General features: G+C 36.8%; 3 protein-coding genes, 1 non-coding gene and 1 pseudogene across 18 annotated transcripts; 2 read left to right on the forward strand and 3 right to left on the reverse strand.

The window, feature by feature from the left end:
* Positions 1–84,548: 84,548 nt before the first annotated feature.
* Positions 84,549–217,742, reverse strand: Kiaa0586 (KIAA0586 ortholog). 11 transcript variants are annotated; one of them, XM_071607999.1, is made up of 33 exons: positions 217,529–217,742; positions 217,248–217,351; positions 216,833–217,114; positions 215,373–215,443; positions 214,277–214,346; positions 211,648–211,717; positions 199,245–199,419; positions 198,225–198,446; positions 188,199–188,352; positions 185,093–185,248; positions 183,568–183,691; positions 179,927–180,059; positions 179,099–179,319; positions 171,889–171,961; positions 170,077–170,307; positions 168,869–169,043; positions 165,826–166,020; positions 164,367–164,554; positions 157,655–157,765; positions 154,852–154,941; positions 152,982–153,175; positions 151,229–151,347; positions 146,203–146,402; positions 141,457–141,616; positions 139,892–140,120; positions 138,821–139,074; positions 137,906–137,982; positions 134,487–134,621; positions 132,196–132,373; positions 124,092–124,246; positions 119,664–119,769; positions 96,330–96,386; positions 84,549–84,886 (listed from the first exon to the last, which is right to left on the reverse strand). In XM_071607999.1, the coding sequence occupies exons 3-33, from the start codon at positions 217,077–217,079 to the stop codon at positions 84,735–84,737; spliced, it is 4,722 nt and encodes a 1,573-aa protein (XP_071464100.1). In that variant the 5' UTR covers positions 217,080–217,114; positions 217,248–217,351; positions 217,529–217,742; the 3' UTR covers positions 84,549–84,734. The 11 variants fall into 11 exon arrangements, with proteins under 11 accessions (XP_071464100.1, XP_071464103.1, XP_071464102.1 ...); XM_071608002.1 differs by lacking the exon at positions 217,248–217,351 and having other exon boundaries at positions 217,566–217,742; XM_071608001.1 differs by lacking the exon at positions 217,248–217,351 and having other exon boundaries at positions 217,552–217,742.
* Positions 142,274–142,396, reverse strand: LOC114088289 (U4 spliceosomal RNA; annotated as a pseudogene).
* LOC114088324 (small nucleolar RNA U13) lies at positions 186,235–186,337 on the forward strand. The gene has a single exon (XR_003581981.1). It is a non-coding gene; the product is annotated as a small nucleolar RNA U13 (small nucleolar RNA).
* Positions 217,743–217,839: 97 nt separating the features above from the next.
* Timm9 (translocase of inner mitochondrial membrane 9) lies at positions 217,840–231,479 on the forward strand. 5 transcript variants are annotated; one of them, XM_027929762.3, is made up of 6 exons: positions 217,840–217,942; positions 218,160–218,341; positions 221,154–221,246; positions 229,175–229,239; positions 229,912–230,007; positions 230,962–231,479. In XM_027929762.3, exons 4-6 carry the CDS (start codon positions 229,201–229,203, stop codon positions 231,094–231,096), a joined length of 270 nt encoding a protein of 89 aa, XP_027785563.1. In that variant the 5' UTR covers positions 217,840–217,942; positions 218,160–218,341; positions 221,154–221,246; positions 229,175–229,200; the 3' UTR covers positions 231,097–231,479. The 5 variants fall into 5 exon arrangements, with proteins under 5 accessions (XP_027785563.1, XP_071464112.1, XP_027785564.1 ...); XM_071608011.1 differs by having other exon boundaries at positions 218,160–218,336; XM_027929763.3 differs by lacking the exon at positions 221,154–221,246.
* Tomm20l (translocase of outer mitochondrial membrane 20 like) lies at positions 228,794–241,527 on the reverse strand. The gene is given in 6 exon segments (XM_027929761.2): positions 228,794–231,602; positions 232,517–232,569; positions 232,572–232,658; positions 236,992–237,073; positions 241,199–241,242; positions 241,392–241,527. Coding segments are annotated over 6 exon segments (450 nt in total). The 3' UTR covers positions 228,794–231,554.
* Between the last annotated feature and the right edge of the window lie 2,266 nt (positions 241,528–243,793).

Below are 243,793 nucleotides of genomic sequence, written 5' to 3' on the forward strand. Positions count from 1 at the left end.
GTTCAGGCAAAGTGTTGCGTGAAGGAATACTTCTTATATCATTATTGCAGACTCTTGCACCTTTGACCAGCTGCTTACCCCTTCCAGGAATTTTCTTTGTCCCTTCACTGTGTGGTCTAATCTTCCTTCCAAAATCAGCTCACTCTCTTCCCTCCTTTGAACTCCTTAACTGAATGAATATTTGGACCTTTCCACAAGCTATTGTTTGGTTATTTACCTGGGTGTGTGCACACACATCTGTGTATGTAGGTGTTTATGTGTATCTCTTCTCTCCAGCTATTTTATAAAAGCTCCCGGAAGGCAGTCTACCCTCGTAGACTAACTGTTCTCAGCACAGTGCACTGCAAGCATTCAACTGATAATTGCTAGAAACTCAAGAGGATGTAGGTTAGTTGTAGATTGTTTATTCATTGACATACTTTTTAACTAACTTTTAAACTTAATAGTACCCATTTAATCTCCATTACAAATGTAACTAAGTTGACATATACCAAAAAGACAAAAAACAAAAGCAAAAGCTCCTTTGCCACCCTTCACTCTCCTCCCATTTTACCTTCTCCATACATGAAAGGAAGTACAACCTTGATAATTAACAAGATTCCATAGTAGATCTAAAAATGAAATTGTATTCCAGGTGTTCCTAAGCTGACAAAATAAATTCTATTCAGGTCACCTATTCTTTGTGCCTACTGTGTACCAACCCCTATTTGATAATACAGGAACTAATTTTGCTCCCTAAATTTAGTAAGACTAACAAATAATGACTTCTCCTGCCTGCCAAATACCACTCACCGGAGTCTTCTGTCATTGTTTCATTCTGTTCTTTTCTAAACAAGCATCTTGCTTTCTAGTCTGAATCAGATTCCGCCTGGCTGGGCGGAGTCTATTATTGTGGCCTGTGTTATGTCACACATTGACAACTATATTTATATAGTTGAGGAGGGGGAAGAAGCTGAAACATGTTTTTACACACTACTAATAAATCTTGCTAAAGCAGACAGACAAGTTGCTATGTCTCCAAACCTCCCTAACCTTCCCAACCCCCCTCCCACCAAATGCCACTTTGAGCTGGCTCATTACTCCAAAGCAAACCATTTGCCATAACAGCTTGTACATCTCCATGAAAAAGTGTTTCCAGCAAGTTTAAATATTAAAACTAATGCGTTCTGATGGTTCCTCCAATAAAATGGTCACAAATAGGAAAAAAGGTTTTGCTTTCCAAAGTATCCATTGCACATTAATAAATAATGCTGTTCATTCACATGCCAATTAAAACAAACTTGGGCTGTCAAATGAAGTTAGAAGCAAGGAGCTCAATGGTGTAATTGTTTTTTCCAGGAAAACCCCCAATGTTATATTAAGCATGACTGGTTGGGTTGCCCCTATGCTCTTCTTAACCTAACAGTCTCCTCCTCCCTGTTCTAGTTCCTGGGATTTTTTTTTTCCTCTTTGATTCTTTGATTTGGTTGCAGGTATTTGGAAGACAATTGAAAGAAATCACCCACTGCTTCCTTCCTTCTTCTGCTGATAAAGTCTTACTTCCCTCTATGGTTTTGATTTTTTTTTCCCTTTCTCATTCTTTTTAAAGCAGGTACTGGCGCTTCTTGCTCCACTAGTACTACTTCATTATCTCCTTTCAAGTTAGTTCTTTCACTTTCCCTGAAGGCTTCTGTCTTATGGACACTCAGAACAGAACGTGTGGCACTAAAGATGCAGTGGATCTGCTACCCAGAGGAGCCGGCCAGTAAGCTACAGTTGCCAGCATGAAAAAAGAGTCTTGGTTGAATGCACTACAGTTGTGTAGCCTTTTATTTAAAGATATTTCCTAGGCAGAGCCAGCAACAGTCTCTCAGATCACGGTCTGGCGTTTTTGCCCTTGGGCAGAACAATTCCTAAGAGCACACTCACCAAACTCTGAGCATCATTCTACAAATTCCTTATCGGGCAGTGAACATTCTATTGCAGACAAGCAAAGTAAGGAGCATCAATTGTACATTTTGCTATAGAGAAAAGCAACAAAATGATGCCTTGCAACTTTTATGGCCAAACAAACACAAATGATGTAATTGGGAAAAGCTGTCTCCAAATAGGAGAGAAAAAAAGTAAAGGGCAATCCTTTTAGTTTGGGTGATGACCACCATTTGAGAGCCTGGGATCAAAGCTCCAGCCAGACATCAAAGCCCATTTGAGTCTAATGCCAAAAGAGCCACAGTGAATTAAACTTCATATATAAACTAATTATAGCTTGACCCCACAATCAGGCTTCAGTGAGCACATTGGGGAAAGAAAGCAGACATTGAAACAAAAGATCATGGAAAAAGAAAGTTGGTAGCAAAACTGGGCAACATCATGGCCCTGGACACTTTAAAAATCCTTGGAGGGCACAAGGAATACCAGAACGGCAGAGGAAATAGCAAACTTTTGACAAAGCTGGTTTTGTTTAAAAGATGATGAAACTGCTTCTTCCACCCTCTCTGATAGCAGGACCAAACACATCCTTATTCTTGGAAGAAAAGATTATCTTTTATCTGTGTTTTAGTGTTGTGAGAGGGTTTCTGAGTCACCAGGCTTCTGTTGAAGAAGCCCAAGGTGAGTCCATGAAGTTTACTTTTTTTAAGAGAACTCAGGCTTCCTCTTACAGAGCGCTCTGAGTTTCAGACTGTCCTGTGTGTCACAATGACTTGCCTTGTCTGGGATCTTCATCACTAAGGCCTCCCATTGACCTCGTACATCAGTTGCTTACCTTTGCCTTTTCTACTAGTCATCTTTACAGATGGAAGGTGCAGTGTGTCAACTGTGCAAATGCCCTGATACTAACTCTATGAAATGATGAAGACCCCTGCATTCTCCAGCAAAACTTAAAAGTATTCAGATACAAGTGGCTTTCAAAAACAATTGTATTAGGTGGGTTTTGCCCTTACTTGGTTTTATTGGGTTGTTCTCCAATTATTTAAAATTATCAGTCTCATAAACTGGCAAACCATTAGACACATGATTTGATAACCCACAGAATATGTCTTTGCAGATAAACAGATTTCTTAAAGTAACAAAGTCTAAATGTATAAAACGAATCTTTAATAAGATTAAAAAAAGTAAAACAAACAAAAAGCAGGCCCTTCATAGAATAAAAGTAAATAAAAGTACCATCATCATTACTTTGTACCTTTTTAAATTCACTTATTCAAGGAATATTTATTGAATATGGAATACATCTCAGGTACCAAGGATACAATAGTGAACAAATCAGACCTAATCCCTACCATCATGGAGTTTATAATCCAGGCAGTATACGCGTCCTAATTAAATAATAATATATCTGTTTGTGTGCATGTGTATTTCCAAATTATGAAACAATTACTGCAATTTGCAAATAATATTTTAAAAGCAGATGTATTCTTCAGGGAAATGCAAATCATAACCATAATGAAATATCATCTCACTCCAGTTAGAATATCTATTATAAAAAGGGGGGGAACCACACACACATGCTATCATGTGGACAAAGAGAAACTCTGACACAACATTGATGGTAAATTAAATTACTACAGGCTTTGTGGAAAACCATATGGAAAGTTCCTCAAAAAATTAAAAATAGAACTATATATAATTCAGCAATTCCACCACTGGGTATATATCCAAAAGAAAAGAAATAAGAATATCAAAAAGACAACTTCCATTTTAAATTTATTGTAGAACTATTCAAAATAGCCAAGATATGGGATCAACCTTGGTGTCCATAACAGATGAATAGGTTAAAAAAAAAAAAAAAAAAGGTTTACACAACACAATGGAATATTAATCAGCCATAAAAAATTAAATCCTGTCATTTGTGGCAACATGGATGAAACTGGAGAAATTTGTGTTAAGTGATATAAGCCAAGCACAGAAAGGCAAATTCTACATGTTCTCATTTATGTGTGGAGGTTAAAAAAAAAAAAAAGTTGATCACATAGAATTAGAGAGTAGAACAGAGTCTGGGAAACATGGGGGAATGGAGAGAAGAGAGTAACAAGTACAGGGATACAGCTGGATAGGAGGAATCATTTCTAATGTTTTATAAAACAGTAGGGTAACCATGGTTGACGACAATTAATTGTGTATTTCAGTACAGCTAGTAGAGAACAAATCAGACCTAATCCTAAATGTATGAACTAATGAATATGCCAGTTACCCTGATATGATTATTATACATTGAATCATGTATTGAAATATTACAGTGTACCCAATAAATATAGACGATTATGTGCCAATTAAACATTTTAAAAAGCAGACATATTCTCTGCTTATATAAAAAGAGTTAAATTCAAATGAAATCACAAAACTGTGTTGCTGATTTTTATAATTAACTTTTCCATAATTATGTTTTACTTTTAAATTTTTTTTTCTTTTGTAATTGCAGATGCCCAGCATGCTTTATTTCATTTGTTTATTTTTATGTGGTGCTGAGGACCAAACCCATTGCCTCACACGTGCTAGGCAAGTGCTCTGCCACTGAGCTACAGTATGTCTTACTTTTTATCTTTAGTATTTTCCTTAAAGCCGCATTTGAAATTTCTATAGGATGATACGTACTATATTAGCAAAACAGTGCAATATTTCCATGTAAATATCATACATTGAAAGGTAGTAACTCAAATCACAGAACGATGAGCAATTTCCAATATAGTTTACTCATCATTTCTACCTTGGCACAGAGAAATGATCAACTGGGTGATGTTTTGTGGGCCCGTTCCAGATTTGAAACTCAGAAGCATCTGCTTTAGGGTACACTCAACTGGTGCAGTTCTTCCATTTCCTTGGGTTCCTGTGAACCCAGTTCTCTGATGCCAGGCAGAAACCAGAACTCAAAACTAGCTCCCACATGGAGTTCTTGGCCTCTGTTTGCCTCCAAACATCCTTTAATTAAGACCCCTCCAAGAGCCTATGGATCCCTGTGGAAAAGCCCAGAATGCTATTTTCACCTATGAGAAGCTGGAAGCACAGCTGGCCCAGGCTTAGGTGGCCTCGCCCCTGGGGGAGCCGCTTCCTCTAATCCCTTGCACCTCGAAGCTGCGCAGTGTGAATAGTCGCACATCCGCTTCAAACAGGAGTTGGGCCGTTAGCATTTGGGGACTGAGGGGAAGGATGGGTGGGGGTTGTGAAGAGCCTCAGATTCAAAGAGGAGTCAGCTGGGATGACAATCTGTAGCTGTGCCACCAGCCCGTGGAGACCTGCAGGGGCTGATAGGAAGCCTAGGAGCCCCACTCCACCCTGGGGATGTCTCCTTCCTGAGCTGGGATTCTTTGAAGTCTGTGAGGATGGTTCGGACAGCAGATGGGACAATTCAGCTTCTGTTCAGTTTGGTCCAGGCAGACTAAATTCAAACAGTCCAGGGAGTTTTGCCTAATAATAAAGAAACCCTGCCATTTTGTTCCTGCTCCCACGCCCTGTGGAGGAATTCGGTTGACCCACTCTTGGCTGTAATAAAAGCTGTTTTCATCAGAGAATCAGATTCTAACAGGGAACTTAAGGGTGTGGTAGAAGGCTGTAGGTTTGGGGATTGGACCAGTTTGGATTTGAACTCCAACTACATCACACCCTACCACGCCCATCATGCTCACCACACCTTGGCTTGCCTCGTTTTTCTCATCTGTAGCATGGAATTTATATCTAACTTCATAGGGAGGTTGTGAGATGAAGTCTGGTTACCAGCCCTCCCCCGCACCAAGGTCCCAGCCTCTATACACACATGGGGATGGACACATCCATGCATAGTTTTCAACTAAGGATATATCCTTTTTTAAAAAACATATTTTTTATTTTTTAGTTATAGTTGGACACAATATCTTTATTTTATTTATTTATTTTTATGTGGTGCTGAGGTTTGAACCCAGGGCCTCACACATGCTAGGTGAGCGCTGTATGGCTGAGCCACAACCCAGCCCCAGGATATATCCTTTTTTTTTTTTTTTTTAAGACAGAGGGAGAGGGAGAGGGAGGGAGGGAGGGAGGGAGAGAGAGAGAGAGAGAATTTTTATATCTATTTTTTAGTTTTCAGAGGACACAACATCTTTCTTTGTATGTGATTGCTGAGGATCCAACAAGGGCAAACGCATGCCAAGCAAGCGCTACCGCTTGAGCCACATCCCCAGCCCCCCAGGATATATCCTTAAGATCAAAATTACCATTAACCATCCTAGTTGCTTTGAAAGTTTTCGTAAAGCACAGATGTCATGTTCTTTATAGAACAACTTATTTGATTTTGAACTATAAGTACATCCACTTATTTGGGATCACCAAGAAAACACAAGGATCCTGCCCTCAGAAACCTTATGGACCAACGGAGCTATGTGTTGTATTGGGAAGATCATACACTTTGGCCAGGGTTCAACTCCTTGAGCAAGTTATTTAACTTCTCTGAATCTCAGCTTCCTCATTGCTTCAAAATGGGCATGTATTTAATTCCAGCCAATATGAAGAGTCGGACACATAGTAGATGCTAGAAAACACTGGCCTACGTTTCTTCTTTTTTATATTTTATCTGAAACATTATTTAGGTTAATGTACAGCTTGCTCAGTTTTGTTGTTGTTGTTTTTGTTTTTGCATAATCTCTTACTATGGAAAGTTTCAAAATACAAAAATAGATTTGCACCATGTACAGCCAGAGAAATAGGAAGTTGTGCTCCATTTGTGTACAATATGTCAAAATGCATTCTACTGTCATGTATAACTAATTAGAACAAATTTTAAAAATTGAAAAATAGTTGAATTCCTTTTCCCAATAAATGCTCCATGATGTCCAATGGTGATGTACCACCATTGTTCCCTCTGACCTCAAATACTCATATTGTTGGATAGGTTTTCAATTCTAGAGCCCTTGAATTTAAAATGTGGTTCTTAATAAACCGAAAGTGGAACCCAGATCAAAATATTTTTTTAAAGTAGAAAAAATAGTATAATGTATCTCTATAAACCTATCATCCAAGTTAACAATTGCAAACAGATTATAAAGATATCCCATTTAGAAATTTAGAAATGAATATTTTGACAATTTGGGGACCAGCAGATATAAAACTGAGTTACAGAAAAGAGATGTGTTTTCATCATTAGTTTAGTACCAGATGTGTAATAAACACTCAATAAATTGCTAGATTATTATTATTACCATTATTATTAATATTTTTCTAGAATCTATCCAAACCTTTTTATGATAAATAACACATCTTTCATCCAAAGAGCACAAAGCACTTTCCTATAATCGTTATAGCATATCATAGTGTGGGAAGATCAAGCTACCCTGAACTAAATTCAGTGAAGTGATTCAGTTCTTTGGGGACCAGACCTCAGTTAATGATCAGTTTTACTTCTCCAGGGTGAGTGGCAGGACTGGGTGAATCCTTAAAGTTCAAAGTCATACAGAACTACTAGGAAAAGAACCAAGAAAACCAAAGTAGCTTGAAAATTAGTTGAAGCATCTCCAATGTCTACACTAGGTACCTTTCCTTGGAGTTTCGGGGACTTTGTCATGAAAAACTAAATTTAGAGTGCTACTTAGATTAAAACTAATGGTGATTATGCATAGAAACACTAGAGCCAAAGTGTGACTTGAAAACCTCAGAAGTGCTGGGCACAGTGGCACACTCCTATAATCCCTGCTACTCTGGAGGCTGAGGCAGGAGGATCTGAAGTCGGAGACCAGCCAAAATTAACAAGTTCCTATCTCAAAATAAATAAAGGGCTGGTGATATTGCTCATTGGTAGAGCACCCCTGGGTTCAATTCCCAGTACAACAAATAATCAAGCAAATAAGCAAAAAACCTCAGAAGTGAATTCTTGGCTTAATTAGGATTGGCTCTCTTGTTCAATTAAATTTTACAGTATTCAATAGAGACAAATCCTAATTCAACTCAAATTCTTTCAGATCAAAGCCAGATACAAGCAGATACTCAACAAATCCTTGTCTAATTCACTTACCTTTCAAGACAGATTGAGATGGAATCTCATCTGTGATGTCCCAGAAGGAATGACTTTGGAAAACTCTATAAATAGATACTTAGAAACAAACCAAAATTGGGTACTTTTCCTGTCTGTTTCACTTTCAGAAATGTCTGAGATGTGTGCTTCAGGAAAATATGAGGAAACAGGAAAAAGAGAAACAGTCCCATTTCTGTAAAGATAAGAACAAAGTCTGATAACGACAAAAAGGCATTTGGGGTCAGTAGAGTTAAAACAAACTCAGACAACTCAGCCTGTTTGAAGTTGACAAGAAACAGAGAATGACCCATGGCCCATTGTGGAACACACTCAGCAGATTAATCAGCGCTTTGTCACTGGGGGGACACCAGGGGGGTAGCCCAGGCAAGGCTGCCTGGCCCTGTGTAAAAAGACCTGACTATGTTTATCCCTAGAGACCACTTCCACCTGAGCCCATCTCTGTGCTTCCTGTGTGCAGGTGAGGAAGGGAGTATCACTTATTTGGAGTTCAGACTTTCTCACTGCTTACAATAACTGAATTAATTCCTAAAGAAGACTCTGGAACCATGGTTTCACTATGTTTTGTCCTTAATTCGGGTATTCTTTTTCCTTATAGCCCACATCACCTCACAGAGTCCTAAACACCCTCCAGGAGTTTAGTAAAATTTTGTTGAATTGGGTAGGGGCAAGGAGGAGAAGTCATCAGCATAGTATTCAACAAATGCCATGCCCACTGAGGATCTTACTTTAAAGAAGCTCTTCTAACTGAAAAGAGTTCCTTATCCAAAGACGGGTGTATGTGTGCTCCCTCTTTGAGCACGAAAACATTTGCTAAAAAAAAAAAAAAAACGACTGTTCAAGTGGTAGGGGGAGGGGTGGTGCACACCTGTGATCCCAGCAACTCAGGATTGCAAGTTTGAGACCAGGCTCTTCAAATTAGTGAGACCTTGCCTCAAAGTAAAGAACAAAAAGGGCTGGGGATGTAACTCAGTGTTCCAGTGCCCCTGGTTCAATCTCCAGCATAAAAGGAAGGAAGGAAAACTAGGAAGGAAGAAAGGAGAGAGGGAGGGAAGGAGGGAAGGAGGGAAGGAAGACTTATTGGAACCTGATCCTCTGTCCTACTGAATGTGGACTCATCAGATCCAAATATACCCTTGACTGATGGTGGCCTCTTCCCAGGGTCTTTCTGGGAAGCCAGGCTCTTACCTTGCCAACAGCTGGCTGTTATGGTCGCCATTGCTTCAGTCATCACAAAGGGAGGGAAACCTGGTTCTGCCACACAACGGGTATCCATTTGTGCATGATTTGGCACCAGGGAAATCTCATTGCGTTAGAGACAGCAAAGCAAAACAACAACAACAAGAAGCATCAAAACTCATGTGCACACCTTCCCCTTTGCTCTCAGTTCATCTCCATACCAAGGAATCAGGTTCTTCTGTTTTAAATAGATCTGAGCCCAATTTAGAGTTACAGCGTATGCCACTCTGTACCATTTGTGTATTCTGACATTATCCAAACCATGTCTCACCCCCACCCCCCCACCCCCACCCCCACCCCCCCACCCCCACCCCCACCCCTGTCTCCCCACTTCCCTTTGGAATAACAGTAGAAAGCAGTGGAAATTAAAGTGGAGCTTTGGCACACCAGTGTCTGTTGTAGAAAGGATGAGAACAATTTAGCATGTGACCCAAGCAAACACTTCATTAATCGTCTGAATCCTTGGTCTTCACCAAAAGTCATCCTGTCTAATTTGTCTTCCAAGAAATAATAAAATCAGGCCTTTTGCCTTTCCTCCATGCCATCACAAAAAAGCACTCAGCTCCAAAGCTAAGTGACTCTGTTTTGGGTCTTCTCTCTAACCCACTACCCTCTGTGCTGACTGCCAGCCTATCAAAAGAATGTAAATAATGAGGCTACATTTCCTATTGACCCAGCTGTTTATGAACAAAGCTCTTCCTTCTAGGACAGGAAAGGACATTTAAATTGCTGAAAACTATCAGCCCTGGCCCATCTGAATTTCAACTTGGGTGCAACTCTTTCAGGAAACAGGAACCACTAGAAGTTTCCCTTTTTTTTGCAAATTGACTCCAGATGTGATGTACAGAAGAATCTTTATTAAAATATCACACAGTAGCCAGTGCCCCATAATTTCTTCTTTTGTCACCTTGTTCAGAAGATGAATAACAAACCACTGATCATAGGGGAAAAAAAGAGCTGGGTGCTGTCTGGGATCAGTTTTAAAATTGCAACAGCCTTGCCCTGCTTCCATAGCCTCCAGACACTGTACCCTGCCTTGCCTTGTCTTTCTTTCCATAGCACTTTATTTTTACTATACCATTTACTTATTTATTATGTTCATTGTTTATTGCCTGTCTCCCTTGCTAGAATGCAAGCTCCACAAAAGCAGAGATCTTTGTTTTGTTCACTGTTATACCTTAAGGGTTTGGAACTGTTCCTGGCACACTGTGCTCGCTCAGATAAATATTTGTTGAGTGAATGAATGAGCTAGTCTGTAACAAACTTTCATTAGATACAAATCTCTAATCCTAACCTCAAAACTGACACTAATGCCACAATGTTCTATTAGGTACAGGCCACTAAAATGGCATAAGGATAATCTCATTCTCATTTTCAGACACCCTTCACTTTCTGTCATCCCTTTATCCTGCTTCTTTTCCCAAAGTACTCATTTTTTTTTATTAGTATTAACACAGTCTACTCGTCTTTGTGTTGAAATAGTTGTTATTTATTATAAGAACAATTATTATTATTATGAGGGATTACAAGGTAAAAATAATACCTTGTCACTAACTTATCAGATGTTTCCCTTTAATATCCATTTTGTCCCTTGTTGAGGGCCACAGCTGAGTCGGGATGATGCATGGCATATTGCCAGAAGGGAGTGGTTGAGAGGAGACGCCAGCCCAGCCAGAATGTGGCAGTCCCTTCCTCTCTGTTCCTTTTGCCCTAGTCCACACAATTAGCACCTCAAATAGACTTCTAATTGGCCTCCTAGTCTCCAGTCTCTCCCCCCAGGGGCTCCTCTGCATGTCATAAGCCTTGTTTTGATTGCAGCAGGCCTCTCCCAAAGTGGTCTGTGATCTGGCCCGCTATCAAACCCAACCTTCCTGAGCGGTCAAATGGTCAGGAGTTAAGTCTTGAAAAAATAGAAAGTGTTGCATAGGCCAGTAAGTTACTGTAAGCCCCGGGTGGAGGAAAAGAACTGGGGCTACCATACTGCCAAGCTAAGGAGTTTGAACTCACTCCATTTTGGAAGACATAAAGGACAGGGCTGGGAATGAACAGATATGAAAACCGTGTTTGAGGGAACACAATCCAGAGAACCAGTGGAGGTGCCATGTGAGGGGAGACTGACCAAAGACAGAATTTATGGGATAATTTTCGGATATATAACTATTCAACGATTACCTATTAAGTGTCCATTATATCTCAAGCAGTGTTCAAGGTGTTGGGGTTACAGCAGATCCCCAGGATTCTGGGAACAAATAGGGAAAAAAGCACCAAAGATCGTGAAGGAGCCATAGGCAGCTTCTGCCCTTATATTCATGTCCTGGCCCCAAACAATCTGTCAGATTTAAAATATGCTCCAAGGTGCTGCACCTGAAGACCTGGAATACAGATTAGTTAGGAAAACAGAAAAAAACTGCTTCCTCTAAGACATGAATTAATGCACTTTTTCTATAAATAGCCAAATAGTAAATATTTTAGTGTCATGTACCCTACAGTCTTGGTCACTATGCAACTCTGTAATTGTAGCACAAAAGTAGCCCAGACAATAAGTAAACAAGAAAGCATGCTGTATTCCAATAAAACTTTATTTATAAAAACAGGTAATGGGCAAACTTCTCCTACAGACCAGAGTTCACACGTGTATGATATTAGGATATTCTAAATCTAATACTCAGGGGTTATTTGTTTTGTTTTTGCTTTTTTGGCTTGTTCATATTGTTTTTCTTTCTTTTTTGTTTCTTTTTGTTTGTTTGCCGATTGGTTGGTACTAGGAATTGAATCAAGGGTCCTCTATCACTGAGTTATATTCATTTTTATTTTGAGACAGAGTCTTGCTAAGTTGTCAAGGCTGGTCTTGAGCTTGAAATCCTCCTGCCTTAACCCCCTGAGTTACTAGGATTACAAGCGTGCCACACTGCACCAGGCTAATGCTCAGCTTTAATTAGGAGGGGTACAATGGAAGAACATAAAGAAAATGAGTTTCAGAGCCCAGAAAGCTGGAATAGAATCCCAACTTTAAGTGATGTAGCTCAGTGGTAGAGTGTTGGCCTGGCAAATGCAGGTGAGGCCCTGTTTCCACCCCCAGTACACACATCCTTCACTCCCTCCCTGCAAGTAAAAAAGAACCCAACTCTACAAGAAGCTAAGGCATATTTGGAAACAAAACCACAGTTTCTTAATGTCTAAATGAGAAGTAGCACAGCATGGTGGTCAGAGTCAGATTCCCTGGGTTTAAATTCCAGCTCTATCACTTTCTACCTTTGTGATCCTGAGTGAGTTTCATAGTCTCCACGAGCTTTAGTCCCCTCAACTGTTTTTAATGAGGATAAAAAAATATCACTTCCCTCATCAAGAGGATTAAATGAAATCATGCACATCAAGGGCCTGGCACAAATTAAATACCTCATAACTTTAGCTGCTATTATTATTATTATTATCATTAATTATATTACTATGAATTTCTCCAAGCAGAAACTATTGAGACAATTGGTGAAAGTAATTGTTTCCTTATTTCAAAGATTAAAAACAGAGGAGCTATTCTGTTTCTATATGCTAAACATTTCCACAGAACTACAAGAAGCTGTAGTCTCCTTATAAACCAGCCATTGCTTTTTCAGATGATTGCCTTTAAGTGGCTTTCACATTCTGAAGATTATCATGCATAATGTATTATGTCAGGATTAAAATTTTCCTATTGATTGGCCTATTGCTTCCATCAAGGGTTTGGCTGGACAGCACTTTGTCTCTATAGAGAAAGCTGTGTTTGCTTTCTCAGGATTGTGAGCACAAAGAGTTTCTTTCAGGGTTGGTGTCTTTAAATCAACTAATGTGATTTTTGTCTCCAATTACAACCAAGTTAAAATTCTCTAAAATACCCTAGGCTCCCTAGCTAGACATATGAGCATCCCAATCAGTCCTGCACCTCCAGGTTGAATCTGAGGATTGGGTTATTGGTGGCTCCTCACAGGGTAATGGGTTTTCCTGGGAATTGGCACCTGGACTGAAAAAAGCAAGTAGACTCAAGCCTTTTGATCCTGGGCACAGTGGTCACAGTTGAACTGCATATGCAAGTAGCCTCTCAAAGAGAAAAATATGTATATGTATATATATATATATATATATATATATATATATACACACACACACATACACATATATATGTGTGTATATATATACATATTTTAAAGTGTGTGTGTGTATATATATATATACACATATGTAAATGTGCGTGTGTGTATATATATATATATTTTTCACATTGTATTGCAATGTGGAATATTATTACTCCAAAATACATCAAAGCAACGAAGATCTTATCTGTGCAAGAATCTCTAGGACCATCTTTGTTGTCTGTTGTTCTTTATTAAAATGCATCACAGAAATTTTTATGGCTATTCACATAATGATTTCCAGAGCTGGAGGCGTGGACCATTCCCTGTGGTCATGTCACCACTAGTCAGCATAGTGGCCTTCTTGCCTTCTCACAGATTGGAGGGCTGCATTTCAGGTTGTCTCCTGTCTATCAGACAATCCAAGTCACTGTATATGTCATGCTCTTTGTCAGAAGTAATCAGCCGCAAGGGCAAAGGCGGTAAACAGTAATTAATATGCAAATTTGCAAGTAACTTGCCTCTTGGTGCTAAGCTTCTTTGTTTGTTTGCACAGTTGTGGACAAGCTGGGGTTTGTCTTAACCATAATTAGCAGGGTAAATATAAAATTATGGCATTAATTGTTAGCTGTTTTTTTAAAAATGGTAGTATACCCCTGCTGTGTCTGAGATGCTGCAGCTCTGTAGGAAGTGCCTTCAAAAATGAATTTTAAAATGCTGAAATACCCATTTTAATTAAAAGGCAAACACCAAAATGAGTTTTTCACTTAGAAAATCATTGTTACTGGGCAACAAATCATTGATGCATATATTAAAAATCAGTATCTTTATATCAGTTGATCTTATACCAATATAAAAAAGAAATAAATAAAGGTCACTGTTTTCTAGTAATAATGATGAAGAGTAATATTTATTAAGTGCTCGGTACCAGTTAGTGTACTAATGTTACCGTTGTTGACCGGTGAAGAGTCCTTGCTTCCCCAATGTTGAAGAATAACACCAGAGAAGCACGCCAAGGCAAGGTCAGAGTGGAAAATTAGAAGTTTATTAAAGGACAGCAGAAAAGACTTCTCCCAGAGGAAGAAGGGGACCCAAGAGATGGAATCCGTGGAAGTGCAGTTGTTTCCCCTTTTCATAGTTTTTGGTGTTGGAATGTAGGTGGGAAGGCCGGAGGGGTCGGACACAGGTGGGCCAAAGAAGTAATCTGGGCAGGAAGGACTCCTGAGGCAGCATCTTCAAGTTTGCTGTTCATTAACATTTCTTTGGGATGGGCTGTCTTCAAATCTGCTGGGGCTATTTCCTGGACTTCATTAACATTTCAAGAGTTGCTCAACTTTTCTGGAATTCATTCTCATGGCCTCCATTTTAGATTTCACTGGATATTAGACCCGATTTACCTAACTACACTGACTACCTAACTTTAAATCTGGCTTCACTAAGCACTTTCTTGCATTATTTCAATGAATCCTCCCAGCAGCAGATATTTATTTATTTATTTATTTTTGTGGTACCAGGGATTGAGCCAAGGGCCTCGTTCATTCTAGGACACACTCTATCACTCAACTACACCCACCAGCACATTAAAAAAAAAAAAATTTTTTTTTTCTTTGGTACTGAAGTGGCACCCTCTTTCTCCACAGAAAAGCCCTCTTCACCATGGCTGATTTTAGGACTGTCAGCAAAAGAGTCCATTGTAGATAAACTTCCTATTTTCATGTCACCCTGCTTACTTGGCCACTGGCCTAGAAGATACCAGCACTCCAGGTGCTGGACACCCCCTTACTAGTTTTTCACAAACATATCCAGTATAGTACGTTGAAGAAATGTGCAAACAAGGCCTCTGGCCTTGAGCTGGTCTTCACAGGGATGTCTACATTTTTAAGATAAGTTACAATTGGCCTCCAACAGCTGGCAGGGGGAAAAAAGAAAAGGGAGGAAAAGCTCTCCCCTTCTCAGGTGTTGTCCTTGAAGAGTTAACTTGCCCAGAACAGTGAAAGAAAAAGCTGCTTTTATGTGAACTTCTGCGGACTGTGAACTTCTGAGCCCCTCCCATTACATGCTGGGTATAAAACTCTGAAACTCCCTGAACTCGGGGTTCAGAGGATTGATTGATTACAGCAAAGGCTGTACCCTCTGAACCTGGCTGCAGCCAAATAAAACTGTTTCCTGCTATCTTCAGTGCCTTGCCTCATTTGTCCCTACATTTTTGGCGACCCAGATGGGACAGAGGAGGTAAGGAAGGCTGTTCTGCCTCTCTTGTCTCCGGGGACCGGCTTCCCTGGGGCGATAGGGGACAGCGGTCCCCTTGGCGCGCCCAGGCCACTCTTAGCCTGAAGGAGGATCGACTCACCCAGCGCCCTGGGGTTGCCACCCCGGAGCACAACAGAACCCACAGGCAGCAGGGACCAGAATTAGGGTTTTGGAGCACCGCCCATCTGAACAGGTAAGACCCGGTCCGTTTGTTTTATAGCCCACCTGACTTCCCCTTCGAGGCCTAAGCGGGTGGAAGAGAGGCTTGATCAACCTCTGTTGGGTCCCGAGTACCCTCCAAAGTGGTTGGAGCTGAAACGGACTAGAGGAGTCGCCCGAGTAGTCTCTGTTCGGGGTCAGCGAGCAGAGGCGAAACTGTGACTCCCTTTTCTGTTTGGTTTGGAATTGTTGGAATTTGGGCGGTATATAAATTCTGTCCTGGACATGTCTGTGTGAAAGTGTGTGAATGAGACAGACAAAGGGAAGGGTTCTGACCCAACCCGAAGGCCGAAGCGAGTGCAGAGTCCTGATCCGCGGTTCTGTGGCACCTCATACAGTCTATGGCGGAATCTCACCAACCAACATCCAGGTGAAAGCTCCAGGTCGGGGGTTGATACCGACCCGCAAGGCTAAGAGGGCCCTAAGTCCCCACGAGGGGAGCGGCCAGAGATGGACGAAGCGAGTCTTGTCCTAAGTGTGTGACACCGATGCAGGGTGGAACATGGGAGGCACCTAAGGAAACTGAGCCTTCTGAAATGTGTGTGAGAAAAAACCTTCCTTTAGGAAGGTTTTCCTGGTTACAGTGGGGTGAAACTCACTCCACAAAGGTTGCATACTCTGTGAATTAGAGTTGCTCACCCAAAATGTGGGCTGCCCACCAGAAGGATCTTTAGATGAGAGAGTCATTGCTGAGGTCCTTTGATTGTTGTTGGAACCCCTGAACCATTTCTTTTACATTGATTACTATCAAGAGATAGTACAGAAACAGTCCCCTTGGTTGAGAGCCTGTCTAGATGGTCAGTCCAAGCTGAAGTTATCCAGGAGCATAGTGGTCTCTAAGACCCAGTGGAAAGCAGCTAAACAGAAAACCTGACTAGGAAAGACTGGAAAGGGAACAGTTTTCCCCTTGAGCCAGAAGAGGACCCAAGACCAACTTTGCCAAGACCACTGGGACAACAGACTGTCCCCTAGCCCCCTTGTCCTCAGAGGCAACAAATGATGGCCCCCCAATACTGGCTATTCCTTCCTCTGTGATGGCCTCAGAGCCAAAGTCTTCCTAGGACCAAAGACTCTTTCGCCTCCAAAGATGAAGGTGGAAGATTTGTCCTGAGACCAGAGCCATAACTCAGATGAGAACTCTCCAGGTGCCCCTGCAAGGGACTAAAAGACATACCCATGTTGACCAGGGAAGGGAAATGTCTGAGGGAGACAAGGCAGTTTTGTGTGCCAGCCTTTCTCATAAGCTGGAAAAATCATACTCCCTCCTACATGGAGAAACCCTGGACCATGACTGATCTGATGCAGCCCATTATCCAGACCTAGGATGGGCCCCAAAAAGAAGGTCTAAAGATAAAGAGATGTCAAGAAGCCCTCAAAGAAAGTCTAAAAGAATAGGAAAAAAGAGAACAAAACACACTGTCTGTGCCCAAGAGTTAGAAGGAATTGGAGCGAACCCTGAGCCCCAGCCTAAGCCAAGCACATCTGCAGACAAACAGAGCTGAGATAAGCCTCCTGCTGCTCCAGCACCTCCCTCTCGCACCCTCGATAGCCCTGAACATTTTCTCGGCCCCACATCTGCCTAAGGCCCCTCTGAAACTGGCAGCAATGATCAAAAGAGATGTGCCCAACTGACTCAGAGCTAAATGTCTAGGCCACCGCCGCTGTCACCCCTCTCCTTGTGCAGAGGTTCCCCGGGGAGGAAGGGCACCATACAAGTGTAGCAGCCACAATGCAAGTTTATCAGTGAAGAAATGCACAGGCACAAGCAACAGGTGATCAGTGCAGCCTTTGTGGGACAGGCTCAAAGAGCCATTTGCCAAAATTTACAATCCTAGAGGGCTTTACTGAGAAGTGTGCCAGTGAGCTGATTAAGGTGGCCACCACAGTTTTCGTCAATCGAGATCCAGAGACTCAAAGATAGGCAGACCAAAAAGATGAAGTGGAGGATGGATCTTCTTACAGCTTCCCTCACCACAAACTCAGAGGACACTCAAAGGGGGGGGTCTCACTAGAACAAAGCCAATGGTCCAAATGTTTATAAGGAAAAAAAAAAAAAGCGTGGCCAGATAAAATGGGAAGCCTCCAGTGGCCCCGGTGGGCAAGCACCCACTGCCATGCTCAAATGCTAAGCCTTGAACAGAGAAGGAATGAATGTTTTCCCCCAGCCCCTCCTTTCAGTTTCTTTTCTTCCCACTTGCTTGGAAGTGGGTGACTGACAAATATGGCAGGGGTCCCATAGACACACAGAACTGCATCAGATGCACAGGACCCAGCACCTCAGGAGGGCTCAACTGCTGCAAGCCTCCAAATGAACCAGGAATATATTCATGTTAACAGCCAGTAGTGAGCCATAGGATGCTCATCTATGGCTCACTCCAAAAGGACATGCCACCCTGGCTCCAAGCCACACGCTGTGAGCCACCAGCAGAAAGGGCCACAGAGCCCCATGCACCCAGGCATACTGAACAAAAACACAAGAGGGCAGCTACTATAGACAATTAGAGCAGGCTCCCACCTGACAAGAGGAGAAAAGCCACACAGACAAGGAGAAACACCTAGATAGGCACAATGTGGCTGCCACACTGGGACCTGCATGGAACCGCACTGCTGCCCTCCAACCTTGGCAGATGACCCATGGCCAGATTGACATAGGTGCCTTTTATACAAATGATGTCCCAGGTCATCAGTCTCTGCTAAGATTTATGTCAGATTTAAGAGTTGGAGAATCCCAGCAGCCAAGATCCTGCACTGGGAGATAACAAAAAAAATTCCTGCATCTTAAAGCACCAGACACTCTATGTACGCCTCCCTTCCCTAAATGACAGTTCCTCCCAGGGGCTTAAGTATACCATCCTTGGGACAGCACTGGACTCTGACTTAAAAGCCCATATCTACCAAGAAAAAGGTCAAATACTTTGGTTACCATCTGACTTGGCAACAGAACAGACAATAGCAACTGGGCCTCAAAAGAAACAGGAGATCTGCTCAATTCTAGTCCCTTCAACCTGCCATCAGACTAGATAATTCTTGGGGGCTACTAGGTTCAGACATGTATGGATCCCCAACTTTCAGTTATGATAAAAGCCCTCTATGAAGCCACAAAGGGGGGAAAATGGGATCCTCTTATATGGGGGTCAACTAAGCAAAAAGCCTTTGAGGACATTAAATAAGCACTCACCTGTGCACCTGGATTATGGCTCCCTGACCTCACAAAGCCTTTCTTTCTGTATGTCCATGATTGGTCTGGAGTACCTATAGGAGTTTTGACTCAGATGCTGGGGACATGGCACCATCCAATGGCCTATTTGTCCAAACAGCTGGACTCTGTAGCCCAGGGCTGGCCACCTTGTTTATGAACTCTTGCAGCCATAGCTTTTCTGATGTTAGAAGCTGTTAAACTGGCCATGGGACAAGAACTGGTTGTCAGAGTTCCTCATTCAATTTTGACATTGTTAAAATATAAAGGACACTATTGGTTGACTAATGAAAGAATGGCCAAATATCAGGGCATGTTATGTGAAAACCCATGTATCCGCATTGAGGTCGTCAGAACTCTAAACCCAGCAACTTTGCTTCCCATTGGACCTGGAAAACCTGATCACAAATGTGTTGAGGTCATGGATGAAGTGTCCTCCAGCAGACCAGACCTAACAGACCAGCCTCTCAAGGATGCTGATGAAGAGTACTTCACAGATGGAAGCAGTTTTATAAAAGATGAGGTAATGGTCACTCTGGACTCTACTGTCGAGGCAGAACCTCTGCCTCAGGGAACTTCAGCACAAAAAGTAAGACTTATTGCTTTGACTCAAGCACCTCAGTTGACAGCAGGAGTCTGTATGGATATTTACATAGATTCAAAATATGCGTTCGCTACCCTTCATGTTCATAGAGCCTTATGTAGGCTAATTAACTCAGGAGAGGAAAAAAAGGGGGGGCATGATGTATGGGCAAGAAATTCTTGAACTTTTGGATGCACTGTGGGCTCCCAGGAAAGTTGTGATTATAGATTGCCAAGGTCATCGAAAGGGAAATACTGTGGTTTCTCAGGGCAACCGGAGAGCTGACAGAGAGGCCAGGTTAGCTGTCTGCAAGAAATGGGAAGAAAATCCAGTCCCAGGTTTAAATGCTGCCCTTCTGCCTGGCCAAATAGCTAACAGAAAGGGAGCCAACATACTCCCAACATGAAAGTAAGTGATTTAAGACTGAAAAAGGAAATTTTCTCCCAGGTGGATGGTAAAGATTTTCTGATGGCCGGAAGAGCCATCCCAGAGATTCAGCCCCAGCCTTTATCAAGACAGTTTCGCAGGAAAACATGTTGGACATACAGCACTTGAGACAGTTCTGAGCGACATTTCTATGTCCCCTGGCTCACAAGCAACACCTGGATGATCTGCAAACAATGTGAGGTTTGTGCTCACAACAATCCTTGTCAGGGGCCAAAGCTCCCACCAGGAATCCAAACTATAGGAGGAGCACCTTTTGAAGACTTGGAAGTAAACTTCACTGAACTGCCAAGCTCATGGGGCTATAAGTAACTTTTGTTTTTTATGTGTTCATACTCTGACGGGTGGAAGCCTTTCCTACCAGCACTGAAAAGGCTAGGGAGATACTAGGATGCTTCTCTGGGAAATTATTCCCAGATTTGGTGTCCCAATAATTATTGGCTCAAACAATGGGCCAGCTTTGGGGCAGAAGTGATACGATTACTAACCAAGAGTTTAAATATCAGATGAAAGTTACATACTGTCTATAGGCTGCAGAGTTCTGGTAAAGTTCAAAGGATGAATAGGACTTTAAGGCTCAATTGGGTAAGCTGTGTCAGGAGACTCACTTACATTGTGATGAACTTCTCCCTATTACACTGCTGAGGATTAGATCCATTCCCACTAGGAGGACTGGATTCTTTTCTTTTGAGATAATATATGGGAGGCCCCCCCTTATTAGGGAACTACAGGGAGACTTAAGAGAGATAAGAAAATTCACCCTGAGACAACAGCTTCAGGTCTTAGGGAAAACTTTACAGGTTCTCAACCAATGGGTTAGAGAAAGATTGCCAGTAAGTTTGACCCAGGTGCACACTCCTTCAAGCCTGGAGATTGAGTCTGAGTCAAAGAATGAAATATTCAACCCCTGAACTTCTTTGGAAGGGCCCTTTCATTGTTGTTTTATCCACCCCAACTGCAGTAAATTTTGCAGAGATAGGTCCCTGGATTCGCTACACCAGACTCACGCCTGCAGCTGAGGACTGGGAGTGCTCTCCAGATGCTGCTATGCCCTTGAAGCTGACCATCCTGAAGAAAAAGGAGCATCGGAGAAGCTTGAGGATCAGAAGGACAACAGCCCTGCTCCAGTCACTCCGGAAGCTGACTGGTCTACGCACGGCCAAAGCTTGAGGAGACTACAGCCCTGTTTCAGCCACACAGGAGGGACTGGCTGATCAATGAATGGTGAAAGATAAACTTCCCACCAGGACTAATGAACTCTTTCAACCTCTGAGATAGTTCTTATACTGTAATGCATTTCCACCCCTTGCTTTAGATATATATGTAATTCTATGTTTGATTTTTGCTACTGGTTTGATAACAGTAAATCCTACTGACTGGACTCTGGGTAACAAAATTTCACTTATACTTTTTATCTTGCTTTATATAAGTTTTCTAGGATTTGTTGGGTGTTATTAGTTTGGCTTTGTTAATTTATGCTGTTTAACCCATGCTAACCAAAATGTTAGTCTATTATTTAGTTTGGTTTCCTTTGATAACCTTAAGACGTTCTGTTCTACTCCTATTCCAACCATGGAGATCATGTGAACCACGTGTCAAGGCAATCCACTATAACCAAGAGGTGATAAAACATATATTTAGGACCTATAGAGGAAAGCTATAGATGGATGACTGTTTGGAAAGGAAAAAGAGGTCCATGGAAAGAAAATTGATTTAGGAGGTCACCAATCTTGGGGTGAAGGTAACTGGCCACCCTAGAGGATTATTGCCACTTATGGTCCTGCTACCTGGGCACAAAATGGCAGTTGGAGTTATAGCACTCCTATTTACATGTTAAACAGAATTATTCACTTATAAGCTGTACTAAAAATTATTATTAATCAGACTGCCATAACCTCTGACCTCCTGGCCACACAACAGATCAGATTCGAGTGGCTAACTATCAAAAACACTTGGCATGAGATTACCTTCTGGTTGAGGAAAAAGAAATATGCGGAGAGTTCAACAGCTCAGATTGTTACATCCAAATGGGTGACAATAAACAAGCAGTTAAGAATATAGCCAACAACACAAGAGAACTAGCATGTGTTAGTTCATACCTCAAAGGGCATTAAAGTTTGGGTCCCAATCATGCTTTTGAGAGATGGTTTTCAACTCTTGGTAGATTTAAAAGCTTAACTGGTGTAATGGGTATTCTACTGTTAACCTGTCCCATGTTTGGCTCCTCTGTGCATTAAAACTATTGGGTCCACTAAAGAAAACTGCTGTTGAAAGGATGACAACAACTAAGGTTTTGACATTCGATAAGGCTTTAAGCCAAGATAATAGTAATGATGCTCTTAAATTTAAAGGATCAAATTATGGGGAGCATCATTAAAGGGGGGAATTGAAGTGGCACCCTCTTTCTCCACAGAAAAGCCCTCTTCACCATGACTGATCTTAGGACTGTCAGCAAAAGAGTCCATTGTAGATAAACTTCCTATTTTCATGTCACCCTGCTTACTTGGCCACTGGCCGAGAAGATACCAGCACTCCAGGTGCTGGACACCTCTTACTAGTTTTTCACAAACATATCCAGTATAGTACTTTGAAGGCCTCTGGCCTTGAGCTGGGCTTCACAGGGATGTGTACATTTTTAAGATAAGTTACCAACTGGACTCCATGGTAACAGCTGGCAGGGGGAAAAAAGAAAGGGGAGGAAAAGCTCCCCCCTTCTCAGGTGTTGTCCTTGAAGAGTTAACATGCCCAGAACAGTGAGAGGAAAAGCTGCTTTTATGTGAAGTTCTACAGACTGTGAACTTCTGAGCCCCTCCCATTACATGCTGGGTATAAAACTCTGAAACTCCCTGAACTCAGGGTTCAGGGGATTGATTGATTACAGCTAAGGCTGTACCCTCTGAACCTGGCTTCAGCCAAATAAAACTGTTTCCTGCTATCTTCGGTGCCTTGCTTTGTTTGTCCCTACAACAGTACCAGGGATTTAATCCAAGGGCACTGGATTAAAACCACTGAGTCATATCCCCAGCCCTTTTTATGTGTTAGAGATAGGATCTCGCTAAATTGCTTAGAGCCTCGCTAAATTGTTGAGGCTGGCTTTAAACTTGTGATTTTTCTGCCTCAGCCTCCTGAATAGCTGGGATTATAAGTATCTACGCTTATAAGCCACTATACTGGGCAAAGTGAGCAATTAATATCCATACAGATGAGAAAGCTAAAGCTTTGATAAGTTTTCATAAGTTAAGCCTTTCTGATTCCATTATCTAATTGTGGTGTCCTCAAAACTCTTAGCTGTAACTCTCAGGGATTTTGTTGTTGTTCTGATTCTCCCATCTACCATTTAGCTGCTTTCAATGAATTCATTATCAAGCTGGTGATGAACCCATATCTCTAACTCTGACTTTTCTCCTTACTTCTTGTTCACAACACACTGACATTTCTGCTATCAAGTAAAGTTTGGACTTCTTAGCCTAATACTAGGATCTCACCTACTTTCCAACTTTTATTTCCCATTTTGACCTTTCATTATTCAATTCAGTTTCCATTAAGTAGTGCTCACTGGAAAAGGGTGAATTGGAAGGGGAAAGAGGAAAGTTGACATTTAAAAAAGTCCTCAGCCACTCAGGAGGCTGAGGCAGGAGGATTGCTTGAGCTCAGGAGGATGAGGCCATCCTGGGCAACATAGCCAGACCCTCCACCTAATAAAAAAGAAAAGAAAAAGAAAAAAAGAAAGGCACTTATTCCAGCTTAGGATGTAGCTTAATGATAGAGCACTTGCCTAGCATATTTGAAGAAGCGGGGTGGATCCCCAGCCCCCAAACAAAACAAACAAAAATCCACATTTATTCTCCAGGGGGTTTTGATAAAAATTCAAAGCAAGCAAAAAACTAAATTCTAAACCAAATACTTCACATGCCCAAAAGTTAGAAAAGTAGGAATAGGAAACCAGTGCCTCTCTCTTTTGGTGACACAACCCAGTACCCTTAAAAAAAGCCCAATTCCTCCCAAAGCTCTTGGAATTGCTTTTCTTCTTTCCTGACCCCCCTATAGGCTCTTTCTGTGGTCATGATGTGTTGGCCTGTCTCCACTTAGACTTTGAGAACCTGGAGGTTAGAAAAAGGACCTTTTAACCTTCGTCTCTCCCCTGGCTAGCACAGTGCTTGGCATTTAGTTGGTGTAAGAAACCAGTGTCAGACCTGCTAACAAAATTAGGTGAGCCTTCAGAGAGGAGATTAACAATTCAAAGCAAAGATCAGTGGTAAGGAACTAGGAAGTAGAGGTGGGGGAGCCACCCCCAGGCTGGCCTTGAGAAACTAATCTCCAAATCATCAGCTGACTGCCAAAAGCTGGGAATGGCTGTAGTTCAAGATCAAGGCTTAATAAAATGACTTCCTAGACTGCTCCACTCCAGGACTTTCTGAAACCAAACAGCTTGGACATAGCCCTGAAGTTTCACTCTCTCTCTCTCTCTTTTTTTTTTTTTTATGATGCTGGGGATTGAACCTATGATATCAAGCATTTTAGGCAAGGAAGTTCTTTACCTCTGAGCTACATCCCCATCCCTTGGACAGACTTTTGGGGTAGGACGAAGGATGGTTATTTTAGTCAGCTTTTTTGCTGCTGGGACTAAAAGACCTGACAAGAACAATTTTAGAAGAGGAAAAGTTTATGTGGGGGCTCATAGTTTCAGAGGTCTTAGTCCATAGATGGCAGACTCCATTCCTCGGGGTCTAGGTGAGGCAGAACTTCATGATGGAAGAGTGTGGTGGAGGAAAGCAGCTCAACGCATTACACCAGGAAGCAGAGAGAGACTCTACTTGCCAGATTCAAAATATATACTCCAAAGGCATAACCCCAGTGCCCTCCTCCTCCAGCCACACTACCTGCCTTCAGTTACCAGTTAATCCTCATCTGGGAATCAGTTCATTGATCCGGTTAAGGCTCTCATAACCCCATTATTTCACCACCTCTGAATGTTCTTGCAATGTCTCACACATGAGTTTTTGGGGAATACCTAATATCTAAACCATAACAGTGGTATTTATTTATTTATTTTTTTGTTTATCTGTCTGTTTATTTATTTTTGTACCAGAAATTGAACCCAGGGGTGCTTAACCACTAAGCCACATCCCCACCCCTTTTTATTTTTTTTATTTTGAGACAGAGTCTTCCTAAGTTTCTGAGGCTGGCTTTGAACTTGCAATCCCCCTGCCTCAGCCTTCTGAGCCACTGGGATTACAGGCATGAGCACTGTGCCTGGCTTTCTTTTCTTTCTTTCTTTCCTTCTTTCTCTTTTTTAAGGAAACAATTAAAAAAAGATGCCACTAGAAGGCAATTTCCTGAATACTACCACAGCAGTCATTGAAAAATCTGCAGGATCTTAAGCTCAGTGGATGCTTAAGCATATGTGTGTGTGTATATACATGTATATATATATATATATATATATACACACATAGCTACACACACATACACACACAGATCTAGATCTATGTATGTATATATATAGTTCGTGTATGTATCTAGATATAGCTCTAGATATACATATGTATGTAGATAGATAGATATTTATGGCTTCTTTCTTTTTTTAAATCAGGCTTCACCATTTTAAAAAAATATTTATTTATTTATTTTAGTTTTAGGTGGACACAATACCTTTATTTTATTTTTATGTGGTGCTGAGGATCGAACCCAGTGCCTCATGCATGCCAGGCAAGCGCTCTACCACTAAGCCACATTCCCAGCCACTATGGCTTCTTTCTGACATTGTCTGCAGCTCCATGGTGCATTCAAGACAGGAAGCAAGAAAAGGAAGTACAGGAGGAAGCAAAGCCCCAAGTTTTCAATATGTCTTCAACATGCCCCTCTGCCCTCTATTAGACCCTGTCCCATTGGTCACAGAAAACTGGCACGTTATTCTCAAAGATAGGAGACTGCCCCAAAACAGACATTCTGCTCAGACTGAGCCCTCTTCCCTCAGCACTGACCTAGACACATTGTTCTCCAGGTTTTCTTGCTTTCCTGCCAGTTCTAGAGCCTTGCTGTAGAGCACAAGGGACTATGTGGACTGAGGAGAGGAGCGAGAGCATTTGGGAGCAAGTGTCTCTTGGCTCAGCTTCTGTCCGCTCCAAGTGATCTCTGTGGACTCACTATTGTTCTTCTGCTCCATCCTCACCTTCTTCATCAAGAATTGGTCTACTTTTAATATTTTATTTTTTGGTACTCCACACAGAAGCTTATTTTTTCAAAAAGGAAGCATTGTTCTACTTAAAGAAAATAAAGAGAGAAAACAGTAGCTTTACTGTCACTATGAATCAGGCAATCAAATAGTTAAAAGCAAGAGGTCAAAGCCAAATGGTCAAAGGTAGCTCCTGGATTGGTCATTTACTAGTCCCATGATCTTGAGCAAGGTGTGTGTGTGTGTGTGTGTGTGTGTGTGTGCTGGGGTGGAACCCAGGGCCTTGTGCATGGGAAGCATGTATTTACCAGTGAACTACATCCCCAGCCCTAGTTACTTATTTTTTTTCCTGTTCCTTAGTTCATTCACCTGCAAAATAAGGTTAATGATTGTACTTACCTCACCAGGTTATGAGTACAGAATAGTTAATACATGTTGTTTAAAATAGCACTAGGGACACAGTAAGTTCTGTGTATTCACTTTCACTGTTACTCCAAGGCTTTGTAACAACAAGGTTTTGTTCATTTCTGTATCCTAAGTACCTAAAACATTTTCTGGCAATAAAAGAATTGAATGGATTGGATGACTAGCATCATTCCTTGCAGCTTCAAAGTTATATTGCTTCGGACTGGCCAGATAGGGCTCTTAGCAATAGGTCCAGGGGGCTCTGGAGTCCTGCACCTTAGAAAGGCAGTGCCTCAGTAAAGGGGATGGCCTGGAGGAAAGGGCATTGCAAGGACAAGGACAAGTCCGGCTATTTCTATGGCCTCAGTTTTTCCTCCATGTAAAATTTAAAGGTTGGAACCAGAAGATGCGACTCAGTTGAGGGACAGACCGTTAAAGAAAACTGAAAACACACAGTTTTTTTTTTTAATCTAAAAAAATTAGATAAGCTCACAGAAAACCATGACCCTGGAAAATAATTGTTCAACTATAAAAATGTCCCAAAGAGACATCAAAAATTATTCTAAAATCTGTAACTCTGCTCTAAAATTACAATATACTACTTCTCCATTAGGACAGATTAAATATTTTATTAGAATTGCCACTCAAAGTTACATGAAGGAAAGGGGTACCAATTTTGAAGACATAAATACTCTTTCAAAGACCCCAGCCAATAGCCCTATGATCCCCAGACTCCATCTGGCCAGAGCATGGGGATGCTCATGCTGGCTGCCCCTCACCTGGGAAAGAAGCACATCAGGGAACAGCACACTTGAGATTCATTACTGTCAGTTCAGTTGAAATTACATGTATTAGCGCTCAAATTAGATTGTTTACATAATAACAATTACCATAAGAGGAATGGCAGGCATTGAAATGTGCCTGTGCAGTTGACGCCGGAGAATAATGGAGAAGCACACCCCGCACTTGGTATGTGTAATGAGTACCTGGACATCCAGGAAGACACACAGAGAGGCACAGATCAGTGGTAGGGGAAGCATGAGTGAGCACAGAGCTAAAGGAACTCTTTGGTGGACATTACGTGTTAGTGAGGTCCAGCAGAGTCCAATATCCCTTCTCCCTGTGACAGGCTAAACTTGACCTTTAGGAATAAGATAATGATTTACTCCAAGGTGCCCTCAACTCACTTTGTATGTGTGTGTGTTGCGGGGTGGGATTTACTAGGAATTGAACCCAGGGGCGCTTACTCACTGAGCCACATCCCCAACCCTTTTTATTTTTTAGCTTGTATTTTGAGACAGGTTTCCGCTAAGTCACTTAGTACTTCACCAAGTTGCTGAGGCTGGCCTTGAATTCGTCATCTGGCTGCTTCAGCCTCCAGAGTTGCTGGGATTACAGGAAGCACCACCATGCCTGGCCTCAACTCGCTTTTGAACCTTTCACAGCTCTGTTTTGTGAGAGATGGAATTTCTCTTCTTTAGACTAGGAAATTTCCTCTTAGGGCACCCACACCCACTAGGGCCTTAGCATCTCAGACCTAGTCAGCTCTTCATACTGAACCCAGCATACAAAGCCACCTCCGACCTGACATAATCTCGGTTTATCAACTCTGTAAATTTAGTGACCCAAGGTTTATTCCAGGGACCAGATGAGACAGTTGGTCATTTAAAGCCTTTGTCTAAACTGTTCTGACCTAGTGTTCTCTCACATTTGGAGAACATCAGTCTTTTCTTTGACAGATTCCAGTTATGTGCCCTTGCTTAAGGAGAGGACCTCCTATTATTGGGCATTGAACTTCAGCCTCTCTCTCTTTCTGTGTACTCTGAGCTCTGTCTAGTACTTTTGAGTACTTATTCTTTCCTTCAGCCCTTTCTTAATTAACCTTGACATTAGTAGTTAATCTTTAATTCCTCAATATTATCATAATTACTATGTTAATAATATATGCTCATCACAGAACAAAGAGGAAATATAGGAAAAAAGAAAGAAAATCATTGAAATTTGAAATAATTTCATCATTACTTCTTCTCTTCAGGCAAGTAGAGATCATAACAAAGATATAATATAAAAGTGGCCCAGGCATTTATGTTTAACATTTCATCTGAAAAATATGAATTGACACAGGACTGAAAAAAAAAATAGTATGCAGAGTCCTGTGGACCCTTTGATCTTTTTTTTTTTTTTTTGGTGGTGGTACTAGGCATTGAACCCAGGGGCACTCTACCATTTAAGTTCATTCCCCTCCCCAGCCCTTTTTCAGTTTGTTTTGTTGTTGTTGTTGTTTGATACAGGGTCTTGATAAATTGAGGCTGGCCTCTAACATGTGATCCTCCTACTTCAGCCTTCCATGTAGCTGGGATTACAGGTAGCCCCTAACATTACGTCTTTATAATCCTCGCCTCTGTCTGTAACCCATGATGATCGTCAATATGTTCTACATATCTACCATTTTGTCTTTTTGAAAGTATAGAGAGAGAGGAGGGGAGGGGAGGGGAGAGGTGGGGAGGGGGGAGGGTGGAGGATGGGAAAGGCAGCGGAGCACAACAGACACTAGTATGGCAATTTGTAAATCAATGGATGTGTAACTGATGTGATTCTGCAATCTGTGTAGGGGGTGAAGGTGGGAGTTCATAACCCACTTGAATCAAAGTGTGGAATATGATATGTCAAGAAATTTGTAATGTTTTGAACAACCCACAATAAAAAATTAAAAAAAAAATAAAATAAAAAAAAAGAAAGTATCATAAGACTGGAATCCTGATGTATGTGATTTTTTGAGATTAACTTTTTAATAGCATAAATCCTTGAGATCATCCAAGTTGTTGCATGGATTAATAGTTCATGGCTTTTTCTTGATGAATAGTATTCTGTGGTAGGGCTCTGCCATTGTTTGTTTAAGCATTCACCCACTGAAAGATGTGATAGCTGTTTCTGATTTGGAGTTATTAAAAATAAAGCTAATCTGGGGGCTGGGGATGTGGCTCAAGCGGTAGTGCGCTGGCCTGGCATGCGTGCGGCCCGGGTTCGATCCTCAGCACCACATACAAACAAAGATGTTGTGTCGGCTGAAAACTAAAAAATAAGTATTAAAAAATTCTCTCTCTCTCTCTCACACACTCTCTCTTAAAAAAAAATAAAGCTAATCTGAACGTTTGTGTGCCTGTTTTCGTTTGTATGTAAGTTTTCATTTCTCCTCCTCCTCCTCCTTCTTCTTCCCTTCTCTCCCCCCTCCTTTTCTTCTTCTCCTTCTCCTTTTCTTTCTTTTTCTTCATATCAGGGATTGAACCCAGCATACTGAACTATATCCCTGACCTTTTTGTTTTTTATTTTGAGACAAGGTCTCATTAAGTCACTTAAAGCCTTGTTAAATTGCTGAGGTTGACTTCAAATTCACTATTCTCTTCCTCAGCCTCCAGAGTTGCTGGGATTACAGGCATGAGCCACTGTGCCTGCTATACATTTTCATTTCTTTGGGACAAATTCTTGTGAGTTCAACTACTTTCATGAAACTGCCAAAATGTTTTTTAAGAACAGCTGTACCAGAAATCCGGTCTCTCCACATTCTCACCAGTATTCGATGTTAATGCTATTTTTAAAATTTTTTATTATTTTTTTTTATTTTTTAATTTTTAAGGTGTGTACCCCAGATTGAACTCAGGGGCACTTGACCACTGAGCCACATACCCAACCCTATTTTGTATTTATTTAGAGACAGGGTCTCACTGAGATGCTTAGTACCTCACTTTTGCTGAGGCTGGCTTTGAACTCATGATCTTCCTGCCTCAGCCTCCTGAGCCGCTGGAATTACGGGTGTACACCACAGCGCCTGGCTATGGCTATTTTTATTTTAGCTGTTTTAAGTAAAAAGCATTTATAACAGCAACAATATCTCAGAAGAAACGGTGGAGACAGACAATGAGACTTCCTGCTTGCTTTAAAAAATTTATAATTTTCAATTTAATATTCAAAGTTGTGTTGTATAATTCTTATATAAGAATCTACCCCCCCCCCATTAAATACTACTTTGTTTTATCTAAAAAAATGTGAAAGAGTTCAATCTGGCATGGAGATTTCATTCAATTTGATGTCACATTGTAAGTACATTCATAGAAGATATTTTGAAAAGTATCCAGGATTTAGGGCTAGACCTTAGAATACTGGTGATCAAAACAGGAGTTCTTGATCAGTAGGGTATCTCTGTGTTCTGTTTTGCTTGTAGGACAGTCCTGGTTTATGCCTATTGTCTAATATGCCATCTGGTTTAGCATTTATTCTGGATTTTTCAATTTTTAATGAAGTATCTATCAGTAGTAATTGTTACAATCAAATAAGCTAGGGTAGAGTTAAGAGGTTTCCACACTCAATTTCTACCTTCTGCCATGTCACACACTTCATAGTATGGGACACTCATGTGAGGTGAACAGAGTTCTCACGTTAACCTGTGATTAAATCTGAAAGACTCCTGGAGACACTTTGTCTTCTCCTGACCCTTTCTTTATGACACATAGCTAACTCACTCTTTTGAACCTGCTGCTCTGCTGGCCACTTGGTATGCCAGCAGGCTAGGCCACAGCCAGTGCCAGGGTCAATGAGAAACATGGGCCATGGGGACACCCTAGTGTAAATAAAATGCATGAGAAAGCCTAGAAGAAGTTCTTACAAGGTGGTTTTGCTGTCTAAAATCTACAACTATTCATTTTACTGATAACACATTTATATGGCAGTGATTCCTTTTAATAGCAATGAGATCTATAAAAATGAATATCATAGAAAAATTAAGCACTAAAAATCCAATTTAAACATGGTGGCACACACCTGTGATCCCAACTACTTGGAAGGCTGAGGAAGGAGGATCGCAAGTCCTAGGCCAATCTGGAAAACTTAACCAGATGCTGTCTAAAAAAAAAAAAAATAAATAAAGAATGTGCTGGCAGAAAAGTTAACTATTAAAACTTTAGAAAATGCATTTACTTATCATTCTTACTCTGGAAACTTGATTTTTTGCTTAAATCAAGTGACTGGGTTTTTTTAAGTATCTCGTAAGATATTTTTAATTCCAAGCATTCTTATGCACATAGAATAAATAAAACAAGAGATGCTACATGTTGTCTCCATTAATAGAATAACTGCCAATTTTATTCAGTGTTATCTTTTATTTTTTATTTTTTTCCTTGTACTAGGGATTGAACCCGGTGCTTAACCACTGAGCTACATTCCCAGCCCTTTTATGTGTTATTTAGAGACTGGGTCTTGCCAAATTGCTTAGGGCCTAGCTAAGTTGCTGATGCTGGCTTTGAACTTGTGAATCTCCTGCCTCAGCCTGCCGAGCTTGCTGGGATTACAGGTATGTGCCACCATGCCTGGCCAGTGTTATCATTTACTTCAATAGAAAAAAAATTTCATTGCAATGTTTGCTCAATATATTTTACCCAATTCATGGTATCAAAGTAGAGCTTTCAGATGTTCATTTTTTTACACCTCATATTATTGGGAATGCAACTGGAAATTCCACTCAAAAATGGGACATTGAAAGTAAAATTATTTTTTATGGTGACAATAACAAGTTTTGGTGGAACAGAACATCAAGATAAAACACAGTATTTTCCAGCTGTGAGCAGAAATGCACTGAGAAGTGGTGAGCTGGTCATAGAATTCATAGCCATGTCCAGACGAGCTGGGAAAAGAAGCTGTAATTGACAAAGTGGACAAATACGACCTAATGCACAGTGTCGCTGAACTACAAAGCTGGCTTGAGCACTCACTTAGGCCAGCATGGTGCCACATTCTTTCTGTCCTTCCTGCCTGATAGGTATAGGATGTTAGAAGTGTTTGAGCCTCTGAATTTATATATTAACTTTATATATTAACCTATCAATGACATTGAGCATTTTTATAAACAAATATTCTAAATTTGGTTTGCATGTTATTCAAAATGTTAGAAATATGTAAAGTATTTATTGACTAGAATGCCAAATACTTCAGCTTTTGAAGCTTTAATGAATTTGCTATTATTGGTAATAAAACTTGCAAATGGAAAGATACTGAAATGTATCCCTACAAAAGCCCAAGAGAGAGAGTGAATAAATTAGAAAAGAGAACTCAGATAATCCTCAGGTATAATTTGAAATTCAACAGTTGTATTTTGGAATATCTTGTGGGAAATATCTTTTGGTAACAATCCAGGGCAAGTATATATTTAGTTTGGGGGCATCTACACTTGGCAAGACATTCAAAAGATTCATAAAGGCCTTTATTCAATGAGTTTTTGCTTATAAAATCATTTGTCGAACAGGGCACAGTGAAGGCTGAGGCAGAAGGATGGAAAGTTTGAAGCCAGGCTTAAAATAAAATAAAAAGGGCTGCGGATGTAGCTCTGTGGCAGAGCACTTGCCTGTCCATGAGCAAGGCCCTGAGTTCAACCCCCAGCACTACCAAAAAAAAAAAAAGAAGAAGAAGAAGAAAGAAAATCATATGTTGAAATACTCTAGAGACAAAAATACAGTACTTGTGAAAATAATTGGACTGAAACGTTCAATTTGAAAATTGAATATTTCATTGGTGAAAAGTCAAGAAAAATTAAATTGCAAATATATTCTGTTTAGCAGAATTTGTTTTGAGGTCACTGAGTGCTTCAGTACCTAGAGAGAGAGTTATTTTTTCAGACAATAGGCAACTTAAGGTGATAACAATTTTAAAATGTATTAACCTTAGAATGCAATCTTCAAGTTGATTGCAAGCACTTATAGATTAATTTACCATAATAAGACCTTATTAAAATATATATTCCTCAGAAAAATACCAATGACACTATATTAAGCAGAATATTACAAAAATTGATTAGCTCAGAAAACTTAACACCAAAACAACAAATAACTCAATCAATAAATGGGCAAAAGAACTAAGCAGATATTTCCCAAAAGAAGAAACACAAACGGTCAACAGATATATGAAAAATCAACATCCCTAGAATCAGGGAAATGCAAACCAAAATTACATTAAGACTTCATCTCACTTCAGTCACTATGGCAATTATCAAAAATACAAACAATAAGTACTGATGAGAATGTGGGGGGAAATGTACATTTGTACCTTGTTAGTGGCACTGCAGACTAGTACAGCCATTCTGGAAAGCCACATGAAGGCCCTTCAAAAATCCAGGAATGGAACAACCTTATGACCCAGCTATGCCATCTCTTTGTATTTATCCAAAAGAACTCAAATCAGCATGCTTTACCAATACAGCCACTCCGATGTTTATAGCAGCACAATTCACAATAGCCAGATTATGGAATCAGCCCAGATTACAATCAATAGATGAGTGAATTAGAAAAATGCATACATACAATGGAGTTCTATTCAGCCATAAAAAAGAATAAAATTATGGTATTTGCTGGTAAATGGATGGAAATGGAGAACTTCATGCCTAGTGAAATAAGCCAGTCTCAGAAAATCAAGAAGCAAATGTTTTCTCTCATATGTGAAACTGGAGCAAAATAAGGGAAAGATTGTATATCATAAAGATATAGGGAAGATCAGTAGAATAGGAGATTAAGAGAGTAAAGAGGGATAGGAAAGGGGAGGGGAGGAAATGCAGAATCAATTTAACAAAATCACATTATGTGCATTTATAAATATACCACAGGAAATTTTACCTTTATATATATGTAGAAAGCACCAATTAAAATGAATAATAAATGAGTGAAAGGAAGATCATTATTAATGAATAGAGTAAGCAGAACAGGGAGAGGGAGGGGAAACAGGAACTGAAATGGAGTAAATAAAATTCCATGCATGTATGATGTTGTCAAAATGAACCCAATTTTGATGTATAGCTAATAAATGCTCTAATAAAAAAGAAAACTCCAGTGACTTAATATTAAACAGAATACTATAAAAACTGATTAAAGTATATTAATATAATAAGAATAAATTTTCTGATATCATTTTTTAAATTCTGAAAATCAACATAAATAATTATAGATTTTTCTTTTTTTTATTCTTTAGAAAAAAAATGTTATTTTTGAAATAGGTTTGAGGCATACTCTATAAGTCTACCATTCTTTTTTTTTTTTGAGATACGATCTCACTATCTTGCCCAGGCTGACCTTGAACTCCTGGTTTGACCTTGAACTTCTTGCTTCAGACTCCTGAGTACTGGCACTATAGGCACTACTACTATACCCATCTTTAATCTACTATTCTAACAAAACAAATTTGTTGGTCAACAGATGCTTTTGTAGGGGAGCAGATTCGGCACTGAACCCAGAGCCTTGCACGTGCTAAGCTAGTCCCCCCACATAAATACATAGTTTTAAAAAGTGTATGTATAATTAACAATTTTAGTATCACTCTTAGAAGTGTCCAAATCTGAAAGATGAATTAAATGATCACTCTATTCAGGAGGCACTTTTATATTGATCTTTGTTTCAACAAGCAGACTGTAGCATGTTCATGCAGAGATTACACAGATGGTTTGGTAGGTCAGTTGCCTTGGAATTAAGTTCTCCTAATGGTGGGTGATGGTCTGAACACAATGCAGTACCACACTGACAATGAAGAAAATGTCTCTAATGATGTCTACCAAATATTACAGGATTCTTCTTTCTTAAAGAGAAAAAGGGAAAGTCAAATAACAGTGGCTTTGGCAGATGCAAGAGGATAGTTATGTTTTCCATGTGTATAGAGCATAAAGGTACTATAATAATGGTCTTCAGTTCCATAAAGAGCTCCTACACAGCCCTTAAATCCCACACTGTCCAGGAAGAAAAGAGGGATACAGCCACAACTTTCTTCCATGATACCCTTTTGGCTTACCCTGCTTCACATAATAATCTAACTTCTACTGTCCAACTTCTGGGCTCTGGTAGAGGCATTGAAAGATTTATATCAAGCTGCATCCCATAGACATAGCCCTAGTACATTCTGTAGCTAATTTGCTGGGCTTGCTGTGGGTGTGGTGGGGGCAGAGATTGAACCCAGGGCCTCACACAGGCTAGAGAAGTGCTCTACTATTGAGCTGCACCCCTAGCCCTCCGTGCCTAATTAGTAATTTCACATAAACCTTTCTAGGTTTAGAAAGCAGCAAGCATAGAAGAAAGAATGTAAATGCTGACGCTAGATACCATTTCACCAGATGTGTTCTCTTGAACATCAGAGCTCCTTATCTCTCTTTTAAATACTAACCAGGCCAGACCCTGCATAGCTTCCAAGATCAGACAAGATCTGGAGTATTCAGGGAGATATGGCTATAGACAGAACTCCTCATCTGTTCAATAAGAATGATAACGATAATACCCAGACATAATAGAATTTGCAGCCCGAGGACAATTTGCTATTTAAAATACAATTAACTATTCTTGCTTCTGTCCCTTAGAAGGAAACAATTTCTCAGGAGTAGGTCAAGTTTTTTACACAACATCTTTGTTTGTATGTGGTGCTGAGGATCAAACCCAGGCCGCACGCATGCCAGGCGAGCGCGCTACCGCTTGAGCCACATCCCCAGCCCTAGGTCAAGTTTTTTGACCAATGAAATACTTTGATTAGCACCGCATGCTCAAACCCTGGGCAGAGGGCATGGTTTGGAAACCTATCAGGAAAAAAGGAGGAGTTCTAGCTAAGCTAAATTTCAGTAAATAAACAGACATTTGAAGGGACTCTGTAATCTGAAATTCTCTATCCCCAGACTCACCCCTCTGCTTTATTACCCCAGGCACTTTTAACAAAATTGTAGTCCATTTGATTGCCTCTTAGAAATGGTAGTTTGGGAAACTTTAGGATGGGGTCAGCATCATGGACATGTAACCTGTGTAGTCACACAAGGTTCGAAGCTTAAAAAGGCCCTATGCTTGGTTTAATGCCTTCCTGTCACCATCCTGAATGTCTTTCATTTTCTTTTCCTCCCTCCCTACAACCTCAGTGCTGAGGATAGAACCCAGGGCCTTGTTCATACTAGACAAGTGCTATACCACTTAGCTATACCCCCATCTTGTCTTGAACTTCTTCTTTTTTTAAAAAAAAATTTATATATATATATATATATATATATATATATATATATATATATATAGAGAGAGAGAGAGAGAGAGAGAGAGAGAGTTAGTTTTAGTTGTAGATGAACACAACACCTTTATTTTATTTATTTAAGTGGTGCTGAGGGTCAAACCCAGTGCCTCACATGTGCTAGGCAAGTGCTTTACCACTGAGCCCCAACCCCAGCTCTCATCTTGAACTTCTTAATAATTTTTTTTTAACCAAGGGTCTCTTTATTTTCATCTTGCACAAGGCCCCAAATTATGTAGCTAACCCTGCTTTAGGAATAGGGTCCGTATTCTCTCTTGGAGTCCATGGGTCAGTGAAGATAAGGGACATGTCCGAAGGCCAAATGTCAGTAAGAGTAAGAATTCAGAAGGAACACATCAGAGCTAGTGATAACTTAGATCAAGTGGTCTATCCCAACCTCAGTGACAGCATTGGATTCCCAACAGAATTGATCCAAATCAATTTTAGGTAATTTTCAAAGGCTGGGGTAACCCCAACATCATCTGTATTATATTATTCTAAGTAGATAGTATAATATATTGCAAAATTGTCTTATATTATTATCTCTTTAGAATTATATTTAGAGTAGCAATGAGAAAGTATGACTGCACATGAATAAGCACTAATAAACATGTGTTTTTGGTGCTTCTCTGATTCTCTCTGCCAATAATATATCTCAAGATGTATAAATTCTGGACTCTGAAGAGCTACAAGATCTTATTTACAGATATGTTGCTGGTTGTATTGTGAATGATATTCTCATAACAGCCTATTTTAGTTTTACCAGAATTTCTAGGGCCAGACTGACAATGAAAAGAAAGTGTTAATTGGAAAGTAGAGCAATGACAACAATACTGCTCTAATGTGTTTATGGAGAAATATTTTTAACACAAATAGTAGCTCTGTGGCCCAGCCTCACTGTGAACATCAACCACAATTGGGGTCATTTTCCCTCTGAGGATACTAGGGAACAGAAAGAACTCATTTTATTCCAAACCTGGGAGAGGCTGAATACTTCTTTTGGACCTTCGGCCTATATCAATTTTCTTATTCTGAAACACATTTGCTTTTCCATTTGAGGTGAAACAAGAATCTTTCTAATATACTCAGCTTTCTTTGCACACTGCTATCCTGTGGAAAGGAAAACTTAAACCACATACATCTTTTACTTCACATTCATGTCAAGTTTGTCCAATATGAAATCCTTAAATTCTTAAAACACGGATATTTGACTTTAGGTCTTGATATGGTGATGTAAATAGAAGTAGGTCATTTCTAGGGCATTATCTCATTGTACTGTCCTGTGCAGGAGGGAGTGGATGTTTGACACTCACCAGCCTCATTCCAGTTCTTATCCAGAAAGAGGATGTGGTAGGCAGAATTCTAAGGTGACTGTCAGTGGACCATACCCTTGAGTGGCAGCAAGAGCCATAAGTTGCTTCTAAACAGCAGAATAGGGCAAAGGGGATGGGACATCACTCTCATGATTATGTTACACTGTATAAGATTTTTCTAGCTGTAAATAAGGTCTGTAATCAGCTGACTATTTAATCTAAGAGAAGTTGTCCTGGGTGGCCTGACCCAATCTGGTAAGCCCTTCCAAAGAGGATCCAAAGGTCAAAAATGCTGGCTTTAGCGTAGCAAGCTGCCATAACTTCTACAATACAATACCATAAATCCTACCAACAACTACATGAATGTAGAAGAGGATCCCAAACCTCAGGTGAAACCCCAGCCCCAACTGACACCTTATTTTCAGCTTTGAGAATCTCTGAGCAGAGAAACTAACACAGCAGTGCTCAGATTCCTGAACCATGCAACTGTGAGATCTTAAGTGTACTCTCAAGGTGCCAAATTTCTGGTAATTTGCTACACAGCCAAAGAAAACCTAATAGACAGGGCTAGAAAACCAAAGGTGAGGGCCAAATAGGAAACCTATTGACCTACCAAGGAAGTTGTGAGCTAGATAATTAACCAACTGAAAATGCTCAGCTGCTGAGAGCCCCAGCATAGCCCTACTCCTTCACAGGGAAACAGAAGTGAGAAAAGAAATAATAGACTCCTTTTCAGGTCTGAAATAAAAGCCACCTCTCATTTAATTATCATCCAATGCACTTCCATAATCTTAGCTGGTTTGCTATTCAAGTCAGACTTCTTGTTGCAGAGCAAAGGGAAGACAGAAATGTAATCTCAAGGTTATTGATTATCTTCCAAAGTATCTATGTGCGTTAGTCAGCAACTCTCCTTTGCAATGTCTTTGAAAGGTAATAGCATTTAGATGCTACTGCACTGCTCCCATCCAGTTCTCCAAATCAGCTAGAAAATGTGAATCACTTCTTTCAAATAGTTAGAGACAGCAGTATGTGGCCCTGGTATCACTTAATAGTGTGATCTAATTACTGTTTTTTTTTACTTCATTTATAAAGTGAAAGGGAAAAAAATTGGGCTCCACTAATGTATGAAGCTGTTGGATATAAGGAGTCACCCCCAAAGCTCCTGTGTTAATGCAGGAATATTTAGAAGTGAAATGATTCAGTTATGACAGCTATAACTTAATCAGCCCATCCTACTTTGAACAAACTGGCTGGGAGAACTATAGGCAGGTGGGGTGTGGCTGGAGAAGGTGAGTCACTGGTGGTGGTAGGGGGTGCCTGGAAAGGTGCATCTTCTCTGTGGCCCCTTCTTCCCCTACCCCCTGCCACTCTCTCTTTCTCTACTTCTCAGGTCTGCCATGAGGTGAGCAACCTTTCCGCACCCTGCCCTTCTGTCATGATATTCTGATTCATCTCAGGCACAGAGCAATGGAGCTTGCCGAACTTGGACAGAACCTCTTGAACAGTAAACTAAAAACTTTTCCTCCTCTAAGTTGTTCTGGTCAGATATTTTGGTCACCCAGCAATGAAAACCTAACTAACACAGGAAGCTTGAAGAATCTTCAATGACTTTTAGGATGGGAGCTCTTGGGTTCTAGGAAATATATAAATTTATATGAAAGAATTTACTTAAAGCAGTCTGTTGTTTACTCTATCGTTTAGTTTCTGAAAAGCTGTGAATCAATTTTGTCATCAATTAAATCTCATTTTCAATGCATCAGGGAGCTCAGCATTTGGAGGAAGTCTGCAGTAACGCAAATTAGCTTTTTGTGGTATGTTTAATTAGGCAATCTAAACCTTCTGCTATATTAATATGGATTTTTGCATACCAGGAGTTCTTAAGGTAGAGAATTAGTAAGAAAAATTACACTCCATTCATTTTTGTGAAGTGTAGTACCCAGAGAAACCTTGACTCGTGTAAGATAGGCCTTGTGGGAAGGAGGCAGCAGGAACAGATCTGGGATACTAAGGAGAAAAGCCTGAAGGGCCATTGGAAATCTATATCCTCCAGGAGAGCTATAGATTGTAGGGATCTTAAGTGTACTCTCAAGGTGCTAAATTTCTGGTAAAAATGTAGAGGCTTCTGGTAGGATATGAATGAAACTTCAAGCCAGGATATTAAGGAAAGAAACCTTGCTGGGCACTGTGGTGCATTCCTGTAATCCCCATGGCTCTGGAGGCTGAGGTAGGAGCATCTGGAGTTCAAAGTCAGCCTCAGCAAAAGCAAGGCGCTAAGCAACTTAGTGAGACCCTGTATCTAAATAAAAAATGTAAAATAGGGCTGGGGATATGGCTCGGTGAGTGCTCCTGAGTTCAATCCATGGTATCAAAAGAAAAAAAGAAAAGAAACCTCAAGCGTTAGGAAATAGTGTCATATCCATTTATTTATTTATTTATTTATTTATTTATTTTTGGTGCTAGGGATGGAACCCAGGGCCTCACACATGTCAGGCAAATGCTCTACCACTGAGCTATACTCCCAACACCCAAGACTGCAATCAGACTCCAAGGGATGAAGTTCTGGAAAGTCTGTGTACTAGCTGTGTCACAAGGGGAAGCTCTTAACCACTCTGTGCCCATTTCTTGTCTGTAAAATGGGAAAAATTAAATCCCAATTTTATAGGGTTACTGTGAAGATAAATGGAAAAATGCAATAAAGTATCCAGTGCTTACTAAGTGTTTAATCATTCTAAGCTATCATTATTTAGCACAAAAGAGTTGTAAGAGGTTTTAATTATTAAAAGGACTAAATTAAAAAAAAAAAAGATAGCACAGAAGAAAATAAGCATGGCTTGGGAAAATGTGTCAGTTTCTCTGGCGGCAGAATGTCTTGAGCATTTGCAGTTCAATGGCTTCCTACTATTTTTAATCTTTATCTCATTTAGAATTCCAGATGGTCCCCAATGTGCAATGGTTCAACATATGACATTTTTTGTTTTGTGATGTTACAAAATGATACACATTCAGTAAAAACTACATTCTAATTTTGAATTTTGATCTTTTCCTGGACTATCAATATGCAGTCCAATCCTCTCCTTGATACTGGGGAGCTGTAGTGAACCACAGCTCCCAGTCAGCCAGAAGATTCAGGGGAAATAACCAAGACTCTGTGGCCTGATAAGCTCTGATATTCTATAGGTTTGGTGTATTCAATGCATTTTTTTTTAAAATAAGCAATATTGTCAACTCACAATGGTTTTATCAGGAAAGAACCCAATTGTAAGTCAAAGAGCAACTGTATAATGAAGAATGTTGGGAATAATTAACCCCACCCTATAGTCCCAGGAGCCTGTCATTGCAGGAAGGAAGGATTAGGTACCAGCTCTGTGTGTTCTCTACTGAGCAGACACACAGGATTTTTTTTTTTCAGTACTCGGCATGCAAGCACATTCTCTGCAATGATATGATATGTGAGCCAGACTGTTTGGGGGCAGCTTTCGTAAACTCCCCACTCAATGCATAGTTGCAAGGATGATATTTTGTATTCATCTCATGCCTTGATAACACTTTTCTGATCATAGAGTAGAATCAGCTCCTGAAAACACCCAGCCTTTCAAAAGCCTGGAACTACAATAGCAATAAGTGCGCATCCCTTCAGAGCTTGAAGTGGTGGTAAATCCTCTCTCTCTGAGCTGCCAGCCTAGAAGCCCGCTCCCTCCTTTGTTAGGAATTCTGGTCACAAAACCTACAATAAAATGCTGCAGGCACATCAATAAAGGATATAATGAAATCAAATGAGTCTTGTTCCTTACATTTACATGCAAAGTATATCAAAGGAGCATCCAGTTTGTTCTGAGATCCACACAATGGATTCTTTTGTGTAAGGGGAGAGAAGATATATGAAGCTGAATTAGGAAGCAATTCCAATTAAAAGGGCTGTGTTTAAGGCTTCAAAGACAATGCAGCCTTTGCTAGACAGTTAGCTATTAGAAGTGTCTGGCTGCCGAGATGGTTTTATGGTAATTGGACTAGAGCTGAGTGGAAGAGAACACAGAAATACCACCCCTCAGTCCCAAACTCCAGGGTTACACTCTCTCAGAGCCACCTTACTCCTGTGTAACCTCGGGATAATAATAGTACCTGCCTAATAGGGTCGTTTCAGGAATGACAAGAAATAACTCACATAAATGATTTTGGGCAGTGCCAGGCACATGCTAAGCACTCTAGTTAGCTATTATGGTTGTGACTCCTCCAACTGGCCCCCACCCCGGTGCTGGCACCTTGCCTATGTGAATGGGCCAGAATTACCCAGATGACAAGTGAATGGGCCCTGGAAGTGTGTCTGGGCATGGAAGCCACCTGCTTTGTGGTGAAGAGAAAGTTGTCCTTTGGCACAAAGACCTCTAAAAGTCAAGTCCAACTTTCCATCCTAGAGAAGCAAAGTTCCTTTTTTGCTAATATTGGATGTCAGGGATGGGTGCCATTTGAATTAGCTCGTCTGTTTCCCACACACTTCTCATATTTTGTAAGCTTGACAATCAGAGAGTTGGTAGACTGTGTCTCAGAGATAAGTTATTCCCCATGGCAGGTTGTCTGCAATTTTTCTCCAGCTTTTCCATTTATCTTAAATGGGTTCTACCTTCCTAAAATTGAATAGGAAGGTAGCCACAATGTCCGCTCAGATTTACAGATGAAACACTGTGGCATGTTTGTCTATGCAGGGAATCACACTTCTAAGGGTATAAGAACATGCAGCGTTGGCCTATTTTCCTCTCGCCTGGTTCACCAAAGGCCTCTGGAGTTTCCCTTAGTGAAGGAATCCTCCAAATTCTTGGCTTTTGTAACTTTAGTCACTCTTCATTTACCTTATTAGAAGTTATTAGAGAATTGCAGTTAGGAACATGGGTTGGGGAAAACTGAAGTGTAAACTGGACACAGCTGAAATTATGGAATAGAGGAGAAATTCAGAACTGAAAGGAACCATCAACAGTTCTCACAGACATGAGGTGCCTGAGGATGCCCACCATACATAGGAAATAGAAAAGAATAGCCTGAGTGTATCACTAGGAAGCAGTAGATCTACAAAGCTACAAAGCACAGGCTACTATTGGATCTACTATTTTGTACATGCAGATGAGCTTAATCTGAGTGTTTTGGAGGTAAGAAAACCCTGAAGAATGAGGACATGAAGCCATCACTCTTGTAGCGACACTTCAAAACCGGTCTTAAGAAAGGAAGAGAAAAAGGAAAAGGGAGTCTACAAAAGGGGCTCTATTTCTGTGTGCAATATTGGGTTTCTTTAAGAAAAAGAACCTAAAGCAATTATGGGAGAAAGGTAAATCCTTGTTAAATACATATGGATAGTCACAGGTATTTGTCCGGTGACTTTCTCTCTGTACTTGGCTATATGCTGGAAAGTATTTCACAATGTTTTTAAATAATTATGCTGATTCTGAAGGAAAAGCAAAGAGTTTTTGGCAACTAAAAGGGAGATGTTCTGGCTAAGAATAACATAATAAAAAGAAAATAAATGAAGTAAGATCATGAAGAGGGCCCTATGCTCCCTCTGAGGTAAATAAGAGTGATCTGGAAGGTGCAGAGCTGGTACAGAAAACTTGGATGCGGCCAAAGCTGTTTTGATTATAAAAAGCAGAAGTTGGCACAGGGGGTGGCACCTCTGAACTGCCCCGCAGCTGTTCCTCACAGAGTTCACTCTTTTTTCTTTCTTGATTTCCATGAGGTAAAGAAACGTAACTTTAAATAATCTAAAAAATAGGCAACCAGAACAAAACAATGGTTTGGATTCTCATCACTGTATACAAAGTGGTGGCCAAGTGAAAAGTATTTTTTTTTTCCTAAAAACAGGCTGACATGATCAAGAGAAAATACAAGTTTAGAGTTGGTGATTATGTTTGTTTACGTAGGGGAGAAAGGTAACATGAAAGTCAAGAGGAAGGGGCTGGGATGGTGGCTCAGTGGTAGAGCGCTTGCCTAGCACGTGTAAGGCTCTGGCTTCAATCCTCAGCATCACGTAAAAATAAATAAATAAAATAAAGAGATCGTGTTCAGTTACAACTAAAAAATAAATATTAATTAAAAAAGAAAAAAATAAAGTCAAGAGGAAAAACCAGGATGGGGACAAAGAACTCCAAGTTCAACCTGATCATGGGCCCGCCTCCTAAAGCTGGCTTTCGGTCATATAGTTAAGCAAAACTTCCTCCAAAGTAGGTCTGCATACCATTTTAGCTCTTGGTATCCTTTCCACAGTCATTTCCCTAATGTGAATTGTAAATCAGTGCAAAAGAAAAATGTTTGCTTATTGAGCCACAATTGCCTTTTTTTAAAAAAAATTATTTATTCTTATTTGTTATATATGACAGCAAAATGCAATTCAATTCATATTATACTAATTAATATAATGTTCTACAGGCTGGGACTCTGAGAAGTTGCCCTCATTCCATAGTTACCCCTCTGGGCTCTCTTCTCAGTTCTAGGGAGACAGCAGTGAACAACAAAAAAAAGTCAAAGCTCCCCTTTTCAGGAAATTTACATTCTGCTGTGGAAAAGCAATAAACATATAACCAATACATGTGTAAGGTATCGCTGGTTTCAGAAGCAGTGAATACTGGTACTGGCATGCTGGTAAATGTGTAGGTTTCTGCAGGGCACTTGACAATTTCTGTGGTGTAAATATTTCTATCGTGATCAATCTTAAATCTACCAGTACAGCGCCACAGACAGTAAGTCAGGAAGGGGTGTATGGTAGTGCACTGTGGTGGAGTCATCCCGCTACAGAGATGAAATAGACATACAAATCCTCAAAAGCACAGAGAAGAGCAAAACGTAGTAGAATAACTAGAAAGTGATACGTATTTAGAATTCATTACCTTTGTTTTTGATATAATTAATTTAATAATTATAAGTTAAATAATTCAAATTTGAATGATGGCTTTGTTTAACAACTGGCTCACAAAATTCCTGAAAATTTGTCGCATCAGCTCAAGCTCTTATGAGCCAGGGTGAGTCAAATCCAGGACATCTGTGGTGGTGAAGAAAAGTCAGAAGGTTGAGCAATAGTGATATCTACCGCTGTGTAACAAATGACCTCAAAATAAGAACTGTTCTATTGTATCTCAAGTTTTCATGGGCTAGACATTCTGACTGGACTCCGTTAGAGGGCCATCAACTGAGAGATGGATTCATTTGAGAGTCCCAGATGGCTTTGCTCACGTCTGATGGGAATGACTAGAAGACTGGGCTCAGCTGGACCTGTTGGCTGGAGCACAGGGCCACTAGAGCACAGTGGCCTCAAGAAATCCAACATGGGGCTCCCTGAGAACTGTTCCAGGAAGGAAGAGGTAGAAGTGGTGAGTCCTGGGCCCCAAAACTGACCCAGAGTCACCTCTGTTACATTCTGTTGCTCAGAGTAACACCCGAACTTGCCTAAATTTGAGTGGATATAGTCTCATCTCTCCACAGAAGTTGTATCAAAGAACTTATGGGCTGGGGCTGGGGTTGTGACTCAGCAGTAGAGCGCTCCCCTGGCATGTGCAAGGCCCTGGGTTCAATCCTTAGCACCACATAAAAATAAATAAATAAAATAAAGGTATCGTGTCCAACTATAACTAAAAAATAAGTATATAAAAAAAAAAAAGAACTTGTGGGCTCCTTTCATACACCAGTGATAAAGAAGAGAAAGGTAGTGGTGCAGGAGCTGTGAAGTTAGGGAAGACTTTTCTACTAAGATTATATTTTTTTCTGAAAACCAAAGACAGTGAAAAGTGAGCCATATAAACAAATCAAATGTGTGTGCAGGGGCTGAGGCTGCAGCTCAGTGGTACAGCACTTGCTTAGCTGGCGTGAGGCCGTGGGCTCAATCCTCAGTACCACCATAAAAAGAAGAAAAAGAAAAAAAAAAGTGCATACCCTTTTTGAGGCCAGCTTTGGCCAGCCAATTTAGGCTAAATTCTCAGACTCGACTCTGCTCTGCCATAAAGATATCCTAACAGAAAAGTCTGAGCAGCACCAACAAGGCCAACTTTATTCCCTAGACAAAGGAAACTGAAGCCTAAAGGGACTCAGGTGTCTGTTCTAGGCACCATGTAAGGTCATGCTAGTTGGCAGCAGCAGATAGCTTGAACTCAGCTCTTCTACCCAAATCTCCTATTTAAAAGTTTAGTGGTTCTTATATAGCTCCATTTTTTTCTTATTTTTACAAAGTTCTTTCTTTATTTCTTTGGCCCGTGAGATAGACTTTATTAACAAACATCCTTAACATTTATGATAAAATATTAACTGATTAATTCATATTATACCCACAAGAATGGTAAGAAATTTTACTTTTTATTTAATTAGTGATGAAATGTGGCATAGAGAAACCAGACAAACTATCAAAAGTTGCTCAGCAAGCTGGAGGGAAGGTATTTTGGGATCATAGAAACATTAAAATAATTCACAAAAAGACAATCAGAATATATTAAACTCTGATAAGAACACTGACTTCTGAAAACTGTATATTTTATTTTCATATTCAAGAAATTATAAAGAAAGGGACTCACACCTCTATTTATCTAACTATGAACTATAGTTGATTCCAGATCTGTCTGTTGGGGTCCATCACACAGTTTTATTTTATTTTCACATAGCTGTCTGCTTGTTGTTGTTTTTTTTCTTTGCTTTTGTTTTATTTTGTTGTTGTTTATTTGTTTTTGGTACTGGAGATTGAACCCTGGGATGCTCTACCATTGAGCTACATCCCCAACCCTTTTTATTTTTTATTTTGAGACAGGGCCTGGCTAAGTTGCCAGGCTGGCCTTGATCTTGAGATCCTCCTGTCTCAACCTCTCAAATTTCTAGGATCACAGGTGTGCACCATCACACCTGGCTCATAAAAGTCTTTCCAGCCTCAGTGTTATCATACTGTTTGGCACTGGAAACTTCTCTATCTGAAACTATACATATATTATCAACAAAAATGGAATTTGTTTAGGGGCAGAGACTTGACTTTACATTTCTCCAAGGCTACTGTGTATAACTATTCAGTTTGTACACTGCACAAAGATATCTGGCTGGGTTTGAGAGGGATTGAATGGAGCCCACACTTCGCTCCAGGGCATTTTTTCCCAATGCTTACAAAACAGAGCTGAGGGTAGTTCTGCACTTCTTATAAATTGCACATTGTGTAACGTAGTGCTGAACATAGAGAAAAGGGTCCTGGTGTGGAAAGAGAGACTAAGGGGAATGGGACATTCTGATTAAGAGTTTGCCTTCAGATCCCTCCAAAAGTTTCTCTCAAAGACATGCTCTGATTGTCAACTGCTATATAATTGACCATCTCAAACTTATGTAAAATAACCCATTTTGTTGCACTCTCAGATTCTGTGGATCAGGCTGTTGGTTAGACAATAACAGGTATGCATTGTCTGAGACCTCAGCTGAAAAACTCAGGAACTGAAATCACTTGGAAGTCTCTTTCCTTATATGTGTGGTGTATAGGAATGACCAAAGGCCAGATTCTTCCAGGACTGGACAGGAACACCCACATGAGGCCTCTCCAAGTGACTTAGGCTTTCCAGCTTAGGTTTCCTGCTGGTCCCAGGAGAGAGCAGCTCAGGACAGGATGTACAGGAGCAAGCCTTTCAGAGGAGCCAGGTGAAAGTTACTTGGCCTTTTCTGGTCTAACCTTCAAAGTCACCCCACATCACTTCTACAACATTAAAATATATATATATATATATATATATATATATATATATATATATATATATATATTAGTTGTTGATAGAACTTTATTTTGTCCACTTATTTATATGTGGTGCTGAAAATCAAACCCAGTGCCTCACATGTGTGAGGCAAGTGCTCTACCACTGAGCCACCACCCCAGCCCTCTACAATATTTTATTGGCTGCAAGAGAGTCACTTTGGTCAGCTTGGATTCAAGGGGACCGAAATGAGACTGCTTTATGATATGTAGAAGCACAAGATCATATTGCAGATGAGCAAGTGGGATGAGAGAAATTGTTGTGGTCATCTTCAGAAAATACAACCTGTCCCAAGGTATATCTCATCAATGTCCCTTGATGTATAATGAATCTGTGCCACAAAAGCAGGGAAGCAGGAATTGAGGGATTGCACCCCCTGTATCCCCATAATATTCAGATGAAGAGCCATCTGGGGCAGAGCTTTGCTTTCTGACGCCAGCATGACTTGAACAGCCCCTGTCTTTTCAATCTGTGGTCAGGGAGGGATCACAGTGCAGGCAACGTGGCATCTTTCCTGGATGTTTCCCACCCCTGGGCCTGGTGATTATGCCACCAGGAAACTGCAGACAAGACTGGCAACATGAGGGTCTGCTGCTTTTTCAACCTCTGGGCCACCGACTAACTGCCAAGTTACCAGGGCTCAGGCCAGAGCCAGATGTTCTTAACAGATGTGCAAGAAAGCTGTTTCCTTATTACATCTTTTTAGGTTGTCTAGTGCTGTAAAATGCTTTTTTTAGTCTAATGGCGGGGGGGGGGGGGTGAACACCCCTGGCAAAGTAATTGTAGCCATCTCCTCTATTTTAGTACACATGAAATAGCCAGCCATGATGTCAGGCCCCCTTTCTTCTAAACTAATTGGGTGGCCTTCCACAGCTGGGCTGTGGAAACCAAGGGAAGTCTCAAATTGAAGATGTATATATTTTTCTTTTAAGTTCTGAAATATGTTCTTTCATCTGACTAATCTCTCCCTTAATATAAGACTTATTTGGCATAAATAAGGAAGCAAGTAGGAGAAGAAATCACCATATATAATCACAAGTACATTATATTAATATCTATGTTCCTACCCCATCAACTCGACTTGAACTGCATACAGAGCTACTCCTTCCCCTCCTGTCCTCCGACCTGATATTCCCCCAGCCACGTTGTCTATGAAATGAGCTGTCACCATAGCAGACCCAGGAGAAATGAGGGAACTTCACACCCACGAAAGCAGCCTTCCTGGTGAAAATATGATTCCTTTCCTCTATAGAGGCAGCGCTTTGAGTGAATATAAATAAGCTACTCTTATAATTCAACTTAAACTAACTTTCCTATATGAGGAATGGATTCAGCTACATTGTTCACTTGCAAGTCTTTTAAAAGGAGAAAGTGCTCAAACAAGTTCCTATTTCTCCTCCTCCCATCCCACCCCACCAAATAACATTGTACCTTCAAGGATACAAAGAGCCGGGTATGCTTAGGAGAAGAAAAGCCTATAAAATGACAGGGGAGCTAAATCAAATATTTCTAAGAAATCGGACATTTCCCCTAGAGCATTTTTGAGCAGCTGGCCTGTGCCAGGCACTGCACTGAGGGAATTCATCAAACCCATACTACAACTCTCTGTGGTAGGTCCAAATAGGCCTATGGCATTAGAACTGTGTGTGGGCCTCAGGAGCCAGTAAGAAATAGAAAGTAGAAGTAGCTAGGTTTCATGCCTGTGATATGAGAACTTCTTCCATGGTCACAAAATATGGGAATGCATCCCCACACCTGTCTCCATGCCCACAGGCAGAGAAGATGCAAAGGCACCAGCTCGGTGACATGGGTTGATGAGCCTACTTACTGCCCTTCATATCCACTGATTTCATCAGAAACATTAAGAGGCATTGGGTGGCCAAATCTGCTTGCATCTATAGGCATGTGAGATGGTTCATTACACGTCTTAATTTGGTTACACTCTGGCACACAAATACCACTGCAGATGTTGCTGTGAAGGCATTTGCAAGAGATGATCAGCATTCACCTCAGTAGACTTTGGGTAAAGCAGATTACACTTCATAATTGAATGAGCCTTGTCCAGTTAGTTGAAAGACTTTAAGAGAAAAGAATGAGGTCTTCTAAGGAAAAAGGATTCTGCTTCATAGCTCACTGCAGACTCAAGTTGCAACATCCGTTTTTCCCTAGGTCTCCAGCCTACCAGCCTGTCCTGCAGATTTAGGACGTGCCAATTGAGAACAATTGCATGGGCTAATTCCTTAAAATAGATTTCTCGCTTTTTGGAGAATCTGATGACAGCATTTTAGTTATGGACCCCTGGACCATGACTGAATTGGCCACCTGCCACTCACATGCTTCTGGGAGACTTGGAATGACAGAGGTGCGTCTCAGGATATCATCGGAAGAGCATGCACGTGATGGTGACAGAGGCAGGCTGGCTCTGTCCAGAACTAAGATCTTTTATTGAACTCTCCATCTTCTCTCCACCCCTGCCATGGCCGTTTCCCTGTCTTAATAAAGCTAACTTGTCAGTCATCATTCTTCCCCAAGATGTCATATTTGAATCAGGAGGCTTATCTCTCATTGGCTTACTTCTTTCTAAGATTCAGCCTTAGGAGTCTTTCACTGGTCTTTAATTGCTGCATTTTATTCTGGAAATATAGGGGAAAATTAATAGTCAAGACATTTAAATTAAGCTAAATGGATTTGACCAAATCAAAGCTATTTTTAATACATTCTGAGTCAAAATAAACTTCCCAGTTGAAAAACACAGCCCTCGGAATAAGTTCTGTTTCTTTTTTCTGAAGTGAGAAGAGCTCCACAGTAGTAACTGGAGGAAATTCCTAAACATAGGCAGACACCCAAGGAGGATTCTTTATTCCGATCCTTCCGTTAGACAAAAGAGAAAGAGCGTTAAGAAAAAAGACAGATTCCTGATTTGGAAAGGAAGTTGCACATATGAACATCTTTCCCTGATGTTCCAGAAGGCTTTTTGTTGAATGAGTGAGAGTACTTGCTTGCAAACTATAGAAACTGACCCCAGAACAGGAATTTATTAGAAAAGTATAGAGTGACTCACAGAATAATCTGGAAGGCTGAAGAATCAGGCTGGGAAAATGGCCAGAACTCAAGGCTAACCAGCAGGAACCACAGCCAAAGTCACATCATTGCTGGAGCAGATGGTAAAGACCCCTGCTGCCCAGCAGCCCCAGTCACAGCTGCTTCCAGACTCTGGATGCCACCACCGTGAACAGAGTCTAAATAGTCCTACCTGTTTACATCACCAGTTCAGGATTCAGACTTAAGAAAGCACATCTGATTGCTAAGCCTTGACCATGTGCTACCCGCCCCAGCTTCCAGGGGGCTGAAAGTGCTTCTTGATTCCACAGCAAGAAGCAGCACCCCACACCATGGAATGGTTTCCCATACTGTAAGGAGTTACATGAGCTGGGCAGCCAAAAGAATCACGACTGTCCCTTCCTAGCATGCTGCTTTGCACCAAGGCATTGAAATGGTGGGGGGGGGGGGACCTGTGCAAGAAAGTATGCCAAATTCTACTTCCTCACCAAATTCTCCTCTACCTTTTCAAAATATTTCCAATTTATCTTATCAGTTTATCTGCAATCTTCCTACCCTGACGGTTTCCATTCCACTTCCCTCCATGACCATACCTAAACATACACATTTCTGGAACATGTTTAAATTTAACTATGGCAGGGGAATTTGGAAGGTAGAAGGTGTCCAGACTATAACAACTTCATTGTGGTATCAAGGTTTCATAACACTCTGCTCAGGCTTAATGTTACTAAACAGACACCACTGGTCATTTTTTTTAATGTACCCCTCTTGTTCTCAAGAGCCTTACCTACCTGTGACTGAATCACCAGGCTCCATTCAGATTTGTCATGTTCCTTGCTACATCCCCATGTTCTGTTCTTCCTTGTCTCCATGCTGACTGATTCTGACCCTCTGGGCTTAGATTCCTACTAGGTATGTGTCATAACCTCTAGGTATGTGTCATAACCTCTCCATAAGGAAGGTATAGTCACATTCCAGTGTTAAGGGAAGAGAGTCTGCAGGCAGAGCCACATAAGTGACTGCTGAGGGAGTGGGCATTTACAAAGAAGGCTTTCTTCAAGAATCTTCTTTTTTTTGCAGTATTGGGGATTGAACCCAGGGCTGTTCTGCCATCAAACCACACCCCCAGCCCTTTTGAAACATTTTTGGAGACAGGGTCTCTCCAAGTTGCTGAGGCTGGCCTCAAACTAGAACTTCTTCTATCTCAGCCTCCTGAGTCACTCGGATTAGAGGCATCTGCCTCCACATCCAGATTTTCTTTTCTTTTAATGTTGCAAGGAATCAAACCCAGGTCCTCACACATGCTAAGCATGCACTCTACCACTGAGCTATACCTCCAGCTCCCAAATTGTTTTTATACAGCTCACAGTGTTACCTTTGATAACCCAAAAGCATATTTAGCATGGATGTCTATCATCATCTTATCAGTTTATCTGCAATCTTCCTACTCTGGTGGTTTCCATTTCACTCCCCTCCATCATCATCTGAACAAGTACATTGTCTACTCATTTCAAAATTGTTGAAAAGCCACCAGCTTTAAAAATTTTTAAAAATATGCTCCATCCACGCCTTGCCACCTCTACCACATTCTATCCTTTTTCTGGGTTCCTACCTTCCTGTCTTCCTGTCCCATATATTTTATGCTCTTTCCAAGCCTTTAATCTACTGGTCTGGTGCCATGTCATAAGACCTCTGCCCAGATTTCACCTCCCTGGTCCAACTTAATGTTAGTTAAGTACAATAATCTGCATATATGTAAAGTACACAATTTGGTCAGCTTTGATATACATGTTGTATTAGTTATCTATTACTACATAACAATTTACTACAAACTTAGTGGCTTAAAACAACATGTATCTATCATTTCAGTTTCTGTGAGTAGACAATCTAGGCATGGCTTCACTGGGGCTTCTGCTCCAAGTCCCACAGGCTGCAATCAAGATGTCTACTGGCTTGGATTCTCATCTGGTGTGTTGATTCAAGAAGAATACATTCCTGAGCTATTTCAAGCTGTTGGCAGAATACATTTCTTTGTAGATGTATGATTGAAGGCCTCAACTTCTTGCTAGATGTTGGCTGGAGGTCACCCTCAGGTCCTAGATGACACCCAGTTATTAGAAGCCACACTTAGTTCCTTACCATCTGCACTGCTCCAACGTGGCCACTTGATCATGTACACAGTCTCTAGATACAATCAACAAAGATGGTTTTAAATAACGTAATGAAATAAATGGAGTGACAGTGACCACTTTTGCTACATCATACTAGAAGCAAGTCTGTTGAATGGCATTATTGTACAGTTTATTAAAATGTATTTGCTGACATAGGAATGGTAGTCCACTCTTGGTGAGAAAAACAAGTTTCAATGCAGTACAGAAAAATGCACACACACACACACACACACATTTTCACATGTACATTTGTAAGCATATGCACAAAATGCTACCTGGAAAGCGCTTAACTGCTAACAGTGTTGCATCTTGAAGATTCTGTAATGTTTGAAGTTGAGTATACATTATTCTTGAAATAATAATAAAAATGTTATAAAACTATGCAATTTTTAAAATATATGATCATAGCCAGACATGGTAGTGCATGCCTGTAATCCCAGCAGCTCAGGAGGCTGAGGCAGGATTGCAAGTTCAAAGACAGTCTCAGCGACTTAGCAAGGCCATAAATAACTTAGCAAGACCCTGTCTCTAAATAAAAAATAAAAAAGGCTGGTGATGTGGCCCAGTGGTTAAGCTCCTCTGGGTTCAGTCCTTGGTATCAGGAAAAAAAAAAAGAAAAAAAAAATACATGATAATGACTAGGCTTGACGCATCATTACAATGTTTGTGGCCCTGAGTACAGTATAAGCATAAACAAATGAACAAAATTTTGATAGAATCATAGTAAGTACAGAAATTCTACACTTGTTGATTTGTCCCACAAGCAGAAGTCACCATGAAACTGTTTTTTCAACCCCCACATCAGAAAATGTGTTTTTAAACAAAATAATACAAAAAATTCTTTGAGCCAAACATATTAGCTTCCAGAAACTCACAGGTTGAGCATGCAGAAGACAGGTATTCTTTCCAAACAAAGAAGTGATTGTTTTTCACAGATCTCAAAAGATCAATAAACAATCAAAGGAAAAATGAACCAACTTGAACAAATACATACATGCATACATATAAATACCACCTTGAGGAGAACTTTCCAGATTGACAATAATTTATTTAGAAATTTAAAATCAAAAAGTGTCCCCACTATGTTCTAAACCAGTCAAAGCTATGAAACTGAAACACAGTGAAAAATGCACTGCTATATGTTTTCACTTTGAAGATAAACTAGGGTCAAGAGCAAGAAGCTAGGGACTAAATAAGAACACCATCAGTGAGATGGGGGCTGCAGACAGGTGCTGCAGACAGGAGCATTGCAGGTCAACCAGGTTGGTTGGAATATGAATGGCAGTTTTTGAGAACTAGAGCCATTGTGGGGATGTGCCAAAGACAAGCCTGGTAAGAAGGGCAGGAGGTCCGTGGCTATGTCCACAGTGGTCATTGGAGTGACAGCCACGCTACAGCCTTTTCACACCGTATCTCAATCACAACCCATAGTGCCCTTGCAAACAAGACTGATTTTTCAGATGACAACACAGACTTAGAAGGGTTACATGGCATATCCAAACCCACAATGCTAAGAAAAGAAAAAAACCTGAATCAAAGTCCAAATCCTTCTCACTACAAAGTCCATGTTCTCTCCAGAATGTCAAGCTGTGGAAATGAAAAGGATTCAAAAGAAATGTGGGAGAACAGTTAAGTCAAGGATCAGGAGCTCAAGAGAGGTGAGCCCAGGTGCCAGGTCCATCAGGTCACCTGTCCTGGGTTTTCCCTGCACAGAGGCTGCCTCCCCTGGGTCCCATTCATGCACATGATGGGCGCAGCTTCTCCTTTTTTTTAAGTACCGAGGATCAAACCCAGGACCTTACATATTCTAGGCAAACATTCTACCACATCCCCAGCCCTCTTTTTTTTTTTAATATATATGTTTTTAGTTGTCGATGGGCCTTTATTTTATATATTTATTTACATGTGGTGCTGAGAATCGAACCCAGTGCCTCACACATGCTAGGCAAGCACTCTGCCACTAAGCCACAATTCCAGCCCCAACCCCAGCCCTCTTTATTTTTATTTTTTGAGATAGGATCTCAAGTTGCCAGGTTGACCTTGAACTTGCCATCTTCCTACCTCAAAAAGCCTCACCTCTAGTAGCTGGGATTACGTGCATGCATCACCACACCCAGCAGGGTGCAGCTTCTTCACAGGGTCTTGGGCACATAAATTAAAATGAACTTGATGGTTCAAAGGCAGTCAGATCAGCTCCCCTAAGTGTCTGGTCTGATATAAACAATGGAGAGAAATGGAGGAGGGACGGCAGTTGTAGCTTAGTGGCAGAGAGCTTGCCTAGCATGTGTGAGTCACTGGGTTCTACCCTCAGCACCCCCAAATAAATAAATAAATAAATAAAGGTATTGTGTTCGGATATCTGAAAGGAGTTTTAGGCATTTCTTTTTGGTGGTTAGTGAGTTCAGTTTTTTTATTCTTCACATAGCTTGAAAGATAGACTTAATTCAGCAAAGAAAACATGCAATAGCAGGCAGGTTTTTTTTTTTTTTTTTTTTTTTTTTAACTACTTCTATGTCCTGGGACAAAGTTTCTGATCCTCACTTTACTCATTTTCTAATCAGGATGATTACACCTATTTTGCTTCCAAAGAGATGCTATAGCCTGCTCTCCTGAGTGACTGTTAAGTATCCAGATATCCAGAATAATTAGACAATTGGTAGCTTGAAACTGGCCATAGTGGGAGCACTTATGCCACAGAAAGAGGCCAATGTTACACATCATGGATTCCCTCTCTGTTCCACATCATTGCTACCACACCACTTCCGCTATAAGGAATTGTCGTATGGAAATGAGACACTTGTGAAAACCCTTTGCAAACAACCAAGTCCAGTAGAAATGTAAGGAATTTTTATTATTAATATTAACAAGTGGAGCTGGAAATAACAGCTCAGTTGGTAGAGTGCCTGCCTCGCATGCACAAAGCCCTGGGTTCAATCCCCAGCACCACAAAAAAAAAAAAAAAGTGTAATGATGTGACTTTTTCCCATATTAATTTGGATTTTATTTTCTGGTTTCCACTGCCCACCATTACCTATAGAAAATGTGGCAGGTTTTATAGGGCAGAAGGCAAACATAATTGAAAATCATGGAATTTCCAGTCTTGTAAAAGAACTATAATCACCAAAGAGATCTTGCTAAGAGCAGGAAGAAAAATAGGGATATCAGTAAGACTTGGAGAAGAGATTCTAAAGAAGAGAATCCCATACCAGGGATGGGAAAGGTTGGTGGATCCTATAAGAAACAAAAGGGGCCCATGCCTGGTTCCCTAACAATCTCCTGGAAGGCATATTTCTCAATAAGTAGCTACAGAGTAGATTTGCAGAACACACCTGAGGGTCTTCATAGATTCCACAAAATATTCAGACACATGAGATTGCAGTCAATCATGCTTGGTCTTAGGATAGGATTTGGGAATTCTTGTTTGCCAGAAAGGAAGTGGACACCATGGGAGTAGTATATCAGTACCCTCTCAGCCATCAATGGCCTCTTCTCCTTGACTTCCTAGGATTCCCCAAGAAAGAAACTATTTAGTCAGCTTTTTCACTGCTGTGACTAAATGATCTGAACAGAACAATTGTAGAGGAGAAAAGGTGTATTTGGGGGCTCACAGTTTCTGAGGTCTTAATCCATAGACAGCAGGCTCCATTCCTTGGGGCTCAAGTGAGGCAGACCATCATGGTGGAATAGAGTAGTGGAGGAAAGCAGCTCACTGATGATCCAGAAGCAAAGAGAGACTCCACTTTCCAGACACAAATTATATACCCCATAGCTATGCCCCCAATGAACAACTTCCTCCAGCCACATACCCCCTGCCTCCAGTTACCGCTTAGTTAATCCCATTGGAGATTCACTGATTATGTTAAGGCTATAACCCAATCATTTCTCCTCCAAACCTTCTTGAATTGTCTCACACATGAGCTTTTGGGGGACACCACTTCTAAACCATAACAAAGACCTCATCAAGTACATATGGGATCCTCCCTGGCTTGGGAGTTTCATGTTCCACAGGAGCCAATATCTCTCAAAACTACTTCATAGAATAACTTCCAGAGCCCTCTCAGGGAACAGGCCCCATTGGTCTTGCCAGGCAAAATGGTGCATACCTGTAATCCTAGTGGTTTGAGAGGCTAAGGCAGGAGGATTACAAGTTCAAAGCTAGCCTCAGCAACTTAACAAGGCCCTAAGCAACTTAGAAAAACACTGTCTCAAAACAAAAAATTAAAAGTACTGGGAATATGGTTCAGTGCTTAAGAACCTGAAAAAAAACAAGTTCTTATTTTCACAAAATCCCAAAGCTATGGCTTCCTCTGAAGTTTTTATTTCTCTCAGTCCAAATGCAGTTTACCAGGAAGCTGTCATTTTTGCCCCTAAGTTACTATATCTAGTTACTATATCTAGTAACTATAAGTTACTATATCTAGTAAGTTACTATATCTAGTAACACAGTTGACACATTACCTCTGTCAGATTTGCAAGGGAAATAGAGAGAAAGCTAACTGAAGGGAAAATTCTCCTGTAGAAAGAAAAAGAGTTTTATAAAATCCTTAACCTTCAGTGGGTTTCCAACAGGATCCTACACACAAGAACTTCCAGCCTTACCAAAGATGTCCACACCATAGGCATGGCCCACAGTGCAGACTCTGAACATAAATCAGGAAGAACATTCTGCTTGTAATCACAGAGTCTCATCTTCTAGTCCCTCATTATTCCATCAACTACTAAATCCAAAATGATAATGAAAAAAAAAAAGACCTCTTAACCTATGTGTGCACCTCACTTTCCAATGGCAGCAAGAATACATATTTGCAGAATATTTGCAGAGTCCACACAAGATGGAAGGTATATTAATAACCATGCCAGGCATGTGTTGGGGCTGCTCATCCTCTGGACACTTGGCAATCACAGAGCATTCAATCGCTGTTTGCAAAGTATTATCTGTCCATTCCCATTGCAAACAACCTCTGCATTCTGATGCGATTCTAATCCCAAACTATCCTGTTATTTAAATTTTCTTTTCAAGACATGGCACTATACTAAATTATTTCTTTAAAAAATTAATGAGAATCCCATAGTTTGAAATAACTGAATTCAAGAATTACTTTAAATATGGATGATATAAAAGATCTTTCTTTTTAGCCAAAAAAGTTTAATTGCAGAAGTAACACATTAGTATAGACTCATTACAAAGAAAAATTCAAGTGACCCAGTGAAAGAGTCTTGTTGGCTATCTTCTCCTTGTCCTTCCTTTCTTGGAAGAAATGAGGATATCAATTTGTGGTGCTTCCTTCCTATCCCTTTACTCGACATTTCTAATTATGATCTTGAAGTGCTTCTTTTGGCTTCTAGTAAGATCATTACAGTATAGATTTCCTTAAAAACCCTTGGATACACAGAGAGCCCTTCAGAAAGCTTTTATCACTAGGAAATGTTCATCATTTCCATATTAGCTACGCACATGTTAGGGGAACCAAGAACATGTCACTTTTCCCTTGAGAAACAGGAGATGTCCACACTACACAAGGCGAACATGATCCAGATTCAGTAGCTTTACTCTATGCACATTCTTAAGAGTCCCTGGGCAGTTCCAGCAGCCCTGGTGCCTCCTGTGACTAAGTGTGGGGAGAGCTGGCCTTTCACAGCACTGCAGAACACACACAATATGATAGCCAGCCGAGCAGACACGGTGGGCCCCGCTCTGAGGTTCCACCTCTCCACCTCTGAAGTTTCCGTGGCTCCTGGAAGACAGGTCTGCCTTCCATCATGTGGCAAAAGCTGGCATTCTCTCACTCTCCTCCTTGCTTAGGAAAATTGAACAATTAATAGGAAATGCTCTACGACCATTCATTATTTTGTACCTGGTCTAGGAAGACTGCAAAACAGCCTTTTCAAGCAGTCTCTTTTGCCAATGTCCTCTCTTCCCTTCCCCCAGAATCGAAACCCCGGGATTCTCCCTGGGGATTTTATAGAAAGCAGCCCATCTGGAATATTCTGCTGACAGAGAGTCAGTAATTGATGCCAGCCGGAGAAAGCACGACCTCTCCAACGGCTGTAATTCCAAAAGAGCCCTGCCTCCCTTGCCGTTTTGCCAGGCTTGCCGAGTTGGGTGGTGCAGCCTCAGCACTGACAAAGTACCCAGAATAAATGTTTATCAAATTGAATCAATTACATCAAAGTACTTGGTGTCTCTGAATCTCATTTGGAAATAGTAAGAATCACAAGTACTTTACAGTGTGGATATAAAGACTGAGTGTTATTTGATCAGACTCTCTGCCTTCTCCAAAAGAGAAGTCGTGTGGGTTCCTATTCCCTGAAGGACAAATAGGGAACTATTTCTCACCATGAAGTGTCAGAGAGGCTTTGGCACTTCCTACATGGGTGCTGTTGAGTGGGTTGCTTCTTCTCTTTGAGTTTCAGTTTCTTAATCTGTAAAATTAGGAAAATAGCTTCTGCTTTGAGGGGTTGTTGTGAATAGTAAGTGAGAAGACATGTAAAACTCATGAGCCAAGCATTGTACAAAGTAAGTGTTCCATAAATGCTATCTATTGTTATGAGAATAGCCTGTACACTGCAGGCTCATGACCAGAGCTAAGTAAATGTTTAGTGAACAAATAAATAAATGAGTGAACATAGCAGTATCAGCGAGGAGCGAGTTTGGTTGCATGTGATAGAAACCCTGCCAAAGTGACAACACCAAAAGGGAATTTTTCTCATGTCATAAGAAGTCCCAATGTAGACAATCCCTCACAGGAGTTAGCAGGGACCCAGGCCTGCCTTTTTTTCTTTCTTTTTTTCCATTTTTTTTTAAACTGATGCATTAAAGTTGTACATATTGATGGGATTTGTTTTTACATATTTGTACATGCATATAATATAACAATATAATTTGGCCAGTATCACTCCCTAGCACTCCCCCCTCCCTCTGGACCACTTACCTGCCCCCCTTTCTTCTACTGATCTCCCTCTGATTTTCATGAGAAAAGCCCCCACCTTACTCTTTTTTCTCTCTAGGGTACACTAATCCAGGCCCTTCTTAGCATGTGGTCCTCATTCTCAGATCTGCAAGATGTTCTCCTTCCCATGTTATATCCAGGAAGTGGGAAAGAGCTTCAGTTGCCTCCTGTGGAATGGGAAGGTGCTGGCTCCCTTCCCATCAAACCATTCTCTGATTCACCAACCAACTCAGTAGCAAATAAGCACTGCTCATTTGGGACAATGCCTTTTGTTGAGAGATCATGTCCCATAAATAAGTCACCTGGGTCTCAACCCTGCTCATACCCCTTTGTTCAAAATGATAATTATGGAAATATCTGGCAACATGAAGAAACATTTGTAAAATTATTAAGTGGAAAAGGGTAGACTGGAACATTTGGTTTAGCTACTGACATAGAAAACTCTCTTTAAGATAGTTAAGTAAATAAAAAGAAGTCACAGACAACACTTAGAATGATCTCATTTAAAAAAAAAATGAAATTAGAACAACAACAAACAATTGGGTGAGTAATGGAGACTTTCACTTTTACCCTTATAGTGTTGTTTTTTTTTTAACCCTTATAGTCTTGTTTTGAATTTTTGTAGTATGTACATACTCATATTACTTACCTAATAAAATAAATCTAAGTTAATATTATACTATGCAATAATGTAATTATATAAAATTGTGTCTGCATGGGATAAAGATTGGAGAGGATTCTAGAAAAATGAACATTGGGTATGTCAGGTTGGCGAAAGTACAACAAATATGATTTTTACCCCACAAGTTGTTCGTATGAGACACATGTAGATTTCTAAAACAAACAACATGGAGCAACTATTTTTTTTTTTTTTTTTTTTGGCACTGGGTTTGAAAATTGAAGCCAGGAGTGCTTAACCTCTGAAACACATCCCCAGTCATTTTTTTGAGACAAGGTCTCCCTAAGTTGCTTAGGGCCTCACTAAGTTGTTGAGACTGGCTTTGAACTCATGATCTTCCTGCGTCAAACTCCTAAAACTTCTGGGCACAAACCACCACACCCAGCTGGGGCAATTTTCATTTGAATGTATCTCTCAAAGTGTTGGGAACCTAATGCCCAATGCAACAATGCTGAAAAGTGGGACCGAGGTCCCACTCTGCCCTCATGAATGGACTTATGCTGTTATCATGGGATTTGATAACTCTTGTTATCATAAGAGTGGGCTTGAAAAAAATGAGTTTGGCCATTCTTCTCTCTCTTCTCTCTCTCTCTCTCTCTCTCTCTCCTTTTGCAATGGGCTGACATGGCAAAAGAGCCCTTGTCATTTGGTGCTGCCTTGATATTAGACTTCCAAACCTGCCAAACTGTGAGAAATAAATTTATTTTCTTTACAAAGTACCCAGTCTGTGATTTATAGCAAAACAAATGAATTAAGACAGGAAACATGACTTCTGCTCACTGAGAGATCAGACAAGTAGAGCTTCCATTGGGACTAAAATTTGGCAGATAAACTGGGATGCTTGAAATTAAATTATTTTAGCTAAACTTGGTGTAAAGAGCTGTCTCCTCAGTTTCATGTTTTTCTTTCACCTCCAGTACTGAGGGCCAAAAACACAGGGTCAACAACTAAGATGGTTGGTTCTTCCTCTCTGCCTGAGAACTGGTCCACACTATCCCACAGGATATTCTGTGCTTGAATCACATGTTAACCTGGTCATTACTGACAGGCAAGAAGGCTGACCCAAGGAGGACTGCCTACTAGGCCAGCTACTTAGCACTGACCTGCAATTCTGCTTTTTGATTTCTAAATGGGAGGACATTTGGATCATCGACCTTGACTCTGTATAAACCTAGTTACTCAAAGCAACTTAAATAAAGTAATTGTTTTGGGAAAATTCCAAGTTGAGCATAAAATTGTTGGTTATGTGTCCCCGCTAGAAGCCTTAACTATCCACCACTTAATTTATGAGGAACCAATGACTAGGATGTTGACTTTACACGAGCAATCTCAGCTCATCCTCTTTGTGACCCTGCAAAGTGAATTTACACACACACAAACACACCCTACAAACACATTCCCCAGTTTACCAGAAATCTAAATGTCTTCCTTGCAGAAGTCCACATAACCCCAGATGGCTCCACCCATTTCTTTAAGCTGTGTTCAACATTTTTCACCCTCATTTGCACTTGAGCAGCGTTTTGGTTCTTTGGAACAAAGGAATCATACAAATTTGAGGAGTATTTCATTGGTGTTTAGAGAAAAAAAAAAACATAGAAGTTCTTTGAACACTCTCAAGCTGCAAATAGATTCTGCAGAAAAGTAGGCAGGCGTACTCTACCCATGTATGCACAACACAAGCTTTAGGAGTGGGCTATTTTCCCCCCAAGCAATATATCACCTGAGCCACAGTAGCCTGTAATATATGGTTTTAATATATTACCAAAGGGAAAATGTTTTAATGATTTACTGGGGTACACATCATTGGCATTAGGCGGCAGCATTAATCAAAGCTATGGGTTTGGCTTCTTAAAACCATTAGGCAAATCCCAAGCTCTGCATTTAATGTATGCACCGTGGACCACAGTCTGGAAGGAATGAAAAGATCTCATTGCCTTTGCTTTAAAGCTGCCTTCCCAGGAGTAAAACCAATGTGTGTGTGTGTGTGTGTGTGTGTGTGTGTGTGTGTAAACATATACGTTACTTGAAATTTTTCAAGTGTGTTAAGATGAACAATTGTTAAAAGTTCTCTTCACCAGGTGTCTCTCTGAAGGTAGAAAGGCCAGTCCCCTACTTACACATTCCAAGGAGGGAGGCCTGTTCTTGCTTTCTAGTTTAGTTGCTGCTATGGTTAATCTGGGTTGTCGACTTGATTGAGAGAAAACTGGTAAAGCACACTTCTGGGTGTGTCTATGAGGGTGTTTCCAGAGACAAGTGGCACATTGGTCAGTGAACTGAAGGGAGAAGACCCATTCTGCATGTGGACGAAGTCCTGGATGGAACATGAAAGGAAGAAGGAGGAAGACCACAAACTGGGTTCTTTTTTTTTTTTTTTTTTTTTTTTTTTTTTGTTTTTTTTTTAACCTCATTAATTTCTTTATTGTTCTTTTTTTTTTTTTTTTTTTAATTTTTTATTGTTGGCTGTTCAAAACATTACATAGTTCTTGATATATCATATTTCACAATTTGATTCAAGTGGGTTATGAGCTCCCATTTTTACCCCATATACAGATTGCAGAATCACGTCAGTTACACATCCACTGATTTACATATTGCCATACTAGTGTCTGTTGTATTCTGCTGTCTTTCCTATCCTCTACTATCCCCCCTCCCCTCCCCTCCCCTCCCCTCCCCTCTTCTCTCTCTGCCCCCTTTACTGACATTCGTTTGTCCCCCTTGTATTATTTTTCCCCTTCCCCTCACTTCCTCTTGTATGTACTTTTGTATACCTCTGAGGGTCTCCTTCCATTTCCATGCATTTTCCCTTCTCTCTCCCTTTCCCTCCCACCTCTCATCCCTGTTTAATGTTAATCTTCTTCTCATGCTCTTCGACCCTACTCTGTTCTTAGCTACTCTCCTTATATCAAAGAAGAAATTTGACATTTGTTTTTTAGGGATTGGCTAGCTTCACTTAGCATAATCTGCTCTAATGCCATCCATTTCCCTGTAAATTCTATGATTTTGTCATTTTTTAATGCAGAGTAATACTCCATTGTGTATAAATGCCACATTTTTTTTATCCATTCATCCATTGAAGGGCATCTAGGTTGGTTCCACAGTCTAGCTATTGTGAATTGTGCTGCTATGAACATCGATGTAGCAGTGTCCCTGTAGCATGCTCACAAACTGGGTTCTTTTTGAGAGGATCCATCTTTTGTTATCGTCATCACCTGTGGACATCAGACTACATCTTCCTCAGTCTTTCAACATGGATGCTCACCAGCAGCTCTCTAGGGAGTTCAAGGCCTCAGCCTTGGACTGGGGCTCCACCATTGGTCCCTCTTGTCCTGAGGCTCTAGCTTCTTGGACTAAGCAGCTACTGGTTTTCCTGGCTCTCCAGCCTGCAGATGGCCACTCTGGGACTATCCTGATTATATAAGTCAATATAATAAAAAAAATCCTCTTATAATAATATGTACATTCTGTTGGTTCTGATCCTCTAGAGAACTCTAATACAGTTGCCAATCATAAAAACCAAAATATACAACCAGAAGTCATTTACTCTTCCAAAACAATTTAGAGGGATGGATAACTGATGAATACAAACTTGCTGCAAAGCAAATTCTGGTGAAGAAAGTTGTAGAATAGGAATCTGTGAATACCAGATTTTAAAACAGGTTCTAGAAGTAGGTACTTGGATTCTTGGTGAATATTATCTTCTTAGACTATTCCTTGCTTCAAAACAACAACAACAAAACCCACCATAGTCTATTTATTTTTGTGTTTGTGTGTGTGGTGCTGGGAATCAAACTCAGGGAAAGCATTCTACCACCGAGTTATAAATCTCAGCCTGTTTACTTTTAAAAAAAATGAACAGTAACCTGGCAGAATTGTCAGTGCTAAAGAGAGAAGGAACCCCATAATAAAGACCCACTGCTGGTTCTCATTTTTGCACTCTATTTTCTGAAATGTACCAGTCAACCCTGGTACAATGTAAGAATGCTTACATTTATTTGCAACTCTTAAGTATGCTCTTACTAGTAAAAATCTGTAAACCAAAACTGAAGGGCTGGCTGTTCACCAGGGCTCAGTTACCATTTCTAGATTTGCTCAATCTAGGGGTCTCTGTGTGTGGAAGATACAGCACCTCCAAAGCTCAAAAGGGCCAATACTGCCTGACCTTGCTCATTCCCTGGCATGCCAATGTATGCCTAAGACAACCGTCACACTGTATGCCTGGAGATAAAAGTTGGCACCCTGGGGACCATGGGGGGCCAGCTGGGGGAGTTGTTGATAAGACAGAGAAACAGACAATATTCTTTTCAGAGACATACCTTTGAAAATGAAAGAGGAGTGATCAAATGATTATAGGCCTGGGCAGCATTTTAAGCGGTAGAGAAAGATTCCCTGATCTCTTGAAACTGAGTGGACAAGTAGATGCTAGTCACATAAAACATAGGTAAAACGTTAATTATAAGACTTCAACTTTTGTACTAACCACCGTTTCCCTAAGGGGACTCCCTAGGCTGCACTGGGAAATGATGCTTTTCAAGAACTTAGCAGAGCTAGTGTCCTTCCTCCTGCATAACCAGCTTGAACTTTATTTGTCACTTATTTTAGCAGTTTACATTCTTCAAGAACAGATGTTCCACTGGACCTCAGATAGCACCACTCAGCAGTGTCACTACCTTGTCAGGTTCTAAGGAAACCTACTTCACGAACAGATTACTGACTGGATATTTTAGAACTTAACACATCATTTAAAAAAAAAAAAAGCCACAAGTGATCTCACAAAGTGTTGGGGAATGTTTAAAATGAGACTATTAAAGTGGCAGTGTGCTGCCATCGATAGCTCTACACATAATGTCTCTCTCAGATAAAAGTAGTCATATTGATTTTTTATATCTAGAACATCCCTCTGGTGGGATGTTCATTAAGAAACCTATCTCTATCCTGCACAAAGCAACATTTAACAGACGGTCTGCATGTCTTCATTTTCCCTTACTATGTATGCTGAATTCTCTAATTACATTTTCAGCTGCTCCAGAAATCATTTATTTGATCATTCACCCAAATGCATTTCAGAAGAAAAAGGAAAAAAAAAAAAAAAGAAAAGAAACACAAAGCTCTATGCTAGGTGTGGAAGGAGAGTTGTTAAATATTTTCTTTTGCAAAGTAAAGTAATTTCTCATTTTTTCCTGGGACATCAATGAAGCAGATCTGGCTCGTGGTATGGTACAATTAGAAAACAAATAAATGTATTCTTTTTCAACTTGCTGCCCATTCAAACCCACTGTATGAGGCTTATTGTCCCTTGACTCCTGGATGGAATCTCTAGTGAGTAGCTAATATACTCACTCTCCATGGTAATGTCATAGTCACATGATTATACTATCACTAATTCTCAGAGAAGTAAAATCATCATAAGCAATATAGGCAAGAATCCACCCATTCCTAGTTAACAAGAAGTCCTCTGATCAGTTACAATCACAAAGACATCACAAATCCCAAGTCTTGCATAATGGGGAGAATTCTGAGCTACATTTAAGTTGAAGCTTCTCCCTACTTAGAAGCCAGGGCTTTGCAGCTGGAAGCCCCACTGTGAGAAAATTCCTCTCTGCCTCTTAGTATGCTTCTCCTATTTCTGCCATCACCACCTCCCCTCCATTAACACACACACACACACACACACACACACACACACACTAGGTGCCTCTGGCTCCAGAAGGTTGGTTGCATGGTGCGAGAAAGGGAAAGGGCCACAAAAGATCTTGACTAACCCCCAGGATCCTCTGGGGTTGATTTTGTGTGGCAGGATTGGTGTTTTAACATGATGCTCCCAAATTGGGTGAATGATCAAACCTGAACACTTTTCTTGGGGTACATTGTGGGTTCTTTAGAGATCCTAGTGGGAACATCAGATCAGGATTCTCCTAAGGTAAATAACGCATTGCCTTTGGTTGGTTGTATTTATTTCTTTTTCCCTTAATTCTTCTTCCCTCAGGGAATCTAATGGCCCAACCCTGGCCAGGGTCACATCAGTCATCTAGGCAGGCCTCTTGGGCAAATTAAAAATGAAGAGCATGGCTCTTCCCCAGGTGGCCTACTTCTGCTCTAAAAAATGAATGCTCACATATCCTTGGACCTTCCCCTCCCCTTGTTTGATGTGTGGCAAGTTCCCAGAAGCATGGTTGCTCTCAGTCTCTGTCCTGCTGCCTCAGGGGAATCACATAGTCACAACTCCTCACCTTTAGATTCCTAAGGCAACAGTCCCATGAGGCCCCCAACTCCAGGGACACAAGCTCTGCAAGTGGAATCCTCGCAGCTTCTCGCACAGGGCACCATCACTTTACCCCAGAACAACTTCTCCCAGGAAACTCTATTACCGAGCCTCAGCTTTTTCTGTCTTTAAGGTGGGGTTTGGGCTCCAGGTCATCACTGCCCACTTGGTACGTCCTCTGCTAGCAGCCTAGCACCTCGGTGTGGAATGGAGGCGTACTTACCACCTATTGCCTGGGTCTTATCTTCCTGTGGCAGGAGGCCACAGCAAGGACCTTGTCCACCCCAGAGGTTATCTGTATAGTTGCCATACCAAACCTAAGTCCCAGTATGCCTTGCTGCACTGCCCGAGGGATGAATGCTGGGAATTCACTTGAACCAGAGTAAAAGAGATAGAATCACAGCAAAACCCATTTCCTTGGAAAGAATATTCACCTTCTTGTCTTTCTCAGACTCCAGAAGATACCCCTGGGTTGCCTTGAGAGGCTCACAAATCAAGCATTGACACAAGAAGACCCCTATCTACAGGGTTCCTTCCCAAAATAGAAACATGAACAGGCTCCCCCAGCTGCTCTCCTCTGAGGCTTCCTCTAGTCAGATTAACGACTTTTATTTTGGTAGAGCTACCCTGTACCAATTTAAAGGACCTGCCAATATCCCCTGGGCCAAACTTGGCCACTGAGTGCCAGCCACTGCAGTTTAACTATTATTGGATAGAAGACCTTTGAGACCAGGTGAACTTTAATGGCACCTCTTTTGTTAGTTCAGAGCTTCATGTGATGCCAAAAAAGCATTAGCTTCATACCATGTTTATACTAAAGAAGAATGAATGGGGCAAAGTTGTTCCTTTTCCCCTTATTTTTAAATCACTCTTTTCTTAATAAGTGAAAGCTAACTTCTTATGAAACCTTAACAATAAAACATCATGCTTGAAAGAGAGTCTCGGGTTCTTGGCACTGAGCATGGCCAGCACTTCATGGTGAGGTTTTTTTCCTCTGAGCTGGCTGTTCTTTTCCTTTCAATAGGAATGCTTTCTGGTTTTTATAGCCAAACAAGATGAGAGAAGCAAAACAGCAAGAAGTATTCACATAGTCATGTTACATTACATTTCTCTGACATACAGTTCCATTGGAGTTTTCTTTCTTACAGAATGCCTTTCTGTATACATTAGGATTTTGGTCCCCTAAAGTAGGTCTGCTTACAAGAAATAAGAGATTAAAGGACTGATGTCTCTATAGAAAAAGAAATAACATGTCAGTTGTGTTTATTTGTTGGGTTACATGATTTATGCTTTCTCGTGTAAAGATGGAACAGAGAAAAGAGGACACGTGACATTGTTTAGATAATCCCCAAAGAAAGTTGGAGTCCCTCGTTCAGGAAAAAGGTTGCCTTTCATTTAAAATATAAATGGTACTGACAGCTTATGGAGGAGAGAAAGATTTCTTACGTTCTAAGAAATAAATTCAAGATGCACCTAATTTAGTCTCCAGAGAAGGTGGACATTTAACATTCTAAGGGAGGAAAAAGAGTGAGATTACGAAGAATTTCATTAAAACAGGGAACTGAGGGACCCTTTCATGAAACTTTATGTTCATATAGATGTAAAAAAGGAACAATGTAATCTGAGTTTAAAGAATATATTTAAAATTCTTCAGTTGCCCCAAACATATTTCAATCTCACTTGGCTTCTCTATTTTTTAATTCTTCATCCTAGGAGGATGATTAAATAAAGCAATAATGTTGGGCAAAAATTTCAGAAAACTTTAACATGAGAAACAAAATATGTTATTAAAGTTTTCAAATATTCTCTCTTACCTAGTTGTTTTCTATAAGAAAACAAAGTAGTAAAGAAGTGTGAGGGCTGGGGTTGTGGCTCAGCAGTAGAGTGCTTGCCTAGTACATGCGAGGCCCTCGGTTCGGCCCTCAGCACCACATATAAATAAATTAAAAAAGGCATTGTGTCCAACTACAACTAAAAAAAATAAATATTCAAAAAAAAGAAGTGTGAATTCTAGCCATACTATTTATATAATCCATGATTTCATAAGGTATCAAATGATGCATGTGACTATTATTAATAAGTATTCAAATTTTTTTCTGTCTATAGTCTTATACTAGGTTTTATTCTTTTTTGTTGTTGTTCTTTGTTTGTTTTCCCTTTGACTGGGATATAGCTACTGGTAGAGTACTTTCCTAGCATGTGCAATACCTGGTCCCCAGAACCACCAAAAAAAGTCATTTAAAAAAAAAAACATGGGGCTGGGGTTGTGGCTCAGCGGAAGAGCTCTCACCTAGCATGTGCGAGGTGCTAGGTTCAATCCTCATAACAATAAATAAATAAATAAATTAATTAATTAATTTTGTGTCCAACTACAACTAAAAAAAAAAATTTTTTTTTTTTTAAATCATCATGGGGCTGGGTTGGTAGATGCTTGCCTCACATGCACAAGGTCCGGGGTTCAATCCCTAGCACCACACACACACACACACACACACACACACATTCACACACAATCATCATTACTGCTTTACAGAAAGTTACATTCTAAAAGAGAAATCCAGATCTAAATGTGTAGCAAGAAAAAGAAGAGTCAATTAAAAACAAAACCACAGTTTATTGATTGTACTTCAAAGGAGAAAAAAAAATCATAACACCCATACCCAGAGTTTCTCTTTGTTGATTACAGTTACTGCAATAAATATACATTGAAAGTAAAGATATAATGATGGACCTTCCAGAAATCCATTAAGAGACAAAGAGTTATCTTTAGTACTTGGAGAAATGGGAACCATAGCCTGTCCCCCCAACCCCCCATCAGCCCTTCTGTGGATGGTCCCCCTGCCCTGAATCAAAGCCCTTCAATGCAATCACATCAATTCATTGTGAAGCGCATGTCCCTTTTCTTATTGGGTCGAAAGTCCCTAAAACTTGATGCATGTTCATCCTATAAGCAAGAGCTTTATTTATAATATTTGATGGCAAAAGAGTCTTAGGTTAAGCCAAGAACAAGATTATTGCCTCTTAAAAAATTATCCTCCCAAAGGAGAAAGTTTCTTATTAAAAGGGGAGGATTTCAAAGTCACTTTAGAACTGTACCATAGGGTGTTATTTTTCAGGCATCATAAAGCATTTGAATTCAGCTGCTTTTTGGTCCAAGTAAAACAGTTCTAAGATAAGTGAGGTTTGTTTCCTGAGTTAAGGATATCTTTAAGTGACAGATGTAGGACAATAAAAGGCCTTTTTCAGGAGCGTATAAACTGGAACAATGACAAACAAATTTCAAGACTGTTGAGAGACTGAGAAACCTAACAGGACACCTCACATTTAACACATTCTCAATGGACTTCAGACTTCCTGGCTGTTCCTGAACTATTTCCCATGAAGTGAGGCATCATATATCACTGTCAAAACGCGTACTGGCTGATGCTTTCCACAGCACTGGGACAAGTCTTGAAAAATGCAGTATGCAGGAGAAGCAGCTTGCGAAAGAGGAGGCATTTTTAACTTGTGTGAATGATCTCACTGTAGCATTCATTCATTCCTGCACTCGAGAAATACTTGAGGCCTCATGTCCTTAGTAATGGTTTCTGATCCCAGCTAACTATCAGAATCACCTGGCCCTTCCTCTACCTGCTGGTTTGGAGGGTATGGAGTAGGGCCTGTGCCTTAGTTTACATGGTTCACAGTCGGATTTGGAATTACTCCTTTAGTATTTTCTGAGTTCATTAAGAAATGAGGCTTACACGCAGTAGGAGGCCATCTTTCTCCTCGAAACTCTTGAGCTACCTTTTCAATCCAACATCCTTTTTTCTTTTTTGGGCAGGGGGTAGTGAGGGATACTGAAGATTGAACTGAGGGGCACTTGACCAGTGAGACACATCCAAGCCCTATTTTGTATTTTATTTAGAGACAGGGTCTCACTGAGTTGCTTAGCACCTCACTTTTGCTGAGGCTGGTTTTGAATTCACGATCCTCCTGCCTCGACCTCCAAGCGGCTGGGATTACATGGGTGCCCCACCACATCCGTCTACCTGTTCTCTTTCTCCTTATGTAGTTCTTCTATTTCGAGACCGGGGTCTGTGGTAGAAAGATAGAGAGGTGGTAGAAGAGAAGAAAGGAGAAGAAGGTTTAAAAATTAAAGTGTGATTCCCTCTATCTTACTGTTGTACTGCTGTTTCTCATCCAGCTTCCAGGAATGGGTGAAATACAGATGATTCAACTTGGGACTTTTCAACTCTATGATGGTATAAAAGTGTAACATACCACCATTCCATTCCTCACTTTCAGTACTGCCGCAGTCTGGCTGGGCACAATTCAGGAGCCACTTGTCAAAAGAAACAAACTTTATTTTTAGAACCACACACGCCAAACCACACAGCTCCTCAGGAAAAACCCTCAGAGCCCAACTGCCACCACTGGCTTCCCACAAGCCTCCCAACCTCCCCCACTCCTCCTGCTCTTGAGGCCCATTGGCTGGGTTGTGTGGGCGGAGCCAAAAAAGTCCCCCAATGAGCAGCTCTGTGGTCTGAAAGGGTGGGGAAACAGCCCAATGAGAATCACCGCAGAGGAGCCAATCAGTTGGCAGCTAGAAATTTGCTGGGGCCCCTTCAGCTGTGGCTCTCAACACAGTACAGTTTTCAACAAATTATATGAGATATTCAACACTTAATAAAATAACTCTCTTATTAGATGATTTTGCTCAACTATAGGCTAATGTAAGTATTCTGAGCATGTGTAGGGTAGACAGCTAAACTACGATATTCAGTGGGTATTATGGTTTTGATACGTGGTATTTCCCAAAAGCTCATGTGTTGATGAAGAAATGTCCAAAGGTGAAATAATTAGATCATGAGAACTATGACCTAACCAGCAAATCAATCCATTTGATGAATTAGTAATTCAGAAGAGCTACTGTACTAGGTGATAACTGTAGTCAGGTAAGGTGTGGCTGGAGGAAGAGGTCACTGGCATACCTCTGCAGCTGACACCTCTCGATGCTTCCTGGCTGCCACAAGGTGAGCAGTTTCTACCACATTCTTCTGCCATGATATTCTGCCTCACCTCTGGTCCGGAACAATGAAGTCAGTTGACCACAGACTGAGACCTCTGAAACCGTGAGCTCAAAATAAATTTTTCCTCCTCTAAATTGCTCTTATAAGGTATTTTGGTCATAATGACAAAAAGCTGTCTAACATAAGAGGTTAGGTATATTAAATGAATTTGGGGTGGGAGGGTAATAGGGATTAAACTCAGGGGCACTCAACCACTAAACCACATCCCTAGCCCTATTTTGTATTTTATTTGGAGAAAGGGTCTCACTGAGTTGCTTAGGATCTCGCTTTTGCTGAGGCTGGCTTTGAACTTTCGATCCTCCTGCTCAGCCTCTCAAGCCTCTGGAATTAAATTATTTTTAATCCCTAAAGACCTAAAAAGAGCATGCTACAGGGACACTGCTACATCGATGTTCATAGCAGCACAATTCACAATAGCTAGACTGTGGAACCAACCTAGATGCCCTTCAATGGATGAATGGATAAAAAAAATGTGGCATTTATACACAATGGAGTATTACTCTGCATTAAAAAATGACAAAATCATAGAATTTACAGGGAAATGGATGGCATTAGAGCAGATTATGCTAAGTGAAGCTAGCCAATCCCTAAAAAACAAATGCCAAATGTCTTCTTTGATATAAGGAGAGTAACTAAGAACAGAGTAGGGTCGAAGAGCATGAGAAGAAGATTAACATTAAACAGGGATGAGAGGTGGGAGGGGAAGGGAGAGAGAAGGGAAAAAGCATGGAAACGGAAGGAGACCCTCAGAGTTATACAAAAGTACATACAAGAGGAAGTGAGGGGAAGGGGAAAAATAATACAAGGGGGACAAACGAATGTCAGTAGAGGGGGCAGAGAGAGAAGAGGGGAGGGGAGGGTAGGGGAGGGGTGATAGTAGAGGATAGGAAAGGCAGCAGAATACAACAGACACTAGTATGGCAATATGTAAATCAATGGATGTGTAACTGATGTGATTCTGCAATCTGTATATGGGGTAAAAATGGGAGCTCATAACCCACTTGAATCAAATTGTGAAATATGATATATCAGGAACTATGTAATGTTTTGAACAGCCAACAATAAAAAATTAAAAAAAAAATAAATTATTTTTAATATGATATTTTCAATTTACAATTAGTTTATTAGATATAACCCCATTGTAAGTCAAGGAACATCTTCATTTTAAGCCAGACTATTCCTCCTACCAGTAAAAATTATAAACTCTGGACAAATCTAAAAGCTATCACCTCAAGAATGACCAAAATCAGGCAGAAACTGAAAATATTCACACTTTAAAGGAGAAAAATATGCTTGATGATATACACATTTATCCAAGGCACTCCCCAAATATGGAGGACACGCTCAAGGGAAAGGGGTGGTCATGATGGGCTTGGAAGCTAGAATAAGTGATCATTGATCAGAGCTCTCAGAAGGGCTGAAAATTGAGCAGGGAAATCCCATTAAGAAAGAAGCCATGGATGAGTGGGTGGGGGGAATCCCTCATATCTGCATACAGACTCTCAAATCCTTAGTTGACTCCTGAAGTGCACATGTGCTGGGCAAAAATCCAAGTGAGCCAGTGAAAATCAACAGCAGGAAGTCTGAAAGAGCTGAGTGAGATGGCAACAGCTGCGACCTGATACTGGAAAGACAGAGTTAAGGATTCACATCTCTTGTTTAGAGGGGATTGGTAAACAGTTTGAACATTCTATTGAAACTCTAGAAAGGACACAGCTTAAAAATAAGAACCACATCCAAAGGCTAAGGACTGTGCTTACTAATGTTGACCCTATTAAGATTCACCTCGATCCTAATAAACTCCTGGCTAAATTAGCCAAAACTTACTCAAACCTGTGGTTAAAGGCTCTACTGCTGAGCTGCTATCCCCTGCTGACTTACTTAAATCTGAAGAGATCTCAGGAACCAATTCCATCATTTTAGTCTTCTTTTTCTTTCCCACTGCGACCAAAATACCCAATAAAAACAACTTAAGGAAGAAAAGTTTGTTTGGGGCTCAAGGTTTCAGAGGTCTCAGTTCATAGATAGCTGACTCCATTGGTCTGAGCCTAAGATGAAGCAGTACCTCATGGGGGAAGGGCCAGGCAGAGGAAAGCTTCTCTGCTCATGAGAATATCAGGGAGGGGAAAGGGGTGGGAGGACAGAGAGACAGACAGACAGACACTAAGACTTTGACTCTGCAGGGCATATGCACTCTTCTAGGGCACGCCCCCAGTGACCCACTTCTTCCAGCCACAGCCCACCTGCTTTTATCACCCAGGCATTCATTCAAACTAGGATGGACTTCGGATGGACTGATTAGGTTACAGTTCTCACAATCCAATCATTTCACCTCTGAATACTCCTACATTAATACCTCATATCCAAACCTATTTTGTTGCTGTCGTTTTAAGAACAAGAGCTACTTCTACATGCATTGCTTTTTACAATGTTCACATCGCTATCTAATAACTCAACCTAAAGAAAAAGCCACAGATTTGTTTAAAAACTCAGAGCAATGAATAGAATTATGATTGTTGGAATCCTACTATTTTCTACCCAAATACTATCTTGTTTTCCATACCTTCCATGAATAAATACTTCATGGCAGTGGATATACACACACACTTCTTCAGTAACCAGTATGGTTAAGGAAAATTGGTGCTATGTGTTTCATATGCAAAAATCATGGGACTTGAGCATGTGTGGAATCACCCTCATATTTTTCTTATTGTCTAAATAAATGATCTTAAGGATTCAGTTTTTCCATTAAGATCCATACTTCTATTACATGTAGCTAATTTACTGTCATGTTCTCCTGCTCTGACACTTAAATATCTCTTTTAAAAATGGATGGGGGGTGGGGGGCTGGGGTTGTGGCTCAGTGGTGAGCACTTGCCTCACACATGTGAGGCACTGGGTTTGATCCTCAGCACAACATAAAAATAAATAAATAAGGATGTTGTGTTCATCATTTAAAAAAATAATAATAATATTAAAAGTTTAAAAAATTAAAATTGGTGGGGCAGGTTGGGATATGCCTCAGTGGCAGAGTGCTTGCCTCACAAGTATGAGGCACTGGGTTTGATCCTCAGCACCACATAAAAATAAATAAATAAAATAAGGGTATTGTGTTCATCTACAACTACAAAAATATTTAGGAAAAAAAAATTGGTGGGTCCAGGCATGCTTACACCTGTGGCTTACACCTTTAATCACAGTGGCTTACACTTTTAATCCCAGTGGCTCGGAAGGCTGAGGCAGGAGGATCTCAAGTTCAAAGCCTGCCTCAGTAACTTAGAGAGGTCCTGAGCAACTTAGGGAGACCCTGTATCAAAATAAAAAATAAAAAGGGCTGGGGATGTGGCTCAGTGGTTGAGATCCCCTGGGTTTAATCCCTGGTACCAATAAATAAATTAATTAATTAAATTAATTAAAGAATAAAAATTGTTGGGAAAGGAACACAAAGTATCTACAAAAAAGTTACAATTCTACCTAGTTTTGGTCTATATGAATTAAAATGTGTAGCTACATAATTGCCCAATAATTACAAAATTTGTAACTACATAATTTTGGTCATGATCTCTCTGTAGGCATTCCATTATCCTCCAGAACAAAATCTATTCCATTATATTCAAGGCCCCAACTGCAAGATGATGAAATGATTTTTCAAGATTGCCTTTAAAAGAGCTTACTAAGAGGAGCTGGGGTTCTGGCTCAGCAGCAGAACACTTGTCTACACGGTGAGGCTCTGTGTTCGATCCTCAACACCATATAAACAACAACAAACAAACAAAATAAAGGTTAAATTCTAAAAAAAAAAAGAGCTTATGAAGAGCCGGGCCTGGTGATGGTGGCACATGCCAATAATCCCAGCACTCAGGAGGCTGAGGCAGGAAGATCACAAGTTCAAAGTCAGCCTCAGCAACTGAACGAGGCCTCAAGCAACTCAGTGAGACCCTGTCTAATAAAAAGAGCTGGGGATGTGGCTCAGTGGTTAAGTGTCCCTGGCTTCAATCCCTGGTTCCACCCCCCCCCCCCCAAAAAAAAAAAAACTTCCTAAGAATGATCCCAGAGCCTCTCCCATGGGATGTAAAAACAGCAAAAGCCTCCTCCAGCAACTCTACATTTTCCATATCCCTCACCATGCCAACATCTCTCTCCATTTGTTCAGAAAAGACCAGGCTACTTAGAAGGAATGTTTATTTGGCAAAGCGGATCATACCAGAAACTTTATCTGAACAAATCTCTTTGACTATTGGCTACAGCATAGTCTTCCTGCCTGTACCTGGGGGCAGCAACAGCTTAAAGGTCCACCTCCAGTACCAGGCTGAGTAGTGCATGTGGCTCTTCGCATTCCACATGCTTCGCAATCCAGGAAACACTCAGCATTTCTCTGTCAGCTGCCTTATTAATCATGAACGTCTTCTATGTCCACTTTACAATTTAATATCATTCAGATTTTAATGTTACCATTTACCCCTCTCCTACATAAGGAAGAATCCTTGACTGTTTAGTAGTACCTCAGGGATTAAGAATACCCAGCTCCTACAAAGCTCAACATATGCCTCCCTATTACCCAGAAATGTACCCAAGGGAAATTAGTACATCTGCCCACCAAAATAAACAGCAGCTCTATTCATAACCTACCCAAATGTCCATCAACAGAATAAATAAATGAATTATGGTACATTTACACAATGGACTGCCACACACAATTAAAATAACAAACTACTGATATATATAGAAAATGTGTATGAATCTCACAGACATGTTTATGAAAGAAACCATGAAATTCAAGAAGAAGCTAAACTAACTGATAGTGACAGAATTCAGAATGGGGAAAAGGGGTATGTAGTGACTCTGAAAGGAAGCAAAGAAATCTCTGGGGTGCTAGGAAATGTTTTATTTCTATCTAGGAAGTAGTTTCAAATGTATATATATACATATAGATGAAAATTCATTGAGCTTTCCATGTGATTGGTACTTTATAAATTATACACTTCAGGAAAAAGTATAAACTAGATAAACAAGAATGCCCAGACCTTAGTCCATCCTGAATTAGTACTATAGATGGCATTTCTCTTAAAAAATGAGAATGGTATTTCTTGGATAGCAAATGCTGTCACCACAGAACATGCAGCTATCAAAGCTGCTCCACTGGCTAATGTTCAATCTGCCCAAGTGATGACCTAATTGCTCTGACTTCATTGACAAAAGAAGGGATGGTAAACATTGATCAGATAGTAGAAATTCTTGGGAATTGCTCAAAACTTTGGGATACAATGGAAACAAAGGCAATCTGATAAAAAAATGTTGAAGACATTAATGATTTGTTAAAAGTTATTTAACATTGGGAAAATACATATCAGTTAAGGTAGAAGCTCATAGACAAAATACTACCCAGGAAACCAATTGTAATGCCCTTGCTAAAACACACACAAAACAAGTTTTATTACCTCAACTACAAAAAGTTCCACCAAATAAACATCTATCCCCAACAAACTTGGAGGGAAAATTGGCTCAATTTAGACAGGATATAATTGCCTCATAACAATCAGCCCAACCTTCTGAAAAGCAATGAAGGCAGTTAGAGGGCATTTTCTTCAACCACGGATTCTGGCAATCTCTTGATACTCCTTGGAAGTATCCATCCAATGAGTGTTGGTAAGTGACTCATTATTTTTTGCATTATGAATTAATAGAACTAAGTTCTACAGTAGATAAGTGATGGGGAAAATTCAAAATTTGATCACAAAGCAGTAGACTCATGTCTTGCCTATAACTAACATAACCCAGGATTTCTGATAAAAGAAAATTCAGGAACTCCTCAAGGCCCTTTGAACATTTACAAATGGACTTGATAAAAATACCCAAGTCTTCAAGCTATAAATGTATATTAGCAGTAGTCTGCAAGTTATCAAAATGGATAGAATGTATTCCTTGATGAAATGCTACAGATGTTACAAAAGGAAAACATTGCTAGGCTTTATATTCCCAACACAGGGAATTCCTCCTTTCCTATCCAGTGATTGCAGAACTCATTTTACTATAACAGGCATACAGGAACTCTGCCAGATTTCTTTCCTAACACAAAAACTTTATTCTCTACTCAGGAAAAGTAGAAAAGAACAAATGGAGACAATAAAACTAAAACTGTCCCAATCAGAATTTGGCAAACTATAAACCGTGGGACAAATCTGGCTTGCAGTCTGTTTTCATTTGGTTTATGAGCTAAAAAAATGTTTCTTATATGTTTTAGAGGTTTGTAGGGAAAAAAACAATATGGAAGTTGAAGGGAGATAATAGGGTAGAGAAAAGGGACCAGATGGAGGGAGGAAAGGGGAAATACTAGGGAATGATATTGGCTAAATTATATTGTTATATTGTGTGTATATATGAATATGTAACAACAGATCTCACCATTATGTAAAATTATAATGCACCAATAAAAGAAAGAAAATAAATAAATATTACCCTAAAAACACTATGAAATATTTGATAGAGACCATGTATGGCCCGCAAAGTTGAGAATATTTATTATGTGGCCTTTTAATGAGAAAATTTGCTGACTCCGGGTCTAAACCACCAAAAATTCTTAATTGATCTTAATATTTTGCCACTAGTGTTAACAGTGTTAATGGTCACACAATCCCTTCCTTAGAGCTCACACAAATTCTCCATAGGACATCATGTATAGGATGTCCTAAGCAATTAAGAATAACTGCATGGTAATACATATTTTGTCACATGTAGTTCTAGCTAAATACTGTCAGAAGCTAATCTAGTATATCATTTTATGCCCAATCTGTACAAATCAACTTTCCAACCAAGACATTATCCAAACCTTTATATGACTTTTTAGGTCAGTGATTTATAGTGCACTAGAAATCAGTATGTACAAACTCTTTCCATCCCATATGCATGTTCTCTTGCTTGTGACTTTACAGTTCTTCTCATCAAGAGATGAATCTAATTCTCTACTCCTTGAGCATAAGTTTGGACACGTGACTTGATTTGGGCAACAAGGCATTACCAACATGACATAAGCCAAGACTTGAAAACCACTAACATATTGGAGTTTGCCTCTTTTGCTGCCTGTAGGAACCCTCAGATCATTTTCACGTGAATAAGTTTGGACTAGTTTGTTGGACATTGAGAAACATATGGCCTAGTTACCTTCATTTTCTCCTGAGGACATAATTTGTAGAATAGTCTATATGATTAGAAATAAACAGCTGCCAATTGCCAGCAACTACCAGACATGTAACACCATTAGCCATCAACTGACTATAAATTCCTATGTGAGGCCGGACAACATTATATGTAACAAAGATGTCCTAGCTTAGCCCAGCCTAACTGCTCATCCATAGAATGAGTAAATAAATGTTGTTTGAAGATAGCTAGTTTGGGATAGTTTTTCCTATAGAAGATGCAAACGGATCCAGTGCAAAGATGCTTTAGAATGTTATTGGAAAGAGCAATTTCAACTCCTCTTGACAAAAGGTACAATTAACCCCAACGAGTCCATATGTCACAAAAAAAAATAGAATTTCTAATTCAGACCAATGGACATCCATCGGACATCCATTGCATCCAAGAGTGGATGCAAATTGAGGCTAAATGCAAAGCCTCCAGAAGCTGATTGTTTCAAGGCACAAATGACCTGAGACCTTCAGGTTAAAAATTCAAAATTACAAATTCTACCCAAGACAATGAACAAACCAGAACTTTTTGTTATGTCTAAACCGACTTGTTAATGTGTAATAATGAGCTTATCGTTTTACTTCTCAGTGACACCAATTTTGTTTACCTGCTAAACAAAATTACCTTTTATGCTCTATATACCGATCATTACAGTTATCATAGTTCTTTGGAACAATCCAAAGCTTAAAGTAGGAAAGAATGACTAATTGTATGAGATGAAATAAATGGTAGCAGTATTTGTATCAGTAATCCTTTATTCTTCATTCTTGGTATGTTTGCTAGGAACCTCAGATCAACATATAACTTCATTTTTTTGCTGACATCACAAATGGAAGAAAAATAGATGTGTTTAATGTAACACCTGTATTTTCTTTCTTTCGGGGTGTGTTGGAGTTTCCTAGGCACTGCTATCTCTGGAGCTGTCTTTTGTCTCTTTATAGATTAACCTCTCACTATTTTAAGCAGCATGAGATCTGTCTTAGTTTTTGAGAGGCTTCTATTTGATTTCAGTATACACGTATTTAATTATAAATTAGAATAGTTTCATCACAGAACATTTATAATACAGATAAAGCACAGAATAACAGTTACGGAGATCCAAGAATCAGCCAGAATACTATAATGATGAGGTTCAGAGCTGGAAAGGTCCTTAAAATTACATAGCCCAGCACTTATTTTACATTTGATTTTACTCAATCCTGTCTATTGTATTTTCTTTATCCTTCCCCATCATTCTCTTCCTTTATTATTTAGCCATCTCCCCACACACTTTTAAATAAAATACATTTCTTGTTTTTAAGAATGAGTGAGATCATGAGTTCATCTGTTAACTCTACCTCTTTCTGGACCTGTCACCTATTTCCAACTCCAGACATCACTCAAATCATGGGAGTAGGACTGGGGCTGAAGATGTAGATCAGTGATAGAGTGCTTGCCTAGCATGCAAGAGGCCCTGGGTTTGATCCCCAGAACTGGGGCTGGGGGGGGGGTGGGAATCACAGGAATAGCTCTGCTTAACACTAATAAACTACCCTATCAAGTATATGACCTGATCATTTCACATACACATTAGAACATGCAACAAATTTATCTAGGCTCAGCTTGGTTGTTATAAGTATATAGAATTACACACAGTTAATATTATACCCACAGAGAAAAGTCAACCTAATCACCTTTTAAAATTATCCTGAGTATCTATAATATCTGTATATTTCCATAACCCATCCAACTGTTAGGGAATATGACCAAAGAAAATAAAAATATTTAGCAAGCTTACTAAGAAATCCCATACAACCATCCTGATGGTAAAAATACTTCTTAGATTACAACTTATATGCTTACTTATAATGTAACACCTTGTGAAAAGCAGAATGGCCATGTTCAGAAAAAATAGGATACAAAATGTTCACTAAAATAGTCATCACTGTCCTAATAAGTAAGAAAAAGACACATTTTCAACTCTTAGATACAGATCATATCAAGTGAGCAGCACCAGGCCTGTTCTTTGTGACTTCTAGATACCAAAAACTATTTCTGGGACTCCTCACCAGCAACTCTGAAGAGTTGAAGCCCTGTTCAGTCTTACCATCTGGGTTCCTTGAGAAGTCTCACAGGGGTGACCTCTCAGAGAAAGAGGAGTCTATTGATGTGTTTCAGATTTTTAACCTTGGATAGAGACCCCTGAATTTGAGAGATAAATGGTTGAAATTTTAAGTGTAAACCATTCCCGCTACAAGCCCCAGAAAAACAGCTTCGTTTTGATGACTGTTTTGGTAACTATTGGACCATCACATAACTTTATATTTATTGGCATCAAAAGAGGGCATCTTTACTGTGGATAATATGTACTATTGTTTCTAGATAAACACTTCAGAAAGAAAAAACATCTTGAAAACACACACACCCACACAAGCAGATAACTCGCAAAGGTTTGACAGTCTGAGTCTTAGATATTGTCATAGTCTCCTAGGTAGGTCAAATAAAAAACTGGCTTTAAGAAATTTTCTTAACTATAAAAATAGAATTTCTCATTGTTTGCTTTTCTCTATTGCATTTTTCATAGGGTCTTTAAAATCACTGTGCAATTGATGTTTGATGATCAAAATGATGTTTGATGATCAAAGGGACAAAATTCCTTATGGTCAACTGTCCTCCAGGGAAAACAGATGACCAAAAGTGGGGAATGAAAGATCCCAATGTGGCAGCCCTCGTGGCCCCCAAGAATCTAAATCACACTGTATATGCCAGTTTCCTTCAGACCTTTATTAAACAGATGCATATATGGATATGGTAGAAAAGAATACTTCAGTGAATTTCTTCTAATATTACACAAATACTAAGAATTCTGTTTGCCATTATTATCCAATACACTAATCTATAATTTGTTATAGCATCACAGCACCTTTTAAATATAGTGTTTTGGGACTGGAAATAGTAGTCTACCATGAACTCAGAAATGCTTATTTTCTTTTTAGGAAAATATTTAAAATTTTTAATAGAAAAATGAGATATAAAGATATATGTTTATAGTTTAAAAAGAAAAAAATAAGATACCAGAAATATGCAAGTGATAAGAAATCCACTGGAATAATCATATTCTGAAAATAAAAATATTTATTATACATTCTATTAAAGTATATGAAGAGCAAATTTATCTTATGATTACCCTAGTGTTAAGGCACATTTGTCCAGCAACATCAACTTTGATCTTGATAGACGTGACCTCTAAATGGCAGGTATCCTAGTGTATTCCAGAAGTTGAAATTATAAAATAAAATTTTAAACTTACAAAATCAAAAGTGCCATTTATTTTTACATATATAGTATTATTCTAAAAGGATATGCAGTGGTTGGCAGAAGAATATGTACAGGAGTAACCATGAACAGGAATGGTCCTATCAAACACAATGCTGGTGAACAGTTATTAAGTTTTTTTTAAAGAAATACTTAGGTGTATGAGAAGTAGAATAAACCAAAGATTACACTTTTACCCTAAAGTTAGAGAAAGCAGGCTTTCTATGGTTCGGGGGAAGGGAAAGAAACTACTAACACCTTAAAAAAAAAAAAAAAAAAAGCCTGGGAAGCGGGGGCGGGCCCAGTGGTGCATACCTATAATCCCAGTGATTCAGGAAGCTGAGGCAGGAGGATTGCAAATTCAAGGCCATCCTAGGCAACTCAGCAAGATCCTGTCTCAAAATAAAAAGGGCTGTGGATGGTGTCTCTGAGTTCTATCTCCTATAGCATCTCTCCCCGCAAATTAAAATAAATATGCTTTGGGTTAAAACCAGGAAATGAAGCAGGTAATATTTAAAACAAAATAGAACTTAGGGAGGTTTCCCCAGCTTTCACCCTATCCAAAGTATCGTCAAGGAACATCAAAAACAAATCAAGCTTGAATGTGTTATCTACTTTCTAAACAAAGCTCTATGCTTTACGTCAATCAATTAAAAAAAATCAAGATCCACAGAGCAGCATTTTCATCTACTTGTTTAAAAGAAACTATTTTTAGCAGAAACTATTTTAAGTGCCACAGTAAAGAAAATAGGTTCTAAAATGAAACCTAAAGCATTTCACTAACCAAATACTGGAGAGAAGCTTGAGAGGCCATAACACAAAAGGAAATACATATGGAGAGCTGACACATTTCTGAGTTTCCAAAGGTCTTCAGGGAAAAGAAATCCCCGGACCATGGGCTACACTAGAAGTTTAAGGAATTCTACATGGCTCTTTAGTAATTCTCAACTTTGAGTGCATACACACTAAAATCGTCTGAAAAGGTCTTTTTTTTTTTTCATTTTTAATACCACTGCTTGGACTCTACCCAAGATCAATTAAATCAGAATCCCTGGTATGTAGCCCAGGCATTAGTAATTTTTAAAAGTTCCCAGTGGTTCTAATGTGCAGCCAGGGCTGAGACCCGCTAAGTAACCTAGAAAAACTCTGAGTCAAGGATGATTGTAATTACTGTGTGTTTGAACTGTGTGGTGATAGAAAGTAACATTTCAGGGAGATATTTTTATTTTTTTTAACTCATGTTAGGATGCTCTTCTCAAATGTTTACTCTGTAGTGTTAGATGCTAAGACCCCTCAAGATTCTAATAACAACATTTATCAAGCACTTACCTGGTGCCAAACACTGGACCAGGCAACACTTTCCCACCTCACCCTACCCCATTTTACTGCCCTCCATAAACACATTATCACTAATCTCCATTATCCTGCAAAAACAATGATAAAACCTATTAACCCAAGCCAGCTGATGAGGAGGGCTTATTTGCCCATCACAGAGCAGGTAGGTAGAGAAACTGGAATACAAACCCACACGTCTAATTAAAAAGCCATGCTTTTAATATTAGGTATTTATGTTTTAAAAGGTAGTTCAGCCACGTTTCACAGGTTTATGATGCATAAATATTTACCAAGTAGAAAGAAGGCATATAATTAATCTCATTCAGACTCCTTTTTTCCAGTAACCAAACAAGTTCAAATACACAGAAACTATAGTCATCCTTAACTCCTGTCACTTAGCCATAAGTTCCTCTCCTGGAAACCATGTTAGCAGTTTTTTGTTTATCTTTCCAAAGTTACTTAATGTAAATACAAGCAATCCGTGCAAGCATATGTATATATAGACACCATACATTTCGGGTTCTCCTTCTTCATTTAAAACTAGAGCAGCATAGTCCACATATCATTTTGTGTATGGATTATTTCACATTAACATGTAACATGTAGTATTCCATTGTACAACTCTACTGTTACTCTTACTAACCAGTCTATTATTGATAGTCTCTATATTACTTCTAGTTATTTGCTGTTTAAAAAAAAATGTAGGCATGAACCTTGAGTTACATGACTTCACAAGTATGGACAGATAATTGTACCTGTAAAATATATTCTTAGATGTCAAAAGTCATGTCCTCCCCACTATTCCATTTTACTTTAGGCTTCAGAGAAACAACTCACAGCCAGACTTATGATGATTTATATTTATTTTATTCAAAAACTTTATCTAAATACCAAAATTGTACTTTTCATCTGAATAAAAAAAAATTAGAAATGTTTTTTCAGAATATGCTCAAAGACCAAAACAGCTTGAGGGGGCTAGTTTTAAGCCAAAGTGAAATGTCTTCATAAATATGCTGGTTCTCACTCCCCACTCAGAAGGTATCTGCCCCTGAGGACTCCACATCCCCCTGTATGGTGCTGACGCTCAGGGATTGAGAGCAATCCTCAGGTTTCATCGAGGGCAGCGTCACGGACATCTTAGCAGGCGACATCTGAGGAGTGAAGAGTGGCATTGCCTCACCACCTGCACAAAGGAGAAGTGTATTCAGTGACACCAGCAAATCTTGACTATTTTAGGTGCTTTTCCCCTTCTAAATAATAGGGGTGGGGGACCAAAACAAGGACTGCATGTGAGAGAGATACTTTTCTCTAGCTGATCAGTATCCATCAAAGAACTAAAACACACTTTCCCCTCCTTTCCTCCCTTGCTTCTAAGCAGTTAGAGAAAACATTTAAAAGTATACAAGTGTTAAAAATGGTGCGGTGAATTAGACAAAGGGGAATGAAAGGAAGGGAGGGGAAGTGGGAATAGGAAAGACAGTGGAATGAATCTGACATAACTTTCCTATGTTCATATATGAATACACAACCAGTGAAACTCCACATCGTGTACAACCACAGGAATGGGATCCTAATAAGTTATATTCCATGTATGTATGTCAAAATATACTCTGCTGTCATGTATGTCTAAAAATAATTTTAAAAATATTTTTTAAAAAGTACAGGGTTGGGGTTGTAGCTCAGTGGTAGAGTGCTTGCCTAGCATGTGTGAGGCACCGTGTTTGATCCTCAGCACCACATAAAAATAAATAAAATAAAAAGTATTGTGTCCATCTATAACTAAAAAAATATTAAAAAAATAAAAAGTGGTGGTACAGATGATAAATGCCAGATAAGACTAGGCAGGGTAGTTAAGACCTAGTCTCTGAAATCCAGACCAAAGATCTTACTAGCTGTGTGACTTTGGGGAAGTTATTCTAACCTCAATTTAAGTTTCCTCATATGTGAAATAGGATAATATATAAGGAAAAAATAATATTGGTAAAGAGCTCAACAACAGAGCTTAGCACTTAGTAAGTGCTCAAAAACTGAGAGCCACCATTACCACTGAAGGATATCACTGCTATCTATCACCACTGTTACCATTAAGTAAATAGCTAGTCCAACTACAAAAACCCACTATAACAGCTGAAAAACAGGGTTTGTTATTGGTTATAGAGAAAATATGATGTTTTAAAAAATATAAGTTAGGTAAAAGCATCTGAAAGCAAAGGTTGCCCAGGCACTTTGCTCTTCCTACTACTCACAGAGATGGACCTTCGACTCAGGATCATGCCCTGAATAATCATTACTACTGAGTGTCTGCTATTAATTAACAGAACTTATATAAGGGAAACAATATCAAAGAAAAATACTTAAGTGGTTATCCGAATATTATTGACATTTGACTTGGAAAGCATTTTTCTAAAAAACAGATTTTTCATTATCTTTATGTTTAATTAAATATGGAAAAAAATTCCACTCCATGATTGAGAGCAATATTATTATTGCCTAATATAGAAGCTGGTTGGTAGGCAGAGAGGAGCCAGCTTGAGATGAATATACCTATGTTTAAAAAAAAATTCAGAGTTCATTACCTATGTATCTCATATCTCTATCTGCCTTTACCCTAATTCACTTTTCTAAGTTTTTAGCACGTTATTAACTAACAAATAAAGAATGCCACCTTGGTATTATTTACAACTACAAAAATCCTCATTTTAAATTTCATGGATTTACTATAAGAACCTTACAAACAAATTCTTGTAACAATTCTTTGTGTGTATGTGTATTGGGTGGGGTGGGGTGCTGGGAACTGAACCAGAACCTTTTACATGCTGGGCAAGAGCTTTCACTAAGCTATGTTTCCAGTCATTTTTATTTTATTTTGGGACGGGGTCTTGCTAAGTTGCCCATGCTGTCCTTGAACTTGTGATCATTCTCCTCAGCCTCCTGAGTAACTAGGATGACAGGTATACAACACCGTGCCCAACTTCTTAAACAATCTTAAAGGGAGTCATAGTTATTTTGTAAAATCCTTTTGTTTTTTAAGTTGTTTACAAAGTAATAAAGTGGAACTTTCCACCAATTTTTTATAGGGGATACAGTAAAAGACAGTTTTGGAGATGACTCAATCACAATTGTCCTAGATCATCAAAACACTTGTAAATGGCAAATTCCTTTCATAAAAGGAAGTCTAACAAAGACTATTTCATTTATTTATTTTCTTGACAATATTAATTTTACTAAGTTGAAACATAGGCATTCATGAATACTTTCTTTTTTTTATTTGTTCTAATTAGTTATACATGACAGTAGAACACATTTTGATACATCATATATAGATGGAGTATAACTTCTCGTTCTTCTGATTGTACATGATGTAAAATTACGCCAGTATGTAATCACATATGTTTATAGGGTAATAATGTCCAATTCATTTTGTAATCCTTCCTACCCCCATACCCCTTCCCCTCCCTTCACTCCCCTCTGTTAAAGTACCTCCATTTTTCCCTAGCCACCCCCACCCTTGAATGTGAATTAGCATCTGCATGTCAGAGAAAACATTCTGCCTTTGATTCTCTGGGTTTGGCTTATTTCATTTAGCATGATATTCTCCAGCTCCATCCATTTACTGGCAAATGCCATAGTTTCATTCTTCTTTAAAGCTGAGTTTTATATATATATATATATATATATATATATATATATATATATATATATATATATATATATATCTCAATCACATTTTCTTTATCCATTCATCTACTGAAGGACACCTAGGTTGGTTCCATAGTTTTATCTATTGTAAATTGAGCTGCTATAAACATTGATGCAGCTGCATCACAGTAGTATGCTGATTTTAAATCCTCTGGGTATAAACCAAGGAATGGGATAACTGGATCAAATGGTAGTTCCATTTCAAGTTTTCTAAGGAATCTCCTTCTGCTTTCCAGGGTGGCTGCACCAATTTGCAGGCCCACCAGCAATGTATGAGTGTACCTTTTCCCCCCACATCCTCATTAACATTAATTGTTGCTTGTATTCATGATAATTGCCATTCTGACTGGAGTCAAATGAAATCTTAGAGTAATTTTGATTTGTGTTTCTCTAATTGCTAGAGATGTTGATGAATTGTATTTCTTTTTCTGTAAAGTGTCTGTTCATTTCCTTTGCCTGTTTATTGATTGGGTTATTTTTTTTCTGGAGTTTTTTTGAGTGCTTTATATATCCTGAAGATTATTGCTATATCTGAGGTGCATGTAGTAAAGATTTTCTCCCATTCTGTAGGCTCTCTCTTCACAATATTGTTTCCTTTGTTGAGACACTTTCTAGTTTGAATCCCTCCCATTTATTGATTCTTGATTTTACTTCTTGTGCTTGAGGAGCCTTGTTAAGGAAGTCAGGTCCTAAGCTGATGTGATGAAGATTTGGACCTAATTTTTCCTCTGTTAGGCGTAGGGTCTCAGTTCTAGTGTCTAAGTCTTTGATCCACTTTGAGTTGAGTTTCATGCAGGGTGAGAGAAAGAGATTTAATTTTGTTTTACTACATATGGATTTCTAGTTTTCCCAACATCATTTGTTAAAGAGGCTATCTTTTCTCCAGTGTATGTTTTTGGTGCTTTTGTTTAGTAAGGGATAACTGTATTTATGTGTGTTTATCTCTGTGTCTTCTATTTGTACTATTGGTCTATGTGTCTGTTTTGGTGCCAACACCATGCCACTTTTGTTATTATGGCTCCGTAGTATAATTTAAGGTCCGGTATTATGATGCCTCCTGCTTTCACTCTTCTTGCTAAGGATTGCTTTAACTATTCTGAGCCTCTATTTTTCCAAATGAATTTCATGATTGCTTTTTCTAATTCTATGAAGACTGTCATTGGTATTTTAATTAAATCTGTATAATGCATTTGGTAGTATGGCCATTTTGATGATATTAATTCCAAGAGCATGGGAGATCCTTCCATCTTCTAAAATCTTCATTCTTTTTTTAGTATTCTGTAGTTTTCAGTGTAGAGGACTTTCATCTCATTTGTTAAATTGATTCCCAAGGTTTTTTTGTTGTTGTTGTTGTTTTTTGTTGTTGTTGTTTTGAGGCTATTGTGAATGAGGTAGTTTTCCTAATTTCTCTTTCGGTGGATTCATCACTGACATATAGGAACAAGTTTGATTTAAGAGTGTTGATTTTATATCCTGCTACTTTGCTGAATTCATTTATTAGTTCTAGAAGTTTTCTGGTGAAATTTTTTGGATTTTCAAATATAGAATCATGTCATCAGCAAATAGTGATAGTCTGAGTTGTTCTTTTCCTATTCATATCCCTTTAATTCATTTCTTCTAATTGCTCTGGCTAGAGTTTGAAGGTCGATGTCGAATAGAAGTGTCTTTGATGTGTCTTTATCTGTTTGGGGTATCAGGGTGATACTAGCCTCAGAATGAGTTTGGAAAGGTCCCTTCCTTTTCTATTTTCATGGATTAATTTGAGGAGTATTTGTGTTAATTCTTCTTTTAAGGTCTTATAGAACTCGGCTGAGAATCTGTCTGGTCCTGGACTTTTCTTGATTGGTAGGCTTTTGATGGCATCTTCTATTTCACTGCTTAAAACTGATCCGTTAAATTGTGTATGTCTTCCTGATTCAGTTTGGGTAGGTCATATGTCTCTAGAAATTTGTTGATGTCACAATGACTATTTGAAATACTTCACTATCCTTTTATTTCATTGTATCAATTTCATTTTTTAAAATATTTATTTTTTAGAAGTAGTTGGACACAATACCTTTATTTTGTTTATTTATTTTTATGTGGTGCTGAGGATCAAACCTAGGGCATCACACATGTTAGACGAGAGCTCTGCCACTGAGCCACAATCCCAGCCCCTCAATTTCATTTTTTCATAAAAAGAAGAGAGCAGATTTTGCATCATTATAACAATATCGCAAACTGTAGTACCATTTTATTTAAGGGGAAGGTAATTCTTAAATAGAATAAATATTTTAAAAAGAAAGACTTGAAATTTAGCTCTCTCAAGATACGATAAAAACTAAAGTTAAGAAATACTAGTAATCCTAGTGGCTTGGGAGGCTAAACCAGGAGGATTGCAAGTTCAAAGCCAGCCTCAGCAACAATGAGGTGCTAAGCAACTTGGTGAGACCCTGTCTCTAAATAAAATACAAAACAGGGCTGGGGAAGTGGCTCAGTGGTTGAGTGCCCCTGAGTTCAATCCCCAGTACTCCCTTGCCCCCCAAAAAAGAAATACCAAAAAACTGCTGGACACAGTGATGCAAATGTATAATCCCAGCAGCTCGGAAGACTGAGGCAGGAGGATCACAAGTAAAAGCCAGCCTCAGCAACTTAGCAAGGCCCTAAGCAACTTAGTGAGACCCTGTCTCAAAGTGTAAAGTTAAAAAAAATTTAAAAAAAGGGCTGGGGATGTGGCTCAGAGGTTCAGTTCCCCTGGGTTTAATCCCTGGTATTTAAAAAAAAAAAAAGGAGGAAGAGAAGGAGGAGGAGGAGGAGGAGGAGGAGGAGAAGAATTATTAATATCACCTTATATTTTACAAAGTCATGATGCACAGTACACAAAATAACTAGGAAAGCATCCACTATCAGAACTTCTTATCCTGTCAATAAAATTAAAAATTAACAGAAATAACAACTAAAGCCTATAGCAAATTAATATTTCACCCATACAATCAATTTAAAGTTACCTTCCCCCAATTATTCTTAAGAAAAATATCATTCCTTGGGTTAGTCACTGATCTGCCAAAAACTACACTGATGCCAAATATTTGTCCATTAACTAATTTCAAAACACTGCTTTATACATACCTTCATTCTCTACAATACACATAAAAATTACTGATTAAACTGCTCAATGATGTAGCTTGTTTGGGGGGAAATTTTGAGGAAATATCCATAGAACATAATAAATTCAGTCATTGAAAAGTCATTACTTTCAGCTACTGCCTTATATTTATATAGCAACTCAATTTTTATAAATATCTTTCCCCCCAAACACCTTATCTAACAGGAATTCTTGGAGACAGACAAGGTAACTAAGACACAGATAGAGAGAGTAAAGTAGCTTTCAAAAGGCATATGCTGACTAAGTAAATATCTATGTCAATCTACTGTATGTATGGAACTAAGATGGTGCTCAGAGGATACAGAGAAAAGAGACACAGCCCCCATGATCAAGATGGAGAGAAACATGTACAGGGATACTTAGTTTAAACCAGATGGACTTAAAAGATGGGAAGACAAGAAGGAAAAGACAAAATAAGACAATGAAGGAAAACAACAAAATAAAATCAAGATTTGTTAATGTGTAAAGGAACTCTGAGTATTCTTAGACTGGACTGAAGGAATGGTGAGAGATAAGGCTCTAAAAGCCAGGGCAAGTCCCCTGAAAATGGAATGTCACAAAAGATTTTGAATAGAAAAGTATATATATTTTCAAAAAGATAATTCTAATAGCTGTATGGAAAATAAGGAGAGAGGAGAGTGGTCTATGGCAGTGGTCCACACAGAACTAATGATTCTTAGTGATGGAAAGAGAGACAAGATATTTTGGAGGAAGACTCAGTACTTAAAAACTGAATTTGGTGCTGAAATGACAGATCTGGCTAAGTAAGCAGTAACAAACTCTAACAAATTTGAGAATTACAGAGGTAAACAGAGATAGGGAGATACTGGCACCAGTTGTATCCCTGATGACTATGGATGCCTGCAAGATGTACAAATGGATTTTTCCTTGTAAGGTACTTTTAGTGATATAAAATTAGTAGTCATCTACACAAATATACTGATTAATAGGAATTGAAATAACCTCGGTGAGAGAAAATAGATTGAGAGCAGAAACAATAACAAAAATGTGGGGAAGGGCAAAGAAACATGAGTAAAGAAAACCTAAAGGGAACAAAAGGGAAGTGTCAGGATCAATAAGTAGGAAGACATGCAGAAAAGTCAAACAGAGATAATTTTCAAAGTGGAGAGTCTAGAAATAATTTGTCAAATTCATAATTGAATATAACTTCTATAACTCATTATCTTTACACTATATTAAATACCTTAATTATTTGCCACAAAAATTATGACTTTTAAAGGTGGTGGAAGAAAATTTTACTTAAGCAGTGGTAGGGGCAGCTAAGGAGAGAATGAAGTTTCAAGTACAAGTCCCTTTATAACAGGTCAAGGCCAGGGTCCAAAAGAGGTCTTCTGTGCAGTCACTTAGCAATGATCCAACAAGACTGTGGGTGTGATTGAGGAAATTAAGGTCAGACAGGATGAAAGCATTGATTCTGGATTAGGGCAGATCTGGGCTTATCTATCCATCCATTCACCAAATATCAAGAGGACACCTACTATGTCCAAGTCACTGTTCTGGAATCTGTAGAATGCAGAAATGAAGAGAATAAAAGCTCTGATCTCATAACCTCACATGCTAGTTGGATGCAGAGGACAAATGACACAAAAGTGAGGAAATAAAAATATGATGTCAAGAAGTGAATAAATGGTATAAAGAAAAGCATGTAGGATGTAAAAGGGACAGAGAATGATAAAAGATGTGGGGAAAATTTCTGGACCCCAATTTTCTCATCTATAAAATAACCTCAGAGGGTTTTGTGAGGGTTAAATGAGGTAATGCTTCTGAAGTGTTGTTGTACAGTGCTGGCACACAGAAAATACACATGCAGATCAACTCGGGCTTTTACAAAACTTGAAAAGAACTAAGAGGCAATGGTCTTCAGGGTAGACTGCAGAAGGTACTCTAGTTTAAGCAAAGGGATAAAAATGTTTCAATGAAACATTATAAGAAAAAAATTGCTTAGCTTTTTGAGTTCTTAATATACTCTAGAGATTAGTGCTCTATCTGATGTGTGAAAGGTAAAAATTTGCTCCCAAGATGTAGGCTCTCTATTCACCTCACAGATTATTTCTTTTGCTGAGAAGAAACTTTTTAGTTTGAATCCATCCCATTTATTGAGTCTTGGTTTTATTTATTGCACTATAAGAGTCTTATTAAGGAAGTTGGGGCCTAACCCCACATGATGAAGATTAGGGCCTACTTTTTCTTCTATTAGACGCAGGGTCTCTGGTTTAATTCCTAGGTCCTTGATCCACTTTGAGTTGAGTTTTGTGCATGGTGAGAGATAGGGGTTTAATTTCATTTTGTTGCATATGTATTATGAGATAATTGTAATTTTGGGGGTTAGTCTCTGTGTCCTCTATTCTATATCATTGGCCTACCAGTCTGTTTTGGTGCCGATACCATGCTGTTTTTGTTACTATTGCTCTGTAGTATAGTTTAAGGTCTGGTATAGTTATGCCACCTGCTTCGCTCTTCTTGCTAAGGATTGCTTTAGCTATTCTGGGTCTCTTATTTTTCCAGATGAATTTCATGATTGCTTTTTCTATTTCTATGAGAAATGCCATTGGGATTTTGATCAGAAATGCATCGAATCTTTATAGTGCCTTTGGGAATATAATCATTTTTATAATATTAATTCTGCCTATCCAAGAGCAAGATAGATCCTTCCATCTTCTAAGGTCTTCTTTGATTTCTTTCTTTAAAGTTCTGTAGTTTTCAATGTATAGATGGACTCTAGATAGGGCAGAGGTTGGGAGGGGGAGGGAGGGGGCAGGAGGTTGGCAAGGATGGTGAAATGTGATGGGTATCATTATCCAAAGTACATGTATGAAGACACGAATTGGCGTGAACATACTTTATATACAACCAGAGAGATGAAAAATTGTGCTGTATATGTGTGGAATTGTAATGCATTCCATTGTCATTTATTTTTAAAAAATCAATTTAAAAAAGTGTACTATGAAAGGCCTTCAAATAATTATCCTGTTATTTTAAACTCTATTTAACTGTTTTGATCAAGTTATATCAATAAAATTCACCATCTTATTTAAAGGTGTTTGCTAATGTCCATTTTGGGAAGACTTTCAAAAAATGCATTCATTTAAACAAACTAAAAATCACAGTTTCAGAACTTTCAAAGAAATTTTTTTTGACTAGGAACAAAGAAAAGCATCACTTCAATTACTGTTAACAGGCAAAAAAAGTTAACATTCATATACAGTTATGGTCCACACAGAGTTTAAATTCCATTTTTTTAAAGAAAAGACATAATATCTTAATAAATCACAGGAAAGCAAATATAAATCTTCTACCTATATTAAATATAGTTTGATGCTTTTAAAGTTTGACTTTTAAAATTTCCACAGCCAAGTCATTACTCTATGATGTAATTGTTTCAACAGCTGTTTTCAGGTCTAAAAAAAGATGATTCCTTGATTCCATGGGTTTGTAGAATGTCATTTAACCTGGCACACATTTAGGCTGGGAATGCCATAGAGTCAGACCATGTATTTGATGCTTCCTATGACATGCTTTAATATACTTTTTAAACATTCTAAATACCAAGTTTTTGCTTTAAGAGTATTTCAAATTCAAAATAAATGTTTTTTTTATGTTTTCTGTTCTTTGATACTGGATTTAGAAGACTAAAGAACAGAAAAATTAAAAATAATTTATTCTAACACAGTAGCAATATGGAATTTTTAATATCCATTGAAGATATTGCTTATGTATTTTACATAATTTAAAAAATACAATTACCATAGGCTTCTAAAAGCTTTTAGGTTTAAATAATCTATTTCATCAATAGGTTTCAGAATCTGACTCTAATCCTTAAACACAGTGATACACTGTTATATCTCTTATTTGCAAACTGAGAAGAATCCAAACAAAGCATTGTCTCCTAAGACAATATGACATAAGCAGAGAAAGCAAGTTTTCTCAGTAGTTCCATGGAGGAGTACAGCACCTCAAATTCCCCATTTTGACTGATTACACATAACACAAGTTATATGTATGCATTTCTGGTGTTCTACAAGATGAATAGGTAAGGGTATGACTTTTAATTGCCAGGGTTTTGGGTTTTCCCACATTCAGATAACGTTTCATTTCTTACATTAAAAAGGAAACAAAATGTAATAATCTTTAATCCAATTACAGAAAGAATCTTAACCCAGGGTCCATTGACAGGTGACTGGGGAATCTGTGAATACCCTGAAACTTCATGCAAATTATTTTCATATAGGTAGAATTTGGGAAAGAGATATGTGGTCATAACTTTCAGCATCTTAAATGGGTCTATGGGTCCCAAGTTTTTAAGAATTATGGACTTAAGAGATACCCCAGACCCAAGTACAAGTGAATCACATTCTTCTCTGAGTTGTTTTTCCAGCAGTAGTCATAAAATATTAGGAGTTCCTTTCTTGTTAATTGTGAACACCTTATTCTCCAAAGTCTCCTTGATTGCAGCACTTATTGAATTGCACTGTAATTGTTTTTTATGTGTCTGTCACTTCCTGTGGATAACATACTCCTTGAAAACACACACAAGGACTGACAGTTATTGTCTTCCCAGTGACTTGCACAGTAGGTATGCTAGCTTGAGAGTCTGCTATTCCCGTTAAATAGGTGCTCCACTAGGCCAGTGACTATCTTGTTTCTATTCAAAGTTGTTGCATGATGCTGGGCCCACACTGGACCTTGAAATGCTTGCTGAACCAGTCTTGTGGTTCCTGCTAAAAGCTTAGATTCACATTTACCAGATCTTATCTTTAAAATGAGCTGAGTTCCAGCAATGTAGTTGCTTCCCAGCTGTCTGTGAGAATGTTACAGTTTTTCAGCTGGGGGTTCTTGAATCATTTTCCGTCTACCCTGAGCTCATTTACTCTTGCTTCAATTCCTGTGTACACTGTCCTGCTGTATTCCATTCTCCTCACCTACTTAACCCAGCCTTGCAGATTTTGCAACATCATAGCTTCAGTGCTTGAGAACTAAACAAATTCTACAATCCTTCCTGATAGAGAAGGTGCTTAGAAAGATGATGTTAAGTATAGTAGGTAATATTTTATTTGCCTCTGCTTTCCAGAATTAGTCACTATTAAACATTTCTCACTTTCACGTTTAAAAGAATGTTTTTAAAATGTTACAATATTCTTATCCCAAAATATGTCTTAGACATATAAATCCTATTACACTTTTTTGAGTTTACTATTGCTTCTGTTTTTCAAATGAGTTGACAAATGCTTATTTTAAATTTATAATTTCAGATAAAAATAAAGTAGTTCCTATAGGAAGAATAAATGTACCAGCACCTGTAAAAACAACTCTTAATTCTTTTTCCTCTAAAAAAGCAATAGTTAATCTGAAAGATTTGTTTCTTCTTATGCCAGGTTCCAGCTGCTTCACTTTGTTTAAAACTGACTTCAAAGTTTAAACACTATCCTGTCCCAACAAATAACCTTCCCCCAGATGGAATTATCCCGAATACTATCCTCAGTACTCTCAATACCACACCTGCAGCCTTTTAATTCAACATTTTATAAACTTTCCAAAAGGAAAAGATAGATTTGTTTTCTGTCCTCAAACTTTTGCCTTTTGGAGAATTTAGTACATGGAGAGAGTTCTATACCTTGGGTGAATTTATACACATTTTAGAAAAATTAAAAACTGATAGTACTATTTCTACTGTATTGATTATTATGTGAAAGAAATTCTAAGGAAATTAAAAAAAAAAACTAATCAGTTCCAAGTTCAAGAACTTTTAAAGTAAAGATCTTACTTGTAAATACAGATGCAAGGTACAGATTGGGCTCAATTTGTGTTCGATCCATATCACCTGGTGCAATTAAAAAAATTGGAAGAAATTTATTTAAGAATAGAAATAATCATGATTCATTCCTATTCAATAAAAAGAACACAAACCAAATGCACTTCTAGTTACTCTCATAAAACTAGATAAATAGAAGCCCAGCCTAGTGACTTTAATGTAAAGAAGGAAGTTAAACAACTAAATTTAATGACTGTCAATAGAAAAATACTTTACCACTACAAAAAGTAGTTGAGAATCTCCCTTCTCTCTAGACCAGCCTGGGGCATATTGTTCAACACAATCTACATAAAACAACCAATAAAGTTTTCAGGAGCAAAGAAGAGCAATATACTATTAAACCAACAAAATTTTAAAATAGGCTGGAGGAAAAAAGTCTTTTCATGGCCAGGGAATTAGGAAGCAGACAAAAGTTAAATAAATAAAAGAGAAAAATCTGTAGCACATATACAAACTCGGTATTCCTAATCCAAAACCCTGAAATGCTCCCAAATCTGAAACTTTTTGAATGCCAACATGAAACCACAGGTGAAAAATCCACACATGATCTCATGTGATGAGTCACAGTGAACACACAGGTACACAAAAAATATTGTATAAAGTTATCTTCAGGTTGTGTGCATAAGACATATATGAATCATAAATAAACTTTATGTTTAAAATTGAGTCCCATTCCCAAGATATCTCATTATATGTATGCAAATATGCCAAAATTCTAAAAAACCCTAAATCCAAAAAACTTCTGGTCCCAAGCATTTCAGATAAGGGTTACACAACTGTAGTTCTCAGGCCAACAAAATACCCTGGATACTAAGGCCCATGTTGATGGCATGATATTAACCTGTGTTCTGAAATACAGTCAATTAATAGCCATTGATAACTCTTTTCAAACAAATTCTTTGGGGCAGAATTATAAGGAAAAAATTATAATATGGAACAGCATTTATTTTCTCATTTTTTTCTAAGATAAAAAAATCACATCTTAGGGAAAATGCATGGAAACGGAAGGAGACCCTCAGAGTTATACAAAAGTACATACAAGAGGAAGTGAGGGGAAGGGGAAAAATAATACAAGGGGGACAAACGAATGTCAGTAGAGGGGGCAGAGAGAGAAGAGGGGAGGGGAGGGGAGGGGAGGGGTGATAGTAGAGGATAGGAAAGGCAGCAGAATACAACAGACACTAGTATGGCAATATGTAAATCAATGGATGTGTAACTGATGTGGTTCTGCAATCTGTATATGGGGTAAAAATGGGAGCTCATAACCCACTTGAATCAAATTGTGAAATATGATATATCAAGAACTATGTAATGTTTTGAACAGCCAACAATAAAAAATTAAAAAAAAAAATAATAATTTGAAAACCCACATTCCTTCTGTTAATAGCACCTATTAGTTCAAACTAACTTTTTAATCAATATTATTCCTCTTATAACTGATGCAGAAATTCATGAAATATTTTTCAGCGTTTTTAAACATAATTATTTTCCCCTTAATGCCTTTGTTCGATTACATTTATTAATAATTACTTTCATTGATGCAGTTTCAAACTTTGATCTTCCTTTTCTTTCTAAAATAACCCTGCTTGTGGAAGCAAACTTTTGTTAGATTGAAACTAAATTTCTTTTGCTATTGTTTTATTTTTAGTACAGTGAGAATAAGATATCTTCATACCTGTTGTGCATTATTTCAAGTTTTGTTATCAAGATTATTTGGAATAAAGCAAATTGAGAAAATTAAAAAAAAAAATCACATCTTTTATTGAACAAAAATTTCAGGTGGCTTTTTCAAGAAGATAAGATTTCAGTGAACAAAATTATAAGCATAACATATTTAATTACACTGGGAAGTTTATTCTCACTAACAACAAACCATGTCAAACTATTATAGTTATTGGAAAACTTAGAAAAATTAAGAATGTTAAAATATGAAATATCCAACACAAATCAATGAAGAAAACACTGAAGCTGAAATAGAAGAGCTTTAAAAGAAAATCAGCAGCAAATACAAGATACTCGTATATTTGAAATCTACAGAGACCAAAATTGAACTCCAACTGTGATAATTTTAAAAAACCTTCAAATGTACTAGCTATGCTTATTGTGGTATAAAAATTAGATACTATCTTTATTCAACTCCCACTCTCACTGTTTCAAGAATTAGAGAGGAAGAGGAGATACTGCTTGGTCCCTCTGGCTCAATATTGCTGCCTTTCAGATTTTACAGAGCACATACAGTCATAAGATACAAACACAGAAACAACATGGCAGTGTTACAGTATCACAATCAGTATCACCCATGGAAGAACCATTTGTTATGTTATAGCTTGTGCAGAAGCTCTTCAAAAATTGTTATGTAAGAGGACAGGAATCTGGGATTTAAAATGGTTGTACTCATATTTTTAAATTTTTGACTTGAGAGCAATACTTAAATCTGTAACTCTTTATACTACTGTTTTTAACAAAGTATTTATAAATTATCCAAGAAAACTACATAGTAGTATATGGCTGTTAACAGCAAAACAAGGATGAAGCCCCTCAAAACCCATAAAATATGAAATTTTATTTTTATTTTTTGTTGCTGGAGATTGAAGTACCAAGGGGTACTTTACTATAGAGCTACATACATCCCCAGCCCTTTTTTATTTTTTTATTTTTAATTTTGAGACGGGGTCTTGCTAAGTTGCTAAGGCTGACCTCCAACTTGTGATCTATCTACCTCAATCCTGAGTTGCTGGAATCATAGGCGTGCACCACTGCGCCCAGTCAAAACATGAATTTTTAAATGGGTGTCCAAAATTTAAGGTAAAATCTAATAAGGAGGTATCTAAAATTAATAACACTCAGGTTACTTGCCTTTTTTATACCACTTTAAGTTCACTTAAATAAAAAGAATATTATTAGGGCATTTAAAACCATATTAAAAGAAGTTGACACTTTTTAAACAATATTCTGAATTAAGTTGCTTATTGGCTACAAAACTAGTATGTACATAAACTCTCTCAAATAACAGCATTTTCAGAAATAGGATCTTGGCAACATAAAAGCTTGTATCATCCAACTGCGAAGAAGTAAATTAATTCAGAAAATAGATGACCCACCTATCCAGAAATGTAGACCATGATTTATTTGAATAATGTACATTTAATTATTAAAACTCATTAAAAAGCATTTAAGTACTTGAATGTATTGCTGTTAAGTGTTATGACATGGAGTGCCTGCCTTTTAGGGGCAAGAATGTCGGGGGGACATTCCAGCATTAAATCTGGTCGAGAACTGTGAGACTCTGTTTTAGTAGACAACTTTATCTACAATTCACTTCCTGTTGGTTCAACAGGCTGTGAAACACTGCTAAAACATTCTTTTCAGACAATTCTTTATAAAAGTATGCCATAATGGTTTAAAAACTAAAAGAATCTTAAAAATTACAATAGGTTTGCCTTGTGAAAGAAGCCACGGATTCTGATTTCATTTACCTAAGTTCAAAAATAACAAAACTAAACTTATGCTCTCAGAAGTAAGAATAATAGTTTCGTCCTTATGGGAGCAGGGCTGTGAATGACAGGGAACACTAGGGGATTAAGGAGTCACTGGCAATGTTGTTTCTTGAGTTGGGTACTGGTTGACAAATGTGCTCTGCTTGTTGACAGTTCTTTGATCTGTACACTTAGGCTTTGTATACCTTTCTTTATGTATATTATTTTTCCATAAAAAGTTAAAATTGTAAAAAAAAACCAATTAATTAGTTTCAGCAATTAAAAGGTAGTATCTTTGTAATTTTTAATGGTTTTCTAATGATGAGTTAGGCAAAACACTAATCTTACCAGATATCCTTTAACATCAAGTGACTAGTTACTGCTAAGCCACTGTCCATATTGCTGACTATAAGGAAATAAATCTGGAAACACAATAAGCTGAACCTTGTCAGAAGCAAGTGAGCTTTTGTGGAGGTTGCTCTGCTCTCCAACAGCTTACTATCAAAATATCCAATGTTCTATGATTATTGGCTCCTTTCTTTAACGGAAACACAAATTGGAATCTAATTTCAACCAATCTTGAAAGTGTTTCTGAAATCTTAACATGTCCTATAAATGCACAGTAATTCCCTCTTTTTCTGGGTGCCAATAAAGTTTATAAAGCAATGACACTGTAACTACACTTAAACATAACTGTAATTCTTATTCAACAATAACTCCTATAATTCTAATTTGGCCATATTATACAGGCTACAATGTGCAGAGAAGGATACTATTATAACATTCTTATAAATGACATCTGATAGCCACCAAGGGCTGAAGGCAAAGTAACTTCCTAATATTTACTAAACACTTTGAAGCTAAGGACCCCTATTAACCTATCCACAGAAAAATCCATTTTCTGTGATAGAGATCCTTCCTAAATATGGAAACTTCTCTCAAATTATGGCTTGTGATTATCACTAAAAATACACTACCTTATCTGTGCAGTCTTTACAATAGGCTTTGCTATATCTAGCCATTTCTAACTACATTTGGAAAGAAAAATTAAATCTGACAGAGTGACTAGTTCACTTCCCCAAGGCCAGACCTGGTAACTTTTAAAAGAGTGAAAGAATGAAAAATGAGCTTTCAAATACAGGAAGCCACTAGAAAATAAGAACACCACCACTTCATATCCTAGAATAAGAGCTTTAAAGATTTTCTGTTGAATAGTAAGTTTCAGGTGGGGGAGGAGGGTCGGGCGGGTAGGTTTCTGCTCACTGTACACACGACACCAATGGGAATAAGGGCCAGTCCAAGTTCTACGTTACCATTACTCTGGGTAATAGTTCCAAGCTGTGAGGCACAGCTGTATAGCCCTGCCAGCAAGGCCATCACAGCAGTGCTTTGATAGCATGGGGCCCCAAAGTGTCAGGATATAGAGAAGGCAGCAGTTGTTGGCTGTGAAAATAGTCTGATACAAACCAGATGGGAACTTACTAGATGGGCAACACAAAGGAAAACAATTGGCTCATTCAACAAAGTCAGGGCCCTGCCCAAGAATTCACAGAAGACAGTAACAGTCACCCAGAGTTGATGCAAACAAGAAACAGCCATGTGGTTATAGTTTAAAGAATTGTTTTTCCTCAGACTAAACAAAGTTTTGATTTCTAATTCTTGTATTCATTAACTGTAGTTTGGTGTACAGGCCTTTTTGTCAAAGACAAATATTTCATTTGTACAATATATACTTTTATGACACCAAGAGAAATATATGGGGACACAGAAAATAATTTTGAGCTACTTCCTGTAAAGTGTTATGAACATTGGCTAAACCATTTCAGGAAACTGGTAAATTTAGAAAATGATTGATCATTCTGACACAATAATTAGAAAATATCTAACATAATATTTCCAGGACTTCCTAAGTCCTGATTTTAAAAAAAAAAAAAATGTAGTCAGAATGACTCTAAAGGCAATAATCACAGGGCTTTCAGCAGAACTACTTTTCTACCTAAATGATTTTTTTCTGACTTCATTAGGTGATATAGTATTACTGTACTTATATTCACAGGAAAAAAGTACCCAAGTTCTGTACCTGTATATTCTGAGCTGATAAGTATAAACAAACACTAACAATTAGATTTTAAAATACTTTCAGCAATAATATTTCACTTACTGTCTTTTACAGATACGTATTCCACATACCATATATTCATGTATACTTATGTTTTAGTATTAAACAGAGGAATTAGCATTCTAGCTTAAAATAATTCACAAGTAATTGTATTTTCCACTAGAAATCCCAGCATAATTTGGGCTTCTGCATTTACTACTAATTTAAAAATAAACACAATGCTGGGAACATAGCAGTGGTAGAGTGTGTGTTGTGATGTGCATGTCCTAGATTCAAGCCCTAACACCACCAAAAAATAAAAATTAAAAAAATTTTAAAAACTATATTCAAAAAAGTCTTAAATTTGCAGTTATCATTCTTAGGCTTACTGACAATTATTTACAGACTTCAGTGAAACTGCCCATTTCTACTTTTATGGGGTGCTTATATAGAGACAGACATGAACCTAAAAGACTAACATAAATTTAAGAAAAAAAATCTTAGTAAAAGTTTTTTGTTTGTTTTTCACTCATAAAAGTCTCAATATGACTTCAGAGAAGACAAGAACTTCATCACGTAGGACTCTGTAAAAACTAAAAAGGCTAGGGAATGTACCACAGTGGTCAAGCACTTCTGGGTTCAATTCCTAGTATACACACACACACACACACACACACACAACAGTACTGAGACTATTCAACCCCCTCTGAGCTTCAGTTTTCCTACCTGAACAAATTAACACCTTTACATACTGATAACTTTACTGTTGCTGTGAGAATGAAAGCTACAATGTAGAAGAGTTCTTTCCGCAGGAAACCATTTGAGAAATGTTTGTTTCATCATAGTAGGTTTAGGGCAAGAAACAGATCTGCCAGACTTGGCAGTGGCTGTGTCTGTCCTAGTGTAACTCTATACAAGATACATTGACTTGTAGAATAGAAGCTCTTCTAAGTGAAGAGCTTAGATACAATATTTTATGAGGAATAGTAAAAGGAGCATGACATTCAGACTTCAAATTATAATTACTGTCATCAAATATTTGAAAGATTGTTTCATTCAAAGACTTCTAACACTCATAGAAAAAAACTAGAACCAATAAGTGAGAAGTTAAAAAAGTAATGTTAACTGAGAAAGAAAATTATGGATTCTCTGTCCATAAAATGTAGAGCAAACTAGTATGTTCTTGATACTGTGGGATTATCACCTGTTGGATCTAATGTCCTCTTTTTGGCCTCCCCTTTTTTCCCTACCTTTAAATCTTTGGAGTGTCTACCTCAAGCCTAGAAGTTTCTCCTTCCTGGCTATATTCAGTACTTTAGGTATTTCACCCATATTCATTGTTTTCAATGGCATCTATACTATCAACTCTCAGATACTGTGGCCTGCTCAGATATCACATATGGAGTTACAATGTTCAGTTGACCCTCTATGACAATATTAATTTTAATCACTCAACCAAGATACTGTCTTTTGTTTTCCTTTTGAATGAGTGAGCTAATTTTCAAGGAGATACTTTAAGGTCATACAAATATTCTGTTCCTCATCAAACTTTCCCTGTGCATTTAGCATCCATAATGACCTTTGCATTGCCTAACTTTTATTATGATGGTTGGAAAATGTTGATATTCCAATATTAGCACTCATTCCACATTTGCCAGTTGACACTTACCATTTTTCGGTAAACCTTTTATTTCTCTTATCGCCTCATTATCTGAAATTGTTGTAAATTTGTTTGTTTTTTATCTGTTAACAAGTATATAAGCTCCATGAAAGCAGGAATTTTATCTATTATGTTTCACAGTATCCTTGAGGCTTTAAACCATGTCTGGCACATAGCAGTTACTCAAAATTAATGCATAAATGGCAAGAAAGAAAGAAAGGAAGGAAGGAAGGAAGGAAGAAAACTGTTAGCAAGAACATTGAACTAGACAGGGGAATAGGGATACATACTGCATTTGATTAGATACACATTTATTGAGAATCTGCCATTGAAGATAGTGTGGTAGACAGTAGGTGGTACTGAGATGAATGAAGCAAGGCCACTGTCTCTAGACAAGACGGCAGCTGTTAAAAAAAATCATAAAAGATATGATAACAAGGGCTAAAAATGAAGTAATACCAAATGGCATGGATGTTTCAAGGACACCCAGTGAACCAAGAATATGTTTCTGAGATGGAGAAGTTCTATCAAAGGGCAGGGAAGAAAAGGTTCAAAGGGGAGATTGAGAAAGGACAAGGGGAGCTTGAATTTGACTAAAAATAAATAATCTCACTAACACATTAGGGGATACTGGTAGGTATGCTGGGGGAAGGGGTTGAGAGAGAGAGAATTATTAAGTGAGTATAGCTACAAGTGACCTACCCCATCTCATTCTGTAGATAAGAAGTGATTCTGATCCTTTCTCATCCCACCCCCACATTATGTCTTTTCCCTTTCTTGCCTGAACATCATCCCTATCCTCTCCACTATCACATTTACCCCCACCTTTCCCTTCCTTTTACACACTTCCTTCCTTTCTCTGCAACTGTTCTTTTCTTCTCTCTTGACTACATCTTTCCCCCTCTCCCTGTGCCAATAATAGAAATTAGACAGGATCAAAACTGCAGGTAGAGGGCTGAGCCTGTGGCTCAGTGGTAGAGCACTTGCCTTGCAAGTGTGAGGCACTGGGTTCGATCGTCAGCACCACATAAACATAAATAAATAAAATAAAGGTATGTGTCCATCTACAACTAAAAAAAAAAAAAAAATTAAAAAACTGCAGGTGAAAAGATTACCTCTACAGAAGGGGAAGGGGGGAATCACAGCTCACTCTTCAACCCAAAAAGAAAGAAAAAATGAGATTAATGTAGAGCCATAAGAAGTTGAGGGCAGAGCAGCCAGAACTCTTTACATTGGAAAGAGAAGACCTTCCAAAAGAAGAAGTTTATATTAAAAAATAATTGAGGAGATAAAATTGAAATTAGTGTTTGGGGTGGAGAACTGAAGTAAGTGCTATGTGAAAGCTAAATAAGATCAATCAATAAAAAGAATCACTGGAAAAAAGCAAAAGTTCAGTCCAAGCCCCACATCCCAGTAGCTAACTGGCTATATCTGACAAATTACATCTTAATTCCAAAGGAACAAAATCAGAAACACTTGAAAATAGAATACAGAATGGAGATCAGTGTAGATCAAGGAGACATTGAAATCTTGGATGGTGAAAACACTGTACTTGTACTTACACAAGTGCTATGGTTTTAATGTCCCCACCAAAACTTATATTGAAATTTAATCCTCATTGTGAGATATTCAGGGGAAGAAAATTAATCCTACTGTGCTATTTAGTGGTGGGACTTTCAGGAGGTAATTAAAGTTAAATGAGGCCATAGGGGTGTGACTTTAAAAAAGGAGGAGGAGAGACTTGATCTAGTATGTTCTGTCTCATCACATGATACCCTGGTGTTACTCTGGGACTCTGCGGAGTCTCCACCAACAAGGAGGACCTCACCAAAGACAGCTACCCAATCTTGAACTTTCCAGCCCTCAGAACAATGAGCTGAGTCAACTTTTAGTTTTTATAAATTACTCTGTCTGTGGACTGAAACAATAGGTAACTATAGGTCAAAAATGATATGGAGCTGGGCTCAGAGGCACATGCCTGTAATCCTAGCAGTTCAAGAGGCTGAGGCAGAAGGAACACAAGTTCAAGGCCAGCCTCAGCAACCTTTAGAGGCCATATGTAACTTAGCAAGACCTTGTCTCAAAATAAAATATGAAAAAGGGCTGGGGATGTGGCTTAGTGGTTAAGCACCCCTGGGTTTAATCCCTGGTATCCCCACCCAAAATGATATGGAGCCCCAGGAATAGACAGCCAAGAAGAAAAAGGATTGAGTAAATGGAGATGCCACCACACATGGGAGAAAATATGACCAAAGTGGCTCCATTTAACTAATGCACTAGCCACCTCCAAATACCTGCATCCTTGTCTCATTACTCAAAACCAACCAGGTTAGTTAGGGGAGGGAAGAGGGGAAAAAAGCTATATCCTTAATAAAACAGTTACCCCCACATATTCTAAATAGTAAAGCTGTTCTTCCTCAATATATTGGTACTTCAAAAACAACGGAGGTGTTGAAGTTGAGGGCAGAGCAGCCAGAACTCTTTACATTGGAAAGAGTAGACCTTACAAAAGAAGAAGTTTCACCTTAGCTATCAAACATATAAATCAATGGAAAATTATGTAAAAGAATCCGAGGTATGTAGCATATATAATGAAAGGTAATAAAAAGCCCTCTTAGAAATCGTAGTCCCAGCTAATCAATGCACTATTGCTTCAACACAGCATCATTTAAATCTCAGTCTACATCTCATCTATTCCTTTAAAAAGATGGATTTACACAGGAAAGAATATATTTGAATTCTTCTAAGACCAGATATTGTAAGCAATGGAACTAGGTTTAAAGACAATTCCCTTAGAACCTCTTCTTCATAAACAGATACCAAAACATCATTCCAAATCAATGAAGCAAGCCTAGAAGACCCTCACATGCCTAAATCCAAATTTTAGTTTGTTCCTCTCACCTCCAGTGTCTGGCACCCTCATTTGCATTTCATTTCTAAATCATCATAGGTTTGCTTTGATATGACATGTCTTTTAAGAGCTTCCATTAAGCTTGAATTATGTGTTTTACATATGAATCACATGGGAAGAACTATGGCATTTATTTAATATTATCTGTTTTCTGTGGCAAAGTACAATTCTTGGGAGATTTTTCCCATTTAAAAAAAAAAATTAGTGTTGTTTTTTTTTTTTTCCTTCCTCCATAAAGCTACCAGTATCAGACCTTCCTAGATGATGTTAGATATTTGCTTAAAGTAGGAAAGGGGAAAATGTTCAACCAAAGGCACAAGTTTGGGGCATTTTACAAAAACAAAAATCTTATTCTATATAACATGAAATGATAATAGGGGTAAAAAGCAAAATTATTATGGATAAGAAAGTTTAATCAAATTAAACATTAACTTTTCTACATAATAAAATATGTAAGGACAATAAAAGGGAAAAAAATGTTTGCCAAGAACATATGTTTATAAGGATAATAAATGAAATTGTGTTATCTTTTGTTGTTAGAAATTCAAGGGGTTTTCCCCCTAATAATTTAATAATTTTTAAATATTTTCATGTGTACACATACTGCCCTAAGTCATTTTTTTTTTTAGAATTTTAATATTTATTTTTTAGTTTTTGGCGGACACAACATCTTTGTTTGTATGTGGGGCTGAAGATCGAACCCGGGCCGCACGCATGCCAGGCGAGCGCGCTACCGCTTGAGCCACATCCCCAGCCCGCCCTCAAGTCTTAATTACACTTCTAATCAGTATGTCATAGCCTATACATGAATGTTGAACTCTTGAATTATCAGTCTCTTTGGGATTTAAAGATGAGAGAATTGTTGACAGAATGCAATTTACTAAAATCTTCACCTTTCAATGTCTAGAATTATGCCGGAAATTGCCCTGGTTAATAACCTTCACCTTAGCTACCAAACATACAAATCTATGGAAAATTATGTAAAAGAATCTGAGGTATGTAGCATATATAATTATAGTATAACTATAATCTTAATTATATTCACTAAGGAGGCAAAATGTTCAATTTATCGCCCTAACACTACACAGACCACCTTTAGGTTTTTCTCATAAAGCTTAAGACTAATACATGTTCAATCCCTATTTGTTAAAGGAGAGTTGATTACAACATGAGTATTAAAAAGAAGAGATTTCCTAGATACAGCCATGCTAATAAATAATACTTTTATTACTCTTAATATATGTCAGATCCTATTATAAGTGCATTTTGTTTTTAATTACTGTATCAACCTATAAAAATATGTACTATATCACAAACAAGAAAAGCAGAGAGAGATTAAGTATCTTGCATGTTCTATGCTGTAACACCTCTAACTCCATGGAGAACCAAGTCCGCCAAACAACTGGAGCCACTCACTAAGCAGTGTTTATCAAAGGGTAATCCTCCCTCTCCTGTGCCAGACTCAGGGGTACTAGTTTAACTTTCCTATTCCCAGGCCCTGCCTCAGGCAGAGTTTCAGGGGACGCCTAGGATCTACATGTTAAATAAGTACTTTCATGTCTATTAAAGTTTAAGAAACACTATATTAGAGACTAACAAACTATCCATTAGTGGCTCATCCTACAAGTATAATAAGCCTATAATACTATTTTGTTCTAATAATTTTAAATTGAAATAGTCAACCTTCTCTTTTATTTCCAATATATGAAGAAAATGGGTAGAACTAGGTTAGTAGAACAATCTATTACTCTCTTGGATAAAATAGTCTACTTAGATTTTACTTTATTTATAGAAAACTAAAATCACTACAACAGTTAAATGAACAATTATGATGGTGATTAGAAGAACAGCATTCATAATATATTAACTTGCAATTATATGTAATTTTATTTGGAAGAGGGCAGCATGGTATAATAAAAATATTACTAAATTATAAGTCAGATCACATCCTACCACTAGCCACAATTATGACCTTTGGTTCTATTGAACTGGAGATGATTCCTCTGCTCCCAAAGACTAAAGTATTTATCTGATCAATATAAATGTATAAAGATGTCATCAAATCTTCGTTTACCTCGGAGATTATTATTTTTATAAGGTTAAATTATTTTTAGTGGTTGTTAAATAAAGGCTACTAATTGATCTAATGACTTATATTTTACATCAATAAAAAATTTAAAGTCAGGTTTAAGAAAATCTGGCTAAGAACAATGAAAGGGTTGCAGAGGTTTTTTAGAATGTTTGTGAGTCTTCAAAATAATCCTGGTGTATGCTTCTGGTGAGATGCATTTAATGATAGACTTGAGAAAAATCTAAGCTTTCCATACACAATGTATAATTAATGCTACAAAAAGAAAATTAAAGCAGGCATAGTGGTGCATGACTATAATCCCCAGCTACTTAGCAGGATGAAGCAGGAAGATCTCTAGATCCACAGAACTACCTACAGAACTTTGCATAATAGGGATACTAAAAAAGGCTGACCTGAAAATGAATGTGTAAGGGAATATTACTCAAGCATAAAAAGAAATCAAATAATTGTGTTAGTCAACTTTTGGTTACTATGATAAAATACTTGAAAGAAAAATAACAGAGGAAAGATTTATTTTGGTTCATAGTTTCAGTAGTTTCAGTTCATGGCCAGCTGGCTCCACTGCTTTGGTCCTGAGGTGAAGCAGAACATCATGGCAGAAGGACATGATCTATGAAAGCTGCTCATCTCCAGTTTGCTCAGAAGTAGAGAAAGAGGGAGGAAGGAGCCAGGGACAAGATATATCCCCCAGGGCATACCCCCAGTGACCCACTTACTCCAGTGAGGTCCCACCTCCTTTGAGTTCCACTATCTCTCAATAATGCCATTAAATTATTAATTCATCAATAGATCAATCCAATGATGAGGTTAGAGCTCTCATGATCCAATCATTTCCTAAAAACCTGACCTCTGAACATTGCTGCACTGGGGATCAAGGCTTCCTTCCACACGTAAACAGATGGGGGACAACGCATAGCCAAATACAGTAGATATCTACTACAACATGAATGTTCCTTGAAAACATTAGGTTAAGTGAAAGAAATCAAACAAAAAAACCACTTAAGGTATATTTCTATTTCTTTGAAATGTCCAGAAAAGGTAAATCAAAAAAAGATAGGAATTAGATTAGTGGTTCCCAGGGCAGGGGGAGGTGAGAATGAAGAATAACAACAAATGGGTGTGTTTTTTGTTTTCTTGGGGGGCAGGGTGTAAAAGAAAATGTTCTGGAATTAGAGATTGGTGATAGTTTTGCAACTTTTTGAATATAATAAAAAACAATAATAATACACTTTTATAAGGGAGAAGTATATAGATAGTATCTAAATTAATACCAATATTTAAAATGAATGAATGACCAGTGTTTTTCTCTGTTGTCTGAAGTACAAAAAGACTGCCCACATTCTAATATAAAACCTGACTTTATTCTCCTCACCTTTGGTCACATTCTTAGCTTCCCCTACCCTCTGTTCAACTAATATGACCTTGAAGATGAAAATTTATTATTACTACTACAAAAGAAACCACAAATCTTTTAGAAAAGCAATTAAAAATGACTTTAGATTATTCCACTCTGTACCAAGAGTGTCAATAACTTAAAAAATGACTGTAATGAAATATTCTAATTTTCTCTCTTGCCTTCCTTCTATCTTATTACTAAATGATAGAATTAAATGTGATTCATAGGGCTGGGGATGTGGCTCAAGCAGTAGCGCACTTGCCTGGCATGCATGCGGCCTGGGTTCAATCCTCAGCACCACATACAAACAAAGATGTTGTGTCTGCCGAAAACTAAAAAATAAATATTAAAAAATTCTCTCTCTCTCTCTCTCTTTAAAAAAAAATGTGATTCATAGTCAATAGTAAATACTGTGATGATCAAATTCAATTTAGTGGACACTTACTGATCATCAACTGTGTGCTATGCACAATGCTACACTGGGAAAGAAACTCTGTGAAAAACAAGATAACGTTATTTTAACCAAAAAAAAAAAAAAAAATCACAAAGCCATTCCATATATTACTTTTCCTTAAATTTTAAATAATAGGCCTAGGGATTACAGAAATGATAAAAGCAGCTCTTGCCAACAATTTGTTAAGTCACATGATAAGTATCTGCCAAATGCTTATTCATTATGCAGTATAAAACAAGGAAAAAGGGCTGGGGTTGTGGCTCAAGAAGTAGAGAGCTCGCCTAACATGCGTGAGGCACTAGGTTCTATCCAAAGCACCACATAAAAATAAAATAAATGGGGCTGAAGTTGAGGCTCAATGGTAGAGCGTTTGCCTTGCATTTGTGAGGCACTGGGTTTAATCCTCTGCACCACATAAAATAAATAAGTAAAATAAAGATGTTCAACTAAAAAAGTTTTAAAAAATGAAATAAAATAAAGATATTGTGCCCACCTATAACTAAAAAGATATTGAAAATAAAAACAAGAAAAAAAGCATCAGCTTTGTAATTTTTGACCCATTTTTAAAACTGGATTGTTTTGTTTTGCTATTACTAAGTTTTGAGGATATGGACTTGAATTCCAGAGCTACAATTTCTAAATTGTGTGCTTTCGGAAAATTAGTTAACCGTAGTGAATCTTATTTCTCACTCTGTAATAAAATGAAAATAAAACTACCTTCCTGATATGGTATTTTGAAGAATAAACGAAACAACGATACAATGCCTGATAAGCCTTCAGTAAATGGAGATTACTACTAAGATAATGATTATGTTCAGGGAAGAAAAAAGATGGGGGGAAGGGTAGGTTAAAATGAATGCATTACTTTTTATTTTTTTTATGGACACAATATCTTTTTTTTTTAATTTCTTTTTCTTTTTTTTTAATTTATTTTCTGTGGTACTGAGGTTCAAATGTAGTACCTCACATGTGCGAGACAAGTGCTCCACCATTGAGTTACAACTCCAGCCCCTGAATGCATTATTTTTAATCAGACATTCAGTAAAGGCTCAGAAAGACGGGACTAAATGTTGAAGAACAAATAATTTGTAGGCACACAAGGTGCAGAGAGAAGGTAACTCCAGGTGGAGGACAATAATGCACAAAAGCATTGAGGATTTGAAGTGGGGATAATGGAGAGGGTTCCATTATTGTTCATTTAACCAGATCAATTAGTTATACTGGATGTGTATGAAAAAGCCATAAGTTAGGGGCTGACAGTTCTTTCCTTTCTAAAATCTAAAAATCACATTGTAAAATGAGAGTATTTCTATTGAGCATTTTGGATTTTTTAGCACATACAATACCATTTTTTGTTTCTAGATAACTGCTACTAACTACAAAGCACAAGTGTTCGGAACTTTTGGTTTGGATGGAATTTATTTATTTTTGAGATGGGGTTTTGCAATGTTACCTAGGCTGGTCTTAAACTTGTGAGCTCAAGTGAGCCTCCTGCCTCAGCTTCCTGAGTCTACCACCACACCCAGATGAATGGAATTTAATTTTAATAAACACCTAAAATTCAGTGTACATTATACTGAAAATATATTGTACTATAAAATATATCAAACTATTCCCTCCTGAAGTGTTAAACAGAAGAAAAAGATGTAAGAATACATAAATGTAATATATAATATACTCAGCACCACATTTACATAACTTTTTTAAAATATTTTTTTAGTTGTTGATGGACCTTTATTTTATTCATTTATTTATATGTGGTGCTGAGAATTGAATCCAGTGCCTCACACATGCAAGGCAAGTGCTCTATCACTGAGCCACAACCCCAGCCCCCACATTTACATACCTTTTAACAACACAATCTCTCATACCTTCCCAAATAATACATTTTCATAATGTTAATTAAGAAAACTCATAATGGAAAAAGAAATATCATAAACTCAGCAATATTTACTTATGTCATTTGAATATAGTTCATAATCAGTAAAATTTACCCTTAACAAATTCACTGGATTATATAATCACTACCCCAATCATTTTCATTATCCTCGAAATTTCCTTCCTGTTATTTGAACTCCCCTGGTGGGCAACCACTGATCTGTCCTCTATAATTTTGCCTTTTCTAAAATGTCATGTAAATGGGACCATACAGTATATATGTATCTTCTTGATTTGGTTTCTTTTACTTCATAAAAAGAAGCTGAGTTTCATTTGCTCTGTTGAGTGTATACCAGAAGTTCATTCCCTTTAATTGCTAATAGATTCCACTGTATCTGTGTATCACAGGTTATTTATTTACGCGTAGAAGGACATTTGGTTGATTCCAACTTTGGGGAGTTATGAGCAAAACCACTAAAAGACATTTTAGTACAGGTTTTCTGTGAACATAAATTTTCATTTCTTTTGAGTAAATACAGTAAATATATGTAATTTATAAGAAACGACCAAATTGTTTTCGAAGGTGGCTGTTCCGTTTTGTATTCCCACCATGAATGTAACAGAATTAGAGCTGCTCTACCTTCCTGAATATTATGTGTATATATATTTTTTTCTTTTCACCTTGGATAGAGTTCTCTGAAATTCCTGGATCTATGGTTTATATTCATTATTCCCATAAAATTATTGAATGATTTCCTCAAGTACTTCTTTCCCATTTGCTTTCTTTTCTTGCTGGGATTCCAATTATAAGTATGTTAGGCTGTCTGGTATTGCCCCATAGCTCTTGAATGCTCAGTCTTTTTTCTCAGTCTCCTTTTTGTGTTTCAATTTCTATTGGCTATCTTCAAGTTTACTGATTTCTTGGCTATGTTGAGTCCACTGATAAGACCACGGATGTCATTCTTTATGACTATACTCCACCTCAAGACTTGATAATGGGAGTGACAGCCAGAGTCTCATTGGGGAGTTCTTAAAAATTAGTGAATAACAAAAACATAAATATTCAGAAATATACTTATAAACGTGAAAGCCCTGATAGATCTAGTCCACCTGGGCTCTAGAACTAGACAAAGAAAAGATGGCTCCAGTGGTTTATTTAAGGGGGTACATCAAAGGCAGGGATAAGGTTTCAAGGGCAGAATCTTGCTTCATGATGTCTAGTAGTCAGCAGGTTGATTGGCATCTTCTCAGATCACACCCATCTCAGGTGCTGTGTGGGATCTCTGGCAGAGCTTGAGGGGGAAGTTTACCTGCAACAGGCGATCAATCAATCCCTGTGGGGGTGCCACAGGAGGTTCCCAATGCCAGACCTATCCCCTCATTAGGCTATGATGCACAACAGTCCACACACAGCCCACAGAGGGCTCGTGATAATTTGACCCTTTCTTTTTATTTGCACCTCTTTGTTCAAGTTTTCATACTCTATTCATACATATTTTGTCAACTTTTCCTACTGGGGCCTTTACATAGCTAATTTACTGACAATTTCAACATATGAGACCACTGATCCTTGTTCTGTTGATTGCTTGGTTTCTTAAGAGTAAGATTGTGCTAAGCATGGTGGCACGTGCTGATAGTCCCAGCTACCAGTAAAGCTGAGACAAGAGAATTAACCAGTAGTTCAGGGATAGCCTGGGCAACACAGTGAAACCCCAACTCTTAGAAAAGAAATAAAAAACAGAAGGCTGGGGATGAAACTCAGTGATCGAGCACTTGCCCAGCACGTGCAAGGCTCTGGATTTGATCTCACAGGGAAAAAAGAAAGAAAGAAAAAGAAGTACATTGTCATTGTTTTTTCTTATTTTCTTTTAATTTTTATTAACTGCTATTGTAGATAAAACAATAGAGACAAAAATAAAGATATTAATGTATGAAAATGGAAATACCTCTTCTGTAAGTAGGCCACTAGTGGGAAGGGTTGAGTCAACAAAGTCATGAATTAAGCTGGCTTTGAGATTTGCCGTTGCTGCATTTCAAATTCTTCTGGTGTTACTTTGTTTTTAGAGTGGGCCCTAGGATGCCCAAGAGTTTTCCTCAGTGTTTCTTTTCCACCATCAGCTTTTGGCCTTCACTGTGCAACTACCTGCTCCAGAGCATGAGTTTTGAGATCCTGCTACTGCTGCTCATTATCCAGTTGTTCTCAAGGTGGGGAATGGCGTGGTTCTCTGTTATCCTAGTCCCATATCAGTCCCAGGCGGATTCAGTAGGCCTGGGGCCCATGATAGAACTCATGATGGAGTGACCCTGCTTCTCCTTCCTGTGGCAGCCAAATTCTGCCTTGACCCTTTGGCAAGTTTTGTGAAGGATTTTCCCACCCCTCCTCCTGCAATAGAAAACTTTTTTTTTTTCTTTTTTGATCCTGGGGATTGAATCCAGGGGTACTTTACCACTGATCTACATTTCTAGCCTTTTCATTTTTAAATTTTGAAACAAGGTCTTGCTAAGTTGTTGAGGGTCTTCTTAAATTGCTGAGGCTGACCTCAAACTTGAGATCCTCCAGCCTCTTCAGCCTCCCTAGTTGCTGGGATTACGGGCATGTGCCACCATACCAGACAGCAACAGGAAACTTTTAATGGTATTTACATAAGATTGTGGGCCCAATCTTTCTTTCCTCTTTCCCAAGGGTAGATAGTCTTTTCTTTACCTTTCCCCTAGCAATGAGTTTTTACCTGTACCCTGGATGCATTAGATATGCAGCCCCCTGTTGGGTGGCTTAAGGCTTTTTTTCTTATAGACAATGGGTCAAAACAGGGTCTCCTCTGTCTGGAACTGATAGCCACCTAGGCCTTACCAATGAAGGAGATTCTTTCCATTCTCTTGCCCTCCCCTAATTTTTCTCTAAAGATCTGTGGGGAGGAAGCCCACAAGTGGCTATAAATTCCCTTGTATCTGTAACTTCCAATGCGTCTACCTATATACTGGACCTTTGGCAACCCCCTAAGAGAGTTTAGCCAAACGCTTCTTGTCTGCTTGGCTGGTGCCCAACCTCTCTTCCTGTGACTGTGTTCTGGCACAGGTGAGACAGTACTTGTATTCCTTCTTCTGGAGAACTCTGCTTTTCTTTGGACTTTAGCCTACTTAAGTTTTTATGTCATAAGTATTATAAGCCCTCTGATGAGTTTAAGAAATGTTATGATTTTGTGGTTTATCTAATATTTTATTATAATTAGAGTAGCAGTGATACTCTTCCACTTTCCTCATCCTGGGCAGAAACAAAATTCCCAAATTCAGCAACATTTCAAAGGGAATTTCTTTTTTGCTAATCAATAATAATTTGTAGAAGACACATTTATTCAGATAATGCTTGTTAAACATTTAAATTTATGGGTTTTTTTTCATAGACATTAGTAGGTACCACCATCCACCCCTCTCTCAGATATTTCTTTTCTTTTTTACTTATTTTTTCTTGTAGTTCTAGGAATAAAACCCTGGCCTCATGCTTGCTAACCACTGAGCAAAACTCCCTGCTCCCCCACATTACATTTTTTGAAATCACTATCATACCTAATACTAAAACCAAAAAACAAAACAAACTTAGAACATTTAGCTATAGTTTTGAAATTATTAAGATTAATTATAATTCTGATAGTTATTGGGATTTAGCCATATTTAAAAATACAAAGGCAAAAACTCTATCACTTTATTAAAGAACAAAAATGATTTATTTGCATACATGGTCAGAAATAGCTTCTGCAAAGAATAAGCTTTGAATTTCCTAATTCTTACATATTTAAAGTTATAATCATAGTATGTGAGGTAGGAAGATGGTAAGGTGGCTAGGCATTGAACTCAATATATAATGCTAAAAAACATTCATAATTCTCGTTTCCCACAAAAACATAAACTGATATTGATTAATTACTACAATTACATCTATTGTTTTTAGTGTTTATACACACACACACACACACACACATTCTGAACAACATAGTCTATGAATAAGAAAACTAAAAATTACTATGACTTTGACAATCCAATACAATCCGTCTTAGCATTTAACCATAAAACATATGATCTAATTTTTTTCTCATTATTGTATAGTATGTTTGACTTTCTAATTATTATTTATCATGATAGTTTTAAACTTTTCAGAGAGAACCTAAAAGAGGAAAGTATTTTTTTTAAAACAAACTATTTCAAACTGGGTACTGTTGCACATGCTTGTAATCCCAGCTAGTTGAGAGGCTGAGGCAGGAAGATCACAAAATCAAGGTCAACCTGGGCAACTTAGTGAGATTCTGTCTCAAAAATTTAAATTAAAATTTAAAAAGGGCTGGGGATGAGCTACTGGGCTACATCCCCAGTAGCTCAGTGGTAGTGGGGAAAAAAAGTGAGCTATTTTAACATACCACTTTATCGAATTTAGTTCTTGTGTTCATCCAAACTGATTTCAAAGTAGTCTCACTTGTACTGAAAATAGCTAACTTGCACAGTTAAAGGGAAAATAATAGAAATGAAAACCACTTTCTCAGAAGTTGCTTTCACTAAAAAATAGTTAGACACATTCATCAGTATATATAATCAGATAAGTGGTATCATGTAGTCAAAAACATACCCTATGAATTCAATACCAAATGAAACAACCTTTTTCCAAAGATGTCATCTGTGAGAATAATCAATTCAATTTGTCTCTTTTATATTAAAATATGAAAGTAATAGCTAAGGAGGGGAAAATTTAAAAAACAAGGATATTGCAGATTTCTTAGCAGCATAGTGTTAGAATCTATGTTCTACCATAGCCTCAATTTTCAATGAATGAACATTAAAAAAAGGTGCTATTTCTAGTAAACTGCTTTGATTTTTTATATTTGCATATTAAGCTACTATACATTTCAAAGTAAAGTACATGATACTTCCCCCTGAAATAATTTGGGGTTCAAGTATTCTTAGAAACATTTATCTCCCAGAAAAGATGTGGTTTTGATTCCCTGGTGATAGGATGAATTTCCTTATCTTCAAGGCCTCTGAGTGTAAGAGATAGGATTGAATTTCTTCAAGGTCACCCCAAGTCCTGAGAGCCTTAGAGGATTATTTTGGCACTCTGGCTTTCTATTCTCTGAAATATTTGGCAAAGTCTCAGAATTTCATTAGAAAAGAAAAAAAAAAACATAAAATTTATGGGAAAAAGTCATAACTGTCTGCATTTGCCAAGGCAATTATATCCATTCAAGAAATATTCAGTCTAGAGATATATATCAACTACAGAGTGAAAGACTTGGCTTCTATTTAAAATACTCTATTTATAACCCATTGGGTTTTTATGTGTCTTAGTTGAGGCTGAAATAGGTCTGCTCTCCTAACTTTTGAATTAGATGTAATATTAAATGCAAAAAAAATTAAACATATTAAGTCTAACAGTTGTAAACTTTCTCCTACTGGCTAATTTCTAGGTTTCTTTTATTTTTCTTATGACTTGTTTACCTATTAAATGTCAACTGGACATTACTTAATGGCATTGCTGTAAGTCAACAAAAATGTAAATATTGCCATCCTGTGGTGAAACATTCACATAAAGTGAAACTGAAAACATCGTCACTTTCCTAAAGACAGTAAAATCCTACCAAAGTTACCTTCCTATGAGCTAAATCAGTTGTTTTATTAGGTAAAATGTCCCTCAAGAAAATACAATTCATTTATAACTAAGAAATTCTTTCTTTCTTTTTACCAAGTACTGGGAATTAAACCCAGAACCTTGTTCATAGTTCAGGCGGAACTCTTCTCCTGTCTAAGCCTCCTGAGGAGCTGGGATTATACTGAGTCCAGCCAAAATGTTTTTTAAAAAAATTAAACTAGCCAGGCGTGGCAGCACATGCCTATAATCCCAGAAGTTCGGGAGACTAAGGAAGAGGTTTATTACAAGTTCAAAGTCAGCCTCAACAACTTAGCAAGGCCCTGGAAAACTTAATGAGATCTTGTCTCAAAATAAAAAAAGAGCTGGGGATACAGCTCAGTGGTTGTGTGCTTGGATTCAATCTCCAGTACCAAAAAGAAAAAAGAAAAAAACTAAATGAACTACACTGACAATTAACGGCAATAGCACTCAGTAGAAGGGATATCAAATCAGTCATGTTATTACCTTAAGAATATTTATTTGCTCATATATATAATATACTGCCATGATTAATTTCTAAATCACCACAAGAAATTCTTATAGGCAATTTTTCATATGATTCTAAAATAAAATTTACCACTTATGTATCATGGGTAGGTTAAAAGTGTTCAAGTGTTCTGAAAAGTTGGATTAAGAGAGTAACAAAAAAATGGAAGAGTTAAAGCCTAAATTTCATATGGCATAACCCTATTTTTTATTGTTGTTGTTGTGCTAGGTTCAACCCAGGGTCTCTCAAACAATAGGCAAGTGCTCTACCACTGACCCTCAGCCCCAGGATAATCCTAATAACCACCTTGGGCACTTCTCTCATTTAGGTCCATAGCTATATTTATAATTATACTGGCATTCAATAATATGCATTCATTCATATATTATAACATTAAATAAAAATTAGCTATAGAAAAAAACACCCCATTACTCATAAAAGCAAGAAAAATTATTCAATTATTCAAAATATTCCTAACACTTCTTCCTGGATTATAGACAAAAAGTTTTTAAACAAAAGTGATATTAATTTCTACTCCAAATTTCAATGTCGGTTATATAAAATACAAAAGACCAAGAAGCAAGAAGGCAAAAAAAAAAAAAAAAAGCACAAAAATCTCACAGAAACATAAAAACAATGTCAAAATGCTTCAGTGCTAATTTGTGGAGTTACACAATTTTGATACTACAATAATACAGAAAACTGCATCCACATGATAATAGCATGTAACATGAGAATCATTTGTTGTTGCTGTTGTTATACTTAGTTGACATCACTACACAACACAAAATGTCCTTTCTACAGCCATGATTCCTGCCTTAAATGTATTATAATTTAAGACAGACAACTATGATATATAGATTTATGTCTAATTATAAAGACCCTGACATTTAGTTATATAAAAACCAAAAGTTAACATTCAAGGAAAACATTAACTAAGAGTTTTAAAAATCAAATAGAAATAGTGTTTACTGGTAAAAAGAATTAACAAATTTATAGTAAAATACAAGATTCTTCATCCAAACAGACAAAATGAGGGAAAAAATTATCCTAGAAATAAGAGTAAGATATATGTAAAAGAAAAGAACTCTCAGGATATATCTGTTCACTATTAGGACAAGTATCAAATTTATATTATTACCTATTTTAAAAACAATTCTTACCTTGTGGTGAAAGTGTAATATCAGATTTACTTCTCACATGTATTAAACGACTTTTTACTGGCTTGTGTTCAACTTCTTTAACATCCTCATCCTGTTTTTGTTGGTACTAAAGAATTTAAGACATAAAGTCACAATATTATTTTTTTAAATTAAAATCTGAGCAGTTATTCAGGTGTTTATTATAAAAATTTTTAAAAATATGCTTGCTTTAAAATTACCTTTTAATCATTTTGTTATTTATTAGCACTTCTAACAAATGAGTGATCGAGTACATTTTTTTTCTTTTTTCCTATTCTTGCAGTGCTGGGGATAGAACCCAGGATTTCACACATGCTAGGCAAGTGCTCTGTCCCTGATCTACATACTCAACCTATCAGTACATATTTTTAATGTTTTTATTAGTGCATCATACAAAATAGTGGGGTTCACTTTGACATAATCATATAGCATGGAATATAATTTGCTCCATTTCAGTCCCCAGTACTTATTTAATTTTTTTTTAAAAAAGAGAAAAAAAAAAACCTTTAAAAGATTTCAATAATATACATGATTTCAATTATTTTAAGCCATTTCTTACAATTTCTATTAGAGAATTTAGAGCTACTTATAAAGCAAACCAGTCTAGATTTATACACACATGATGGAGTTAGAATAAGAACTTAATTTGGCTGTAAGCTCTTCCACATAACCACTTTTGCATAAAATGAAAATTTACATAATGCACTGCAATTTTCAAAGAGCTTTTATATATAGTAACATAATTTAATTCTCAAAGTGTGAGGAGGGATTGTTATCCTCCATTTGCCATTCAAAGAATGTATGCTCCACCATAAGCCCCATAGTCTTTCTTTTTTACCCATACTTAAGCAAATCTGAATTTACAAGAGTCACAAATTTCTTCACAATCAACTTCATAAACTGTGATAACTTTAGCCAATTACTTTCCTTTCCTGTTTTATAGCTTAATTATGAATGGGTTCTAAAACAAATAGCAGATATACTTTAATAGAACTTTAAAAAAGACATCCCTGGACACTTATCAATAACTACAACCATAGACTCTGAAACACCTGTCTACATATACTCAAGAGAGAGAGAGAGAGAGAGAACTCAAAAGCACTGACAGGCACATCTTCATCTAGAGGTAAAAATGAGCAGCTTCAGATTAGAGTAATAACAACTAGCCTTAACTCTGGTCTTGAAGTTTAGAGTCACTAGTCATGTAGCTTTCTGTCTTGAATGAAATACTACTTTGGTGTGTATTTCTAAGACAGGTACTATCTTAACTCTGGTCTTGAAGTTTAGAGTCACTAGTCATGTAGCTTTCTGTCTTGAATGAAATACTACTTTGGTGTGTATTTCTAAGACAGGTACTATGGCTTGAGCATCCCTAATTCAAAAATTCCAAATCTGAAATACTTCAAAATCCCTAACTCTTTGGCACCAACATGAATGCCTCAAGTGGAAAATTCTATATATCTGAGAGCTCACATGGAAGGTCACAGCCAAAATGTAGGTGCACTAAAAATATTGTATAAAGTTACCTTCAGGCTGTATGTATAAAATGTATATGAAGTATAAATGAATTTTGTGTTTAGACTTGAGTCCCATCCCCAAGATATCTCATTATGCATATGCCATATGCTTCAATCCCAAAAACAGAGACATGAAATCTGAAACACTCTGGTTGTAAGCATCTTGGATATGGGATTCTCAATCTGTAACTATCTTAGACTCTGACTTAGAACCTTCTTGTTGGTTCCTTTCCTTTACCACAGCAAATAAGAGTGGTGTTGTGGAACTGCGCTACCTGTGTTCAAATCTGGCTCAGCCATTTTCTATTTTTGGCTTTGAACAAATTATGTAACTCTTCAATACTTCAATTTCCTCATTCATAACAGGAAGATAACAACTACCTCTCATTACTTTGTTATAAGGATTAAATGAGTTAAAACACATAAAGAATTTATGACAGAATCTGGCTAAGTAAGTACTATAAATAAGTGTGCTGCTGTTAACAGTACTAAGAAATCTTAGGTAAAGACATTTAATGAAGGAATTTTTTGAGGTCTACTCTTCTGGTAACACTTCATGGTCTTACTGTAAAATAGACCAATAGTTAGAGGCAAGCAATCTTTCTTTTTAAACAGCTTTTTTGAGGTGTAAGTAATAGACAATAAACTGCATATATTTAAAATGAACAACTTACTAAGTTCTAGCATATATGTATGTATGTATGTATGTACCCATTCCATGAAACCATCACCACAACCAAGATAATATAATGACCACATTCATCAATCTCAAATTTTCTAATACCCCTTTGTATTTATTCATTCCCATTTGCCCTGTCCACCTCTACTTCTCACCACCCAAGGCAAAAACTGAAATACTTTCTATTACTACAGAGTAGTTTGAATTTTCTAGAATTTTATATAAATAAAATTGTATAACATAATTATTATGGGGGATTGGTTTTTTAAACTCAACATAATTTTTGCAAGCATCAACCACAGAGCCACCTATGATGGCACACACTGTTAATCCCAGGGACTCAGGAGACTGAGGCAGGAGGATTACAAGTTCAAAGCCAGTCTCAGCAACTCAGCAAAGCCCTAAGTAACTTAGTAGGAAGCCGTCTCAAAATTAAAAATTTTTAAAAGGACTGGGGATGGGGTGCAGTGGTTAAGCACCCCTGGGTTTCCCAGTCTAACACCAATGTCTATCAAATGCTAATGGATAAATTGTGTTATATTCTGTACAATGTAATAGTCAGCAAGAAAATAAAAATAAAATGAACTATTGATATATAAAATAATGCAGTGATTCTTTTTGGGGGTGGGTACTGGGGAGTGAACCTAGGGGTGCTTTACCTCTAAGCTATATTCCTAGAACTTTTTAATTTATTTTTTGAGACAGTATCCTACTAAATTGCTAACGGTCTCACTAATTTGCTGAAGCTGGCTTAGAACTTTCTATTCTTCTGTCTCAGCATCCTGAGTAGCTGGGATTACTGGTATGCACAACCATGCCTGGTTCACATGATAGTCTTTTAAGTGTTAGATTTCTATTGAGTGTGCACAGTGGTATCTCATTGTGGTTTGCATTTTCCTAATTACTAACAATATTGAGAATCTTTTTTTTTTTTGTATCAAGGATTGAACCCAGGGGCTCTTAACCACTGAGCTACATCCCAGTCTTTTAAAATATTTTCTTTAGAGACAGGGTTTCACTGAGTTGCTTAGGACTTTGCTAAGTTGCTGAGGCTGGCTTTGAACTGGCAATCCTCCTGTCTCAGCCGCCCAAGCCACTGGGATTACAAGCATACACCACCACACTCAGTTTGAGAATCTTTTTATGTGCTTATTTGCCATTTATCTATCTTCTTTAGATAAAGTATCTGTCCAAATCTTGTCTATTTTTTAGTTGAATTGTTTGTTTTCTTAATATTCAGTTCTGTGAGTTCCTTATACATTGAGTTTCTTATGTACTCTTATATAAATCTTTTAGAAGATAAATGCTCTGCAAATACTTCCTCTCCTTCTGTGGTCTGTCTTTTCAGTCTCCTAATACTGTGTTTGGAGGAGCAGAAGTTCTTAATTTTGATAAGACCAATTTTTTAATTTGCTTTTTCATGGATAGTGCTTTGGGTACATATCTATTTTTTCCTTAATAATGATCACAAAATTTTTCCTTTATACATAAGTTATTAACAGACATTTATTCATAATTAACAAGTTTTTCCTGATCCTTGCTTGGTCACATGTAAGCAATACTGAACCCTATATAATGGTATGTTCTATAAATAATTTATTTTTTAAATTTTCTTCCTTAACACAATGAAATACTGCTCAAATAACATGCAATGAATATTTGCTGATATAAATTAATCCACAATAAGAAATAAACTGCCAATACATGAATTCAAAACTGTATTTAATAACATGAGCTTTTATGGATTACTGTCTTAGAGAAGGTAGCCTTTTTTTTCAGCACACACAATTTCAAGGAACACTGGCTTCGATTATTATGAAATTTCATATTTTTTCATGAAATATATTTTGCAAATTTTCATGAAATAAACATCTATAGAGTACCCACTATGTACAAATTACTGAACTAGGTATGGAGATACAGGAATGTGAGTGATAATAGCTACCTAACTAGATGTCACATTTCTATATCTATTATTTTTAATCTTTAACTTAAAGATAAGAAAATTTAGACTTAGAACAGGCTAAGTAATGTGTTCAAGGGCACAGCTAGATTTTGGCTGAGCTAAGATTTATATGCAGGCTTGAGTTAGCAAATAAGAGAGGCATGATTTGAACCCAACTGACTACAGAGATTGTTTTTGACAGTATACCATGCAAAGATAATATTGTCACAATTCTCATTTTAAATAAAAAAATATTCTTAATTTGGTACCTGAGAAAAATCTTCAGCTGCCTCCTGTAAATTAACATCATTTTTTTGTGTTGTCAAAAGTGTTGTGGGAAGGACGAGGTTAGTATTTGGCTGCAACTCCAGCTCTCCCAAACTCATTGGACCATGACTAGCACATGAATCTTCATAAATACCACCTATTACCGAACATGTAAAACAAAAATTAAAAGTCAAATTTATCTTAGAAAAAGAACAAGTGATTGACTAAAACTACCAATATTTCTTACCTACTGAATTAGAAATAGCAGTGTACTTCAACCAAAACCACCTGGTTATCAAGGGTAAAACCAAAACTCAAAGACAATGCAAAAAATACCTATGTTCAAACAAATGCATGGAATAGTCTAAGTAAGGTTCCAATTAATAAGTCACCCATGCAGTTCCTCCTACTCCTCTCCTCACATACCAATTTCTAATATTCCTTCTTACCTTTCTATCACTAAGAGTTAATATAGTATTTTCTATCTAAAATGTAATCTTAAAGCAAAGGGCAATACCCCTTTTTTCAATAAATGTTAATCTACTAACATACAAAAGTAATAGTTTTTCTATCTGCCTACAGCTTGATAGATGTTCCTTCTCCTCCATTTTAATAAATTTTATAGAAATTTTGTTTTCAAATTCTGAAAATGATTTTTCTCCATGTGCTTGAAAGACAAAAGGCAATTTCTTGTCTAGAAAAAGGTTATATTTTTCTACAAATTATCAAGCTCCTTTTTCTCATCTAAATAGCATCTCAATCAAAATGATAAAAAGAAGAAAATAAAGAGCAGAGTCTGATAATAATATCATTATAAACTTGTATTGCACTTTATACTTCATATACATTATTTCATTTAATTTGAACTTCACAATCATTCTGTAAGATAGGCAGGCCAGAGACTGTCTTTCACTGATAAAGCTGTCTTTCACTGATAAAACTAAAGTTTATTGAAGTCTAAAACTCAGAAAGCTAGCAAGAGGCACAGAGGAATTAAAACCTACATCTTCCAACTTCTAATCACTGCTCTTTATTTCATGTTCTTCCTAAAATATTTCTAAGAAACTTTCATTTTTTCTAATTAATAGCCACCTTTTAAATACTGCAACGTTTAATATACCTCATTTTTTTTAAAGAGAGAGAGAGAGAATTTTTTTTAATATTTACGTTTTTTAGTTTTTCAGCGGACACAACATCTTTGTTTGTATGTGGTGCTGAGGATCGAACCCGGGCTGCACGCACGCCAGGCGAGCGCGCTACCGCTTGAGCCACATCCCCAGCCCTAATATACCTCATTTTAACCGACAGAAATAGACTTGAAAAGTCACACATAAACTAAATTGTTTTAAATGAAATAATACATTAAAGACACAATAAATATTTTCCACTTAAAGACAAATTGGAATTACACAAGTGACAATTTCCTAAGTATAGAAAATAATCATACTCTGATCTTTTATGTTAATCAAGATTTTAAAGGAGAATTTGAGTAAATGTAAAATGTGTCTGTTGAGTTTTATAGTATTAATTCATACAAAACAACTCATGAAAACTATGACCTCATTTTATTCTCTAGTATAAGATTAATTTAAATAATGATAATAATACCATAACTTAGAATAACCAATGTTCCTGGCCTTATATTTGCTTCTTTACATTCTGACACATCTTTTTCTATTCCTATGTCACTTGTCTAACATTTTCCTATGATTGTCAAAGAAACTGAGAAGAATTAGTACATATAATGTTGAAGGAGAAGACATTAAAAACTTATTTGCTGACAATATGGCATATACCTAGAAACTCTAGTGAGGAAAAAGAACTCTATTAAAATTCATAAAAGAACTTGGTAACATAACCGGTACTAGGTAAACATCCAAAAATGATTAGTTTTTATTTTTATTATACCCGTAAGTATTTAGAAATTGAAAAAAAAATTCCTTACTATAGAACAAAAACTATAAAATAATTATTAAATTATAAAACAACCAAGAATAAAATATAATTACAAAATATTTAAATTATAAAAAAATAAAGGCTAAAATTTTAAAAGGCACAGAATCCATATGAGGAAAATTTATGAAATCTTATTGAAGGGCAAAATCTATTATTGAAAAATTTAAAATAAATCTCAGAAAATTAGAAAAAGATCTGAACAAATAGTAAGATATACTAAATTGTCAGTACTTCTAAAACATAAGTTAGTTTAATTCCAAATTTGGGTAATTTTTGGCTGGATAAAATTCTTTTGAATTTACATGGAAAAATAAGTATCTGGAAATTGTCAAGAAAAGTATGAAAATGAAAAAAAAAATGGAAGACCTGCCTTATCGGATAATAAAATATACCATAAAGTCAAAAGAGTTTAATCAATGGTTTAGATCATAAATAATCTTGAATTCTTACAGTGAATAATCCAGAAAAATACCCTTATATTTATGAGAATTTAATAGCAAACTGATATTTCAATTCAGTTAGAAAAAGATAGCTCAAATAATTGATGCTGATACAAATGGCTATTTATCTGAAAAAAAAAAAAAATCAAACTAGATTTTTCTTTCTTTCTTTCTTTATTTTTTTAATACCAGGAATTGAACCCAGGGGCTCTTAATCACTGAGCTACATCCCCAGACAAGGTCTCACTAAGCTGCTTAGGCCCTTGTTAAGTTGCTGAGGCTGGCTCTGAACTTACGATACTCCTGCCTCAGCCTCCTGAGCCTCTGAGATTACAGGTGTGTGCCACTGTGCCCAGCTCCAATTGGATTTCTATTTTATAACATTTACAAAACAAATTCCAGATAAACTTTAACATAAATATATACTTAATAATTAAATACTGCACATACAAAAACCTAAAAAACTGCAGGTATAAGCTTGTGTTAGCAGAAACCTAACTAAACTATAAAAACAAAGTATAGGCTGGCATCCCTAATCCAGAATATCTGAAATCTAAAGTGCTCCAAAATCTCATACTTCTTAAGCACCAACATGACACAACAAATGGAATTTCTACACCTGACCTCATGTGACAGGTTTCAGTCAAAATGAAAATGCTTCTAAGGTCAGGCAAGGCCCAGGAGAATTACAAATTCAAGGTTAGGAGGCTGAGCAGGAGGACTGCAAGTTTAGGACCATCCTGGGCAATTTAGCAAGATCCTGTCTCAAAATAAAATGAAAAGGGCTAGGGGTGAAGCTAGCATGCATGAAGCTCTGGGTTCCATCCCCAACACCATGGGGAAAAGAAATGAAAAAAAAATGCACTGAAAATATTGCACAAAATTATCTTCAGGCTATGTATATGAGGTATGTATGAAATATAAATTGTGTATTTAGACTGGGTCCTATCCTCAAGATATCTCATTATATAAATGCAAGTATTCTGAAATTTGGAAAAAAATCTGAAATCCAAAACACTTCTGATCTCAAGCATTTAAGGTAAGGGATATTTGAACTGCATAAAAGATAGACATATCAGTTGTATAAAAAATTTTATTATATGGCAAAAAAAAATCATAAACAATGTCAATGAACAAAATATAAACCTGGAAAAAGATATCTGTAATACAGATAATAGAAACAGATTTAAAAGTTACTAGGAAAATTTAGAACTTAACAAATGGGAAAAGAACTTAATAAGAGTAAATACAGGGGTTGTGGCTTATGGTAGATCGCTTGCCCAGCATGTATGAGGCACTAGGTTAGATCCTCAGCACCACATAAAAAAATAAATAAATAAAGGTATTGTGTCCATCTACAACTAAAAAATGCTTTAATAAAAAAAAAAAAGATGGGCTGGGGATGTGGCTCAAGCAGTAGTGCACTTGCCTGACATGCGCGGGGCGCTGGGTTTGATCCTCAGCACCACATAAAAATAAAATAAAGATGTTGTGTCCACCAAAAACTAAAAATCAAATATTAAAAAACTCTCTCTCTCTCTCTTTAAAAAAAAAAAAAAAAGAGTAAATACAAATGACTCGCCAGTAGTCAGATACATGTTTTTATCTGTCAAATGACAAAAGTTACAAACACAATTTCAGGAGGGAATTCAGGGAAAAGGCTCTAATAAATTGCCTATAAAAGTAAATTGGCTTTAACTTTTAAGAAAGCAACTTGGCATTATTTGTTTTTAACTTTTTAAAAACTTTTCTTTAGTTTTAGATAGACACAATACCTTCATTTATTTTTATGTGGTGCTGAAGATTGAACCCAGTGCCCCATACACGTAATTCTTGTGCTCTACCACTGAGCTACAACCCTAGCCCCTATTTTTAAATTAAAACTATATTTGCCCTTGGATCCAGTAATTACTTTTGGAAGCTATTCTATCAGTATAAAATGCAACAACTTACTATATAAGTGTTTGTGGACATTTATTCTAGAATTGTTAATAGCAGAGGAAAATAGTAATAAAGTAAATATTAATCAACAGAGAAATACTAAATAAATTACTTGAAATCTACATCCTGGAATTTTATATAATCATCGAGTTTAATTATAACAACTGACCTGGAGTAATCTATAGGGTTTCCTGGGGTAAACAAAATGCAGGCAAGTGAAAAATACTGGCTATATGTATTGTTTGTAGGTGCATGTGCACATATGTGCATACATAATTATGTGTGTAAGGAAAAAACCAGCAAAGTTACATACCAGATCTTAACATGGATCACTTAGGATAAGGCAGAACATGAGAAAGTTTGAGAAAATTGTGGGGAGAGGGTATGGAGGGCACCCAAAAAGTACATAATACCTTTCAAATTATATAACACCTATCAATTAACAGATATTTACTATGTACCATGTACTCTGTACCTTGCTAGATGACAGGGATACAATAGTAAACAAGATAGTTACTATCTTTATGTGAGGTTACAAACAGCATAAAAGTGACACTAGCCAACGTTAGAGGATTACTCAGAGTACCTATGACAGGTATCTAAACCAGGAATAAGGGGTCAGGAAAGAATTCCATGACAGCATAACAATGCTGAATTTGCTGTGTCACTTCTAAAAAGTATGTTCATTAAGTGTGGATGACTTTGTAATGTTTTGAGCAACTGATAAAAAAATTTTTTAAAAAAAAGTGTGGATGACTTTTCATACGATGCAAGTCAGACCTTTGTACGAGTGATACTTAAAGTATTACTTCATTGAAGTCAACATAATGTACAATAATTTGAAATCCCCACTTTCCTAAGGACCTTATTATACTGAGAAACGAACCAATACAGACTTTCAGAAAACACTAAACTCAGAAAACTAAGTTCACCTGAAATTACCAGTGCTCGCAACAGTTTTTTGCCTGGTTTGTCTAATAGATTATTTCACTAGTATAAAACCTGAAGGCACTTCAAATCCAACATGTATAAAACCCCACCATCCAATTTCGCCCTGAGTCTGTCCCTCCTCCATGTTTCCACTCTTAAGATGAACGGGATCACCACCAAGTCAAGCATTTTGGTCTGAAACTTGGGTATTTCTTAAACATTCCATATCTTTTGCACCTTTCAAATTCAAATTAAGCTTTTTCCATCCTCCTTAATTATCTCTCAAATCTCCCTTTTCATATAACCTCACTGCTGAATAATGTCTCCCCAGGCTTACATTAACAGTCATTTAATCAGGCTCCTTGTCTCCAGTCTTAACCCTTCCAAATCCAACCTTCACACTGCACCTCTGATGATCTTGCTAAATAAAAGGCCATAATAAAATTATGTCATTCATTTACTTATAATTCTGTCCATATGAAATTCTAAAATGCCAAACTCTAAGCCACTTTGCTACACTGCCATATATATGTGTGTGTATAAGCATATATATGTATATGCTCAATCGTGCCACATTACCTAGTATTTTTCCAATTAAATCAAACAAATATTACAAATATATCTACTATTAAACATAAACTGTACTTATAGGTAATCTTCTGAGTGCTACCAGAGATATAAAGGACTAGATGGGCTACATCGTCATGGATTTTGTTCTATAATAATTTAACAGGAACCTAGCTCTTCTCAAGTACTCAGCAGCTCTAAATTGATCTGCGAGAGCCATCTAGTGTCAATCCTGTTTAATTGCAATCTGCACAATTACAATATAAATAAAACCACATTTTATGCTATTTGAAATAAACTTATTTGAAAGAATATAAAGCATCTTATTCCATCTTCTTTTCTCAGCGAGCTCTCTCTTTCCTTGCATATGCACAAAATGAGAACTAATGCCAATTTTTACATTTATTCCCATGGAAAATTCAGTCTTAACTTTCAATTCTGAATAATATAAGATGTTCACTCAATATAAAACTAACACTATAAATTCTCTATACCTGTGGGGTTTTTTTTTGTATTGGTTGTTCAAAACATTACAAAGCTCTTGACATAGCATATTTCATACATTAAATTCAAGTTGGTTATGAACTCCCAATTTTACCCCAAATACAGATTGCAGAATCACATCGGTTACACATCCACATTTTTACATAATGCCCTATTAGTAACTGTTGTATTCTGCTACCTTTCCTATCCTCTACTATCCCCCCTCCCCTCCCCTCCCATCTTCTCTCTCTACCCCATCTACTGTAATTCATTTCTCTCCTTGTTTATTTTCCCATTCCCCTCACAACCTCTTATATGTAATTTTTATACCTGTGTTTTTATAACCTCAGCCATTTCCTTTTCTGATTTCTGGAAAATCTGCATAGCAAAAGACATTTCTTTTTGCTTATGAGAATGCAGCAATAGGCATAGAAAAAAAAGTAATAAGAATATAGTCAAGCCTCATTTGCAAATTTACTCACTAAAATTTATTTGTATCTCCAAGATTAATATTCATAGTACCTATGGTGGTCATTTATGGACATGTGCAGGAGGAAAATCACACAGCACGCACTCACCCAGATGAAAGTGAACAGAGATTTTGCATTCTTATTTCATCTTTTATACTATAAACAAGTGACTTTGTGTGTGTGTGTGTGTGTGTACAATTTTTCTGCTTAAAATGGTCGCCTGGCCATTTTAAAAATACTAAAATACTGTCTAGTGTTCCTCAGCATAAAAAGGCTCTGATCCGCTTTGTGGAAAAAATACATGTGCTAGATAAGCATGCTTCGAGCATGAGTTATAATGCTGTTGGTTGTGAGTTCGATATTAGTCAATCAGCAATATATATTAGAACTGGGAATATAATTCAGTGGTAAAGTGCTTGCCTAGTATCAGGAGTATTTTTTTGTAGTACTGGGTTCAATACCCAGTACTACAGAAAAAAAAAAAAAAGACACCCCTCTATATATTTAAGTACATATGTATACACACACACACACACACACACACATACATTAAATAAGATGGCTTCATAGAGAAACCAGATTATATACTGATCAACTGACAATGTTGTGGTGAGAGGTTTACAGGAATCTAAGCCTAAATTTCTCCTAGGAGAATATTCACTATCTGATAGTAATGTTCGTGGCTACTATAGAATATAACTACCACAGATAATGAGAATTAACTCTCTATGCTAGTGATCAATATTCTATTTTAATATATCATGAGCTTTGTAAAGTTTTGAACAACCAATAAAAAAAAATATTCTATTTTAGCCTTATTTCCAAAGTGTTAAAGCAGAAAGTGTTAAAGCTGATCCTGTGTACACTGACTCCTGATCTGAAAATCGCAGTTAATTTTTGCAGTATTATCTAATTGAACCTGTCCTAAGTGATATGTATTATGTCAGTTTTGATGGGCTAGTTATATTTTTCTAGTATATATTAAAATAAATGCATAATTTAAATGCACATATATTACCAAAATTAACTCATGTGCCACCCAACAGTGCATGTACCAACACTGATACATGAATCACATTTGGGAAAACCTTGCTCTATATCCCATAGAAAAGTTATTACCTTTAACAAAAAAAATTTTCAAGGCTTCATCTGAAAATAATTATACTTTTCTCAATTCAGATTTTTGGAACAGTTCTATAGATTATAATACAAAACAGAATATAGCATTCAGCATGGAAAGAGTTCAAAGAAAATTGAATAGGATAGAAACTGAATATTTTATTAGATGATCCAACAAGAAACAACATTTTGCTATATACCTGAAACTGTGTCAAATTGCTGAAAAAATGGCTTTGGATCACATGGCTGATCCACAGACTCTGCGTTAGCAACAGGCTGTTGCATAAACAGAGACTGTCCCTTCAGGACCTTTTCTGCTGCTGCTGTCAGCTTGGGCCTTTGTCCTTCACTGAGTTCACCGACACTGTGTTCCAAGTCCTTCAAAAGAAACAACTGTTAAAACCATAATATTAAAATCAAATCAAAACAGCAAATATCTGATAAATATCATGATCCATACTACTCACTTGCTTGGAAGGTACATTAGAAAATGATTCCTATGCCACATATACATTACATGGAAAATAAATTTTAAAAGGTAGTTTAGTAAAACATACAGTAGTAGGCTTTGTTTTGAATACCTTATTTTATACACACACACACACACACATATATTAGTTGTAGATGGACACAATACCTTTATTTTATTTGTTTTTCATTTTTATGTGGTGCTGGGGATCAAACCCAGTGCCTCATGCATGCTAGGCAAGCATTCTACCACAGGCAAAAACCTCAGCTCCTGAATACCTTATTTTTTCTAAATATTTATTTTAGTTGTAGTTGGACATAATATCTTTATTTTATTTATTTTTATGTGGGTGCTGAGAACTGAACCCAGCGCCTCACACATGCTAGGCAAGTACTCTACGGCTCAGCCATGACCCCAGCCCTGAATACCTTGTTTTATAAGGTTAATCATTATGTTTTTCAACTTATAATTAAATAGCAATAAAATATAAGAAAAATTCTATTATAATTTAAAACAATAAGTACTGCCACACATTGTACATTGTTCATACAACTTAACATTTGAACCATAGAAAATATCTCTCTCATTCTTCATAAAACAGAATTCTCTAAAGCTGTTAGTGTGAACTTTATAATTAAACAACTAATGAGGAAAACAATATCTTTTAAGTAGTATATAGATTATCTATATATAAATAATTATGGGTTTTGTAAGTACACAGATTTAAGACTATTTAAACCATATTTAATAAAGTTCTTTGCCCTATGAAAGTACGAAAATAAAAAAAGTACAAATGTGAAGCCAGTTGTGGTGGCACACACCTGTAATCCTAGTGACTCAGGAGGCTGAGGCAAGAAAATTGCAAGTTCAAACCCAGTCTCAGCCACTTAGTGAAGCCCTAAGCAACTTAGTGAGACCCTGTCACTAATAAAATATAAAAAAGGAAGGGCTGGGGACGTGGCTTGGTGGTTAAGCAAGTTCAATCCCTGGTACCCAAAAACAAACAAATAAAAAAAGTTTACTTCATATATATGACATATATATTTACTTCATATATATGACACGCTTGTCATATATATGAAGTAAATGGAAAGCTAAAAAAGATTGATGTATTTTTTCCGTATTAAAAGTTATATATCATATTCTGTATTAAAAATTAATACACTAGTACATTTTGTAACTTACAGATAATCTAATGAATTTAATAATCAAGAATAGAATAGGAATTCCAGCATCAAAATGCTCCCAGGATTCTCTTTCTTGCTTTTTTTTTGGTGTGTGTGTGTGGTGCTAAGAATGAAACCCAGGGTCTCACCCAAGCTAGGCAAATGGCAAGCACTCTACTACTGAACTATATCCCCAAATGCATGTTTCTTATTTTAAAGGGGCTTAATTTCAACCAACATCTTTGATGATTCTATTGACTATGAAATAAAATCTAAACCTATAAATTTAACATTCAGATTCTCTACAATTTTCCGAAATTTTATTCAAAACATCTGTATATCCTCCATTCCCTTAACCTGACTCCTCTTTAGGAATACTAAGTGCCTCAACATCCTTTAAGTTGAAAAATATTAATTTGTGAGGAATATATCCCTTGGAGACTCTTGGGCAATATTTGGAATAATGGCAGACATTTTCTTCAGAAACTAATTAGAAATATTTCACAGTAGCCATGTTACTGCTTAAAGGTAAAGGTCATGCACCATTCATCTTTATCTATTTCAAGGCTATGTGTGGCATATAGTAGATGCTCAGTAAAGGTCACAGAATGAAGGAGTGATACATAAATCATTTTAAAGAGCTTCAGTTTTTTCAACTATAGAACAAAAGGAGTAGAAAAGATGTTCTAAATTCTCTCCAGTTATAAAATCCTATGTTCTATGACTTTAGGTTAAAGTTCCTATAACACTAACTTTTGAATAACTGAAATATTAACATGCCTTAATTAAAAGTGGGAATATTTTTATTTTTTCCCGATTTGTAGCTAACCAAGAAATAATTAAGATTAGATAATACCTCTGAGTGATAGACTGATTGCTGTGAAACTAATAATTCTTGATTTTGTTTAGTAAGGAGAGAAAGAATTGCATCTGCATGAAGCTTTTTATGGGGCATTCTAATCACCTGTCCTTCACTGGGAGGATCATCTTCCTGAAAGAAACATAAACACAATTAACACATCAAAAAACTTTATCAAACTGCATTTTTCTCAATTATGAATAACAAAAACTTAGCTATCAAATTACATCAATACTTTTTGGAAAAGAAGATAAACTCTTTATTTTCATTTAATTCTTTTTTAAAAAATATTTTTGGGGGGCTAGGTTGTGGCTCTGTGGTACAGCACTGCCTAGTATGTGTAAAGGCACTGGGTTCGATTCTCAGCACCACATATAAACAAATAAAGATCCATCAATAACTAATAAAAATATTTTTTAAAATGATGGACACAATACCTTTATTTTATTAATTTATTTTTATGTGGTACTGAGATTTGAACCCAATGCCTCACAGTGCTAGGCAAGCACTCTACTATTGAGCCACAACCCCAGCCCCTCATTTAATTCTTATTTCCACCTGACTACAATAAAACACGTTTGCTTCAAACAAACAACACTATAATTTGGTAACAAACTGGAGACTTATTGTAAAAACATGAAAATCGGACCTCTGTGTCAAAACCACAAGGATTCACAATGTCTTATATATGTTTGCTCACGTGGTTTCCTGCTTCACCTTTATTCAGTGCACAAAGCAATGCCCCACTGAGGCAATGAGGACAAAGCACTGGAGTAATGCTGCAACTTAGACCTAAGGCAAAAATGGAAAATTGCAGAACATGCAACAGAATTCAGAGACCTTCAATGTCCTTTTGCCTTTGTGCCGACATCTGCCTCAGCTAGAGAGCAGGTATTGAAACCCGCACTGACATCCTGCCTTTGATACTTCACTGTACTTCAAAGCAGACCTGTTCCCAAATGAGGGACAGGTGGGCCTCAGATTCAGACAAACTGGATTCCCTCATAAATACAGGTATAAATCTCTGATTTTACATTCATTAAAAGTCATTTATTTAGTTCCTTTTAGTGAAATGAAGTTAATTCTGGATTATAAATGCATATCTTCCAGTTTTATATGGATAAATGTCTAATGGTACATGACTTCAAATTATTCTGGATTTTTCCAGATTATTCCTTTGCATTTGATTTTATTATGAATTTGTAGCATATCATTTCGGTATAGTAAAAATATCAAAATTAGAAATCAGTTTCAAATGTAGAAGAAGAAAGAAGTTACAATTTAGTCCTGGTTCAGTTAACTATTTACTTTATAGAACTTTAAATATACATTGGCTAAGAATGGATAAAAATGCTATAATGGCATATTAGTAGGCCAGATAAAGCTCCTCAGAAAATAAAGATATCTCATTTATGCCTTCTTCCTGTATTGTTTTATAAAAGTGATTACACTGTCTCTACAATGGACTCAATTACTTGTATTAAATAGTCACTCCTAGCTGGGTGCAGGGGCACACACCTGTAATCTCAGCAACTCAAGAAGCTGAGGAAGGAGGACTCAAAAGTTTGAGGCCAGGGGCTAGGGTTGTAGATCAGTGGTAGAGTGCCTGCCTCACACATGTGAGGCACGGGGTTCTATTCTCAGCACCACATAAAAATAAATAAATAAAATAAAGATATTGTGTCTATCTACAACTAAAAAAAAAAAAAGTTTAAGGTCAGACTCAGAAACATAGTGAGATCATTTCTCAAAATCAAAAATTTTAAAGAAAGGGGCTGGGGTTGTGGCTCAAGTGGTGGTGCGCTCGCCTGGCATGCGTGGGGCACTGGGTTCAATTCTCAGCACCACATAAAAATAAAATAAAGATATTGTATCCACCTAAAACTAAAAAATAAACATTAAAAAAATAAAAATAAAAATAAAGGCTGGGGAAGTTGCTCAGTGCGTAGAGCACCCTTGGGTTCAATCCCCAGAACTGCCCACCCCAATCATTCCTAAAAAAATAATTTTCAAATAAAATCCTTTTTTTGTGTGTGATACTGAGGATTGAACACAGGGCCTTGTGCTTGCAAGGCACGCAGTCTACCAACTGAGATATACCCCCAGATCTCAAATAAAATCTTATCAAAAATTTTCTTAATTATTTCCTTACTCCTTTGTGAAATTATATCTTGTAAACACATCAGTAATAATAACAATGCTTAGCAAAAAATATGGTAAATATAATTACCTTTCTTTGCTTAGGTGATTTGAAAATACATAAAAAGTAATTATTTCCATTTTTAACAGTTTCTTCAAAAAGAAAATTTCCAATATTATTTCGTATTTATATATTTTATTTATGTAAAAATATATAAATAATCCCTTTACCAAGGCATTGTTTAAATAGACTACAATACTTTAAAAAATGACATAGGGACTGGGCATGGTGGTGCATGCCTGTAATCCCAGTGGCTTGGGAGGCTAAGGCGAGAGGATTTCGGGTTCAAAGTCAGCCTCAGCAAAATCAACTAAGCAACTCAGTGAGACTCTGTCTCTAAATAAAATACAAAATAGGGCTGGGGATGTGGCTCAGTGATCAAATGCCCCTAAATTCTATCCCCAGTACCCCTTCCCCCCAAAAAGACATAGACCTGTGTGTGTGTGTGTGTATGTGTGTGTGTGTGTACGCTATGACTGTTTTTTGTTGTTGTTGTTTTGGGTTTTTTTGGTACCAGGGACTGAACTCAGGGGCCCTTGACCACAGAGCCACATCCCAGCCCTATTTTTTTAGTTTAGAGACAGGGTCTCACTGAGTTGCTTAGTGCCTCACAGTTGCTAAAGCTGGCTTTGAGCTTGCAATTCTGTCTCAGCCTCTCAAGCCACTGGGATTACAGGCGTGCACCACCACGCCCAGCATGTATTATGACATTTTAAAATGTTAATTTTTCCTTTTTTAGAGCTAGATAATGACTAGGAAGAATTAGTATCCCTAGATCCTATTTTAGTTTTTCTTTTTGTGTCATTAAATTTACATATTTGTCAGCACAAATAATTATAATCACGATTAAGGAAAAAACAAATGTATTATAAGAGAGTTGATTGAAATAGGTAAGATTTTTCAGAAAATATTATAAATATTGTAAAGACAACACATCTAGGTGACACTTTGCATTGAGATAGATTTTATTACCTAATTATATTAACTGTATATTTTTTAACTACTGGGGCCACAGAGGTTAAAAACAACTTTTCAGTCTCACAATTATGATAATGTTACATAATAAAATGTACAAAAACCCTACATTCCTTCATGGATAAGATTTTACTAAATTGTGTGCCTATAACTCAAATAATTGAGAAAAAATCTAATCAGTTGCAACAAGTTCATCAAGATATTCTTCCTGTCAGAATTCAATGTTATAAACATTCCTTACCATTTCAAGAGCATCTTGCAAAGTGCTAGATAAGCTATCATTTAGGTGTGTCAGATATATTTCTCCAGCTCCTAAAACTAGAAATTAAGATGTAACAGGTTAGAAAAAAGAAGACATGAACATCAGTTTTTTAAACAATGCAATTGAAAACAAAGATAAGATTGCTGTTTCACCTGCAAGTTTGTCAGAAATTTAACAGAACTGTTAAGTAGCACTACAGATATGAAATTGAGAAATAGACTCTCCTATATATTAGTATAATTAAAAGCTGATTAAAATTAAAGTAGATTAATTTTTCCAGAGATGAATCTTTTTGTGTTGTTGATGTATTACTATTTTAAAGGTATCTACCCTGACTCAGCAATTCCATTTCTAGTCATGTAATCTATGGAAATTATTACATTAGTGCACAAAGAAACACAAACACACACATTAAGGATGGTCATTAAAGAGTTGTGCACAGTCTGGAAACATTGAAAACAATTTAAGTGCACTCCACTAAGACACAATTTAAATAGACTGAACAACCACTTAAAAAACTGACAGAGACCTATGTGTGTTGATACTGTAAAATGCCTACAGTGTATCATTATTAAGTTAAAAATTCAGGTTTCAGAATAATATGCATAGTTTCATCCCATTTTAAAGGTAAATGCACATACACATGTATGTATTTAGGTGTCTATATATGCACAAACAAAAGTATACTGGAAGGATATTAGTTCTAGAGAGTAAGATTATAAGGAAGTTTTATTTTCTAAAATTAAAATCCAGAAGTTACTTATATAGAGAAACTATTCTTTCTAGTATACTATGCTAAATATTGAAAATTAAGTAAAAACACTTTAAAAAGCAAAGTTTTACTAAGGGACTTATCACAATCTACCAATGAAATCATTTAATACAGGAACTTACTCTTGGGAGCCAATTTTTGACCACAGCTAAATAAAACCTCTCCTTCAGAGATGGGTCTATCTAAAGTTTCTGTTTCAGTGACAGTAATGCTCAAAGTGCTCTCCAGTGTTGAGGAACCAGAACTTGGCATCTGTAAGGGAGAAGGAGCCTTGGTGCCTGCAGGAAATGGTGTAAGGGGAACTGGCTCTGGAGGCGCAGGCTGGGCAGGGAAATCCATACTCTCACGTTCTTCATCTTTAGCTACAGACATTACACTAAGAAGATAAGGACATATTTTGAATTTATTAGGTCACTGAAGGCCTATATTCATTTTTATATAAAAAACAGATTCTCCTTTAGCATAGTATTTCTATAAACTATACTTTTATAATTAATAAGATTCATTCTTCTAAAATTGTTTTTATGCTTTAGTCATTGGCCATCTTGAAACCCCTTCTAGTCAAAAAACAAATCTACATGGGATAAATAACAACATAAGTTAAGTGATCATAGTAAATGATGGTCCATACTAGAGAGAAATCATTTTCTATTTTATTATCAGACAGATACTTTTATTAAAGTCTGTTTCCAACACTTTAAAAAAGAGGTGAAGATATAAGTAAATTTATAATTTTAAAAACTTAAAACTTATAAAACATCTTCCAAGTATAACGAGGTTTATAAAGCTCTTCATCACCTCTATGTTTCACTGGGTCATACAAGTGAAACGTAAGTGGGAGTATACAGTTACTAAGAATGAATCCAGTCAGCCCTCCATATCCACAGGTTCCATGTCCAGGAGTCACCCAACCACAGACTGAAAATATTTTTTCAAAATATTTGAGTCTGTACTTTTTTGTGTGTGTCATTATTCCCTAAACAATACATTATAACAACATGGTACAAAGCATTTTCAATGAATTAGGTAATAATCTAGAGATGATGTAAAATGTATGTAGATTATACGTAAATACCTTGCTATTTCATATAAGGGACTTGAATATGTGTGAATTTTGGCATGAGGAGACGGGACCTAGAAATAGTCCCCAGTCCCCCTCCAATACAGAGAGATGACTATAAATTCTTACTTACATAGCCCTTGGGTGAACAAATCCTTCTAATAGAGAGTTAGGATTCTCCTCATCCAGTGGCAGGTCTCCATCCCCCCATGGCTTGGGAAGCTCTGGGCTTGATATCTTCAATTTATCAATGGAAATCTCTGACAAAGTTGGGGTAAGAGCAGCTGCAGCTGCTGGAGGAGGCGAAGGAGCAGGGGTAATTGCTGGAGTATTCACAAGTGTCATGGCAGGCATATCATGTCCTACAGAGTTTTTTTTTTAAAAAAAAAAAAAAAGAAAGAAAGAAAAAGTTAAGTCAGTCAACAACTCCCATAAGACAATACGTTGCTTCAAATACCTTAACATTTTGGGATACAAATAGTGGCAATAGTAAAAACAATGACGATGGTGGTGACCATTAGCAAAAGAATTCCTAAATTAATAAAGTATAAAAAAAAACTAGAAAAAAATGGCACTTTTAACACTACCATATACTTAAAATAGTCTAAGTGTCTATTTCTTTATATACTTTAAGAAATGGTAATTCAGGCTAGGATTGTGGCTCAGAGGTAGAGCGCTTGCCTAGCATGGGTGGGACCCGGGTTCGATTCTCAGCACCACATAAAAATAAAGGCATTGTGTTGTGTCCATCTACACCTAAAAAAAGTAGTATTTTGGGGCTGGGACTATAGCTTAGTGGTAGAGCGCTTGCCTAGCATGTGTGAGGCCCTGGGTTCGATTCTCAGCACTGCATATAAATGAGTAAAACAAAGGTCCATCAACAACTAAAAATATATATATATATATATATATATATATATATATATATATTTTTTTTTTTTTTTTTTTTTTAAAGAGGTGGTACTTTGGTTTGAATGTTTGTTCATGTGTTAGAAACTTAATCCACAAATTGATGTGGATATTTTGGAGTAGGCTAATTAGGGTTAGATGAAGATACGAAGGGGGAGACACATGATGTAAAAACTATACTTTTATAATTAATAAGATTCATTCTTCTAAAATGGCTTTATAATAAGAAGAGAGACCAAGGCTCTCAGGCTCCTGCTTTTGCCATTGTGTAATGCCTTCTGTCAGTATGATACAGCAAGAAGACCTTACCAGCCAGGTGCATTGTCATATGCCTATAATCACAGCAGTTTGGGAGGCTGAGGCAGGAGGATTGCAAATTCAAAGCCAGCCTCAGCAATTTAGCAAGACCCTAAGCAACTTAGAAAAACCCTGTAACAAAATAAAAATTAAAGAAAAAAAGGGCTAGGGATATGGTTAGGTGCCCCTGGGTTCAATCCCAGATACAAAAAAAAAAGAGCAACCCTCACCAAATGCAGCATCTCAATTTTGGACTTCCCAAAATTTAAATTTTAAAAAAATAAATTTCTTTTTTTAATAAATTATCTACTCTGTAGTAATTTAATATAAAACAGACAAGTGGCAACCAATTCCTTAATTTTTCTTATATGATAAATGATTTACTAAAACTTGGTAAGCAACAAGTATGTATAAAGCATCTAATAAAACATCATGAAATTTTAATTGCTACTTGCTAAAATTAAAACTGAATTATAGAAATAAGGTTTCTACCTTTTTCAGGAAATACGTCTTTTACAGAAAAAGCCCCATCATGATCTGAATCACAGGGAGAAGAATCTGGAGTTTTCACTAACACCCGGTCCTTAGGAGGTGATGAAGGTGAGCGAGGAGGAGTAGGCTGTGGAGTAGCCACAGGGGTACACACTCTTGCCTAAAATAAAGTAGTACAACAAGACAAATGGTTTATAATCACCCAAGTACTGCAAGCTCGTTCATAGACTATATTGAATTTAAATGGGTGGGGGGGAAGGGGACGCAAAATAACAACAACAACAAAAAATAGGAGACTTAAATACCCTGGCTCTTAAGTATCTAGCTACCAGTATAAGGCTGGTCTACAGAAAGCCTCTACAATTGAAAAACCCTGCCTCTGAAACAGGCTTCCAAGAAAACTAAGGCACCCTATTTTAATGTAGAGATAAAGACTATCCATACAGTTGAAGATCAAAACCAACTATAAATTTGATGAGTAGGCCACGCAACAAAAAGGAAGCATTTTAACTGTCAAGATATCCAAAAAAAAAAAAAAAAAAAACAAGCCCTTTCGCACAAAGAAACAGTATATAAAAAGGAACAGAAGGATTTAAAAAAGTGGGTGGGGAGAAATAATAATAGGGAGATAGAAATTACTAGGGGAATAAAAAGAGAACATTTTCATACTAATTTGTTGAATACATAATCAAATGGCTCAAAATTAAGGTAAAAAAGAATGACAGTGAAAATTAAGTCTCCTTCCTGTGTCCTTTTTACATAGTTCTATTCCTCAGAGTTATCAAATACTCTAGACTTAAGTCATTTCATATTTATTTATTTATTTATTTTATTGCCAATTCCAAGTTGTCAAAGCTGGTTATTGGGAAAAGTTTTCAATTAGCAATAATCATGCCTTGGATAAATCTCATTGGCTATGATACTACTGTTTTGCAAAGCTTCATTACATAGTCATATAAATTTATTTATGGAATAAAACTCCAGAAGTAGAGTTCTTGATTAAAGAGTTGTGTTTTTTATTTGAATAGTTATTTCACTAAATTTCCCTCTACAGAACTGTACATTTCATACTACCACCAGAAGGTACGAGAATGTCTATTTCCCCAAGGTTTGCCAAACAATAGCTTTATCAAACTTTTAGATTTTTGCCAATCTGATCAGTAAAATGGAACTTCAGTGATTTTTTTCCCTTATTATCAGTGAGGCTGACAGTCTTTTTACAAGAATATGGATGATTTATATTTCTTCAGTATTTGTGGACTCTTTGGTCATATTCTTTGCCCATTCTTAAAATAGATTATTTGTCTCTTTTCATTCTGAAAAACCTTTATAAATTAGGATTAGCCTCTATTCTGTGAGTTGCAAATTAATATACAATTTTAAAATGAAGCATATGAGAAATTCTATAATATTGCATCATAATAGGCATATTCTTATTCTTACTTTTTTTTTTTTTTTGGGGTACCAGGGATTGAACTCAGGGGCACTTAACCACTAAGTCACATCTCCAGCACCTTTTTTATACTTTATTTTGAGACAGGATCTTGCTGAGTAGGTTAGGGCTTCACTAAGTTGTTGAGGCTGGCTTTGAACTCTCAATCCTCTTGCCTCAGCCTTCCAACTTGCTTGGATTACAGGCATGCACAATTACTCCTGGCCATAATTGGCATATTCTTAACTTTCATTTTAGAATGAACGAAATATATTATGCCTTTCCCCTTCTTGACTACATAAACATATAGCATAAAAATACTGCTTTCAAATATTATGTCATTGGCTACTTTATCATAATGACAAGATCTAAAGGTATTCTAGTGACATAATAATGGATAATGATGATGATAAACTATTTTTGACTATTCCAAGTTCTATATACTAGATTAAGCTCTTTGCATATATCATCTAATTTAATCTGCCACAAAACCTTATATGAGAACTAAGAACTCACAGTATGATGAAGGCATCAATCGCTTGCAAATTAAATCAAAATTAGATTAATTTTCATAAAAATCCCAATGGGATTTTTTAATGATGAAAGACTGGGGGTGAAGCCCAGTGGTACAGCACTTGCCTAGCATGCATGAGGCTCTGGGTTCAATACCCAGCACTGCAAGCTCCCCCCGTGACAGAGAAAGAGAGAGAGAGAGAGAGAGAGAGAGAGAGAGAGGTTGATTGATTGATTTGTTATGGCACTTAGATTAAGTGTGGGGCTGGGGATTAAGCCCAGTTGGCAGAATGCTTGCCTCAAATGCATAAGGCCATGGGTTCAATCCCCAGCACCACACACAAAGTTGGGTGTGGTGGTATGCACCTGTAGTCACCAGGCTGAGGCAAGAAGATGGTAGGTGTTTGAGAGTTTGAGGACAGCCTAGGCAATATAGTAGAACCCCATTTCAAAAGAAAAAAAAATGCCAAAAAACTCTTTTTAACATATATTTGGACAAACATATTAAATGGGTCCAAGGGTTAAAAAAAAATGGCAATTGTGAAGATAAAGAATAAATCATGTGGGAGGGCTTGCCTTACTAGATATTCAGTAAGCAGATTTTGGTTAAGTCACAGTCATTTAAACTCTATTCTATCTCTACTATACAGTAAGACTAAAGTATAGAGCTGAGGGGTCAAATCAGGTGTTATGAACTCCAAAGTCAATGCTTTTAAATTTTGTAACGTGCCTATTTACACATTGGGTTTTTTTTTTCTAAGTTTTTTTTTTCATTGAATCACCTTCATGAAAGCATATAGACTAAAAACAAACCAAAGTAATTGCCATAGAGAAAACTACAACCCTGACCACATCAACACTGTGTTCACTACCAAGGAGTTAATAAAGCACAGATTTGGGCAAATTTATACCACACCAATCCCTAAAAACATCAAATTATAACTTTATGTTTATGTACCAAATCGATGTTGCACCCATATATCTTTGTAATCAAAAGGCTCAGAAGTGACTAAGAGTTTTAAGCAGCTGGTAATGACAAGTAAATTTTGGATATAATTTTATAATGCTAAAAAAGCTTAAAAATTCCAACTAACATAATAAGGCAAATATACTTTCTTTTAAAGATAAAAACATCACTTCACATAATAACCTAAAGCAAAATGGCCTTCCTTGGCTATATCTTGAATTTTTTTAAGACAGACATTTCTGGAACAACTGGAGAAATCTGAATACAGTCTCCATATTCTATATAACATAGCAATGTTAAAGTTGGGAGTTATAAGAATGGTATTTTATTTATGTAACATATGTTATTTATGTAATATTTATTTTATTGGTTCTTTTTAGTTACATATGACAGTAAAATCCATTTGATATAATTATGTAAGCATGGAATATATCTTATTCTAATAATTAGGACTCCAGTCTTGTGGATGTACATAATGGTGAGATTCACTGTGGTGTATTCATACATAAACATATGTAAGTTATGTCAGATTCATTCCATTGTCTTTCCTTTTCCTATCCCTCCTCCCTTCCCTTCATTCCCCTTGTCTAATTCACTGAAGTTCTATTCTTCCCCTCCCCCCCTTATTGTGGGTTAGCATCCACATATCAGAGAAAACAATCAACTTCTGGTTTGGGGAGACTGGCTTATTTCACTTAGCATCCATTTACTGGCAAATGTCATGAAGTCATTCGTCTTTATGGCTGAGTAACACTCCATTGTATATACACATCACATTTTCTTTATCCATTTGTTGAAGGGCACCTAGGTTGGCTCCATAGCTTAGCTATTGGGAATTGTGCTGTTATAAACATTGATGTGCCAGTGTCACTGTAGTATGGTGATTTTAAATCCTTTGGATATATACCAAGGAGTGGGATAACAGGTTCAAATGGTGATTCCATTCCTAGTTTTTTGAGGAATCTCCATACTGCTCTCCAGAGTGGTTGCACCAATCTGCAGTGCCACCAATAATGTATGAATGTACCATTTCCCCCGATGCTCGCTGACATTTATTGTTACTTGTACTCTTGATAACTGCCATTCTGACTGGAGTGAAATGAAATCTCAGTGTAGTTTTAATTTGCATTTCTCTAATTGCTGGAGATGTTGGATATTTTTTCATATATTTGTTGACCATTCATATTTCTTCTTTTGAGAAGCATCCGTTTAGTTTCTTTGCCCATTTGTAATAAAGTACCTTATTTTTAGGTGATATTGCTGATGCATTTGAGGTAAAGTATCATGATGTCTAAAACTTTCAAATGTTTTTTATTTTATTTTTTTTTTCTTTTAAGAGAGAGGGAGAGAGGGAGGGGGAGAGAGAGAGAGAGAGAGAATTTTAATATTTATTTTTTAGTTATCGGGGGACACAACATCTTTGTTTGTATGTGGTGCTGAGGATCGAACCTGGGCCGCACGCATGCCAAGCGAGCACGCTACTGCTTGAACCTCATCCCCAGCCCCTCAAATGTTTTTTAAAGGATATAATTATGTAGAGTTATTTTTTAAGTGTGCCAAAATACTATCAATTGTGAAATATAGGTAAAGGGTTTATAAATGTCCATTGTATCATATTCTCAACTTTTTTCTAGATTTAAGTTTTCAAAATAAAATGCTAGGAAAAATATTACACTTTAGTCATAGCAACAAGAAATAAAATTTCTGCCATACACCATTATCTTATCTTATGCAGTTTAAAATTCATCTATTATTTAACCATTCTTTAATAATATATTAAAAAAAAAAAAACTCCACAGAACTCTTTTAATCATGAAAGCAGAGGCACTCCTACCAGAAAACATGTTTCCTTTGATAAAACATCACCAGAAACACTTGTAGCCACAGGATCTTGCTTCTTTGTTTCTCTGTCACCCAGCAAGACAGCAATGGTCTCAGCCAGAGCTTCATTCACAAAATGGCTAATCATGTCCGAATTCACAGGAACCCCTGCATCAACAAAGAGCTGGAGAGCACCATAGCTTGTTCCTTCCACTAAAAAAATAAAAAAAACTTTTGGAATAAGTGGCCAAGACACCATTTATAATCCAAAACTTAATTCCTAAAAGATTTTAGAGATGCATATATATTATGAGGAAGGGAGAAGAAGTAACGGTGAAAATACAAACACACCTACTTACCAGGAAAGAAAGCAAGACAATAACGTAATGAAAATCTTCTCTCAATAAACCAAGAAGGAAAGGAAAACATATAGGTGAAAACCTAGTTATACTCTTCCCTGCCACTGCAGAATTTAATGATAAAAAGGACTTGCATTCTTATTGAATGTCCTCATCTGAAAACAAACTAACATTTCCAATTTTGACCAAAGCAAAAGGATGTAATAAGTGTGAGGCGAATTTTCTTTCATCTAGTTTCAGATACACCAGTTATCAACATTACAGGCTGGGGCTCCTCAAAAGTCTATAGCAGTTTAGGTACTTATTAGATGTTCTGTAGATATATTAATTTTCCAATGGGTTTTACTTTTCATTTACATGAATGTATTCAAAATTAAGTAAAGCTTTTCGAGACTTTACTGACCATGAAGTGGTATTTCTAAACAGTATAAATACATGAACGATGATCTGTACAACCCAAAGGAGATGTGCTCTCTCCAAAGAGTATTCTTTTAGTAGTACAACAATGACAGCAATCTATGGGATTATTTACAGATGTCTTAGGATCACTTGCTGAGGGTAAAAAATAAAAATTTATAGTTTCCAAAAGCCAGGGCTATTTTTATATCAATAATCCAAAACTCATATTCAAAAAATCTCCCTTTTAATTTCTATAATCATTTGTTTGTTTGTTTGGCATGACCAAGAATCAGAATATCTATGTCATAAAGCCAAAAAAGTCCTCCTTAGACACTGGCAAAAAAAAAAAAAAAAGCAAATAAACACAGTTTTATAAAAAAAAGAGAACAGGATATAAATACCAAATTTGGAAATCTTAAAGATTTTCATCCAGAGGCTGAGGTTGTGGCTCAGTGGTAGAGTGCCTGCCTAGCATGTGTGAGGCACTGGGTTCGATCCTTAGCACCACATAAAATAATAAATAAAGGTATTGTGTCTATCTACAACTGAAAAAAGAAGAAGAAGAAAAGAAAAAAATTTTATCCAGGGAAATATCAATTTTCTTGTAACTTTGTTGATCATTTTTTTTCTTTCTTTAAAAAAATTAAATGATAAGAGAAAATCCAGGATACAGCAGTGTGGGAGACAGATGCGAGCTTTATTAAACAGGAAGAAGTAACCAAATGCAACAATAAAGAGTATGGAACTGAGATGCAGGTTTTGGCTGAGTCCCTGGGGCTGAGGAAGAGCAAAGAAAAGAGAATGAAACAAACAATAACCCCAAGGCTTTGAAAATTGGGTGCTGGGAAAAATCTGTGTAATCATTAACAGAAATAGAGAACAAAGAACAAGTCTAGGTAGAAAAATTACATGTACTTTGGATATGCCAAATTTGGGATGCCAATGGAGCATCAAGTAGAATATCCATCAATAGGCAAAACTCTAAGTTTACAGCCTAAATGCATGGCTTAAGAGTCATCAAATGACACAGGACAATGAAAGAGGAAACTGGAAAAATAGAAAAGGGGCAAGGCACACAAACTACTCAAGTAGCAGAAAATAAATGATGAAATGAAGGTCTTAAAGCTGAAAAGATAACAATGGCATAAAGTTGTTATGTTAAAACCCAGGGAACATTTTAAGGATTAGAAGCAGGCAACAGTGTCCAGGCTAGAGCCATCTACTAGAATAAGGATTTGAAAGGGAGCAGCCTGTGAAAATTTTAAGAAATTTCTTAAAGGAGACTCCAGGAAACCAACCCTCAGGACTGAAGAAAAGGTGGACAATGAGAAAGTAAATGCAAACTCTAAGGATAGGATTTGGTCAGTTGAAGATCAGTCTATAAAAGGAGAACAGAAGGTTATTCTGAGACTGAAAAGAAGAAAGACAATACAGGTAATAATACATAGAAATGTAAAATTTAAAAAAGCAACAAAGTTGGAAAATACTTTGTTTCAAAACTTATCATTAAATTACAATAATCAAGTATGTGGTATTGGTAAAAGACATGTAGATTCATGAAAGTTCACAAATGGATCTAGACATATAGCCAATTAATTTTCAATAAAGGTATTAAGGTAATTCAATAGCAAAAGGAAAAACTTTGCAACAAAGAGTGCTACAACTGCTCAGTGGTAGTGTTTGCCTAGCATACATGAGGCCCTGGGTTCCATTCTCAGCACAAGAACAACAAAAAAAAAGCTGGGGATGTTGCTCAGTGGTAGACCACTTGCTTAGTATGCAAGAAGCCCTGTATTCACACCCCAGCCCCTGAGTAAAAAAAAATACTAAGGAACTAAATGTAATCTAAAACCATATACCTTCTAGAAGAAAACAAAAAAAACATCTTAATGATTTTTACTTAGGCAAAGATTTATTAAGTAGTATGTCCCCCAAAAGCCACAAACTACAAAAGAAATATTGATAAATTAGACTTCATCAAAATAAACCATTTGTCTTCAAAAGATAATGTTGAGAAAACAAAAAGGCAAGGTATAAATTATAAGGACATATTTGCAAAACACATAAACAATAATGAACTTGTATTTGGCTGGGTGTGGTGGCATATACCTATAATCCCACAACTCAAGAAGCTGAGAAAGTATTGCAAGTTCAAGGCTGGCCTCAGAAACTTTTTATTTTGAGACCTTGTCTTAAAATAAAAAGGACTGGAGATGTTGCTTGGTGGTAAAGCACCTCTGGATTCAATCCCCAGTACCAAAAACAAAAACAAATGGTTTGCATCTAGAATGAAAAACATTATAACCCAATAATATGTATAAAGGCACAAACCCCAATTTAAAAATGAGCAAAAGATTTAAAATAAGCCAGGTGCAATAGCATACACCTGTAATCTCAGGGACTCAGAAGGCTGAAGCAGGAGGATCACAAGTTCAAAGCCAGCCTCAACAATTTAGCAAGGCCTTAAGTAACTTAGCAAAACCCTGTCTCAAAATAAAATATTAAAAGAACTGGGAATGTGGCTTCAGTGGTTAAGCATTCCTGGGTCCAATCCCCAGTCAGTACCCACTCCCTGCAAAAAAAAAAAGATTTGAAATAATATTTCACCAAAGTAAATATGAAGATGAAAATCTGTGAAACATCATTAATCATTATTAGTAATTATACTACTCAGTCACTAGTATAATTAGGGAAATGTAAATTTAAAAAAACACAATGACATATCTCCACATATGTACAATGGCTAAAATAAAAACACTGATATACCAGGTACTATTGAAATTGTGGAAGAATTAAAACTTTTGTACATTGCTGTTATAATACAAAATAGTATATCTGCTTTGGAAAATATTTAGCAGCTTCTTATATACATTTATTTAACATGTGACCAAGAAAATTAAAAAGTTGTCTACACAATATTTGTCAGCAAATATTCATAACAGCTTTATTTATAATAGCCCCAAATTAAAAACTATAAATATCAATCAACTGGTAAGTGTATTAACAAATTTTGGTATATCCATAGAGTATAATACTACTACATGAAATAGTATAAGTGGTACTGGAGATTGAATCTAAAGCATATTCAGCATAAGCCAAATAAAACAAGTCAGCAAACAAAAACCTATATACTGTATGATTTATATATATGAAAGTCCAGATAAGATAAAAATAGTGATATAAAGCAGCTCTGTAGTTGTTTGTGACCACCAGGCATAGGTGGGGGATAGAAATTTTCTGCAAAGTGGCATTAAGGATCTGGAAAGGTAGCACATTCTTGAAACTCCAGCTACTCAGGAGGCTGAAGCAGGAGGATCAAAAGTTTGGGCAATTCAGCAAGATCCTGTCTCAAAATAAAATTTTTAAAAATTGACCGGTGATGTAACTCAGTGATTAAACATCCCCAGCTTGAATTCTCAGCATCAGGAAGGTGAAGCAGGAGGCAGCAGCATTAAGGGAACTTTGGAAGATGTCAAAAAGGCCTTTCTACAGCATGACTGTGTGACTAATGCACAGGTGCATACTGTGTGACTAATGCACAGCTGCATACATGTGTCAACACCTGTCTAATTGTACACTGAGAATTGTTGAAATTTAAGGCTTTCAAAAAAACTGATAGACAAACAATAGGAGAGGAAGGGAAATAGAGAAGAGAAAGAGGAAGAGAAGAAAAATATGGAAGAGGAAAAGGAGGAGAAGAAGGAGGTTAAGAAGGAGAAGAATGGTATGGGATTCCTCACAGAAAGAGGCTCATTAAACCATTCAGTGAATACTTAAAACTCTTTTTTAGGTGTTAATCAAGGGTTAGGAGAAATAACTTAAATCCTGAGTAATTTACAGTCTAGTGAATGAGAAAGATAAGTAAAACAACCATAATATAATCTATTAAATACTGTAATAAAAAATATATAAAGTACTCTGGGAGAATAACAGAGTTTGGGGGTGCAAGGAAAGGGGTAGTTTAATAATCTGAGTGCTGCAATATGAAATAAGGGAATGAGGGAGAACTGACCTCCTCTAGAGTACTAGAGAGGAACTAAGAAGTAAGATCTGAAATAAGACCTCATCTTTTTTGGGGGGTTGTGGATGGAGCTCAGTTGTTAAGTGCTTACCTAGCATGCCTAAGACCCTGGGTTTGATACTCAGTACCACAAAAAACCACCACCAACAACAACAAAATCTTAGCTTTTGTCAGCCAAATGACCTCTGGGATATATAAATCATAATGAACTAAAAGATTCTGTCTTTAATAATAACAACAAAAAATTCCATTTCACTTACCAATGTCAGAGGTCATTGGTTCACTTGCCTCACTGAATGAAACACTGGCATTAAGTCTGGCCTGCTGCTGGATTGGATAGAGCTCAGAGATAATCCTTGACATTATTTCTTGTTCTACCCTGGAAGGTGGGGAGATACAAATTAATGATTTCTAAATTTGATTGAAATATATAAAATGTTACACATATCAACCTTAAAAATAACATTTACCTAGGGGCACAAATATTATATGTAAAAGCAGTCATTTGAAAGTTACACCTGAAAGAAGAAAAAAATGTGCCTTCAAACAAGATAAAACACATGAAACAGAATCTCCTTGTGGGAGAGTATTCAGATAGTCAAAGAAATCAAATTAAAATCTTCCATGTTAGCCAGGCATGGTGGCCCATGCCAGCAGTCCAAGAGGCTCAAACAGGAGGATTGCAAGTTCAAAGACAACCCCAGCAACTTAGCAAGGCCCCAAGCAACTTAGAGAGACCCTGTCCGAAAATAAAAAAGGCTAACAGAACCCCTAAATTGAAGATTTGCCTAATGATTGTTGAGCACATTGCATACCTAGGTTTGATTTCCACTCTAAGAATACACATATAAAACTGTATCAGATCAAAATTAGAGAAAAATATCCATCTGCCCTTTCCACTGACTGTAATGAAGAGTAGTTTTCCTCTTAAAAAGGAAAGAAAAGGTTTTTTCCAAAGTCATTTTCGAAAGAAGAAGAAGGGAAAGGAAAGGGGAAAAGAATAGAAAACCTCTGTTAGTACATTTCTTTAGAGTAGCTAACAAACTTCTTAGAAAATGTTATTAAGACAGGTACGGTGGCTCACGCCTGAACCCCAGCTGCTCAGTAGGCTGAAACAGGAGAATCGCAAGTTCAAAGCCAGCCTCAGCAAAAGTGAGGCACTAAGCAACTTAGTGAGACCCTGTCTCTAAATAAAATACAAAATAGGGCTGGGGATGTGGCTTAGTGGTCGTGTGCCCCTGAGTTCAATCCCTGGTACCCTCCCCACAAAAAATTTATTATTATACAAATGACAGACATTTGTAGCAGAAAATATATAAAAGCTTTTAAAAATTTATAATGTTCACTTAATAATTCTAGATTCAGGAATAAACACAATTAACAATTTGGTATATACATTTTGAACTTCTGTTCTATGCACACTTATTTTTGAATAAGGTCTTATAAGCTGGGGTTCCATTGTAAGTATCATTTATACACCAGCAAACTATTAGTATCTTTCAATGTCCCTCCACAGTCTTCTAAACCTAAGGTTAATAACTCTATTAATATCCAGTTGCTTTATTTTACTCCATAAATTCCTTAAGGTTTTACACAATATAATAAGAATTCACTTCATATTTACATGTAATAACAGTATTACTAGTTACTGTTGTAAATATGTGATAAACTTAAAACAGTGACTTGTTTCTAATGCTAGGTGTTATATGGCCTGGTAGCAAATCCATAATTATTTCCTTAGGCTAAGTTTCTGAAAATGAGTCACTAGATAAAAGAACATGTACATTTTAAAGGTTTAATTACTCAGAAAAGCCTCTTGCCACAGCAAAAGTATAAATATTCAAGGACCAAAATAATACCTCCAACAGTTAGTTATGCCTTTAGCATTACATCAATTAGCAAAGGAAAAGTTTAATAAACAAAAAGAGACAAGGAAGATTTTTTGACTAAAATTTAATACTTCCCATTTATATTTGCTACTATCTATTCATACTGAAATCATTGTAAACGCACCACTGAATTAAGCTATTTTCCAATGTTTCTTTTCTCTCAATTACTTTATCCAGAATTTCAGTAGTGGGCTGAAAAGTAGAAACAACTGGTGGAAATGGAGGACCATTATACTTTGTAGAAGCAACTTGAACACTTCTGTTAAATTCTAGTAATGGTTCAGAGCTTTCTGGGATTTCATCACATTTTTCCTCTTCCTGGTAAGAATAAAAACAAAATTATCATGTTCACGTATCTGAATATGAACATTTACTGAGTGCCACGTATAGACAGGGAACTTACCTGGGTGCATTAACTCGCATTTCTAATGTGGGAGCACATTATTATAACATATCAATCATATGTATCACTTTGCAGAAAATTTATTACAAAATTATGTGTCTCTAAAACCCAATTTGGGGCGGGGGGGGGGGGGGGAGACAAAGAAAAAGAAAAAACAAAATAAAAAAAACAATGTTCATTCCCTACAGTCAAAAAAAAAAAAAACCTAGAAAACTTGATTATTACTGCATAAAACATTTAACAGTTCCTTGTAGAAATTTATATATTGAATTTATTGTCATAAAAAAAACTGATGCTTCCAATTATCACTGTTCCCTCTTGTAAAAATTACAATTTAAATATGCAGTTAGAGGACTGGGGTTGTAGCTCAGTGGTAAAACATTTGCCTTTCACAGGTGAGGATCTGGGTTTAATCCTCAGCACCACATAAAAATAAATAAATAAAGGTATTGTGTCCATCTACACTAAAAATATTTATAAATAAATAAACATGCAGTAAGATCACCTTATACATTATTCATATCATCATGATCAAAAGAGTTATTTCTGGAATTTTTAAACTGATTATGATGAAAAATGTCACACATCTTTAAAAAAATAAAATAGTTCCCACATATTATTTGTTATAAATAAATAATAAGAATCACATTTATCTATTCTCAGTTTCAACAGCTCTCAACTCATGGCCAACTCTGTGTAATCTAAACTAACCTCCCACCCGTTTCCCCCTTCACGTGTTATTTTGAAGCAACTACAGACATATGAAGTACACAGCTAATAAGTGGTAGAGAAAGGGCAGGAACCCTTGTCTTTGAACTCTAAATCCCTTGCTAGTTCTACTGTTTCTTTCATTAGGCATGAGGAATATGAAAATAAATAGGGTTCTTGTATCCAAAACACTTATATGGTGCTCAGATAAGAAAACATACCTGTGAGCAAAAAGCATTAATATAACACATACCTCTGCATATTTTAAAGTAGGCTTTCATTTTTTGATTAATAGCACTAGTCTCAGCTCTGAAAGAAATGCAAAAAATATCTTCCCTAAAATCCAATGACATATAATATTCAAGTAGTTTCTTTGATCTATCATCCTTTTTTCCATCTTTTATATTTTACTTCCTCCTACTTTTTCCCTACTTCTGTTCCTTTATTTCTATAACTCTGCCTGCATATGGGATTTTCCCTCAAATTTTAAACTATTCACAACTTTTTTTTCTCAGTATAAACTATCAGGTGACCTTTTCGAAATCAAGAGATAAATGTCATAAAATGAAAAAAGGACTGGTTCAAAAGAGGGAAACCAAAAGCAATGGAAAGAAAAAAGAAAAGTAAAAAGCAAACAAGACAAGATGTAGGTTAGAAACAGCAGATAATCATAAAATTTCATGGAGGCAGAAAGGTACTACAGATAAAAACAACATTGTATTATGGAATAACAACTTGATAATTTTTTAAAAATAAAAGTGAACAACTTGAAGTAAAAGTAAAAGCTAGTTTCTCAAAGCACTGCAACATAATATTGATAGTCAAAAGATATTCAACCACTTGGAAAATACTGGTAGACATACAATTGTTCATGGTTTCTAACCTTTGTTACCTGTATAACATCGATTACTTCATCAAAGTTACTCCCTGGAAACTTCTCATCCTCTTCATCTACCTTCATAAATTGTGGAATCTAAGAAAGCATTTAAAGAAAGTTTTTGTTGTGTTCAATTTTTTAAATCTTATATGTAATTTATATTTCCACATGTAGCATAAATTTGCAATTACATGGCCCTGTTTTTTATTTTAATATTCTGTTATCAATTTATTCAATTAGAAAATGAAATCAAGCTAGTCCCAAACCATTAGGTCATCATTTCAAAGCAATAAAAAATTAAATATCAGTTTTAACATTTAAAGAACTCCATCAAGGAGCTGGGGTTGTAGCTCAGCTGTAGAGTGCTCACCTAGCATGTATGAGGCCCTGGGTTCAATCCTCAGCACCACATAAAAATAAATAATAAAATAAAGATATGTAAAAAAAAAAAAAAAGGACTCCATCAACAAATGCTATTAAGTCAATTGATCAAAATGTTATGATTATGATTTCTCTCATAGTTTAGATAAAGAAGAATGTTTTATGTATGTAATTATACACAAACTCACAAAAAGATACAGAATCAAGTAATTTTTTTTTTTACATAAACAGTCATTTCACAAATTTAGTTTCCAAGCCTTGCTATGCAAAGGCTAGTCACTAAAAACCGCAATAGCCTCTTGCTGAGAACAGAATGATAAACATTTCAAAAAGTTTTTTATTTGTCATATATGTTTCAATAAAATTCTCGTGAAAAAAATTACTAGTGAAAATTAAAAGTAGGTATAAATTTCATTTAGAGTCAGTTCTACTATTTGTAACTATGAGAGATCATTGGTTTTTCTCCTCTCTTTAAAACTACCCCCAAATGACCAAATTTGCTCACAACAGCAAGACTAAGATAAAACCAGGACCATCTACAGTGCTATTTTTCTGTGTAGTAAAGGCATAACTTAATTATTCAGAAGCAAATACATACTAGATTGCATATTTTTGTATCATGACAACATGATGACAATGTAACATCCTAAACTATGAACTCCAATTGTCACTAGATAATTCATATTAAGGAAATCTATAATTTCCTGTAAATCAAAGATTCTTTACCAAAGAGAAATTCTTTATTTATATGAGAGTCTCACAAGTTATCAAAAAGTTATAGTACGGATTATTACTTTCTGAATACTTACAAATGTAAGGATCTAGTAGACCAATGGTATAGAATAGAAGACACAGAGACTAACCATAAATATACATCTATAGATAAAGGTGCCAAAAGCATTCACTGGAGAAAGGATAGCATCTTCAACAAAGTGCTGGGAAAACTGGAAATCCATAAGCAACAAAATGAAACTGAATCCCTATCTCGCACCATGCAAAAAAGTTAACTCAAAATGGATCAAGGATCTAGGGATTAAACCAGAGACTCTGCATCTAATAGAAGAAAAAGTAGGCCCTAATCTCCACCATGTGGGGCTAGGCCCCAACCTCCTTAATAAGACACCTATAGCACAAGAATTAAAACCAAGAATCAATAAATGGGATGGATTCAAATTAAAAAGTTTTTTTCTCAGCAAAAGAAATAATATGTGAAGTGAATAGGGAGCCTACATCCTGGGGACAAATTTTTACCCCTCACAGATCAGATAGAGCTCTAATCTCTAGGGTATATAAAGACCTCAACAAGACAAGCACCCAAAAAAACAAATAATCCAATCAATAAATGGGCCAAGGACCTGAACAGACACTTCTCAGAAGAGGATATATAATCAATCAACAAATATACGAAAAAATGCTCATCATCTCTAGCAATCAGAGAAATGCAAATTAAAACTATTCTAAGATACCATCTCACTCCAGTAAGAGTGGCAGCCATTATGAAGACAAACAACAAGTGCTGGCGAGGATGCGGGGGTGTGGGGGGGTACACTCATACACTACTGGTGGGACTGCAAATTGGTGCAGCCAATTTGGAAAGCAGTATGGAGATTCCTTGGAAAACTGGGAATGGAATCACCATTTGACCCAGCTATTCCTCTTCTCATACTTACCCAAAGGACCTAAAAACAGCATATTACAGGGACACAGCCACATCAATGTTTATAGCAGCACAATTATTCACAATAGCTAAACTGTGGAGCCAAACTAAATGTCCTTCAGTGAATGGATAAAAAAAAATGTGGCATTTATACACAATGGAATATTACTCAGCAATAAAAAAGAATAAGATCATGTCATTTGCAGGGAAATGGATGGCATTAGAGAAGATTATGCTAAGTGAAGTTAGCCAATCCCAAAAAAATAAATGCCGAATGTCTTCTCTGATATAAGGTGGGTATCTCAAAATGGGATTGGGAGGGAGAGCAAGGGAGGAAGATTACCTCTAGATAGGGAATAGGGGTGGGAGGGAAAGGGAGGGAGAAGGGGAATAGCATAGATAGTGAAAGGAGACCCTCATATACAAAATACATGTATGAAGATGTGAATTTGGTGTCAACATACCTTATATATAATCAGAGTTATGATAAATTATGATATAATGGTGTATTAAGAATTGTAATGCAAAAATAAATAAATAAATATTTTTTAAAAATGTTATAGTATGGATTATTACTTTCTGAATACTTACAAACGTAAGGATCTAAAATAAATTTTCTTTCAAGTTCATAAACAATTTGAGATTTATTCTGAATCTTTTCTTCAAAAAAATCTAATTATAATAGATTATGATTATGATAGAATGCTTTTGCATGGAATAAAACCTACACTCAGACATTACTCAAAACAGTGATAGAATTCTGAAATATACCTGAATCCAAGTCTGCAGCTGAGGAAGAGAGGCTTCTTTGGGACTTGACAGAGATGAACCACCATCAACACTACCATTTGAAATGCTGTCAATGTCTACACTGGGTAATACCTACAACAGAACACGACATCTAATTTTCCGCATCATTCTGACCCAAATATTCCTCAAAAAGCTAGATAGAAAAATGTGCCCTCTAAATTTTTATTGTAAAGTTAATGGCTAACAAACTTTTTAAATTATGAAAGCTTATTTTATAAAATATAAAAAGTAAAGGAGGAAACAGAAAATTCTATCTTAAACCAACTCCATTTCACTATATTCTTTGTCCTTTTATATTTACCTATTTTATATTTATCTATAGATTTATATATAGATATATCTGTTGAGAGTGTTGAGAGCCACAGCCGAAGGGGCCCCAGCAAACTTCCAGCTGCCAGCAAACTTCCAGCTGCCGGCTGATGATTGGCTCACAGCGGCCCCAGCAACATCTAGCTGATTGGCTCCTCTGCGGTGATGCTCATTGGGCTGTTTCCCTGCCCTTTCAGACCACGGAGCTGCTCATTGGGGGACTTTTTTGGCTCCGCCCATGTGACCCAGCCAATCGGCCTCAAGAGCAGGAGGATTGTGGGAGGTGGAGAGAAGCTTGTGTGGGAGAGAGAGGCTTGTGGAAAGCCGGTGGTGGCAGTTGAGGCTCTGAGGGTTTTTCCTGAGAGGCTGTTTTGTTTGGCGTGTGTGGTTCTAAAAATAAAGTTTCTTTTGACAAGTGGCTCCTGATTGTGCCCAGCCAGACTGCGGCATTTGGTGGCCCGTACGATTTATCTTATTCTCCTAACACTATTCTTACTAGGTATCCTGAGGCTGTAGGACAATTAATACTCAAAGGAATAAAAGCAGCAAAGGGAGTGTTTGGAATTTCTCCCAATAAAATTATTACTCCATATACTATGAATCAAATTGATGAGTTAGCTAATGAGTTAAATACTTGGGCAATAATCATGTGCAAATCTAATGTTTCATTTGATAACCACTTACCATCTAATCCTTTATTGTCTTTTTGGTCATTGCATCCTGTAATTTTTCCAAAAATGACAAGAAAAACACCTATCATGAATGCTCCAAATATATTCACTGATGGGTCAAATAATGGTACAGCAGCAGTAGTTACCCCTGATCAAACTTTTACATTTTTAGTACCCAAACAATCAGCTCAAAAGGTAGAGCTTAATGCAGTTTTACAAGCTTTTGTGATGTTTAAAGATTCTGTATTTAATTTATCTTCTGATAGTCAGTATGTAGTTAATGCTATAGTATCTCTTGAAGATGCTGGTAGGATTTCCCCCTTCTTCTACTGTTTTCTCTTTGCTTTCCACTATACAAAGTCTAATCTGGGACAGAAAAGATCCATTCTTTATAGGACATATCAGGGCACATACAGGATTGCCTGGAGCCCTTAGTTTGGGCAATGATTTAGCAGATAAAACTACACATGACATACATATTTTCTCTACACTAGAAGAAGCTATACATTTTCATAAAAAGTTCCATGTCAATGCTAATACTTTACAAAAGCGTTTTAAAATAACTAAGGAACAAGCTAGACAAATAATAAAACAATGTCAAAATTGTGTGACCTTTTTACCACAAGTTAATCTTGGAGTCAATCCTAGAGGATTGATACCTAACCATATATGGCAGATGGACATCACACACTTGCCAGAATTTGGAAAATTAAAATATTTGCATGTTACAGTTGATACTTCTTCTGGATTTTTGATGGGCTCCCTTCATGCCGGAGAAAAAACTAAAGATGTTATAGCTCATTGCTTACAAAATTTTGCCACTGTGGGTGTTCCAAAACAGTTAAAAACAGATAATGCCCCTGGTTATACTTCTACCTCTTTTAAACAATTTTGCTCAACATTTGGCATTACTCATATAACAGGAATCCCATACAATCCACAGGGACAAGGCATAGTTGAAAGAGCTCATCAAACTATTAAAATGTACTTATTAAAGCAAAAAGAAGGAATTGGGAAGGGGTATATATTCCCCAAAGATAAACTTAAAATAACCCTTTTTACTCTAAACTTTTTAAATTTGGATTCATCAGGACTTAGTGCTGCGGAAAGGCATATGTGTCCAAAAAATGTACATAAGCCCAAGGTACTTTGGAAGGATATTCTAACAGGACAATGGAAAGGTCCTGACCCAGTAATTGTCTGGAGTCGGGGGTCTGTTTGTGTGTTTCCACAGGGAGAACAGCAGCCGATTTGGATTCCAGAGAGATTAACCAAGGTCCTGACCCAGTGATTGTCTGGAGTCGGGGGTCTGTTTGTGTGTTTCCACAGGGAGAACAGCAGCCGATTTGGATTCCAGAGAGATTAACCAAGGTCCTGACCCAGTGATTGTCTGGAGTCGGGGGTCTGTTTATGTGTTTCCACAGGGAGAACAGCAGCCGATTTGGATTCCAGAAACATTAACTAAAGCGATTTCTACAGACCAAAAAGAAGATGATTTGGCTCAAATCCATAACAACTGATATCCAAAACTCCAGTTTGGCTATTCTTACATCTGCAACAGAACCAGGATGCTTTTTTCAATATCTATTTTATTATTGCCCTTTGCCATATCATGAAGTTCTATTTTGTTTTTTGAGCTCATACAGACCTAGGTTAATGTTTTGCTGATCAGTTCTATCTTTTGACTATAGAGTTTTTAAACATTGCAATGGAGATTTCACCTGTAAAAAGTTATAAGGCCTTTACTATAATGTTATGTGTTGTATGTATTATATTATGTGTGCACACTTGTGTTTTGTGTTATATGTTTGAATGTACGTATGTCCATATATCATATATGATGAGCGCTCATGATAAAATGGATCCAAATATTTTTTTTTCACGTGATTTATATGGTTTAATTTAAATTGGGTAAACAACTGTTGAGGATTGTTTTAATATGTAAACAAAAAAGAAGGTTAACAGATCTGTTTGTTTACTTTCACCTTTCCTTTTCATTATATTTAATAATTCTCTTAAAGATAATGTAAATTGTTAAGAAAATTGTTTTCTTTTAGTGCCTTCTGTAATGTTACATAATTTTTTCTTTAGCCATTATTGCCAGAATTCCTATCTTCATCCCAGTGTCGGTGAAGACAATGTAAATTGTTAAGAAAATTGTTTTCTTTTAGTGCCTTCTGTAATGTTACATATTTTTTTCTTTAGCCATTATTGCCAGAATTCCTATCTTCATCCCAGTGCCGGTGAAGACAACATAAATTGTTAAGAAAATTGTTTTCTTTTAGTGCCTTCTGTAATGTTACATAATTTTTTCTTTAGCCATTATTGCCAGAATTCCTATCTTCATCCCAGTGCTGGTGAAGTCAAAGATAAAACCAATCTACAGCTTCTACAATAGCCATCACTGAACTGCTTGCAGAACTTGCCTGGACACATTGTGAGCTCACCTGTATGCATTGTGAACTATCTGTTGGTGCAGCGACTTGTGGTAGTGTTGGGGTATTTTTGCTGATGATGTCATTGGTGGTACAATTTTTCCAAAAGGAGCCGTCAATTGGCTTGGTGTATCTTCCTCCCTTCTGCTTGTCATGATCGTCCAGCTAAAATTTGGGGGCCAACAGAGGTGAGGCAAAGAACCTCACCCCCCCCCGCTGGTACAAAGACCTCTCCACAGGTGTGGCTGTATACTGGACCGGTAGTCAGTGACAGGTAAGATCCAATTGCAATGGTACCAACCTAAGGACCATATGTACTATTGGACAACCTAAGGCAGGCACGGTCCCTAAGCCACATGCTTGTTGTTTAAACAGAGAGGGGGAGATGTTGAGAGTGTTGAGAGCCACAGCCGAAGGGGCCCCAGCAAACTTCCAGCTGCCAGCAAACTTCCAGCTGCCGGCTGATGATTGGCTCACAGCGGCCCCAGCAACATCTAGCTGATTGGCTCCTCTGCGGTGATGCTCATTGGGCTGTTTCCCTGCCCTTTCAGACCATGGAGCTGCTCATTGGGGGACTTTTTTGGCTCCGCCCACATGACCCAGCCAATCGGCCTCAAGAGCAGGAGGATTGTGGGAGGTGGAGAGAAGCTTGTGTGGGAGAGAGAGGCTTGTGGAAAGCCGGTGGTGGCAGTTGAGGCTCTGAGGGTTTTTCCTGAGAGGCTGTTTTGTTTGGCGTGTGTGGTTCTAAAAATAAAGTTAGTTTCTTTTGACAAGTGGCTCCTGATTGTGCCCAGCCAGACTGCGGCATATATCCATAGGTAAATCTAAAATAGTTTTCATTTCTGATTTTTCACTATTAGATCATAAACACCTTATCATGCCTCTGTATGACTTTATATTTTCATATTTTAATTTTTCAACAAATACCTTAATTATTTTAATTACATTCCTATTGATAAACATTTAGGGTATTTCCAACTTTTCCATGATTATACAAAAATCACCACAAAAAAACATATATATATACACACACACACACACACAGAGGCTTTTCTTCCTAAACTTTGCTATCAGATTAATAACTTCTTGGGCCTCAGGACATAAATATTTCAGATTCTTAGTAATTACTGGCAAATGCAATCAAAACAATCTCTATTTACATAATCCAAATTTAATTAATCCCAAGTTTTATCCAACTTTCAACAAAAGTTAGATAATAAGATTGCTTATTTGGTAACAGTTTTTTATTTTATTTTATTTTTTGGTACTGGGGATCAAGGGCACTTAACAACTGAGCCGCATCCCCAGCCCTTTTTCACGTGTTTTTTTTTTTTTTTTTTTTGTGTGTGTGTGTGTGTATTTCACAACTTGAACAGAAACATTGCATTGTAGTCTCCTAGGGGTTGGGTGGGTTGTACACACCTCTAAGGCAGAAGCTTAGGGGCCCATCCTCATATTCATTTATTCACTGATGCTTGGAGGACTTTGAACTCAACCTGTCACTCATCCTTACCATAGTGAGACCCGGCTGGCGGCTGGGCCAGAGAGTGTGCTGGTGGGAGCACTGCTTCCAGCTGCTCTGCTGAGGGGAGGAGCTGGTCCTGACACACAGACCTGGTGCTGCTGTTGGTACGGGTGGCAGACAGAGGGCCAGGGTCCTCATCCCCTCTGGAGGGGACTGGGCAACAGTGGAAGTTATGTGTCACTTTCTGAGTAACCCCACCTCTGTACCCTACCACTCATCCCCAACCCTTTTTATTTTTAATTTAGAGACAGGACCTCACTAGGTTCCTTACAGCCTCCTGGCTACATTGCTGAGGCTGGCTTCAAACCTGCGATCTTCCTGCGTCAGCCTTCCAACCACTGGGATTATAAGTGGGCACCACGATGCCCGGCTTAGTAACAGTTAAGTGTATTATTATTTTATTTTGCATTATCTTGGCTATTAGCAAAATTTAATTTCCTTGATGATTAGCTGTATTTCCTCCTTTATAGACTCTTATTCATGGCCTTTGAATATTTCAGGATTTAGACCTATATGTTTTCTTATTGATTCATAAAGGTCTTTATATTTTTGAATTAATTATTCACTACTATTTTCTTTCATATGTTTTCACTGTATGTTGTTTTCCTTTTTATTTTTTATTTAGATTTTTTAAAAAATATAAAACCTTTAGATTTTACAGATTCAAATCTAATTTTCTATCATATCTAGGGTTTTTTTTCCCTCATATCTAGCTATACTTAGCTTCAGCTTTGTAAAAATTCTGATTTTTTTATATTATGTAATTAAACTTTAGCTGTCCGGTTATTCAGAACTCAATTGCTAGTTGCAATAGGAATTCAAACTCTAAAATTGAGTTAAGTCAATTATAAGTGCATTGCTTTAGTCACATGAATTCTATTTCCCACTGATTAATGAAGTCTCTATCACATTACATTATTTTTAAATACCCAAGGCTAATTCTGAAGTCTTGTTATATTGAATCAGTACTCAAACATTTAACTTTTCTAAACCCTTTATTGTTTCAGATATGCAAATGATGATCCTATGGTTCAAGAAAGAAAAAAATCATGAGTATTTTTTAAATTAGAATTTCACTAAAATTATACATTATAACTTGAATATAAAAATAAGTTCTATCTAGCAAGGAGTGGTAGCAAACACCTATAATCTCAGTGATTCAGGAGGTTGAGGTAGAAGGACCTTAATTTTGATGCCAGCCTGGGCAATTTAGGGAGAACCTGTCTCAAAACAAAATAAGAAGGGCTCGGGAAGGGTAGGGCATTTGCTAGCCATGCTTGAGACTCTGGGTTTGATCCCAAGCACTGTGAGGAAAAAAAGGGTTGGGGATATAGTTTAGTGATAGAGTGCTTACCTAGCATGTACGAGGCCCTGAGTTCCATCCCTGGTGCCACAAAAAGAAAGTTATATTTACATTCATTCAACTTTTCTTATATATTTGCATAAAGTTTGAAGTATTATATAAATCTCAACATTCTTTTTAAATTAATTATAATATACTACTCAATTGTTCCCTCCGGATACTGTCAAGTCACCTGTATACAAGTCATTGGCCTAAAAGTAGTTTAAATCATACACAACAAGGATAGGGACATCATATTAACATCACAGTTTTAAAGAATGAAGGAGCCATGATGAAAGCAAAGTTCTCATGAAGTATTATAATGGATTATAAGTACATATTAAGCCAAAGATTTTGCCTTAAAATTTTCTGCTCATGTACTGTGGCATACCTGTACAGAAAGTTGAGGAGGATCTTTTTTTTCTGACTTCATTTCCACAACTGCTATGTTGGGTTTCTTTATCCCAGTTTCTGCTTTTCGAAATGATGGAGGAATAGAAGTTGTCACAGTTATAGGGTGTGGCTTGTTTGCCATTACTCCAGTAGGCCTCATGGAATCACTATTACTTTGGGTTTGTCCTAAGAAGTTTAGGGGAAAAAACTAAAGTCAATTGTTTCAAAAAATAAAGAAACAACCCACTGTCTGGATTTTATGGCTGTTTTCTTGCACGAAAGGAAAGCACTCCTCTCCCTCTATCATCACCACTGTCTAAATGCCATGTCATCCTTTTAGCAGTGGAGATACTTATCAGCATTAACCACTTTAGATGTACTATTTAATTTAACTCTCAAAACAAAGTCTGCTAGGCACTAATATTACCACATATTGCCCCAGATTTCTCAGCTTTCCTTTCAAAATCCCACTTGTTTTCTACATTTCTAAGTTAAGAGAAAGTATGATATACTCATTAAAAGCACAAACTCTGAAGTAGAATGCTTGGATTTGAATCTTAGCTCCATTCTACCTGTATAGTCTTTGACAAATTACTACTTAGCCCCTTTGTACCTAGGTTTTTTACCTATAAAACTGGTATATTACACCAAGTGCTCTATTTATTGTGTTAAATGAGTGAACATATATAAAGGGCTTAAGCTTTAAAAATGTTAGCTATTATTATACTAGAAGGCATGTTTAAACACACATTAGCTGTCAAGTTGACATGTCATTAATCATAACATCAAAAATAAAAAATTCTTGGGCTGGGAATACAGCTCAACGTTAGTTAGAGCACTTGCCTAGCATACACAAGACCCTGAGTTCAATGTCCAGCACCATAAAAAATAAATAACTCTTATATTTAAAAATTTCATATTTAAATCATCCATCAAAATTAAGACAAAATGGCAATGGCACCAAAAGGAAAAAAAAGCTAATTAGATTTGAACAGCAAAAATTATTTGTTCAATTTTAACATGATGACCAGAAACCTCAAATAAGTAAATAACAACTATCAGCTTATAATACATAATTACATGACTTCTACTTATCCCAGCCTAGTACAAAAGTACATAAAAGTGCTTTAAAGTACTTTAAAAGCATAACAAAATTAACAAGTCAATCAGGTTTCCTAATTCTTGAATTATTATGAATGTCAATGACATATATAGACATATTATAAAGTTTCACTTCATCTATGACATGTACTATCAAATGTCAAAAGAATAAAAAAAGTTTCCTGTGAGTGAAACTATGGCAGGAATCCCTTATTTCAGATTGCTATTATATAGCAGAAGATACTGAGGCCCTCTCCACATCTAAAAACAACACATACAGGAAAAGGTAAGTGACTATAGTTTCAATAACAGTTCTGATTAATTAAAATTCACCTACATATTTTGTTGGTTCTTACCTAAAAGAATTGCCATAGGAATTAGATGACCTTCCAGTGTACCTGAAAGAGTAGGCATTTCTCTGCTTGGGCTGAACAAATATTGCTGATCACCATGAGGTGCTGTAGTAATGGGATGTTGTATCTTAGAATCCATCTTCATAGATTTTGTTGCATAAAAGTCAGTTTGTGTTCTTATTGATTTTACTTTAGTGCCTATAATAATCAACAGTAGATATTTAAAAATATTACTTGGGGCTGGGGTTGTGGCTCAGTGGTAGAGTGCTTGCCTCACATGTGTGAAGCATTGGGTTCAATTCTCAGCACCGAATATAAATAAATGAATAAAATAAAGGTCCGTCAACACTAAAAAATATTTTAAAAAATAAAAATAAAAATATTACTTAAATATCTATTATCTAACCATCTGGAAATACAGTAACTCTTCTTTACAGAAATATTTCATTCCATTTAATAAGGAGTTACAGAGCCCCAAAGCAGAAGAAACCTATAGACCCAAGGTTGGCAAACATCTTAAATTGCCAGAGAGTAAATAATGCAGTCTTGTTGGCCATGTGGTCTCAGTCACAACTATTTAATTCTGTTGATATATCAGGAAAGCAGCCATGGGTAGTAAGTAAATGAATGAACATAGTTATGTTCAAATAAAACTTATATTTATAAAAACAGCTCACCTGTAAACCATAGTTTGCCACCCCGTCTAGTTAAAAATACAAGGAAGCCAGGCATGGTGGAACATGCCTGTAAACCAGTCACTTGGCAAAAGGATTTTAAGTTTTAGGCCAGCCTCAACAATTTAGTGAGGCCCTCAGCAACCTCACAAAAAGACCCTGTCTCAAAAATAAAAAGGATTGGGAATGTGGATCAATGGTAAAGTACCCTTGGGTTCAATCCCCAGTACCAAAACAAAAGAAAAGAAAATCAAGGAAAAAGAGACTAAACTACTTTCTAAAACTTTCCTGGCATTATTATAAATTTTTATTTTTAACACATGGGTGGGTTTATACATCTAGATTTTTTAAAACTTCCTTTGTTTATGATTCCAAAAAGAAAAATTTTACCATACTTTTACATCTTTGATATTCGTTCATTCTATTGAATGAATATGTTCAGCATTAATATGTTAATAAGTGTTGGGCATTGTTCCATACACAGAGAATCTGAAGGTGATAAACCAATTGTACTCACAGAGCTTACAGTATAGTAAGGAAAACAATAAATAAAAAAATAACGTAAGAGTTATGTTATGCTATGAAGAACAGTAAGGTAAGGCAAAAAAATAGGAAGGACAGGAGACAGCTCTTGGATAGGATGGCCAGTAGACCTCTCTGAGGAGATAACATCTAAGGCAGAAGTGGAAGGGACTAAGAGGGAGCCCCATGAGTGTCTGAAGGAAGGAAAAGCTCTCCAGGGAGAGGAGTAGCTAGCAGCAAAGCCTCAGAATGACCATGTGTCCACTGGCTCACTCAATTCTACATTAAAAGGATTACTGAAAAAGTTACTTTTGGAATGGGCACAGTGGTGCATGCTTGTAATCCCAGTGGCTTGGGAAGCTGAGGCAGGAGGATCATGAGTTCAAAGGCAGCCTTAGCAACTTAGTGAGGCCTTGTCTCCAAATGAATTAAAAATGGGCCAGGGAGGTGGCTCAGTGGTTGAACCTGAGTTCAATCCCTGGTACCCCCCCATTTCATATTTTTGATATGAAAGTATTTTAAAATCTCAAGCTATTTTTTGAGAAGGCTTTCAAAACTCCAAATATAATATATTTTTATTTTACTTAATTTTTTTATAATTTAATAGTAAGTCTCCAATAAATAATAGGAAACATTAGGGTTGGGGTAACATAAGCTATATGTTTACTAAACATAAGCTATATGTTTACTAAAATAATACCAGTATAATTTGTAAATAACTTCACATCATAAAAGATAACTTTTAGAAAAAAAAAGAGAGAACTAAAGTAGTTGTCACAGCTCCAACTTCTAGAAAAAAAAGGAAATGGGTTGGTACTCACTAATTATCACATATTGTCAAAATAGCTTATTGATTGCTAAAGTAAAGCTGAAAAACTTCAAAATGTAACCACAGTCAACAGTCAATACTTAACTAAGTTATATTTAAGGGTACCAGTGAAATGGTTGTTGTGAGTCAAAATGTGGAGTGATAAATGAGCATGGTTTTATTTGTGAACAAAAGAGACAAAAACATTTTCACCCTTGCTACCTAAGGTTCTCTGAGAATAAACAAAACTTCAATGGGGCCTGTAAATACTACACAATAATAAACAGCATATGGTGGCTGATCTTTCCGTTCATAAAAACATGATGGACCAAGGTCTTCAAGGAAATGCCTACTTTTCCTAGATTATAATTTGGATTGTTCAAGACTCATTATCCCCTAAATAAAAATTTTATGATGCCTTGAGGCTGGTGCTGTGGCCTAGCACGTTCAAGGCGCTGGGTTTGATACTCAGCACCACATAAAAATAAGTAAATAAAATAAAGGTATTGTGTCCAACTACAACTAAAAAAAAAATTAAATTAAAATTTTATGATGCCTTATCTGAAAATATCATCTAGTACTACCTTTCTTCCCACTTATTCCTATCTTCTGCATCTTTTAAGTTCTCATCCATTTCTTCCCAAGTCTCTAGAAAGAATTATTTTTCCATCCCTAAGCATTATATAATTTGAACTATATTTATAAGAAACAAAAAGCAAGCCATATTAAACTGATACCATAAAAAAAAGATTAAAAAAAATGAGGGCGACTGCATTGAACAACAGTAGATGGGGTAGAGAGGGAAGATGGGAGGGGAGGGGAGGGGGGAATAGTAGGGGATAGGAAAGGTAGCAGAATACAACTGTTACTAATATGGCATTATGTAAAAATGTGGATGTATAACCAATGTGATTCTGCATTTTGTATTTGGGGTAAAAATGGGAGTTCATAACCCACTTGAATCAAATGTATGAAAGATGATATGTCATGAGCTTTGTAATGTTTTGAACAACCAATAAAAAAAAAAATGAGGGGTCCTTACCTTTAACTCGTTCTATTACTTTTGGTCTCTGCGGTTTGGACTTAGGAGATGGAGAATTAAATCTGAGATATGGTCCTTTTTTAAGAGTGCTGCGATGACCCTGATAAACAGGTTTTCCATATATTTGTAACATATAATCATCATCTTGTATCACTGTGGTTGATTTTAAATGCCCCTATGAATATAAAATTATTAAAGTCACCAGAAAAAAGTAGACATCAAACGCCTCATTTTTCTAGAGCCTCCTTTTGCTAGCTCAAGCCCTATAATAAGAATACAGGTCAGAAAAATCCTGTATTTTAAATAGCTCTTAAACTCTGGATGAAATTTTCAAATGTACGTTTAAAAAGCACAAAATTTAAATACACATTTCATCTACCTAATAAACACAAAAATTCTTACATAACTAATATATCTTCAGCACCAAAAATAAATGTTTAAATACATTTTACATATTTGTTATATTCGAGTACAATAAAATACAACAAACCTAGTCTTCATACATCCCTGACCCCACTTTCAACCATATCTAAATGCCACAGAAAGGCAGCATTTATCCAATATTTACTAAGTGGCAAGAACTAGATGCTTTGCTGATCTGCCCAACAAACTACATTTGACTTTAAGAAAATTAAAGCCTAGTTAGAGCACACACAAAAATTCCCACTATAACATCTATTACCATGACTTGTACTCACCAAGCACCAAAAGTAAATTTAAAAACAAACCACACAAACACAAAGATGAAACACACTTTTGATATCATCTGGTTTGGGAGCTAGATGATCTCTAGGTAACCTGCCATGACTTTAATGCTAAGATTCTAAGTATGAGGCCTGAAAAGCTGGGTGTGGTTGCATGGGCCTGTAGTCCCAGCTACTCAGAAGCCAAGGAAGGACAACTTCAGCTCAGGAGTCTGGTGTCAGTATAGGTAAACACAGCAAGACCTACCTTTTAAAAAATATTTAAAAAGTAAGTACGACATCTCAAAAGAAAGGAACAACAAGCAGATTTTGTATAACACCTTCCACTTTATGAATTCAAAACCTTAAATGTCGATAGTGTAAAGACAGTTTACACTTGTATGGTGCTTTGTATTTTAAAAACATCTTCATGTTTAATTCATTATTCATAAATTCTTTATATATATCTTAAAGGAAATAATTATAATGCAGCATTTATGTCACAAAACCAGATTAGGATCTTACTTCTTTTCTTTCTTTCTGTACACCTGAAGCAGGCATGCTCCTCCTCATAGGTGGACTTCTAAAATGTTCCTCTATTTGTTTTTGAGAATGCTGTCTTGGAATTATAGGCCTGTTCACAGTTTTGTCTTTTGTGTTGGTTTTAGTATCTTTACTCATATTCTGAGCTTTCTTGGTCCTTTGATTCTTAAGATCAGATCTCTTTTTTTCATAATCTTTTCTTGCCAATTCATCCTAAGGTAAACAAAATTAAAATTACTTAAACCTACAAAAATAGTAATGCTCTCACACCAGAAATTGTTTGTTGTTATATAGTTTACCAGTTTAAAATGCTTTTAAAAGAAAGAATACTGGCTTACACATGAATAAAAAAAAAATCTCTGGAAGAATAAACAAAAAATTAAAATGACTAGTATTTTATGGAGCAAGGGGGATGAGATATAGGGATAGAAGGGTAAATTTTCATTACAAACTTCTTTCTTTTTTTTGTACTGGGGATTGAACCTAGGGGTGCTTTACCAAGGAGTTGCATCCACATCCCTTTGTATTTTTTATTTTGAGACAGGGTCTTGCTAAGTTGCTTATGGCCTCACTAAGTTGCTGAGGCTGCTCTCCAACTTGTGATCCTCCTGCTCGGTTCTCCTCCTGCTCGGTTCTCCCAAGTCACTGGGATTACAGGAGTGTGCCACTGCACCCAGCAACTTTATTATTTTTGATGTTTGAACCATAGGAATTTAGTAAATTTAATTTATAATAAAACTAAGATAAATATTTTACACAGAATTCATAGCAATAGAGGAATATATATTATCAGTTGGCTACAAAGCCAGAACTAGATTCTGAATCTTTCGACTTTTTTTCTGAGGCATCATATAAATATAATGTAAATATAAATCTTCAAAACTATATTAGAGATATATACTTCAACATAAGAAAGTTTAAAAATGTATTTCCATGTTTATTGCTCTAAAAACGGACTGACACTTTACCTTCTTACCACTATAGATAAGCAGGTAAGTACTTCTTACAGTCAGAAAAAAAACCACCTTGCCCTCCAAGATAAAAACATAACAAAACAAACAAAAAACCCCAGAATATTCTGTCTTGTTCTGCTCTTTCTAAACATATAAAACTTAAATAATTTCCTATTACTGGCCCCCAATAAAAACGATTTCCAGACTTTTCAATGCTGACACCAAAGATATACCATGCCCTCTGTGGATATGAGAAGGTACTGTTTTTCTATCTGGAAGTGACTTCTGTACACTTAGTCATCTTGGAAATTGGAAAAAACTGTCCCTTTTAAGTAACTTTGCTATTTTTATGATAGTGAGCCAATGCTTCTAAATATGCTGTCTTGAAAACATCTTTGCAAATATAAATCTTTTCTAAATGCTTTTGCTAAATTTTTTATCAAGTTACTCATATTTACTGACCAACAATTTTCCAGATAAGAGTCACAATATAATTTTTAAGATAAAACATTTGTTAAATAAAACTATCCCTGGCTGGGGCTGTAGCTCAGTGGTGGGAGTGCTTTCTTAGCATGCATGAGGCACTGGGTTCAATCTTCAGCACCATATAAAAATAAACAAATAAAATAAAGACATTCTGTCCATCTACAACTACAAAAAAAAATTTTAAATAAAATAAAAAAACAAAATTATCACTTCTAAGTAAATACAGTGATAAAGGGAAATAAAGAATTTTCAGTGAACTCAGATGTAAAGAATATTTTGAGAAAAAGTATTATAAACTGGAATTAATGCTACATTCTGAAAATTCAACTTAATTTTAAATTTTACCAAAACATACCTGAATTTCTGCCGAAATAGTTTTAATCCATTCATCTACTATCTTTTTGATCCTAATTTTCTCTGATATCTCTCTAAAAAAGAGAAAAAGGAATTTTCTCAAATTAATACTTAATGCCCTGAGAACAGGACCTAAATCAAATATCATTCTTAACTAGTTCTAAATCTACTGTGTAGCTCAATCTCTTTCATCTGAAAAGGAAAAACTAGTGGTATTTAGTTTTCATTAAATGTTTGAAGGACAAATGTTTGAAAAGAAGTAAAGAAGATGTGTTCCAATGATAAGAGGGAAAATTTCCATCAATAAAAAGTATTACTGGATCCAAGATGGCGGGCTAGAGGGTGGATGCATTCTGTGTCACTCCGTGACCTGGGATTCAAGTAGTGGCAATACTGTTTCTCTGCTAGTTATTAGAGGACTCCCAGCTGCTCTCCCACGTAGGAATCACAGCCACCACTCCCACACAGGAAACATGGGGGCCACATGCAGGACCTCCGGCTGCCAGTCCTGTGGGGACCCCCATCTACCTACATGGGACTCCTCAAGTCACTTCTACCTTGGGACACTGCAACCACTGCCATAGTCCCCTACACACTGTAGCCTGCACCTGGGGATACCGGACAGGGTCTGGAGACAGCTGCCAGCTACAACACTGCACTCTACAGAGCTGCATCTCTGAACATGTCATCCAAAGTCACCACCCCAGCCCAACCTGACCTAAAACCCTATCTCTGAAAGCAACCACCTCCAGCTTGAGATGCCTTTGTCACCATCTTTAGTTGGGATAACTCCCAGCTTGGGACACCGGCTGGGGCCTAGAAGCAATATCAAGGAGAGGCATTGGAATCCTGCAGAAACAAGATAAGTCTGTAGGGTAAAAACGTAATACCTCAGATCCACAGTGATAGAAAGGAAGATACATGAACATGAAAAAACCAGGGAATAAAGTGCCCCAAACAAACCAATTATTATTCTAAACTATTATTAGAATCCATGATCAGCACAGCAGAAGAAATGACAGAGAAGGAGTGTAGGATGTACATAATTTAAATGTTCTATGAATTAAAGGATGATATAAGAGATTAAATACAGGCAACAAAAGATCATTTCGATAAAGAGCTACATAAAAAAAATACAGGAAGCAAAAGTATACTTCAATAAGGAGATAGCGATTCTAGGGGAAAAAAAAGAAAAAAACAAATCCTTGAAATAAAGAAAACAATAAACCAAATTGAAAACTCAATAGAGGGGCGGGGGTTGTGATTCAGTGCTACAGCGCTTGCCTAGTATTCATGAAGCTGGATTTGATGCCCGGTACCACATACAACAAATAAAATAAAGGTGTTATGTCCATCCACAACGAAAAAAATATTTAAAAAAAAACACTCAATAGGAAGAACCCAAACAGATTAGATCACTTGGAAGACAGAACCCTCAGCGAATGAAGACAAAATATATAATCGTCAAAATAAAGTTCACACAGTGAAGATGATGAGAAATCATGAACAAAACATTCAAGAATTCATACCAGGGGCTGGGGATGTGGCTCAAGCGGTAGCGCGCTCGCCTGGCATGCACGGGGTGCAGGGTTCGATCCTCAGCACCACATAAAAAAAATAAAATAAAGATGTTGTGCCCACTGAAAACTTAAAAAAAAAAAAAAAGAATTCATACCAAATTTAAGGATTATTGGGATAGAGGAAAGCGTAGAGTTACAAACCAGAGGAATTAACAATCTATTCAATAAAATAATATCAGAAAAATTTCCAAACATGAAGAATGTATTGGAAAGTCAAATATAAGAGACTTACAAGACACCAAATGTACAAAATCACAACAGATCTACACCAAGGCACATTATAATGAAAACAGAGAATAAGGAGAGAATATTAAAAGCCACTAGAAAAAGGAATCAGATTACATATAAGGGCAAACCAATAAGAATCTCTGCAGATTTCTCAATTCAGACCCTGAAAGCTAGAAGATCCTGAAATAACATATACCAAGCTCTGAAAGAAAATGGATGCCAACCAAAAATCTTATATCTAACAAAATTAAGCTGGATATTAGCTGGATTTGATGATAAAATTAAAACTTTCCAAGATGAACAAAAGTTAAAAGAATTTACAACAAGAAAGACTAAACTACAGAAAAATACTCAGCAGAATATTCCATGAGGAGGAAATGAAAAAGAATGATGAAAATCAGCAGAGGGAAGTACTATACTAAAAGAAAAACAATCAAAGAAGAAACCAATTCAAGTTAAATATAAAAAATTTTTTAAAAAATAAGCGGGAATACAAATGATGTTTTAATAATAACCCTGAATGTTAATGGCCTAAACTCATCAATCAAAACACATAGACTGGCAGATTGGATTTTTAAAAAGACCCAACAATATACTGCCTTCAAGAGACTCATCTCATAGAAAAAGACATCCACAGACTGAAGGTGAAAGGTTAGGAGAAAACATACCACTCATATGGACTACCGTAACAAGCAAGGGTTTCCATCTTCATATCAAATAAAGTAGACCTCAAGCAAAAGTTAATCAAAAGGGATAAAGAAGGATATTACATACTGCTCAAAGGAACCATACACTAACAAGACATAACAAGAATAAATATATATGCCCCAAAGAATGGAGCATCTACATTCATCAAAGAAACTCTCCTCAAGTTCAAGAGTCAAAGAGACCACAACACTATAATTCTGGGTGACATTAATACAACTCTTTCACCAACAGAAAGATCATCCAAACAAATCTAAACAAAGAAACTGCAGAACTCAATAATACAATCAATAACTTAGACTTAACATACATATATAGAATATTTCATCCATCAACAAGTGAATACACTTTCTTCTCAGCAGCACATGGATCCTTCTTTAAAATAGACCATATATTATGCCACAAAGCAACTCTTTAATAAATACAAAAAAGTAGAGATACTAACATGCATTCAGTCAGATCATAAAGGGATGAAATTAGCAAACAATGATAAGATAAAAAAATAAAAGCTACTCCAACACCTGGAGACTAAATAATATGCTACCAAATGAACAATGGGTTACAAAAGACATCAAGGAGGAGATTAAGAGATTCTCAGAGGTGAATGAGAACACAGATAACAATGCATCAAAATCTCTGGGACACTTTGAAGGTATTTAGTACTAAGAGGAAAGTTCATTGCATGGAGTTCATTCCTTAAAAGAAGAAAAAGTCAACAAATAAATGATCTAACATTACATCTCAGAGCGCTAGAAAAAGAACAAATCAATACCAAAAGCAGTAGAAGACAGGAAATACTTAAAATCAAATCAATAAAATTGAAACAAAAGAAACAATTGAAAAAAACTGACAGAACAAAAAGTTGATTCTTTGAAAAAATAAATAAAATTGACAGACCCTTAGTCATGTAACGAAGAGGAGAGAGAAAACTCAAATTACTAACATATGTGATGATGAAAAAGGAAATATCACAACAGACACTACAGAAATACAGAAGATACTTAGAAATTATTTTGAAAACTTGTACTCCAATAAAATAGAAAATATCGAAGGCACTGACAAATTTCTAGAGTCTCATGATTTGCCCAAATTGAATCAGGATGATATACACACACAATTTAAACAGATCAATTTCAAGTAATGAAATAGAAGATCCCATCAGAAGCCTACTAACCAAAAAAAGCCCAGGACCAAATAGATACACAGCCAAGTTCTACAACACCTTTAAAGAAGAACTAATACCAATACTCTTCAATTTATTTCAGGAAGCAGAAAAAGAGGGAGTACTTCCAAACTCATTCTATGAGGCCAACGTCACCCTGATTCCAAAACCAGGCGAACACACATTAAAGGAAAAAAACTTCAGACCAATATCTCTCATGAACATAGATGCAAAAATTCTCAATAAAATTCCGGCAAATCAAATACAAAAACATAGTGCACCACAATCAAGTGGGGTTCATCCCAGGGATGCAAGGTTGGTTCAACATATGGAAATCAATCAATGTAATTCATCATATCAATAGACTTAAAGATAAGAATCATATGATCAACTCAATAGATGCAGAAAAAGCATTCAACAAAATACAGCACCCCTTCATGTTTGAAAAACTAGGAATAACTGGGACATATCTCAACATTATAAAAGCTATCTATGCTAAGCCCCAGGCCAACATCATTCTAAATGGAAAAAAAAATTATATCATTTCCTCTAAAAACTGGAACAAGACAGGGATGCCCTCTTTCACCACTTCTATTTTTACTTCGTGAAACACTGGCCAGAGCAATTAGACAGACAAAATAAATTAAAGGGATACACATAGGAAAAGAAGAACTCAAATTAGCACTACTTGCTGACAATATGATTCTATACCTAGAAGACCCAAAAAGTTCCACCAGAAAACTTCAAGAACTAATAAATGAATTCAGCAAAGTAGCAGGATATAAAATCAATACGCATAAATCAAAGGCATTTCTGTATATCAGTGACAAATCCTCTGAAAGAGAAACTAGGAAAACTACCCCATTTACAGTAGCCTCAAAAAAAAAATACTTGGGAATAAACCTAACAAAAAAAGGTGAAAGACCTCTACAATGAAAACTACAGAACGCTAAAGAAAGAAATTGAAGAAAACTTGAGAAGATGGGAAGATCTTCCTTGTTCCTGGATACGCAGAATTAATCTTGTCACAATGACCACACTACTAAAAGCACTATTCAGATTTAATGCAATTCTAATCAAAATCCCAATGATATTCCTCATAAAAATAGAAAAAACAATCATGAAATTCATCTGGAAAAATACGAGATCCAGAATAGCCAAAGCAATCCTTAGCAGGAAAAGTGAAGCAAGTGGCATCACTCACTATACCAGACCTTAAACTACACTACACAGCAATAATAACAAAAACAGCATGGTATTGGCACCAAAATAAACTGGTGGACCAATGGTAGAGAATAGAGAACCCAGAGACAAACCCACATAAATACAGCTATCTCATACTAGACAAAGGCACCAAAAACATACATTGGAGAAAAGATAGCCTCTTCAACAAATGGTGCTGGGAAAACTGGAAATACATATGCAACAAAATGAAATTAAACCTCTATCTCTCACCATGCATAAAATTCAACTCAAAGTGGATCAAGGACCTAGAAATTAGTTCGGAGATCCTGCGCCTAATAGAAGACAAAGAAGGCCCAAATCTTTATCATGTCAGATTAGGCCCCGACTTCCTTAACAAGACTCCTATAGCATCAGAAATAAAAATCAAGAATCAACAAGTGGGATGGATTCAAACTGAAAAGCTTCTTCTCAGCAAAAGAAACAATCAGGGAGGTGAAGAGAGAGCCTACAGCTTGGGAGCAAATTTTTACCATATGCACATCAGATAGAGCACTAATCTCTGGGATATTATAAAGAACACAAAAAATTTAATACCAAAAATAAATAAATAACCCAATCAATAAATAGGCCAAGGAAGTGAACATACACTTCTCAGAAGGTGATATAAAATCAATCAACAAATATATGAAAAAATGTTCAACATCTCTAGCTATTAGAGAAATGCAAATAAAAACTACTCTCTTTCATCTCACTCCAATCAGAATGGCAGCTATTAAGAATACAAACAGCAATAAGTGTTGGCGAGGATGTGGGGAGGAAGGTACTCTCATATGTTGCTGGTGAGACTGCAAAATGGTACAGCCAATATGGAAAGCAGTATGGAGATTCCTTGGAAAACTTGGAACTACCTTTTGACCCAGCTGTCCTACTCCTCAGTGTATACTCAAAGGACTTAAAAACAGCATACTAAAGGGATACAGCCACATCAGTGTTTATTACAGCACAAGTTACAATAGCTAAACTGTGGAACCAACCTAGATGCCCATCAGTAGCTGAATGGGTAAAGAAACTGTGGTATATATATATACAACAGAATATTACTCAGCAATACAAGTGAATAAAATCATGACATTTACAGGTAAATGGATGGAGTTGGAGAATATAATGCTAAGTGAAGTTAGCCAATCCCAAAAAAACAAATGCCAAATGTTTTCTCTCATACAAGGAGGCTGATTCATAGTAGGGTTGGGAGGGGGAACAAGCGAGGATTAGACAAACTCTAGATAGGGCAAAGGGATGGGAGGGGAAGGGAGCAGACAGGAAAGGGAGAGGGTAGGAAAGACAGTGGAATGAGATGGACATCATACCCTAAGTACATGTATGAAGACACGAATGGTGTGAATATACTTTGTATACAATCAGAGATATGAAAAATTGTGCTCTATATGTGTAATAGGAACTGTAATGCATTCTGCTGTCATATACAATAAGAGCTGGGGAGGCTGTTGGGAAAAAGGCACACTCATACATTGCTGGTGGAACTGCATATTGGTACAACCAATATGGAAAGCAGTATGGAGATTCCTTGGAAAACTTGAAATAGAACCACCATTTGACCCAGCTGTCCCACTCCTCGGTTTATACCCAAAAGATTTAAAAACAGCCTTCTACAGTGACACAGCTACATCAGTGTTTATAGTAGCACAATTCACAATAGCTAAACTGTGGAACCAACCTAGATGCCCTTCAATAAATGAATGGATAAAGAAACTGTGATATATATACACAATGGAATATTACTCAGCAATAAAAGAGATAAAATCATGGCATTTGCAGGTAAATGGATGGAGTTGGAGAATATCATACTAAGCCAAAGGCCGAATGTATTCTCTGATATGCTGATGCTGATTCATACTGGGGGTCTGGGGAGCATGGGAGGAATGGAGGAACTTTAGATAGGGCAAAGGTGAAGGGAGGGAGGGAGCATGGGGTGGGAAAGGTTGTGGATTGAGATGGACATCATTACCCTAACTACATGTATGAAGACATGAATGATATGACTCTACTTTGTGTACAACCAGAGACATGAAAAACTGTGCTCTGTGTACTAAGAATTTAAATGCATTCTGCTGTCATGTTAAAAAATTAAACAAATAAATTTTTTAAAAAGTGTTCCTATCATGTATATATCCAAATTCCAACATTATAATAAGTTCTATATCTTCAAAGGCATTAAAGAACTACTTCTAAATATCAAAACACATTAAACAAAGTGATATGCTTAGAAAAAACTTATGGAACAGAACTGGAAGCTTCACAAATATCTTTGGGATGCAAATATCCTGCCTCACCTATTTGTGGATAAAGCATTGATAAATGAGTACATAGCAGCTCCATCTTTTGCACGAATAATGGCTTCTAGGTTTTCTTCAAGTACTTTTTTATTGTTTTGTACTCCTCTCAAAATCTTCTCAGCATCTTTCAATACAGATCTTGTTGTATTGGCTGTTTGAAGCTTAACAGAATTCTGTGGAAGATCAGCAAGCCTCATCATAATTGGCAAGTCTTTCTGCTTAAAAGAAAAAAGGGAAAAAAATTACCATGTTAAACTTACATTGATTACTTTAATCCAAATAAGATCTATTACTACTGTTGGGGCCATAAACCATGCCAACATGTTCTTCAGACTCAATCTGTCAAACTGAAGAGGTACAAGAGAATATATGGCACTAATTTTTTCCCATTTAGGAATACAAATGTTAGTGTCAAACAGAGATGGGATATCCATAGCAATGCTAGGCAGTCCAGTGGCCAATGACAGTTCTATTGCTGAAGACAGCTAAACAAAATAAGAGCAAGTTGGCTGACACTTGCCAAGACACTGTGGACTAGAAAAACAAGAGCCATTCACAGCTCTCTTTCTCCTTTTCTCCCTCTCCAACAGAAGTTGGAAAGCCACAGATAACCATGTGGCTCTGTCTGGACAAAGAGTAGTAAGTAAAAATCATTTGGTGAAGGCCTCTGAAAACAAGTTTAAAGGGAATAGACTTGGCTGCCATGTTTTTGGTTTTTTCAGACCTTTATCTTCATCCTTCCTCCTGATTTGTCTTCATAACTTTTTTATTCCTTCACAATTTTTACCTTGCTAATCATCAATTTTAACACTATTCCCACTTTACCTGGAGCATGTCATTTGTTTCTTTCTTCTTTTGGCCACGATCATGAAGAACATCATTAGACTTGTGCATAGTCATTTTAGATGTGCCTAGATCTTCACAGGATGGAAATCTTTGAGAAGGAAGAGTTCCAATGCTAGAAGAAAAGTTTCCCAAGTTCTCATAAATTCAATAAACAACTGATTACATGAACTTTTGGTACATTCTTAGGTATACTTTAATAAATGATGTTCTACCAAAATTGTATCATGTAATTAACCAGTTATGTGATAAATATATGAAACACAAGAAATCATAAGAGACAAAATTAATCTTACCAGAAATATTTAGGTATCATAGGAAAAGAGCAGAAAAGGGTTTTACTCTCAAGAAACTAACATTCAGAAGTATTTCCAGACAGGTGGAGAAAGAACTCTGAAAAGTCACTCTTCCATAAAAGCAACGAGAACACTGACATCAAAATCAATTTTAGGGGCTGGGGTTGTAGCTCAGTGGTAGAGCACTTGCCTCACATGTGTGAAGCACTGGGTTCAATTCTCAGTACCACACATAAATAAAAATAAAGGTTCATCAACAACAGAAAAATATTTTTTTAAAAAAGTCAATTTTATTTCAGAACTTTGAAAATTAAAGAAAGGCTTACAATAACCCGAGGATCATTTATGCAAGAAATAAATGGCTGATTCTTAGTAAAGATCAGTAAAGTTTATGGTATAACTTTAACTTAATTCATTATCAGGACCTTTTCCTCAACTCTGTGGTAGCCTTGAAAACTATGGCCTTACAACAACTTAAAAGGTTATAACAGGTTTGGAGGTCCTCTAAAAATCTCCTTCATTGTGTTTGGCTTTATTTGACCTAACTCAGAAGCTCAGTAAGAAACTCTATCCTTAGAGCATTTTTTTAAAAGTAGAAATTGTTAAAATCTCAGCTGCCTGAGATACTGATATAAGTTGAGGCAAACAAGACTGTGGACAATGAACTTCAAAAAACTTCAATGAGGAATGAGACATCCATAGTGGAGTTTGAGTAAGCTCCACCATATTCCTGGGGATATTGAAGATAGTACACATATATGGGGCTATATACACACCCCAAAAAACCTAAGAAGGTCCAGCTCTCTCACATCTGACTGCTTTTGAGGCTGTCTGCGAGTAGGAAGTAAAGGCTAAGACAGATTCATAAAAAATAAATGCACACGTACATTCATGAAAATAAAGAGACTTATTTACTTATTTACAAATTTACTTACCTTGAACTATCAAGATAAATAAATTTGTTTCCAATCATTGGCAGACTAAGTTCACAAAACAGAGACTTCAGTGAGTACATATGACAAAGAATTCAGACTTTACAGAATTAGTCCAGGAAAGTAACTAAATAACCAGCTGTATGAACAACAATTCCCAGTACAGCAAACAACACTGACTTCTAGTGTTGCCTTACTGTATTATTTAAAATGTCTAGTTTTCAACAAAAATTTTGATAAACACACAGAAATTTTTTTAAAAAAAAAGCACAAACACAGGAAAAAAGACAGTCAGTAGAACTGTCCTTATGAAATCCCAGATATTATACTAACTAGGTAAAGATTATAAATCAGCTATTACTAAAGAAACCTATTCAAAAAATTAAAGTTAAATTTAAGAATGAAGTCTTGCCAGAAAGAAAAAAAACACAAATATAAATTCTGTAATTGAAAATTTCAAATTAACAGAGCCTCAGAGACCTATGGAATACCATCAAGCATATCATCACACATATCATTGATACTATTTAATATACAATGAAATGATGGTCCAAAAATCACCAACTCTGGGACAGGAGTCCCTGTGTTTCTCCTTTGCTAGCAAAACAATAATAGAATCAGAAAATAGCATCTAAATTATTATCATCAAAACAGAAAGAAAAAAGGAAAAAAAGAAAAGAAACAAATGATGGCCAAAATGTTCCAAGTATAATGAAAATTAATCTACTCATCTAAAAAGCTCAACAAACTTCAAATAGGATAAACTCAAAGATATCCATACTTGAATACATCATGGGGAAACTGTCCAAAATCCCAAGCAAACAGAAAATCTGAATAGCATCAAAAGAAAAGTGACTCATCATATTACAAAAGATCCTCAAAAAGATTAACACCTGGCTTTTAATCAGTCTTTATGTAAGAGTCCAGAGGAAGTAAGATGATACTTTGAAGTGTTAAAAGGAAAAAAAAAAATGCCAACCAAAAATTCTATATGTAGCAAAACTATCCTTCAAAAGTGAAAGAGAAGATAACAGAGGCATGCATGTGTACACAGAGGGTTGACCACGAGAAGAAAAAAAGAGGGAGTCCATCTACAAACTGAGGAGAGAAGTCTCGGAAGAAATCAGCCCTGTTGGCAACTTGATTTTAGATTTTAGCCTCCACAAATGTGAGAAAATAAATTTATGTTCAAACAAACAAACAAGAATAATTGAAGGAGAAACTAAAAACAATCCTATATAAACAAAAACAGAGAATTCAGTGCTAGAAGACCCAACCTACGGGGCTGGGATTTTGGCTCAGTGGTAGAGTACTCATCTCGCATGTGGAAGGCACACATGTGAGATGAGCACCACATAAAAATAAAGGTGTTGTGTCCATCTACAAATAAAAATATATTTTTTTAAAAAAGACCCAACCTACAAGAAATACTGAAGAAAGTCCTTTAGAATGAAAAGACATTAGATTCTAGCATGAATCAATAAGAAGAAACAAAGGGTACAAATAAAGGTCAATTATATATGTACAAAAATATAACATCTATTTTTATTATGCTCTTCTGAATCAAAAAACAGCTGTATAAATTTTAAGTTATCAAGCTGTATAGAAGGGCTTATAATTGATCAAAATATAATTTGACAATAGTGGAAAAAAGGGGGAGGGAAGACAGACATTGGAGAAAAATTTTAATACTACTGAAATTAAATTGATATTAATCTGAACTAGTTTGTTTTGAACTAATATGTCAATTTTAATTCCTATATAACCAATAAATAACTACATTACTACAAAAAATGTAGTAAAGGAAACAAAGGAATTAAAATAGTACACTAGAAAATATCTATTTAATTAAAAGAAAGCACTAATGGAAGAGTGGTGGAATAAAAGATCTGAAACATGTTGGAAATACATAGCAATATGGCAGGCATAAATATCAATAAGTGCATTAAATGTAAATAAATTAAAATTGTACAATATATTTACATAAAAATACTCCAGTTGTGGCTCTTTTAAATTTTTATTACTGTAGTTTTCATGATATAGAAGGGAAATATAATTATGGCCAAGATTTACTTGATTTATAAAAAAATCTTTCTTACATAAAATTTCAAACATACACATAAGTAAAAATAGTACAATGACACTTTATATGTCCCTTCTATAACAACATCAAACACATCATTCTCATAGCTGTCCTCATTTCTTCTATACTCACAACCCATTCCCTGTCCTACTATGTTATAGAAAAAGAGAAAGATACATTAGAATCAGAAAATAGTATCTAAATTTAAGATAATTTTTAAAAACAATAATTTATTAATATTCTTAAATAAACTTTAGAAATATGAAGAAAACTCTTTCTAGTTTAGTTTGCATTCCAATTTCTTATTTTTACCTGTTTTTTTCCTCAAGTTTCCATTCCACTGTCGGCCTAGTTAGTGAGGTTATGTCTAACAATTCACTTTTTTTTATCAAAGAATCATTATTATTCAAAATCTGTTCCAACAGTTTTACATTTCCTGTAATAGAAAAAATATAGTATCATTTTCCAAATATTAATTAATTTCTCCTTTACATAACATCTCACTATGTCTGTACTCTGGCCTAAATCTGCTTCTATGACTATCTACTTAATTCACTCCACAGTTGCAATGGTTTTAATGTGTCCCCTGAATTTCAGGCATTACAAACTTAATCCTTAAAGTTATATGTTATTGGTATTTGAGAGCCAGGAACTTTGGGAGGTGATTGGGTCAGGAGGGTTCTGTCCTCATGAATGAGTTAATCCATTCATGTATTAATGGATTACCAGGTTTTTCAAGGCAGTGGGTTCATTATAAAACCAAGCTCTCTCTGACTAGCTTCCTTTTGTGCCATGTGATGCCCTCCACCATGTCAAGAACCAGCAGGCTCTCACCAGAGGCCAAGCCCATATAAGTCACCATGCTCTTGGACTTTCAGAATCAGGAGCTAAATAAACCTCTTTTCTTTACAAATTACTCAACCTATAGGAATTCATTATAGCAACAGAAAACAGATTAAGACAAAAGAGTAGACTGTAAATATACTCACCAAGTAACACTAAATATTTATACCTCATATAAACCACTCTGGTAAAAATATGAATTATATTAGGCAAAAAGACTAAATTTGTCTCTGTCACAGAGGGAACTATCATTATCACAAAACTCCAGAAATTGAACTATTTTGTAAATCAGTAAAAAGGAGGTTTGTTTCCTCACAATTACTTGGATCTTCCCATTAGCCTTGTTTTCAGTGAGACTACATAACAAATTACTTTTTGTAAAATTGGTTTCTTTAATAAATATTTATTATCTTCTAAATTCTTGAAATTTGCCTAAGGTAAGACTTGAATGCATTTAAAGAAATCTAAGAATAAAAGCCTACAGCTTAATATTTTCACTTACTTTTACTAGAAGAGCTACATTTTAAGGCTCTGTAGCACACTATTATTTCAGGTCACTTATAAAAGTTCTTGTTTTCTAGTAAAATAGTTCATATATTAGCACTTTTTCCAGCAAAACATGGTGATAAATGTTAACTTCCCTGAGTTTTATTATTGAAATTCACACCTAAAAACAATATAAGGAAACACATTCTAAAAATGATCAGTCTTACCTCAACAAGGCATTATTTTTTATATTAATAAAAGCTTAAGTAATAACCTGTAGGAGATAGTAAAAATAACTATAAATGTATACCTTCAACTCCTACAGATAATCTAAAGAAGACTGATTTGTCCCATAAATATCATCTACAGAAAAGTAGTGAAAATAGAGATATCAGTCTAGTTACAGGGCACACAGAGAATTCCAAATCATGAGTGACAAAATTTCAGGACAATTTCCTAATCTGAAATAGGTCTAGTCAAGGCAGGTATATCTATAATTGTTTCTTACCTCTCTGACCTAACATTTCCATGTTTTCTTTTTCTTCTATGGGATTTTCCTTCTTTGACATTTCATCATCTCTTGAAACAGGTACAGGAGCAAACCTGCGAGGTGCTGGTGTCTCCAAAGGAGATTTTTGTTCATTAAAATCCATATCTTCAAACTCTATTAAAGGAGTTTTAATAGAAAATAAATAAGAATTTTTTTTTAAAGAGAGAGAGAGAATTTTTAATATTTATTTTTTTAGTTTTCAGCGGACATAACATCTTTGTTTTTATGTGGTGCTGAGGATCGAACCCGGGCCGCACGCATGCCAGGCGCGTGCACTACCGCTTGAGCCACATCCCCAGCCCATAAATAAGAAATTTAACTTGCTTGTTAAAATTTAAAAATTAGAGAGTATTATTCTTTCCTGTACATTAAAAATAAAACCAAAAGTACACAGGATTGATAAATACATAAATTATTAACAAATAAGTAGAAAAATAACTTCATTCTTAACTAGAAGTCAAAAGAAATAGACTAAATATTTTTCAATAAAGCTATAAACACAAATCAATATAATAACATTTTTTTGTGTGTGTGTGATACTGGGGATTGAACTCAGGGGCACTCAACCACTGAGCCACATCCCTAGCCCTATTTGGTATTTTATTTAGAGACAGGGGCTCACTGAGTTGCTAAGTGCCTCGCCATTGCTCAGGTTGGCGTGCCTGGCAACATTCAGTACTATTAAAGTTGTGGTGAAAATGGTATATCTAGACATTTTTCATGGTAATGAAAATTGATAAACATGTAGCAATATACCACCTAAATAACCTTACCCTTGGGAATTTATCATAAGGAAAAAAACTTTAAAAAGTGTTAAATATGTGATGATATTCATTACTGTATTATTTATCAAGAAAAAAAAAACCCTAAAACCTACCTAACTGTTCAACCTCAAGGTAACAGTCATGTCAATAGACTTTTAGTTATTAAATTTTAAAATTATAGGGTGTGGGTGTGGCTCAATGGTAGAATGCTTGACTAGTGTGCATGAAGTACTGGGTTCAATCCCCAACACTGAAAAAAGAAAAAATTAAACTGGTGAAAATAATTATATAAAACATAAGAAATGCTTTCAATATGCTAATAAAAAAGAAATACAGATCCTTTTCAGGTCATAGGTGTAATGACTGTGTATTCACACTGTTGTATCAGATGTGCCTCTCTATAAACTTGTTATAATGTCAGCACATTACCCATCCTATTTTGGAAAAAAAAAAAAGAAAAAATACAAAACTGTATTTGTGCTACAATTAAAACTATCTAAAAGTAGGGCTAGGGATGTGGCTCAAGCGGTAGCGCGCTCGCCTGGCATGCGTGCAGCCCGGGTTCAATCCTCAGCACCACATACAAACAAAGATGTTGTGTCCGACGAAAACTAAAAAATAAATATAATTCTCTCTCTCTCTCTCTCTCTCTCAAAAAAAAAAAAAAAAAAAAAAAAACAACTACCTAAAAGTGACACATACTCATTAAAAAACACAGAAAAATAAAAAGTTTAATTTGTTGAATTTGGGGGGAGAGGGGTACAAGGGATTGAACTCAGGGGCACTCAACCACTAAGCCACATCCCCAGCCCTGTTCTGTATTTTATTTAGAGACATGGTCTCACTGAGTTGCCTAGCACCTCACTCTTGCTGAGGCTGACTTTGAACTTTCAACCTCCTGCCTCAGCCTCCCTAGCCACTGGGATTATAGGTGTGTGTCACCTCACAGGGCTAATTGTTGAATGTGTTGAATTAAACTAAGTTTTTCTTTTATTTCTGTTATCATAACTAATATAAACACTGAAATAAATTAAGTATGCAATCGATAAAATAGTCATTTTTTTTTTCTTTACAGCTTAAGTCTACAAAAACAAAATTATTCTGTGGAATTGAATAAATATACTAGGGGGAAAAGTATCCACTTATGTAGAAGGATCAAGGCTCAGTCACACTGAAATCAGACCTCTTGACCCTTGCTCTCATGCCCTAACTCTCAATGTAGTAACCTTGAACAGTCCAGTCATAACCTTTCTGTATTTCATATTCCTTTTTACAACTTAAAAATTGACTCAGACTACTTCACAACAGTGTTGTAAGAACTGCTCATTTGCAAAATAAACGTACCTTATAAGTAAAAGAAGTGTTTAATGACTGTGATACAACAATGTTGTAACAAATAAAAAATTAGAAATACACAGACCTGTACATCATTAAATGAAGAGTCCTTTGATTTTCATTAATGTTATTAAAACATCAATAATTTGGAAAAATATCTGTTCATTTATTTTAAATTCCAAAGGTTTAAGAAATAAGCTGTGTATTTCTTTGTTATTATAATTTTTTAATTCTATAAAACAGATTTGTATTAGTCAAACTGAAAATATTTAGAAATATAGTAGTCTCCCCTACTCTTGGGGAGATATGTTCCAAGACCCTAATGAATGCCTGAAACTAAAGTTAATGCCAAACCTTATATGTATTATCTTTTACCTGTACACACAAACAGTACAGTGTGGATACACTGGACAAAGGGATCATTCACATGTCCTGGCAAAACTACTAAGCCAGACAGTATGAGATTTCATCATGCTACTCAAAACAGCATGCAATTTAAAATTTGTAATTGGTTTATTTCTAGAATTTTCCATTTAATATTTTTAGGCCACAGATGACCATGGACAATTTTAAACCTCAACAAGCAAAACTACAAATAAGAGGGGATTCAATAGCTTATAATTTTACTCAGTTGTTTTTTTCCTGACACAATCAAGAAAAACAGTAAATATGCAGTTTGTCGGAGAAATTGGAGAATTTTATTAGATAAGTAAATTTTTCTAAATGTCTAAGGGTTTCTGATAACTTATAAAGGCCATTACTTAAAACCATAAATTAGGACATGATTCATAATTTGAACAAGTTGAAAAATAATTTAAAATTTACTTAATCTATAAAAAGAATTTTATAAAACAAAGACTCAGAAATTTTGTAAGAATCTCACCACTTAGTAAATAAGTTTTCAGTTCATATAGCACAAAGAAAATCCTTACATTTTCAGTCCATAAGAAATTAAATATTTTTACCTTGTTTGGAAGTATATATATGATGTGAAGACAGATTGCTGCTACCAAGATGAGGATGTTCTGGTTTTACAGAATACTTTTCCACTGCTCTGGAAGGAAGCACGCTACCAGGCTGAAAACTATTAGTCTTTAGTGCAGCACTAATAAAATGAGTCTAGAAAAAATAAAATTATTAATTTCAAATATCATTTAGTATGATGATAAAGTATATTGAGATTTCTTACTGGACTTGTAAACAATTTTATTACATTTATGAAACAATGAGAATATATTCCTTACACAGCAACTATCACTGCAGTAGTAACAGAAATACTATGGAAGGAGGTAGTAAAGACTGGGCTGTCTAACTACTCTGTGCTGTTAATCATTTTCTTTAACCATTCCAGCCTCAGTGTCTTCCTTTCTACCTCAGAAAGGGCTTAGAATCATGGAAGCAGCCTAAGAGAGGACCAAGAAGGAAGGGCCCTAACTCTAGACCTCTACTTTCACCAAATAATTTAAAACCAAAGCATTTCATCTTTTAAATCCTGCAGTGTAAGACATCATTTGAAGTAAAGGTTAGAAAAAAGTTTGATAGTAAGCACTCAAATAAAAGCCATGCTTATGCTTAGTAGCAGCAACAGTATATGCATTTATATATAATGGGAATTAAAGTGACAACATTGTTTTCAGCCCTATTAATTTAAATACCTGAAATGTATATTTTAACTAATGAAACTGATTTCAAAAGAGAGTTTTAAGTCAGATCAACAAGAGCTAAGTTAGACATCATTTTATAGAATTCCTAAAAGTAGGTTGAGTTCCCTTTAAATAAATAAGATGGGACAGATAACTAATTTCATTTAAGCAGTTACTGAATGATTAATATACCTACTATTATTGTGAACAAAAAGAAAAGTAAAGAGAAAGGAAAAAAAATTTTCAGGCAAAGAACTCAAGGCTCAGAGAAGAAAGTTATTTATCTACTGGGTACTGGCATTCTGATCAAACCATTTCCAGCCTCTCTCTAGAAAATACGCTGCACACGTAATTTTAGTCAGGTGTGAGTACTTACAAAAACTTGAATTTGTATGCCTACAGTCATTCCAATAAAATACTATCTTCAATCTCATGAAAAATGGTGGAATGAAATGGACATCATTATCCTAAGTACATGTATGAAGACACGAATGGTGTGACTCTACTTTGTGTACAACCAGAGAAATGAAAAATTGTGCTCTGTATGTGTAATATGAATTGAAATGCATTCTGCTGTCATATATAACAAATTAGAATAAATAAATTAATTTTAAAAATCTCATGAAAAGCTCAAGATAAGCTTTGTAAAGAAGTCTTGACATTACTCTGTTAACAAAACCTGATGAGAACACACCAAAAAAAGAAAACTTAAAGACCAATATCCCTTAATGAATATAGATGTAAAAATCCTCAATAAAATACTTGCAAATCAAACTCAATAGCCTATCAAAAAGATCATAAAATCACGATAAAGTTGTTTTAATTCCAGGAATATAAGGATGGTTTTCAACATATGCAAATCAATAAAATAATATATCACAAAAATAGAATGAAGGATAAGAAAAATCACATATTCATTTCAAAATCATCTCAAACACAGAAAGTATATTTGATAAAATTCAATACCCACTCATGGCAAAAGCTCTAAACAAATTGGATACAGAAGGATCATACCTCAACATAATAAAGGCTATGTACAACAAGCCCACAACCAAAATTACCTATGACCCAAAGAGATCTACAGATTCAGTGCAACCTCCATCTAAATATCAATCACATTTTTCATAAAACTAGAATAAACAATCCTAAAATTCATATGAAGCACAGAAAAACCTAAATAAACAAAGCTTCCTTAAACAAAAAGAACAAAGCTAGAGGCATAATAATACCTGATTTCCAGATAAACTACAGAACCACAGTAATAAAAACAATATGGTATTGACATTAAAAAAAAAAAAAAACATTGGAACAAACTTGAGAACCTATGCATCCAGAGCCAACTGATCCTCAACAAAAGGACCAAATGCATAACTAGAGAAAGGACAGCCTCTTTAACAAATGATGCTGGGAAAACTGGGTATCCATAAACAGCAGATAAAGCTCAGTGGTAAAGCGCCACTAGTTCTAACCCAGTACTATATATATATATATATATATATATATATATATATATATATATATATTTAGGCAATGATTCTCTGGATAGGTCTCTCAAAGAATAGGAACAACAGCAAAACTTGACAAACAGAAGTTCATCAAGCTAAAAAGCTAATGCATAGCAAAGTAAATGATTAATGGAGTGAAGAGACAACCTTCAGAATGAGAGAAAATATTTGCTAGTTATTCCTCTGATAGAGGACTAATATCAAGAATATATAAAGAATTTTAAAAATTTAACAAAAAAATAATTAATCCAATTAAAATGGGCAAATGATCTGAATAGACACTTCTCAAAAGAAAAAATGTTTAACAAATATATGAAATGCCCTTCAATAGATGAATGGATAAAAAAAATGTGGCATTTATACACAATGGAGTATTACTCTGCACTAAAAAATGACAAAATCATGGAGTTTGCAGGGAAATGGATGGCATTAGAGCAGATTATGCTAAGTGAAGCTAGCCAATCCCTAAAAAACAAATGCCAAATGTCTTCTTTGATATAAGGAGAACAACTAAGAACAGAGCAGGGAGGAAGAGCATGAGAAGAAGATTAACATTAAACAGGGACGAGAGGTGGGAGGGAAAGGGAGAAGGGAAATTGCATGGAAATGGAAGGAGACCCTCATTGTTATACAAAATTACATATAAGAGGAAGTGAGGGGAAAGGGAAAAAAACAAGGGGGAGAAATGAATTACAGTAGATGGGGTAGAGAGAGAAGATGGGAGGGGAGGGAAGGGGAGGGGGGATAGTAGAGGATAGGAAAGGCAACAGAACACAACAGACACTAGTATGGCGGTATGTAAAAAAGTGGATGTGTAACCGATGTGATTCTGCAATCTGTATACGGGGTAAAAATAGGAGTTCATAACCCACTTGAATCAAATGTATGAAATATGATATGTCAAGAACTATGTAATGTTTTGAACAACTAATAATAAAAATCAAAAAAATGTCTCAATTATATTACTCATCAGGGAAGTGGAAATCAAAACTACAATACCATCAGGGCTGGGGAGATAGCTCAGTTGGTAGAGTACTTGCCTTGCATGCACAAAGCCTTGGGTTCCATCCCCAGTACGAAAGGAAGGAAGGAATTTCATCTTAGCCATTTAAAATGGCTATTACCAAAAATTTTTTAAATGCTGGCAAGGATGTGGAGAAAATGGAATGCTAATATACGGACTGGAAGAAATGGAAATTAGGACAACTACTATAGAAAACAGGACACAGTTTCCTCAAAAAACTAAAATGAAAATTACCATATGCTCTAGCTATCCCATTCTTGGGTATATATCCAAAAGAAATGAAGTCAGCATTCAAAAGAAATTCCTGCATGCCCATGTTTTTAGCAGTACTATTCACAACAGTCAACATATGGAACCAGCCTAGATGCCTGTTTAACAGATGAATAGATGAAGAAAACACAGTGTATGTGTGTGTATATATATATACACATATATACATATATTCCTTTGTGTGTATATACAAATATATATACACACACACACACACACACAAAGGAATATTATTCAACCATAAAGAAAAATGAAATCCTATCATTTGCAAAGAAATGGATTGAATGGGAGGACTGGGGATATAGCTAAATAGCCATTAAATAAGCCGGACACAGAAAGACAAATACCACATGTTCTCTCTCATATGTGGAAATTAGGAAAAAAAAATTACCTGAAAGAAGATGGATTACTAAGGACTGAGAGGAGTACATGTTGGGGTGGAGAAAGGGACAGTTAGAAGGAGGATGGATGGACCTGATCAATAAAAGATCTCTGAAAACATGATAGTGAATCCCATTAATTTGTACAATTAATATGTCATAGTAATCACAAAAAATTAAATTTTAAAAATTGTAGCACTTTAATCTTCACTCTGTGAAACTATATTAAGATCTAATAAACTTATTTTTGTACTTTCTTCTGAATGTTCTAACTTAATATAATTTTTTTGAGTTCTAAAATTGTGCATTAACCAGGGGAAAAAAGTAATATACAATGGCATTCACTCTTTTTTTTTAAACATGGTGTCATTTTTTTTAATATCATTATTTTGTTTATTTATTTTTATGTGGTGCTGGGGATGGAACCCAGTGCCTCACACATGCTAGGCAAGCACTCTACCACTGAGCCATAACCCCAGCCCCAATGGCATTCACTCTTTAAAAAAAAAAATAAAGCTTGAGGGTTGAACAGTATTCCAAGACTTGGAAATTCCAAACGAAATAAGTAACTGTGTACTCAGCTCTTTGAGAAGATAATTCTTCTTTCTGTAATAAGCCAGAACCTCATATTCAAAAGACATTAAAAATTGTCATTCTTGAGGAGATCCAAGATGGCGGGGCAGAGGGAGGCAGCATTCTGCATAGCTCCGTGATGTGGGATTCAAGTAGTGAGAATACAGCTTCTCTGCCAATGATATTCCCACTCCCCGCCCTCCCAGGAAGCACCCTGCCCATCTAGGGCTCCAGGCCTCAGCATCTGAGTAGGTCTCCCAGCTACTCACCCACGCAGGACTACTGGATACCTGAGTAAGACCAGTGGCCGACAGAAGAACCCGCAAAGAACTTTTGGCCACCCATTCAAGCAGAAATCATGGACAAAGCCCCCACAGAGGACACCCAGCAGGGTAGGAACTCCAGCTGCCACCCCTGTGTGGACCCTGATCTAACAATGTGGGGCTCCCCGGGTTGCCCCCATCTTGGGACTCTACAGCAGCAGACATAGTCCCCTATGTGCACTAGCCTGCCTGCACCTGGGAACTTCACACAGGCTCTGAAGTCAGCCAACATTGCAAGTCACAGAGCAAAGGGAGGTATTATTACACTAAAGGAAAAACTAATCAAAGGAGAAAGCAAGTCAAGTTGGGTAACTTTAACACACCTCTTTCAAAAATAAACAAAAATGGCTGGAAACACAAATCATGTTTTAATAATAACCCTGAATGTTAATGGCCAAAACTCACCAATCAAAAAACATAGAATAACAGATTGGATTTAAAAAAAAAAAAAAAGACCCAACAATATGCTACCTCCGAGAGACTCATCTCATAGGAAAAGATATCCACAAACTGAAGGTAAAAGGTTGGGAAAAATCATACCACTCACACATGGAATGCGAAAGCAAGCAGGGGTTTCCATATTCATATCAAATAAAGTAGACTTCAAGCCAAAGTTAACCAAAAGGGATAAAAAAGCATATTTCATATTCCTTAAGGAAACCACTCATCAACAAGACATAATAATAACAAATTTGTAGGCCCCAAACAATGTACGTCTACGTTCATCAAACATACTCTTCTCAGGTTCGAGAGTCAAATGGACCACATTAATTTTGGGTAACTTTAACATACCTCTTTCACTACTGAATAGATCTTCCAAACAAAAGCTGAAAAAGAAACTATAGAACTCAAAAATACAATCAATAACTTAGACTTAACTGACATATACAGAATATTTCATCCTTCAATAAATGAATATACTTTCTTCTCTGCAACACATGGATCCCTCTCTAAAATGTCCATATATTATACCACAAAGCAACTCTTAGCAAATGCAAAAAAGTGGAGATACTACCCTGCATTTGATCAGATCATAATGAAATAAAATTAGAAATCAATGATAAGATAAAAAAAATAAAAGCTACTCCAACACCTGAAGACTAAATAATATGCTACTGAATGAACAATGGGTTACAAAAGACATCAAGGAAGAGATTAAGAGATTCTTAGAGGTGAATGAGAACACAGATAACAACACATTGAAATCTCTGGGACACTATGAAGGTATTTAGTACTAAGAGGAAAGTTCATTGCATGGAGTTCATTCCTTAAAAGAAGAAAAAGTCAACAAATAAATGACCTAACATTACACCTCAGAGCGCTAGAAAAAGAACAAATCAACACCAAAAACAGTAGAAGATAGGAAATACTTAAAATCAGAGCTGAAATCAATGAAATTGAAACAAAAGAAACAACTGAAAAAATTGACAAAAAAAAAGTTGGTTCTTTGAAAAAATAAATAAAATGTAATGAAGAGGAGAGAGAAAACTCAAATTACTAATATACGTGATGAAAAAGGAAATATCACAACAGACACTACAGAAATATAGAAGATACTTATAAATTATTTTGAAAAGTTGTACTCCAATAAAATAGAAAATATCGAAGGCACTGACAAATTTCTAGAGTCTCATGATTTGCCCAAATTGAATCAGGATGATATACACACACAATTTAAACAGTGATGAAATAAAAGACACCATCAGAATCCTACTAACCAAGAAAAGCCCAGGACCAGATGGATACACAGCCAAGTTCTACAACACCTTTAAAGAAGAATACCAACACTCTTCAATTTATTTCAGGAAGGAGCACTTCCAAACTCATTTTATGAGGCCAATGTCATGCTGATTCCAAAACCAGGCAAAGACACATTAAAGAAAAAAAAAAAAAACTTCAAACCAATATCTCTAAAGAACATAGATGCAAAAATTCTCAATGAAATTTTGGCAAATCAAATACAAAAACATAGTGCACCACAATCAAGTGGGGTTCATCCCAGGGATGCAAGGTTGGTTCAACATATGGAAATCAATCAATGTAATTCATCACATCAATAGACTTAAAGATAAGAACCATATGATCATCTCAATAGATGCATAAAAAACATTCAACAAAATACAGCTCCCCTTCATGTTCAAAACACTAGAAAAACTAGGGATAACTGGAACATATTCAACATTATAAAAGCTATCTATGCTAAGCCCCAGGCCAACATCATTCTAAATGGAGAAAAATTGAAAGCATTCCCTCTAAACACTGAAACAAGACAGGGATGCCCTCTTTCACCACTTCTTTTTTTTAATATTTATTTTTTAATTATATGTGGACAAAATGTCTTTATTTTTGTTTTTTATGTGGTGCTAAGGATCGAACCCAGAGTCTCACACATGGTAGGCGAGCTCTCAACCTCTGAGCCACAACCCCAGCCCCTCTTTTACCACTTCTATTTAACATAGTTCTTGAAACACTGGCCAGAGCAATTAGACAGACCAAAGAAATTAAAGGGATACACATAGGAAAAAGAAGAACTCAAATTAGCACTATTTGCTGACAATATGATTCTATACCTAGAAGACCTAAAAAATTCCACCAGAAAAGTTCTATAACTAGTAAATGAATTCAGGGAAGTAGCAGGATACAAAATCAATACACATAAATCAAAGGCATTTCTGTATATCAGTGACAAATCCTCTGAAAGAGAAACTAGGAAAACTACCCCATTTACAATAGACTCAATAAAATAAAATACTTGGGAATCAACCTAACAAAAGAGGTGAAAGACCTCTACAATGAAAACTACCAAATGCTAAAGAAAAAAACTGAAGAAAACCTCAGAAGAGGAAAGATCTTTCTTGAGTTCCTGGATATGCAGAATTAATATTGTCAAAATGACCACACAGCCAAAAGCACTATACAGATTTAATGCAATTCCAATCAAAATCCCAATGACACTCCTCATAGAAATAGAAAAGCAGTCACAAAATTCATCTGGAAAAATACGAGATCCAGAATAGCCAAAGCAATCCTTAGCAGGAAAAGTGAAGCAAGACCCAGAATAACTAAAGCAATCCTTAGCAAGAACAGTGAAGCAGGTGGCATCATTATACCAGACCTTAAACTGTACTACAGAGCAACAGTAACAAAAACAGCATGGTTTTGGCACCAAACTAGACTGGTAGACCAAAGGCACAGAATTGAGGACACTGAGACTAACCCACAAAATTATAATTATCTTATATTAGACAAAGGCACCAAAAACATAATTGGAGAAAAGATAGCCTCTTCAATAAATGGTGCTGGGAAAACTAGAAATACATATGCAAATGAAATTAAACCTCTATCTCTCACCATGCACAAAACTCAACTCAAAGTGGATCAAGGACCTAGAAATTAGACTGGAGACCCTGAGCCTAATAGAAGACAAAGGAGGCCCAAATCTTTATCATGTCAGATTAGGCCCCGACTTCCTTAACAAGACTCCTATAGCATCAGAAATAAAAATCAAGAATCAACAAGTGGGATGGATTCAAACTGAAAAGCTTCTTCTCAGCAAAAGAAACAATCAGGGAGGTGAAGAGAGAGCCTAGAGCTTGGGAGCAAATTTTTACCGTATGCATATCAGATACAGCACTAATCTCTGGGATATTATAGAGAACACAAAAAAACATAATACCAAAAAAAAAAATAACCCAATCAATAAATAGGCCAAGGAAGTGAACATACACTTCTCAGAAGGTGATATAAAATCAATCAACAAATATATGAAAAAATGTTCAACATCTCTAGCTATTAGAGAAATGCAAATCAAAGCTACTCTCTAAGATTTCATCTCACTCCAACCAGAATGGCAGCTATTAAGAATACAAACAACAATAAGTGTTGGCGAGGATGTGGGGAAAAAGGCACACTCATACATTGCTGGTGGGACTGCAAATTGGTGCAGCTAATATGGAAAGCAGTATGGAGATTCCTTGGAAAACTTGGAATGAAACCACCTTTTGACCCAGCTGTCCCACTCCTCAATGTACACTCAAAGGATTTAAAAACAGCATACTAAAGGGACACAGCCACGTCAGTGTTTATTACAGCACAATTCATAATAGCTAAACTGTGGAACCAACCTAGATGCCCATCAGTAAATGAATGGGTAAAGAAATTGTGGTATATATACACAATGGAATATTACTCAGCAATAAAAGAGAATAAGATCATGACATTTGCAGGTAAATGGATGGAGTTGAAGAATATAATGCTAAGTGAAGTTAGCCAATCCCAAAAGCCAAATGTCGAATATTTTCTCTGATATAAGGAGGCTGATTCATAGTGGAGTTGGGAGGGGGAGAAAGGGAGGATTAGACGAACTCTAGATAGGGCAAAGGGGTGGGAGGGGAAGGGAGGGGACATGGGGGAGGAAAGATAGTGAAATGAGATGGACATCATTACCCTAAGTACATGTATGAAGACACAAATGGTGTGAATATACTTTGTATACAACCAGAGATATGAAAAATTGTGCTCTATATATGTAATAGGAACTGTAATGCATTCTGCTGTCATATATAACAAATTACAATAAAAAATTAAATTTAAAAAAATATCATTCTTTCAAATTAATTATATGCAGAAGCAAATATGTACAGAAGGTTGTTCTCATCCAAGAGTGCACATCAGAATCAGAGTTTTCAAGATTGCCAGGTACCACCTCAGACTTGCTCTCTCAGAATCTGAGAGGTTCAAGCACGTGTACTTTTATAAAGCTCTCCAAGTGATTATGATGCACATTCTCAAGCTAAGAACTGCTTATATAAACAAATCACTGCTTTAAAAATGGTGTGAACAGTAAGGCGTGGTGGTGCATGCCTATAATCCCAGTGATTTGGAAGGTTAAGACAGGAGGATCACAAATTCCAGGTAAGCCTCAGCAACTTAGCAAGGCAGCATTGGGCAACATAGCAAGACCCTATCTCTAAATAAAAAGAATTAAAAGGGCTGAGGATATGGCTCAGTGGTAAGCACCCCCTGGGTTTAATCACCACTACCAAAAAAAAAAAAAAGTGTGAAAAAAAAGACCACAAAAAGAGGAAAAAATAACTAAGCAATACTTTAAGCTAGAACATACATACTCTGGTCCACCTGGCAAGCAAATCATGATTTAAAAATTAAAACTGTTACAATCTAATGAACTACTACAATTAGCAATGAAAATTAACTTGGATATGCAAGTGATAAAAAAAAAATCGTGAAATGTATACTGGCTTTCTTATAGATACCTGAATATCTATTTGTTGCTGTTGTAATTTTTCAAGATGCTTAATTTGCTGCTCCATAAATACATTCATTCGCTTCTCATGATCGTGACAATGTAATTTCTCTTCTTTATTCTGAATGCTTGCTTGCTGTTCTGTAACACGTTGTAAGTGTTTATCGGTCTCCTGTAACTTATTAAGTAATTCTGTAACAGAATTAACTTTTGCTTCCAAATCACTCTGCACCTAAAAGGATAAAAATCACAAAATAATTTTTTATATTATAGTACAGAAAGACAATAAAATATGGTCAATTACAAAGAAGGTTATTTATAGCAACTGATTTGAGAAATTGTCAAAGTAGAACCTTTACTCACTGTATCTCTGATGATTTGATGCCTTTATTTTTAGAGTCACAAAAGTAAAAGGCAGGAAAAAAAATTAAAAAGTAAAGGGTAGGAGATCACAATCCTTAGGATTTATGTTTCCTCTCATTAAAAAAAATTTTTTTTTTGCCTCATAGAAGTTTATAATGCAGAAATAAGAAATACTTAAGTGGAAATTAAAGAGACAGAAATAGCAAGAAAACAACTTTTTATACTTCACTAATGTAAAACTGAGTTAGGTTAGCAGTCTTAAGTTCTCATCTTGGCTCTCCCACCTGTTAGCTCTAAAATCTTTTTCCTCCTGTGACGTGGTTCTCCTTTCCCATTACAAACTAACAGGTTAGGTCTACGTAATCTAAGCTGTCTTCTAGTTCTCAAATAAGGATGACCAATCATCCTAGTTACCCAGAACTAAGAGGCTTCCTAGGATTTGTGACTTTCAGTGCTACAAAGTCCTAGCACCATCAGAGCAATGAAAGGGTAATTTTCATAACTTCTGAGAAGTAATACACAACCACACATGGTAAAATTTTTTCAACTTGAGATCAAACAGAATGTTCTTAGTCTAGAGCTGGACACAACTACTTAGAGCATCTTAACAGTTATTTTTATAAAATTTCACAAAGTATATTCATAATACCTGGAGAGAAAAATATACCTTTATCAGTGGAGCTGCTGTTGCAATGGCAGCAGCAGTTGCTGCAGCTACAGTTGTAGCAGAATCAATGGCACTGGGTGAAGTTCTGGCCTCCTGTGTAACAGTATTCTCTTCTGTGCCAGCATCTTCTAAAAGATGTACCTTTACTTCCTTAAAGATAGGCATGCTTTGCGCTCTATCAATAAAAAAGGAATAAAATATATTCAATAAGGTATGCTGAACCACTTCAATAAATATCTGTAAGTGGTCATCCACTGAAGGTAATTTTCTTGATTTTTAAAAATTAAATCACCTGCCAAGTTTGGTGGCACACTCCTGTAATCCCAGTGACTTGGGAGGCTGAAACAGGAGGATTACAAGTTCAAGACTGGTCTCAGCCATTTAGCAAGACCCTCAGCAACTTAGCAAGACCTGTCTCAAAATGAAAAGTAAAAAGGGCTGTGGATGTAGCTCAGTAATAAAGTAGCCCTGGGTCCAATCCCTGGTGTCAAAAAGAAAAAAAATTAAATTGCATATCAAACAAAGTTATTTTGTTAATGAAGTTTATCAAGGTTTGAGTCACTAAGGACTAAAGATATAAGATAATTCCCTGAAGGCAGTGATGTTATTTCAGAAAATAGGACTTATATATATGTGGAAAAGGCATGGTCACAGTTAAAAGGATATGTAATCAAGAAATATAAACCAAGCATAGTGATGCATGCCTGTAATACCAGCCACTTGAGAGACTGAGGCAGAAGGATTACAAATTTGAGGCCCACCCCAGCAAATTAGTGAGACCCTCAGGAACTTAGTTGATAAGTTCTCAAAACAAAAGATAAGATATTTTGATTATTTTGATAAGATCTCAAAATAAAAAAAGAACTGGGAATGGTAAAGTGCAGGGGGGTGGAGGAGGAGGAGGAGGAAGGTAAATTTAAGACATGAAGAAAAACATTCTAAGAATTTAAATACCAAGTTTTATTTCCCCAAAACAAACAACCCAAGAGGGATTACTGCTATTTTTAAAGTACTGATAATTTTATTCTCTAAATACTTTTAGAAGAATTGTAACATTAGAGGAAGAGAGTATAGCTTAGTAGTAGAGTATGTGGTTAGTATGTGTGAGGTACCCTGGGTTCAATTTCCAGCACAAAAAAAAAAAAAAGAAAGAAAAAAGAAATATAACATTATTGATGTATACTTTACCCCCTTTTAATCCAGCTTTAATGAAGCATAACTGACAAATAAAAATTATATATATTTACTATATACAACATATTTTGATATATTTATACATTGTGAAAGGTTACCACAATCAAGCTACTCAACATATCCATTCCTCACATAATTATGTGTGTGTGTATGTGCAGGTGGTGGGGAGGGGGGGAATAAGAACATAAAAGGTGCCCTCCTAGCAATAAACATTATTACCTACAATCATCACATGGCATAAAATAGAGCTCTAGGATTTATTCATCCTAACTGAAATTGTACCATTTGGTTAACACCTCCCCATTCTCCCTACTCTCAACCCCTGGCAACCACCAATCTATTCTCTCCCTTTTGTAAATTCAACTTTTTCCAGTTCCACATATGAGATTATGTGATAATTCTCTTTCTGTACCTGGCTTATTTCATTTAGCACAAATCCCCAAAAACAATTATTAAAACTGCTGAAAGAAACTTTCTGAATTTTAACTCATTTAGATTAAATTAAATATCATCCAATGGGCATCAAAGACATCACTAAATAGCCTGGATTAAAAATGGACCTAAACCAGATGCCATGGTATACACCTATCATCCCAGCAATTTTGGAGGCTGAGAATTGCCAAGTTTAAAGCCAGCCTGGGCAATTTTGTGAGATCTTGTCCCCAAAAGTAAGTAAACAGATAGATAGATAAATGGGGGGATAAATAAATAATAGGAGGGGGCAGTAAATAGACACATATTAACTAAATACTAAAAAAAAAAAAAAGAATCTGTCCAGTTATGCTCTATATTTGGGCTCTAAGAAAAAATGAAAGGAACATGGACAGAATCAAATAATCCCTAGATAAGTATAAATAAAATCAACAGGAATACATTCCATATCCAGAGGCTTTATTTCCCTTGCTTGATTTTTAAAGACAGCTCAGAACTTTTGAACTTACCCCTCTGATATTTCCCCATTTCTACTAAGAGCATCATTCTTCTCTAAGTCTCAAAATTTTGAAGTCACCTTTACTTCTCTATCTTCCTATCATCTCATACTCAATAGAGTCATCAAGTTTCGCCAATTATTTCATCACAATTACATGAAAAGTGTCATAGAACTATAGAGTTGGGGGAATCTCATAGGTGGTTCATCTATCCTAATTTTCTAATTTTTACATGAAGAAACTGAGGTCCACAGAGGTAATGGGGTGTACTTGATGGAAATCACAGATTTAGTGACAAGGCCCAATTCCAGAGGTCTTCCCATGACTCTAAAACTTTCTTGGATTAGTACTTCTCCCTTCTTTCTTCTTCTCTACTAGAAAATTCATCACTTCTTACCAACCACATATTTCATTCTTTGGTTTATTTGCTTAAAAACTTCCCACTCATGTCTCCATTCTTGAAAAATCTCAGAAATGTCCTTATAAAAAGCTGAATAAGCAAATTTCCTGTTTGGCTTTCTATACCCTCCATACTCTGGTCCTATCCTCCATTCCTATATATACCTCCCTCCTATATATACCCAAAACAACCTCTCTCTGGAATCATACTGCTCTCCTTACTGACTACACATACAGCACTATGCTCACAACTGACTCGATGCTTTTTTCTCTGCTCTCTCAAACTTCTTCCACTCAACAAACTACGATATCCTTCCTCTTTGGGATGCAATCTAAATCTTGCCTCTCCCAATAAGCCTATCTTTATAACAGTTTCTATTGATCTCTCCCTTCATTAAGTACTTTTGTATTTATTGCCTATACCACATGAGGCCTGAAACATAGGCATTCCATTGTTTAAATATCTGTACAAAACAATTTAACAATATATTGAATGCAAAGCTCTATTCCTATCACGATTCTGAAAGGAACCATCACTTCTCTCCCTCTCCCACGTGTACATGCGCTCGCTCTCGCTTGGTCTGTCGAGATATAATATATATGTGTGTGTATATATATATACACACACGTGTATATATATGTGTTTATACATGTATATATATGTGTATATATAATCTCTCTCAAGATTATTTTATATACGTATATAAATATGTATATATACATATGTATATATAATCTTGATATATGTTCTATAATATATAAAATCTTGATGTTTTATATATACACACACACACACACACACTCATACACAATCTCTCCAACTAAGCCATAAACAAGCTAGGGAAGAGAGACTACTTTCATACGGAATAGCAACTAACAAAAGTATAGATACACAGGATGCTCAATAAATATTTAACCAATTGAGGGAATATTTGTGTGTGTGTGTGTGTGTGTGTGTGTCTCTCTCTAATGTCTTGTCTACTAAGACAGTTTAATTAGGATATTCCTTGTCTTTTAGTATTCTTGTCTGAAGTCTAAAAGTGATTTACCCTTGACCAACATTACATTATAAGGTTAGATAGCTTCTATACAGGCTTTCTTTTTCTTTCTTTTTTCTTTTAAGTTGCTCTGGCTAGCCTCAAACTTGAGATCTTCCTGCCTCAGTTTCCCAAGTAGCTGAGATCTCAGGTGTGTGTCGCTGTATCTTTATAGGCTTTTAAACTTTATTTTTAATGTAGCAAATGTAAAGAGCACCAAGTATAAAGAACAGGCAAGGGCTGGGGATATAGCTCAGTTGGTAGAGTGCTTGCTTTACATGCACAAGACCCTGGGTTTGATCCCCAGCACCACACACACACACACACACACACACCCCAAAAAAAAACAGGTAAATGTACATAATCCTCCCATTCAGAAACAATTATTTTCTTCTAAACTTTTATTTAGAACTTTCTTTACTCCTAAATCCATTAAATAAACCAATATACACTACAACTGTTCTCACCAAGCTCGCTAATAATTCTTGCTAAATTTAGTGAACATTTTCACTCTTTATCTTTCTTTACTTCTGAGCAATACATCTACACACTGATACTACACTACTACTAGTAGTAGTCATCTACACACTAATGACTTCTGCATATGGATTTCTAGTTTTGACCCTTTTGAAAACTTGATCTTTATATTCAATTTTCTAGAACGTTTTTTACCTGAATGCTTCATAGGTATCTTGAACCCTCACACTCAAAATGAAATTTATTCTCCCAAGGATTCCCTTTCTTAACGAATGACACTACTGATCATGTATTTATGCAAGCCAAAATTTTGGAATTCATTCTTACCACCTTCCTCAACTTCACATCTATCAATTCTATACACAAATCAGCTTCCATATCTGTCTACTACTATTTAACCTAGCATGATTTATGCCTCCATCCCACCCCTCCTAATGTATTTAGGACCTATCTCTCTGTCAAAGAGACCCCTGAAAACTCCACAGCCAAATGACTTCCTGGACAACAGCCCAGCCCCCTTCCAAATCATTATTTCATACCACTACTAGAGTGAGTCTTTTAAAAAAATATATCTCATCTTGGGGCTGGGGTTGTGGCTCAGTGATAGAGTGCTCGCCTAGCATGAATGAGGCAGTGGGTTCAATCCTCAGCACCACATAAAAATAAAATATGGTGTCCACCTAAAACTAAAAAAATAAACACTTTTTTAAAATGTATCTTATTTTTACAACTTTTTAATGATTTGCCATCCCTCTTAAAGTCCAAACTCCTTTAGAAGAATTCACATTTTCTTTTTTTTTTTTTTAAGAGAGAGAGAAAGAGAGAATTTTTTATTCATTTTTTTTTTTTTTTAGTTTTCGGCGGATACAACATCTTTGTTTGTATGTGGTGCTGAGGATCGAACCCAGGCCACACGCATGCCAGGCGAGCGCGCTACCGCTTGAGCCACATCCCTAGCCCGAAGAGTTCATATTTTCCTTGTACTAGACAACTTGGCCAGATTCTTCATTTCTCAAAGATTCTGGTCTATTACCTTGCATTATTTACAGTTTTGAAGCACATGATAATATCAAATAGGACAAGTACTACATCATTCCATTTTGTCACAACTCTACAGTTAAGTTACATAAATAGAGGGGTTGGAGATATAGCTCAAAGATCCCTTACCCAGCATGTATGAGGCCAAGGGTTTGATCCCTAGCACCAAAAACAAAGAATATGAACATATAGAATATGTACAGTTGAGAATAGCTAAGATACTTTTAGAAAATTAATTTTTAAATAATTTTGGAAAATTAACGTTGGAAAAATAAACAGAATGTTCAGGCACACATAAAAACACATAAACACATATACTTTTTCTCAGCTGTATGTTCTTCCAAGTAAACATTAAAATTACTTGGCTAAATTCCATCTACCAATTATTCTAAAACAAAATTCAATGACTACAGCAAAACCTATAAGCTAATTTTAGACAAACTTGGACTTTTATAGTATTAAGTCTTCCCATCCAGAACATGTTGACTATCTCAATATATCCTAGCCTTTGTCAGTTCCCAAGGAAAGTTTCATTCTTCCTCGCATAGTTTCTACAGATTTCTAATCATAAATATAACTTTTTTTGTTCTAAGTACAGAATATCTTCTACAATGTAAATTTTTCCTCCTTTTTTCCAATATCCACACCTGATCTCATTTTATTTTCTAATTGCCACAGATAGGACTTCCAAATTATAAACAAACAATAACAAAAAGAAACAATGAAGGCTAGGGATGTGGCTCAGTGAGAGAGTTCTTGCCTAACATGCATGAAGCCCTGGGTTCCATCCCCAGTACCACCAAACCAAAAAGACAATGAGCTCTCAATTCTACTATTAAACAGGATATTAACTATTTTCTTCATATTAAGAATCTGAATCTATCACTCTATTGTTAGTTTTAAAGAGGTATGTGTGCATGGTAAGGTAAGTAAGAAATAAGCATGACATTTTATTAAATGTGATCCATAGTGCTTGTCATACATATTTTCTTATTTATTCCAATGATAAGTATATAATGAATCATGAATTATTAGTGAGGCAATGCTTAAAACTGCCTGAGCCTCTTTTTTGTTTTGTTTTGTTTTTAGTTGTTGATGGACTTTTATTTTACTTACTTATTTATCTTTATGTAGTGCTGAGAATCTAACCCAGCACCTCACACATTCTAGGCAAGAGCTCTCCCACTGAGCTACAACCCCAGCCTGAACCTCATTTTTAATATGGGAACATTTTAAGACATTCCAGGCTTTTGTAAAGATTAAAACGAGAAACCAATGCAGAGAGCATAATAATTGCTATATTAGAATTTGCAATTATTTCCAGGTATACTGGCATTAGCCTATAATCCTAGATACTTGGGAAGCTAATGCAGGAACACTCCACATTTGAAGCCTGCCAGGGCAACTTAGTGAAACCCCATCTCAAAATTAAAATTAAAAGGGGGCTAGGTTGTAGCTCAGTGGCAGAGCACTTGTCTAGCATCTGTGAAATCTTGGGTTCAATCCTTAGTACCTTAAAAAAATTCAATTATTATTTTTAAAACATTGCTGCATTCCTGAGCCAAACTCTATTTCATTATTATGCACTGCTCTTCTAACACAAAAGACATACCCTATTTATAACTTGAGAAATAACACATCAATAAAATTGTTATCTTTAGCTATCAGATGAATAGTTGATTTAATGATTTTATTACATGAACTTTTTGGAAAAACTACCATGATAGAAACAAAAACACTTAGGATAAAACTAAATTTTAGCTTTGGGTATTTGGGTTAGGTTAGCCTCAGGAAATGACATGGATAGCATTCTCTGTACTGGAGCAGAATGGCATAAGTGTAATCTGTTTCTTAATATTTTTCCAAGAATTCAAACAAAATCATCACTGTTTTAGAAGGTTTATTCTTTCAAGTATTTTCCATATTTTTTAGCAATTGGTCTATTAAAATCTAGCTCTATGATTATTCTTGGTGAATCATTTAATTTCATCTAGTATTTTAAATTTGAGGCATGTAACTAATTGTACTCTCATTTGTTTTTGTCTCCTCTAAATCTATCATTTGTCCTCTTTTTATCTCTAATTCATGTATTCTACCATCATTTTTCTGACCTAAATTGGTCAGGAAGTTGCTTATACTTCTAAACTTCTAAGAACCAGTTAAAAACATTTTACTGTGTATGTTTTTTACTTTATTGGATTCATTTTTATCTGGTATAATTGATTTCTTCTCTTTTCCCTGCCTTTTCTCTATTGTTCAAGTTTTGTTTGTTCATTTAATTTTTATGGTACTGAGGACTAAATGCAGATGTGGTCAACTACTAAGTCACACCCCTTCCCTTTTTATTTATTTTGAGACATAGTCTTGCTAAGTTGCTTAGGGTCTTGCTAAATTGCTGAGGCTGGCATCGAACTTAAGATCCTCCTGCCTCAGCCTTCAGAGCGGCTGGGATTACAGGAGTACACCAACTCACCCAGCTTATTCAGGTTTTTTGCCTAGTATGCATGAGGCCCTCGGTTTAATTCCCCAGCATCACAAAAGCAATAAATAAATAAAACAGACTTAAAAGACACATTTATCCCCGGGCACAGTGGTGGCACATGCCTGTAATCCCAACAGCTCAGGAGGCTGAGACAGGAGGATCCTGGGTTCAAGGCCAGCCTCAGCAAAAGCGAGGTGTTAAGCAACTCAGTGAAACCCTGTCTCTAAATAAAATACAAAGTAGGGCTAAAATAAATAAATGCCACATAGGAACCAAGCGCCCCTTGGCTTTCATCGATGAGAATGTGGAAAAGTGGCAAACCAGCCATAGGCTGTGTGTATGTCAACTATGAGCATTGAGCACACAAAGTGGACTGAACCAAAGTTGCCCCTCTGGGCAGGGAAAGTAAGCATCTTTTCCCTGGTGCTGGCTCTGCCTCTGCCTCTGCCTCTGCCTCTGATCCCCACACAGCACATAAGATGGGCGTGGGCTTCCTAGATGTCAGTTAACCTGCTGACAGCAAGACATCAGGAAGTTAGACTCAACCCTGTGAAACCTGACCCCTTGCCTCATTTGAATGGCTTCTCCCCAATAAAAGGGTTCAGCATGTGCTCCTAGCTCTCTTTCTTGCCTGCACTGCCCTTGTGGGAGCTGTGGCTGAGGAGCGGTCATTGAACTTAAAGAAAAGGTACTTTCTATGTCTGTGTCTTTATTTATTCCCCAAATTCAGCTGGAGTGACCAGTTTAGTCATGTGACGCAATAGCTGGGGATGTGGCTCAGTAGCCAAGTGCTCCTGAAATAATACCCAGTACCAAAAAAAAAAGATACATCAATCAAATGCAACATGTGGCCCTTCTTTAGATCCTGATACAAAGAAATGAACAACAACAAAAAAAAATTATGGAACAATCAGAGAAACTTGAATATTAACTGTATGATTGATAATATTAAGAAATAGCCAGTATTATGTCTTTGGTATATTAATAGTATTGTGGCATTGCCTTTTTAAAAACTAATCTTTTACATCAAAATGCATTCTACTGTCATGTATAACTAATTAGAACATTTTTTTTCATATTTATTTTTTAGTTGTAATTGGACACAATACCTTTATTCCTTTTTATGTGGTGCTGAGGATCAAACCCAGGGCCTCGCACGTGCTAGGCGAGTGCTCTACCGCTGAACCACAACCCCAGCCTGAGAACAAACTTTAAAAAGAAAAAGAAAAAATACTAATCTTTTAGAAACACCTACTAAAATACAGATAAAATGAAATTACTTCTGAGAAAGGTTTAAAAATAATACTTGGGTAGGGGAGTGAGGGGAAATTAAAATGAAACAATGCTAACAACTAAAGCTAAACAATGGGAGTATGGCGGTGCATTAAATTATCGTCTCTCATTCCCTCTAAAATCTGGAACAAGACAGGGATGCCCTCTCTCACCACTTCTGTTCAACATAGTTCTCGAAACACTGGCCAGAGCAATTAGACAGACGAAAGAAATTAAAGGCATCAAAATAGGAAAAGAAGAACTTAAATTATCACTATTTGCAGATGACATGATTCTATACCTAGCAGACCCAAAAGGGTCTACAAAGAAACTATTAGAGCTAATAAATGAATTCAGCAAAGTGGCAGGATATAAAATCAACACGCATAAATCAAAGGCATTCCTGTATATCAGCGACAAATCCTCTGAAATGGAAATGAGGACAACCACTCCATTCACAATATCTTCAAAAAAAATAAAATACTTGGGAATCAACCTAACAAAAGAGGTGAAAGACTTATACAATGAAAACTACAGAACCCTAAAGAGAGAAATAGAAGAAGATCTTAGAAGATGGAAAAATATACCCTGTTCATGGATAGGCAGAACTAACATCATCAAAATGGCGATATTACCAAAAGTTCTCTATAGGTTTAATGCAATGCCAATCAAAATCCCAACGGCATTTCTTGTAGAAATAGAGAAAGCAATCATGAAATTCATATGGAAAAATAAAAGACCCAGAATAGCAAAAACAATGCTAAGCAGGAAATGTGAATCAGGCGGTATAGCGATACCAGACTTCAAACTATATTACAGAGCAATAGTAACAAAAACAGCATGGTACTGGTACCAAAACAGGCGGGTGGACCAATGGTACAGAATAGAGGACACAGAAACCAATCCACAAAACTACAACTATCTTATATTTGATAAAGGGTCTAAAAGCATGCAATGGAGGAAGGATAGCATCTTCAACAAATGGTGCTGGGAAAACTGGAAATCCATATGCAACAAAATGAAACTGAATCCCTTTCTCTCGCCATGCACAAAAGTTAATTCAAAATGGATCAAGGAGCTTGATATCAAATCAGAGACACGCCGTCTGATAGAAGAAAAAGTTGGCTACGATCTACATACTGTGGGGTCGGGCTCCAAATTCCTCAATAGGACACCCATAGCACAAAAGTTAATAACTAGAATCAACAAATGGGACTTACTCAAACTAAAAAGTTTTTTCTCAGCAAAAGATACAATAAGAGAGGTAAATAGAGAGCCTACATCCTGGGAACAAATCTTTACTCCTCACACTTCAGATAGAGCCCTAATATCCAGAGTATACAAAGAACTCAAAAAATTAGACAATAAGAGAACAAACAACCCAATCAACAAATGGGCCAAGGACCTGAACAGACACTTCTCAGAGGAGGACATACAATCAATCAACAAGTACATGAAAAAATGCTCACCATCTCTAGCAGTCAGAGAAATGCAAATCAAAACCACCCTAAGATACCATCTCACTCCAGTTAGATTGGCAGCCATTATGAAGTCAAACAACAACAAGTGCTGGCGAGGATGTGGGGAAAAGGGTACACTTGTACATTGCTGGTGGGACTGCAAATTGGTGCAGCCAATTTGGAAAGCAGTATGGAGATTTCTTGGAAAGCTGGGAATGGAGCCACCATTTGACCCAGCTATTCCCCTTCTGGGTCTATTCCCTAAAGACCTAAAAAGAGCATGCTACAGGGACACTGCTACATCGATGTTCATAGCAGCACAATTCACAATAGCTAGACTGTGGAACCAACCTAGATGCCCTTCAATGGATGAATGGATAAAAAAAATGTGGCATTTATACACAATGGAGTATTACTCTGCATTAAAAAATGACAAAATCATAGAATTTACAGGGAAATGGATGGCATTAGAGCAGATTATGCTAAGTGAAGCTAGCCAATCCCTAAAAAACAAATGCCAAATGTCTTCTTTGATATAAGGAGAGTAACTAAGAACAGAGTAGGGTCGAAGAGCATGAGAAGAAGATTAACATTAAACAGGGATGAGAGGTGGGAGGGAAAGGGAGAGAGAAGGGAAAATGCATGGAAACGGAAGGAGACCCTCAGAGTTATACAAAAGTACATACAAGAGGAAGTGAGGGGAAGGGGAAAAATAATACAAGGGGGACAAATGAATGTCAGTAGAGGGGGCAGAGAGAGAAGAGGGGAGGGGAGGGGAGGGGAGGGGTGATAGTAGAGGATAGGAAAGGCAGCAGAATACAACAGACACTAGTATGGCAATATGTAAATCAATGGATGTGTAACTGATGTGATTCTGCAATCTGTATATGGGGTAAAAATGGGAGCTCATAACCCACTTGAATCAAATTGTGAAATATGATATATCAAGAACTATGTAATGTTTTGAACAGCCAACAATAAAAAATTAAAAAAAAAAAAAAATTATCGTCTCTACTTTTGTAAATACTAAAACTTTTTAAACAAAACGGTATTTGTAAATCTGTGGCTCTTGTTCCACTTAATATAGTGCATAATGTCCACATAATCAATGGTTGATTTCATTAAAAGTATTAGATAACTACAATAAAAGGATGGGAGAGAGTAGTTTAAGACAGCTAAATACTATCATATGAGGAAGAGTATAGTCTAAATTTAATAAATCAAGAATAGGAACATAGGCATATAATTTTAATTTATGAAATACTCTCTAGAAGAAAGAGGTAACAGTTAAAAGTAGCTGCATTGGGGAGCAACCCTGGTGGTTAAATAGTAGAGTGCTCGCCTAGCACGTGCAAGGCCCTGGGTTCGATCCTCAGCACCTATTAAAATAAAGGTATTGTATCCAACTACAACTAAAAAATATTTTAAAAGTAAATAAAATAAAATAACAAAAATTGCCTTCATACTAGTAGATGTATTCTTGCTTCATGTTTATCATGAGTTCTTGTCAGGGTTGGTTTTGTATTTCGTTCCGTAAAGGTATGAAGTTTGCTTCTTCCTCAGATCTTGACCAGGAAAAAACCTAAAGGTTCTTTGATAGTAAATAATAAGTATTATGTATAAGGAACTACTTGACCACTGCTACAAGCAGTATCATGATTTGGTTAAGAATGCAGGCTCTAAAGGTAGAATGCCTGGGTTTAAATGCCAGCCCAGTAACAATTTGCCATGACCCTGGGAAAAGCTCAATGTCTCAGTTTCCTCATCCATAAAATGGGGATTCTGTAAAACTGGGATGTAACAGAATCTCTGTCACAGGATTTATGTTATGCATATTCATGTGTTCTATAAAATTGGGATTATAACAGAATCTACTTCATGGGATTTGAGAGTGTTAAATGAGTTAATGTAATAAAACACTTAGCACAGAACCTTTTCTGTAACAACAACTAATAGCTATTGAGTACTTTATATGTGCCCAAAACTATGAGAAATGCTTTATATATCATCACACAATACATTATGTAGTGAAGAGGTTTTTGTATTTCCAAAGTATAAGGGAAGTTGATTTTAAACACAAACATGGTACAACTATTTTCTGTAAATGAAACTTACTTTTGCTTTAAAACTGTTCTTAGAGCATCCTTCTGTCCCATGGTATACTGAGAAATACAGATATCATTTGCTGCAAAATTAAGATAACAAAAATTCATTAAATTTTAATAAGCCACTCACAAAACCTGACCTTTTTTTTGGGGGGGGGGGGGTACTGGAGATTGAACACAGAGGCCATCTACCACCAAGGCACACCCCCAGTCTTTTTATTTTTATTTTGAGACAAGATCTCACTAAATTGCGTAGGCTGGTCTCATTCTAGCTATACTGATGAAAAAAATAACAAAGGAGCTGGGGTTGTGATCTTCCTGCTTGTGATCCTCCTGCTTCAGGCTCCCAAGTTGCTGGGATAACAGAGGTATGCCACCATAATCAGCTTTAAAAACCTCACTTTTTTAAACTAAAAGAATATTTAGGGGGCTAGGGTTGTAGCTCAGTGGTAGAGTACTTGCCTAGCATTTGTGAGGCACTAGATTCGATTCTCAGCACCAAATATCAATAAATAAAGTAAAGGTCCATCAACAACTTAAAAAAAATGTTTAGGACTAGATGCAATGGTATGTGCCTATAATTCCAGCTCCTCATAAGTCTGAGGCAGGAGGATTGCAAGTTCAAGGCCAGCCAGGACAACTTAAATAAGACCTGTCCCAAACTAAAAACAAACTTTTCTGAAAGGGCCAGGGATAGACTCAACAATGAAGAGCTCATCTAGCAAGCTTGAGATCCTAGGTTCAATCATAAGTACTTATTGGGGTTGGGGGGATGTTTAGGATTTAATAATAGGATTTCTCAATTTAAAAAGGTAAGAATAGGGGCTGAGGTTGTGGCTCAGTGGTAGAGCGCTCAACTGGCATGCATGAGGCACAGGGTTGGTCCTCAGCACCACATAAAAATAAAATAAAAATATTGTGTCCACCTACAACTAAAAAATAAATATTTTTTTAAAAAGGCAAGAATAGTCATAACCCTAGATACTAGAAAAATTTGTATCAAAAATACCTGAGAAACAAGGACATCTACAAATAGTTAAGATGAGATGTGTCATGTTATATGTACTTTGCCACATTTTTTAAAAAAAATAAAATGCTGAGAAAATTGAAGGTGTTATAATTGTTATGCAAACCAAAGTAAATATTTGATATTACGTTATATGAATTTCTCCTTTGACCAGATTTATATAGAGAAGAGCCTGTGTTATAGAGAATTGTTTTTATTATGCTTGAGAATTAAATCTTACAGATGGAAAAGATTTCTTAAAAATAAAAAGAAAGAAAAAGAAGGCTCGGGAGGTTCAGAAGGATCACAAGTTCAAGAGCAGCCCCAACAACTTGGGGAGACCTTGTTTCAAAATTTAAAATATAGGCCGCTGGGGTGTGGCTCAGCGGTAGAGCACTAGCCTCCCACATGTGAGGCACTGGGTTCAGTGCTCAGCACCACATAAAAGTAAAAGAAAAAAAAAATTAAAGATACTGCATCCAGGTAAAACTAAAAAATATATATTTTTTTAAATTAAAATATAAATTAAAAGGACTAGGGGCTAGAGTTGTGGCTCTGTGGTAGAGCACTTGCCTAGCATGTGAGGCACTGGGTTCAATTCTCAGCACTACATATAAATAAATCTTAAAAAAATAAAATAAATAAAGGTCCATTGACAACTAAAAAACATTTGGAAAAAAAAAAAAAAAGATTGGTGATGTGGCTCAATGGTAAAGCGCCCTGGGTTCAATTTCCACTACAAAAGATCAAGGAAAATTTGATAAAATTTTAATACTACTTAGAATAAAAAAAAATTGCTTTAAAATTTGTCAATAAATAAAACTTTTGAAGGACATTTTTAATCTATTATCTGACCCTACAAAACCTGAGTTCAGAATTTATAAAAAAAATTTATAAATGGGAGCTACAGATATAGCTCAGTTAAGTGCTTGCCTCGAATGCATAAAGCCCCCGTGGGTTCAATCCCCAGCACCACAAAAAAATAAATAAATAAATAAATAAATAAATAAATAATAAATGTATATCCAATACCAAACCTGTATAATAGATTGGTAATACTAAAATAATCTTTACTATTGCAAACACTTTTCTGGATTTTTGAGTGTATTAATAACTTAATTTGGGAGAATAATTAAAATTAAAATAACATGGTATAGCTCAGTAGTAGAGTGCTTGCCTAGCATACATGAGGCCCTGAGTTTAATTCCCAACACTCAAAATAATAATAATAATAGTAACAGTAATAAAAAACCTGTTAGTTTGTTGAATGAATATCCAGAAATCAATTTTAGCTTTAAAAAGAAAATATTGACACATGCTAAAAAAAGAATGAATATTGAAGACAATACATTAAGAGAAATAAGCCAAACACTAAAGGATAAATACTGAATAAGTCCAATTATATAAGGTACCTAGCATAGTCAAATTCATAGAGGCAGGAATTAGTAGTAAATGGCCATAGAGTTCAGTTGGGAAAGATTAAAAAAACAAAGTCCTGGAGATAGACAGTGATGATGGTTGCACAACAATGTAAAGATACTTAATGTCACAAACTATATATTTTACAATGATTAAAATGGAAAATTTATGTATATTTTACCACAATTAAAAAATGTCAATTCTATTCTTTTACCGTTTTGTCTGTTGCTCTCTTCTGTTTTATCCAAAGGTAACCTCTGCACTACAACATCTTTAGAAAAATCCTTTGGGATATAAGAGGAAAAAGTGAAAAGTTAAATAAACTTTATGATTTATTCCTTACCAATACCATTTACTAACTGTGATTACTGTGCTCTGGGAGAGCAGGACTGTGTGTTTTGTATATTTCATTCCCAGCACTACACAATGCTTAGGTACTTTGAAGCTACCCAAGGATTTGTTCAATGAGTCAATAATATACTGTCAGAGAAGTGAATAAATGAGCAAATGAGCAAACAAGCAAATGTGGCACTGAGATCCAGACTCAATTCTTGATTTGCCACTTGTAGTAAAATAAATTATTGGGGCTGGGGTTGTGGCTCAGTGGGACAGCGGTTGCCTAGCACGTGTGAGGCCCTAGGTCAATCCTCAGTACCACATAAAAATAAATAAATAAAATAAAGGTATTGTGTCCAACTACAACTAAATAAATAAATATTTAACATCTCAGTTGCTTCAGTTCAAATGAGAAAATCTGACTCTTTGTTAATCAAATGGAATAGATAAGAATGATCAATGAATGGCAAAACATCACAAATTAATCACAGATCTCTTTTTTTTTACTGAGCTCTTATGTAGTCTCAGAAAGCTTCTCTGACACCTACTGGCAAATAGCTTTCTGCTCATGTGTACAATTCTAGACTTCATCTCTAGGACCCTATTCAGTATTAAAACACAATGACCTTTTACAGTACTAGATTAACTCAGTGTTGTCCTTCACCCTTTTTTTTTTTTCCTGCTAAATCAGAAAGGGGAAAGGAAAAATATCATACAAAAAAAATTGTTCAAGGCTAGCCACTGATGAAAGTTAACAGGTGTTAACTTTCTAAAAAATAAACAATGAGGCTAACAATCCAGTAGACATATTTAATATCTCAAACATATTCAAGTTCCAATTGTAGTATATAAAACATTTCTCTTCACACATGATAAAGAAAAACAAGGCATGTTGCTAACTGAACATAAGAACATATTGTTTGACAATAATGAAAATTTTAACATGATTAACATATTTAAGGACTCTTGCTTACGCTTTCTGATATAGCAGAATTTTCTAACGGAGGCTTGTGATAATTTCTAGAAGAAGTTATATCCGAAGAACCTAACAAAATAAAGGAATCAATTTAAGTGTTTTTAAAAACAGTAGCTTACCTATAATTATAGGCATGATTCAAGAACTATAAGCTCTATATTTGACAGATACTTTAGATGAAAAAATAATTAGGGAAAATAGGAGTCAGTATGAACAATAAAGAGACATAAGTATAAAATGTTTTAAAATACATCAGTTTAAGCTGGGAGCAATGGCACATGCCCGTAATCCCAGCAGCTCCACACGCTGAGGCAGGAGAATCACGAGTTCAAAGCCAAAATCAAAATCAAAATCACGAGGATCAGCAATTTAGTGAGGCCCTCAACTCAGTGAGACTGTGACTCTGCATAAAATTTTTAAAAGAGTTGGGGATGTGGCTCAGTGATTAATCCCCTGAGTTCAATCCCCAGTACAAAAAGAAAAAAAAAAAAATCAGTTCACTATTGGATATGGGCAAACTATGGGATTTACCAGGAGCAAAATATGAACATGATATAAAAGCCTGATTTAACAGGAGCCTGTTATGGTGTCATTGCTGTACCTCCAAAACCCCAGCATTATAAAAGTGTTTTGAAGAGCTGGGGATATAGCTCAGTGGTAGAGTGCTTGCCTGGGATGAGCAACTGTCTATGCTCAGCATTGCAAAAATAAAAATTAAATTAAAGCACTTTGTTGTTTATTTATTTTATTTTTTATTTTTTGGCAGTACTGGGAATTGAACTTAGGGACGCTCTACCACTAAGCTACATCCTCAGCCCTTTATTATTTTAAGACAGGGTCTTGCTAAATTGTCCAGGCTGATTCAAACTTGCCATCCTCCTGCTCAGCCTCCTGAGAGGCTGGAATCAAAGGTGTGTGCCACCACACCCAGCTTATATTCATTGATTTTATCCTTACAATAACCAGTAGAATTTATAGTAAAGTGGGTAAAAGCATAATGTTTTCATTTTCTCTGAGCTCCAGACAGGATAAATGAATTGAAACAAAGAAGTCATCAAATGACTTAAGTTGTGTTTATACTATGCCAAAGTGGATAGTACTGTAGAGCACTTGGTAAAGAGCACTACTGGGGGAAATTTAATTCATTGTACAAGTTAAGCATGTCTATCATAAATGTGAACAAGAATAATGTGCAAACATGACACGAAGAAAAAGCACAATAGGAAAAGTTAAAGTTTCATTTACCGAAACCATTCATTTTGTGGACCCTCTATGCCTGGCCATTTTCCCAGGGAACAGGGTCAGTTTTTAAACATCGGTATAAGCCGGAAATATCTTACACTTTTGAATTTAAACATTAAGAATCCCCTATATTTTGATGCACAATAACCAAAATAAAGATTAAGTTTTACAAAAAAGAAAACTGGCTGAAAAACTACAGTATATGGAATAACATACCATGCAATGTTCCATTCATGTTATTTCCCTTTCGAACAGGAGGAGGTTTATTTGCAGACAACACTGCAGAAACACGGGGCAACTCATCTTTCCACAAAGCCAAATTGTCTTCCTGATTCGGAGAAAGGACCTCACGAAGTCTCCTCGCGGGCATTTTAACCCTTTTTTTCTTTCCCGAGCTTTTCATATTGTTAGCAAGAAACCTAGTCCCACAATTCTGAATGGAAGAACTTTCTTCTGTGTTCATAAGACTTCTGAATAAAACTTCCACCTCTTTAAGGACTAAGAGAATACAAGAAGGGAAAAGGGGCATATTAAAAAAAAAAAAAAAAAGAAGAAGAACGTGAATTCCAAAAGTGATTATGAATATGCAGTCATTAACTTAAAAATTAAAATGTCTAAGGAGAATACTCACAAAGCTGGAATTTAACTTTTGGTACTTAATCCAGGACCAAAGACGACTAGGTCATATTTAGCCATAAAACTCACTGAGTCTATTAATGCACCAAGCCAATGAATCTAAAAGGGGATGACAATAGAATGGCCACAGAGCAACAACAAAGTTAATGCCCTCCCCAACCTGAGGGCTGGCAGTGCAACACCAAACAAATGTGGAAACGGGGTTAAAATTTGTTCAAGAGGGAATCAAGCAGGCAAAATCGAAATGCTGTTTAAAAAAAAAAAAAAATCACCCACATAAGATTAAAAGCTTTCTTCACCAACAGAGTCTTACACACGCCTCCAGATGCAATCACCGGACGCCTAAATTCACTCTGCGTCTCCAGTAAACCCGGCAACCTCGCAGTCAGTGGTCTGATCTGACAACAGCTTCTACTGCCTGCGCGTCAACACCCACTTCCCTTTAAGCCCGCCCTTGAGACACAATACGCATGCGCGCCAAGAAAAGCGTCCAAAACATCCAACCAAAACGCGAGTACTCTCCCGTGCCCTTCCATCCCTGTCCGGGTGGAAACAAACTTACACTGTTAAAACCTTAAAAGAGATGTGAATTTATTTTTATTTTAAAGACAACACATCTCCCTACAAGATTAAGATATTGGATAAAATCCGAGGGACTCATCTTCGACTGAAGCGCTCCTGACCTGACTGGTAACACTACTCGTGTTTATTAGGGATTATTTTCACTGTAGCTCCTGAAGACCGTTATGACCGTGGGGTTAAGTAAATTAGTCTTCCAAAGAGCTTCAATAGATTCGGGTCGTAGGGAGAGAGAGTCAGGAATAGAGAGCGCTGGTAAGCCTACAGCCACGAAGTTAATTTTTAGTGGATTTCAGAATTCATTTATGGTACTGGATTTTTTCCTTAGATTTCCCCACGTTGTAAAGAATCTGCGTCAAAGAGTTTAAGTACTGTTTGACATCACCGCTCCCACGTGTTCTGTTCCATCCAGCGGCGGCGGCACCCTGACCCCGACCCTCAGCCCCCAGACTCCACCTGCATTGCAGCCCCCCAGCCTCTTACCAGTCGGATGCGAGAGCCTGTGGTTAAGTATGGTCTCTTTTCTCTGCCCTCAGAATCCTGGGCTCTCGGGTGGGGGGCGGAGGTCAGCTTCAGAACGGTGGCAGGGTCCCGGGAGAAAGCGGCCGCGATGTGTGTGGGCCGCGGGGGCTGCAGACCCGGGCAGCGCGTCTGGCCGGGTGCGGACCTACGCGGCGGCCTCGTCAGCCTGCCAGGGTGGGAAGCTGAGGCCCCGAGCCACCTCAGGCTCAGGTTTGGGGAGTCTAGGTCTTTTGCGGGGACAGAGAATTAGGCTGTAAGGTTTTCTGTGCCGCGACCTTGCGCTGACATGCTGGAGTCCCTCCTTTAACTGCAAAATCATTTCTAGACTCCAGTCCTTTCTAGACTACCAGGGCTGTCTGCTCATTTTCGAAGACGCACTGCTTAGAACCTTCCCTTTTCGCCTTGCTGTGTATAGGCTTTAAAATAGATTAATCAAAGTAAAATATGTAATCCGATGGAAAAACTGCCTACTTTCATAGACGTCTAGAATTAAAATGGACCTACGGGTCAGCTTTGGAGAACATTTCACTTATTTTTGCATCCTGATGAGTTTCAGTAATTAACAACTATTATTATGTCAGTTACATTTTCCCCATTGACATTGGTCTCTTTTGTTGAACCTATTTGTTCACAGTTTTCATAAGTGTATTAAAAGAATAACAATGTCAGAGCTGCAAGAGACCTTATGATCACTTAACTTCCATCATTTCTGGGTGAAATTTGGGTGTGAATGTGAAAGTGGGGGAAAAACCTTATCTTGCCCCTCTTATCTCTAAGGCATTTATTAAGCAAAGGCATTTATTAATATGACTTGAATAATTTGGATCTTAAAAATCCCTTTAATGTCATCCTCCAGTGCCCAAGGCTCAGTTCTTTATATCTTGAAGCCAGTCTTTCCAGTCTGAAAGCAGTATGATTATCTCTCAAAACTGCTCTGGTTAACAATGAGTTATCATTGTTAGGGTTATTAGAGTTATTGTTAGACAACCTAAATCTGACTAAAATAACTTCCTAAATCTGCTACAAATAATTTAAAGGGTCATGTGATTCCTATTAGGTTATATTAAACAAGTTAGTAAAAACAGTTTAGACATTTGACCTCAAAGACACTGATAACTCTGATACAAAAAAAAAACAAAAACCCATGGGTCAGAAGGGCGTTTTCCCCCCTTTTTCCTTTTTTTAACATGTATTTGCTTTTTCTTTCCCACTCTTTCTCCAAGCATGTATAAAATTTTTCTGCTGAACCATTTGCAAGTAAGTTGCAAACATGAACTTTAACCACAATTTATTCAGCATGTGTCTCCTTAAGGACATTGTATTACACAACATCAATAAATTATCATACTTGATAACATTCAAATTTCTCAATTATCCAGGAAGTGTTTAATGTTACTTTGATCAGGTTCCAATCAAGGTTCACACACTATGTATAGTTCTCAACACTCTTCAGTCTCTTAATCTACATCAACCTTTTCTTTATTGCATTTTTTTTAAAAGACCAGCCCAGTTTTCTTCAGTTATTTCGTATTGTGGATTTTCCTGATTATTCCCTAATGATCAAAGAGCATTTTTTTTTTACAAGAATGCCACATAAGTAATGCTCTGTGCCTTAGTGGGTCCCATCATAAAATACCTAATGCCACAACTCAGTGTATGTGGTGCTAGGTTTAATCACTTGGTTAATATGACTAGTGACTATGATCTTTCCAACATGAAGGAGTACTTTTCTTTCTGTGATATGTAACCTATGGAGCTGCTTTAAGATCATAGATATATCCTGTTCCTCAACTACTTGTCACTCAGTGGTTTTATATGATCTTTGCCTGAACCATAAGATGCCAATTACCAGTACCAATCCTCAAAGACCAGGAGCAATTATATTGATAGGGCCAAGGACATCAGAAGAATCATTTATTGTAAACTACGTTTGAGCAGAATTAGGATTTGGCTTCAAAGTTGGTACAAATCTGCATATGATTTTTAAAAAGAAATGGAAGGTATCTCCCCATCATGTCCTGGTTAATTTATTTTATTCAGTATTATACATTTCTGGAAATTATTATGTGATGATATTCACCTGAAATAAAATTTTTCTGGGGCCTTTGAAATCTCTTTTGTTCTTTGCTAAGTGGATTTCCTTTCTGAGAAGGAAAGGAAAATAATTTAGGGAAGTTACTAGGTGCATTAAGAAGAGATAATAGACAAGGTTAATAAATGTGAAAAAATGTAAGCAAAAATAACAGTTGCTGAAGAAAGGGTCTGAAGAGCTTACAGCATGTTTGTCTATTTGGAGAATATATTTTAGATAAATGGTATTCTAAATAACAGCTTATTGGAAACATAGGTCTTAAGGTGTAAGAGGGAAAACACTGCTTAAAGTATGAACAACACCTTAGTTAGGCCCCTACTGTTGCAGTTACTGTTTGTAAAGTGGTCTCTTATAAATGTAGACATTTCTAAACTTTCCCTCCCAGGGGTATTAGAAGAATCATATAAGAAGTAACAATATGTAGGATGACATTAAGTATGCTAAAGAATTGTAGTCTCAGAATAGAGGGGAAGAGGGGTATTGGGGATGTAGCTCAGTGGTAGAGTGCATGCTGGCATGCATAATGCCCTGGGTTTGATCCCCATTACAGCAAGAAGGAAAAATACCTGATGTATCATTTAACTTGGTAATAAAAAAGAAGAAGCTTTTTTAAAAATAACATCGCCACAGAACTTTAGATTTCATCAGAAAGACTGTTAGAGCTCCAAAGGGCCTCAGCAGTCATACTATAACACCCTAATTTTTCAGGTAAGAAATCAGGCCTCACTGGAGACAGACGTTCAAGCAAAGGCTGGACAACCACTTTTCCAGAACAAAAAGGAAACTCATGCATCAGAAAAGGTTTGAGCTCGATGACTGATAAGATCTCCCTTTACTATTAAGTTCACTGGTACTATAATACATATCGTTTGGCACAAAACTAAACATTGCTATCATCATTCATAAGAGGTAAGCTAGAGTTCTATCCCTTCTCTCCTACACCAGCTTTCAGGGATTTAGCCTGACACTAACTCCTGATTGGATATTTGCCTCTAGAATTAAAAGCCTTTTCTGTAAGAAAAGAAACAAAGAATCAAATAAAAGACAAAACATTGCTGCAACCTGTTCTCACCATCAGCAGTTTTGTGTGGCTATTGGTCTTTGTCAGTCAGTGTACCTCAGGATTAAAAAACTACACAATGAATGGTGAAAGATTTAGAAGACCTTACACTATAGAGTGAATCTGAAAATCATTCATTTGAGCATCTCCACTGTTTACTAGGAATAGTTTTCTGTGGTTAGTTTCATCATAATCTTGATAATAATAACACTACAGAGAATAAATAAGCTATGGAGATTTAGGCAGAGTTAAGAAAATTGCTGGGGCTGGGGTTGTAGCTCAGTGGTACATCGCTTGCCTAGCATGTGTGAGGCATTGGTTCGATTCTTAGCACCGCATATAAATAAATGAATAAAATAACAGTCCATCAACATCTAAAAAAAAGGGGGAAAGAAAATTGCTGGTTGGGGGTGTACTCAGTGGTTACACTTACCTAGCATGCACAAAGCTTTGGGTTCCATTCCAAACACTGGGGGGGGGGGGGGGGGCGGGAATTGCTGACTATTAGCTGATATTGAGTTTAAGTGTAGGCCCAGGAAATGTTTAAAAAAATAAAATACATAATCAAATGATTCTAGGAAAAACTCATAATGTTAGCAGTGATCTTTGAGTATAATCAGTAGATTATATTACTTTTATAGTATAATAAACTTTTTTTTTTTTTAAAGGAGGAGACTGTTTAAGGAATGTACATTAAAAGACAACTAAAACAAACCACAAGGGCTGGGGTTGTGGCTCAGTGGTAGATCACTTGCCTAGCATGTGTGAGGCACTGGGTTCAATCCTCAGTACCACATAAAAATAAGTAAATAAAATAAAGGTATTGTGTCCATCTATGACTAAAAAAAAAAAAAAAAAAAAAAACAATTTCAAAAAAGAAATTCATACCAGTATCATTTGGGGTGTTCCTCATCTATATCTTGCCAAAGACTTCCCAATGATATCCATCATTTGTCATCATGAATTGCATAGTAAGGGGGTTGGGAGGACTGACACAGCACAGTGTATCTGTCTCTGAAATTTACAGAACATTTAAAAACTTCATATGTTCTCTATCTCTAACTTCTGGATGAAAAAATCAATAAACATGAATTTTAACCTGAGGGAATACAAGGATAGGAATAAGAGAACTAGATTATTATGTTAGTCATCGTGTAAATTTTCTAAGATTTTAATTCTAAGGAAATCAGATCTCTTTTCTTTTTTTTTTTTTTTGGTGTGGAAAATCCAGTTTGCTTCATGTCCTAGATACAGTGAGAAAGCTCAGGTCAGGTGGATGGCCTTTTGTACTTCGAGCCAGATTCCTGCTGGTAAAGCAAGTTCCTTAATACATATTTTATTGTCCTTGTATTTTTTAAGTTCCCACAAAAAAGTTTCATGTCATACTAATTTCATAAAGTCGTCTTGCCATTTCTTGGATCTTTTCCAGACTGTTTTTTGAGTGGGAATCCAAAAGAAGTCTAACTTGGAATTCTACCCACCCACTTCAGTACAGAAGTTAGAGAATATATAAAGTTTTTAAATGTTCTGTAAATTTCAGAGACAGGTACACTGAACTGAAGGCGAATCCAGGGGCGTTTTACCATTGAGCTACAACCTCAACCTCAGCCCCCTTTTTGATTTTTTTGAGACAGGATCTTGCTAAGTTACTCAAGCTAGCCTCAAATTTGTGATCCTTCTGCCTCTGCTTTCCATGTAACTGGGATTACAGGCATGCACCACCACTCTAGCCCAATTTGGATCTCTTGCTAACAACATTTACCTTGCTGCATTTTTGGGGGGCAGGGATTATAATACTATGCAATCTCTCTTTCTAAAATTAAACTCTTGATTCTGAGATCATTGTAAATTCATATGCAGCTATAAGAAATAATATAGAGATCTTATGCTCTTTACCCAGTTTTCCATAATGGTAACATTGTATAAAACTGGAGTACAGTATCACATCCAGGATATGGATATTGATACAGTCAAGATTCAGAACATTCCATCATAAAGCTTTCTCATGTACCTTTTTGAAGCAACACTCCAGTCTCACCCTCCTCCCCTTAACCATTGGCACCCACTAATATGGACTTCATTTATTTAATTCTGTCATTTCAAAATGTTACATAAATGGAATTATACATGTAACCTTTTCGGATTGACTTTTCACTCAGCATCATTCTCCAAGCTGCTATATGTATTCATGCCTCTTTTTTGTTGCTGAATAATATTCCATAGTATAGATAGAAGTTTGTTTAGCCAAATACTCAGTAAAGAACATCTGAGTTGTTTCCATTTTCAACTGTTATAAAGTTTCTATAAATAACCAGGGACATATTTTTGTATGAATATAAGCTTGCATTTCTCTAAACTAAATGCCTAGGAACAGAATTGTAGAGTGAATGATATGTAATTATTATGCTTAAATTCTGGGGATTGAACCCAGGGATTCTGTATCACTGAGCTACATCTACAGTGTCAGCCCTCTCTCTCCCTCCCTACACACACACACACACACATACATATATATATATATTTTTTTTTTTTTTTTTTTTTTTTGGAGACAGGGTCTTGGTAAAATACCTAAGCTGAGATTACAGGTGTGCACCACCATGCCTGCCTTGTGGTTATCTTTTTGTCCTCTTAATAGTATCTTTTACAAAGCAAGTTTTTAGTATTGCTGAAATCAGATTTATCAAAATTTTCCTCTTACAGATTATGCTTTTGATGTTATCTAGCACTAATATCTGAGGAGTTCTCGTAGTTTTCTAAAAATTTTAATTATTTTATATTTTACTTTAAGTCCCTAATCCATTTTGAATTGATTTTTATATAAGGTGACAGACTTAATTCAAGGTTAAAATTACCCTAAGTGTACATATCAGTCTTGGGAAAAATGACATCCTTACTCTTTCAAGCAGTAGTGCGCTCGCCTGGCATGCATGCGGCCCGGGCTTGATTCTCAGTACCACATACAAACAAAGATGTGTCCGCCGAAAAAACTAAAAAATAAATATTAAAAAATTCTCTCTCTCTTTAAAAAAAAAAAAAAGACTTCTAATCTGTGAACACATGACACGTCTGTTTATTATGTCTTAATTATTAGCATTTTATACATAAACATACTTTTATCCATATCGTTTTTGGGGGGTTTTTTTTAGTAATTATCATTGGTGTTATAATTTCAGTGTGCATTTATATTCGTTGCTAACATACAGAAATGCAGTTTTTTGTTGTTGTTGTTTTGTTTTCAGTGCTAGGGTTTAAACTTAGGGTCTTACACATGCTAGGCAAGCACCTACCACTAAGATATATCCCAGTCCTCTCTTCTTTCTTTCTCCTTTGAGACAGAAATGTCTCAAGTTGCTGAGGCTGACCTCTAATTTGCAATTCACCTACCTCAGCCTCCTTAGTAGCTGGGATGACAGGTGTGCACCACCCCACCCAACTATAGCTGTGTTTGATGCATACATATTAAGGATTGCTATATCTCTTGATAAATTGGTCTATATGTCCCTTTTTTATTTTATTATTATTTTTAGTTGTAGATGGACACAATACCATTTATTTATTTATCTATTTATTTTTATGTGGTGCTGAGGATTGAACCTAGTGCCTCATACTAGCTGGGCAAGCACTCTACCACTGAGCTTCAACTCCAACCCCTATGTGTCTCTTTCTGTCTTTAATAATTTTCTTTGTTCTAAAATCTACTTTCTCTGATATTATCTATTCCTGCTTTCTTTGGTTTTTTTGTAACATCATGAGTATTTATTCCTTGTTAACAAATATATTTTAAACATTTAATTAAATTCGTTTATTTTAATTGAAATTCACTTAAATTACAACTAGAATAGCTTTGTTTCTTTTTTTAAATTTTTTGTTATTTTTAGATATACATGAGAGTAGAGTATATTTTGACATGTCATACAAACATGGAGTAATTACTTCCCATTCTTGTGGTCGTACATGATGTGGAGTTACTCTGGTCATATATGAACATAGGAAAGTGATGTCCAGTTCATTCTACTGTCTTTCCTATTCCCATCCCCTCTCTCTTTCCTTCATTCCCCTTTGTCTAATCCAAAGTCCTGCTTTCTTGTGATTGTATAACTTTTCCCATCCTTTTGTCTTTAACCTGTGTGTATCATTAAATATGAAGACTTTCTTGTAGACCATTTATACCTGGATGATATTTTTTAATCCACTCCCAGTCTGTCTTTTAACTGGTATATTTAGATTGAGTTTTTTTTTTTTTTTTTTCCCCATCTACTAGGGGTTTAAACCTGTTACTTTTTGTTTTTGTTTCTTTTCCTGCAGTCCTGTGGTCCATTTTGATTTACCTACAGTTTTCTGAATTAATATCTGTACTGAGTATTTAACCCAGGAGTACTTTACCACTGAGCTACAGCCCCAGCTCTATTTATTTTCTATTTTGAGACAGGGTCTGACTAAGTTGCTGAGGGTCTCAATAAATTGCTAAGGCTGGCCTAGAACTTGTGATCCTTCTGCCTCCCAAGTCGCTAGGATTTACTGACATGCACACTGCACCCAGCTATTGCATACATATATTTAGAACCACCGTAAATGGTCTTGTGATTTTTGCTATAATTGATGAAAATAAGATAGGAAACTCAAGAAGGAAAATGTATTATACTGAACTTTTTTTTATTACTGTATTTTTCTTCTTTATGTCCCAACATTACTTTTATTGTTTTCTGTTTAGAATCTTTAAACATTATTTAAGGCAGATTTGTGGACAAAAAATTCTTATTAGTTTTCCTTCATTTGAGAATGTCTTGGTTTCTTCTTCATCCCTGAAGGATACTTTCATTAAATACATTTGTCTGGTTTGACCATTCTTTTCTTTTAGCACTTGAAAAATTTTGTTCCTCTTCCTCTGGCCTCCATAGTTTCTGATGAGAAATATGCTATTATCCTGATTAGTTTTTACCTATAGAAAGATGTTGTATTTCATTCGCTGCTTTCAGATTTTTTTGGTTTTTAAATTTTAGGTATTTGACTTGATGTGGATTTCATTGGGTTTATGCTGTTTGGGATTCATTCAACTTCGTGAATTTTAGGTTTATGTCTTTTGCTGAATTTGGAATGCTTTCAGGCATTCCTAGCTGGGAAAGACTGGAGTACCTCATTACTGTTCCCCAGTGGCCTCTACTGATACCACAGTAGGGCATATGGCCTAATCTTCATGGGGCAGTAATGCAAGTCCTGAATCTCAAGTAGACCTTCTTTGATACTATCCCAGAGGAAAGAAATTGGAATGGAAGCTAGTCTCCCTGTCTGGTTTCCACTGACACTTGGTATTAGTTGTGGGATGGGGGTCTTTTTACTGCCTGGCAGGATGAATGACCCTTTCCCTAACCAGCCTTTTCTAGCAGCACTACAGTGTAGGTGTTGGAGCACCTCATTACATTCCTTGTAGATGGAAATCTAGGCTTCCCAGTTGGCCTAAGCTGATGTGTGAAGGGATAAAAGTGACAGTTTTTTCTGTGGACTTCGCTAGGTATATAGTGGTTACTGCCTAAATTTAGTCTTCTGTCTTGCAATTTTGGTTAGAGACCAAGCTTTTGGTGTGTGGTGGGTTTTTTTTTTTTTTTTTTTTTACTGCCCCCATTTGCAGATGGCCAGCTTCTTCAGCTTTTAAGTCTATATAAAGAACTAAAAAATACAGAGAATTTACCCCTGTGTTTCTGAGTCCAAGGTCCTAACCAGTCTGCTACTTTCCATCCACCTCTCAAAAGTCTTCTTATATTTGCTTTACATATAATGTAGGATTTTTAGTTGTACACGTTAAAGGAATGAGGAAAGGCACAGCTGCGCCATCTTGGAAGCACATGTCCTAAACAATATCACTGCATGATACACGTATGGAATCCTGTTTCTTTAACTGGGTAATGGTGTTTTATAGCAGCTATAAAAATGTATCTTGTCTCAGAAGCATAGTGTCAGAAGCTAGTTTCATAACTACCACTGTCCTCAGTACATTCACTAAGTGTTTACTGAATGAACATATACCAGTTAATTAATTAGAATCATAACTGCCAAGATTCTAAACAGTAAGTTTGATGATGATACTGGAAGATGATTAAATAGGCTTGGATTTCTGTGCAAGCCTATTTGGAGGGGTTGGAATCTGTGTTTGATCATTTACATACAGCTAAGGGGGAATATAATGGATAGTACCTTACCTGGAACATATGGTGATACAGCAATATCTGAAAAATGGTTACCTTCAATTAATTCTTGGTGTTTATCCAAGTAGTTTCTACAGTAAAATATATATACATATTGTTTATAACACTGTGAAATAAAACTCGAATAAAGAGCATTCTTGTTAACTTGCAAGGCGTTTATGGAACACTAGTTGCCTAAACTTTGGGCTCACTTAAAATTTCTACTAAGTGTTTGTTCAACAGCAGATAAAAAGGGATTTGGAAGGGTTGTCTGTCTTGTTACTAAACTCAAAGTTCTTTGATATACACAGTTACACCTTTTATTAATCATTACTCCAAAGAAAACTATGAGCTATAACATCTAAAATGAGACTAGCATACCAAATAGAAAAGAACTAATGCTTTCCCTTGCTTATGACTTTTAAAATATCAGTAATTATCACAAATATTCAGGATAAGGAAAAAAGAGGAGGGAAAAGTAAATACAGAAGGGGGGGAATTATATACATGGTTGGGAGTGGTTAAAGTGAAATTAACATTGATTATATGTTTTACTAAAAATGAGAATGTTAATTTTTTGATAGTAGTGTCATATGCTTTGCGCTTAAACTTGAATTTCCTAGTTTTTGTGCTTTTCAAGGCAACTAAATAATTGACGATCCAATAAGAAACATATATACATACAGTTTATCTTTTCTGCTTTGTTTATTAGGGAACTCAAAGCTGAATATAACGCATAACATTACAGTGTATGTGATCAGTAGTTGCTTATTCTTCCTTTTACATGATGTTTAATTTCTCTTTTAAACAGCTTTATTTTATATAAACCTTTCATATGATATGCTCAAACTTTTTAGAACTAGCTAGAATACAGTAAATAAACAATATAGACATTCTTGAATCTAGATTAACTGAAGTCCTACATTTAGGATATGTGTAAACCTCAGTAATTTAGAAAGTTTTTTTTTTTTTTTTCCTTTCTGTTGCCCCCAAGTTATATCAGAAGTTTCTAGTAAGTCTTTGTGATTGCCCTTTATGAACTCCAGAATGTATAACTTCAGAAATTTTCCTTTAGCATCTTCTGGAATTCTGAATATCTTTCTTGAGCATTGTTGATTTAAAAGTGAGTGGTGTTTGTTAAGAATTAATTGAAACTTCACATTTACATATAGTAAAAGAATCATTAGCAGCTCAGGTCAGAGTTAAATTGTCAACTAGTGGAATCATTAAGAAATTTTAAGAAGACACTAGAGTTCAGAGAAAACTGTCTTAAAGCTGTAGATTTAGGTAAGACAGGAACTCTGAGTTCCAGAGCTAACATTAGAAAATTTTCACTGTAAATTGTGAGGTTCTGTTGTCATTAATGATCTGTGAGATTGGGGATGGCATATAATTTATGTACAAAGTTGGAAATTTATAAAATATGATTAGCTAACTCTTGACCTAACTTAAAAAAAAAATGTAGATTGACCTTTTTTTTTTTTAATCAGGTGACTAATAAACATACCAAAAGAATATGGCTGCACAAATACCAGAATCTGATCAGATAAAACAGGTAAGGTATTATAATTAAGGGAACAGGATTTGGGGGGAACAAAACGTAAAGCACTACTGGATGTAACCAGGTTAGTCAGAGATTTCACAAAATAAGTGTTGTATTTCATCTCTAAGAACAGATATTATATGAAGCATGTTTTTTTTTTGTTTGTTTGTTTTTGAGACAGGGTCTCATTATGTTACCCATGTTGGTCTCCAGCTTCTGGGCTCAAGTGATCTGGCTCAGCCTCCCAAGTAACTGGGACAATAGGCATGTACACCTGGCTACTGCACCTGGTTCTGAGTGTGTGTGTGTGTGTGTGTGTGTGTGTGTGTGTTACTGGTGATTGAACCCAGGGCTTCACACATGCTAGTCAATCACCAGGCTATATCCCTACCCCTTTCTGTTTTGAGACAGGGTTTCACTAAGTTACCCAGGCTGGCCTTGAACTTGTGATCCTCCTGACTCATCTTCCTGGGTAGCTGGGATTACAGGAATGTACCACCACACCTGACTACATTTATATTTTTATTCTGGTCAATATTCAGACGGCAAAAATGTACAAGTAAATGATATTTTATAGATCATATTACAACTATTTAAGTTAGCAAGAGAATCTATGGTTTCAAGTGTAAAGTTTCAAAGCATCTTTGTTGCAAAAACTGAGTATTAAAGAACTTTCTATTTTAGTTTAGGGAATTCCTTGGAACCTACAATAAACTTACAGAAACCTGCTTTTTGGACTGTGTAAAAGACTTTACAACAAGAGAAGTAAAACCTGAAGAGGTATGAAAAGTGTTGCTCACTAAATTTCTCTAAGTTTGTCATAACAATAGGATGCCCCTAAGCATTTCACTTGTTCCTACTTACAACAGGAATTTGGGCTGCCTTTTATGTGCCTTTTATGAGCCACTGCTTGGAGGAACTGAAGCTGCCAAGGATCTATGAGCATAGAATGTTTCATGATGCCAAATTTAATGTGAAAGTCACATTGTACCAAGACAGACCTTTTTAGAGAAGATACTTGGGGTTGCTGAGTTACTGTTCTACCACAAAGATTCTTAATAATTACCTTTCAGTAGAGATGGCCTGGCTAAAGAAACAATACAGCCTTTCTATGTCCTTGACAACTCAGGTTGGCATTGGAAAAAGCAAAGCTTAAATATGGTGGTTCATATTGCATAGGTGGGTTCTGAACCCCAATCCTATTAGAAGTCTTAACTTTTAATATCCTCATCAAAACATTTATATTGGTAACATTCATGACAAGAACTTAACACATAACCAGCCATCAATAAGTACTTCTTAAATAACTGACATTTTAGGAGAGATGATAATGTAATATTCTTGTTAAAAAGTAAAAAGGTTGAGAATTAAAAATATTGAGAATGGGGTTTCTTATTAAAAAAGGAACAAACCTGCTACTAAGTATATATTCACTAAGAGGATAGGAATTTGGGCTTTCAGTTAATATTAAAATATACTGACAAAAAAAATCTAGTTCAGAAGCTTCATAAAGACAAGGACCTATCATAGTTCTTAATGCCTACAAACTGGTAGGCATTTAGTATATGTTAATTCTTATATCAACAATTTAAAGCTATGGTCACTACCCATTTGTGCTACTTAGTTCACCAATATTTAAAGAAAAGCAAAGTTCCTACTGGTTGTTCTTTTAGAATATGTGCATTTTTAAAAACTGATATTTTCGCATTGCTTCTTGGATCTTCCCTTTTCTAGATCACCTGTTCAGAACATTGCTTACAGAAATATTTAAAAATGACACAAAGAATATCCATGAGATTTCAAGAATATCATATTCAGCAGAATGAAGCCCTGGCAGCCAAAGCAGGACTCCTTGGTCAACCACGATAAAGAGAAATCCTGATGGATGGACTTTCAATGAAAGATTGCCAACAGCTGTTGCACTGGAAATGAGGATTCATGTGATGGAATCCCCTGAAAGCAGTAGGCACCGTGTTAAACCACCTGTCATGACTCTTTGGCAATGGAAACCAATGAAGAAACAACATCGCTGTTCACCAAGAATAATAAAATAGAAGATCTTATTGTTCAGAGAAAATAATAAGATACATTTGTTGAGGCCTTCAGATTCTGCAGCTTGGTCCCTTAATTAGAAAAATAAACCATTGTTTCTTCCATTGTGACTGTTAATTTTAAAGCAAAATATGTGTCCAATCATGTATGAGATAGAAAAATTTTTATTCTAAAAGTGAAATAAATGGAAATATCACTAAGCAGTTGTTTATGCTATATAGAACCATAGTTTTCTGACTGGACTGTGGATACGTTGAAATGTTTTTCAATCAGGATCATCCATCCTCCAAGCATTCCTGTTCATTCATTTCTGCCTCAAGTTGCTGGTAAATACATAAAAACAGTTACTTGCTAATCATTTCAATTCATGATCCTTTTCTTGCCTCCCTTCCTTTGCCAGGATGGGCATCATACATTCTTATCCTAGCTACATTTTCATATATCTTCAGGAAACGTTCCAAGACTAGCTTGAGTTTAGTGGAATCTGAACTGTTGTGTATCTTGTTCAAAAGCTGAGAGTCCAACATGAATGGTTCTGAATCTAACCAACAATATATACTTTATTGCAGGTCTTGACATGGGATCAGTAGTTAAAAAAGTGAACCAGAGTTAAAGTAGTATCTTGAGATTTATCCTGAAACAGCCAGGTATTTTCAGGAAATTCTAGTTGATACAGAAATATACCAAAGAGTTTAGTAAATGTAAGAGAACTAATATCTTAATCAATTGGCTTATAAATGGATTCTGTTACCAATATAAACTTGTATTTAAGGGAACACTAATTGGCCTAAATGTTTAAATTTACCAAAGTGATTTATATGTTTTGTCATGTTTGTGGGAAGTAAAGTAATACTGTTTGTTCTGCTTTAAAGCAGAAATGCTGGAACAAGTATAATAACAAAATAATGTATTTCAGGGCTGGGGCTGGGGCTCAGTAGTAGAGTGCTCGCCTAGCATGCATGAGGCACTGGGTTGGATCCTCAGCACCACATAAAAATAAAATAAAGATATTGTACCCACCTATAACTAAAAAATAAATACTAAAAAAATATGTAATTCATTATAGTCAAAACATGAAAAACAGGCTGGCTTCATCTTAAAGCAAAGGAAACAACCAAAACTTCAGATATTTTACTCTTAAACTTCAGGCAATTCACTCACGTACTTTGCTATTTCTATGTAATCACATGGTTATTTACTGTGTATATTTCACAAAGATAGTTAAAAATGTGCTCACCTGGCAAATAAGGGGGATTTTTTGCAACAGCATCTCAAATACCTGAGGAGGAGTGTATGTCTGAAAACCTTCAGAAGTTCCCGTGGTTGCCCACACAATAAAAGGGCATTGCTAAGATGTTCAACTCCCATTCTACAGTCCCCTGAAACACATTAAGTTTTCAGCAAACTATTAATGTTCTTCAAAATACACATTCTACAAACTACTAACAAAAGCAATTTGGATTTAAAAACATCAATAATATTTAGACAAGTTCCATGAAGAATAGAGTTCAAGTGTGAGGAGAAATATTGAGTGTCACAATTTAAAGCTGCAATAGGAATAATTTTGTGAGGCAAACTATAACAAGTGTCCTCTTTCTGTTGGAAGTGCATTCTTATATTGTATATGTAAGGGATGGATGATGAGTATTGTAGTGTTGTGATCTTTTATTAATGAGTTATCTGTGTGACGGGTGAAATATTAAAATATGAAATATAATGTTCCTGCTAAACCTGAAGTCTTAACCTCCAGAGATTCTGATTTAATTGTTTTAGGATTTGATGGAGATTTAAATTAAACTTTTTAAAAACAGATCCTATTATCAAAGACTTCAAGCAAGATTCAGCATAACATGAAGTAATATCTAGAGGGAAAAGAATAAGAGATTTATAAACTCTAATGTATAAGTAATTGTTTTTAAATGCATTAAGGAAGATTAGCTTATATGCAAAGATTGGAAAGTAACCGTAGTATTTCTGTGCAAGTCAGAACATGGAACAACTTGGTTTCACTCTCTGTTCTACTTTTAGGAAATGCAAAGATCAGTGAACTGACTTAAGGTTTCAAAATTATTTTTTATGCCACAGTTAGGAATAGAAGCTAAATTTGACCTTTGAAGGCAGTATGCTGCCTGTCTTCAGGTATTATATAATCCTAAGGAATGAAATTTGACACACTTCATACAACTTGGAAACTTAAAAATACATTTCCCTACAGTTATAATAATAGATTCCCACTAACTGAAACAAATTTTCCATTTATTGGTTGAAATAAATGATCATATAAAAACTACACAAAGCACATATTCATATAAAAATACATTCCCAAGAAGCTTAAACTGAAAGACCACAAGGACATGACCTGACGTAGATAAAAGCAATATGTAGGTTACAAGACAAGTTTTGTGCCTTTCCAGATAGTTAATTTTACATTTCCAACATTAGAAATTTCCATTAAGGCTTTTATTATTTATAACAATATAGCTTTATGGAGGTGATGCATTAAATCAAATTCTTCGATTGTATTGAGTTTTTAACCAAAAAAGCTGGGTGTGGTAGTGTAGGGCTGTAATCCCAGCATCCTGGGAGGCAGAGGCAGGAGAATATCAAGTCAGAGGCCAGCCTCAGCAACTTGGCAAGGCTCTGTCTCAAAAAATTCTAAAAAATGGGTGGAGGATGTCACTCAGTGGTAAAGCACCCCTGGGTTCAATCCCCAGTACCACAAGAAAAAACATACAGTACCTGCTCTCAAGATTGAGGTGCTAATAGAATACAAAAATAATTTGGTCAATTAAGTCAACCAGCCAATAAATTAAATTACACCAACTCCCCAGAAGTACCAATCAAAATTTCTGGCTCCATAGACAACCACAATTAAAATAGTTGTAGAACTGTACAGCATCCTTAATCTGAAAATTCATAATGCTCCAAAATTGAAAACTTTTTTTTTTAATAGTACTGGGGACTGAACCCAGAGGTGCTTCACCACTGAATTACATCACCAGCCCTTTTTTTGCTTTTATTTTGAAGAGTTGCCACAGCTGGTCTCAGACTTAAAAGTCCTCCTGCCTCAGCCTCCCAGGTAGCTGGGATTACAGGCATGCTCCACTTCACCCAGCCAAAATCAAGTTACTTTTGACCGCCAACATAAGGCCACAAGTGGAAAATTCCACACCTAACTCCATGTAGCAGGTCACATTTCAAATGCTGGTGAACTAAAAATTTTGTATAAAATTACTTTTAGGCTATGCATAAGGTGTATATGGGATAAATGAATTCCATTTTTTAACTTAAGTCCTATCCCTAAGACATTTTGTTATGTATATGTATATATTCCACAGTTAGAACCTGGTCCCAAGAATTCTGGATAAGGGGTACTCAACCTGCATGTTCTATCTGACAGCAAAGTAATGAAAATTGGAGTTAGTGGCTGAGAGAATGGGAAAAGTTCAGAAAACTGCAAAAAAATGGGCGAAAATTTACCACTAGAACACTTGTTCTATAGGGCTGGGTTATGGCTCAGCAGTAGAGCACTCACCTAACATGTGGGGCCCTGGGTTTGATCCTCAGCACCACACAGAATGGATAAATTTAAAAAAAGGTATTGTGTCCAACTACAACTAAAAAGTAAATATTAAAAAAAAAAAAAGAACACTTGTTCTAACTTTGTGTTTATACTGTATTAACCTAGGGAGATTTAAAAAATGGTGATGCCAGAGTCCCACCTCCAGAGACTGAATTAATCCGTTTGGGGTTTGAAGATACTTAAACTAGCAGCCAAAATTACAAACTACATTATACAGAAGTATATAATATAATTTTAAAGAGTCAATCACTTTAGGGATCACAGAGAGGGACAAAATTGTAAAACCAACGATTGCAATTTTTGTTCTAATAACATCAATAACTTATCCACCTCTAAATGTAACTAAATTATTACATGGTAGCACTTGAACATAAAGAGGAATAAAATATGATCAAATAAGTAGTTGTGTGTTGCTTAATATGGAGGATACTTTTTTTTTCCCCCTGAGCTGCTAGGGATCAAATCCAAGGCCTCATGCATGCTAGGCAAGCATGTACCACTGAGCCACACCTCCAATCCTAAAGGGATACATTCTGAAAAATGCATCACCATTAGACTACTGCATCACTGTGTAAAATACAAAAATAATACAATTAGTGAAGAATACAATGTAGTTAACACCAAGTTAGAAAATATAGCCTACTACATACCTAGCTATGTAGTATATACCATTATACCAGCAGTTCATGGTTGACTTAAACATCATTATGTGGACCATGAATTATGAATTTTTTTCTCTCAAGTTATAATTCTAATTTTCTTTCCCCACATCTATCCTACTATAATAATAGTTAAAGCTGAAAGGTTTTATATATTTTAATTGCCCCTATATTGAGGAAGTATCCATATCTAGAGAGGAATTGAGATTTTATGAGCCCACACACACAATTTAAGAAAAGGTACATAAAGTTATAAATAAAAAAATTGTTAGTGGGTATTGGGAAAGGGCTATGTAAATGAAAGTCTTAAGCTTTATTACCTTGTGTAAAAGTCACTCCTTTTTATATTATTTAAGTCATACCTGTAATCCCAGTTACTTGGGAAGCTGAGGTAGCAAGACTATAATTTTAAAGCCATCCTGAACAATTTAGCAAGACCCTGTCTCAAATTTTAAAGGGTGCCAGGTGAGGTAGTGCATGCCTATAATCCCAGTGATGGGAGGCTGAGGCAGAAGGATTCCAAGTTCAAAACCAGCCTTGGCAACTTAGTGAGGTCCTACGCAACTTAGTGAGACCCTGTCTCAAAACATAAAAAAAGGCTGGGGGATGGCTCAGTGGCACAGCACCCCTTGGTTCAACCCCTGGTGCAAAGAAAAAAAAAAAGTCATTTTGAAAATTCATATATTGAGAATTGTACAAAAAAATAAATGAGACATACATGGCTTTGTTTCCCTGCCTGTCTACTTCTCAGACTACAACATAAACTTGAACACTAATTATTGTAGTGTGGTTGGGGGGGGGGGGGGCGGTGTTAGTGTAATTAGTGTAATTGCCGGCTCAGGGGTCACTCTAGTTAAACTGGGCAAACTGGGCTGCATGAAATAACCACACAAGAGACACAAATACCTTTATCTTTGGGGTTGCTGTGAGGGCTCCTCTGACCTTAAGGGTCCGCAGAAAGAGAGAGAGAGAGAGAGAGAGCACACACACGCGCTGACCCCTTTTATTGAGGAGAAGCTATTCAAATGAGGCAAGGGGTCAGGTTTCAGGGGGCTGAGTCTATCTTCAAGATGTCCACTGTCAGCAGGCTGACTCACACCTGGGTAGGCCACACCCAAGGGCACAGTAAGAGGAGGGGACACACACAAGGCACTTCCATGGAAGATTCTATCCTAAACAGGGCAAGGGGTTATATTACAAAGGAACAGGTAAGCATAGCTTTACCCATGGGGCCGTAGCAAGACACACCCATTTCTGTGACTGAGCGCCTCAGCACCCAGCTGGGGAGTGTAACTCAGTCACCAGTAAGGTTGGCCTCCCACATGTAATGAAGTGAAAATGCTGGGCATTTAACTGCAACAAGCTGATTAACACATCTAGCTAGCTATTTGACATACAAATCCTAATCAATAATATTTCCTGAACATAAATTATCATAAATAACTCACAAAGGAATGTTTACATTCTTACCTCTAGATAGCCAAAGTTCTCCCATCTGTATCTCTTGAAAAAAACGTTCTTGTAGTTTTTCATTTGGTGCTGGATCCCAAAACTGAAAGATTTTTAAAAGGTTTAACAATGAGTAAAGATTGTAAAGTATATGGTTACTGATCAAAATTGATTTTTATTTAAAAAAACTTGAACCTAGTCTCTGAATCCAATGTATGAGAAATGCAGTTCTTCTTTATAGTATTCAAATCAATTTCCTAAAATGGAATTGTAATTTCAAATGATAAAAATACACAGCAATGTATCAAAGTAGGTTGAGATGCTTGCAATAACTCTTATCCATATTTTATCTTAACTACTAAATACACAGCAGAAATACTACTACAATGAGTATAACAAAGGTAGCTTTGTATGTTGCAATATTATTTTCTTGCCTGGATCAACAGTGACTATTGATTATATTGTAATTATTTTTCTGGCCTGTGGGGTCACTTTGGTCATTTGGTTGATGTCTGTTCAGGTAGCAGTAACTCTCTAGTAAGGGAGGCAAGAAGCTATAGTAAGGATTCTGTACTCACAGGCTCACAAGGACATGGTGAGGGTTTGGCAGGCAGTTGGTGACTATTAGAAGGATGCTTTGGTTTGCTGCAGCCTAGTTCATTAAGGTAAGTATAGCCATAAGATGGCATCATCATTGGTACTAAGCCTAGGGCTGGTGTTTCAAGGCAAACCCTGGCCCAGAAATATCAACTACACTACCAGTTACTTCACCTTTAGTCTTTTATATCCAGAGGATTTAGGTAATTGTTTTCCCCAAGAATAATCTTTTTTAAATGGGATGACCTTGGAGAGAGGTCACCTTTTAAGCTTTTATCAGCAAACATGCTAAGGATCAGTAACATCTACAGCACTGCAAAAATAAAAATAAAAGTCTAAAATACCTGGTTGCCCATAAGAATTCCTTGGGCCACCCCTGACATACTGAAACAGAATTGCTGGTGCTAGGATTAGAATATCTGCATATTTTAACAAATAATCCAGGTGAATCTAATAAGGATGGTCCATGGAACATACTTTCAGAAACAAAAGGTCCTGAGGTGAGAAGGAAGAAAAATTCTAGAAGAAATAGGAAAAGACATCTCTCTTCTGCCTGGGGGCTATTCATCAACAAAACAAGAAAAGTTTTTGCAAGATTATATGAAAGAACATTTGAAGAAGTCTGCTTCTGCATTTCTTCACTGAAATAATACAGATCTTCATTATTTCTCCTCCTGATTGCCAATGACTGATTTTCCTACCTTCAAATTCTCTCCTCTTCTCCAATCTCCACAATGGCACCAGACTAACCTCCTTTAAAAAAGTAAAAACAAGCCAGGCATGGTGGCACACACCTGTAATTCCAGTGATTTACATGTGAGACCCTGTCTCAAAAAACAAAAAAGGCTGGGGGATGGCTCAGTGTACAGCATTCCTTGGTTCCAACGTATGAGAAATGCAGTTATTCTTTATATTATTCAAATTTTCTTTCTTTATATTATTCAAAAACTCATAGTGGCTTCCAGTTTGAGGCCAGCCTCAGCAATTTAGCAAGGACCTGAGCAACGTAGTGAGACCGTCTCGAAAATAAAAAAATAAAAAGGACTGGGAGTTCCAGAGGTAGAGAACTCCTGGGTTTGATCCCCAGTATGGGAAAAAAAAAAGAGCAAAACAAGCTGGGTGCAGGGGCTACTCCCAGAAACTCAGGAGGTTGAGGCAGGAGGATTTCAAGTTGAAGGCCAGCCTTGCCTCATTCCATCCCTTAGCAATTTAGCAAGACAGTCTCAAAATAAAAAATAAAAAGGGATAGGGGTATAACTTAGTGGTAAAGCACCCTTAGGACCAATCCCCCCCAAAATGTTTTTTCATCTATTCTCTGAAAGTCATCATCATTGGTTATCCACTATAACAGAGAAAAGTCGAGACTTTACAGTTTGACATTCTAAGGCCTCCATTAGAAGATACCAAACTACCACTCAGCTATCTCTCCAGCACATCTTGAAGACTGCAGTTTCACAGTCTGTGCATTGACAAGCTGCTTCTTTCTGCCTATCATGAATAATATTCAATAAATATATGCCAAACAGTGCTGTAGACACAGAGGGAATGGACAGTAAAAAAAAAAAAAAGACAAGGTCTGCCTTCCTTGGTACAAAAAATGAAAACCATTAAATAATCACACACACAAAGGTTCAAGGTCAACCATGAATAAGGGCAACGGAGGAGAAGGACATGAAGCTATTCTAGACTCTGTCCCAAACAGGCTGGGAAAGGCATCTCTAATCCCACATCCAGTTCCTTAGACACTCCCAGCCAGTTTCCTTAACCAAGGCATCTGGGCCTTTATTTTGTAAATGACTCACTTCTAAATCTCAGAAGTCTGTGACTCCTGCTTCCCCCAGATCCTTTTATTCATCAGCATGAACTATTCTTCCCAGTCTTCACTGACACCACTATAACTTAGAATTTTTATTACTTCTCACTTATACTACTGAAATAGCCTGTTCTCTTTCAAACCATCTAGTACACTCCTGTCTGATCAATCCAAGTGAATTTTTTTCTTTCCTCCTTAAAAAAAAAAAAAATCCTGCTCAGAAACTGCTCAGTAACTCCCTCCATTGAGTCTTTCCTTAACCTTGCCTTCAAGCCAGCCTCATTCCATCCCTACTCAGCTTATTCATCCCTGACCTCTCCTCCCACTCACTATTCCTCACTGTGGCTCCTTTGCCAAGCTGATTTACTGGACAGGTCTGGCAGATTCCCCACTTCGCATTATGCGCCTTTAGCTCCCTCCATCCTGAATGTTAGCCTCCCTGAACCCACAACCCAAATTCTTCCAATACCATCTCCCAAACTTAATTTCTAGTTCAGTTCAATGGCATTTTTTCTTCAAAGTCTTCTGCATAAAAATTGCATTTATTTAAAATAGCCATAGTAATAGTAAAGGTTCCACAAATGCTTTTGGAACCTTTCCTATCAAGAGGAATTTATTCCCTCTGCCTGGAATGAAGCAGGCCTCGATAATGCAAGAAATCCCCAACGCATGCCCCCATATGCTCTGGCACTCTTCCCGTCGCTCTCTATATGTCCTTGCTTGCCTCTGGGGATCCAGCCCAGCATACAATAAGGAAGCTCAGGCCACATGAAGAGGACGTGTTCAGGTGCTCAGGCCAAGAGTCCCAGGTAAGGGAACAGCAGACATCAACTGCCAAATGTGAAGGAGTCAGTCTTCACAGGATCCTAGCCAAGTGCCCTGGAGTCACCTGGCTGAAGCTGAATGGGACAGGAAAACACCAACCAGCCCTGCCTAAGTTAGAGATTCAGGTGCAAAGTAAGTGTTACTTTAAAGCGATAAGCTTTAAAGAACAATAAGTAAACTGCACACCCTCCACGGTAATCCTACCCTAAAAATGATCTTTCCTCCTCTGAGCTCTTGGTGCATTTGTTGGCTCTCTCCACGGCCTTGCTTTGGGGGTTATTCTTATTCCCCTAATGCAGATCCCTGCCCTGCCTAGGAGAATGCCTCATACCTAAGAGGCTCCCAAACAGGTGTTAACTGAAAGAATGCGGGTGGAGGGCTGGGGTTGTGGCTCATTGGTAGTGTGCCTGCCTAGCATGTGTGAGGCACTGGGTTCAAGCTTCAGCACCATAAAATAAGTTAAGTAAAATAAAGGCATTGGGTCCAGTCTACAACTAAAAGTACTTCTTAAAAATGAAGGTGAGCTTAATTCCTTAAGTTGGACACAAGAAGCCTAAGAACGCTCAGTGGCACTTTTACAGCTGATGGGAGTTAACTGAAACTGAGCCAATCACCGAGATGACGGCAATGGTTATCTTTTAAAATAATAAATCAAATTCTCTCCTAGAGAGACGAAGATGCTTTCTGCAACCAGCTGGAAGACTGGCCCTGCGAGGCGGGCTCTGGAAGTTGGTATCACGAGGCCTCGGCGCCTTTTCAGCGTCCCGTGCAGCTCTGGGCTCTGGGCCGGCCACGGCGCCTTCTCCCTCTTCAATTAAAAAAAGCGCGTGGCCCTACAGTGTCACAGCTGCCGTTTTATAACCCCTCGGTGTCCTCCTTCCCTTCCTCCCCTCGGTTCTATAAGAAATTAAAAACTAAACGTCCGGCCGCGGCACGGGTGGGTGGGGACGCGGCGCGGCCGACGGCGCCAGCCCGGGCTCCGACGCTCTTCACCTGCGCGCAGGGCTCCACGGCCCTCGGCCGCTGGGCTCTTCTCTCTGCGAACACAACGCAGCGCGTGCTGCCGGGGTGTGCGAGGCCGGCGTGGGGCCCCGGGGCCCTAGGCCCAGCTCGCCCCGGCCCGCCCGGCGCCCACCCCGCGGCCGCTCGGCCCGTCCGGCGGCGCCTCGGCCTCCGGCGCACTCACTGTCCCGCAGGCGGCGCTTGAACTCGGGGTCGCCACGCCGCTTCCGGTCGAAGTAAACACAGTAGCAGAGGAAGGCGACGGCGCCGCCGGGCGCCAGGGCCCCCAGGAGGCCGAGGAAGGAGCGGACGCACGGCATCGGCCGCGGGGTTCGCGAGCCAGGCGTTGGGCGCGCGCCGGGCGGTGGAGGGGTGTCGGCCCGACCCGACCCGGGGCCTCGGTGCTCCCCGATGCAGGCGCGTTGACTCCTTGCAGCTAGGCTTGTGGACTGATGAGGAATCCGAGGGTCTTAGAGGACGAGTGTGCGAGGCGCCACAGCCAGCGAATAGCAGAGCTCCGTTCTAACCCAGGTGTATCGGACTCCAAATTCTGAACCCCTCTCCAGACACACCCTGCCCCTATGCCTATTTGAGGCAAATCACAGTATGCTGGGCATGGTGCTTCTGGGGACATGGGACCTCCTTAGACCTCTGCTCCCTCACCTACAAACCTTAGTAGACTCTGACATCAGCGTTGATCATCTCAGTTAACAGCTTTTAACACTACCCTGTACTTCCCAAACTTGTCTCTGTTGTCATCTGAAAGGATCCAGCAGACCTCCAACTACCTTAACCCAATAGTGGGAAGAGGGAGGAATTTTTAGGCAATAATATATTTTTAAAATTTTTTTTGATAGTTGGAGATGGAAAGAATACCTTTATTTGTTTATTTTTATGTGGTGCTGAGGATCGAACCCAGTGCCTCATGCATGCTAGGCAAGCGCTCTGCCACTGAGCTACAGCCCCAGCCCAAGCAATAATGTTTTTATTGGTGCATTATAATTGTACATAATAATAGGATTCATTGTTACACATTGGTACATGAATACAGCATAATTTGGTCAATTCCATTCTAAAGCAATATTTGGCCTAGAAAAAACCCGGATAATTTGCTAGGCGGGGCTAGGCCTGACAGTCAAAAGGTCCCAGAGCAAAAGGGGCTCAGATAGACCTGTGATACCTGCTGCTTAGATGTCTTTCTTTGAGCTATTTACCTTATCCAGCAGATACAGCAGAAAGAAAGGAAGTTAAAACCTTGCCCCCAGTGCCAGAGTTTTTTTTTTTTAATATTTTTTTCTTTTTTTTTTTAATTGTAGTTGGACATAATCCTTCTATTTGGTTTATTTATTTTTATGTGGTGCTGAGGATCGAACCCTGGGACCCGCATATGTGAGGCGAGTACGCTACCGCTGAGCCACAACCCCAACCCCCAGAGTTTTTATAACTAAGGCAAGCAAAGTAAAAACCTAAGAACTAGTGCTGAGGTTGTGACTCAGCAGTAGAGTGCTTGCCTAGCATGTGTGAGGCACTGGGTTCAATTCTCAGCATCACATATAGATAAATGAATAAAATAAAGGTCCATCAACACCTTAAAATTATTTTTAAAAATAAAGAACTAAATTATTTCGTTTTCTTGTGATATTAATAGTGTGCACAGGGCTGGGGATGTGGCTCAAGTGGTAGCGCGCTCACCTGTCATGCGTGCGGCCCGGGTTCGATCCTCAGCACCACATACAAACAAAGATGTTGTGTCTGCCAATAACTAACTAACTAAATAAATATTTTAAAAAAAATAGTGTGCACAGCAAGGTGCTCCTCACTGCGGTGAATTTCAGTGTGTCTGAGAAGTAGCTGTTGCCCTCATGATATTAGAATTAGCAGGTGTAAGTTAAATATCATTTCAGGGTTAGCAGGTGTAGTTGATCACTGCTTTCTTAGATATGTTTTCTCTTATGATAACTTAGTCTTGTTGAGAAGTTTGTAGTATTTCTGGTGATCTGGGACTAGTTTTGGATTCAGAATCTTGGCAGTGGGTGTATCCAGCTCCAGATCATGCTTTTTAGGCTGGCTGCATATGTCTTCTCTCTACTGCCCTCTTCAATTCTCAACCTTTTCTGAGATCCTTGTAAATTCCTGTCCGCAGGGAGGGATGAGGCTAAAGAAACTGGAGCCAGGGACAATGTTCAGGTACAAAGTGAAGAGTGGAATTAAAAGGGAGGAGAATTATTACAGCAGTTATAAATAAACACATTACTGAGGTTAAAATCGCCACAGAGACCTTGAAAAGTAATTGAGCCAGGCTCAGTGACACATACCTGTGTTCCCAGTGACTCAGGAGGCTGAGTCAGGAGGATCACAAGTTCCAGGCCAGCCTCAGCAACTTAGTGAGGCCCTAAACAACTTAGAAAGACCCTGCCTCAAAAAATAAAAAGGGCTGGGGATGTGGCTCAGTGGTTATGCACCCCTGGGTTTAATCCCTGCTACCAAATTTAAAAAAGAGAGAGAAGAACAAAAGTAATTGAAATGTTTTCAGGAAAATTTCCACTGTAAATGATATTTTCTTCTTAGATATAGACACCACTTTAG

Source organism: Marmota flaviventris, chromosome 2, assembly GCF_047511675.1.
Source record: "Marmota flaviventris isolate mMarFla1 chromosome 2, mMarFla1.hap1, whole genome shotgun sequence".
In the NCBI taxonomy this organism is placed as follows: Eukaryota; Metazoa; Chordata; class Mammalia; order Rodentia; family Sciuridae; genus Marmota; species Marmota flaviventris.

Coding starts and splice junctions, on each gene's coding strand:
- Kiaa0586 (XM_071608002.1), bottom strand. CDS start 217,079: ATGAACACAGAAGAAAGTTCTTCCATTCAGAATTGTGGGACTAGGTTT. Junction 183,692..185,092: donor GGAAATGTTAGGTCAGAGAG/GTAAGAAACAAT, acceptor TTTCTATTACAG/GAAATGTAAAACTGTTGGAA. Junction 84,887..96,329: donor CCTTGCATCTGTATTTACAA/GTAAGATCTTTA, acceptor TCCTTTGTGCAG/GTGGTGAGGCAATGCCACTC.
- Timm9 (XM_027929762.3), top strand. CDS start 229,201: ATGGCTGCACAAATACCAGAATCTGATCAGATAAAACAG. Junction 229,240..229,911: donor AATCTGATCAGATAAAACAG/GTAAGGTATTAT, acceptor TTTCTATTTTAG/TTTAGGGAATTCCTTGGAAC. Junction 230,008..230,961: donor GAGAAGTAAAACCTGAAGAG/GTATGAAAAGTG, acceptor TCCCTTTTCTAG/ATCACCTGTTCAGAACATTG.